Raw genomic sequence first — 284,904 nt, 5'->3', positions numbered from 1 at the left:
TGACAGACCTAAATGGAGGACCTCAACCTCCCTCGCTCTTGGATGAGGAATACTGTAAGACTGTTTTTAAGGTGAGAGTATATTTGCTGGTGGATTCCTCTTTCCTCTGTAGACTTTTTGATTTCCATGGTCCACTGGAGACCTCTCCTTCTCTTTGCTCTTAGGGTGGTGCAGTCGCAGGACAGCTGACCTGTGTGGGGATGCAGCAGATGTTCACCCTGGGCGAACAGCTGAGGAGGAACTACATGGAAGAAGTCCAGTTTCTTTCACCAACATTTAAGCCTGCTGAGGTCTTGTGAGTCTCTCAGTTCCCTCCTGGACCTTCCTTTCTCCCTGCCTCTTAACCAGTAGCCTTGTGATAGGAAAAACTCTGGCTAGCATATCCTTCTTCACCCCATAGCAAACTATCTGGCCCCCCTAGGCCTTCATCTTTGCTCAGCCTGCAGAGCCTGCACTAGAAATCACTCATGATACAAAGCATCCAATTGCCCAGCAGTCCTGAGAGTGATGCCAGGGGCAGATTCATCTCACCTAGGCTGAGCCACTGGCAGTGCTGTTATGCACTTTTGTGGTGAGCGAAGAGAAACAGGCATTTCTGGAGCACTTTAACTCACTGCAAACAGCTGAAGTTCAGTGAGATGAAGCAACCCCTGCTGCTCACATCAGTAATGCTGAGAGCATCTGGCTTAGGATGAGATAAAAAAATCACACCAGAGAAGTGCCAGTTTATCTCCACTATCTCTGACATGCAGTTAAAGGGCGTTCAGATTGTAGGTGAATACCTAAGATATCTACAGTGACAAAAGATGAGTCCTACACAGATTTCCAAAGCCATGGTGGAATCCTCAGTTCCAGCAAGACCTTCCCCAGCTGCAGCCATGTTAACATGAAGGAGAAAGTGCTGCCTCACAAACTGCTTTCTCTCTTTCAGCATCCGTTCCACTAATATTTTCCGGAATCTGGAGTCCACACGCTGTGTGCTTGCTGGGCTGTACCAACAGCAGAATGAAGGTTGGGGAGACTTCTGAATAGTGCCTTTCCTTGCTTAGTCTTCCCTAGATGCTCACACCTTCTGTATCCTAACTCTCTCTGGCTCCTACTTGTTACTTCTTCCTCGGTTCTTTGCTCTTAGCTCCCTTCCTCAGTTCTCCTGGTCCTGTAGATTCTTTACCAGCTTGTCACTTGTTCCCTCTCTTTGCATATCTTTCTGCTGCTCTTTCAGACCTGCTGAGGAGGTTAGTGTTAACCCTCTTCAAAATCAAGAAGGCAAAAAGTTCACACATCAGAAAAAGGTTTCTCAGGGAAACCCAAGTGTCTTGGATACAAGTTCAGTATCTGGAGTAACTTTCACCTGTATCCTACAGTTGGTAACTACTTGTTCTAAAAATACGCTCTGCATTTTAAAGATCTCACATCTGCTCCTTCCACATTCAGTTCCACTAACAAGTAGAAGTGACTTGCCAGAGCTCCTTACACTTCATGACACAGAGAGTAATTTTTGGCACTGAGAAAAATGAACACACAACTGGGAAGCTTTACAAGGTGCACAGCAGGCATCCCTGTGGAAATAAATGCACAGAAACAAGTACAGTGGCTTGTGTTGCAGGTGATAGCTCGGGGGAAATTGCTAGTTGATAACACTGGACTTGAGCACAAAGACTGTGGGAGTGATTATAAAGCAGTCTAAAGAAACACAGATGCACTACTGATCACAGAAACTTCCTTCTTGTTCCACAGGACCTGTTGTCATTGTCACTGATGAAGCATGCTCTGAAATGCTCTACCCCAATTACCAGAACTGCCCGCGCCTGAAAGACTTGACCAGGTAATTGCCAGCAATATCTCCCTGTATGATTTCACTGCTGTTTTGTTTCAGCAGTAGTCATTTACAACAGCACATTTTCTTCCCATTTTCCAATTTCTTTCCCTACCACTTACTGTTCTTTGGGAATGGTTAGCTAGTTGTATAAAATACTTGGTAAGCGGAATTATACACCAGGCAGTGGCAGCAGAAGAAAATAAAATAGAGACTTTTCCTTGAAAGACCAGTTTAATTTAGTCTGTGTCTAGCAAACATTCATTACTAGCTAATGTACAGCTAGTCTGTAGCATTGCTGCAGGGCAGAATTAATGTCATCTACATCTCTTAACAAGCCTTTCAAGTGTGAACATATTGGGCCTCCTTTTTATATTCAGCTTCTGGTCTGGGGGTTATTTCAGCACTCCCGTCACATTCATACCTTGAAGAAACTGAAACATACTCAGCCTTGACACATTTAATGAAGGCTAATGAAGTGAAATAAGGAAGATCCTACATAGAACACTCATGTTTGTGGAGTCAAGTTCTCTGAAATGCCTGTGCCAGGTTTGGGCACAGGGCAGAAAATGAAAAAGAGAGGCAGATACATTACACTTTGGCTGGGTTGTACATTAGCATATTTTTGCCCAAAATTCAAGAGCTTTCAGAATTCACTTGCAAGAGCTCACTGTGCAGTGCTTAACTCTGCAGGCAAAGGATTGATCTAGACAGTGGTGAGGTGACAGTCCCTAAAAGCTGCATATTCAGCCTCCTTGACTAACGTCACCTGTCCAAAAAAGGAGTAAACTGCAGGGTCTGCTGCTCCCTGCCCCCCTCTGCCCACCAACTGCACCTTTTGTGACCATATCAAGGTAGATGTTTTGAGCTGCACTAAGCACTGCCTCAGCTTGCAGACTATCTAGGGAGTACAATGGCCAGCACGGATATTCTCAGCTAAATTCTTTAAAATAAAATTTAAAGCAGCATAAAGATGCAAATGGGTTCTAACAAAGCAAAAGTTGGATTTAAGCTACAAGCGAGTATCTAGGTGTTTCCCATTTCCCACGCTATACAGCAGACAGTTTAAAGCTGCTTCTTTCATGAGGCAGTTAAAGGCTACTCCCTGAAGACACAGACCTGTGCTGTTCCAGTATGACCAGATCTGTTAGCTGATACACAGTCCTTGCTTATGGGAGGCACTTCTGGGGTGTTCACATCTCATCTTAATTTTTCCTCCTGCCTTTGGGAGAGCAGAGAGCCAGCTCTGATCCTTGAAATCTGGATACAGCCTCTGTCCTTTCTGCAGCTCAGAATCCCAACATCAGGAATGCCTCAGTATACTGCAGTGCTTCTCTTCTGCCCCTTACTGATGTGGGAGAACTCCACTGGGCTGGGTGATGAGAAAAACAAAAGATAGAAAGCCTGCTGTGTGAAAAATTTTTGGTTTTCTTAATTCCTTTACAGGGATAGGTCAGAGAAAGCTATGCACCAGCCAGGTGTCTGTGATGACTTGGAAAAAATTAAGAAGAGTATGTGCATTAATGATGATGAGTCTGTGGATTTTTTTGTCCTCCTTGATAACATTTCTGCTGAGCAGGTGAGCCGAGCCTTTCTGCATCCCCTTACCATGTACATGGAGGAAATCACAGTGCCAGCACCCACAGATACTAATGTGCACTCCAGTAGCTTTCTATGCAACCCAGAATGCTTATAGAAATAGCATGGCCTTTTGAAAAAAAGCAGGCTGTGGGGTCAGCCTTGCTGTGGGATGGATGAAGACTTGTCTCCAGTACCTTGAAATCCAGGGACAGCAAGCCTCCAAACCTCTTCCCTGCACTCCTCTAAGTATTTCTTTCAAGTGTAATGTAGAGCTAATAGAGACATTGGGGCTTGCTTCCCCATTATAAAGTGCTTTCCCTTTTTTGGCACTCAGCACTTAACAGTCATCTTAATCCCAGTTCCAGCACACTACCTGTGAGCCAGACTGCTTCTGCTACTGGAAGGAAGTTGGGCACATTTCTACTCCTCCTTAGTGCCTCTTTTTTGCTGGAGCTAATGATAACTGGTCTGCCAGCTGAATGGCTCAATGTGTTACACTCTCCATGGAACTGGATCCTTAAGAACAAACATCCATCCTTTTGGTACACAGAGCAAGTCTGTATGTTTAAAACCATCCCAAAAATCCTCACATGAGGATCACAGTACAATACTGTAGTACAAATGGTGTGACACGAGCAGCTGTTTTCTGTGGGCAGCCATCCATGTGTCTTCAGGCTGGGTTCAGAAAGAGTCAAACCCTACCACTCTGCTGTATTCCTCCTTCCAGGCACACAATTTGCCAAGCTCCCCTGTGCTGAAGAGCTTCCAGCAGACAGTGGAGCGCCGATGTGTTGACTCCATGCTTTTCCTTCTGGGAGACAGTTGTTCCAGGTGATTGCCTGTGTCCATGCCTCTGGCCTTAGTGGCTGTCTTACCTAGGGTGGATGTGCTAAACCAGCTTACTTCAGCAGACAGAAATGCTTTCCCATCTGCTGCATTCCCTCACCAGAGCCCACTCATGAGTTTTGTGCCTCACCCATCTCAATGTAAAGTTCAGCACCCTGAGCCCTAGGAAAAAGGAGTGCACACTGAGGAGTGTGAGGAGACCAGGATGCCACTGAGGTCGGCAGTGAAGGCCTCAGTTGCCACAGAGGTTTAAGTGAACCAGTGGCAAAAGCAAAAGCAAAGAGGAGATGCTTCCAGCCCATGCCCTGAGGCTGCCCTTGAAGTTGCACAAGTACAGTCCAAATTCCAGCCTGGGAAGCTTATCCTAGGGATGGCACCTGCACAGCTCGACTGAGAAGCGCTGGCGCTAGCGGAAAAAGTGATGCCAGGCCCTGCACACATGTAACTACTTGCAGAGAGAATCTGCTGCTACGTGCAGCTAATTACCTCCTCCACAGTTGTTTGTAAAAGCTGGCTGAGTTGCTAGCCTAGCAGTCATTATCCTTTCAGATTCATTTGCAGCTGCCACATTCACCAGCTCTTCTCAGGTGGTAGTATAGGACTGTCTTTACCATGTATTAGAGATCTCAGGTAATGAAAGACTGATTGATCCCATTCCCACAACACCCAGGAGAGTTAGTCACACACATCTTCCATTTCCACTGATGTATTCATTAGGTAGAGGGAGTTTCTTCCCACCAGATATTGTATAAAGATCATCTCTTTCTTTAATCTACTTTTTAAATACAACAACCACTTTCTTGAATCCTGCCTCTCCTCACCAAAGACCCCAACCACTTCAGCTGCTGTTTTGCAGCAGTTATCTTCCCTAGCTGAAACCCATGCACTCAAAAAACCATACCAGGGAAACAAAACAGTCTAGAGAACAATCCAAGAGTTTCTAGATTGTCATTTACATGGCCACACCTCATGAGACTGCTTGTTAACACCTCTCTTCTCCCATTCTGCAGTCACAGTAGAGTGGTGACTGTACAACAGGTGAACTAAAAATTGGCCATATTAATTGCATTTAATAGTTCTTAGCTACACTCAGTGCAGGTGATCAAATCATAAGAGAAAAGCAGGTTCTCAAGTTTTCATGTATAACCGTGTGAAAGTTTTAAAACTAGTAAATTTATTTCTGCTTCTTTTCTAGAGAAATGCTTCAGATGAGTATTGGCCTCCTGTTCAATACCTTAGAGAAGAACATTAAAGCAGCAATAAATCCCTCAAATCCAGCTGAAAAGGCCAGGTACAGCACAGAACTCCTCCTCTAATCGTTATAAATTCTAACTTGATGGCACTGTGAAAAACTGGTCCAGAAAGACATTGAATGTGGGGGATTAAAAGGAGTGCTCACCTGCTAAAAAAAGCATGAGTGCTACTGCCTATCCATGGAGGAACACAGCTGACATTCCAGGTCTGTCTTTTCCTTTCTATTTCTCTTCCAGAAAGCTCTTCCTTTATGCTTCTCATGACTCCACTCTTATTCCTCTCCTGCTGGCACTGGGCACCTTTGATAACAAGTGGCCACCTTATGCTGCTGATGTGACCCTGGAACTGTACCAGCACCGGTGCTCCAAGGAGTGGTTTGTGCGCGTGACCTACCAGGGAGAGGTGAGATCCTGTGGCAAGTCCCTCCTACAAATCTTGGGCTTGTGGTTCCACCATGCAGCAAAAAAGAGCTTTGGCAGTGCACAATATCTGTGATTCTGTCTCTTTGCCTTGCAGGAGCAAGTGGTGAAAGGCTGTAAAACAGGTCTCTGCTCACTCGAAGAATTTCTGGAAGTTCTTTCACGGTACTCGCTCACTCCAGAGAAGCACAGCAGCCTGTGCTGCAAAGTGGACAGGAGTTGGGAAACTAACTCATAATTAGTTATAAATTAAAGTTAGTTTATTGTCACAATCTTCGACTATTTTTCTTTATGTCCTTGCTAGCCTTCTCTATTCCAAATGTATTTTAGATGAGGGGACATTTTCCTACCAGACACAGGGTGGCACAGTGTCACTTTACACTGTTAGCAGCAGGCTGAAAGAAGCCACGTGACAGAATGGCTCAAGTTTACTTCTGAGGTGACCACACAAAAGCAGGGAGAGGCTGAAAACAGCAAGGGCGAGAACAGACCATTTAAAATTGCCCATCTGTATCAGGAATACCTCTTCCTCATATGCTGGGACTGTGGGATGAAGCCCAGCTTGCTCTGTGCGACCAGACTTGAAAGCTTTGACATAACATTGATCGTATGTTTGGTAAACTGCAGAAGCTATTGTGCCTTTCCCATTCTTTAGGCATGTTGGAGGGTTGCTCTCTGCAGACAGATGAGCCTCCCTAATTGCACAGCATTTAGCTACCCCATCTTCTTGAGGGCATTTTCGTGCACAGGAAACATCTCCAAAGGGACAGCAAGCCTCCAAACCTCTTCCCTGCACTCCTCTAATTATGGAAATTCTGCCATGAACATGCAGAACAACCACAGTGGGCCAAGTACAAGAACACACAATCTTGGTGAACTCTGCTTAATGTGCTTTAAACAAGGAAGTCTGGGGAGCTGCTATCAACTTCGGCAGCAGTGATCTATTTTGCCCTTGCTGAAAGAGGAATACAGCACTACTTCTGGCTGAGATGACAGCTTTGCCTTTGAGACAGTACTGGGAATCACAATGTTGCCAAAGTGATAGAATCAGAATGGTTGGAAGGGACCTTAAAGGTCATATACCATTCCAACCCCCTGCCATGGGCAGGGATGCCATCCACTTGAGCAGCTCAAAGCTCCATCCTACCTGGTCTTAAACACTTTCAGGGATGGGGCATCCACAGCTTCTCTGAGCAATCTGTGCCAGTGGCTCACCTCTCTCAAAATAAAGAATTCAACCTAAATCTCTCCTCTTTAGTCTAAAACTGTTCTCCCTTGTCCTATCACTGTCTGTCCATATAAAGAGTCACTCTCTCTCTTTCTTATAAGCCCCCCATTAGGCACTGCAAGGCTGCTTTAAAGTCCTTCTGGAGCCTTCTCTTTTCCTGGCTTAGCAGCCTCAACTCTCTCAGCCTGTTTTCACAACAGAAGTTTTCCAATCCTCTGATAATCTTTGTGGCCTCCTCTGAACTGATCTGTACAGGTCCACATCTTTCTTGTGCTGGGTGCCCCAGAGCTGGATGCAGCACTGCAATGGGGTCTCACCAGAGCAGAGCAGAGGGGCAGAATCCCCTCCTTGACCTGCTGCCCACAGGGCTTTGGATGCAGCCCAGAAGATGGTTGGCTTTTTGGGCTGTGAGCACACAGTGCTGGCTCATGTCCAGCTTTTCATCCACAATTCCCAAGTGCTTCTCCACAGGGCTGCTCTCAATGACTTCTTCTCCTAGGCTGGTCTCATGTCTGGGATTGCCCTGACCCAGGTGCAGCACCATCTACTGAGACTTGTTGAACCTCACTAGGTTCTCACAGTCTCACTTCTCAAGTTTGTCCAGGTCCTTCTCTTGTGTCAATGGCACCACTTGACTTCATGTCCTCTGCAAACTTGCTGAGGGTGCACTTGATCTCACTGAATATTTAACTGAAAAAGATCTCCACTTTTCAATAAGTAAATAAAACGTAGTCCCTACTTCCTTTGGGATAGGCAGGTTAAAACAGGGGGGACCATTTATTAAAATGGACCTGGAATTTAGGTTCTGTGTTACCTCTTCTCGCTTAGAGAAAAAAAATCACTTAATGTAAGCCATTGACAGATATGTGATGGAAGCACTACAGCACCTTTTCCCTAAGAAGAATGGGCTGGATTTACCCCTACCCTTTCATTAGCCTGCCCCCACCACAATTGCATGTTGACACATGCAACAGTGAAAAGAATAATTTGAATGCTAAATACAATGCTGGAAGTCTCATTAAACTGCTATTAGAAGCTGTCAAGAAAAGCAAACAAATCATTGTTATTTTCCATCAAGTTTTTGTACAGCCTGAAACCATAATGCCACTACATAAAAATCAGTGCCTACCCCTCCTTAAGAACAGTGTGTTCTGCTCTAATCAAGATCCCTCTTATACACAGTTTCAAGTATTTGGGGAACAGTGATGAAATTTTAGGTCTACGATTACAAGTTATTTGTGAGGCATGAACTGCTTGGAAAAAGGCATCAGGAACTTTGATCATACAAAAGGGGAATTCACATACCTATTCTTAAATAATAACTAGGAGCATCCCCAACAAAACTGACGAGCAGCCAGGTAAAAAATTGCAACACAGCCACAAGCCAGAGCACTCAGAAGCACAAGTTGCTCAAGAGGGCACGGCTTTTACACAATTAAGATCCTCCTATCACTCTAGGCAGGGTAACACTAATTTCAGTAATAGCAGAAGACCTCAGAAAAGCAAGCCAGCTTCTTGGCAGTGGCTTGGAGGAAGGCACCACTGGAAACAGGTCTTTACTGTCTCTTGCAGGGTTTCTGCAGTGCCCCCTCTGCCCTGTTCTAGCCTTATCTTTCCCCTCAGTGTCAAAGTGGTTGGGCCATGCAATGGTCCATCCCACTGAGCACTTCCATGGCAGTTGTGGCCCACAGGATGAAGGAGAAGTTACTTCCGACCACAACTAGTGTAAATGATCATTTCAGAAGAGGATTGGTTGGACAGTGGAAGAGTTTCAATACCAAAAGACACAGGTAAGTGGGAGCTACTGTATTGCAAACACAGCATGGAAGAGCTGAGGCATTCCTGAGAATGTGGAATAAAAAGTCTCAGAAATCAACAATTTCCCAGTATCCCAAACAAAACAGCATCACTTTTTTTTCATGTATCATTAACTATTTTAGGTTAAGAATTACTACCAACTGGCAAAGAGAAGTACATTTTAGTAAATACAGGCCTATATCAAACATGGATCATTTTTCCTCGAGAAGTGTCACATTAGGGAACAGGTTTCAGCCAGCAGCCAGTGAGGCTGCACAAGGAAAGCATTCACCATCATGAGTGCAGAAGGACACCACTGTCACAGACATATTTTCTGAAAAATCCTTTCACTAGGATCTTTTCTCCTGAGAATCTGGGAAGCTTCAGCTTCTCCATGTTTTGCTCCTTTGGAATGTGATTTGGAGAACTGTTTACCCAGCATGTGAAATTGTTTTTACTTGATGACCAATGACAGCCACCTGTGTCGAGGCTGTGAGCAGTCACAAGATTTTATTATTCTTTTTCCTTTCCTTGCTAGCTTTCTGAAGAAATCCTTTCTTCTATTCTTTTAGTATCATTTTAATATATAATTTTCTTTTAATATAATATATATAATAAAATAATAAATCAGCCTTCTGAAACATGGAGTCAAGATTCTCATCTCTTCCCTCGTCCTGGGACCCCTGTGAACACCACCACACACCACCAATAAAATGTAGCCTGTCCTGCCACCTGAGTGAAAACCAGCACAGCAGGGAGCACACAAAGCACCTCAAAATTAAGCCCTGCATATACCCTATTTGATATAGTCCCAACATTTTGGGGCAACAAAAACTGGGGCATTTCAACTTACCCTCAGAAAGATTTGGGCACCCACATCTATCTGATCCAGGACACATGTATTGTACCAGAAGCACTACCAGCATTCAAATCCCAACCAAGACTGATGCAGACCAGATCTCCACACACTGGTCTGTCTTCTGAAATGCGATCCATTAGACTCCCAAGGATGTCAGGACTGAACTCCTAAGGCTGGCTCCTTGCTGTCATCTTCTTTGGCAGATTAGCTATAGCCCATGATACAGGTACAAATCTCAAGTTTATTTGGAGGTGCTTAAAACTGCCAGTGTACTTCACAGATGACCTGAGTGCAAGTCTACTAATTTAAAACAAACAGATTTCAAATATTTTAAACTTTTGATTTAGCAGGCACATTACTTCGCGTTTCAGAAGTTCACCATCTGCTGGGTTTACCTTTTAAGTCTCTCCACACTCCGGCTGCGCAGCCATCTGGGATGAGATAATTTGAACAGCAGACTGTTTCCTCCCATGTTACTAGAGAGGAAGAGCAGCCAAGCATGTATGAATAAAGTCTATTTCATTCTTTCAAACAAAGGTGGAGGAGGATGATTTGAAAGCTTAAAAAAAAAGGGGGGGATGGGGAAAGAAAACTAAAAATGGCAACCCACTTTCCATCTTCAACTGTACCATGACTACCAAAGCTGAGTCACAGTTTCTATTGATAAGCAGGAGGGAACAGAGCCTGACTTACAGATCCTCAGGTGAATCCACAAGGCTGACAGCTAGAAAGCTTTTCCATTTGCAAAGCAAAAAGGGAAGAAGAAGAATCAGAGCAAAACAAAGACGTTCATCAACGCACATCTACACAGTCATTTTCACAACTGGAGCCAGCTAAGACCTTAGCAACTCTTGCTCATCTGCTGGTGCAAACACTGAGGTTGAGTGCACCTATGTGGACTCAGGAGAATGCACATCTTCTGCACGTTCTGTAGGAAAAATCTCATTAAGATACTAAATGCCAGCATCATAAGTTAGACAGAAACAGAAGGAACTTTAATTACACAGAATGTTTAAAATGTATCCTCTCACTGTTCAGTGGCTTTGAAACAGTGAATTTCCTGTGCTAATTTTCCTAGAATAAGTCACAGCCACCTCAAATCCTTTGCTATGCAAAATCTTAACAGGCATAGGAGGCCCTACGACAGTTTAAAAAAATCCCAAAACCTTCTGCTCATTTCCATGTCGATCAAGAACTTTGCTTTGTTCAACATGGTAAAAACAGCCAGGAGTGACGGCAGAAGTGGCAACACTTAAAAAGGTTGCATTGTAACAATTCCCATGCAAGGTCCTCAAAAGGGAGCTGTGCAACCACTTAAAGAAGAGGTAATTCCGCTCTACAGAAATAACACTTACTGTGTCATTGTCATCTCTTTCCAAAATCTTGACAAGCCTGTGCTTCACGCTGCCTGTCTTGTCAGAGGGAAGCACCACAACAGACATCCTACACTTTGTCAAAAGAGTAATTCTCACCCAAAATCATCGTAAATTTGCATGACAGCACAAAGGTGAATTTGGAAGCAGACAACAGAAGGCTCTGAGGCTTGCGTGCCTCCAACAGTGCATGGCTTCACTCATTTTATAACACCTGCAACAAAAGTTTAGTAAATCAGCCACCAAGAGGAATTCTTTTTCCACCTGGTAAGGATCAGTTAACTAAAAATTCTAACACACAAGTATGTTAAAAATACTCATTCTCCACATGAATTTTCACACTAATGGCCAGCCCTCTGAAGAAACTACTCATTGAAATAGTTTTAAGTAGCAATAAGTGGAAGGAAGAACAGATTACCCACGCCATAGACAGTGCTGGGGGACCAGAGAACAGCCAGCCACAGAGCCCACAGTCTGGCCTACAGATCCATATCTGGCTCATGCTGGTATTCTCCAGGAGCAGGGCTCAACTCCCAATCCATGTTTTGTCATCCATCCTTTCACTCCTCATGGGCAGGACCATAAAACCTCCTTGCTGAAATCCTCTCAAAAGGCAAGTTTGAAAAGACAGGGGATTAGGAAGCAATCAATGAGAGCTGTGGCAAAGCAACAATTTACTCAGCAGGGCTGTCTTCATAAAAATCTGCTCACTGACAATTTCTCTCTCACCTTTGTTATTAAAGTTCATCCTTCCCCACCATCTCAGGCTCTCAGTGCTGGCAGTCAGAGACCTGACCAATCCAGAGTCCCCAGAGAGGGACACAATCCCAGCGCCTTGGCAGACTGACACTGCTGCTCAGGGGGAGCTCAAACCCGTGTACCTTGCAGTGCTGCAAACACTCTCCAGGAGGAAGTGACGGAGACAAGTTTCATCTGTTCCTTGACCCTCGACAAATTGAGGAAGTCTGTAAGTATAGTTCCTGGGGTGTTCTGAAATATGACCTCACTCCAAGGGAAAACAAGCTCAGAATTGCCTCAAAAGGAGCACACACAGCTGCCTATTGACCAGACTTTTAGGAGCTGTCAAAGTTTAGCCCACCTGGCCTCTAGGCTGACTGTGATCACAAGGAAGAGGAAACAGTCATCTGGCCAGCTGTTTGATCTACACAGAAACAACTGGACTGGATAAAGGAGACAGTTCATTTTTGTAAGAAACAATATATTTTATTTTTCTGACACCACAGCCCTGGCGAGTGGTTTTGTACCAAATTTAATGGAGGTTACACAGAACGTTTTACGCTGGGGAGGAAAAAAAATAACCACAAAAAAAAATCCTGGATAACTTTTAGTGTCTGTTCCACTCCCACATTAATAAAATCACTTGGGGTTTCTAAGAAAAGGAGAATAGGAAACAGTGAGAGAGACTACTGTAGGATGTAACAGTGTCCAAGTCCAGCCCCTTCCTAAAAGTGGGAAGAGTCCCCACGTGAGGAGAGGCTCTCCTAGATTTACTCCCCAAAATAACACAATGTATTGCAGCTGCCATAGGAGGAGACAGAAGGGGACGGAGAGAGAGAGAAGCCTATTTAATAAAGAGTGGGAGGGAGAGACAGAAGGTGCTGGACAGCACGCCATAATTTGAAAAATATGTCCTTAACTTATTATTTATTTCTTTTAAAAGATTCCCCTCACTGAACTTAAGTTCCTTTTTGTGCTTTTCATTAATACTCTGCTCTGAGGTCGTAGTTTGGTTTTTCTATACATTGGAGTTGAAGGAAAATAGTCCGAAGTTCTGAAGATGGATTCTCCACCTAAAGTAAACAGCCTAGAATCCCATTCTCCTCTCACCCCAAAGACTAAAGTCTCTGCTAAAATCCCTTTTACAATATAGTACAGTACACAAAAAACCCCAAAAATAACCGAAAGTCCTGGGAGAAGCCAGTCCAAAGGACGTAAACATACAGAGAATGGTGCAACTTGTGACAAATGGCAATTCTCAAAATACAGCTACAGATTCTCAAAGCAGGTGCCGTCACGGGATACCCAAGTCCACAAAAATAATTTTTAAAAAATAAATCTTAAAAAAAAAACAACCTGTTAAAATGAATTTTTTTTTTTTCAGGTAATTCCATACATTCGAGATTTCCCAAAGCATCCTCTGGTCTCTTTTCACCTATTGCATGGCCAAACTGTACTCCTGAAGCTCCCAAAAAAGCCCTCAGGACTTGGAATCTCATCTTGACAAGGATCAGAACATCCAGTCTTATGGTAGCAGCTTAAAACATCATGTTCCCTGGGTTTCCAGGGCCTTGGCTAAATCCTCCCATGCCAACATCAGCAGCCATACCTCGGGGCCTCATCTGGGGGGGAATCATGATGTTTTGTTGGGGTCCCATCATGCCCTGCATTGACATCATCATGCCAGGTGACCCCACGGGGCCCGGGTGGCTGTAGAGCCCGGCGGGGGCTCGGTCCTTGCCCGGGATCATGCCCACGGCGGCCACGGGGTTGCTCATGAGCGCGGGCTGGCCGGGCATGGCGGGCTGTGCTGGTGACATCATGCGGTGGTGCGGCCCCATCATGCCCTGCTGCAGGAAGGCCGGCGGCCTCATCGGGTTGTGACCGGGCATGGACGGAGCCGTGCCCAGAGGGATATCCGGAGTTCCCACCGGCCCGGGGCCCCCCATGCCGGGCAATGTTAGTCCCATCCTCGGGGTCTGCTCTCCTATCATCCCCTGCATGTGGGAGAAGCCAGGCCCGGGACCCTGCGGCTGCTTGCGGCCCGGCACCTCCCCACGAGGGAAATACTGTAGTGTCTGGCTGGGCTTCTCCGACGGGATAATCCTGGACAGGTCAAACTCGGGTATTCCCGTGGCTCCGGGACGGATCACCTCCTGCAGCTCTGGATCAGTGAAAACCGAAGGCATGTTGTTTCCAAGAACAGTGAAGGAGTCTGGACCGCCAGGGCCTCCAGTCTTGCAAAGTGCTGGATCTGTCGAACTTTGGGGCAGGTTGGTAGGACGCCCCAGAGGTCCTTCTCCGTGGAAGCCCATTCCCGCAGGAAAGTTGCCTTGTCCACCGCTGGGCCCGTTGTGTGGAAATGGCACCTGCTGTGGAGGGGACTGTACGGGAGGGAACCCCTGCGGGAAGCCCAGGCGTCCTTGAGGTACCATTGGAGACTCCTGGGAACCATGCCCCATCATTGGGTTGTGTGACATCAGGCCGGGTCCCACGGGGACCCCGTGAGGAGGTATATTGGGTCCCATAGCATTTGGAGAGGGCATCTGGTTGTTATGGGAAAGAGGCTGGGTCATTCCCATTGGGCTAAGGGTTGGCATTGGACCCACTGGGTTTGGACCTGAAATTCGAGGATTCTGAGAATTAATGCCCATTCCTAGGGAAGAAACAAGGAATCACATTTAGACAACAACCAGTAATAATCAATAAAGCCATCAGAGAGCTTTCTGCAAGGTTACCAAGTCTGCACACACACACAAAAACAGTGCTAGTAAAAAAACCATCAGCAGTGGCTTTGAAAAGTGCTATTTTAACCAGAAATTTTTTGCCACTTGAACAGCCATCTCCCTAAACTTGTCACTGCCCTATCAGTGACAAAAGCCTGCTCCATAAATAGGATTTCAATCCAAACCATACTTTTACTACCTCCCTGGCAGTCTGGATGACACAGGCAGTAGCAAACATGTCTGTGACAGATTATCAGCATATGGACACTTGTCCACTGGGAAGTGACCAGAACTCCTTTCAAAACTCAGCAGTGATAAATCAGGTAACCTTCATAAGACTAAGAGGCACTGATCAATGAGGTTAATGAGTTACCATCATGAACTTATTCAATTAGCCAGCTTTCCCCAGATATATTCAACCATTACTGTGTGAAACACACTGCAAAGCTACAGGTAAACTCATCAATAATTCATCACCAATTGCCACTCTCTTGAAACATCCACTCATCAGCTTTTTCAACTACTAATTCAATAAGGTGGAGGTGCTACAGTCTAGTTTTATGTTTTTGATGATTCAGTGTCCAAACAAACCCCCCAAAAACAGTGAAGCTTCTATGGCACTGCCTTAGGACAGGAGAGGTAAAGTTTCCTCTGGACAACACATTGTAGGTCCGACCCTTAATCCCATGAGCAGCCTTCATTCACACAAACAATTCCAGTCTGCCTGAGAGAGAATCTCTCCCATACATAAGTGCTTTCCAACATTAGACACCTTCTGAAGAATGCACACTTTCTGAACAGAAAAAAACTGTTGCAAGGAGAATTTCCATCTCAGAGAATTGCAAATGTTTCCTCAAAAACAACCCATGGCTAAATATTCCTCAAGTTTTTTCCCATCTCACTGTCTTCATTTGATGAAGTTTCCATGAAATCACCCTGATGCCTTGTACTTATGTCCCTTTGATTTTCTTACCTGGTACGCTGTTCATAGGTGGCAAGTTTGGGGAGCGTGCTGGAGGGGAGTCGTCGTCCGAGCTGGCCACAGTTTTGATGGCATCATGATAGAGCGGTGTAGAGCTGGGCATGGCAAATTTGGACATCCTGGACATCATAATGGAGAGGGGATTCTGGGACAGGGTTGGCTCTGGAGGCATTGTGTAAGGACTGCTAGAGGGAAGATTTCCAGGGAGAGTCGCAGGAGCAGACTGGCTGACTGTGGAAGGAGGTGGACCACCTTAGGAAAAAAAAAGAAAAGAAAAAGAGCATGAATTTAATTTTTTCTCCTTCTTACTGTTTTCCTTAAATCAAACTCTTTTCCCCTAGAAATCTCAAAAACTAGAAATCTTTCCTATTGCAAGACTTTACATGACTAATGCAGTCAATGATTATGAAAGGTAACCAAAAAACAAACCTATTGGTCAAGTTGATTAATATGTTATCCTACTGCATAACACTTCTAACTAGAACTATCTTGAGCCTCCACAAATCCACATGAAGAATTACCAATTTAGTCCGAAAATTCTACTATTCAATTTCCATACACTGAAGACAGACTTAGATACCAGAGCTAGCCATAAAAATCAAAATCTAAAATCAAAAAAGACATAGGCAGCACAAGGCAAGCTGTAGCAGATATTATGCTGAGACATGCAAGCACATTTCTGACAAGCTGCATCAGGAGCTACAAGTAAAACCCCCTGTTTACGTTGCATTTATTGTTTCATATAGAGATATTAGCTGCTTATTCCAGTGAAAGAAGCATTCTCTACACCTATTAGCTTAATGTCATCCCTTCCTCTCACAAAACTAGAAGTAACTAAACTGCACTTCCAATCTCCTTTGTTCTTCAGTGATGAATTTTATGCCACCCAGACCAATGTGCAGATGCTAAACTGAAGCTGTACTCTCACTGAAAATTCACTGCACATTCCTCAGCCCCTCCCAATCAAAAGAGGAAATGAGAATAGAGAATACAAAAAAACTGCAATGCCAAAAGATCCATGGTTTGGAAGAGCTGCATGTCAAAGCATTCATTAAGCATTAAGCAAGGCACAGACTGAAGCACTTGGGTGCCCTCCCGAGCCGCCCACCCCACTGGCACATCCCGGCCCCGGTCCCCGCTGTTACCCGCGGCAGCACTAGAGGGCAACGTGGGCAAAGGGCTCCACTTTTCCAGCCAGGAGAATTTCTCGGGCGGGGAGGCTGCCCAGAGCTGAGGAAGCCTGGACTGAAGGGCGGGTGAGCTTTGAAAAGGTGGGAGCAGAAGTGTGCCAGCAGCGGGACCCCAAGGTCCCAGGCACAGCACGGCTCAGCATGCAACCAAAATATTATGTACAGTGGTGCTTAAATGGCTCCAAAATGCTTGAAGTCTGAACAACTGAATCACAACTTCCTGTCTGCAATGTAAACCTAGAAAGGACCAACCACTCCTGACCTGTGTCTAGATACACAGCTGGTTAACTGCTCAGCATGTCTTTGTAGGAACCTCTTATACCAAAGTGCTTTAATAATATCAATGGGATCTTCTCTGTTGAGCTACAGTGACTATGAGCTATGGAAGAACAGCACAAGACCCTTCCAAGGAGAGATTTCTCCCATCAATTCTCCACATCTTTTCACACCTTTTAACCCCATCCTTTTGCTTTTACATCCTCAGAGTGATCAGCCCTGAGCTCAACACATGGGAGGCAGGGTGCAAACCCACAAATACAACAGGAGGAGAAGCCCTCACCCTCCGCTTGCATGGCCACCCACCAAACCCTCAGCCCCCCTCAAATAGGGAAAGGGCCATCCAGCTCTTATCCTGCTGCAGGAGCCCTCCTCCCTCCCTTCGCTGCACATCTTGGATGACCCAACATGAACCAAAGCACCAAATCTGGCTAGCAGAGGCAGCACTCACCCGACTCCACGTTCCCCAGCATGGCTGGAGAAGACATGGTTAGAGACGCCTTGTGGTTCGGGGGAATCCCAGGGCTCTGCAAAGGAGGCTTTGGAGATGAAGTCCATCCAGGAGAAGGTGCGGGGAGAGACGGAGACTTGAGGTGGACAGGAGAAGCAGCAGCAGACCCCAAGACAGGGGGGGATTTAATGGAGGCAGCAGCAGCTGCGGCAGTGGGGCCCGCGAGCATTCCTGCCAGCTGGGAGGGTGTCTGAGGGGACTTAAGGTTCCCCGAGGGAGACCCCATCATGGGAGACTGGACCTGGCGCATGGTGGGGGACTTCAGGGGGTTGATTCCTGGCGAATGCACCTGGCCAGCCGCAGAGATATCCAAGGGCTTGCGGCCGAGGCTGCGCTGTGCAGGGGGAGCAGTGTTGAGGCTATTCGGGTTACTGGTGGGATTGAGAGGTAGTGGCGGCATGTGGCTGAGCCGGTTGTTAGTCCTTTGGTCAGGCCCCATCTGTTCTCTGAGATTCCGCAGACCGACTCCTGGGCCCTGAGACATGGGAAGGAAAGGCCTGGGACCCATGCCATACTCCTGCTGCGGGTGCTCCCCAAACGGCAGCGGCACCATTTTCTGCTGAGAGGAGAGCATCTCTGACACGCCGGGGCGCAGCTTCATCATCTCTTCCGGCCCGACTCCTGCCTCCCTCAGCTTCTGAGGGACCAGGGGTGGGTTGGAGCCCATGCTGACATTCATGCCCATGTCCCCCTTCATGCTGCCAGGGCCCATCCCAAACTCCAGCTCCCTGCTAGAAGCCATTTGTGGGGGTATTCCTTTTGGGAAGTCCCCCCTAGATGGGCTCATCGGTCCTTCTACCGGCATGCGAGGGAAGATGGGGTTGTTCCCAGGCTCCATGTGTCTCTGGGAGGGCATCATTCTGTTGATCTCCATGCCGGGCCTGATGCCTTCCATGTTCAGACCAGGAGGGAGGCCCATCTGTTTCTCAGCCAGCTGCTGCTGATAGAGCTCTTCAGGCAGGCCCTGCGGATTGGGGAACCGCTCCCCTCGGCCAGGGCCACTGAAGACACCCTGACCAGGAGGGAAGTTTCGCCCATCTGGGATTTTTGGCACATCATCTGGCCAACTAACTCCTGAAAGCCCAGGCCGTGAGGCGGGATTCGGGACATTGGGGCCTTCCATGTCAGGGTTCATCATTCCTGCAAAACCAGGCAGGCGCATCTGGCTCCCGGGCACGTTGGGATGAGGGGCCATGCCCCTGGGGGGCAGAGAGTGGGACATGTTCATGCCTTCAGGGAAGGGCTCCGGACCGCCAGGTCCCCAGCCCTCACCAGGGGTCATCTGGTAGGGAGGGGGAGGACCTCGGACCACCCCACGAGGCCCATGCTGGTGGACCATCATGTCCTGCAGGGAACACTGCTGCACAACCACCTGCTCTTGCTTCCTTCTCTTCTCCTCGTAAAACTCCTGCTGCAGCTTGAGCCAGGCCACCTGCTCAGGAGTCATGTGGTCCAGGTGGTCCGGGCCTATGGCTCCTGACTGGGAGTTCATTGGTGGTGGCCCCATTTCATCTGGGGAAAAAGGCATATCCCTGTGTCCTTGAGGGCCAAACGGAGCCCCTCCATCTGTCCGAGACCCCGACCCTTTGCCTAAACTTTGGGATTGAGCCATCATAGCCTGTATCGGCCCTTCGGGTTTCTTTTGGGGACCATCCAGCACCCCAGCATTCGGGGGTGGCCCCCCACTTTGCCCTCCCGCAAACTCCTTCTCATCAGGGAAGAGCATGCGCTGGATGTCTCTCAGGGTCTGCAATGAGCGCTCTCGGTGCTCCAGCTGCTCCTGTGACAGTCCATCAGGGTTCTCACCCAAACTGGATGGGTCCCCACCAGACCCCTGCTGGGGAGGGCCTTTGGGGTCTGCAGCAGAGCTATTGCTACCTTGGGAAACTGGGCTAACCGCTCGATTATTGGGGGTTGAACTCTGCCCAAATCCTTCTGTCTGCAACGGGGTAGAGTTGGCAGGGCTGCCCACAGACATCACTTTGCTTTCCACACTGGGACTGTCCTGATCTATGGGACATGGGGGGCCAGTGGGTTTGGATACTGGCGCTGACACGGGCGGAGTCGGCTGCATTTTGGCGTTCTGGGGAGGGTTCTGGTCCTGGGCAGCGGGGGGCTGGGGCTGTGGCAGGGGCTTGGGTTCAGTCCGAAGTGCAGTGATCTGAGGATTCTGCAAGAGAAAGCCACACTCAGTCACTTGCTCTTCTTACAGCCATGTCACATAAGCAGCAGTGCAAACAAAACACCCAATCTCAATCCCACCAGCCCAAAATTTGCTTTCATGCAGCAATTACACAGCAGCCTTTTGGCAATGCAGAAACCTACTTTGCTCAAGGCATTACTGCAGGGACCCCTTTTGTCTGTGCTAGCTCTACATGACCTACAGGTTGGAAATACACTACCCAAATATTGCAAGACTCTAACTCTTCTTTGGATGACCCAAGACATTTATTTGCAGACAGTCTGAATGACAACTGTCTGTCTTCCTAAAACGTATTTCAGAGTGTAAATAATCATCCATCTCTCTGAACCAGACACAGGCACATTTACAATTTCCCCTTCTCACCCCCATGCAGGTATTCCCTACCAAGGGTACAGTGTTTCGTTCCGCCTTGCTGTTTGAGATGTTCTGGATATGAAAGGACACGATGGTTTCCACCTGTCCCTTCAGCACAGCTTCTGCAGCCCTGCAAAGACAGACAGGCAGATGCAGATATCCAGCTGAAACCAAGAATCAACTTTTCTTAACTGGCCTCCTTTCTATCTTTCAGCTGGCAAAAGGCAGAAAGATTTAGCCACACATATTTCACTCTAGATGAGTAGCAAAAGAAAAATGCTTACGTCTACAAACTCATCAGCATTCAGGGTTCATGTCTCAGTTTAAGCCATCCTGGCTTCTATTCATTGCATGGATTGCAAAACAATATCCACCAGTATTTGCCAAAAAAAATTATATACCCATACCTCAGAGAATGAAACAATTACTTCTCAGAGCAAAGAAGGCAGGGATATGGTCCACTCCAACCTCTTCAGCATCCCCAAAACAAGTAATGACTTTTTGCTACTTGATGCAGAAAATGCCCTTGATAATCTCTTAAAAGATGAGCACAAATGTAATGCCTGCTCCCAGAAGACATTCAAGCAGCTACCTACTTACTTGTTGGCCATCTCAGTAGAAAAGACGTAAACCACTTTGGATGGAGTCTTCTGCCCACTTGCTGGCTCCAAAGTGGCAGTCAGACCATGGGAAGGTGTGGAAGACCTTGGGGCTGAAGCATTTGAAGGAGTCATGGAGTGTGGTGTGTGCTGAGACTCCTGGGACTTCACATGATCAGCAGAATTGCAGTCTGGAAAGGGACAAAGGGGAAAAGAAGGGAATTACTATCATGGGATCTCTTTGCAAGTCAATTCTGGAAACTGATCAGAGCTTTTTCTCCTCTGAAATTTTCTGCTTCTTCCACAAGCACCACTAGAGGCAATTCTTCTATTACACTACATATCTTTCCTCTAAAGCCTTGGGGTCCTTCAAGCAACACTGGGAGAAAGCTCCTCTTGTGTCCCTTTCCAAAGAAAGTAGCAGTTCCCACAACTGATCCTTTGAATTATCCAATGACCACATAAAGCAGGAAAACTATACTTTTATGTAGAAACAAAGATAAATATGTCTGCCTCACGAAAACACTCTTGCAAAACTTTACTTTTTCTTTTGCTCAGCCACCTTAGCTAGGTGACCTAGCAAATGGACAACAAAGATGGACAACTGAACATATGGTCTGGTTTTGCACTGCCTCACAGAGGCAATGTTGGAGCCAGGAACAGAAATCCCAGCTCTCTGGCTTGTGTTACCAGTCAGGGTGCTACGGGTTATGTATCTATGTTGACAAAACAGACCTGCATATTGTTAAAACCCCAGTTACAACAGAACAGTTCCTGAAAGGCCAAAGGCCAGAAGGAGACCAACAGGTTGCATTTGTACTTTTAAATCCTCTGGGGGAGTTTAAGAGTTACAAAGGAACTTTCCCACCAGAGTCAGGTCTGGGCTCTAACCGAGCGTGAACAAGACATTTACCAATGCCAGCTAGGACAACCTCTCCTCTTTGCCTGCTTTCAAGACCTTTAGACTTCATTGGCTGGAACTTTGAGAAGCTCAGACAAACAAAATGTCTCACTAATACTTGCAGAGCAATTCTCCATCTCACAGAAGATTCAGACTAATTGTCTGCACTTGCACATGAACCCTAGCAAACGTACCTTTGATTTCTGGGTCATCATTAGGAGTCCCAGCTTCCCTCTGTTCAAAGGAGTCTGCTGAAATGCTCCTCTCTCTCTTCCCCTTCCCCTTGGCACCATTTCCAGCCCCATTCTTCAGCCCCATACTCCCACCCGGGCCCGGGAGCACTTTGGGGGTGTGACCTCCACTTTTGGGGTCACAGGGAGAGGGCTGGGATTGGCTGGTGGAGCCCCCTTGTTTGCCTTGGTTGGAAAATTTGGAATCCAGCTGAGGGTTGCCAGACGGGGACATCACTGTAGGGGGACGGACCATCACCTCCTGCTTTGATTTGGGGCTGCTGGGGAGAGAGGAAAAAAAAAGAAAGAAAAGGAAAAAGTGACAAATCACACCATTGATTCATTCAGCCCTGTAGGAACAGATTAGAGTGAAGCAGAAACAACCACTGTCACCTTTACAAGCTAAGACAATTGCTGACAAATAAAAAATGCCTGCAAGCTTAGAGTCATGCAGGTGCTTTTTTGAACATGCCCTGAAAGGGTTATTATCCAAGATGAAATCTCATTGCTCAAGAAGGCACCAGGGCAAACCACAGACCTGCCAGATCCCAGAAACTGCTGTCACAAGAGGACCCACCTCTGGCACTTCTGTCAATAAAGACAACGGTTTCTATGTGCACAGAGAAGCACCTCACACCAAGACCAGCTCAGAGTAAACAAACAAGGCACTATAAAGTTCCCCTCACCATTCTCCTGGACCCCAACTACACTGCAGCTCTGATCAGCAGACCCCCCCAACCCCTCCCTTGCACCTCCCTATCCAGTTCTACAGGGAGCACAAGGAAAACCCAGCATTACTGCAGCATTCGTCATCCACCGGGGCGAGCTGCCAGAGAAACACAAACCTCTGACCGTGAAAACAATTAAACCAGCTACAACCTGCCCCTGAATAAGGAAAGAGAAGGATACCATCTCCAAGCAGACTCCTGCAAAATGGGGCAGATGAATTCTCCTCAGTTTGCTAAAGGAGACTCAGTCTTTCATTCCTCTTCCATTGAGCAAATTGCATCCCAAAAATATTTTGCTCCTCTGGGTTCTACAGGTGTTAGGCACCCCTTCCCTCCTCACCCTCCACTTACTCCATTGCTATTGGATCTTCTGCATTGTGTTTTAGCATCACCACTATCACTTCCAACAGGCAGTACTTCCTAGCATCCTCACTGTGGGACTCACACAAGATGTCCTTCCTTTGGACAGACATCTGACTCAAAAGCATTCCCTCTGAAATACTGCTAAGCTCCAGATGACCTCTAGGAGTAAATACTCAAACTCAAGAATGCTGTCAATCAGAACCATCCTAAGTCCCTGGACACTGCTTTGCTTTCATATTTTTCCCTTTCCAAATTAGTGGAGAATAAATGCTGACCTGCTGCACTGGCAAGTGACTGACGCAGAGGATCTCAGTGCTCAGCTGATCAGTTCTCCAGGCTGCTCAAGCCAATAATATGGAGAAAGCATTTTGTGTGAAAGTACAGACAGGGAGACCTTCTGATGCCCAACTATCTCTCAGGAAATAGATAATTAGAAGAGGAGAAAAGGAAAAAAAAAACCACGATAGAAACAGCAGGATAACTCTCCTACAGCCTATCCAGGCACCTGGTGAAAGGGAGAAGAGCACAAGGAATGGAGAATCCATGCCCCATGGGTTTACAGCTTTCAGCTCATCCTAAGCCTTGCAAGCATGGAGACCACCAGCACTGTGCACCCACTGCTCAGATACTCAGCAGGCTGATGGCAGCACAGAGGGAGCAGGAAGCCACATTGCTACAGTCCTTGGGCTAATCCAGCAGCAGAGCAGGGATGGCAATGTGCACCAACCCACAGCAGCTGACTGCAGCCTCTTCTCCTTACCTCTGTGTGTTGCCTGACGGGGAGTTCCTCACTTTGGGGTTACTGGAATGCATTGACAGAAATCCTGAGCTCACAGTCTCACACACACGCAGATGGGCTCTCGTCAAGTTCCTCTGGGGAGCGTGCCGCCAGAGGCAGCGTCGAAGCGCTTCCTGCCACCCGCTTCTCTCAGTGCTGGCTGCCTGCTTGCCTTTTTTCTCTTTGCTCCTCGCTGCTTTTGCACTGGGCACTTCCCTCCTGCAGCTCCAGCATTCTCTAGATGCGTGCCTCCTGCTGCCCAGGGGAAGTCTCGCATCTCCAGGGCACACTGCAAACCACCCCACAAGGAGAGAACAGAAAACCAATGAGGAACTTCCCAAGCAGATGTGTCTGCTGTGAAGAAATGCATGGCAATTCTTCCCCCATTCCCAAGAAGAGAGAGAAGAAGAGCTTTCAGACAGATGTGTATTTCAGACCAGAGGCAGCCCTGGCTGGCCATTCAGTTTACAGGCAGTGAGGCCATCTTCCCTTTGTCCAAAGCAAATCATTCTGGAGTCAACAAAACAGGGAAGCACCTTGTATCTGAACACTTACATTCTGCATCTGTGCTCAACTTAAAGACATTTCAAAAGTCAGTAGGAAGCCAAAAGTACAAATCCCCAACATGACTTAGCTATCCAAAATTCCCCTGTGAATGGCTGTAATCTGAAATTTCTTAAGAACATAAACTCTGCTTAAATCTTTTGTCTCTTTGGTCCAATATACCCAGACACATGTTCAATGATGTGTGCTAAGAGTTACACAAAGGGAGAAAAATAAAATAAAATGCTTTCCTGACCACCTGTAAGTTACTGCTCTGTGTGATTACTCTGAAAGCATGAGAGGTTAGTCACTCATCATATCTATTAGAAAGGTGAAAAAAGCACTGGAGTAGTACCCAGCTAAATTTGCTCAGCAACACACCACACATTATTGAGGCTTTAAAAAAAAAGGCACAAAAAAAGCAGCAGCTTTTTCAGCTTCTTTCTAAGAAACAATATGCATGACGCAGGCAGTAAGGCACATAAAGCTGCTTCTGGAGGTGGAAACTATTGAACATTACTGTTTATGTGCTCTGGGCTAAATTATTTTGGAACAAATTTCTGTCTTGTTTATGTTTCAACAAAATCTCTCCTGTTCATCTCACCTACTCAGATGCAAATCCACTTAATTTAGAATCTAACCAAGATTTATTGTTAATGTATTAAGCATTGCTAGTTAAATATTATTCAAATGTAAATATTCCCGATATTCCTTCTCAGCACCAAAGAAGTAGTTTCTTCCCATATATACCAAATGAAACAAAATAAATCTTATTAGGATGGGAGTGTCTTGAATTTTATGAAGAAACTACTGTTCAAACTGCATTTCAAAACAAAAAATTGGCTTATGTGCTGATGACACCAGAGGATTAAAAGACATGGGCACTCTATGATCACCTCTGGCCAAGCAGTTACCAGCAACTTGTAGTATTAAGCACCACAGTTTTTCAGTTCCCCAAATCTGTACAGTTGTGAGGTTGTGCTGTTACACATCTTAGTGACTTTGTGCTGCTCTACTTTAATATGATCCACACTGCACTAGTTGTGTGAAGTTCTGCATCACCTACAAAAATTCTCCTCTCTACCCCACATCTCCTTAATGAGTCAGAGAAGTCATCCTACTGCCTATTCTCACCTCCACGGTGCTGCATGAACCTATTAAAATGTGGGGAATGTTTCTGCAGCAAATGTCTCATTTTAAAGTCCTCTTATCAGGCATAATCAGATGAACTCCAGTCTGAGCCACACACTCCAGAGGACCCACATGCCTCTCTGGGGCTTTAGCTGGTTATCCCACTGATTTTGGGAACAATGTTGGAGTTGCCCTATCCCTATTGTTCCTACTATCATGTTGCAATTACAGCTGGTTCTATACAGATACATTAAAGAGGAGACAAAATCTCTTCACACATATCTAAATTGTATCATCTTTGCATGCAAATTTGGCTCCCATGTCTGTTTTGTTAAATAAAACTGTAACATTATCAACAGCACCCAACTCTGCCTTCCAAGAGATTGACAGATCTGTAAAGGCCAGTGGAACTCTGTGAAACTTCTGCACCCTCACTAAAGGTAAAGGTGTGACTGAAAATACAGTGAATTCCAGGTTAAAAAAAAATGAGAACAGGAGTAGCAGCATAACAGTGAGCAGAGCTTGATGTTTACAGCAGGATGTAATGCTTGCATGATGAACTTAAGTATTCTGGTTGCTTAATCCCCAGCTTTTCCATTTGGATATTTATACATTATTTTACCTTTTATTACAAGATGAGAATTGTCTCAAGGGTCCCAGTCTTGCACAGTGCAATGGGAAAACATGAAGATAAGAATCACAATCACATTGGCTACGTGGTATTCCTGACATCAGCAAACTTTCAAGTACTTCACCCAGGGGTGGGAGGAGAACCCTCCAATTTGTTAACTTTACATTTTTATTATTCTATATACACATCTTCCATATATTAGAAGTGATGTGCTGTGCAAGGGAACTGTGTTTTCCAATCTCAGTTAAATTTATTCTTACCAGAAAGAGCTATAAAGGATACATCAATATATTCATTGGAGGAACAACAGCAACTCAACTTCCTCAGCTTCTTATTTCTGCATACAGGGAATGTACCATCTTTTATAATGTGAAATGGAATGTCTCATGATTTTTCTCAATGCACTTCTAACACATATATGCCTGGGAATCTAGGGTTCAATAATGGAAAAGCTCTAGAGAAATGTATTTTTGCAGTTGGAGTCTGCCTACCATAGCAAAGCCTGTATCATTGCTTTAAAATTAGAGGTAGGGTCAGTGACAGTGAATGGTCAAACCCCTTTCAAGACATTTTGGAAATCTACATCCAAGGCTGTATTTTCAGGATGGCTTTAAGGTATGGCAGGCAAAGGTTACAGAGAAATGGGATGGTTCAGCTGGCTACTCATTCTCACCACATCAGGGAAAGATCTGAATAGGAACTAACCCAATGAGAACAACAAAAATTTCTATTCAGCTGGATTTTCCCCCTGACCTGGTTGATATCATGTAACCGCATCACTATCATTACAAGCTCAGAAGAGGAGGTGAGAACAGGTGAAAATGTAGCCCCACCCCATTTGCTTGCAGCCTACAATTTGGATGGCTTTAAATTAATTCAAACTTTAACTGCATAGACAAAAGAGATGGATCTGCATTCATGGAAATAGATTGTAGATCCTTGTTTTTCCAACAAGTAGCTTACCAAGACCCCTGGTGTCACGACACTGCAGTACTCATCGTGGAGGCCATGAGTTGCAAACCACTTGTCTCACAAAAAAAAGTCACCTGGAAAAAGGAGAGAAAAGGTTTCACCAACAAGAACTCACAGCTAAGCTGTACACCCCTTCCATGCATTCAACCACAGAAGCAGAGAAATCAAAAGCTGCTCTGAACTACCAAGGGGAAGCCTCTGCTCAGCCTGGAAAGATTTTTCAGCACCCAAGAAGCCACCATCAGACTGATGACTCTGAAGACCCACGCTGCCCATGGAGGGGAGATAGGGCAGACCTCCTTGAGCACTCCCAGGTTTAGCCAGCCAGATTCCCATGAGCTCATCTGTGCTTAGAGAAGCTGGCACAAAACTTGGGCATGTCATCTTCCCTTCTCTGCACCCACCTCTCTTCAAAGGCTCACCTTCCCCTCACAATGTGCCCAGCAACTCTTGCCAAACCCTTGTGCTTCATAGATGCAACCTCCTCCACAGCCAGACAATGTATAAACAGAAACATCAAATATCAGGTAAAGCCAGGCAATCACATCTAGGGGAAAACCAGGCAGGTTTTAGAAGGAGGAAGCACTATCTACTGCTCTGGCAGCTCCTACTTCACATCATTGCATACCCTACAGGAGGAAGGGAATCCAAAGCAAGTATAAATGCCTGAAAGTTCAGCAATACAAGGAAACACATGCTCTGAAGAGCAGCTTACTGCTGAATTTGAGGTTAGCAAAAAAACCAGCAGTGACCTGCCAGCTTCTCCCTCACCCGCTGTGAAAACTGTAGAGGCTGCAAGACAGTATGAATCCAAACAACACTCACACTGTCAGGGCCAGTGTGGTATCTCAGAGCACTCTCAGCTATTTACACAGCATGGACAGCCTCGCAGTTAAAGTACAACTGCAAACTGAAATCACTACCAAAATTTTTCTGGGTAATCCCAACACATTCTGCTGACCAGGTCTCCCGACAGAAACACAGGAGCTGGAGGCTCAACTAGTTATGCATTGTGAAAGCCTGTGCATATTCTCTTCCCTCCAACGTTCTCCAACTATTATCTACTGCAGCTTCACCTTAATAACGTAGCAACGTGCTGCCATGTAATCCACTTCACAAAACCAAACTACAAAGCTAGTCCCAAACAATGCAGCTACATTCTCCACCCAGACCAGCCAAATCAAACAATGAAATCATCAACGTGATAGACCATCCTTATCTAGCCAAGTCACACCTGCAGACAGAAGCTGAAACAAACACCTATCGCAACAAGCTGCTTCATCCAGTAAAACTCACCACAGCAGCACAACCATCCCTGAATCCAATTACCCAGTTATATCTCCTCTCCCCTTTCCCCCACCCCACCCAACGAAACAATACAGGCTAAGCCATGCCAGTGCCAATACTGACACACCTCTACCAGAGCAGGGACAGGAATCACCTTTTCCCTTGAAGCGGAAAGCGTGTGAACACCAGCACACATCAGGATGGAGAGAATCTATCACCGACATTGCTCAGAGCTCTATTCCTTGAAACATTCAATCGCAGCCTTGCAGACCATCGCTCAGGACGGCAAGAGGGGCATCATCCATCTTTTAGGCTACCCAGTTACTGCACTGCAATTCCATTCCCTAGTGTCCCATCTCTACTGCTCACCTGCACAGTCTTAGCCCTGTCAGCACAAGGCAGTTTGCTTCACAGTGAATTTAAGGGCAAAAGGCTGACAGCATGCACACAATGCAGCTACCACAGAGTAATTAATAAGATGCAAATGCACATCTCAGTTTACCTTTCAGTTAAATATTTTGACCACCCCTGTACTTCCATGAACCAGCCACCATATTACTGCACTGCAAATAGAAGGTTTTAAAAAAAATCAAACTAGCTAATTCCTATTTTATGGCCCTAAGCTGGAGAAGCTTGATAGTGACAAGTGGTCAAGTACTTGGAGGTGTATTTCATTATGGCTATTCCAGCAGGAACAGCTGCAGTTATCACTGATTCACTTCAGTCTTTTCTCCCTCTTTGAGGAGGAGAATGTGGAGAGATGAAATAAAAGCATACCAAGTAGATAAAAGTATCAGACTTGTGGCCTGACTGTGACATGAAGCATTAAAGGCAAGAAACCTTTCTCTGCATACAAGAAAGAGCACACTGCTATTTTCCACATGGCCTTTCTGAGACTGTCAGTCTGTGCTGGACTGAGGGTGGTGAGAGCTCAAAATCAGCATGGAAAAAGAAAAAAGGCTGGAGACCTGCTGCTGCAGAAAACAAATGATAACTTTGAATGCAAGCTGAGCCTGCACCCTGAATTGTATCTCTGACAGTGGAATGGGTAAGGAAGGAGAGAGAGTGGGATAAGAGATTGCTCAGGGAAGCACAGAAGCTTTAGAAGGAACCCAGAATAGCAGCAGCAGGAGGTATTTGAGCAACCACTGATCCTGACAGCCACCAGGAAGCAAACTTCTGCAAGTGCATCCACCAGTGGATTCCCTGTGTGACCTGAGAGGTGGGGCAAGGCAATGAATCAGCCAACGCGCTCCTTCAGCACATTTTTACTGGGAAGGGCACCTCCAATTTCTCCGACCCTCATTCAACCACATGAGAGGGAGAATAGCTGCCCTGGCAAAAGGTGACTCCACTACACCCAAGAGCTACCACTGGTTTTCATCACGTGCTGCACTTAGCAGATTTGTTGAGCATTTGCTTATTTTACACACTTGCAGCTGAGCTGCACATTACTTTTTAATAAGCTGCTGTTTAATAAAGTGCTTGATTACACACCTCATTGATAAGGAGAGCGCCTGGCAAACAAGGAGGACACAGGAAGTGTTATTCAAAGCTTTTATTGAGCTGTCCGACTTCCTTAAGATCATGTAAAAGCAAATAGATAAAATGACATGAATATTCTACACCCCATACATCTCCCTATGACACCTGAGGATAGAGGGACACAAGATACTTCAATCCCTTGAAGCAGTCCAAATTTTTAGACAGGGCTCCCTACCAAGGGCTATTAAATACACCTTTAAATCTGTCTCTGCCTCCTAGCAAAAGCTGTCCTCCTCATCCTTTCTCAGGAATGGATAAAGCCTGTCATACTACTAGGATTGAACCCATCATCATTCAAATAGGTCTGTCAAAAACGCAACCTTACCTTCTGCACACCAGCTCTGTACTGGACCCAGGAAAGCAACTTCAACCAGTGTAAACCAATCCAACTCTATCCCATCCAGCACTTGTGAAGATATAAATAATATTCAGGAGACAACTTTCCTGTTTCATCCCACAAGGTGTCCATGTGCTCACTGGCACAAAGGAGGCAGTGCTGACTAATGGCAAAGGCATGGATAAACTTATGCTTATTGAAATACATTTGTGCCCATCTTCTGCCAGGTCCCTCTGCCCTTTTTTCATTAACAAGGGCAGAAAATACCTCAGGTACCTTCAGATCGGTAACTTGGATGCTCCAGGGTAGGTAGAGGTAAGTTGTTCATGTAAGGTGATTAGATAGCAACTCACAGCCAGTTATCAGTTTCTAGATGGTCCTAACTTACCCTGAAACAGTATGGACTTTCCTATGTTCGTGTCATAACAATAAAAAATGATGCACAAAGTTCTCACAATCTCCCAGAGAATTCCATCTTACCACATCAGAGAAATCACTGCTATTCCAAAGTCTGCACAGCATTATCTCTATGTTCACAGTTTTATACCAGAAATTACTCCTTGCAACCTCCACAGGGAAAATACCTTCTCCTGCACGTCAGGTGTAAGCATCCCTGTTGAACTCTAAATGAGTAGGTTATTGCCTACAACTAGATCCAGCCCTGAAGCACAGAGAAAGGGGCTGAGCAAAGACAGATTCACCTAAAATTAGCACCTTGAAGACCAACAGACACAGACAGGAAAAGGGCATGCAAGATTCTATGCCATTACATGGAGAGAAGTTCCCTTGTGTTGTTTCTTTTAATCTAAGAATTTAGGACCGGAGGATAAGCCTCCCAGAAACTGTAAGAATATTTAATCGGGCCCATGCAAATGCAGTGTGGTCACACAATGCAGCTCCTCTCAAATAAGACAGTACAGACACCCTTCCTCCCAGCCCCTATCACCACAGATGGGGACCTTTCCCAAAGAACAAATCTCTCCTGAAGTCCATTCAAAACAACAAAGGCCACAGAAAATCCAATCTTTTGCTCTACATCCTTAAAATGTGCAGTGAAGACAATCACTGACAAAGCACAATACAAACTCAAAGGCTCAGAGAATTAAGTGTTGTATGAGTTTCTCATGCCACTATCCCCTTTTCTGAGAAAATGGTATCTCTAGCAACTATTCTCTTCCTTCTGACAAGTGCATGGATAACCAACAGTAGCCATGATATAAAGGCTGTGTAAGTAATCATTCTTTTTAGGTACTTTAAAAAATCATTCTAAAACAGTCTTTTGCAACAGACATGTTGCCCGCTACTCTCACAAGTGTAACTTTCAAGAGTTGTGAATAACACTAACACTTCTCGTCAAACAGACAACTGTATGTCCATTAAACTTTATTTTTAATGTATTTAACAACATTTCAGTGCATTATTAATCCAGTAGGGATGCATGGCTGTCCTAGACAGCTTCTGACTCTGTACAACTCCTTCTCCAAAGCAGTGGAGGAGACAGACACTTATGGACGCTGGTGATTAAATTCAAGGTGTACACAGACAAACACTGAGAGCTTTTCAATTTCCCATCTGCTATTATGTAAAAAACACTTGATCTACTTGGTTCACTTGGGACTGGAACAAGCTCTTGGCAGATTCTGACACAGTTCCAGAAATCAGCCTGGGGAAAAAGCCAAGAGAAAAATTCTTTTAAAAACCCCTCAAAGCCTAAGCTACAACTATCTGCTTCTGCACAGGAACATTATGAACACTTCCCCTCAGCGTTCCTGCCATTTCAGCTGCAGCAGCAGCAGTGGCACTGGCAGGTGCGGGTCGGCCGGGGCGTCGGGGCCGCCGTCGCGCTCCCTGTCACGACATGGTCGCGCTCCCTGTCACGACATCACGCTGACCTCAGCTCAGCCTGGCGCAGCTGCCAGCATCACTTCAGCTCCACCTCTGCTAGCAGGGCTGGGAGCAGCCTATGTACTTTACAAGTGCAGTTTGGAGCTCCTTGTGTGGAGCGTCGCTCACCTGAGCAGCAGCCGGGCTGCCATGGAGTGCCCAGCTATTGTAAACATCGATAAAGATCAAAAGCTCGAGCAATAAGGGATTTTTCAAGAAACATTTTAACAGTATTTCCCTAATGTATGACAGGCTTCTGCAGCTTTCCATGTCATGTTAGCAGTTAATAGCCTTAGCATCAGTCAGCATTGCATGCAGGAGTCCAGGGGGTAATGAGAGTTTTCTATGCCCTGCTTTCATAGCTTTGGCTTCTGTCAAAACTTCATTTACTTTTCAGGAGTTAGGAGAAGCCACGGGCAATCTCCTTCCTCTAACTTCTCTGGGTTTATTTTTTGAAAAATTTAAATAAGGACATCAGCATGAACAACCACAGGTGAAAGACACCTGTGTCAAACTTGACAGCAGTCCATTCTCTAGAAACTTATCTGTTGAAAGGGGCTGGGGGAAAATATGCTGAAATACTGGATAGGGAGACAGGACAAAGGAGACAGCAGTTTGCTCTTCTACAAGTATTAACACCACACTGCTTAAACAAAAGGCTTGGGAGAAACAAGTCCCTAATCAGTTCAGCACAGAAAAAACCCAAGTGCTTTTTCCTTCCCTTTCGGCATCCCTTCAACAGGCTTCCAGAATGAAAGATAAGAAGCAATCCTCAGGCGTAACTCCTTGGGCTGCAATCTTGTCAGTTTTCATAAGCTAAGTGGGGCTGGGATGGGTCAGTACAGGACAGAGCTCCTCTGAGAAAAACCCAGTGCTACAGCAAGCAGTAATTCCGCACTCTGCTGCAAGGGGACACGACACACGACACCAGCCGGAATTGCTGGGGGCGAGCCGTACACCTTCCTTCATGCCAACCTTCACCTTTACAGCTCTCCGCTCTCTCTCCTCCCAAATGAGCACTTTTCCAAGGCCCCCCTGAGCATCACTACCTTCGAGCACTGCCTGCCAGACCAGTTTTCGCTCAGGACTGTCACCACCAGCCATCCCTCTGCTCTGCTCCTCTGCACGAGCCCTCCTGCTGTTCTCAGGCACCTGGGGAGCTCAACACCACAAACCCAGCATTCCCATGGGAGCAGAGCTGAAGAGCTACTACATCCCTGCAGCTTACTGCTGGGTAAAATGTGTGCCAGGGTGTGCTTGTCCCTGGTGCACTGAACCTCTCATTCCCTTGCTTTTAGACCCACATCAGGCATGTGAGAGGCAGCACGACCCTCAGTGACACAGTGCAGTGATTTCACACTGGCTTCCCAGCTATTAAATGCAGGATCCTCCGCACAGCAATGACTCTTCTAAGGAGTAAGGCACTTCAAAGAACTCCAGCAAGCAAAAACTGCATGTACACAGTACTCCACGATGCTACATGATTATATCAAAGCTGCTGGGATGAAAAACTGACATTTGATAAATAACATGAGGTCACCTCTAAGATCTCAGAACACTGCATGTAAAAATGTTATTTTGACAAGAAATTAAGCAATTGTATAATCAGGTCTATTATCAAATCTACTGCTTTGACACGATCTTATAAAAGTACGAGGAGCATGCAATTCCAATTGCTGCAGGATCCTCCCTCACTCAACACAAGATGTAGGCATTTAATATTCCTCTAGTTAGCCACGCATGTACAGCACAGCCTAACGCACTTCAAAGTATTTACTGTGCTGTATAAACACAGCGCTATTTTCAAAGCCTCATAACTGTCAAATCAAAGCTGCCTTTCACTAAAGCATTCAGAAGCATTTCTGCTGGATGGTGGCTATTTGCCTGACAGTTTCAACCTTCTATGCCCCAACCACAAGAAGGTTAATTTTTTTTTTTTAATATATGCATATATATATATATAAAATTATTATTTTCAAGAGGCAGAAAAAAGTGTTTTCTTGCTAACGAGCTGTCAAATCATTTTGACCTGAAGTTTTTTTAGTTTTTTTCTAATACATACATATAAAATGTGGTGGAAAACTTCCATTCCACCATCAGAAGTTCTGAAAAGAGTTTCTCCATACACAGGATTGCCTCAACTGTCCATTGTACCAGCTGTCTCTGTTGAGGCAGGCTGTGGCTGCTCACCTCAACTTGGTTTTATATTACACTGCAAATACATTTCTAATCAATCCACAAACAAATCCAGATTGGTACACAGATAGAACATTGCCATTTCACAGGCAGTGGAACAGTGATATCAAGACACCTGAAGAAGTCAGTTTAGTAAAATGCAGAAAGCAGAGCTCTGAGCAACCTGAAGAATGGTCTGCACTGCTTGATCTTACCCAGTGTTTTTATCAGTGAACCACTAAACCAGAGTTTTTGTGCAGGTCTTCACAACTCTGTGCACACTGCAAAGGTGGCAAGGATAGCTTGACACAACATACACAGGCAGACTCACAGACTTAAAGCAACTTGTAGAGCATAAGTAACATGGTCGAGTAGATAAATCACAGGCACGTTCAGAGCCAAGCTCTGTTCCCAAGTTTGCCACCAAATCCAAGCAACCCTGGCTTTACAGGAGCCCATGGGCCCCAGCCACCCCGCTGATAAGGTAGAACAGATATCTGCACCCTTTGTTCAGAAAGCACAGAGGACAACCACAGGCACACGGAGACCATCAGTGACAAGGTGGGTCAGTGATTTAAAGCTCTCTTGCTCTGCTACTCTGCAGACAGAGCCTCACCAGAGGAGGAAAAACACAGCAGCACTGCTTTCTTTAGAGGCCAAACAGCCATGAAAACAAGACACCCAGCTCAGAGTAATTGCCAGTGCTAGGAGCTGAACAGGCAGCTGTGTGGCTATCTGTGCCTGAACAACAACTGCTCTGAACTCAATACAGAAAACAGCAAGCTCTCCCTCGATTCCATATGCAGCTAAATTATTGTGTATATCATCCACTCTTTATGCCACCAACTGTACCACTAAGGAGCACGTAAAACCAGCATTGCTTTCGAGACTACAGCACCCAATTTTCAGTGAAATCTCAGAGGACATTGCTCCATCTCTCTTTGTTGAAAGAAATCATGTCAGTGGTAAAAGGCACTTCCTCCTTCCTTCGAAAGGATTTCATTGATTCTGCCTAGGTTTTAAAAAACAAATAGGCCAACCACCTTATAGCTCCCTTGTTCATCTCCCTTCCCTATTCCACAAGCATCTTCTTGGAGGCCAAACAAGGAAAATCCCACTTCTGCTTTTAAGTCTGTCTGAAAAAAAGGGATCTCTCTAAAGAGATAACATTCATTCTTCAGATATAGTTAACTGCAATTTCATAACAGTATTTAAAATAAATTCAATTAGTGTTGTTAAAGTAGATCAAAACCAGAGTGCTCAGATTCAACTCTGCAAAAGAATATGGAAGAACAACTCACAGAAGTAGGAATAAAGAAAATCTAAAAAGTTGTGAGGCAGCAGTTCACTTCACAATAGCCACATTTACCAGATTTCAGGATGGTTCACCGAGATCCAACCAGAAGTCTATGGCACATCTCATATGCTGGTTCTCAATCAAGTTCCCAGAGAGGAGTGTGAGAACCCTGCAGCAAAACCAGGCACCACAGGCTATTCCATCCCTCCCTTTCCCAATATAGAAGCACAACTGCTAGAGCAGAATAAAAAAGAAGGCTTAGACCACAGGCTTAATACCTCTTCCAAAATTTCTACTGCCACTGATTATGATAATTGAATATTCTTCATATTCTTAAAGACATCTGATGCTTTTTAACTCTTGTTGAATTCTTGCTCCTCAGCAAGATTCTCACAGCATGAGTTTCACTGCTTAATTGCAACCATACTAAATAGTCTATCGTCAATTTACAGTACATGTTCTGTATCAACAGAAAGTCTTGAGGCAGCAGAAACTCTTCCCTAGCAAAGCCCCAACACTCTGCTGTTGGCCCTGCTTAAAGCTTCTTCAAGAGGGCTTCTCTTTTGATACCTTGCATATACGTTCAGAGATGATTTTTGGCAAAAAGAACAAGGTCAGCTGGAGGAACTGTTCTCAGGCAAGGGAAGCTGTAACAAACAGGTGTAAAAAACATTTAGCAAGTTTAGCAGACTCTTAGCAATGTAGTTAGATGAGCATTCCTTTTGGCAGCACTGCCAGCTTAGAGAACTGCTGGTACCAATATTTACTCCCACCCCTGCACCACACTGTCTGATGTGCCCGTGGCCAAACAGCAAACCAGTCTGGCAAACTGATGCAGGCTAAGTATCATCATTTCTCTGCCAGGCTACTTCTAATCCAGATCAGCTCCCTGAACCGTTCCAGCATCCAGCTGCTCCAAAACAGCAGCACCAGCACACACAGCAGGATGGTGCAGAGTCAAAACAGATGAGCACCAAGGACTCCTCAAAACCCAGCTCTAGCACTGAAGGAAGAGCTCAAAGGAATAAAAACAGAGGGCAGCTCCGCCAACAGGTAAGGGTGCACTCTCAAAGCACACCCCTGCTTCTTCAAAAATATAAATCAAAAGTGAACACTGGAACAGTTCACTTGGATTCAGCACATTAAATGTCACCTGTTGTTGCTAACCAGTGTTTATAAGCCTGCATGTTCTTAAAGGCAACCCTTCAGAAATTTCCCAACAGATAGATTTTTTTTGTTCAAGTTCTTCAAGATTATCTGGACTTCCTAATTATGAATAAAGTTCCTGTTCTTCTGGACTTGTGTAGTCCCTACTACAAAGGAGGTCAAGCTCCAAAACAATTAAACTTTTAAAGCAGTAAAAAAAACCCGAAAACCTAACAGACAAGTAAGGGTACATAGGGGAAAGCTCTTTTAAATTCAATAGGCAGAGCCCTGCTTGAACAAAAATTCGGCAATGAAATCTCTTTCCATTCACAAATTGCTCTGAAAAACTGAGTTAACACCTTTATTTTGCCAGCAGGAAGACTAGAGGGACTCCAGCAGAGCTTGTAAGCAGGAAATCCAAGCCCACAGCAAAACTTGCTGGGTTAAAGGACTTCATATCTGTGTAAACAGACCACAGACCTTAGGGAGGCTCAGAGATTTCTGTGAAGTCCAAGGCCACACAAACGAGTTAGAAGGATTTTATGAAGGCTGCCTGCATTGCTATGAAGAAATTCTGACAAACTTCTACAAAGCAGAACAGAAAAAGCCCTGCAAGGTAGCACAGCTCACATTTAAGATAAAATTAGTTTGAATACTCACTGGAATGTAATTGCTTCACAGGATAAAGTTGTTGTTGCTGTTTGGAGTTGGGGTTTTTTTCCTATTGAATTTATAAAAGACCAGCAAAATTCCTAAGCCATAGGCACAGTTTGTGAGGCAAGAGAATTGACACAGCATGTCAAGAATTCAGAGGAAAAAACAACATCTAGGAAGAAACATGTAGAAATAGGTGTGGGAAGTCAATGTGCTGCAGAGTAGCAAGCCTTTGAATAGCTGGGAAATATGGATCAAAGGTACTCCATTCTTATCCACATCAAACATATAAACTGCTCAGAAAAGCTGTAGTATATGAATATTTTAGCCTTGTGGCTTACAATCGCCTCAGTTTCTATATTTGGATATTTGGTGACAAATGCAGTTTGGCTGTGGACTAACCCTAACTAAAAACAATCCAAGCACATGAACTGTAAAGATGAAATGTAAGATGGGGGGGGAAGGAGGGGGAAAGCACAGGGAAGAAAGAGTCCACACCCTTTGTATCCATAATATCCAAAAGAGATCTACAAAGTTTCTGGTTGTATGACCAGAAACCTATTTCTTTTCTTTCACATTAAAATGCGGGTCCTGCCTAGCTTAGAAGATTGTGTTGACCAATAAACAAATTAACTCATCACAAGAGAGAAAAGCAAAATAACTCCCCAAAACAAACAAGGGAAAAAAAAAAAAAAACAACAAAAAAAAAAAAACCCAAAAAACTAGTGTACAAAAAGATGGTCACAACACTGCTATCATAGTCCAGCTACTCCCCCACACCAGAGCAAATCACAATTTTTCCCAGGACCTCTTTAGACATCTAGGAGCTAAATAATCTGTATTGGGAAAACTACACTGGGAAGTCATAAACAGAACTTTTACTAAACACTGCAAAAATCAAGTGCACGGGCAAAATACATTCCCAAAAGAATTTATCACGTTAACCTGACCAAAGATGAGCAGCTGAATGGGAGGGGGACTTACACAAAAACTTGTTTAGGGTGGGGGGTTTTTTTGCTTGGTTTTGTTCACACTTATTTAACGTCAATGATTGATTAACATTTTGGATAAAGGAGGTCTTTGTTAGTGATTCAGCATCTCCACCCCTTCAATTAAGGTGTTAAGAGTTCACACAAGTGCAGTGAGACCCAAGATCCCCAGACCCCTCTCCACAATAAAATCCCGACCCAAAAAAAACAGATAAAAAAACAAAACAAAACAAAAACGCACTTGCCCCACTGAGAAAATTCCAAAATCCCAAAACTAACATCGTTGCTAACTCCAAGTCAAAAAAAGAAAGATGCCTTTCTTTTGTTGTTTGAGGAGAGGCCAGCAAGGGAGACAGGGAAAGAATATGAGCCCTTGAGCCATTTTTATGCACTGAGTAAGAAAAAAAGGACACATTCATTAAAAATAATCTCTTTGGAGATCACTGTTAAAAGAAAAAAAATCCACACCGCGTAACAGAGCCATCATGCCAACTTGTCCAAAATGGCTATAAAACCTCGGGAAAACAACGCCTGTAGTTCAGGCAGGAAAGCAGATCCCTGTGCCATGGGATGCAGGCGTGTGCACTCCTGCAAGCACAGCTCCTCTGCCGCAGAATGGACACAAAACGACTCCGTGTGTGTGCCCCCATCAGCTGCCCAGTTCCACACCTGCAACACCCCGCTTCAGCCGGACTGGCCGTGACACAGCTCAGAGAAAGCAGGACACAGGCAAACCAAAAGAAGTGGGGATAAAGCTGTTAAAGTATGTTAATTCTTTCATTGGATTTCATATAATGCCTTGCCTAGCTTCCCAACGGTTGTTATTGTAATATCTCGAGCAATCGCTGATCAAATAATTCAACAAAACAGAAAAAAAAATCTGCATCACTTTTTTTCCTCATGCTTTTAAAGATTTGATACATTTAAGGATCCTTCAGAGCATCCAATGTCTGTGTGGGCTTTTCACAGAGAAACCAAGGACAAAATACTTTCAAGGAAAATAAAAATGTTACTGGAACCCCTAAAAACAGAGAGAGCTATCTCCCCCGCTTCCTCCAACTGTGTTTTGACAGAAAATCATCCAGTCACCAACAAGGAGGCTTAAGGAGACAAACTTGACTTGGCACAGCCCTTTCTTCTCTGCCCAGACCAAGGAGAAGGTGTTACTTTACCAGGTAGAGGCTACCAGACTTGATGTTTCTCTCCCAAAAGTGAGGTTCGTGGTTATTTCCAGACCAGCTTCAGAGTCCATGTTAGGTCTGGCATCTGAAGAATTAAAGCATCTTTCCTTTCACCTTGGTGGGCTTTGAATCACTCCACAACCAGCTCCCATCTGACACTTATTTCAGTCTTTCTTTGCTGCATGACAATTTTTTGATTTCTCATGTAGTTTACTATTAAAGCACTAATCATGTAATCATCCCACCTTAATATTTTACACCCAAATAGCAACCCACCAATGACTGTCACATCAGATTCCTCCCATCTGTCTCCTCATGCTTTGTCTACCCTCCCTGAGTAAAATCCACCTTCCATATCCCAAACAATCCATCTTCAGAGGCCTTTTTAGACCCATCAGCTTCACATAGAACTTGGGGACAGGGAGCTGGACAACACAGAAATACAGGCTTCTCTCTCATCCTAGAAGTGGAGCCTTGCTGCCTTGCATGCATCCACCTGTCCCACCATTTCCCTAAGCATTTAAGGTCTCTACTGTTCATTTTTTTTTCTTCATCATCTAACCCTTAACCTCATGAAACTTCAGATTTAGCCTCTCTTCCTCCTTTGCAGCCAGCCAGAGCACAGATTCCCTCTCATGCATACACAGACAGAGCTTCTCCTCTACCTAGTAGGAATCCTTCCAAATAAACACATTTCCCCTGCCTTGACAGATACTGCTCTTCCCCACAATCCCCATGTACAAGATCCCCTCCCACACTTAGTATCCCACCTACTAGTTCGATACTACAGGCTCAGCTTCCCTGGATTCCTGCTCCCCTGGTCTATCTACACTGCCTCCCAGCTCTGGAGCCCCACAATTTCCCTCATGACCCATGTGCACCACCTCCCTCCTGCTGAAAGCACTTCCTACCTCATATTCTGGCTCCCAGTGCTACCCCAATCCCACTCCCATTTCTCTTTCTTACAACGACTCAAGTCCCAACTCCTCACATGCTTCCCTTCATGTACCACTCTCCCCAGCCAACCTCATACTCATTTCTTCACCCAGCTCTCCACATCTTTTCCTGTTCAGTACTTCTGCACCACATCCCTTCCTCAGGCATGTCCCAGGAGATCTAATGTCCCACACATCATCTCCCACCCTCTCACTGTGTGTTTCACCTTGTATCCCTCTCCCTACACCCCTGTGCCCCAGCCCCTCACTTCAGCTCAACCACAGAGTTCACACACACAGCTCCCGCCCCACTTTTACACCACCTTCTTTCTCCTAGGACAATCTTCACTCCCAATCCAACAGCCCCTCCCATCCGATGTGCCAGCCCCTCACTGAGATTGGAATCTCACAACCACCTCTCTAGTCCACCCAAAACGGCCCGAAGGCACTTCCACACACCTCAGGGCAGCACAGATCACCCCAATGCTGCACCCACAGCCCCACAGAGCACAGCCCCAGTGCCCCACACACCTCAGGGCAGCACCCACCGCCCCACAGAGCACAGCCCCAGTGCCCCACACACCTCAGGGCAGCACCCACCGCTCCACAGAGCACAGCCCCAGTGCCCCACACACCTCAGGGCAGCACCCACCGCTCCACAGAGCACAGCCCCAGTGCCCCACACCTCAGGGCAGCACCCACAGCCCCACAGAGCACAGCCCCAGTGCCCCACACACCTCAGGGCAGCACCCACAGCCCCACAGAGCACAGCCCCAGTGCCCCACACACCTCAGGGCAGCACCCACAGCCCCACAGAGCACAGCCCCAGTGCCCCACACACCTCTCCACACAGCAGAGAGCCCCAGCGCATCCCCCGCACCACCGAGCATCCCACACATCCCTCCACCAGGCGCAGCTCTTGGAGCATCCCATGCACCACACCGCGACCCAGGACAGCCCACACATGCCTCCTCCCAGCACATGCCCTGTGGCATCCCATACATTCCTCCATATATCACAGCCCCCGGGGCATCCCCTGCACCACGACGCCGGGCACAGCATTCCATGTGCCGCTCCACACAGCACAACCTCCAGGGCTCCCAGCGCACCCCAAAGCACCCCACACATCCCAAGCAGCCCTATACCCCCCCACGCCTCCTTCCATGGAGCACAGCTCCTGGAGCATCCCCTGCTCCCAACACGTCCCTCCATGGAGCACATCCTCCAGGCATCCCCTGCTCCCCACGGAGCACAGCTTCCAGAATATCAACCATGCCCCACACACCCCTCCATGGAGCACAGCTCCCGCAACATCCCATGCTCCCCACACATCTCTCCATGGAGCACGGCTCCCGGAACATCCTCTGCTCCCCACACATCCCTCCATGGAGCACATCCCCCAGGTATCCCCTGCTCCCCACACATTCCATGGAGCACAGCTCCCGGAGCATCCTCTGCTCCCCACACATCCCTCCACGGAGCACATCCCCTGCTCCCCACACATGCCTCCATGGATCACAGCCCCCCAGGCACCCCATGCAACCCCTGGGCTCCCCTCGCCGCCTCCTTTGGGGCACCCCCGGGGACCCCCCCAACTCCCGAACTTGGTGCGGGTGCCGGTGCCCGGTGCCCGCCCCGCACTCACCGCGCTCAGCCCGTGGCCGGCGGGGGCGGCGCGGCGGCTCCGTCCCCCTCCCGCACACACACACAGGCTCCATTGTCCGCCGGCGCCTCCCCCCCCCGCTCCCCGCGCACATGGTACCGCCCAGCGCAGCCCCTCGCGCCCGCTCCCCCCCGCCCGCTCCCCCCCCCCCCGCTTCTCCCCACACTGGTTCCAATCCCCCCCCCCCCCGCGCCCCCCTCCCGCCGCGTCCCGCAACCCGCGGAGAGAGGAATGGTACCGCCCGTCGCGCGCGCCCCGCCCCGGCAATGGTACCGTCCGCTACTCACTCGGCCGGCGGCGGGACCGCCTCTCGCTCCCCGCGCCGCGCAGTGGTCTCGCCCGGCCCCCCCGCCCCGCCTCTCCCCGGCCAGAGGGCGGGGACTGCGGCCCTTCCCCCTTCTCCGCGCGGTGGTACCAGCCGGGCTCTTAAAGAGACAGGCTCCCCTCGGCCTCGCGGCCCCGCCCCTTCATTAACATAGCCCGGCCCCCGCCCCGCGGCGGCCACGCCCCCTCCTCCCATTTTAAAGAGACCGCGCGCCCGGGGCTCTTCTTAAAGGGGCCGCCTCCCCCGCCACCCCCCCGCTTCCCTCCACCCCAAACTCCCCTCCGCCGAGTCGGGCGCCGAGAATGGCCGTCAGCGCCCCGGTTCTCCGGGTGGCTGGAAGGGCGCTCCCCGCGCTGCCGGTGCCCGCCAGGTACCGCAGGGGAGGCGCCCCCGGTGGGGCCGGGGAGGGGCCCTGGCGCTCCCCCTGAGGCGGCGCGCGCGGGGGGCCCGCCCCCACCCTGCCCCCCCGACCCCAGCGGCGGCACCCCCTTAACGGAAACGGCGCGCGGGGCCCCTGAGGGGATGCGGGATACGGGATGCGGGATAGGGGATGCGGGATAGGGCATGGCGCCGCCCGGCCCCAAGCTGGTGCCCTGCCCGCCCTGCTCGGCACCGGCCCGCCAGGCCCACGCCGCTGCCGGTGCCGTGGTACCCCCGCCTCTGCCTCGCTGTCCCCTCCCCCGCCCCGCGAGGGGGATTCCACGCGCCCTGGAGAGCCGAGGTGGCCACCGGGAATCGCCGCCAGCCCAATGGTGGCACGGCCCGGGGGAGCCGCTGGACCGTCGTGTAGCGGCGCGGGCCGCTGGCACATGTCCCTGCCTTCCGCACGTTTCTGAGGAACGCGGGATGAGAGCGGGAGGGGGGGATTAGTGGAGGAGAAGCGCGTCCCTCCTCTCAGGGGGCTGAGCACCCCGACTGCCCACCCGCCGAGAGACCCGAGGGCTTTCTTCTGAGGAGAGAAAAAGCCAGGATAAGCAGCAGCTTGGAACTGAACAGGGAGGGACCAGGCAGTAATGGCAAACAGACACAACCTATCAACTCCTAAAAATGCTCAAGGGCCCCATCCTGGACAAATGCTCCGTGTTTGGGGGATTAGACATCAATGTAGTTTGGTTTCAAACTGGCAGTGAAGAGTTTTGAAGATTTGTAGCAATCCCCCGCCCTTTTCAGTCTGAGACTTACTCTGTGAAAAGACGGCTTTCAACATCCACTAATCCTTCTCCTTCACCTCCACAAAATGTTCTTAAAATGGGCGCTCTCGTGGCTGTAAGGAAGAGGTTTCCAAGCCACCGGTGGCACACCGATGCAGCCGAACAGAGAAAGTCAGCGGATCAGTTTTGCTTATCCGCGCTGCCTGAATAACCTGTTTAGCCAATACAACATCAGTGAACAGAAATGCAGTGTCCTCCCTCCCCCTTTATCCTCAAACGACCCATTCTTTGTCCAACTCCCACTTTTAAGTAACTCAAGTCTTTGGAAGAAGACCCTTTTAGCGCAACATTCACGCTGGGCGTTGCTCTTGGCAGATAAAACCACCTCCTCTCTTTGCTCAGCCCTCAATCCCTTTTTCTCTTTTTGTCCCTCTCTTCTCCTCCCCTTGTCCTTGCTCACTTGCAAACACTGTTAAAGAACTCCTTACAGCTTCCTGAACACTGCAACAGTTGCTAATTATCACCTCTTACCCCAGATAGATACTCTTCCTTCAGGGACACACTTCTTAACAGCGGGGTTTCAGTCCCTTCTGGTTGGCAGACCAGAGACCCGAAGCATTTCCCGCTGGACAGACTTCCAGCCCACTGACACCTTTTCTAGACAAGTCCCTGGGGCTACAAGTTCCCAGGATCCACGACCCGAAGGTGGAAATCTTTGGTCTCTGACAAGTCTTTCCACCCACTGACGCCAGCCCCACCTGCATCTTTCCAGCGATCGCGACCAGCACCTTCCACAGCTGAAGTGTCGGTGAAACTGGAACCACCACCTTTGCTGCCATCGGTTCCACACTCTCCTCTACATGATGTTTAAACTTTTCCCATTTTTACATTGATACGGTTCTCTCTTAATGCAACACCTGCAATTCCTCCTGTCCTTCACGCATCCCACCATGCTGGCCAGCATGGTGCAAGGAAGAGAATGTACCTCACAGTGCTTCCCACAGAAGATCCAGTCCCACTCGCACCGACACCAAGAACCCATCGTGGTTCGCTTAAAAGGAAGTTGCTTGCCCTGGGCAGTAGAGGCTGGGATTTTTCTAAGGAGCCTAAGGAAGCCAGGCACCCGACTTCCATTTTCCAAAGGTACCTTTGAAAATCCTACTCTGTGCCTCAATCCCGACACATGGAACAGCAGTGATAAAATACAAGGAGTTAGCGAACTGACTTTTTTGTTCTCCTCCCTCCTCCGACCCAGTACTTCGCTGCCTGGTTCCTTTAGGAGTTAGACCGGGGAAAACGAGCACAAAATGCTACTAGTTTGCAGATGCTGTGGTTCCTCCGACTCCCCTCCCATCCCCCCGACCCCATCCCCCCACATTTCAAACAGTTATAAATGACTGTGCAACTCTGCAGGCAGCGGTCTCAAATAACCACACCAAGCCTCTCCCCTCCAACGGCTTTAAGTCTCTTCCTTCCTCTCTTTGGGGCTCCGGAGAGCAGCGATCAAGGTGCTCTGCTTCACTCTCAAGAGTTAAGTTGCTGCTTCACCCACCACCTTTGGGAATCCACCACAGCAGTGAATTCCCAAGGCTGTCCTTGAAGGGTTTTACCATGGGAACTGACAACAACAGGCTCCAAAACGATCCTAACTGGTTGTAAGTCGAGATTTCAGGTAGCAGAGCCCCAGATGTTGGGACTGTCCCCACCAGCCTCGAGAGCAGCCCCCTGTATTGGGGCCTTGCCCTCCCTTGGCCAAGCTCATAAAAGCTGCCCCAGAGAAAGCAGCTGTCCCGACTCTTTACAGCACTCCGGCAAATCCAAGAACATCTTGGAAGCATTACAGCTCTCACCACACTGTGTATGCTCTCCTCACAACTCCCCGTCTGCAGCGAGGGCAGGAGATCAGCCTGTCTATTCAAAAGCACGGCCCTCTTCCATTAGAGCAACCCAAGCCTAAGGAAAGTTGCCACAGGAGCTCTGGTTCTTCGGAGCAGACAGATCAGACGAGATAGCCCAGCCAGCAAAATACATTTGCATGACACTTTCTGTACATGGTTCAGAGCATGGCACACCCCGATCGCAGCTTTTATTCTCTTCAAGGGCCTGGCCCTGCAAACATTTAATTTTACATGTGTAAGTAGAGTCCCACTGAAGCACAATGGAGCTACTCATGCAAATAACATTGAGAGTGTGTAGGGCTGTGGCTCTGTTTCACTGTTCCACCTGCAGCAGACCCAGTTTTAGAGGATCCTGCCATGCTCTCTCAGTTATTGCCGCTCACTTGTGCCAGTTAAACTATTTATGTAGCTACATGCATAGGTGAGCGGCTTAAACGATCCAACTTTTTTTTAAAAGCCCGGCTAACAAGAACAAAACCTTAACACCAGACCAGCCCTGATGTAGATTTCATCTCCACAAGCAGCTGAACTGGCACAACTGGAGGAGGTGGAAACATCTGAGAAACAGGAACTTTTGAAGATGGAGTCGACTGAGGGAAGGTGAAATGGAGACATGGATCCTCAGCGTGTGAAGGCTGGAGACATTACCCTTTTCTGAAGTCACACCCTGCTCCTGACCATCGACTGTTTGAAGTGAAGCCTTCTCCAATCAACTCATTCCACGTGAAACACTTCCACCTCAAATACAACAGTAGATTGGGCCTTTTCAATCAATAATTTAAAAAAAAACCTTGCCTCAAGGAAAGCTGTCAGCAGTAAGAGTCTGCCTACAATCCCTATACCCAGGATCATGGACAGGCGCTTCTCCTTGCAGGTAAAGGATGTCAACACCATGCACCATGTAGCCAGTACATTGCTGCTTCTGCAGTCACGGGATCCCTTGCTATTAGCTTCGACATGGCACATTTGGGCCATGCAAAGTGTTCTCTCCAATTTATTTTTTTTTTAGTTTATGGGCTATTCTATCTCTAGCAACTCTGTGCTGAAATTGCATCACATATTTCCTGTCTGCCGAGGCAAGATTTCCCTCTTTCAGTGCGATTATAACCTTCCAGCAGGGAAGCTCCACTAACTCCTTAAGAGCTTTGCTCTCTACACTGCTTCCCGACCCGCATTCGTGCAGACCTGCACAAAGTAGGTGTAAAACACCATCACTGCTGGAAATTAAGAGCACACACCATTAGGAGGATGTTTTGCTTTGTTTGTTTGCTTTAGGTTTGGCGGTTTTTTGCCCTCTTTTGTGCTCCCGTGTAAATGATCAGAGGAGCTGTGGGACAAGAGAGATCAGTCTCTATGAAACCATTTTCTTACAAGCTTTCAGGTTTACCCTGCTGCATGCTCTAATGAGCCTTCTCGAAAGGAAACAACCCATTTCTGTAAGGAATCCAGGTGATTATGGTTTGCATACCGCCGTGATCTCTCTGCATGGGCACAGGGGAGTTGCCTTCATGAATCTTGCTGCAGGATGAAGTCTAAAGCTGGACAGTGTGAAAGAGAAATGGGAAAGGACCACAGGGAGGGGTACTTTAACATCTATTGTTAACTTGGAAAAAAACCTTCTTTCAGAAAATCTTTTATTTATTGTAAATCATTCCTAAAAGATTAGGAAATCAGGCCTGGGGGAGGGGGAGAGATTGTTGTGGCTTTCTTTCTTGTTCAGTTTCTTTTAGTATTAGACATTAACCCGAGTCTCCTCAGTTTTGCTGAGCTTCTATCCTGCAAACCACCAGAGAATATTTTTAACATACTTTGTGTGAACAGTCCCTCTGCATCCCATCGTGGGTGGGACTTCACAGCCTCCCAGAGGAGGGAAATGCCTCTCTACTCACACCAATGTCAATTTTCACATACAGTCACACACATCCCCCCCAAAACACACACACATGCAAACCCCACTTGTGTCTCCACTGCTGGTGAAAAAACTCCTGTAAGTCACCTACAGCAATGACTACTCTCCAGCTGGCTGCACAGGGCATGGAGCTGTGCTGAGACTGGCTGATGGATCTGACCAGCACTGGCTGCACATCACCCCAAGGCAACAGTGTGCAGATGATGGCAAATTCACCTGGGCAAGAAAGGCCCTACTCTCGCTTTCCTGTCTGCACTGAAAAGAGAGAAACAGTTGATGTCGTGTTTTCCTGTTCACAAGAGCACCCAAACAATCTAAGCCTTAATCAGGTTTGGGCAGGAACATGGGACTGTGCCTGTGGTTATAATATTCGTCTGGACATCTACAGAGACTTATAGTTGATCTGCCCACTTGAAGACATTATCTCCCATCAAAAACTCTGATGTGATGAACAAATCCCGTGCATTAAAAGATTCCAGTTGCAGGATGCTCTTGCCCTATTTAGAGAGTCTTTTCTCAAGTCAATAAGCAGGTATGAGGCAAGTATCATGCAGCCATAGAGATAAATGCTCAGCTCTATCTCCTATGATTTAAAAAAAAACATGGAGAAGAAAAAGAGGGAAAGAACAGATACTGATTCAGAAGGGAAATCAGGTAAACAGAATCTGGGGAAGCATATGCTCATGCAACACATGAAAAATATGAATTCATACCAAACAAAGGTGGGAAATTTTGGCACAGAGAAGACTTCAGAACCAATGATTGCACAGGAATACTGCTTCCACCACACAGTCCTCACTTACAGGGAGCTGCTAACACACACTGAGTGCTGTGGTCCTGCCAGGAGAATTTGTCTTTGGAATTGCCTGACCCTTGAGCCTTTCAAGATTCTCAGCCATGTCTTCACACTCCCTTTGAATGTGTATGGCCATCTTTGACATCAATGAGAACAGACATGGGAGCAGCTCACAAAATTGCCAAACTCACCTCCTGCTTCCTTTCAGCCACCTGCTGAGCCTGGTACAAGCCACCAAGCCCCCTTACACAGCCACACAGCCACGTTCTCTGTGCTGCCTGCCCACAGCTCCAGGGCACACATGTGCACCTCCACGGTGTAAAACCGAGCAAACAAAATTTCATTCCCAAAGCAACATTTCTGAGAAAGCCACGACCAGATGAAGAAAGCACCTCTCATTAGAAGCATCCTTCTCACAGGATAAATAGGAGGCTAAGTCTGCCCTCAGACAGACAGAAGAAGTCATCTGTCGCCAACACATACAACAGCTCTCCTGACATAAGGGGCTTTTTGTGCCTTCCAGCACTGCTCCTCCAGCATCCAGCTGCTCAGGGTACCCGCCTGCTGCACAACAGGCCAGCAACACGGACAGATTCCACTCATGCTACCCTTACAGGCACCTCGGAGTTGTTTGAGGGAAAAATTTTGCTCATGTCTCTCCTTCAAGGCTACGAAAAAATAAAAACAACTTCAGCATGAATTCCCCTCTAGACTGTGCACAAAGAAACCAAGCCCCCACCGTACCGCAGACTGGCCCATTAAAGCGAATGGTTAAATTCTTGCTATGAAAAAGTAGGCGTTGTTGTCTGTTTTGCGAGGCAGAAATCAATATTCCCGCCTCCTCTCCTTCTGCTATTTCACCTTGAGATACTCATGCTCAGTTAGATGAGATCTGAGTCTTACTCACTGTTACTGCAACTTTTCTCTTTCCAGCATTTCACAGGGTCACGGGTGTTCTTAGAGTCCTAACCTGCCTGTAATTTACCACTCAGCTCCCTAAACTGATCACCACTGGTGACTGAAGTAGTGACTGATTTTCCTTCCAAATCACACCACTGCAGCCATTTCTAACTATTTATCTACACCTTCTATCTCCATCATTTTCCTCCCTGTGTCCTCCAATAACAACCCTCTTTCTGCCACAGCCTCTCTCTTCTCCAGACCCGTATAATTCACTCCCTGGTGCTAGCCTCTCCCATACTGTGGCCATCTTGTAGAAATTATGTTTTATTGTGAAATGCCCCTTCTGCTCCCACTCTCCCTCTAATCTAACTCTGGGGGGTAGTTTGGTTTAGTCTATAAATTTGGGGAGTGGGGGGCTGGGCAAGGGGGGAAGGACCTGTGTGGCTGATGCTCAGCCCAGGCAAGCCTGCAGCAATGTTGGCTGGGCAGAGACAGGCAGGGAAAGATAAGCCAGTACCGTACCTCAACAGCTGCTCCTTCAGCCAGGTTTCCCTGCGGCAGTTCAGATCCAGGGCCTGGACCGATTCCCACAGATCAGGTAGCAATAATGCCAGGCTGACTGGGCTGTTCTGATGAGCCCTCTTGGATGCAGCTCTGCCTACAATCATGCCTGCCTCTGTCACCTAAGGATTAGACAACTGCAATATGGTCTGTTTGGCACCATGCTTTAAATCCATTCATAAACTGAAGGCAGTGCAGAATTCAGCGCTCAGTTAGATAAGCCATGTCTCTCACCCACGATCATTCTCACATTTGTGCTCCATTTTAATGCCATCTGACCGCTGGCTCCCAGACAGATTTTAACATGTTCCTCTTGACCTCTAATGCCTCACAATGCAGAACTCTCCTCAGCAGACATATCACCTCTTATATTTCCTAGAAGCTGAAAAGACACCAGATACTCTAGCACAGGTACCTAGGAGAGTAGAGTTGAGGGTTGTTCAGTCTTTAGTTTGCCATTGTTTGCTGGTGACAGTCTGATGAAATTGCTTGAGTTATAATGAAGACAGTTTTCATTATCTGTCATTTAAAAATGTCAAGGGAGCTTAGACTGAATGGATAGGTGCAACCTGTTGTTTGAAACAGCTTTTGATGAAAGAAATACATTTCAAAAGTACCAGCCACTGATTTTCAGGTGTTGTACCAAAATTACATAAAACAGAGAGATGCCTCCAAAGAAAACACACAGATTTCCCCCCTTGCTCTTTAGATTAGACATTGGCTTATCATCAGTATGGTGCTGACTTTGTCCTGCAGTAATCACCAGCTTTCAGATCTGCAAGATCTTAGATGACAGAGGACAACACCAACAAACCCAGTACTCTTCATTATTAGAGGGCACTTGAGAGTTTTGGCTTAGCTATATAAATGCCTCGCTCTTGTTCTTTTCCATTTTTACTTATGCACTTTTATGGTGCAAACTGTGGACCACTTCAGCAACAGATGTCATGACTGGACATACTTCTGCCCAAACATTTTGCTAGTCCCTCTCTGTTAGTGGTGCTGGCCTCTCACAGCTGAACTGCAATAACAGACTGCATGAATGTTCCCAGTCCATCTGAGCACAAAATCTGCCAGCTTATTTTAAATCATACCGGGCTATTCCCCAGCAGGAATACATCTGCTGACAATACCTGCCTTGCAGGTCCTCAGAGACACCTAGGACAGCATGCTTCTTTCCATCTATACCCTTTTATTTCAGAGCATCCATTTAACAAGTGAGCTGGTGCCGCACAAGGGACCAGCCTTGATAATGGAACTCTGATGGGACACTCCCTGTGCCTTGACTTGCCTACAACATGGGCTGTTCCTACACACAACCTGCATCTTTTGCCTGCCCTCTCTGTCAAACCAAGTTAAAATTAATGCCAGCAGTCCATCCAGCATGCAAGAAATGCAGGTAATACTGTGTGCACTGTCCTTAGAAATCACTTGTATTTTTGGGAATTGCTTTTATTTGAGCATCCAGCATCAAAGAGTGTAGCAAGAATCTCCTGTAAAAATGTAAATGCTAAAGCACAGATACCTTCCACTTTAGAATCCAATAACAGATTGCTGCTGCTCTGTCCAGTGACACAACTTCGCCCTGCCTGGATCCCATGCAAGTCAGCTGGCTTCCTCTTCCAAGTCCTTATTTCCCCCATGTGCAGAGACTGAGTCTCCCCTGGGTGCTCCTGCTCTTGGTGGTGTATATGATGTTCAAAACTAGGATGATAATGAGGAAGGAGAGAAGAGCTGAGCCTTAGGATGGTGACTTCTGAAAGTCACAGATGTGAGGAAGAAATAAGAGCTGTTCTGAGACCTGATCACTGCAATGTCTTGTTTCCATTAGGACAATGTTTCCCAGGCATTTACTTGAGTCATCCTTACAAAGCATCTCCCAAAGAAAAGGGTTTATGTTCCTGGCAACATGTTCCAAAAAACCACGTCCCCAGCTCCCTGCTGCCATAAGCAAGCACAACTCCAATGATTTCAATAAAGCTGCACTTTCTGTGGCCCTAAGGCTATAACACTACAGTAAACAAAGCCAAATTCCATAAGCCAGATGCTTTAAGGCCTGAATCCAAGTCTTCAACATCTTACAGATACGATCCACCAAAAGATGGCTGAACCCACACCATCAGCTGGCTCTCACTGAGATGTTTCAGTCACCAGCAGAAGATAGACCCCAGGGCCTCATCCTGGGGCAGAGAAATGGCTGGTGGACACCAGCACACTCCTTGAAAGGGCAGTGGTACCTCACTCTTCTAGGATCTGTGCTGGGCCAGCATTCTCAGCCTTCCTGCTGAGTCCTCTGCCCTCCCCAAAAAAGAAATCCCTGTTCCCCACTCTAGTGGCCACAAGGATGAGTTTGAGAAATGAAATGCTGACACCAAAAACAAACGACCTTACAATATCAGCTACTTATCACTCCAGTCTCTTCATCTCCCCGTTGTACAGCTTGTTTTCCCTTTACATCTAAAACATCCCAACAAACATCCCTCAGTCCAAGGAAGGGCCAGCTCAAGGCTCTTGCCAGATTAGTGTGGGATCCACTGGCACAAGGTGAAAGCAGACCCATGGCTCAGTTAGATGACAATGCACATCCTGGAGTAATAAGGATGTGATGCAGGATAGTTGTGCAGGACTGAGTGAACACAGCAAATGAATGGTCTTTCCAGCTTCAGAAGTGGTCCCTGAAGAGCAGCAGTAAGGGACTCTGGCTTGATAGTACAGTCTGGGGAATGTACTGCACACAGCTCCAGTGAGTAATGCTGAAAATCCATAGGCAAAGGAAACGTTTTAAAACAGAGGAGGAAAATCTACTTGAAATCAATACTGTGAAGGTCTCTAAAAGGAAACACTCTGCAAAAAAGGACACATTTGCCACATATAAATCTTTAATGATATCTTGTAGTTTTAACAAAGCATTAAAAACCCAAACAAACAAAAAAAAAGAAACCCCAGTTGCTGAATACACCTGAGAGAACAAACATCCTCACATGGCAAAATATGATTTTCACACCTGGTAAATGAAATAACTCTGCTGCATCCCAAGGCCAGGGTTAGGGTCTAAGGTGAGCTGTTAATGGAAGGTTAAGAGACCACAAAACGGCCCTTCAGGGAGCACCTTTCAGATGCTCTTTTCATGTTCAGCAGTGCACAGTAATCAGAAGGCAGTGGCACCACATACTGAAGTCACTGCCACTGACAGTGGCTCTAACTGTGCAGTCACCAGTTCATAGCTGGGATTAAGATAGCTGGCTCACGTGCCCATGCTCCTCTGACTCAGGAGAAGGCTCATGCTCTTGTAAGAGCAATCCTGGATTCTTTCATCTCCCTCCTGGCATGCCTTCTGCAGCACACCAGGGTTAACCACTCACCCTCTTCTCTCAGATGAAGAGTGAAGCTGCAGAGCTGAGACAACAAACTTTGCAACCACATACAGCTAAAGCCTCTGCACTGTTAAAAGAAAAGCAAGCACAGAAAATCAAGGAAAATCCTGATCACAGGCCATGCTGGTAGGAACCCAATGACATTCAGAATCTGTCCTGTATCAGCATGCTAGACAGCTGGATCCAGGCACGATGGAGACACAATTTGCCAATCATTCAGGGACATGAGAGAAGTGAGGCCCGTGGGGAGCCAACAAGCCCCAGAGGTACATACAGATATTTACAACAGAAAATCCAAGTGGAATCAGCAAGAGGAGGAAACACAGAGAAAAACACTACATGAACTAGCACCAACCAAGACACATGGCCTAACAAGAGGCTTTAGAGTATCTGGCTCCATAAATTAGACTGTGATTCCCAGATCTTTAGCTCCCAGCTCCTGCTGATTTCTGAGTATAAAGGGGATGTTTGTCACTCCCAAGATCAGACGCCAGCTCGAATGCCTTTCAAGAAGTACACAGATGAGCATGTTCCTAGGGAAGAACGAGCTACAGCTAAGCCTTCAAACGAGCACAAGGAGAACCTCCTGCCCACAGACAGGAAAGTGGTAACCTCCTTCACTTCCTTTGTGGCTTTAACCTAAACCACAACTCCTCCCTTTGGGTTAGAAGTCTCTTCCACTCATTCAGATGTTTGTCAGCTTGTCTCTCTAATACCCAGCATTCGTCACTGCCACATAGGGAAAAAAACCCCAGCTCTCTTCTTTTTTTCTCTCTCCCACACCCCTTTTACAGTTTCTTCCCTAAACAAGAACGGCTTCAATGCATGGGAAAGCAAGTCTAAACTACAGCTCTTCAGGCACAGGCACAGAAATTAGCAATTGCAACATGAGGGGGCAGGGAGAAAGGAGACGTTGGCATACAGGCTACACCAACATTTGGGAATGCTGGCAGTGAGGAAACATTGCTGCCAGCAGGAAGAGTGATGCCAAAATAACTCACAGGGCTTTTCCATGAGTGCAAGCACTCTTTCCCAGCCCAGGGTGCAACATCCCTCCTGCTACCCAGGAGAGCTTCAGAGCATAGATGAGGTGCTGGAAGCAAGGGCACAGAGGGATGAGCACAGGGGAGAGCTGTGGTGCCACTCGGGAGGCCCTCTCTTTGTCCATGCATAGGGAGGTGAGAAGAAGAGGCCCCAGGATCCCCAGTGTGGGGCAGGGAGAGGAGGCAGCTCCCCCTCGGAGATCCCATCATCTGCTGAATCCAGGTTTAACGATGTGACAAACAGTGGCTCCCACCCAAAACACTCCCGGTCCAGAGGCTTAACCTTATGATATCCAGGTGATGCTGCGTTTTTTAGAGACAGCTGAGCTTTGTGAAAGATTTGAGCAGTTTTTGGAGCAGGCATTTTTTGCTACGTGCCTTTACCAGGTAGTTAGAGAGGTATTCAGTGGGAAACCTCTCCCACAGCTCCCATTGCAACACACAACCGGGCAGGCACACACGGTGCTGGGTGATGCAGTCACTCCCTTGCCACCTGCCACTCCCAGGACAGTTCAGGACTATACGGTGAGAAAGAACAAGCTTTTTATTCCTTCCAGATTTTCAGAAATTTCAAATAACTGTTCTACATCTGATCAGGTTAAAAAAAAAAAAAAAAAGAAACGAAAAAGTAGTTTTCAAAATTTCTACCTAGAAACCGACTAAATGAATTAAATGCAAGGTTTCATTTTACCTTCTTGAAATGTTTCATTTTGACAGCTTTAAAATTTTTCTCCTTTTTTTTTTTCCAAGATGAAACACAAAACTGGAGTCAACTTTTCCTGAAAATAGCAACAATTCTGGCAAATCAGCAATTTTCTAAGAAAAATTATCTCTGGAGAAAAATCCCAGCAAAACCTAGTTCTGTTATTTCCTCCCAACACCACACAAGAATATGCCTCCATGGTGTAATTCTCCCTTAAGTTTCATAGCAACTCTGATTCAGACATATTGCACACACAGATATTAGAATATGCCTTTGACATCACCAGCACAATGCAAAACAGTGTATATACAATATGGCCAAGCAATGCTGCTATGGAAACCCTTGCTTTGAATTCCCGTGCATGGGGTGTTTAAATTCTTATCCCTAATATTGCTTTAACAGAATTCTGTGCACTTTATTTGCTCAAGTCATCTCCTTCCTTCTGGGAGGACTCTCCCTCCTGGAAAAGAAAGATGTTTTTGTAGGTGAAGCAGAAGGTGATGAGACCTGCACTGCATTCCTGGTGCTGCCACATCCACCAGCTCCATGAGCTGCAGCAAGAGAAGTAACTGATCTGTGCCTCAGTTTCTGCAGCTGTAGAATGGAAATAAGATGACGTGTTACTTCGGATGTGACTCGAATGTGCTTAGAAATCCTTTGTGACAGCCAGAGGATACATGCATTCCTATTTGTTACTTTCTGTAGGCGAGGAGTTACTGTCCTCTACAGACCTATGCTGATGATCTCTCTGTGTTGGAGAACCAAATCAGGAAGTACAGTCGCCCACTCATGTAGCGAACAGATAAGTAATAAAGCAGCACACTTGCCAACTCCTAAGGAGGTGGTTTCTTAAAAAGACATAGGAAGCTTTCGTGTTTTGATGCTGACTAATTTCAGAAAGTTCCCATTATCACTCTCTTCATTTTAAACTTCTTCAAAAAACATGTTTACCTGATATTCTGAAGGGTCCTCTGCTGGGAAAGATCAGATCAGCCAGACTGAAGGTAGCACTGCTGGAAGAGGACTCTTGGTCTGTCCATCTCCTCCAGTTGCCAGATACTCCTGGTGGCCCTAGCAGTACCTTCCAGGTCCCACCTCGCCAAGGAGAGGACATTGCAGCCAGCAGCGGCCATCTGAAACTGTGCCAGCTGCATCCTGGGACACACAGCACCACGTCCCACAAAATCTGAGCAGAATGTGCAACCTAATAACCATCACCCAGCAGCCGAACTCACCCCTGCAATCCAGTGATCGCAAATGCAGATTAACTCACTTGCATTTGTCTGATGGTGTAATTGCCAGACTGCACATTCAAATGAGTATTTGTTTAACTGTGTGATACACAGATAGAGCTGATACACTTGAGGCCAAATTTACCCCTGTTGTAATTTCCCTAACTCCAGTAGCAATTACTCAAAGGACTAATTTGGCCCACAGTGTTTCCTAGTACATGTGATTCATCATTTCTTTCCTATAACAAAGAATAATACACTGTTTCAATCAGTGGTGGTGTCCTGGCCTCCTTGAGGCTGCCGGACTCCCTGCTTAATCAGACATAAAACAAATCACTTGCAGAGGCAGAGGCGTACAAGCATGCTTTAATTACAATATTGTAACACCAATTAGAGATCTATCTAATCGAGGACTCAGTACTTCCTACTCGAGTATTACTCCCATGTTGGGATAATTACTGCTAATTAAGCTTGGAACTAATTAGGCCAAATGATCTCATTTATACCAACATAGATGACTTCTAGGAGTTCACACACGCACAAAAAAAGTCCAAGGGTGATTTTATCATTCCTGGACCCATCAGCACTTCACTTTCAAAATGGACTGTCCTTTCCCAATGGATAATCCCTGCTAGAACTTAAGTCCCAGATCTCAGATGATCACACACTCTCCCAAGGTGGAGAAACACTCTGAAGGCCTTTCAGCTGTTTGTCCCAAGTCACCTTCTATTCTAAACGACACAGTGGATTAACAGAATCATGTCCCATCATGGCCTGGTTAATTCCAAACCTCCAGGCCACTCTCACAGAGTTATTGTTACAGTCCTCAGTGCACTTAGCACTACCCCCACCCCCAGGATAGCTGCACACAACAACAAGGAGGTTTGCTGTAGGGTGTAGTGCAGTGTTAAGACAATAACTGAAAAATAAAAACCCAAAACAACTCTTAAACACACCAACAATCACAGGTACTTGTTGAATGATTTGCATCAATCCTAGTTAAAAATAAATAAAATACACTCAGTAATGGTAGCTCAGCTGTGCTGTACTTGATGGCTGAGGGCAGGGGCTGACTCTGGCTAATGGAGTTTGTGCTACAGGACTTCCCATGTTCACAGCGTGACTGTATCCAACAAAGTAGGCTTCATACTGCAGTCAGAAAAATAAAGGACAGCCCATGAAGCTGTTTATTTTGCAGTTTCTCCTCCTCCCCTCCAGCCCCAAAATTCTGCACCAGCTCAGCACCAAGATTCTCAGGTTGAAGTGTCACCAAGGCAACTTCCATTTAGACCTGCTCCTGGCTCATGGAAACAAGTCACAAGCAGTAAGGAGGGTGTTCCCCGCCCAATGGTTGAACGTGGTGGGGTAAAACAAACCTTAAAAATAAAACCTCTACATTTTTTCTGGGTATTTTGGTGACTATGAGTTAGCTTCTCACCCAAAGACAGTTTGCACCAATGGCATGATTTCCTCCTCCAGTATTGGCTGATTTCAGATTCATGGCTGGGTGAAAGAAGAATGCCACCTACCAGAACAGCAGTCCCACCTCTCTAAGTGACCAGACATCTTGCAAATGAAAGGAAGGACCAGTATCCAAGGTCTGGCTGGGGGCACCCATCTGTCTGCACTATGATCTTCACAAACCTATCTAGTCTCCTGTCCCTGGGTACCTCAACACCTCTGCTTTGCCTGTTGCATCTGCAGAGGCTGCAAACCAGCAGGTCTGTGTTCACAGACACTACAGGTAACTCAGGAAGGGTTCTGTTACAGTCACTGCACATCCATTCTTCCAACTCCTGCCTCAAAATCAAGCCTTAAAGGACCCACTTCAAGGTGCAGCATTGCTTGCTCCTCACTTCTGGCTTTCTCTCACCAGCTGCCTTTATTACTCCTAAAGCTTCCTCCTAAACACATCATTTTCTCGCGCTTTCTTGTACCTCAGGCTGGAATCCTGAAGCTGCTGAACCCAGGAATTCACCATTGTCTCCAGGTCTTCTTCCAGCCTGCCCCTTTATCCTCACAGCAATCATTGTTCCCTGGTGAGTCACAGACATCCCCCCCCCTTCTCGCCTCCAAATGCCTCCTGAACAATCTTCTCTTTTCCAAAGCCTGTCAAAACTGAGCCCAGCAGGATTCCCTACACCAACCTGACCTGGTTACAATACCTCCTGGAACTGATCCTCCAGCTGTCTGTGAAATTTCTGTAGAAGTGCCACTTCTTTATGCAGTACCATTAGCAGAAGTCTAATAAATAATGCACAGGAATAACACAATCCCCAATAAACAATGTACTGCTTCTTCTCCTATTTTCTTAAGTGAGCAACATGGATCCTAAATCTGATCTCCCCCTCCAGTTGTTACCCAATCCTCATCTCAGCTACCAAACTCTCTCCTCCCTCCCCTAGCAAGCCTGTCATTCCTTTCTTCCCAGCTGCCAGAGGCTTCTCTGCTGCCTCCTCCAGCCCAAATACACTGGCAGACATGAATGCAAGCGTCCACACAACACAATTGCAAACATCCAGTCTCAGGTTGCATGCTGAAAATGCACGTTTCCATACACTGCATGAGCTGAATATCATATTTATTTGGGTATCTGCTGGAAACCCTGAAGGAAGAGGTGAGTTGGAGGAGATCTTCCAATGAAAACAAAATCACTGAACCTGAAGTCTGGGCAAGACAGTGGTAGATATATGATCAGGGCAGTCTTCAGCAGAAGCACACATTGGGCCCAGGGGGCCTCTGAATGGCTTCTTTAGCGTTAAAAGGGAGGAATTCAGGAGCTTTAGATCAGAAGTACATCCCAGACGGGCATTAGACTCTAATAAATAAGGTGCTTTACACTGACTGAGTGCTAGAAACCTCCCAGCATCCTCCCCACGGTCTGCATACAGTCATCTCTACAGTCACTGGTGGTTTGGATGGCAGAAACCAAGCAAACAATCACCCCATGTCACAGAGGAGGGAAGGGAAGCAACATGCAGCTGAAGCAACATCAAGCCACAGCCACGACAGAAAGCACCATGAATTTGGTGCTTGGCATCTGTTGTAGGCACAAAAAGCCTGTTTTCCAGCTTTAATTTGGGATTGCAGTAAATCCTTCAGGACAGGCACTGTCTCTTTCCAGGGTCTGGACAGCACACTGCACAATGGGACTCCAGCCCCATATCAGCACTTAAGCATGCAGTGTACAAATATTTACTGTCATCAGCAGCCTGCAGAGAGAGACTGTCTCAGATGGACCTCCCCAGGGGCATCTGCAGAGATGATGGAAGTCTGAGTCAGTGACCTAAGACCCAGACCTGGGGAGCTCACTGCAAGTAACAGTTCAGCATGTCCTCCTTATAGACAGATTCCTTTTTTTTTTTTCAAACACTCACTGATTTGGGGGTCTTAGCATTTTTTTTTCTGAGCAAATCCCATCATCTTATCCAGGGTCTGCATACATGCAGAGTTGGTAGCCAGCCTGGCATGGCCCTAAATGGTCAACCCCATATTTGAAAATAAGAGGCAAAAAGCACAAAGAAACACACACAGGCAAGAAATAAAAAAAATTCTCATTCTCCCAGCACACCAGCCATGGGAAAACATGCAGGGTCCCAGCAGCAAGATGGCAGGAGTGTGGGGATGTTGGCCCTGTCCCTCACATCCTGAATATCTGGACTGGTTCCAGCTCCTTTTACAAAAGGAAAAGCAAAGGGGCTGCTGCTTACTGCAGGCAGCTACCAGGTTCATAACCTCAGCCCTCCCAGGAGCTCAGGCTCTCGTTGAGTAAGGCAGGGACACATACCTAAGTCTGAGGTTTAGAAACAAGATGTATTTATTTGTTATTATTTTCAGTTATCTGAGTGCGGTAAAGGTCAGAACACTTATCTTCTGGGGTTGGTTCCTGCTCCCACTCATGTGGTTCAGAACCAATTGAATGATTTTCTGCATACTTCTCAAGCAGAAAAAAAAATCCAGGGGGAATGAAACCTGATACAGGGCATTTTCTAAAGAGGATCTGTGGGAAACAAGGATCCACCGCAATGGGAGGAAGGGCTTGTGGGCATTCCTGGGTACCTCCTCCCCAGTCTCTGTTACACACAATGAAACATGAATAAAGATGACTGAGGAGGCCACAGTTTTTACCTACATTTTAGCCTCAGCTGATATCAAGGACTGGAGTGCACAGTATCACCTATGTGATACTCCCAGAGCTGCATTTTGGGTGACAAGATTCAAGGACATAGCTGCCTATCCTGTGCCCTGTGCACTGGCTGCTCCATAATCTCCAAGATTAATTTATGCAAAACATGGGAAGATGTGCTTTTTCCTTTTGCAATGAATGACTTCATTAACCTTTCAGGAGCTTGCCAATAGTGAAGTAGAAGCAATGGGAAAATCACACTTCTGGGAAAAGGGGACTTCTGCCGTGTAGCTAAGAGCACATACCTGGGAGAGGCCAGGGACCAGCAAATGATGGAGCCTGGTTTAGGAATCTGCCTTCCTGCCCTGCTCTCTCTCACACCCTCCAGTCTGTGCCCTGCTCTTGCAATGGTCCTCCTCCCCTGACTTCTGACAGCTGAGGGCATGACCACGGAGACAAGGAAGCCAGATGGGAAGGCAAATGAGGCAGAGGGTTTTAGACAGAGTCTGGAAAGAGACCTAGCCCAGAGGCAGAGCAGGAGGGAAAAAGCAGGTAAAACAGGTGAAGCAGGTATGGAGAGGGAGAAAAACTGCTGTGGGAAAAATGGGAAAAGGTGCACAGCACCTCACATGAAGCACGAGGGAGATCATCCAGCATACTAAGGAAGGGTTGAGTGTTGCAGACAGAAGGGAGAAATCAGGAACTGTCTGGTCAGGGGAACTGAGGCTCATGACTTTAATGAGTCTGGGACTGAGTGACACCTGGCAGGGGGAAATGTGCTACCCAGGAGTAGAGCTAAACTCCACTGGGGGCCAAAAAGTCACCATGCCCTGTTTTGCAGGACACTGGATGAAGTTCAGCACGTGGCCATCTCCTTGACCTCTTGGTGCCTTGCTGTCAGGAACACCTCATGAGCCCTGATTTGGCTGTCTCTCCCATCAGCCCAGATGCAGCCACCTCTCCTTGCCTTGAAAAGGGGACTTCTCCATGCCATTTGTCCCCTATGTGTGAAGAAAACGGAGTCCATGAGGGGATATAAAGAACTCAACATTTTTTAATTGGTGCTACTGGGCTTGATCCTTGCAGCCAAAATCCTGTCCCTGAAGAAAGGTGATTAAATACACCTCAACCACCCTGGCTGACTTGGAGGAAACTCTATCCCACATCAGATAGTGGGATAGCCTCCTCCTGGGATCGGGTGGCTCTCTCAGGCAGATGGGAGAGGGGTTCTCCCTAAGGCAGTGACCCTGTTGTTCCTGTCCTGTCACAACAGCAGGACACTAAGCACAGGTCTCCCAGGAACACAGCACAGTTGTCTTGACCTGCTGGGCACTGGCTTGTGGGCTAAATGCAACTCTCCATCAGGATGTACAGGGCTTCCCAGACCTCTGGTGCTCAGCCTCTCCCTCCTCCATCATGGCTTCCCCTGGCACAGCATAGTGCGCTGAACTCAGCTGGAAGTGACACATGGGACAGTCATCCTCTCAACAACCAGACATGTCAACAGGCAGCCAGGCACAACACAACCCCTGTTTTCAGAACAGAGTGTCTAGAGCCAGGGGGAAGTCAGGGGAATGGCAATAGGACAATGGGACCAGAGAAAGTCACAAGGTCATGTCCAAGGAGGTAAGGTGACGTCAGGAGACAACATTTGAGACTACAGACTTCATCAAGCTTCCAGGCAGAAACAAAGTGCTCAAACATTAAAGTGACAACCATGCTGCAGCTCAGAACGGGACTCGAGGCAGCTCCATCCAGAGCCAGCAGCACACACATGGAGGGAGCCTCACCTTGCTCCCTCAGAGGGCAACCCCCACCCTGCAGGGGCTGTCCAGCTGATCCCACACCCTGTCCTTCTCCCTCAGGCCTGGCAGCAGCTCCCAGGGACACGCAGCCAGCAGCAACAAAAAGGGGTCCGTGGTGGAGACACACATAAGGGAGGAAATTGGAGGATAAACCAGAGGGAAGCGATAGGAGTGCGCGGCGCATGAATAGTGGGGGAGGGTAGGAGATACAGGGTGAGAGAAGAAAATGACATGAACAGAAGGAAGAGAGCTGCAAATAGAAGGGGATATGGAAACAGCAGAGAGAGACAGATTGCAAGAGCGGTGGAAGTAGAGGAGACCTAAAGGGACAGAATATAATAATAACAACTCTTAAAATGAGAGGAAAAGGGGAGAGAGGAGAAGAGAAAGGAAAAAAAGGTAGAGAGGAGAAGGGAGAGGGGTGAGGGGAGAGGGGAGGGATTTATGATTTCCTGGAGAAGGAAGACAAATGCCCTGCATGTTTTTCTCCTTAGTTTTCAAAGGTTTTGTGGAAGCAGAGTGAAGACTTGTCATCCCCATTTAAGAAGGGAGGAACTACGGCACAGAGACAGAGAGGCAGTGAATGAGTGAGGTGGTAGAAAGAAGCTTGGCTCCCTACTTCGAGTCTTCCATCAAAGACACAGGTGAAGAACAGTCTAGACTTTCTTCTCCTGAGCACACCACAGAGAATCCACCACTCAAAGATGGCAGGAAGAGAGCCTGCTAGAAAAGTAAGAGATAACCCAAAGTAATGAGAGAAAAAGAGGGTTACCTGCTTTTTTTTTTTTTTTTTTTTTGCCAGCACCACCAAGGTCTCTGAAGACCTCTCTGTGTTTAGATGTATTCAGGGTAAATTAACCTAGAACACACCAAAATGAGCACTGTCTGAGTGCTTATGTGGGGAGCTGCTCATAGGGAGATGTTGCAGCATGGGTTCAGGTGCTTGCCAACCCTCCCAGCCCACAGCCAGCTGCGAGGAAAATGGAAGGTGGGTGCATGGGAGGCTGCATGACAAGGGCTGTGCTCCTCCAATGCTGACTGATGTCTTTTGTTTGCAGCTTTTTTTTTTCAGGTGTCTAAAATTTATCCAGTTTAATTTGTACCACCTTTGTGTTTCAGCTGCCACTATGGAAAACAGGCTTTTTTTGCCTACAAACAGACACCAAGCCCCCAAGCACACGTACACCCGAGCCAAACATAGTTTGCAAGAGCCTTGAATAAACCAAATACCTGGTGCCTGCTTGAACTCCCACATGCACTTGGGCAAACAGAGCTTCCCAGTTACTCCCAGCACACAGGAACCCAAAGGATCCAGCATTTTCCTAATCTCAGACAACACTACTTTATGGCTTGCTAGCAGAAGAATTGTCTAGGATTCCCTCATCAATGACTGAAGAAGGTCTCTCTGCTATAAATTGATGTTAATGGCAGGTTGTGTACCTTGTTTGTTTATTGCCAAGGAGGAATGTTTGCCGTGGCTGTCAAGTTTATAAAAATATTTCCATGGCTTCAGACAGCTTGGCATTTTTACATGCAGCTGAGAGAGTGGGTGAATGTACAGATGAAAAATTGAAGAAACATTATTGAGGTTGGAAAAATAATATCTCCTAGCACCACCAAGGTGGCTTAGAAAGGCCAGGGAGGTCAGCGATATTTCTGAATAAAATGCATTTTTTCCCCACCAGGGGTTTCTGAAGAGCTGGCAATAATTAAGCATTACAACACCTTTCTGAAGTAGATAACCCAGTGGAGGCCATCTGAGGTTAAAGGACTTGCCCGTGATCACACAAAGCAAATCAGCGGCAGAGAAGAGAATTAAACCCAACAGGCTTAGCTTCCATGACCCAAGTCCCACACACCTGGCTGAAGTCCAGATGGAAGGACAGGAGCTGTACCAGCTGTGGAGCTGACTGTCAAGCACAGGTCTTCCCAGGCAGTCTAGCAATTGGGCAAAGAGCTGAGTGACAGGCACCCACCCCAACTTCAGACAGTAATTGTGAAAACAAGTGACAGAAGGCTGGGAAGCAGTGCCTAGTTACCAACCACGGTGCCAAGTGGATTAAATATACATCGATAGATTCAATTACAAAGAGCAGCGTGCAAAATGGAAGTGATTGCAGTCAAGGACCCAGGATGGCAGGAAATAACCTCAAAATAAAATCACGGGTTTCAGTAAGGAGAAATCCATGCCTCCAGAACTCCTGGAGAAAGTTCAGCTGTCAGTCCCCAGGGGTACTGTCCCAGGCCACCCCAGGCTGGGAGGGTACAGTGACACCCAAGCCCTGAGGGCTAGTGAGAAGCCTGCAGGACTCAAGTTTAGTGGGCTGAGAGAGATCCATATCACCTAATGCTGAGCAGCCCTTTGTTATCACTGTCACCAGAGAAGCTGGAGAGTGAAGTGCAGAGAAAGTGAGCTGTTCTCCTGTGTCCTCCCCCCCAGCTGCCTCCATCTCCCTGGGGCAGGGCTGAGGCACATCACTGAGTGAGGAGGAGGAGATCTGCTTCACACTTTGGGAGTCCTGGGCTGGAATACCCAAGGACATCCTTCCCAGCATGGATATTTAGCCTTGCATCCATCTGTGCCCTACTGCACATTCTGTTTTGGGGGGCCCTGAAAGTACTGGATTTGGCAGAAGGTAAGGTCAGATCCTGACAGCATTGACAAACACAGCAGTTCAGTGCTCCTCATCTGTAGGGGGAACAGGAGCTCACTCTGCTCTCCTTCACCCATTTCCCCAGGATTTCAAAGCGTTATGGAATTTTCATTGCAACCCCCCAGCCACCTCCATCCTGGACTTATCACAACACGTGCACTGCCATGATCACTAGTAAAAGATTTAATTTCCTTCTTCTTGGAGCAAAAATAGAAAGGATAATCATTCAGCACTCCATACACACAGCTGTCACCTGAAAAATGCAGGTGAACACAGTTAAATGCAAAGGCAAGTACAATCTCAGACCATTTTTTGGTACCTGGAGAACTAGACCAGAAGTGTTTTGCATGCAAGATTACAGGTCTGTGTGTAGTTGCATTTTCACATTCCATTACTGCAATTGCACACAGCCAGTTACGTGCCCTAGCAGCAGCTTACAAAAGCAATTGCTGCTAAACATACAAAAATCCAGCCCCCAGATGCACGCGCGCAGGACTAAAAAACTGGTCCTTATTTTTCTGCCACAGAAAAGATGTGTGTTTGCTGGCTGTGCCTGCTCCCTGTGCAAACAGCACACCAGCATATTTCCTTGCATTTGTATGTGGAGCCACATATTCATTCAAGCTTTGCAATAACCTAAAATGCATACAGCATTTTGCAATTAGAAGCATCCCAAAAATGCAAAAAAGGCCCCAGTTTTTGCATAAAAAATTCTTCTCCCAGCAAGCAACTGTAACCACCTCTCCAGCCAGAATGTACTGTCTGTTTAAGGCTCCAGAGAACACAGTGCTTACCCTTTAAGACAGTAAGAGATGAATACTTTTTTTCATTTAAACTATAGGGAGTTTTACCTAGATAGACTGCAATTTCCTGAGCTCGAATCTGGCAAAGTGCCCAGGGCTAAGACCACTCCCCCTTCTTCTTTTGGCAAAAATTACCATGGCGTCTTTAATAGTCAGAAGTAGTTTTTAGGGTTTTGTTTTCACAAAAAGATGCTGAGAAAAACCCAATTGCAAGCAAGCAAGCAAGCCTGGGTGCTGCAGAACTTCTAAGAACTAGACTGATGTTCAACATCTGAAGAGTACTATCCCCAAATACTCTACCAAGGGATGGTTCAGTTCTGAGTCACTGGGAAGTGGACTGAATCACAAATAGCCATTCCTGCTAACTGCTCCCACCCCCTCCCACCCAGCCCAAGTTTACAATCCAAGCAGTGACCAGGTTGAGGTTAGCTTGGGAAAGCTGATGAGATCACAGTCTGGGGAGATACAGCCTCAGACAGCCTCAAGATTCTGTTAACCGGCTCCTTGTTTCGCGTGGAGACACGGACAGCAGTTGTTCCACCAGGTTTACCATATGTTTATAATATTGTTGTTATGGGAATACATGTCCAGTCCATGTCACTGGCAAGTTGTGCTGCTTTCTGCTGGAAGGACAAAGCAGAATTCACTGTCCAACAGCGCGCATACCTCGAGCAGAAGTTGCTGTCGCGTGAGTCACGCTCGGTGCAAAACCACACGCTTTGTCCATGGGCTGGTGTGTGTCTGCACACACACACACAGCCCTTTGGGGTGCTGGGCAAGCATCACCCCATCACACAGACTGCAGCAGGAAGTTCCATGCCAGCTTTAAGGCAATTTGCTTAAGGCGTCCCATCAGATCAGTGCCAGGACGTCAAGTTTCTGTGAGACCTCCACGTCCAATGGCCATTTCTCACACGGGACAAGTGAAGGATAAAGCAGGACCTCAGTTAGGGTCACAACTCTGCATCACACAGAAAAAATATTTGCTTCCCCACGTGTCCCAAGATGGTGTTTAGGGCAGTGAGTTGGCTTATGGGACACAGGAGTTACATGTTTGTGTGTGAGAGACTGTTTGACTGTCGTCAAAACTACGGTGCCTGGGCTGCCTGCACCCTTAAAGCATAGGGCAGGGAGCACCAGTGGTGCTCCTATCTCCAGTGGCTCAAGTGGCTCTGCCACGCAGAAGCAGCACTGAATAACTAACTGCTGAGGAGAAATCTCTCGTCTGACAGCCCCCAACAAAATTCAGGCTGGAGGAGTGAAATGCATTTTGTTTACTGCCAGCCCCACCAACTCCTGAGCTGCCACTGAAGACCTCTGAAGCGAGAGCAGCTGACTGGAACAGCACACCACCGGTTCAAAGGAAAACCAATTTACCCATTTAGTCTCCTTCCAGACATCAGCAAACAGCATAAGAAATGGCCAACTCCCCTCCCCGCCTCCACCCCCCCCAGCCCTGACACGTTGCCATTTTCTGTCCCCGTCTCCATGCAGCTCGTCACATCCCATGCCGCAGTTGAGGAACGCCGTGCAGGGTTTAATTGTGCGCACGTTCTCCAGGGAAGGGCGGCATGGGATGTCCACAAAGGAGCGGAGGCAGGAGGCCAAGGCTGGTTATTGGCCTCGAGTCATACTTGCTGATTGGCGCGTCAAGGATTTTAAAGTGCATAGCTGATCAGATCAGCAGCTTGTCCTAGAAGGAGAAAAGTGACATAAAATATGCACAAGCCTTCCTTCTGTCCTGACAGCAGGTTGAGTTTTCAGATGATGTGGAAACAGCAGCCTGCTCTCCTCCCCCCAACATGGTCTCCTTTCCTGCCTTTGCTGCAGCGCTGCCGTCTTGTTCCCGACTCCAGAGCCTCTGCTCCCTCCCCAGCCTTCGTGCCGAGGCTCAGACTCTGGCCAAGGGGCTCCATGCCACTGTTTTTATGCCCACTCAGCCCTCGGCCTTTCTTCTCAGCATGCCAAGCAGGGGCTCATTAGTGTTCCCTGTTGTTAAGCTTTTGTGGCTCAAGCCCATCCAGCGCCAAGCTGGAACAGAAAGGCCATCAAATCCCCATCCAGGAGGGTGCAAAACATCCCTGTGCTGCCAGCCCAGCTGGAATTCAAACAGGTGATCCTGGAGAGGAAAGGTGGAGCGTGCACGCGTGCGATCTGCATGTGTGGGAGCAGCGTGTGAGCTCTGCCTGCAACAAGCTGGTGCTGCTTCAGCTTTCTCTCAAAGAGAGTGACTTGGGGTACATTTGACCTGAGATCTGTCCTCTGCATGTGTGTAACATTTTATTTGTGCATGCCAGACACCTGTGGTATGTCCCTGCCCCATCATGGGAATGCTGCCACGAATGGAAAAGCTAGAACACGTCACATACTGGTTTTAAGTCTCAGCCACCTCAGTGCAGTTGGTGCTATCGCAAAGTTGGCTGCCATATACTACTGCTACCAGGCTGAGGGAACAAGCTATCCTGTAAACTGAGGAAAACACGAGAGCTGGGCCATGTCCACGCAGGAGCCACGCTCACAACACGTGCACATTGCCCCTCAAGAGGAAGGATGTGCGACTCAAGCAGGTGTGTTTGCACAAACTTGCTGTTTCCATGTGTGTGGAGGTGCTGGGTGCGTGGAAACATCAATAAAGTAATAAAGGTCTATTTCATCCCCGCGCTTCACAAGGGACAGGTGACTTTCTCCTTGCTACTGTCAGATTCCAGCAAAATAAACAGAAATTTACAAGGATATTTTAACAGAAGGCCCCTCTACCAGAGGGGCCACCTATGGAAAAGGCAAGCCACATGCTCTCTCCTCATTCTCCCAAATACAATACTTGCCCAAGTCACAATCACTCCAGCTACAAAATCTGTTCCCCTCACCAAATGCCCCAAACTCTGCCAAGTTAGAAAACTCAACCTCTGTGATCTTTCATACTGGAAAGTCCTGCTACATCACACTTAGCTTAGCTGTGCTTTAGCCTTGCCCATGCCCTGATTCAGTTCAAAATTTCCCCTCTTTTAAAGTCCTCCAAGGAGACTGTCCAAGGTCTTCCTTAGACATCCTTCCTCCCCACTCCCCCGTCTGTCTACATCCCCTCTTGACGGGTTTTCCACCCAGCTTCAGAACCATAGGTGCTGGAGCCACCTCCTTCTTCTCCCCAGGTCCAGCTGCCTTGCCTACAACAGGCATTTTTCCTCCCTACCTCATTGCCTGACAAGTCTCCTTTCAAACATGATCTGATACTTCTCCCCCTCCTGTGACGATAAGCCTCAGAGTCTCTCTCCCTGCTTCTCACATACCTCCATCACTGGACTGACTGTAAGGCATGTGGGATAAAGGTATCATGGAAAACGTTACAGCAAATCACAGGGTTTTGCTTTGATTCTTTTCCTGCTTATTTATTTATTTTTTGAAGGGAGGTAACAAGTCAGAGAGAAGCTGGCTGAGATTTCTGCCGTACATTTTTTTTGCAGCAGCAAGATCCTCCATCTTCCTTGCTGGATTGAATAGGGTCTCAGGACAATTTAGACTCCCTCCCCCATCTCCCATTCCTGCTCATATTCTTCAATACATGATGCTCTCCTCCCAGCATTGACTGGGAAAGCACATATCCTCACTCTCTCCCCCTCTTCCAGCTCCTGCCTCGCATAGGTTGTGCCAGGACATTAGGATGACGAACATTTGTGCAGCTCAGAATCTTGTAGGTTATTTTTTAACAAAACAACTAGAATCAATGAAACCTGAACGACGGCACACGACAAACTTAAAAGACCTCGTGAGGATGCACCTAGCATTTCAGGAGGCTTTCTGTGTCTCATGCCACAAGGAAAAAAATATCCCTCCAAATTTAACCAAAGCCAGTACCGATACCGTGATAATCCCGGGTGTGAGGAGCAGGAATTCTCTCCCCTTTGCTGTTTTTTTGGTTTGGTTTTTTTTTTTTTTTTGGCTCTTGCACATTATCACCTCACCAACAGTAGGAAAACAGCCACAAAACCTCCGGCAAGAGAGCGAGCAAGCAGGCTTCACGTTGCTGCTCTCACGCCGAGCTCGATATTTACTTGCTGATAAACGGCAACTGTAAATACATCTCATCTAATCTCCCGACATCCAGGAGGGGGAAAACCATCTCCCATCCCCGCGGCGCTCTGCCTGGCTCCGGAGGCAGCGGGATGGAGGGCTGACAAAAGACCCCGGCTTTCCACCCTCCCCCGCGGGGCTTCTCCCCGCCGCGGGGCAGCGGGGCCGGCGCCCGCCCCGGGCTCTCCCCCCGGCCCTTCCTCGCCTCGAAAGCTGCCGGGACGGAAGCCAACAGGTGGAAGGCGCTTTTTGTCCCTCCCGCGCCCGCTCCCGGGATCCCCCCGGCCGGCGCGGTGCCTCCCCGGAGGGGGAAACTGAGGCACGGCGCCGCGGCCGCCGCAAAACTTTCCTGGGCCGAGCCGGGGCCGCCGGGAGCAGCCCGGGGCTGACTGCGGCACACGCGGCTCGGCCGGGGGAGCGGCGGCGGCGGGCGGGGAGCGGCCCCGGGGGCGGCGGCGCCGGCTCGGAACCCCCGCCCGCCCTCCCGCCCGCCCGCCCGCGGCCGGCGCTTACCTGTCTCAGGCGGCCAGGGCGCGGGGCGGCATGGCGGGGACGGCGGGGAGCGGGGCCGGGCGGGCACTACGGCAGCACCGGGGCAACTCACGGGGAAGCCGTGCCGGGCCTTTTGTCTGCGCGGGGCGGCGGGGCGGCGGGGCCGCCTCCCCCCGCGGGCGCCGCGGCGCTTGGTACGGCCCAGGCATTCATGCCAAGCGGCTTTCACACATGGAGGCTTGTCTCCAGCGGCTGCTGACAAGCCACAAACAAGGCGGCCCCCTCCCTCCTCCTCCTCCTCCCGCCTCCCGCCTCCCGCCTCCCTCCTCCTCCTCCTCCTCCTCCTCCTCCGCCGGCCTCCTCCATGCGAACTCCAACTCCGGTGACAGGCGCGGGGCAGGGAGAAGGGCGCCCGCCGCCTCCCCGCGAACATGGCAGGAGCTTTTCCCCCTGGCCCTGAGGGATCGGGGCATTCCCGGCTCCCTCCGGCACCAAAGCCGCCGAGTAAAGAGCCCGGGTCGGCCGCGTCCCGCCCTCGGCAGCGCCGCCACGAACCATGGCTCCAGCGCTCCGGCTCCTCGAGGATCGGCCCAGGAGCCGGCCAGGAATTCGCCCCGCTTCCCCCTTCCCAAGGTCGTGCAAATAACCGGGCACGGAGACACACACGGAGACGAGGGCCTCGGGGTCAGTTTCATCCCGCAGCAGCGCGGTGTGCGAGGCAAAGGGAAAAGAAGGGGGAGAAATCACAAAAAGCCAAGCCCTCGTGGACTCTCAAAAATTTTTACAGCCGACCATTACTGTAAACAGAGAGAAAGCCTAGTTGTCCAGGGAGAAAGTCTGGGTGTCACAAGGCACAGCCAGCTCTTAGAACCCAATACACCCAAAATAGGCCTGGCCCAACAGCGAGGCCACATTGAGTCCAGGCTTGCAGAGATTTGAGCTGAGTTTTTTCAGCCACTTCAACCGAGAGGGTTCCCTGGCCATGCAGGTTTGCACGGCCTCCATCCAGCAGAAGCCAACCCAAAACATAGCCCCTGTGAATCATTAAACTCTGCTGCCTTGCGTATGGGTTCAGCAGGGTTCAGTCGGCCCAGAAAGCAAACCACATGACCGACTGTCATAAGTTTCGTAACAAAACCACAAAACTCAATCTCAAAAAACACATCCCTGTCCAGGGATAACAAAAGATTTTTTTTTTTCTCCGAGTCTCACCAGTAAAGGTCTGGTGGAGCCCAGAAGAGTGTTGCACAAGAATCAGCTGGTTTCATTTAATAAAAGTAATTATAATAATCATAATAATCACCAGTTGGATAGCTTTTGTTGTCCAATGATCTCAAAGACATTTTACTAACCCAGACAAGTATTTTTATCTAAATTTAACAAGTGGTAAAACATTTGGGCAGATGAAGTGACCTACTCAAGGTCATCTCAGCTGTAACAGAAGGGAAAATGCACATTTTTGAACTCAAATGCTCAACAGAAAAGCCACTTCCCAAAAACAGTGCTCCTACAATTCCCCAAAAACTCAGAAGGGAAAATGCACATTTTTGAACTCAAATGCTCAACAGAAAAGCCACTTCCCAAAAACAGAGCTCCTACAATTCCCCAAAAACTCAGAAAAGTTTTGTTCAAGTTGCAGTTTTGCTGAAAGAAATTTTAACCAGGTCTAATTTGTAGCTTGGATAGGGCAGATGTTGTAGCTAGGGCAGATGCAGATGAGGTTCTTCCCAGGAAGGAGAAATAGAGAATCAAATGGTGAAGGAAGACTACAACCAAGGTTGATTGAGGAGAAAGGAGAAAGGGAAGAGCAGAGCCAGGAGAGAAGGCTGGAAAATCAGAGACACACCTACAAATTTCCCAGCTGGAAGAGCAGGATAGCTCCAAGAGATTTGGGTGAAAGGTTCAAAGGGAAGAGTGTAAAAAGGTGGAAGAACGCAGAGTCTGGAATTTGACCTGCAGGAAAACCAAATAAACCACTTGCAGTTGGGCACTTGAGAGTTGGTAGGGTGCACTCACACCAAAGCCTTGGCCAAGGTGTCAGCCCCAAACTGGCTGCTCAAGCACCCTGGCCTTGGCAGGCGCTGGGAGCTGGTCCTCCAGAGAGGATCACTGCCACTCTCAGCCTGGTGGAAGCAAAGCCAGAGCATGGACAGAGTAGTCATCGTGTCCAGCTTCACCTCCCAGTCTCCACAGCAGGACACAGGGCAGCAGCTGTGCTGTTCTGCAGAGCCTGACATTCATCTCCAGGTTTTGGAGTCCTTAAAGGGAAAAAAGACTCCCTGTATTGTCACAGGTTGAAGCCTGATGGTTTCAAGTGTCCACATGCTGCTAATGGGGTGAAACAAGCTAAGTTTACCTTCTCTGGGAATGTTTTCACCCAGTGGATAGCCTTTCTCCACTGCTCCAAATCTCACTCTTTAGAGTCACTTTTCAACCTTGATGAACATGACTTGGTCTTCCTTTCCAGTCCCTGGACTTCCTAATGCCTAATCAGCTCTGGATGAGGCCACATCTTCTAGTAACTGCTGAGAGCTGCTGCTCTTGGCAGGATGGATTTTCCCTCTTCCTTCATTTCCATAACGTTTCCCTTGTGTTTACTTTCCCACTGCTCCCCTCATGGCCGCAGTTCAGGACAGCATGTAAGCACATGTTTAATCTCATTGATCTCGTGGCACTCAAAGGAAAACGTGGGTCCCTTTGCCCAGCTCCTACCTGTGAATTTTTTGTTAAAGAGATACAAGGTAGAAAGTCAGAAGTGGTGGACTGGAGCATGGGGTTCCCCTTCCTCTCTGCCAAAAGCTCGAACAGCCAGGCTGCTGATTCCTGTGGGTGCTTCCTCTCCCAGGTGTGTATGTGTGCCACAGTGCTTTTAGGAAAATCATAATGCCTGTGGCAGAAGAGGCGAGCATGCCCTCTCCAGAACAGCCAGCACCTTGGGAGCTGGAGCACATCCATGGGACATGCAGACAGGAAAGCCCTGCAGGAGAGAAGGAAGCATGGGCTGGGCCTTCCATATATCCTCCGTGGGGGCTTCAACCCCTTTGGACACTGTACCTTAAAAAGAAGGGTCAGCCTCTCTGGGGACTCACAGAGAGCTCATCCTGGACTTGTGGTCCCCTAGGCAAGGAGGAATTTCATGTCTGGCCTTTTCCTACTGCTGCTGTTGTGCTTAGCCTTGTCAGGTGGGAGCCCTTCCCAGGGAGGTGCAGAGCAGAGCCATGGGGCCTTATGGTCAGATCTGGTGGGTGTGAGGGGTCTGGGCATCCCCAGCACATGGCATGAGCTAAACAAGGATTTTCAGGATCACATTTTGCAGTGAGCTGTCTAAACTCCACCTGGGTCCTGCTTTAGGAGAATAGGAGCTTCCCTTTATTTGGCTCATCTCTCAAGTAAGAATTGTGATGTCCCTTTCTTGCACATCTATAGGTTTAGATCACGGTGGAAGATTTGGGGGGCAGCAGGAAAAAATAACCCCATTTCACTATGTGCATGTGCAATGTCTTAAATAACAGGACCCCAGCCCCAGTTCTGTGGAGGTGACTGCTGTAAAACAAGCAGCATGGCATAGGAGAGTCTGACCCCCATAGACAGAGAATATATCTAAGTTTCCTTGCCTGCTGCACTGAAGCTGTTCCCCCCTCTACAAATACATCAAGGATGTGTAAAAACCCCTCTGTTTGTCCTGTTTTCCAAGCAGGAATACATACACCTGCACCATATAGATGTTCTGTGAGTACAGGGTAGAGCAGACACCTTCAGAGCTTGCTGGGCAAACTGTACATATGCAGATCATCTGCACAGCAGGTCTGACAATTTTTGGATTCATTAGACATAGTGTGTGAATGCTATACAGTTCACCTCTCCAGTGTGCAGTCAACCTATCCTGAATTTCTGGATGTTCAGCAGTCCAACTGTCTGAAAGGCCTGATGGGCATGTGGAAATTCTGGATGAGCATATGCAGTATTGAGATTTCATCCCAAGCAAATTCCCAGGTGGAGAAAGACGAGATGTCCAAGGAAATAGGCACATGGAAGCTCACAGTGCTGAAAAAGAAGGGCTGGTTCACCTGTACCTGTGCAGCAGCCATCCATATCTCTTCTGATCTATGCTGCTCTGCCTTGCCCAGCACTTTTCTTCTCATTGAGCTCCCAAAAGCTGCAGTTTTGGGTCTGCTCTGCTGCCCTGAACTTGCACAGCTTTCTGTGGATGCCTGTGCACACACATCCTGTCTCATAATGTGTGGACTGCTCGTATTTGCTGCCTGTTCCTCTGTCCCTTGGAGCAAATGTCCTGAAGTGACATTTTGCAGCGTTCCAGAGAGTCTTTTGCTCAACCCCATCAGTATTTCCCCTTGTCAATACAGACCATCTAATATCACTGCTAGAGATGCTTCATTCCTGCTTGCACCTCAGACAAAATATCCTCAAGAAGATCTCAGGAATCCCATTATTGCCAATTTTCAAGCCATCTGTTACTTTTCTTGAAGTCCCTGGTCTTCAATTCATGAACTTATGCAAGATCAGCTTCACTAAAAAAAAAGGAAAAGTAACTTTTGTAGCTCGTGAAAGGCTCTGACACTGGAATGGCAGAAAAGGACCCTGAAGTGATGGCATGTGTGTGATTTCTGAGATTTCTCAGATTTCTGAGCCGATGCCCTGAATTTCAGGTCCTGGCTCTCAGCGTTGCTCTCTGGGGGTGACACTGCGGGCTGGGCCGGGTTTCGCCCGCTCCGCTGGAGGCAGAGGATGCTCCGAGGAGGAGAGGGCGGCTGCCCCAGAGGGATCCCGAGGCATCCCGGGCCGGAGGGGGCCGTTCCCTGGCCGTGCATTGTTTCCCGGTGCTGTCATGCCGTGAGCTGGTGCCGGCTGTGGTTGTAACCAGCAGGCGGAGCTGGGCTGGATAAACAAGCCAGAGCTATTCATAGCCATGAGGAGGGCAGAGCGCTCCTCTCCTAGCAACACAGCCAGGAGAAGAGCAGGAGAGCTCTGCCCAGCTGGTGGAGAAATGTGTGTGCGAAATGTTGGTGTTCTTCCCTTCCTTCCATCGCTGTGCGGGGCCCGGAGCCCTCTCACCTGCTGCTCTCCCTCGCTCCAAAACCTCGGTTTGGTCTCATGGAAGTGGTGGCCAGCTCTGTTCCCTGGGCTTCCATCAGTGAAAATGTCCTTGCCTGGTTTAAAACGAGCAGGAGATGAGGGTGGAAAGGTGGGGGGCAAACCCGAGAGCTCCTGGGAAGGGCTTGAGCAGGGACACCTCTGCCCTGCTGCCTGTCCCAGGGTGGGTGCTGGACCTTCCTTGACCCATAAATACCCACAAGCAGCTGGAGGGCTACTGCACTGTGCCATTCCACTGTTCACTTCTTACATCAAAACCTGCAGGTAGGCTCTGATTTATTTCCTTGGACGTGTGAAGTGAGGATGGTGCGGCACTGAAACAAATTGTCCAGAGCAGCTGTGGATATCTCATCCCTGGAAGTGTTCAAGGCCAGGTTGGATGGGGCTTTGAGCAATCTGGTCTCGTGGAAAGGAGGGTTTGGAACCATGGCAGGAGAGTTTGGAAATAGATGATCTTTAAGTTCTCTTCCAACCCAAACCATTCTGTGAAATCTTATGGCATGGCTCTGTAAGCTTTGGGAGCAGGGATGTGATAAAGCCATGGGCATAGCTCTGTAAGCTTTGGGTGCAGGGATGGGATAAAGCCATGGCAGGGCAATTGGACCAGGTAAGTGTGCAGAGACAGCTTGCAGAGGAAGCTAGCACACCCAGCCGTTTGAAAAATTAGGCATGTAGTAGCAAGGTACTGACAAGTGTTCCACACACCTGTAACACTGCCAGTAAATCAAGCAAAGGCATTTGTCAGCTTGTCATTAGGAGAGTAATGAGGTAAGTACAACAGAATTTAGGGCAAGCAATGAGGCCAGCATCCCTCTGCAGTAGATTTGGCCAGAGACAAAGAAGAGTCAAATTTTAAAAGCAAACAAGACTCCAAGCAGAGGGAGCTCAGTCCTTAATGAAGAGCCTCCCTTGTTCTGACCTCTGCATGGTGCAGGCTGAATTGGATTTTTGGGAAGGACCAAGGCTGCCTTCATCCTGCTCCTGCCAGGAGAGGCAGACACCTCAGGACCCCACACTTCTGATTTCACCAGTCCAGGCTCATAGCAAATGCCCTGAAATCAGCATACAGGTATTTTGATCTCTGGCAGACCACGATGAGCAGATTGCTGACGTGCACAATAGTTTTCCAGCAAGGCTGCAATGTGTGAATTTAATAAATTGTAGGGAAAACATCAGAAGCTCAATTTCAATGTCTATCTGAAAGCTGCATACTAGGCCTCCAGATCTCTCACAAAACATGCCACCACTTGAACTCCAGGAGTAATTAAATTTTATGGAGTTTGGCGAGAAGAGAGGGCCTCAACTCATAGTTTACCATTTAGTTAGAAACTGCTTGCTAAATAGCAGGAGAATGATCAAATCCAGGAATACTGGGTTCTGCTCCTTGCTGTAGGAGCTAGAGGTTAAAACAGTAAAGGGGCCAATCCAGTCATGTAATTTGGCCCATCCGGATGAAAGGCAGAGTAGCTGAAGGAGTAAGAGAAATGTATTCTGGTCTCAATTGTTGCCACATTGTGCAGCTTTTTTTCTTAATTTTTGCATTGCAGGATGGTTAGGGCTTGCAAGGGGTCACAAAATGAAGCCTTGGCCAGCAAGTAAAGTTAGGAAGTGCCCTGTAATGTGGGTGAAATAGCAGTAGGGGAAAGCCAGGGATGTAAGGTGTGCTTCCTCCCTGAGTCTGCAGGGAATTCAGCCCGGGACTCTCACTTAATGATCTCACTGATTCAGCTGAAAAAGCAAAAGCCCAGTACAGCTAAGAGTACGTGATAGAAACAATGATAAGGCAAGAGAGAGGGAAGAAAAAAGAACAATTGATTTAATGCCTTCTTCATTTGTATTTAAATAAATAAAGATGCCAATAGAAGGCTCTAGGCACCTTACCACACAATTAACACAACCAAAGAGAAACCAGACTATGCACCACTCCCAAGCAGCATGAAATGATTATCCAGAATGTGCTCTGCCACCTCCCAGAGGAAAAAAAGGACTCGCCCCAGCCCTCAGAGCCTCCCTCTCCAAAGGGTGACATTTGCAATGTGCTTGCCTTGCAGGCATCTGCTGGGGAAGGGGGACAGCACAGCCCTGGGAGCCGCTGGTGCCCTGCCAGGGGCACCCCTGCACCTCTGCCTGCCCGTGGCCTGAGGAGACACAAAGCGCTCCTAGCGAGGAGCACGCTGGAAAGGGATGCAACGTTCTGCTCCTCTTCCTTAGCAGAAAAATGTTGGCTCACCCGAGCCCCTGTTGACACTGAAGAATATTGCTGGCCCTGGTATAACAAGCTGGAAAACTTCTGTGTCCTAATGAAAAAAAGGGAAGGAAAAAAACTCGTGATTTCACCGGCAGTTGTTTGACTAGCAGGACTGTTACAAGCTCCGAGCCATAATGCTGTTAGTGTTTCTCCCACCACCAGGCAGCTCGAATTGTTTCTGTTTCCCATTAGCATCTCTTGCCCAATGCTGCAGCTGCACACACACACACACACACACACACACACACACACACACACACACACACTCTCCTCTCGCTGCCGGTGGAGCTGGGGCTGGAGCTGACCCTGCTCCCAGCCCTCATCTCCAGGGACACAGCCTTTTCCTTGGGTTCACGTGGATGAACCTCGACTACACCTTGTGTGCAGAGACTGCTTTTGCAGCAGTCACACTCAAATGCTAAGCCAGTTGTCAGAACCCAGGACATCTCTCTGGCTGCCCTGGATAGCTCCAGCCCCTGCCAGGGGGGCTCAAAGACCTTGGCACAGAGCCCAAGACCCCTGTGCCTTTGCTTTTGACCCATGGAAAAAATTACCAACCTTATATGAGGATTTACAAGCCATGAAAGTTTAAGTAGAATGATAGTTAGTTTGTCACAGGGTGAAAAGTAGAATTTTGGGGTTTTTAGAATGGGGGCTCGGGGTCCCAAGATGGAGGGATTTGGGTGTGCCTTGTCCTTCTTTCTACTTCTTCTTTCTAGCCTCCATCTTCTGGGTGATGGTGGCACTTTTGGATTGGTTTAGGGCATGAACACTGTCTAACATGGGTGATAGGTATTGGAAAATTATTGTAAATAATGTACACATAGTTTTTAGTATAAAAAGACAACACCACCCTGAAGGTGGTCAGTCTGCCATGGACTGACCTGCTGAACAGACCTCAGCAGGTCAGGAAAAGAATGTTATAGGTACCAGCAAATAAACAACCTTAAAAACCAGAACAGAAGAATCCTGACTCCTTCTTTGGTTGTTGGGCTGGGAAAAGAGACTCTCTAACACATTCTGGGGTCATCCTGACCACAGAGACCCCTGAGAGCCAGTCACTCTCAGACTGGGGCAGAGTGCCCCAAAGTCCCCTGTGGGTCAATGCTTTGTGCTGCAGGAGGCTCCCTCGTGTCCTCTCCCAGCCCCACATCTCACAGAGAAGCCCCCAAGAAGCTCCAGTGCTGCAGAGCAGGCTCAAGGGCACAAATGAAGCCAGCAGGACAGATCAGGGACTGGGATCAGGCAGGGGAATGGGGTGTACCTGGGTGTGTTGGTCCAAGGAAACCTAGCAAAGATGGGGCATTCAGATAGAACCCAGAGTCAGAGGGCACAGAGGCTCTGGGTGCCCTGAGTGGGGACAGTGTGGGAATCAAGACTTCATTGGATCATAGAATCAAAGTATCTTAGGAAACGCTGGGTTGGAAGGGACCAATCAGGGTCATCAAATCCAACTCCTGGCCCTAGGCAGGACAGCCCAGGAGTCACACCACATGCCTGAGAGCAGTGTCCAAACACTTGACCTCTGTCAGGCCTGGTGCTGTGACCACTGCCCTGGGGAGCCTGTTCAGTGCCCAACCACCCTCTGGGTGAAAAACATTTTCCTGATATCCTACCTAAACCTCCCCTGACTCATCTTCCTGCCATTCCCATGGGTCCTGTCAGAGTGAAGAGAGCGGTGCCTGCCCCTCTGCTTCCCCTCCTGAGGGTGTTGAAGACCACAATGAGGTCTCCCCTCAGTCTCCTCCAGGCTGAACAGGCCAGTGACCTCAGCCATTTGTCAGAAGGCTTCCCCTCCAGTCCCTTCACCATCCTCGTGGCCTCCTTTGGACACTCTCCAGTGCTTCGTGTCTTTTTTATATTGTGGCACCCAAAACTCCCCCAGGGCTGGAGGTGAGGCTGCCCCAGCCCAGAGCAGGACAATCCCCTCCCTTGCCCAGCTGGTGATGCTGGGCCTGGTGCCCCCAGGACAGGGATGTCCCTCTGGGCTGCCAGGGCACTGCTGACTCAGATTTAGCATCAACCAGGGCCCCCAGGGCCCTTTCCATGGCACTGCTCTCCAGCCCCTCATTCCCCAGGCTATACACACAACGAGGGTTATCCTGTCCCAGGTGCACAGTCTGGCACTTGCCCTTGTAAATCTTCATACAGCTGGTGATCACTCATCTCTTAATTTCTCAAGGTCTCTCTGCAGGTCCTGCATACACTTGAGGGAGTCAACAGCTCCTCCCAATTAAGTCTTGTCAGTGAATTTACTCAGTATTCCTGCCAGTCCTATGTCCAAGTTGTTAATGACAATACTGAAGATCACTGGTCCCAGGGTGGAACCAGCCTGGTGTCCCCCCATTCACTGTGACTTGTGCCTGACCTGTGAGCCAGTTGCTCACCCACCGTGTAACACAGTTATCCATCTGTGTGCCAGACACTTTGTCCAGAAGGAGACTGTGAGAAGCACTATCAAAAGCTATGCTGAAGTCCAAAGAGGTTATATCTATGGTTTTCCTGCTAATTGATGTTTGATTGTTGACTTTTTCCTGCCCAAGTATCAGGCAAACTGCAGTTGCTGGAAAAAAAACCTCTGCTGCAGTAAAGGCTCTGTGCTGTTGTGCTCTGAGCTCCCTGCTCCAGACTGAGCAGGAGCTCTATCCAGACCATCTGGGTGACTGCTCAGGTGCTGTGGGGCAAGCTCAGACTGGCACAATGCACAGTTCTGAGCACTGGACAAAAGAAGGAGCTTGCCTGAGTGGGCATGGGCAGGAGCAGAGCGTGGGCATGGCAGGAGCAGAGCGTGGCTGGCTCTCCAGAGCTCTGGCAGATCTGGTGTGCAGAGCAGAGCAGCCTCCAGGTCACGAGCCAGCCACGTACAGAGACAGACATCACCTCCAGCCTTGGTAGCCTGGTAGGACTTGAAAGCACAAGTCTTGAACCACAGATAGAGGTTTTGCCAGGTTAATCCTCACATCTTCTCATCTCTGGCTCTGCCCTCACAGTTGACATCTGACCATCTGTTCTGACAGAACCCTAAATTTTTGCAGGATGAAGTTACAAAGAAGAGACTTTCAACACTCCAGTAACTTTCATTTGTCTTTGGGTTCTCTACAGGTTCACAGTCACCAACTACAGCAATAACCAGAGTGATCCTTATGAAGCAAGGCAGGGTTGCCAAAAGCAGGGGCAGATCTGAAGGTCCTTGGGAATCACAGTTGGATACACCTCTGCAGTGATGGGGATGACTCCTGGCAACAAGGCTGCCCTTATGGAACACCTCATGATCTGGCAGGTCAGCCACTGCCCTGCAGAGCCAGTCTGCATGGTCCCACAGTGTTTGGCACCTTGGTGACCCTGACACCTATGCACTGCAGAGCACAGGGTTCTGCTGCTGCTAAATCTGTGCCAGAGCATGCAGGCATAGCAGAGCTCATGGGACAGGAGCTGGCCTGAGTCCAGTCCTATCCTGCTTCCTTGGTTCAGCAGTGTGCCTTCTGCAGCAAGCCTTGCCCTTATTGCTTTGTGAGTGGCTCCAAAAAGGTGCCATGACTTCATGGGATCAAGGCCAGAGCTTTGAAGTCTGCAGGGGCACAGTGACTTGGGTTTCACTGGCAGGACATCCTTGCACCACCTTTCACTGTGTGAAGATGTTTGCAGTATCCAGGGGGGGCAAAAGGAGGAATGAGTGACATCAGGAGTTCTGCCTCTGGCTGGGGAATCCAGAGAGGTCATCCCAAGGTGCCCTCAGGTGTGCTTTGTCACCTGCCCCAGTGCCAGGTGTGCCTCAGCACACGCACCCCCATAACCCCAGCCCAGCAGCCATCATCACCCTCCTCTCAGTGGGCACTGCCTGGCTCGGAGCCTTCTCCTCGAGTTTCCATCAAGTGCCAGAAAAGCTCCCTCTCTCCTGTCCCTGGTGGCCAGAGCTCACATTTGGCAAGCAGAGCCCAGCAATCCTGTGGAAAGGCATGCTCAAATAGAGGAGCTGAATATATCTCCTTCCTCATCCAGCAATTATTCTGCTTGCTTTCCCCATTCTGGGTGCCCAGCCTGAGTGCCTCTGCCTCGGCGCACGCTGGATGCGCTCCCAGCCGTGCTCAGCCCTGAGTGTCAGCTGGGAGCACACGCAGCCACAACATCAGGCATGATCCCTGATCCCAAACAGCACCAGCTGTCACCACCTCAGCCCTCTGGGACTCAGCAGAATGGGGTTTTTCTAGTGTGCACATTCTTGGGGCCAGCCCCAAGCCTCAGAAACCCACCCGAGCTGTGCATTCCTCAGCAAGCCCCAGTGCAAACCACCGTCCCAACAAGGAGAAGCCGTGGTCACTGTGCTGCCTGCTCGGGGACAGGCTGCTGGCAGAGGGAGGGCTGACACTCCTGAGGCTCAGGGAAGCTCCTGGCAGTCTCTCAGCAGGCCCCTGGGCAGGGAACTCATCCCATCCTCGGGTGCAGAGATGGCCAGCAGAGCTCCCCAGGGAGCTCCAGTGACATCCATGGAGGCAGGAGTGAGCCAGGGCAGGCAGTGTGGACTCTGTGGGATGATGCATAGAGGGAAACCTCTCCTATCAAACATTTAGCCTTGGAATAGTCTGAGTGACCTCATCTGGCTCCCAGTGTACTCCAAGCATGAAGGTTGATGTCAAAACTATGCAGCTTAGGGTGGGAAAACCTTCCAGTGTGTTTCTGCTAGGAATATTGCCACTGGCTCCAGGTGGGAGTGGGTTTGGGGCTGAGGGAAGGAGAAGAGACAGAGGAGGAATCAACCTGCACTTCTCAAAGCTGTGCAGCTTTGAGATGGAGGCAGGGGTAGCAAAGGGAGCACATCCAGACAGGAACAAACTGACATCTGGAGCTATCTGCCTCCATAACTCTCTGTCTCTCCAGTACTTTTTGTTTCTACCACAGGAGTGATTAGTGCCCCCACCAAGGTCAGGGCCTCGGAGAGGCGCAATGAGGAACAGCTCCTGCCCCAATCAGCTGAGCTGCAGCAGAGATCAAGGGCACAGGAAAGGGGGGCAGAGGTGGGAAATGATTTCCCAACATGGCACGGGCTGGGAGAACAGCTGGGATCACAGCCATGGGTCTCTCCAGCTCCCTGCTGCCCCTCTCCCCCAGCCCAGTGCCCTCGGCACAGAAACCACAGACGCTCCTCCCCAGCTCCACGGCTGCAGAGTTAATGAGTCAGGTCTGTGAATTAGTTAATTTCCAGGAGGGTTCTTTCATGACAAACACCACACAGCAGGCATATTACATCTACAGCTACAGGAGCAGCCTCTAAGCCCACAACTCTTTGTCAAGAGTAAAAATAGAAAACAGTCACAGTAGATGGGAAGAGACAGGAATAAGGCAAGGGCAGGGAAAGATGGAAGCACTACAAGTTCTGCAGAAGAACGGAGGTTTCAAAAATGTCCAATTATCTCCAGAATCTGCCTGAAGCACACTTGTTTCAGCAAGATGGTAAAGAGGGTGGCTCAGGGCTACGCAAAGCCATCTCTAACTGGGATTCAAACACCTTAGACTCATTACTCAATAATTAGGGAGCCCATCCTAGCCCAGAAGTCACATCTTGCCACATTGGCTGAAGCTGAACAAGGCCCTTGCATTTCCATCCCACTGGGATCAGGGGGCCCAGCAGTGGGGTGGCCTTAGCAGTGCTCAGGGCGCCAGAGGTGAGGAGCAGACAAGGCAGAGGGAGAGCTTCGAGCAGGGGCAACAACTGCAGCCCCCAGAGCCCCTGTGGAGGAGCAATGAGGAACACTGGGGCAAACATATCCGTGGGGAAGGATTCCTTTCAGAGAAAGAGGGGTGCAGGAGGGGCACCCAGGAAAGAGCAGCTCCACCCATAAGCACAGCTGTGCTGGGCCAGCTCAGAGCTCTGGGCAGCCCTCTAACCTGTCTCCAAGTGCCACGAGAGGAGATGATGCTGGGGGACAAGAGCAGCCTTCCCAGGGACAATCCTCCTCTCCTGAGCTGAGCTTGCCAGCACAGGGGTAGCAGTGGGTCCACAGAGAGCACCAAGTGGGCACAAGCAGGGCTGTGGAAGGCAGAGCTGCTGCACAGTTGTGGTGTACAACAGGCACAGGGGAACTGTGCTTTTGGTGAGCAGTGTTTCCAGGGCGGGGAACTGGGGAGGGGTGGCGAAGGCACAGGTGAGTGGAAAAGAGGGGGACAAAGGAGATACTTTAGAAAATAATGGAGGGGATTGGTGAGGAATGGAGCAAAAGGGGATGGTTAGGTCTCTAGAAGATAACACAGTAGGGAAGGAAGAGGCTTTGGTGACAGGTGGTGGTGGAAGAACAAAGCAGAATAAAAGAGAGGCGGTGTAAGGAAGAGAGCGTGAACACAGTCAGGCTGAAATGAGAGACTGAAATAATGGTGGGGAGAGCACCCCTCAGACATCCTTCAGAAAGGGAGTGACAAAGTGAAAAAGGAAAAACAAAACCCATAAAATGCAAAGGGAAGAAGTGGGTATTTTATCACTGAGCGTGAGGTGATGCTGGTGTGCAGGAACCCAGTGATTGAAAAGCACAGGCAGGATGGTGAATTCCTCTACTTGGGCTTGCACACCACAGGCACAAATAACCTGGGGATGCAAGGACTGCCTGTTAAATTGGGGTGACACCCAGAAGAATGGCCCACCACCTTTCCTACTGTGTTTCTGGGCTGGGCCTGGAGCTCAGGCACCAATCCACCCAAGGCAAGAAATCCTGTGTCAGTGCCCCCCTGCTTCCACAGCCTGCTGGGGAGGACCCTACTGATCTGTGTCTGGGGATGCCAGCCTTGGAAGCACAGGAATCCTGCCTGCAGGGAGCCAGGGTGCTGAAAACATCAGGCTGCTTGGAACAATAAGGAGGTTCATTTCCTAACCTTGGGGGCTCTGCCTTTGGCCTGCACTGAGGGTTTAAAATAGGCACAGGGAGAGAATGCCAGCACTCTGGGCTCCCCAGGATAAACGTGAGGCTGCTCTCAGCACACAGAGAGGAATCCAAACACCACATCTGTGGTCGTGGTGCCTGCTTCAGTGCTCTTACAAGGAGCATTTTATGTATTAAAATAAGATTTTCCCTGTAGCTTCCCTTTTAACACTGCTGGCTGTTCATCCTGGAAAACATGACTCAGGAAGAGTCTGTGGACATCTCCCTGAACATGAGGGGAGAGCAGGGAACATCAGAGAGCAGAAATCACATCCCTTGTCATACAGACACCACCCAGGAAGGCCAGGCTGCTGCTGCTCTGGAGGAGGGCTCGGGCAGAGCAGGGTTTGTGTGCTCTGCCACATGAAGCCCTTCCCTGCCTTGAGAGGATCAAAAGCATCGTTTACAGCTGAGATTATCAAAGCCAATCTTTTGGTCTCATTGGTCAAACTGGGGAAATCTCCCAAGTGCTTGTACTGCTAAAATAAGATCTTGTTCAGTGGAGATTATGCAGAACCATCTCTTTCCAGGCACATTTTGTTAGCAAGGGATTAACTAGGAATGTTGACATTTAAGTTGTTGTCACTGCATATTTGAGGCTGAGTGTACATTAATTACAGGGCAGCACAGCTCCCAGCCTCAAAGCTCCTTTTTTAACAGAAGAAGGAACCAAAGCTGAGCTTCCCAGTGTGTGAGAGGGGTCAGAACTCCAGGAAAGATTTCAAGGGGGAAGATCAGGGCACAAAGGGAGACAGGCTGGTGCTGCAGAGGCAGCCTCAGCCAACACCATATTCAGGTAAATGGGGCAGTGTGCACTGATGGCAGAGACTGTCATTTCATGCATCATTTTTTCATATTTAAGGAACTGGGCAATTACTAGAGGTTCTTTGATAAATATGGCAGAACCATATTTATCTCCAAAAGGGAAAGGGAAAAAAAAAAAGAAAGAGAAAGGATAATGTCATTTCTGCAACTTGGTTTGTCCTCTTGGTGCTTGGATGGCAGGTAACCTCCAGGGCCATGCTCCCCTTTATCCTGGGCATCTCGGATGACTCTGAACTAAACCGGCTCAAAATATCAGTACAGCCATCCATCACATCTCATTCACGCTGGATTTCAAATCTCATTAGGATCCAAGAAGGCGCAGACAGAAATTCACAATTTTGTTATTGTCCTAAGTATTTCCAGCACGAGTGCATCCGAAATACCACAAGAGCAATGGTGCCTCGGCACACGGACATACGGCAGGAGCAGAAAAAGCTGCTCCGGTGCAATTGTTCAGCTCCATTTCATGGAGAGAGCTGCACAGGGGGAGGGCTGAGTGCCGGGGAGAGGAACAGAGAAACACGCCAGGCTACACAGAGCTGACAGAGGGAGAGCAGGACGGCAGGGAGAGCCGGGCAGCGAGAGACGCGTGCGGCTCCAGGGGAGAGACAGCAACAGCGGCACGCACCCCCGAAGGAAAGGAAGGGAAAAAAGGCGGGGAGGGGGAGCTGGGGTGTGTAAGTGGAATGAAAATAAAGGGGAAAAGGCGGAAAAAGGTAGGAGCAGGGAGGGAGGGAGGGAAGGGAAGGGAAGGGATGGGAGGGAAGGCGAGGGATGCGCGCTCGGGCGCCGCGGGAGCCCCGACCCTCCAGCGCCCCCTGCGGGCCGGGCGCGGAACTGCGGGAGGCGCTCCCCCTGCAGGGCGGCACCGCCGGGCGCCCCAACCCGGGGGTCCCTCCGAACCCCCCTAACCCGGGGGTCCCTCCGAACCCCCCCGAACCCGGGGGTGCCTCCGAACCCCCCCAACCCGGGGGTGCCTCCGAGCCCTCCGTCATCCCGGGGGTCCCTCCGAGCCCTCCCTCATCCTGGGGGTTCCTCCGAGCTCTCCCCCATGCCGGGGGTCCTTCCAAGCTCTCCCTCATCCCGGGGATCCCTCCGAGCCCTCCCCCATTCCGGGGGTCCCTCCGAGCCCTCCCCCATGCCGGGGGTCTCTCCGAGCTCTCCCCCATGCCGGGGGTCTCTCCGAGCGCCCCGCCCTGCCGGGGACCCCTGCTCAGTGCTTTCTCTGAGTCTGGCGGCCCCGCTCCTGCAGCCCTCCCTCCCTCCCTCCCTGCCGCCCGCCCTTGTCAGAACGCTGTAGCTGCTGGCCGCTGCCCCAGTCTGAGAGGGAGCCCTGCCTCCTCCTTAAGAGGAGCTTTCTGGATAGATGGGACCCTCCTCAAGTGGCAGTGAGATGGAGAGACTCGGAGAAAGCGGCTATGTCCCCTCACCACCGCCGGGCAGCGAGGAAGATGCTGCCGGAGGAAGACGGGCACAAGCTTGCAGCCCACAGTAGTGGCAGCCCTCAGCCTGCCCCGTACCTTTGCTCTTAGCACATGAAATCCAAGGACAACCCTTGGGATCGTCCCTCCCGTGGGATAAGGGTCACAAAACCCTGGCAAAGGGACTGGGGTGACAGGGGACATCTCATCGCTGTGCTGAGAAAGGCCACCAGAACCTGAACAGCTCCTACTCCTACCGCAGTGTGGAGGGATATCCTCACTTCTGAGCACAACACGGGGTGGCCATGGAGGTGTCTCGGATCTTTCACCAAGTAGCACAAGCTTTGGGCGTTCTTTCCTTCCCTCCGCGTGTGTGTGACCGCCACATTCCTCCTCGGCCGGGCGCTGGGAGCCCTTGGCCGAGCGCCGGGCCCAGCAGCAGCAGCAGCAGCAGCAGCAGCAGCAGCGGGGAGTGTTTAAGCGCCCCCCGGGGCCCTCCCGGCTGGGCGCAAAGTGCAGAAGCAGCTGCCTGTTTACAGTGGGAGGGTGCAAATTGGCCTTCGGGGAGAGCAGCACCGCATCTCCCTGCAGCTCGGCTGAGAGGGAGCGGGGGGGAGACCTCCAGCTGAGGAAAACAACCAGGAAGGCGAGTATCTGCCATTTCCTAGGGGGAAAGGATTCAGAGGAGAGCTGTCTGAGTCTATTAACTGATGCTGGTTCCTGTGGAGAGATGGTGGCACACCGGTTTGCTTCAAATAGTCTGTTTCCATCTCTAATACCACCTTCAAGCATTCAGACCCAGACACACAGAACTCCCTTCCTGCTACCTTCTACGGCGTGTCTCTCACGGAGGATTTTATTTTCCTAACGGGAGACACGAAGCAGGGTTTGCAGTAAATGAAAAGAACCGTGTCCATTTGCATGGTTGCATAATCACGTTATACAGGGATCTTTCAGACTCTGGAGAGCAGAGAGAGAGAGAGAGAGAGAGAAAAGTGGGACGTCATGAGCGGGAGCTAAAAGCCAGATCTCTCGATGAGATCAAGGAATAGATGTGAAGTCAGTCAGATGGAGAAATGTCTGGGTAGCTCTTCCAAACAGCGAGAGTCGCAGGCTTAGCTCTGAACATAAACAAAGCGAGATGTTTCTGGGGGCTGGGCTAGGTTTTGTATAAACTCAGTTTCCTCTTCCATCATTGAAACCGGATGAGAAGAGCAGCCTGTAGCCAGGATCCTTCGCCTCTCTGCTGAGGGCTTGCACAGGGCTCAATTCCCAGGGTGCTCAGGCCAGGACCTTTCACCAGCATCATATTCACTGCAGAGTGAAAGAAAAATCACTCACTTCATGCTGCTGAATGAAGAGCTCTATTTCCAGAATACACATTTGCCTCTTAGTAAATGGTAATTTACCAGCACTGGCAATATTCCCTTTTGGATCCCCCGGTGATCTTTGATTAGTCCAAGCCTTAGCCCAGGGTCACCCAAACCTCAGTCCTCTAAGAGAGAAAGCTTCACTTGAAATATAAACGCTATTAAATCAAAAGGGCAGACTTTCACAGAAAATCTCTGAAACAAGGGAAACAAAAACTGGACAAGTGTAGCTTGTCCTCCATAAGGATAAGAAATTATTTTGAAACCCAGCATCACTCATTTACTACCCTGTTACCCTAAAATTCCCACCTCCTGTTCCTTACTCCATTATTTGTTCTGATGTCAGTAGTGGGAGGGTAAGAACATCTCCATAAACATTTCATGGCCCACTTTGTACCTCAAGTACTTCTGTGAAATTTTAAAAATCTAGGACATTTAGCCATCGAAACCATTTGAAATGTTTAACCATCGGAAGGATTTCTCAGCTGCTCCCTGGAGTGTGAAGTCAAACATCGCCTATCCTGTGGAAAAGGGAGAGTGGGAGGACATGTTTTTTACATGTTGTACCTCTTCACCTCCTTTGCACAGTCTGATTGCTTGTTCACGGGGTAGTTAGTGGATACAGAATTTAAAGGAGATGTATCCTCAGCCAGACAGGACGGGGAAGCAACAGGTGCCCAATCTAAATTAACTGTCTCACCCTCAGGAGCAAAGCTGTCATCACCAGTCCCGAACTTGTTACGAGGAATAAAAGGCTAACCTGAGAGGCACCAGAGAGCCTTCCCTCCCCGAGCAGCATATGGCAGCAGGAGCCTGCAGGATTTCCAGTGCCACGGAGCAGGACTGCCAGGGGCTGCCTTCCCTCTGATGCCTGGACCTTTCTGCATCGTTTGGGAAGTGTGAGGAGGCAATGGGTGACATGCAAACCTAGCCCACTCTGCTCACATTAAATTTCTCAACATGTGGTGCTTCGTGTGAGTGGGATAACTGTCAGACATTGCCTCTAGAGGACACCTTCCTCAGTGGGCTTGGACTGCTCAGAAAATCCTGGATTCCTCCCCCAAGGCAGGCAGCTCCTGGTTCCCTGTCTCTGCACTGCTGTGCCATGTTCTGCCTGCTGCAACTGTACCATGAAAATTGGGGCATTTATCTGCACCTCCATGCTCCACATAGACAGTTTAGCTAAGGACATCTCCTTTCACATCCTTGCTGCAACTGTGAGCTCCCAAGAGAAGCACCTAAACCTCCCATGAACCATGAACAGTCCCAAGAGTGGGACTGGAAAGTAAGCTGAGAGAATTACAGTGCCACAGAAGGGATACCTGAGATACCTGCAAATGAGCTTGTGGAGGCTTTGGAAGAAGACCAGGAGCTCTGGGAGCTGACTAAAATGTACATGCAGCTGCCAGTTGCATCTGCAAACTGCTTGACATAAACCACTAGACACTGGCAGTAGAAAGTATGGGTCTTACAGATTTTGCAGAAAATAATATATTGCAGACTTGTTCTTTGAGATGTGAGGTGCCAAGTTATCTGCAGCATAAAATATGAACAGGACCTTTGCATCAAATGTCCTGCTAGTTTTCTGTCTGGAATGTCAAGAGGAGGGATGACACAGTATGTTTTAATTACAAGAATGTTAATTTTTGACCTGGGCTGTGCCACATACACCTTACATGCTGGAACAAGGATCAGGTAGTAAGTAGAGGAAAGCTTCAAGCAGGACCCTGTAAGACAGGCAAGGGGTTAGCCTGAAGTTGGGAAGGGGCAGAACTGGGGAGAGAAGGTGATTTACTTTGTCTCTGCTTGCTCAGAGGCTTCTGCTTCCTTTGTGGCTGGGCATGTCTTCTGGATGGCACTCATGAAACAGGGACAGAAGGGCAACCAGGAACAGGCTTACTCCAGCTAAAGCAGGATCCATGTGGAGAAAAGCTGTCTGAGCAGGAGAGCTCCAGCAGCAGTGGCAGAAGTGTGGAGCTGCCAGGAATGGCTAAGCCTGGCATTGGAGAGCATGTACCAGGGAGCTCACCAAGCCACAAGGCCAGACAAATCCTTCCCTGTTGGGAAGGATGAAAGTTTGACAAGAAAGTCTCACAGATATGTATGCTTAGCAGAAAGATTTTTAAATGTAGAGTCTGATGAAGGAACAGAGATGGAAGCAAGTTTTGATATAGAAGAAAAGAATTGTTGAGCTAGTCTTACTCGATAACTAAGAAGGCAAAAGGTATGTTAGTTAAAAGGGGTTTTTATGACTTAGCACTGCAAACTCACTGTGCTGTTCAAGATGTGCAAGTGGTGTAAACACCAGCAGACAGCTACCCAACCATCACAGGGCATGAGAGCCAGCAGGACCACTCTGTGCCAGGGTGAGTCCCAGTGAATCAGAGCTCTGTGATGCCAGTGCAGGGAATGGTTCCTGTGTTTTGAAAACCTTCACAGGTGCAGCTGGAACAGAGGGAGGCAAGCAGCAAATGCCCATGGAACAAAGTGCCAAAGCAATAACACTTGGGTACACTGGGGCAGCTCTGAAACTGAGTATTTCCCTCATCAGTGTCACTGCAAAGATGCCCAAAACTGCCAGGAAGAGTAACACCCAAAGGGAGACGTGGTATGGAAACACTCAGAAAATGAATATCATTGTCAAGCTTTGATTTCCCATTCATGCAAAGATTTTTTTTTTCATCTACTGGCAAAAAATAATCACAGTGGAGACAGTGGGAGTACCCTGTGGGGGGAAAAAAACCAACAAAAAACAAACAAAAAAAAAAACCTTTTCTAAAGAAGTTTACAAATAATGGTTCAGATCTCCTTCAAATTGACATTGAATCAGAAGAAATAAATGGAGCTACTCGGATTTGGTAAGGAAGTGATCCTATTGTTTTAATGTGATTTTGTTTTAATGATGTTGGATGATGATGACAAATTGGCTCCCTCTGGTTTGGATTTTTCCAGACTGGCACAGGACAGATGCAACAAATGAAGAAGGCCAGTAGGACTATAAATGGAATAGAACTGTAGTTCCTACACTCAGCTATGCCTGTATCTCACATACCAGAACAAAAAAAAAAAAAATGAAAGGGAAAAAAAAAAAGGGAGGGAGCTATGCTGACATGGAGTTAGGGCTTGTGAAAGTAAATTTAGGGTAAGATACATCTCAGAGCACTGCAAACCCTCAGGGCTTAGCATTAACTTGAAAAAAATTACCATATCTCTGGAAATGCAGTGCTAAAGGCACCCAAAAGAAAGTGATTTTTGTCATGCAGTGCCACTGCTGACCAAGAGCATGATTATAGTTCAGTCATTTTGACATTGGAAACCAAGGACACTGCCCTGTCCTGCCAGCCACCATGGTAATTCCCAGTGGCAGTGGGAATCCATCTCTGCATTTTCAGATATCTGCATCTTTGGTTTAACCTTGAGCCTGACTTGCAAAATTTCTATTCACAGCACATCAAACAGTTACTTCCATCCATCCACAACAGTTTTCTATGAAGTTTACATTTCCATCTTCATCAACACATTTTCCAAGGATGTGCATTTCATACAAGGTGAATTCTGCCTTGTCAAAGATCTCATGCTCACTGATTCCAGCCTGTCTCAGTATATACTCACATGTGTATTTATTTTACTTAACCTTAAAGCAAAGCAACTCAGCTTTGTTGTGTAGACGATCCTTATATTTTCTTGGTTTTGAGAATTTGTATACAGATAAACAACATTCAGGATCTGACATTTCACTTTGATTGCAAGTTGCTGTAATTAAGAACCAAAGCTTTATGAATTTTAATCATCAGCTGTAAGTGGTACATTATCTCTAGTTCACAATGAAAGCAATCAAGTGGACAAGATATTTTTAGAGACATTACTGTGGTAATATTACATTAAGTAGTGGTTAGTACACTATTTTCACACCCAGTGATTTCACACATTAATGCGGCTATAGATCAGCGTTAATGACAAGAGAAAGTTATTTTTCAAGTAGCATGAGAAGGGTGGTTAAAAGAGCTGCTGGGGATTTACACTCCAGCAGCAGGAGGGGCACCTCAGCAGGGCTGCAGCTGAAGATGCTCCAGCAGCAGGGGCTGCTTCCACTTCTGCTGGAGACCGAGGCAGGACTCCTGGATGGATCCAGGTTAATGACAGGGGCAGCATTTCCTCCCTGCTCCCTGGGAGGGAGGAGAGGACAGGAGGGGACAGCAAGGTAAAGTACACTGGTGCTGGCACTGAGCCTCGGGGCTGGTGAGAGGAATGACACACCACCTCTTGCACAAGGCTGCAAGACAACATTCACCCCTCTCCCCACACTTCCCAAATGATGCAGGAAGAGGGCACCGTAAAGAACAAATCAGAAACACCCTACGGCTGAAAGGTAAAATAAAAAAAAATTTAAAAAAAAAAACAGGGAGTCTGGCACATTTTAAAGTTTCACTGTATGCTACTCCACGTGGATACAATGTTGTCCAGATAAACCTGTAAATACAGACATCTCTTCTTTCAAGGCAGGAGAGACTAATGCACAACTCACAGGGCCCCAAAAGGAGCACATTTAAGTATTATCATCCTGCTGAAGGATGCCAGTTCATCCAAAAATTATTTGCCTGAAACTAAAACTAATTAGAAACACTGTTCTGGGAAGGAGAAATTCTTCCTTCTTCCTGGAGTCTCAGATCTGGGATAATAGAAGCTCCAGCAGCCTCACCCCAGACCTGCAGGCCATTTTATTTTACTGCAGAGGTCCTGTGGGGATGGCAGGGCTGGGATTTGGAGAGCTCAGCAGCCAGCTGTGCCAGGGAGAGAGAACACAACAGAGAGCTGGCTGTGTGTCACAGTGGCAGACAGCTGTTGTTCAGTGCATCTTGGATCCTGTTGGAAAGGCCCTCAGAGGAAGCCAGGTCTGCTCCACAGAAGGTGGCACTGAGGGGCTGATGCCTCTGCAGCCAGAACATGCTGATACCAACACCATTTGTAGCTCCAGTCCAAACCACCTGGTTACAGAGGCAGCTGTTGACAGCAGGAGCTTTCTGTGGCATCCAGATGCAGTGATGCAATGGCCTCTTCTGCTGCTCTCCCTCACACAGCACCAGTTACATTCCAATATCAGGCCAGCCCTCAAATCCAGTCCAGAATTTTTGTGTCAGTGTAGAAAGGTTGGACCACTGCTCTGGGATATAGAGAAGTGGTATGGAAATACCAATCAGACTTTAGGTGCCATTAAAATGGCTCTTTCACAGTGTTTGCCTTCTTTTGTTACAGGGTAACCCAAGGAGCTCTGTCACAAAAACAACCTGAAGTAGCAACAGTGGGTTCTGCAGCCCACAGTAGGAGAGAAATCTCATATTTGAGCAATAGATGATGCCCTCTGACCTACTTGTGCACTGAAGAGTTATTTCTTTCTCAGGATGCTATAGATGCCTTCAGAAAGTAGCATTAGCTGCAAATCAGGCCCTATTGGACAGAATATCCACAGGATATCCTATATCCACAGAAGTGTCACTGCAGTGCACACCAAGACTGTACAACTCAGGGAAAAAGCATTTTGAAATAAGCTACAAGAGAGAACAGGAAATATTCTACCTGAGAAGCTGAGAAAAATACACAGTGTTAATGCACCTTACATAAAATCCTTTATGCTGTTTGTTCACTGCCCAGCTTTCCAGGCTGGGTTGTTTCTATGTGCAGAAGACATCAGTTGCAGCAGCAAAGCTTTTCTTGATACACAGCCTCTGTCTTCTGTTCCAGTCCCATTTCCCTACACCCTGTAGAAATGCACAAAGAATGTGGTTTCCCTGTACAGAAATTGGAGTCTGCCTCTGGAACAACCTCTTTTTCCTCTCTAGGCAATGCTCCCAGGTCTTCCCATGGACTTTCCAGGTGGCTGCTCCACAGCTCCCTGTCACATATTTTTCAAACAGGCAATTTGAACCAATGGTACCTTGTGTCAGGGCTGTGCCTTCGTCAGTGTCCTCTCCCACTATGGGAAAGAAAATGAAATTGCTTCTTCATTAGTTCATATGGGGGATGATTTACATATCCATCTATGCCTGTAATTAAAAACATAATGATAATAAAACACTAACTATGATAATAGAGGATGAAGTGTCTAATGGAGTGAGAGGGTTCTTGATCATGGATCCAGACCTGTACACATGGAAAGGTGTGCACTGACATCACACAGGGCTTGCTTCACTGCCTCCTTTTGCCTTTCCAGACTCGGTTATGTGTAAAATGCAAATTTGGCACCAGCTGGCACACACAGAGGTGTCTCTGCTAAGTGTGAGAGACACAAAGAACAGACACCTTTCTCTCATTCCCTTACATCAAAATGTGAATTCCCTTCTTTGGACGTCTGTGCAAACTGGGGTTCTAGTCAGTGCCCTGATGATGCCACACATGAATGCTCAAGAGGAATATGTAAAAGTGTCTCCAAGACACACCAAATCATTGGGATGAGAAGGGACCTCTGAAAATTGACTTGTTCAACCCTGATCAAAGATGTTTCAATTAGGACAGCTTGCTTAGGCCTGCATCCAGTCAGATCTTTAATATTTTCATGTGCAGAGACTTCGTAACCTCCCTGGACAACCTGTTCCAGTATTCAACCCATCATCACAGTTAAAAAAAAAAAAAAAAAAGGTGTTTTTCAGATAAAACTTCTTGTGTTTCACCTTGTGCCTGTTGGCTGTTGTCCTTTCACTACATACCATGGGACAGAGTCTGTCTCTGTCTTCTTTCCATCAGGCATTTATGCGCCCGGGTAGGATCAGACCCATCTCCAGTTTAGACAGTCCCAGCCCTCAGAAAGTGGAACTAAGTGTAACTCCAAGCCTGTAACTATTTTCCTGGTCCTCTGCTGGAACAGTTCCAATTCCAGCAGCATTGGCATTTCACTTTGTAGAACTTGATGAGACTGGCCCATTTCTCTGAGCTGTTTAGGTCCCTTTGAACTGCAGCAGAACCATTTGGGATAAAGTGCCTTCTACAGAGTGTCTCCCTGGTATCAAACAGTTGAAGGTTGGCTTAAATCTGGAAGGTACAAGGCATCACCGTCTTGAAAAATTCAAGCCTTCCTGTTGGCCATTTAAATGTCTAAGCACCCTTAGAGGTTGTCTGAGAAGGACTTAGCTACGTGCAGATCACTGTGCCACCAGTACGAGATCACCGTGCAACCCAAAAGTCAAAAGCACCAAACCATGAGAGCTTTTAGCAAAGTAATAAAACCTTAAAGGGATTTCCAAGCATTCTACAGAGGTCATGCCCATTCCAAAAGGCTTGAATCCACAGTTTTGTGGGTTGTTGGTTTTTTTTTTTTCCCTTCTCCTCAACAGTCTGCTGAGACTCTTTCTGTAACATTCCAGCTGTAAGGCCAGGAGGTGCCTTGTCCTGCTAGGTGTCTAGCAGGGTACCATAAATACTTAAAGAATTTCCTTGAGCAGATCATCTCCCTTTAAATGTTTATGGACTTTGTGACTAGAGCACAGATTCTCCACAGTCCTTGAATAAATTCTGCTATTAGGCATTCTGTGCTTGCCCAGCCTTTGGAGACTCTTCTTAGTAAAAGATTTGAAACCTGGAATGTTTCACAATATGCAAAAATTATTGTTTTTCACTGTCAGTTGGAGGAGAGGGAAATTTCATATCCAGAGAAGTTACTGCTCCTTCTCCATCAAACAGGAGACATGCATCAAGCAAGAGTTTTGTAGAGAACTCTCCCAGAACTTGTATTATTCAATATTTTCATTAATGACAAGAATGAAGAAACAGAGGCTGAGCTTATTAAACTTTTAGATGACACCTTGTTGGGAGAGGCTGCAAATATGCTGGAAAACAGATTTAGTATTCAAAACATCTTTGATTATTTGAGAAAGTCTGGGAAGAAAAAAAGGATGGAATTCAAAAAAGGCATGTAAAATTCTACAGTTTCTTAGGAAAAATCAGCTATTCAAATGTAGTAGACAGGGGCAGGACTGGCTACATGGGAGTTATGGTGTCAGTATTGGAAGGCAGGACTTGAACCACAAGGAAAGCAAGCCTAAAATGAGCCCAAAACTGCTACAAGTCTGAGCAGGCTCCATCACTGCAGGTCTTTAGGAGAAGGGCAAATGTTGGTCAAGAATGACAGAGAGAGGCGTCCGTGCTGTTGGATAGAGGAATGGGCTAGAAGACATCCCAATGCACCCTTCAGTCCTGTTTTATGACTTTTCAGTGATATTATATTTGATAAGAAGAAGAGTTTCACGGCTTGTTTCAGACTGGTGGGTCTCTGGACCTGTACCCCTTTAAAACAGACCTAGTTCTCTGATGATGGGAGGTGACAAGAAAACCAACTTCTGCTCTTGGAAGTCTCTTCCAGAAGCTCTGCTCTCTGATCAGCAAAAGCCTTTCTCCAATTTCCTACCTCAAGGGATTCAGAAGCAGCTTTTCTCTTGACCTGACAGCCAAGTGTGGGGGAATGCTGAGTGCAGTGGAAGACTAAGACTAATAAAAGAAAGTTCAGCTCTGCTAACTGTTCAAGACATAGAGATTAAGTTGGCCTACACACTTTCTTCATGGCAAATTGTTCTCAGAAACCAGGTTGGTCTCTTTCCTGAACTTATATAGACATGAGTGCTGAAGAATCCAACATGTTTATAGACCAAAAACTGTGCCAGACCTGAAAGAAACCTACTATAAGCAGGAATGTTGTGATTTTTTTAAACCACTTTTTTTTAAATCCCAAAGTTGTGGTTTGAATTTGCTTCTCCCTGATTTAAATACAAGCTTTAGCTGAACCAGATAGAACATTCAAAATGTCCAGCTAAGAGGGCTATCACTGTGAGGGTAAAGCCTAATTCTGGGAAGACATGATCTAGTAATGCTTTGGAGACCCTCTATCCCATTAAATATGGACTAAGAAATTGTCCATATTACTGCCACTTGAGACCCAGCTTTTATAAAGTTTGAAGAAACTAAACTAATCACCATTAGAAAACAAGGGTCAGTAAGTGATAATTAAGTAGCTTGGGGATCTATTAAAAAACTTTAGAAATCAATGTTTACACTGTGTAGTTACAAATTAGCTGCAATGGGCATTGTTAAGGAACCATTTTTATACAACAAACACTGAATGTGTGCACATTAGAAGAGTTCTCCCATGATTAGAAATCACAGCACAACTCATTTTATCCCATCCCTAAATTAGAAACTTAATGCCTCAGTTTATTAGCAGAAGGAAATTCTATTACATTCAACCAATGCTAGGACAGAGAAAAGCACAAAATTTTGTGCAGCTCTGCAAAAAAAAGTTGTAACAAAGATGCTCACAATTACAGTTCCGTGCTTCAATGATTTAACAACTTCAGTGACTTTATGTCTGTGGAGTCACAAACATCTAGGAATTCTCCAGCGATGATGGCTTTCAGGAAGCAAAGCAGCTGCAGCAAGGACAGTGGCAGTGACAAGCACTGGGACTTTAGGAGGAAACCAGGCCCTCTCAGTGCTCAGCACGTTGTACCTGAACACAAAATAGCACGGGAGAACTCCCATGTTCCATGTTGTCCAGGAATGCCTCCTAAGCAGGAACCCCAAGGAGCTCTGCATGGATCATTGTTGGAGCTCTGATCAGTGCTGTTCACACAAGCCTCTGCACAATGGCACCTCCTCCAAGAGCTTCTGAAAGGCACAGATCCCCAAAGCTTCCCCAGGGACACAGTTCAACTACACCACAAGGTGTCTGTTCACCTAAGAAATGTCCTGTTGCCACAGATGTCCCATGTTCTAACCCAGGTCCTCTGGAGAACCCATCCCATGGTTAGCAAAAAGCCCACTAAAAGCTGCTTACTTTTCTAGACTACAGCCACTCTAAGCCAATACCACCAGCGTGGAAAGCAGCAATTTACACTCTCCCACTGGCCTGTGGAATTTGGGAAATGTGAATCTATTCCTCCATAGCATGCACTGCCTACAACAAACCCTTCAGGTGATGATGAGGTCTCCACAGAGCAATCTTCAGTTGTTGAGTCTCTCTGTTACTGAGCATCACTTGTGAAACACTGCCAATCCCAGGCTGCAAAATCACACCACGTTTTTGTTCCACTTTTCCCGTTTGCTTATCTCAACAAACCCACCCTCACTGCGATATCAGTTTCTGCTAGCACAGATGTGCCAATCCACTGCAACTGAGTAGTGCCAGCAGTGCAGCAGATTGACACTGCCCCCATCCTGGCAGAGTTTCGGCATTGCTTTCCACTGCTGCGGTAAGTTTAGGCACCAGGGATTAGCTGGGATACAATAAGGCTGCACTGACCTGCAGTCCATTGGCAGACAGGTTATTATGAATATGAAATCCACTAATAAGAAATACCAGCGACCTGCTCCCTTACAAGGCTGCAGTGTCTTCCCTCAGAGACTGCCCTGCAATATGAAAATGGCTGCTCAGGATTCCCACATCAAGCTGATGCCAGCCTGCTTCCCTAAGTTCCTTCCAGAGGGTGAGTGTTTGAGTGTTTTCCACCAGCATGCACTACTCCTCCATTTCACATTGCTTGTGTTTCTGACTATTGAGGGAGGCAGAGATGTCTCACGCTGCCTTCAGGCTCTAAATGGCTTTCTGTGTCTTTATTTTCCTGCAACACTTCAAGGATCAGTTTTCTTCATGCCTCAGAGAAGTGGTATCTAAATCGTTTTAAACTGAAACAGGGACAGAATAAGCTGTGCAAATCATTTTCTAGTAGAACCTTAATTACATCCTGCAGTGTCTCGTCCTCAGCAAACCACCAGCAATAAAATTCTGCATTTCATTTGAAAACTGACAAGGCTGGGTTTTTCTATTTTGTTTTCCCCAATTGACATATCCATAATCTAGCCTGGGACTTTGTTCCACAGAATTTTTGTCAAAGGCTCTAGAGAGTGTGCCTGCAACTACTAAATCTTTCTCAGGTTCGCATTCAATTTGCAAGTTATACAACTGTAGCTAAAGAAAGAGACGTTCTGTTTGCAGGAAGGTGTTTGCCAGATCCCCAATGGCAATGGCAAAAAGTGATTTATGATCAGTTTTAGTTAACATGGCCTCTCAAACAGATTTTTAAAAGTCTTTACAGCCATGGCCTAATGCCAATGCTTTTTCTATAGGAATGTGCTCAATTTCAGCTTTGGTGATGTCCTGTGATTCAAAAGCAAAATGCAAATGGGTACAATTATTGAATGCATCCTCTTGATGAGACAAAGGGCTTTTTACTTTCCAAACATCCCCCCCATGCTCCACCACCACAAATTTGTCTTTTCCAGTTTTTGGTTTGTGCGGGGGTGCTGGTGACTTCAGTCCCTCAGTTCACAAGATGCTCACAATTACAGTTCTATGCTTCGATAATTTAACAACTCCCATGAATTAATGTCTATGGAGTCACAGACATCTAGGAATTCTCCAGTGATGGTGGCCTGCAGGAAAAATAGTAGCTGCAGCAATGACACTGGTAGTGACAAGTGCTGTGTCTTTAGGAGGAACTAGAACTCAGTTTATCCTTCTGTGCAGGAGTCCTAGGTTTTCTTAACTCCAAGAAAGATGGATTTATCTGTACTATTTTTAAGGGGTACAAATAAAAGGCCTTAGATATATTCCTGGCCCAATATTTAAAAGTGTGTTTACGTACTCAATTCACACTAAATAGGTGTCCTTCTTCCTCTTTGGGGCTGCCTATATGAAAAAAAAAGTAATTTATGACACTGTCATCACTGTCATGAGCATAGGAATCCTCTGACACATACAAATCCCTCAAGGGGTGAACCCAGTGCAGTTCTTGCATCTTCTCCCAAGCACCAGATGTAGTTGGTTTGTGTTGCTCACACAGCATGCACAACTACTTAAACTTTGACCTTGGGCTTGAGCTACAGATGCCTTTCCCACTGTTTCTTGGTAGCTCTATTGTTTCCTTTGCTTTGACAAATCCTCAGGCTGGGTTGAGGGCTGGGTTACTGACTTGCTTCACTGGCACCCTCTGATGGGATTTCATCAAAACCCAACTCTGGGCTCTCCAGCATTGTTTTGCCCAGTCCAAACCCGAGGTTCTGCAGAGCCTGTAGAGTCTTAGTCTGAGCCTTCATTCATGAGCCCAACCCTTACTGGGTGTCCTGTTCTGGCACTACACTTCCCTGCAGTGCTCCAGTTGCTGTAACGCTTTTATAATTCCCTTCCTTTGCATAAAATAATTGAATATTCAATACCAAACATCCCCAAGCCATGTACTGCAGCTGTGGCCAGCCCTGAATCCTGACAGCCACAGTCCAACACCTCCACAGGGCTGCATGTTATGAGACACAGCTCAGAGCCGTGGGGAAAAGAAGCTCCACGAGGAGCTCACCAACAGGAAACAATCTTGACTCTCCAGAAGCTGTGTGGCTTCTTATGAGAAAGACTGGACCCATCCCCAGAAGCCTTGGTAATGTCAGTCACAGGTTTTGGAGCTCAGCAGCCTGTACATTTTCCTTCTTCCCTCTGCTGAGATGGCCATTCTCCACAGGAAATATTCCCCATTATTAGAGGAATTCAGGAAGCCTAGGACTTCCATTTGGCACAAAAGGATGAATTAAAGGAGAACAGCCCTCACTGCCACCCCTGCTCAAGCAGATATCAGCAAAGAAAAGCCAGACCACAGCTCTGAGAGAAACTCAACATGTAGGAAGCATGTTTTCTTCAAGTCAATCTCAAAAGCAGCTTGGAGCACCCTTTTCTAACCTATGTTGAATATGTAAAGCAAGGACACCAGATTTACAGCCAAGAGATTTTCCATTCGGGGCACATGGAACAGGATGAAAGTAAATTTGTGGGTGTTTATGCTTGATTTGGCAGAGAAAAAAAATGAGGGAGGGGCTGTGTTTGAGGGAGGGTATCAAAGATCAGAGCCAGATGCTCCTGCACGGAGCTCTGGATTTACAGGAAATTAAGAAGGTAGAGAAGGTGAGGCAAAGGCTGTGTTTGAAGTGAGAGTCAAGGGGTTCTGAGGCTTACAACCATCCAAGGTGCTTGGGGGGAACTACAGCACATGCCAAAACCACACCACAGTGGCCTGGGGTGCTTTCATTATACAAAGCCTGGGAGAGCAGAGGCTGTAAATGTAGCTTCAAAAGAAGCTTCATCTTAAAGTCTAAGCTCTCAGGGCCTATTAAACATTTATGCTGACTACCACTCCTACTATTTGCTTCAGAGAAAGTACCCGAAATAACCTTTGCTACAGAGTGAACTACTACAGCTCTACTGGCTGAGTAGGAGACTAGCAGAGAGCTGTGAGAAACAAACAGAAATGGTGTTGGAAGAGTGTGCTGATGTCTCTATTCAGTCAGCCAGGAAAGAAGCAGGAAAATCTGGTCTGGAACCTGAGAGGGAAGACAGAAAACTTTGCTATTACTAATGGATGGAGTAGTGATGTAGAGATGGCTAAGACTGAGTGAGGCCAGTGGAGGCAAGTATAGATATTTAAAAGTATTGACAATTTTTTGTTTTTACCTTACTAAGGTTCACACTTTTGGGGGAGTCTTCAGACCAGCCTCTAGTTGAACCTGTGGCTACTGCAGTTCTAAGGATTGTAGAGGAAAAGAAAGAAAGCAGACCCCTATGCAGAAATCAAAAGGAAGACAGAGGATCTCAAGGAGAAGATGGAAAGAAGGGATTAATTTTCCTGATTTGCTTAAAAAAATGTTTGGCCGTGCAACAAGGGTATAGGATGAGACAGCCAGAACTACTCAAGGCTTTCACTCTAGGAAGCTGTTACTATTAATAGCAGAAAATACACAAAGATTCCCTTATTCCCTCACAGGGACAACCCTGGTAGAGAGGGCTGTGCTGGCACTAGCACCTTCCAAGCAAGTGTTCGGAAAGTCCCTCAAAGTGACTTACTTCAATGGGTGCACACAGGATCCCGCAGACTCTGCCTGTAGGAGCTGCTGCCCTCCGGTCACACAGCCAGGGGTTGATCCCACTATTCACTTGGAGCCTTGCACAGAGCGAGCAGACTCGGTGCCTGGATTTTATCAGCTCTTGCAAATTCAGTAGAACTACTGGTCTCTGGAATTTAGCAGTCCTTGGGAAACCTTCACGCTCCTTGTCAGCACATGCTTTTCCTCTTTGGTCTGTTTTCTGGTAATCGTTTCTCCACCCAAACCTACAAATACCTACAGGACCAATTCAGTTTCACACAAAAGAGGCCTTTATGACTAGTGGAGTTGGAGGCTGTTGTGGCTAATCAATTCACCCTATAGAACTTTGTGTAAACTTCCTATTAATGAGCAACCACAGCTCCTCTTCCTGAAATCTAAAGCCACCAAGCTAAGAAAAATGAATGTTTAGTGTTCATATTTAAATATACAGACCCCATGAAGATGGAACAGACCTTCCCACATTCAGCCGTGGGAAGAAACATTGATTGACTGGTCTGGATTCATGTTTGGATGGTACCTGCTTATCCCCAGCCCCTCTGACCTACGTTCATTTGGGTGCTTATCAGCATCATCAACATCTAGCACCCAGCTGATAAGCCTGTCTCTTGAAGGATGGCTGAATGTGACCGAGCTGACCCAAACTCAACTACCAAACACTAAGTGGAGGGTAGCTTTGAATACTGCATTCTTACAAACCATTTTGCAAAGTGCAAGTCCAACACATTATGTTGATGGTGCTCAACCACTGATTCTCAGTTCTCTTCTTTCATGGAGCCATGGAATAGCTTGAGTTGGAAGGGATCTTTAGAGATCATCTAATCCTTGAAGGACATCAACCTGAATGAGTCCAAAGGAGGGCCACCAAGATGACTATGGGGATGAAGGAGCTCTCCTACAAGGAAAGGCTGAGAGAATTGAGTTTGTCCAGCCTGGAAGAAAGACAGCTTAGGGATGATCTAACTGCAGCCTTCCAGCACCTGAAGATGGAGACGGACTTTTCACAAGAGCATACAGTGACAGGACGAGGAGGAATGGATTAAAACCAAAAGAGCATGGCTTCGGATTAGATATTAGGTAAAAAATTCTTTACTGTGAGGATGGTGAGGCACTGGAACAGGCTGCCTACAGCTGTTGATGCCCCATCCCTGGAAGTGTTAAAGGCCAGGCTGGATGGAAATCTGAGCAACCTGATCTAGTGAAAAACATCCCTGCCCATGGCAGGAACTAAATAATGCCTTAAGTCCCTTTCAGCCCAAACAATTTGATGATTCCATGACTCCTTGCATTCCACAGCCCTGAAGTTGCGAAGAAATTGGCACAAATCAGTCTGAACCTTTATATAGTAACAATCAGATTTGTGACTTTAGATGCTCAAATTGAAGCAGGCCTTGGCAACAGCGAGTGGTCGGGCCAGGAGAAAGAGCCTCTTACAGGCTGGACCAAGTGCTTGATGAATCCAGGCGTTCTGGGGGAAGTTCTCCCCAAAATTGTCCGGAGGGAGCGAGGGCCAGCCGGGGAGGGAGTGAGGGCACCCGGAGCTGTGCGGGGCTGGCGACTTCTGAGGGCGGACCTAGGAGGATACCTGGGGGCTATCCCAGCTCAGAGCCTGTCTGGACAGCGGCCGCTTGTGCAGCAGGCCCCATCTATCGCGACAGGCAGTGCCCCACAGGCCACTCTGTCGCGACACGGCAATGTCCCAGTGCCCGCCCGCCCCCTCAGCGCTGGGGCGGGAACTACAGCTCCCATGGCCGCGCGGGGCGGGCGCCGCCGCCATCTTGGGCCGTGCGGCGGAGCGGCCATGGCCGCGGGGCGGGCGGCGCTGGCGCTGTGGGCCGTGGCGGCCGTGGCGGCCGCGCTGTGCCGCCTGCAGCCCGCCCTGGCGGCAGGTGAGCGGCGGCACGGCGGGACGGGACTGCGGGACGGGGCCAGGGGCCGGGGGCCGGGCGGGCGGCTTCCCCAGCGCCGCACCCCGCGGCGGGCGGAACGCGGGCTGGAAGGGGCGCCCGAGCCGCTGCCCGTTCCCCGCCTCCCCAGCCCGCCGCTCGTTCTGCTGGCGGGCGGATCGAACCCTTTGGCTTTTCCTTCCTGTGTGTTTTAGATGCCAAGTGGAAAGCGATAGCTGGGCAAATTAAGAAAGCTGTGGAAACCTATGAGCCGTGTGTAAAGGAAAATTGCAGCTGCCACCAAAGGTGAGACTGGTTTCCTTTCGACTGTGCAGGTCTCCGGACATGAGGAAATACTCACTGACTGCAGGTCTCAGGAGGGAATACTTTCGGCAGCACTGGTGGATTTGGATAAACCAGGGAATATTTTGGCCCAAAAGTGTCACATCTGCAGCTATGGGTCCCACACCTTGTTACCCTCTGCAGCTGAACATACAGTGTGTTGGCATTTCATATAGACCACACAATAAACCATACACATAGCTGGTGACATTTCTCTTAACAGCCCACCTCTGCCTTCTCACTCAGTGGGACTAGGGGGTTTGATACCTTTAATCACCATTTTTATTTAAAGGAAGGAAAGGAATTTAGGAGTTACCACATCCTTCTGCCTTTAGGATTAGGATTTCACATGCAAAAACACAGATGCCCAACTTCAAGCCTCCTATTTAAAAGTATCAGATGTGCTCACTCATTTTGGGGTTTGAGTACTATACTGGCTTTTAAAATCAGATGAGTCATGTTGAGCTACTGTTTGTACTCTCTGTTTGGAATTTTTGATATTCATTGCTCTTGAAATATTGATGAAGTCTTTTTTAGCTGAGCTTTCCAGTCTTGCCTAAGTTCCAATCCAGATACAGCCTAAAGACATATCCTAATCTTTAAACATACACCCCACCAGCTCCTGCCCACCTTTGGGCCAAACACCTTCCCAAGTGGTTACAACCTCCAAAAATCTGCTGCAGAACATGACAGGCAATAGTAACATGAGGTGAGGATGGCTGTGAATGTGCCATGGCACTGCAACTCTCTTCCTGTTCTCAAGCTCATCCCGTTTGCATGCCTACCTGACTGCTCATGCTGTTGTGGCCAGACTATCTGCACAGTGGCAATTCCTGACACAGTTTTACTGCTCTCTACCCGATTAGGAAATAGCAGAATTCTGGAGGTTGGAGGGGACCTCTTGAGGTCATCAAGTCCAGCCTCTTGAGATCGTCAGTCCAACCCCTCTGCTCAAGTAGGGTTGCCAGGACTGTGACCAGTCAGGTTTTGAATATCTCAACGTTAATATGCCAAAGAAACTTCACATTCTCTCTCTGCAACCCGTACCAGTGTTTGACCACTCGCACAGTGGGATCACCCTGACAGTGTTTTCTTAAACTGAAACATTGATGCAATGTCTACCTAAAAGCAAAGAATGTTTCCTTGGCTGTTACAATCTGACACTGTCTATTACATGCTCCAAACAGTTAGATCACAGGACTTTTAGAGTAATTTTATGTAAGTTGCATCCTTCTTCTGTGTTTTCTTATATTCATTATGTTTGTGCTTCCATACTGTGTTCCTGGAGCTCGCTGGTGGTGTGCAGAAGTCACAGGACATGTGCTGCATAGGCCTGTCCTCCCGGGCCAGCTTTCACTCCCCCAGGGTTCCTGGGTGATGGTATTTCATGCAACTAGACTGTTACCTACATTTTTAATGTTTACACAGCATGACATTCTGTGAGGAATTTGGTCTTGGTGTGCCCCATCATTTATGGAGAGCCAGAGCACAAGGGTGAAGTGAGCTGGAGGATTTTACCCAAAACCTGCCTGGGTATGTCGGGTACTTCTGTGAGAGAGTAACTAGAGCTGGGCTTTGTGTTCAGGCAAACAGCACATAGGTAAAAGTGTGAAACTTGAACCTATGAACCTCTGAGGAACTTCCAAGACTTAACTTCTCACACCAGAGCTCCTAGAAGCTGCATGGAGCTTCTTTTAGCTAGAAGCCTGTTCTGCACACTGCGGTATTTAATGCACAGTATCCTCCCTGTGGTAGATAATAGTGGCTGATGGTTTTGTTTCAGTGTCTGGAAGCAGGACCTGGCTCCTTTTCGAGGTGGCATTTCCAAGGAGACGATGGCAGACGTGGTGAGCCGGAAGCTCGGGACCCACTACCAAATAATTAAAAACAGACTGTATCGTGAGCAGGACTGCATGTTCCCTGCAAGGTAAGAGCTGTGCGGAGGATCTGCTCTCCCTAGCTGGGACAGTGACAGAAGAATACTTCCAACACTGCCAAGCTGGCAGCTATTGGGTACAATGATATTTCAGAGGTCTGAATTCCTCATCAGAGGAGAAGCCCAGAAGATAAACTGTTAGGCTTATATGCATCGATAGGAAAGTGTCACTGTTTCATTTCAGTGTACAAAGGGTTGGTTGGTTGTGGAATCCCATAGAAATTCAGGTCAGGCCAGATTTTATAGGATGTGTTGCCCCATTGGTGTCCATACTGCAGTGGGACTTGGAGGTTGCTGTAGGCAGTTCCCAGTTTGCATCATGGTATGGCTTAGGCTCACCATCTCTTCTGCCTCTGTGCAGAGGAAGGCCTGCAAGAGACTGCAGGAGCCTGCCTCCTTATAGCTGTTTTGCCATGTGTCATTTCTCCACAGATGCAGCGGAGTTGAGCACTTCATTCTGGGGATCATCCAGCGCCTCCCTGACATGGAAATGGTGATCAATGTGCGAGACTACCCCCAGGTTCCCAAGTGGATGAAACCCATTATCCCAGTCTTCTCCTTCAGCAAGGTACACACACCTTCAAAAGCTGAGCATTTCCAAGATGTGCATGTTCTTCTTTCTCTTGGGAACATATTTTTGAGGATGGTTCTCTGCAGATTTTCTGTGCATTGAAATTGCTTGCTCCTTCTTGCCCTGTGTTTCCTTTTGCTTCCAGTTTTCTGACAGACAGACTTGCAGATCAATTTGATAGATCAGCTTTTCCCCTCATTAGCTCCTCTTCCAGGTCAAAAAGTTTACCTCTGTTGCAGTGGAATGATACACACCTGGGTGGGATATGTGCCAGTATGCCTCCCATTTGCTACAATACCTCTGTTAAAATTGTAGCCATAGTTTACCAGCTATATTAAGGATTTTTGATCATGTCAGTGGTCATACAGTAATCTCATTCAATGTGAATATTTTAGTCCTTTTCTGTGGTGCCACAGATGGGTTTTTCTATAATTTTGTCACCTTCTCTGAACCCTTTTCTCTTGGATTCCCTTTTCCACCTGCAAATGTGCACGCATATGCAGACATGCACACATGCATGGAGGCAATTGCTCTTTGCTTCACTGTTCCCAGACTCAAGAGTCCTCCTGCATCTTCTCCTACCTCTCTCACTATTAGACCTGACTGTAGCATAGTGTCTCATCCTTTTCAGCAAAACGCTCTTACACCTCAAGCTTTGGCTAATCTTGCTTTGCCTTGGTGTACGCCCTGTATGCCCAAATCCTGCACTTTCATGACAAATCCTGTTCTTGGCTGAGCTCCAGCAGACAGTAAGATACAAGGAGAAGCAATGAACTATTTGGTCTTGCTAGTTCAAACCCAACTCTGTTTCTGCTAACTTGCAGCATCTTACTCTGAACCTAAGTCTTCAGCTCATGCAATCTGAACCATAATATGATCCCTAACTATTGCCTACTCCATGGCAGTCCTAAAACTGTCTCTAAATTTTCAGTACAGGCAATAACCATGTTTGCTGCTGGATGCAGCAGTAAAACCAAGCTGTCTTGCCCCTTGACCATTGAACAACCTTAACTTTAGCCAGCAGAACCCAAGTTTTTGCAAAGCAGGTTGCAGGAGTTTAATCTTTGCAGCCATGTTCATCATTCTGCCCCTGAGTGCCCTGCAAGAAACTGAGCTCTGCACTCACTGTTGTCCAGTATTTGAACTGTTACCTCAACCCTATCTTAACTGAAACCCAGTGACCCAGGCACAGCTCACATTTCAGCAGCCAGTGTTGGGAAGACTTCAGGGTGCTGGTCCCATTGCTTTCTAAAGCTGAAAGTATAAAAGATTGAAATATTGTCCTGTTCTGCATCTCAGAAAGTTGATCATGGAGCTGTCATGCTCTGTTATCAGTGCCTGGTTGTAGCAGGACTGAGTAGACGGAGAAGTACACAATCATTCAAGTTGGAAGGGACCTCAGAAGGTCACCCAGTCCACCACCACACCTCAGAGTAGGACCAGCTCTGGGCTGCATCCTGCTCAGATCTGAGCATCCCTGGGGACAGGGCATCCACAGACAGAGTTGATGAATGAAAACACATTTCCCGCTATCTAACTGGAATTCTTCCTCTTGTAATCAAAGCCTGCTGCCACTTATTCTGGCCCTGCACTACAGAAAACAGTGTGCCTCCTCCTGAACTCTCCCATTAGGCAGTAGGAGATTTACATTCTCCCAAGCCTCTTCTTCCTGTGCACTGACAAACCCATTCCTCAGCCCTGTTCATAAGTCATGTGCACTAAGCTCCTAACTGCCTCAGTGGGCTTGGACTCTCCAGTATCTCCAGGTTACAGACAGATGGATAATGGTGTAGGAAGTTTACTGCTAGTGCAAGGAAGTTGCCCATAGTCTGGTTTCATGGAAGGGTTTAGTCTCAAGTGCTGGTCTTCCCTCTGATAATATATGGGGACTTGAGCAACCAAACAGGAGTGAGGAACTGGAATTCTTACATGACCTGGATATTTGTTACAGTGAATTGTTAAGTGATCTCTAGGAAGTCTGAAATGAACTGAAGTGTTAGAAACCTTAACCACAAAGTGTCTCTAAGTGCCTCTATCTCTGAGGAGGTAATAATGCCTCTTGACTTGTCATCAGAAGAAAACATTTGTTGCTACACATAGGCACAAGTCTTTAGAAAGGTGAGTTGAACTCAGGTCTTTTGCTATTTACTAATCAGCTGCATCATGGATCTCTTTTGCTATTTTCTACATGAAAGTTCTGTGTCATCACACTGCAAGACAAAGCCTTTTAAAAATCATTGAAGCATTTCAGTATTGAGCTGTCTTCATATGAACCCTGCCCAGGGAGGAGTGGAGTCTCCCTCTGGAGAGGATTCCAAACCCACCTGGATGTGTTTCTGTGTAACCTGCTCTAAGTGATCCTGCTATGGCAGGGGGGTTGGACTGGATGATCTCCAGATGTCCCTTCCAACCCTGATAATTCTGTGATTCTGTAAGCCCAGCAAATTTCTTTGCAAAGCTCTTTTGGCCTCTTTTGGACACATAATGGAGAAAGCAAACAGAACTCCCAGAAGGAACATTTGTTACTGGTGGGCTCAGTCAGTAGACCAAAGCAGATGTTACTCTCATTCTTGCTTTACTCTCCTTTTTCTCAAGACATCTGAATACAATGACATCATGTATCCTGCCTGGACATTTTGGGAAGGAGGACCAGCTGTTTGGCCAATTTACCCAACAGGTTTAGGGCGCTGGGACCTCATGAGAGAGGACCTCAGAAGGTAGGTTTTGGAAATGGTTATGTGTGGGGGGAGGTTTCATGGAAGATAAAAATCCATCTTGCACGGGGCTAGTGTTGATGTCCAAGACCATAAGTCTGTTGGCCTGTGATCTGTCCTGCTGCCTCACATGAACTACCTACAGCCTAACTGCTGTATGGGAATTCTCCATGGAAACCTTGGATGATGTCACTGGAAGTTATAATTAGCTCCTCTGTTTGCAACCCTTTAGTAAGGAATGCAGAGGACAAACTATGCACATCCTTCATGCTGTCAGGGCCAGATTGCTATCGGGTGTGGGGAGAGCAGGTTTGTCAATAAAGTAACAGTTATCTTTTGCCTGCAGAAATCTCCCCTGACATACAGAAATATTCTGCTTTCTTTTCAACTACTTCTCTAGGAGCTGTGTTTTTTTCACTGCAGGAATGATCCAGGATGTTTGTATAAGCTACTGGGAGGCTAAAGGAAAGCCTTCTTTAGATCTGCTTTTACTTGAGCGTCATTGTGCAATAGAAAAACCTGGAACCATTCCTAGGAATCAAGAGTCATTACTGGGCTAAACAGAAGACATTTCTGGCTGGGAGTCTTCCTTTTGGCAGGATCTTTTGACTTGATAGCAGAGTAAGGGGCTGCTTCCCATGGAGAGTGACAAACCAAGTGTGCAACAATGAGTGAACACAGAAACAAAACAGCAAAAACCACCTCTGTGTAATTGACATCTGAATGCAAAGTTGAATCTTTTGCTCTTCAAAATCTGAAGATCCACATGATTATTCATAGCTAAAGCTTGATGTGTTGTAGTGTAATGGAGGTGCAAAGCATTTACTCATCCTTGTGTTTTCACTATAAGGAGTTGCAAAGCTTGACATGCACAGGTAGATCAGCTTGGGGGTCAGGACCTGCACGTTCCACCAGGTGCAGCAGAAAAGTATGGCAGAGTTCCTGAGAAGTGGTGAGGCAGGTGACTGCACTGGCAGAAAAAAACCCCAGGTGAACAGCTATTTTGAAGGACTTGATTAGGTTTAAAATGAAAGTGATTAGTAAAAACAATGAACTCTTGTGTTTTAAGTGCAAAACACTAGGTGGGTTTTTTGTTTCTTGATTGGTAGTTTTGTTTTGTAGTGGGAAATGACTGATTAGAAATTCTCTAGTCGTTTTTCATTATCCATATTCACTACAGCAAAATAAAGCCACTGCACAAAAAGTGGATTCAAAGCTTAGGTAAACTTTTAATACCCTTCAAGGTTTGGTGGGGAGCTGTGTCTAATACATTGTTTTGCCTGAAAGGTGTTCTGGAAAGTAACCTATATTATGTTGCCTTAAACACAATATTTACAGGAAAACCTGTTTCATTGGAGCTGGCTGAGGGTTTTTTTTATGCTATAATGAAGAAAGTGATTTCCATCAAAAATGAAGAACAGAAAAAGACACCATGCTGTGAAATCTGATGAGAGTGTTGTTTCATGGTTATATTAAATCATTTATTGCCATGTGTAAAAAATATTTTCAGATCTGCAGAAAAATGGCCATGGAAGAAAAAAATCTCTAAGGGATATTTCCGAGGATCCAGGTGAGTATTTTTTCCTGCAACAGAAGATTCTACCAACAGGGGCTGTGACAGCTCTCTGTATATAGAAATTTCCATGCCTGCTAGGCCTAAACCCTAATTAAGAGTGTATTTTCCAAAAGTAAGGAAAGTGAGACCTGTTGTACAGCATTGCACTATTAGTTATTCTCCACAAGAACTGCCATTTGCAACTAGTTTATTATAATCACCTAATATTGGAAGCAGAAGTTATGATGGATTTGCCACATTATTTCTTAATGACTAAAACTGTCACCTCAGGAGCCCGCTTGTTTTGTTCTGTGAAGGGAACTGCAGGTGCTTGATATAAATTTAAAGATTTAATATTGCTGTTCATGCTTCCTGCCAATGTGAATGCTTTATTTGCTGTGCAAGTGATCCACACTGAATGAAAAGTATTCTGGCCTTAAGTTACCTGAGTGGTGGGGGATAAGAGAAGATTTTTTTTTGGCCTCTCTCCAGTGACAGTTTGAGACAAAGTTAAACCCTATACTTTGTTATACAATGTTAAACCCTATACTGTCCCTCGATAGGGAAGGGTTTCATGGCTTTCCAGGTAGGCTCATCAGCTGATGAGGAATGTGTCTCAGGGATGTCATAACCTTGTTTATCAGCAGTGTTTTAAAGCCCTGTCAGAGGGATCGCTGCTGAAGATGCTGAGCATCTTTTAACTTTCTCTAAGGTGGGAGTTAAAGCATTTGGCACTCATCAGGATAAAGGAAGCAGGATTTGTCCTGGAAATTGTTTAAATAATACTGTTAAATATATAGTCAGTCAAATTATTTTGGTACCCATAACTCATTCTCTTCTGTTAATATACCCTTGGCCAGAAATACACTGTGGTACACACTTCACAGTGTTTTGGGGGCACACAGGGAGGTCAGCCTCAGAAAGAAGCAGTGCCTCCAGTCCTGTAGTCTGTTAGCTGTGTTGAGTCATGGGGATTGGCAATTAGTGACAGCATTTCTTTTTCAGAACAAGCCCTGAGAGAGATCCCCTCATCCTGCTGTCCCGAGAAAACCCAGAACTTGTTGATGCTGAGTACACTAAAAACCAGGCTTGGAAATCTGAAAAGGTGTGTGGGTGTTTGTCTGTCTTCTGAGTGTGAAGGCCAGAAAGGGTGGCACTGCAAGATGGCTTTGATGGGAGAGAAACATCTTGTTGGAGAGTTGTGGGTGATCCTTAGAGTGGGGGAGGTTTGTAGTTCCCTTGATGGCTGCACCTCTCTGACAGATGAAAGGAAGGAGTCTCTAGAGCCTGGCAGGCCAAACACTTTTCTTCCTTCCACGCTTGTTGTTCAAGGAAAGGAGAACACAGAAAAAAATGAATCTCTGCCAATCTCCTCCTCTCCCACAACAACAAAATTGGCCAGCCCTTCCCCTTCTTGTCTCTGAGCTGCCTCTCTGGTGTTGTCAGTCTTCAAACCTTTTTCTGTTTGCTCCATTTCTTGATCCTATTGTGGATAACTTTCTGATAACTGTTGCTGATAACTTTTTAGTTTCTTACTTAGTCTACAGTCCAGCTCTCTCCAGACAGTCTTGGCTAATCCAGTTACACTTGGCTTCACACAGTCCATTGTCCCAAGCTGTTTTCTACTCTGTAGCTGCCAACAAAACATTATCATTTAATGTGTTTGTGCTGGCATTCACTTACAGGCAGTGTGTAATTTACTGAGCTTTTTTTCATGTTTGAAGGGCTGGGAATTCTTTATAATCCTTCTAACAGCCCACCAGAGAAGGTTTTCTCAGAAGTGGGAATGGAAGCTTTTAACACCTTACCTTTGTTTCTAAGTGAGAAGGAAAACAAGTTAAATCACCATTTGAAGCTTACTGTTTTGTTTTGTTTTGCTTTGCTTTTAAATTCTCTTTATTTTAAGGACACCTTAGGAAAGCCTCCTGCAAAGGAAATTCCACTGGTTGATCACTGCAAATACAAGTAAGAGTTTTGATTAGTATAGCTGTTCAAGGGCTGTGGGTTAGTCTTTCCTGGCATGATGTAGGGTCTCATTTTATTTTAAGGTCTAATTCAACAACCAGCTTCTTGTAGATATGAAAGCTTGTGAGCAGATATAAGACAGTTGAAAATTTAGGAGCTTAGCCTGACAAGTGCTGCCACTGGGTGTATGTAGTAAAAGTGAGAACCTGGAATTTGACTGAGCAGACCCAGTATTAATTCATACTTTTTATGTTGTTTAGGAGAATGTGGTTTTGATTTACAAGGGTTTTTATTCTTTAACTACTTAATGAGGGTTTTTTGGTGTAACACTCTCACAGGTTTCTATGTGCAATATAAACTCTTAGTGTGTATGCACTTGTGTGTCAGATGTTTTGCTTTTTCTTCTGCTAGTTGTGATTCTGCCAGCCAGAATCTGCTGATATAAGAGCTCAGTCATTTGGCTGAATCTGTGTTTTTGTGCAAATGTGATTGACTTGTCTCATTTTGTATTTCACTAGACTGAAGCACAGATTTCTCCCTTCTGTTACACATACACTGCCCAACTCTGGTGCTCCCCAGCCCATCATATGGTGTAGGCTGAGACCTTCTCACACACTTTTGCTGTAGCCCAGGGTGGTAGGGTCAACATGAACTTTGTCTGCTCTTTCAGTGTAGGTGTTACAGCAGGCTGGGGTCATGGATGCTGGGAGCTGTGTCTGGAATTGGACAGAGGCATTTCCTTGCTTCCAGACCATCATTCTTGTTACATCTCATCATTCTTGTTACATCTCTACATGCGTTTGCTGAGTTCCTTATATAGTGAGCTGCTCGTCCCTGCCTTGAGATCCTAGGTAGTACAAAGGATGCAAAGTGATTTCAGATTTACTCCCTGTTATTTGCTGCTGAACTAAGTTTAGCTGTAATTCCCATCTTGCCCAAAATATATATAATATTTAAGCTCCATCTCACCCAAAATAGCTTCATTAAAGGAAGAACTCTCTTCCCCCAGCCCAAAATAATTGACTTCAAAGATCAGTTATGTTCTGGGGAGGTTTACCCGTAGGAAAAACAGCTTTCTATATAATAGGAGAAATGTGGGTTTGATAAAGAAAACAAGTAAGCAAACAAACATCCCTATGAGATACAGTTTGCTAAGAGAAATATCCCCTTGCCACAGTCAAGCCCACTTTACTGACTTGGCAGAAAATACTGAAAACAAAATTGTGGATTCTTTGTTATCTGCGAAGTCCATCTGTTGTATGCTGTCCCATTTAACCTCTTGGGGTTGCATTCCCAAGTTAATATCAAACAATTACATTCAGATTAAAGCAGAATCCTAGAGGAAAAAATAACCTGAGATTGATGTGGCAAAGCACAACAGTGAACAGAAAAGCTTCACTGCAAGGCAAGAGAGAATTGGGAAAAATTTCCTTGTGGTTGACAAAGCCTCTGGGTGACCCCATAGGGTCACAGAATCCGTGCTATGACCTTCCATGCCTTGCTGGCAGTTGTCCACCAGGCTCCTTGGTTTGTCACGGGAAGGTGCCTTTATCAGAGGTAAAGCCTTACACCTTGAATTTCTCACTGAGTTTTGACAGACAGCAGAAACTCACCTTAACTTCAGCTCACCTTTCCTGTGAGCAGCTTCAGATAAATACCTTTCCTCTGCTTTAGTGACCGGTGTGCTGCTCAGCTGCTGCCTGCCAGGGAAGGTTCACTGCTGCTTGGAGACCAGCACACCTTCGTGCATTTCCTGACACAAGATGTGTAATCAGGTGCCTCTCTTTGCTCCTCCTGTTAAAGGTACCTGTTTAATTTCCGGGGAGTGGCGGCCAGTTTCCGCCTGAAGCACCTTTTCCTGTGTGGCTCGCTCGTCTTCCACGTCGGAGAGGAGTGGTTGGAGTTCTTCTACCCCCAGCTGAAGCCTTGGGTCCACTACATTCCCGTGCGGTCAGACCTCTCTGATGCCAGGTGTGGGGCCTGAGGCACTCCATGGGGCATTCCATACCACGGGGAAGCCTTTGGGAAGGGAGGATGGTTTGTGTTAGGCCATGAAGTGCCTCCACTCCAAGGCACCAGCCAAGGACTCTTGGAGCTCATGGCCTTTTGATCACTGCCCCCAGAGAATCCTTTGCTGATATTACTTGGGGAGTGCAGTTTCACTGGAGTAAGTCTTTCACTCTCACTGAAATCAGCAGGCACTAGACACTTAAATTTGCAAGTGGGCAGCAGAGATAAGGGGGAAGAAGAACTTATCAGTGGGCCAAAAATGTGTTAGCTCCCAGATTTCAGGATGTTGTCCAGAACTGATGTGAAACAATCAAGAAGAGAAGTTTCTTCTGTGCTCTGAGGTGAGCAGCACCTTCACTCACTTGTAGACTTAACCTTACCCTCCCCAACAATTTAGCCAAGGGGTGATGTTCTCCACTAAGCCAGTTGTTTCAGAAATTTTTTTGTGTGTGTCTTCATTTTAGGGAGCTCTTGCAGTTTGTAAAGGAAAATGATGCCATAGCACAAGAAATTTCAGAGAGGTAAGCAGTATGTCCTTCCTGGCTATTAGGCAGTCTTCTTCCAAAACATTTTCTTACACTGCTTTTGAAGGGGTTGCCCATCAAAGACAAGCCAGTATTAGTAGGGTGCAGTATAACTGATCTTCTGCAGAAACAGCAGGAGGGCTGGAGCATGATAGCAAGCAGAGAGAAGCAGAGGGCAGGATGCTGTGCTTAGCTCTTTGGCTCACATGTGACCCATGTCAGGAACCCCATGGAAAGCTGGCAGAGGTTGGGAGCTTTTGTCTCAGTATGAGACAAGCTGGCTCCTGGGAGCTGTGTCTGCACTGTAACCATTATCTATCCAGGCTGGTCTGAAGCAGCATGCATCAGTGCTGCTCTAGCTGCATGTGATAAGTGAAATCTGATATTTATTATCCCAGATAGCAAATACCATCCTGAGGATAGCAAAAGCACTACAGCGTCAGAGCTGTGAGCATGAATGAAAACTGTAAAATTAAAACAGACAGTACAGAGCACTGCATGTTTCTCATTTGAAACAAGTGTGAAAGTTGATATACATCCAAACCAAAACTAATGACTCTTGTAGGAACTGGAAAACAGGCCTGACTGTGCCTTGTGTGTCTCTAGGGGACGTCAGTTCATCACTGAGCACTTGGACATGGAGGACATCTCTTGCTACTGGGAGCATCTGCTGTCTGAATATTCCCAAATCTTGACTTACAAAGTGAAAAGGAAGAAGAGCTACAGCGAGATCACTTCTGGACAGCTGAAAACAGAACTGTAGAGACTTGTCTGTTGTTCTCTTTGGCTCACTGTGGAAATCTGAAGATCAGTATTAACTTATTTCTTGCTCTCTCATACTTACCTTTCACAGCAGAACTACAGAGAAGTCAGCAGTAGGCTGACTTGGACATTGCTTCCAGGCACTGGGACCTGGTTATATTGTCACCACAAGAACGTTAAGCAGCATATTGGATTAAGGTTATTCAATGGAGTGGTCAGTCATGCATAGAGGAGGGATGTTAGCATTTAGGACTTAGTTACTACCTGTCTCAAAATGATCCTAAATCTCATTCAGTCAATGAGAGGCCTTACTGGACTTTTTACCAAAGGTCATGGCAAAGGACACAGACTGTGAGCTGCACTCAGCTAGTAAATACTTGCCCCTTTGGCAAATGTTTTCTCAGCTGGGTGATAGCACTTGGGGTATTAGGTGTTCTCTGACAGAAGCAGGTACTGGGATTTGGGGGTTACATTTCTGGATAGCTTAGAGTTTATCTTTATTGGGGTTGGGTTTTACAGGTTGATGGCAAGGTTTTGACATGCCCTTGAAAGGATAACTGATCCTTGCAGAGTTACCCTACCTACCTCACAGAGATCAGCATGTGCTGGTGATGGGGCCATCATCAGTGATGTGCTTGGCAACTGGGACAGGGATGGTTCATCCTCCAGCAGATGAGCTGGGTGCCTGCACAGCCCTGCACAACTGAGCCCCTGTTAATTATCTCTCACCAGCTGCCTGGCCAGACATCCTGGGATGTCATCCTTAGGAACCCACAGAAAGTATTCACAGAGGTAGATTCAGCACTTCCTTGTTCCAAAAGTGCTGAGTCTGCTTTGATCCCCTTCTGTAATCCTTCCAGGATTATTTTGGGTTTTTTTGGTTTGGGGTTTTTTTAGGGTTTGTTTTTTTCTGAGACTGATAATACATCTGCTCACTTCAGTACTTGCTTTTCTTCCCCACAGCTGTGCCACTTCTTTTTTAATCTCCTTCAGCCTGGTTGAGGGAATGTCTTCAGTCACACAGTAGCAGCTACTGCTCACATTACCCATTTTGGGTTGGTCACAGGCTGCTTGTGCTCGCTGTGTTTATGCCCACCACAGCCTCTCAGCTAAGAAGAACTGCAATTCCTGAAATGCTCTGTGCCCCCTAAGAGGAGAGGCTGGGAGGCAGCAGCATCTTCTCTGGCACCCAAATAGGAAGAGTGTGGGGTGGCAGGAGGGACACAGGAGCCTCCCAGGGGAGCACTCCTGTCGGTAAAGCAGCCTAAAGGCTGAGAAAGCAGCACATTATAATGGAATAGGATGATAGCAACAGCTCTCAGGCCCCTCTGCAGTCAGTGTGGATCAGGGAAGAAGGAAATTGCATGGAACAATAATATTTAAGTGCATGTGTGCCCTCACAGAGGCCTTGCAGCCCTGCTACAGGGACACAGCAGCTGGCCCTATTGATCAAGTGCTGGTTGCTGGGGCAGCATGTTGGTTTTGGGACCAGTGCTGGGGTTATTCCATCCAGCAAACAGAATGGGGCATTAAAAGAACGTGATTTCCCAGGAAAACTGTGCCAGAGTGGAAAGGGTTTTCTCGTTTTCTATTTTTAGCCAGTGGAGAGACAGCACTCCAAGAAACTGAACAGCTCTGTATGATATTTTAAAACCATTTGTAACAAAGTGTTTTTTAGAATAAAACAAACAAAAATGAAGTTTTGCTGACTGCATATTGCTCCATCAGAAGATTAATAAGAGATCTGTGAAGTCCCAGCTTTTACACCCGTGGATCTTGCAATGAGAAGTGATTGTTCCAGCTTAGGTGGCCCTTGGCCAAAGTGATGGTTCGGCAGGAGTGGGGGAAGAATCCCGGGAATTCCAGTCCCATGGGTTAAAATATGCACAGGCTGGGTGGGAAGGCCCGGGCACCTCCCCTGGTGGGGAGCTTTCGCTGCTTTGGGAAAGGAGGAATTCACAGCAGAGGGAGGGAGTTGAGTTGTCTTAGGGAAGGCAATGAGAGGCACCATCTCGCCGCGCAGGATTTGCGTCTTCCAAGCCTGGGGTCTGCACCCCCTCTGTCCTATGCAAGCCGGGCATCACAGCCCCCAAAACTCAGCTCCTCTCTGGCGGGGGGACAAACCTGGCCCTGTACAGACGGGCAATTATTTGGAGTAATTAATCAGTAATTAACGCGGAGCCGAGCGGTTCGGAGCCGCTCCGTTCGGGGCCGTGCCCCGCCGGGCCGCAGGGGGCGCTGTCGGTGCCGCCGCCGCTGCCGCCGGCCCGGCCATGGCGGAGCTCCCCGGGGCTCAGGCGGGCTTCGGGCGCCCCGCGCCGCTGCCGCAGACGGGCTGGGAGCGGCTCAGCGAGCTCTGGCGGCGAGAGTGAGCTCCGGGCCGGGCTCGGGTGGGACGGGCGGGGCTGGGCGCTGGCGGTCCCGTCGTGCCTCCCCCGGCCGACCCTTTGCCCATGGCTGGCCTTGCCTTGCAGCGAGCAGCAGCAGTTCCCGGAGGAGACGGTGAACATCGCCAAGTCGGCCTTCACGGCGGGCGTGGTGGGCTGGCTCTACGGGGGGCTGCCCGCCTTCGTCAGCGCCCGCAAGGCCTTCATCGAGAGCAGCCACGGCGAGATCTTCCAGAACCGCGCCGATGCCGTGGTACGGGCCCGGGGCTGCGGGGGGGAGCGCTGGGCACCGGGGCACCGGGGGAGGCCTCGGCCTCGGGAAGGCGCCGGGGGCGGAAGGTGCCCTTGGAGGCGCGGCTTGGGGTGACAGCGGGGCCCGCAGGAGGCTCGGCGGCCTCGCGTGTGTGGGACTCGTGTGTTTGCCCGGTTCTGGGACTAAGAGTTTGCTGGGAGCGTGTAAGTGCGTGCAGGTCAGCTGTGCGGGGATTAGCGGGGCCCCGTCACCCAAACTGCACGCGGTTAGCTTCAAAAAAATGTCCTTCGTTACAGGGAAGGTTGGCAACAAAAACAAAGTTTACCGTTCCGATTAATGTGTCTCGAAAAGGCTTTCTGCTTCTAAGTTTTAGTGTGCTGACAGGAGACTTCGCAGTATCAAACTGGGATTGTGCTCTTATCTTATTAATGTGAGTCGTTTTTAGACCATTTAAAATTCTTTTAGAACAACAGCGCAACAAAGAACGCCTGTGACATCTTATAGATGTATTTGAACTTCTGGGTGTTTGTTAGTCAATTAAAGTGTTGCTTACCTGGATTATGGGGAAGAAGAACCCTTTAAAAATCTGCCTGATGTAAATTTTGTATTACTTACCATTAGATTTGGCCTCTGATGTGGTGACCTGTAAATTACCACTGCCTGGCTTCACTCTGGTGACTGTGGTATGTCTGAACCCAGGCTAAGCACCTACACCGCAAGCACTGGAAGAGAAGATTTATTTACTTTCATGGCATTAACTGCAACATTTTTAATCTTTGTGAAGCTTCTGTTTATCGCTTATTTTAAAAAAACTCTTTGAACTTTTAAGTGCCAGTGTTAAATAGCAGAGCTTGATGGTATGTTAACATTTAATGTAGATGGTTATTATTTACTTGCTATTATTTATTGATGGTTATTATTTATTAATACTTATGAACTCATAATAATGAAGTCGTTTCTGGTTTTCCTCCCTTCTCCTCTGCTGCTTTCCTGTCCTAGAAGAGCCCTCCCACTCCACCCAGGATTAGAAAGACCAGTTGGCATTCCAAACTGGAATCCGTTCTCGGTTTTCCCGTTGGTGGCTGGGAGCAGCTTTTGCTCCGGAGGTGGCTGACTCGATCAGAGCTGGGGTGCCACCAGCCCCCTGCCCTGGCCTGCAGGGTGCTGGCAGGGAGCTGTGAGCTGTGACATGTCCTCTCTGTCCCCTCAGCAATCGGCACACCGCGCTGGTCTCCGCAGCTTCATCCGCTACGGCTGGCGCTGGAGCTGGAGGGTCGCGGCTTTCGCCACCGTCTTCAAGTGAGTGCTCCTGATGGCAGGGGGAGCAGAGCAGGAGGGAGGAAGGGAGGGGAGGGAATGGGTGTACCATGAAAGGAGGCAAACCTTCTTAGCATGGTCACTGTGGTGAAGGAGGAAGTGCAACGTGTAAACCCAACAGGATGCAATGATTAATTGTCCTTAAGCTTTCTGGTGCTGGAGTCACACAGAGCTGGCCAAGCTCTGGCTGAAATAAGTCCAGCAGGGGACCCATCCTGAGATGCTTTGAAGCCCTGCCTCCTCTTCCCCACCACCACGTCTGCTCTTGGGGCATTGCTGTTGGGTTTGACATTGTGCTGGATCATCATAGATGGGCAAAATGCTGAATACACAGAGGCTTGCCTAAATACATGGGACAGCTGACTGTGCAAAATGACTACATGATATGGGAAGAGTGAGGTGAACAGCACACTGGAGCAGCAGACACCTTGGCTTACCTCATCTCCCAGGACTCCTGCAAATCCAGCTGGGGAGAGCTTTGCAGAGACCCTGCAGCACTGCCAACAGGAGGACTTCCTGCCTTGCATACTGGGGGGATCAAAGGTTGTCCCAATGACCCCTTCTTCATTTCCCTACCATTGGGATATGGCAAGGAGGTCTGGAAAGAATAAAACACAGTGCTCAGATCAAGCATCCAACCTCGCCCCCATTTATGCCTCAAGACATTTAGTTATGCCCTCAACTGGGACCTGGCAGGAATAAACAAGTCAAACTAATGGAGCAGATTGGCAAAGGATGGGGAATGGAAAGGGAACTGGTGAGGCAGAGACCATGTCACACATTTGATACCTCTCCCCTCATGCTCACTCCTCTGCAAGTGTGGCTGCATTCCCAGCTGGCATCCACATGTTTGACATCAAGATGTTCTGGGGTGCCACTGCCTCCACTGCCCTTCAGGATGGCATGGCAGTGGGTTGCAGGTTCTTGTCCTTGCCAGCAGTGCCCACAGCTCTGGTGATTGAGGCTCCTGGTGTTGCCTTACCCTGAGTCTGGTTGATCAGGCAGGAGCATGAAGAGGGTTCGACCTTTTAGAATTGCACCAGAATCCTCATCTTCTAATGGATCAACACAAACCCTAAGTGTGGAAAAACCCTGCTTGTACATCTGTTGCTGACTTGAATGCTGTTCTTTCTTGACAGCTGTGGTATTTTCTGAGACCCCTGTCATAGGGAGGGAATGATGAATCTGACTCCATGTTCTTAGAAGGTTAATTTATTATTTTACGATCTATATTATATTAAAGAATACTATACTAAAGAATACTGAAAGGATACAGACAGAAAGGCTAAAAGATATTAATGAAAAACTTGTGACTCTTCCCAGAGCCTCGACACAGTTGGCCTGTAATTGGCCAGTAAGTAAAAACAAATCGCTTGAAACCAATGAAACAACCACCTGTTGGTAAACAATGTCCAAACCACGTTCCAAAGCAGCAAAACACAGGAGAAGCAAATGAGATAATTACTGTTTTCCTTTTTCTCTGAGGCTTCTCAGCTTCCCAGGAGAAGAATTCTGGGCAAGGGGATTTTTCCAGAAAATATGATGATGACAACAGCTGCTTTCTGCTTTACCTTCTTCTCTTTTTGTGCTTTTTCTCTGAGGGAGTGTTAAAGTGTGATGGCAGTTTCTGGAAGTGCTTTCTAACCCACATTGATTTTTGTCCTTTCTGCTATGTCCCATTCCTCCCCGTTTGTATATGCTGGTGGTACTCGCAATTGTCACTACTCCTGCTTTGTGTACACTGGTGTTACAATTCTTTGTTCTTATCCTCAGACACTTGCAGGGGATTGTCTTGTTCTTGAGCAGTTGCTGAATATCGGTCCTACCACTTCTCTGTACCTGTTTAGGCCTTCAGATTTTTCCTGTACACACAAAACCAATGCAGAGAGCGTTCTGCTTCCCTGATTTTCTTCCTTGGGTGCTTCAGTGCATTTCTGACAATAGAAATCAAACTAAGCTTGGTCTTCTGAGCAAAGCCCTTTTAAACTAGAAATATCTCCTTCTCTATTGCTCAAACCAGTAAATTTATAAATTTAAACCTGCACTGACTTTCTCTGCAGCTGTGTTCTGTTTAAGTTTTCCTTCTGCTTTAAGATCCCACTGTATTGACTGGCATTACTTTATATTTCTGTCTCTCTAATATTTTTGTTCCTTTCTAAATTTCTTCCTCGCTGTCTCTTGGTTTCTGTGGCTCTTTTTAGTTTAGTCTCTGTTTTTAGGCTTAGTTAGCGTGCTGTTTGCTTTCTCTCCTGGATCTTTTGATTTCTTTGGGTTTTCTGGATTTCTTTGGATTTGACATGTAACCTCGTTATCTTCCACCAGGTGTCTCCCCTGCCGTCAGATCTGCCCCTTTTTCACCAGCCCTTTGGAAAAGGTTCTGAACGAAGCTGTTTGCTGCTCCACATTGTTTCTGTAAAGCCCAAGTTGAAAATTCCATCCTGCAGTTGTGAAAACCTTAAGTTTCACAATTAAAACCCGAATTGTTTGGGTTTATCTGTGTTGGGAAGGAGAGGAGGATTGCTGCTGGCTTATCGATCAGCAGGAGGCTGGGGAATATGTGGCTGCTGAACTGAGAACAGTGTTTTGAGGCTTAGCTGATGTTTAGGAGGAGTTGGTTAGCCTACCCCAGAGGGAAATCTGATGCCACAAGTGTGGGTGACCCTGCTGGTGTCATGAGTGTGATTTAGGCTGTTGTACTGGGGTCTGTTCACAAGGCAGGATCTTACTGACACATGGATCAGCTTCTGGGGTGAATGGCCTACATCAGGACTGGCTGACTGATAGGGCTTTTTCATTGCTCAAATGATTTTCTCCTTGACTATATTACATGTTCCTGGGCACTAGAACAGGTCATTCAGAGAAGCTGTGGATGCCCCATCCCTGGAGGTGTTCAAGGCCAGGCTGAATGGAGCTCTGAGGAGCCTGGTCCAGTGGAAGGTGCCCCTGCCTGCAGTGAGGGCTTGGAACTGGATCACCTTTAACAGCACTTCCAACCTAAACCATTCTGATTCTATGAATCTATGATAGGAAAGAAAAATCTTTGATTAAAAAAAAGAAGGAATATCTCAGATCCAGTTCAGGAGCTCTGATAGTCCCTGGCCTGTGTCTGTGCAGCTGCCCACAGTAAAGTCACAGAAGTCATGGCTGGCATGTGTGTGCTCTAAACAGATGGGCAGCCAGGCAGTTAGAGGCAACCTGAGGGCTGGCTTAATGAAATCCAGCTTTATTTCAGGCTGTGTTTTGCTACCCCTCTCTTTCCATGTGCTGACTTGTGTGCCTTGCCTTTGCAGCGTGGTGAGCACGGGCCTGTCTGCGTACCGCGATAAAACCACCATCAGTAATTTTGCTGCAGCAGGAGGTAAGAGTGCTGTAACCTTGTGTGCTTCTCTTTGTTAGCAAGGGTTGTAGCAGAAAAGCATAAGCAAGTTTCCACCTCCTTTGGGATTGAGCAGCTTCTGTGCTCTTGGTTTTGTTTCTTGTTCCAGTGAGTTTGCTCCGTTGTTTGCCTGCTGCGTGCCTTTATTTGTAACAGAGATACTGATGCACTGCTGAACCCATTGGGGAGTTTTGTGGTTAATCTTCAAGATACTTGCTGGAGTGTTTTGGGTGAAAAATGCTTCTGTGGGGTAAAGGCAACACTTGGTGGATAACCTGTTCTCATAAGCACCTATTTAACAGAGAAAGCATTTTTTTATTTCTACTCTTGGTAACAATTCAGCACACTGTTTATAGGCTGCCCTTTTCATGCTAAGTTTTGCATGCCCACTTTTGGCAACAGGGCTCTGGGTAAGTGATCTGCTTGATCAGTTTTAGAGGCTTTATTGCCCTTACACTTGTGGATACACTTTTTACTGATCCTTTCTGCCTTACATGGCAGCTACGATTATTAGCTGTTGTTGAACAGAAAAGAGAGTGAGGGAGATCATGCTCCAGCGTAGAGAGAGCTTGGTTTTACTTTCATAGATACCTCTATGATACAGCAAAAACTTTGGCAGTTTTTCTGAAGCAGAAGGAACTTCGTGCAGTGTTTCAGTGCAGAGACCATGGTGACTCTCTGGTGAAGGTGTGTCCCACTGGCCATGGCACTTGGTTTCTGCTCTGTTAAAAGCAGATGTCAGCTCATCTTTCTGGAGAAGAGAAATGCAGCAAAGCAACTCCCTGTGTTGGTGTGAGATGTCTGTGGCGGGGCTGTTTCTAGTTTCAGTGGTTCGTTCTTTTTTTAGCCTTCACAGGAGCCCTGTTCAGAATGCACTTGGGCCTGCAGGGCCTGGCAGGCGGCGTCGTGTTTGGAACAGCGTTTGGGTGAGTTGTGACTGCTGCACACACCAAACCTGGAGTCACAGGTGGGGCTACAGGAGCTTCCCTTCCTCTCTTGCCTTGAGGGATTCTCTGTATCCCTCATGATGATCACTTTTCTCCCACCCTTTAAACTGTTTTTCTTTTCTTCTTTGTTTCTTGTTTTGTGTTTTGCTGTTCTCTCAGTAGTGAGAGCTCAGTGCTCTCAGTAGAGAATCTTATTTGATGCTGTTTGCTTATTAGAGGGAGCAACATAGGCTCCACCAAAGCTAAAATGGGAAGTAGAAGCCATTAGGAAACACTGAGGGAGTAGCTGCATGGCTGGGCTGTAAGGTGACACGTGTCTTTATGTGTGTCTTGCAGTCACGAATCTCCTAAAGTTCCCTGGGGCATGGAGGAACCCATGGTTCTGTCTCAGAGGCTCTGTGCTTCTGGACAATGACTTCTAACTCAGGAGAAATCTGACTTTTCAAGCAGGACTGGGATTTCTTCTCAAAGTGCTGACCTGTAAATATCCTCACAAGTGAATCTGAGGATCCTACCTGAAAAAGAGAACGAGCTTTATTTGTGCTGCTTGGCACCTTCAGGATGGTACCAGCTGTGGGCATTTCTGGAAGCAGCCTAGGGAGCTTTACCAGTGAAAACACAAGTACTTCCAGAGCTGGATGGAAGCTGAGGAGGGGCATCACTGTCTGAAATATAGGTGTTCTATGGGGTCCTTACTGGGCACCATAAATCCTTCCACTCCTCTGTCCTGTGTGTGCCTGTCAATGAGAAAATTCAAAATACATTATCACTGGGGCTCCAGTGAGTCACAGGCTGGTGGGTGACAGTAGAACAGGAGTACCTTAGTCTGTGCTGTGATGTGAGTTTTGGGCCCCTGCATGCTCCTTTTGCTGATGGCAGTAAGTTATTGCTGTTGTGTGTCCCCTGGGTGACTTCTCTGCTTCCTCCCTCAGGGTTCCTGCAGGAGGCCTCCTGATGGCAATGTATGGCTTGGCTGGTGAGACCTTGCAGGAGAAGAGGAGTCGTGAGCGCAGGGAGCTGTACGAACAGAAGCTGGCAGAGTGGTGAGGAGCAGCTCTGTCCCTTCAGTTGTGGGCTAGGAGGGTGTCTGGGCCTGTGGGTTCAAACATTTAGAGAAACCACAACACACTAGGTTTTCTAAACCTCAGTTCTTGTCTTGGTTGTTGGTGTTGTTCACATACCAATCTTAGAAATGCTGATTTAGTCTTCCCAGTCTCTCCTTCATTGCTTCCTTCTTTCCATCCCTATTAAAGAGAGGAAATAAGGAGGATAGCTGGAGGCTTGGGGGAAAAAAAGGCCATTAAACTGGTCATGTGAATTACTGAAACTTACTGACTAGTTCTAGAAGAAATTTTCAAGAGCTTGGATTCTGCAGTCATGTCTCTGTCAGGAGGATACAGGGATAAAATTGCTTTGCACTCTCTCTTCTCTCCTTAGGCAATCCAGACTCAGTATGACTGAAATCTTAGGCCAAACAGAAAGCAATGCCCAGGGAAGACCAGAGATGGAGACAGCAAGAGAACTGAAGAGCTACTGAGCCTTCCCCAGATCTCTGTTGTAAGAAGCTACACAGCATTTTGGTCCTGCTTGATCCTTCAGTCACGGGATCATGGAAGTTGTTTGTGAATGCAATTGTATCCTGTGAAAAGGTGTTTTGCTGAAAACATTGTTCAGGGATGGATATCACTGCACAAAGAGCTTGGAAGGGCCAAACCTGTTCCACCTGAGAAGTGGAAATACAGACTTTACAGACCAGAAAGTGTCATGTAGCTTTGGGAGGAAGTGAGGGTTCCAGAGTCTCATCTAGAACCCATTTCACTGCTGAAAATATCCAAACCACCAGTGATGTAGAAATCCTTGAGGTAAAGGAGCCTGTGAATGGTTTGTGTGCTAAAGGTGCCCTGAATCCAAAAGTTAATTATGCTCTGGTAAAAGCTGCTCTTCAGGCAGTGCCTGAACAACTTGCTGATGGTGGTTTCTTACTTGGACTTGGGATTTTGCAGTCAGTATGGAAGAAGGGTGGAGGAGCTGGGAATTACATGAAAATACCCTGAAAGAGGCATTCTATTTTGGGTTCCTCAATAGAAGCCTGAGGGTGCCACAGAAAACATGACTTATTTCTGGTGGTGACAGTGGAAGCCTTGGCACTGTGAACAGCTTTAACAACAAGAAGGCCTCTAATTTAATTTGCAATTTGGAAATCAGGGGATGACTTTGAGAGAAATGTAGTTCAAGAGATTCAATAAAGCCATCCAGCAGTGGTGACTGTGTCCATAAGCTCTTTATGTCAGTACAGCTGGTACTGTGTTCCAGTACAGTGTTGGTACTAGAGAAGCATCCTTGAGTGATATTCCTTGAGAAGAGCTCAGAGATCCCACCAGACATCCCTGTACCCAGGCAGTAACAAAGGCAAGAGCCACGAGAGAGCCAGCTCTGTTTTTTGTTCCAGAGATGAACTGTTCAGTCAGAGCTGTGACCTGTGGGTGGTGCTGCAGTTACTCTACAGAACATTGTCTCTACTCAGAAGGGTGAGGTGGCCCATCACTGTCCCCCCAAAGCAGGAGGTCAGAATTCCTGTTCCCTTTCTTTGTTCTCCTACTGAAAGGAATTACATCCAGGCAGGATTTTCGGGTGTTCTTCTCATAAGAAAAGAATCTGTTCTGGTTGAATGCTTTTCCAGATAATTAGTGCTGATTGAAATATGAACAGTTGATCCCACAGAGTGTATTCCACCCACCCAAAGCAGATTTTTGGCACAGTTTGCTTTCAAGAAGGTGTTGTGTTTTCTGACTCCTGAAGTGAGCATTTAATTTTTTTAAACACTCCAGTGTAACTCATTTTTCCATTGAAGAAACATGTGTATTTCAGGGTTGTCATCAGCCAGCTCTGATTTTCCTTTTCTATGTGCAGATGAAGGATCTGCAGAGGTATGGATATATCTTTCCTTCTTCCTGTTTTAAGCTGTATGTATTGGTGACAGTAATGGTATTGTCCTTTGCCCCCCCCAAAAAAAGAAAAGAGCCCTTTCTAAGTCACATTTTTACCATTGTGCACACACAGCGATGTCTTATCTTCTTCTTTTTTATCTTCTTTCTTCTTGCTATTACATCCCCACCCAATATCCCACACTCTTATCTGTACAGCAGCTCTGATGACATTTAGCTGTGTCATTGCTCTGTCTCTATTCCTGTTTGGTGGTATTTTATGTGATGCCTAAAGAATACTAATTTTCCTGTGCCTGACCATTGATGCAGGGACGTTCTTCCTTGAGAGGGGAGGCTGAGCAAGGTGTAGCAGTTATGAGGATTTTCTCTCTGTGCAAGGGAGGGCTGCTACATGTTCTTAACGGGAAGCAGAGACTTCCAGCTACACTCAAGATTAGCAGCCATTTGTTTCTCAGTTTCTTGCTGAATTTAGCTCCCTGCACTTCCTTATTTCTATGACTCCTGAACGGGGTGTGAAGAATTGGTTCAGAGTTTGTTTCTTACATACCTGTAAAGGATTCTTCACATCCCCACTCCCTCCACCCCCAGCAAAAGCACAGCACTGAAATTATTGACCCTCCACTTTCAGATTAGGTAACCCAAGGAGCAGAGGTGCAGTGAGAACACCTCGTACTGGCTTTTGCTTTTGCAGGGAGCCTCCTGTTTGGAGGGAGAAGGATGATCTGTGGCTACACTGCTCAGCTAACCCCTGGCAAACAGAGGTGTGAGGGGTGTGGAAGTCACAAGTTGGGTTACCTCAGTGTCATTTTGTCATTGCTGTCAGCACACTGGACAGAGCTGTGGCTTGATGCCAGCTGTACCTGGTACAGCTTTGTCAACACCTGCATCACCTACCTGGATGCTGTGAAATGGTGGCGAACATGAACAACAGAGGTTCTACCCAGTGCACAGACAGACATCTTTTATTACTAAGGAAAGGAAACCGAGTTTACAATTTATTTTTTAATACAATTAAAGGAGGAACCCCAGGAAACCTTATATACAAAACATCCATGGTAAACAGAGCAGCTCACTTGCTACAATGACAGATATGAAGCTGAGAAAGTCTCACAGAAATTACTTGTGTGCAACTCACTGAATACAGCATAAGGCAATAGAAAACATGATCCAGAGCATTAGTGCTTAGTGAAAAATGAACCAAATAACCTGATGCTAGACATATTTATCAGTGAAATTTTTGGATTCCCTTAGAAGGAGTTACTGGAAGTGTTACTGGAGTCTGTGGTGATGTGGAAAGGGTTGGCACAGAGCAAAAGACAAACCCCTCTCCGGGAGGCTGCACAATCACTGGTCAGGAGCAGAAGAGGAGAGCATGGGATAGTGAGAGGGAAAACATGCTGGAACAATTGGCAGAGCTGTGGTGTGACTGGCAAGGTGCAGCTGCAGTGTGGTTATAGGGAAAAACACTGCTGGAAATCAGCAAAGTTGGAACTGCATGCCAAGAGAGGGTGGTCAGCCTGCAAGGAGCTGGTGGTTTGTGCTGGAGCAAGCACAGGCTGAAAAAACAGGAAACCTGCACAGTGTGACACACATCACTCATGCACCAAATACTGCAATAAGGTCAGGCTGCCTTTTGAAAACACCCTGATTTCTGTCACTTGTGTTCTGTTTGCAACCAGAACACACAAGTGCAACTGTTTCCTTAACCCCCAGCTTACCTCCTTTTCTCTGTCTAAAACTCCTGTAAGAATGTTCTGAAGTTCCCATTACACGTGACACAATGGGAAAGCAGTAAAAAGGTGATGGCACAGCGTGACTCTGCAGGAGTAGGAAGGGAGCACTGTCTTATTTTTTACTTAATCTCAGAGCTCAGTATCCTATAAACCATTTTTAATCCTCCTATTTTCTCCAGCAGTTTCTCAATATGTACCAGGTAGAAAAAAAGTGAAATGGATGGACTATGTCTTTGCTGTGTCCTAGGAAGATAAGCAGCTCAAGTAACAACATATCCCACAAAGAGGATGGCACTGTGCTTTCAGACTTTGGTTTGCCCTGATAACGTGGATAGAACAGTGAGGGAATGGGTACAGCTTGCAGAGCAAAAGGGAAAAAAACATTCCAGTCAAACTCAGGGCAGAGTTGCTTGGGAAGCTTATTGGGGGTTGGGGCATTTTCCTCCTTTTCCCTCAAAATGAGAAGCCATTTTTTTCCTACACAGTAGGCAATAATGTCACCTGGATCAGATGAGTCCTGTTCAATGTTAGCATCCTGTAGGGAAATTCCTTCTAGTCCTGGCTGGGTAGAGACAACACTGGCAGAAAGCAGCAATGTTCAGTGCAAAGTAAATCTCCTCACATTGCTGTGAGAAACTCCCAACAATCTGCAGAGCTTTCCCTAACAAGTATCCCGTGGCAGATGTACACACAGAGGCAGACCCGCGTTTATGAAGCAAGGCCAGAGTTACATTTGATGACAGCAGATACACAGGAGATCACCTCTGGCTGTCACACAGGTTCCAGTGGGGCTTTGCAGGTGTGGCTGGGAAGGAAGGAATGAGCGTGGAAGCTTGGCCATGTGTGTGCACAGGTGGTGTGGCTGTACCTTGGTGCTTGGGTTGGCAAGGCTGTCCTTTCAGGAGACAAAGGTTATGAGAACTTGTGCCACTGCAGTGGGTAAGCAATATTCATTAGCTCCTAGGAGTGCTGTCAGTGTGTATCGTTCCCTAAAAGGTTGCTCATAGTGCTGCAAATAAGCATGAGGCACGTAGGCTCACTTCCAAGGTGTCTTTTTTAAATGAAAAACGTGTCCACTATTTCCTCTTTAGAGGAGAAAGGATGTGTATCTGTCATGGTCGAGTCCAAATCCAAAGTTCTCCAGCAGGAAGAACGGATAGATACTTGTGTGAGGCTGAATATAAAAGAAGTTTTGGCTGCTCCCACTTGCAATGTGGAGGCACAAACTGAAGAGACTGCAGGATTTTGGGTGTCCCAAAGGGCAGCTCCGTGTTACTGAAGGGGCAGGTGGGCATGGGCTCCCTGCTAGGGCTCTGCAGGTCCCTGATTGTCACAGAGGGTTGTCACAGGTTGTCACAGAGCAGCCAGAGGTTGCTGAAGTCCTGGTGTGGCACTGGTGACATCCTTCTGCCCGCTGCAGGAACACGGAGGCGCCTCTCAGCTGGAATCCCAGCGACCTCCCTGTAACGAGGCCACCGCAGGGCTTCGGTGGCGTGGGCAGGATTTGCATCGTCCACAGGAGGTCGTGTTCCAGCCGTGGTGAGCAGAGTTCTCCTGCTGCCACCCCCCTGCAGAGAGCCAATGCAGCAAGCAGCGCTGTACAGCCAACAGTGGAGTCTGCCGTGCGGGATGCACAGCGTGAAGAACCTGAGGAATCCGAGGAAAAGATGTCACTGATTTTTTTTGTTTTTCACACCTCAACCCAGTAATGCTGCGGAGCCGACAAACAGGTATCACCTGCCAGAGTCCTCCACAAGAGGGCTCCTGGTCCCTAAACTCGGAGCTGTTCTGGCCCACGTTCCCTGCAAAAACCTTGGGAACAGAGTGAGGATGACTAGTGAACGTGCTTCCCTCTTTAAGCAGCAGCAGGACATCATGGCCCAGTGCATCACGACATGGCAGTCAGCCACCAAGGAAGCACAGCTTCCATCCCAGTCCACAGACAGCTGGAGTTGGGAAGCACCAGCCACCGACAGGAAAATCCTGGCAAAGTTTTATATCAAAAGAGAATGGCTTTATTCTGTAGGTGAACTCCTGCCACTCCCATCACAAAACTCCCCAAAATTCATGCTAACCAAGGCTCTAGTATCTGTTCCAGACAGGGCCTTCCCCAGAGGAAAACATGAGTGGGTGGTCAGGTTTGGAAATGAGACAAGTGGCCTGAATGAGAGTTTCCCCTCCTTTCCATCTCCAAACTATTAAACTTTTACATTCTGCAGTGCACAGTTTGACAAAGTCGTGACTTCCAGGACCCCACAGCTGTTGCTCTAGGGCATTACCCTGGCAATTCTGCAGGCATTACCCTGGCAATTCCGCAGGCATTACCCTGGCAATTCCGCAGCTGTGCTGAAAGCAGGACATGCACTCACCTGGACAATGATGTGAATAAGAACAGTTAGCTGCTAATCTTCACTTAAGTGTCTTTTTGGAGGACACAGCCCTGAAAACTGCTGAGCTCTCAAGCCAAAGCAAATATAATCCTTTGTAATCATAAAACCTTGGCAAGCCAGACTTCCCCAGCCCTTCTTTTGTAACATCCCATTATCAAAAGTAGCTCATTTTAAAATATGAGTGTTTTCTGGGCAAGCTTGAGGGAGGAAACTTTTCCTTCTCTGTTCCTCCAGCTGCTGAAGGGAATGGACACATCTCAGAAGTGGACAGGAGTGTCTGATCATACTGGGAAAGCTGGAGTTGTTCTTTTGTTCCCCCCTCCCTTACCACCATTTGGTCAATGCTCAATTTCTATCATCGGTGATGTTCGCACGTTGAGGCATCAGATCAGGCTCACAGGGAATCAGCCAGAACCTCTGGGGGGTGAAGCCACGTGTGGCACCTGAGGTAGGGATGAGTAACTCACAAATGAGCCCAACGTGAGCCCAACAAGACTGTCCAGTGTTTAGTTGGGAGGTCCATAAAATGAGCACAGGGGCAATGGCAGGGGATGTCACTGCAGATCTGACAGCTGGCTGACCCGTGCTGGTTTGAGCTCACATTGCACAAGCATGTCATGGTATTTGAGAAACTGTTTTGCCAAGAGGAGAGTGAAGAAAACTACCTGCAAATGCTATCTGGTCATACAGATGATGTTTCAGCTGTCACTTTAGAGCTCATGGGTGCCTTTGTGTGTTCTTTCACACCCTCTTCCACCGAATCCTGGTGCTTACAACAGTGAGAACAAACTGAAAAAGAAGATCCCTTGTTAGTATATGAATATGGTCCTGATAGAAAGCTCTGTTACAAATAAATATCTATATACTGTCATAGGGATAAAACTGCTCTCGTTAGCACAGGGCACAAAACCAGGTTGCTACATGCTGAGATAAGGTCAGAAGGGAAATAATGATGGAAGTTACATGTCACTAACTGCAGTTTGCCTTCGATTGAAAGAATGCCTGTGTTAAAACCCTTAAACAAACCCTTTCAGTGCTTTAAGAGGATCTCAGATTAAGCAGATCCCCTTAGTATCTCACTATCTATGACTGAATTTTAGTAGTTCAAGTTGAATCTTGTGCAAATGTGCCAGCACAAATTATGCAATGTGAATCATAAACTATTCTTTCGGTGACCTCTAATCTTGGTTCTTTGTGTTTTCATTTTTAAATTACTGCAAAATAGGCTGTGAGCTCCTCAGAGTAGGAGGTTGTGAACCTCAACAAAGCACCTGATTGTTCTGGCTACCACAACAATCACGTATGTGAGAACTTTTTCGTTTTGTTTTGCTCTGCCTTTCTATTCCTCCCTCCCACACTTCAGCTCTTTGAAGCATGGCTTTTCGAGCTCAGAAACCACTCTTAGCAACTCCTGACTCAGCTTTCCATAGCCCAGAACAACAGAGGTACTCTCAGACCTATTCTGAGCTCCCAGGAGAGCTCTTGAGAGGTGCCCTGCAGCAGCACCCACAGGCAGCATCTTAGGGCAGACACTGCCCTTCCCTGACAGCTGCCCATGCACAGCAGCACTGAAATGGGACAACTACACAAACTGGGAAGCTGGATGGAAGCTCTGGCTGCAGTTTCTTGCACTTCTTACAGTTCCTTTTACAGTTTCTTCCATGCCTGGTCTGGAAATTGGCTGAACCAAATAGCACCACCTGACTCAGCAAATCTACTCCCTGTGCATATTATGGAAGTGGGACTAAAAGGGAAATTCCAGTTAATTTGGCCATGTGCCATGCTGTTTGCAGGTGATTGCATTTTACCACATGGGTATGCTTTTTACATCTGCTTTAAAAGCAACTCAGTTCCTATTTTAAAGGCTATTTCAGTGTGCTCCAGGATCTTGCTAATTTAATGGTAAGGAACCTTTTAATTTCCAGCCTATATTTGTTGAGAGCCAAATCTTCTGATTCCAGTTCATTTTCTCCTATAATTAGAAGTTCATTATACATGCAGCTAACAGCACAGGCTGTGATCAACTGTGATTTTCTTGGTTTCAGCCTGCTTGTTGCTTTCCTGTTGACACAGCCCCAGGGAACAGCAGGGGAGAAGAACTGGCACTGGTGTCATAAGGGCACAGGGGTGGAAAATGAGGAGCTGCACAGGTGTGACCCAGAGTCACAGCCTTCCAGAAACTTCCTTTCTTTGTGATAAAACACTAAAAGGAAATTAGCCCAGCTTGACTCAATGGTCATGTTGGGTTTTGAAAGGGATGTAGTTGATGAGGAAGGGAAAAGAAAAATAGTAATGAGACCTCCACACATGTGCCTTGGGAGAGAATTTGTCTGAAATTGAAATAGAGGTACCAGAAGACACAAGCAGGGCAAACTTAGAGGTGTCTGTGAGTGGGCTGAGCCCTTGCTGCCCAGAAAAGGACCTTTTCCAAGGGGGAATACCATGGCCAGGTGGTGTAAGTGGCCTGAGCACAGAGCCCTCAGTGTGGGATTCTTGTCTCCAGATGTGGCTTCCCCTGTGACCAGAACTCAGCTGGGTGTTATTTATCCTCAAGGCCTGCTGTCATTCTCCAGGGCTGCTCTGCAAAGCTGCTCACAGGGTGTGGGTAAGGCACCTACTGCTGTTGATTTTCAATCCTACCTGCCTTCATAAATCTATTAAATGCTTGCCCACATCTTCAGGAACTTTCTGGCAAGGTCAGCTTAGACATGATTAGGAGCAACAGCTAACAGATAGGATTTTTTCTGAAGATAAAAAAGTAAATTACTCAGCTGTCCACTAACCCTGAGATATTTGAGGTCTGTCCCCTTTGCTATTGAAAACCTCTTGGAGACTTGACTGGAGTTACTGAAGACTTCACAAGATGGGACCAGACACTTTACCTGTGCCAATTTTGGCCATACAAAGCATACAAATATAACTCTCCTGGTTGGTGTTCCCATAAAGGTGGGACATTGCTCTGCTGAAGTCTTTCCTGTGGCCCTAACACTAGGTATTTTTGCTGCTTTGGCTCAGTGACTTTCTGAGGGATGATGTAGGGTGTGGAGAGAGATCCAGTTTTGAAGCTCTCAGTGCTCAGTTGTATCTATCATGATCACCATGATTCTTGGCATCCTAAAGCATCCTAAAGCATCTTAATACATAAAAATGAACCTTTATGAACCTCTTCATTATCCCTGATTTTGAAAATATTTTGATCTGCTGTCAAAACTCCCTGTCACCCCTCCACTCTCAAACCTGAACTCAAGTGTTTCCTGCACACAAAATGTAGGAAAATCATGAGCTAGTCTTAGATTTTGTGACAGTGGATGCTAAAGGGGGGAAAAAAAAGGAAAATGAGAAGAAGGTACAGAAATACCTGGTGTGACAGTAAAGTTTCTATAAATGTGTATCCTACATAGAAACTTCATCAGCACTAAGAGACACCTTCCTGAAAAAGAAGCTGCACTTACCATGCCTTGGGAGGTATCTTGCTGCCAGGGTGATAGCCAGAATGAAGGTGATAACGATGATAATTGAAGCAGTAATGACATTATAAGGTGGAGGCACAGGAGGAACCACGCAGTTGTTTGTTTTTTCTGAGACAGGAGAAATAAAACATAAATAAACGGATATTGGAGTTTTCATGTAAGAGCAGGTATGTGAATTTCAGGGGTTCTGGCCAAATTCTAACTCAGCTATTCAGCCTGAAAATGGATTTACTCAATAAACAAGCAAACAAAGCTGGCACCTAAATTCCTTCCATTCACTCACATTCGCTATGGGCTGAAATTTTTAATACATTTACTGAACATAAGAAGCTGGGTCTTTGTCCAGAATAGGACTGAGACAGGAAATATTTAGACACATGAGCCGTTTCAGGGAAATTAGCTAGGCTTGGTGAAAAAGTCTGAGTTCACAGCTAGAAAATTTCTGCTCTCAAAGGTACTCTGCACTTTTCCTTACTGTTTTCAGCAGATTTATGCCTAAATTTTTTTCCTTTTAGATTCACAGGTGAAGCAGAATGCATTTAACAGTCTAGAATAGACTTTTTTCTGCATGGCAGGAACAGTGTTGTGGCAGAGTTCAGTGTCTGGAGCCTTTGGCTTTTCATCAATGGAGATGGTGGAAAATCCCATTCTACCACTGGATTTTAGAGCAGATACTGGGCCATTCTTGCATAGGACAGGATTTGCTGCCAGTCCATAGGTCTGCAGACCTGTGTGCACAGACCTTCAGTTCTTGCACCATCTGCTCTGGCACAGGTAAGCATCATTCCCCTCCTAAGACATTAATTAGCCTGATCTGCTGTTCAGCCCTCCCCTCAGGAGGGGATGCAAACCTCCAACTCTGCAGGGGTTGCCTTCTACATTTACCAGAGGCTCTGTTCTGTCTGTAACTCAGTGTTCAGGAAAGGTTTGTTTGGAGGACCATTTACACCAAAATAGGAGTGGTTCCACATCCTAAAAGTCAAAAAGTGGGGGGTTTTTGACTGCTGTGGCTGTGTCACTGCACCCTCCTCTGATTACTGCTTTTCTTTTTTGTTGTTGCTCTCTGTTTCTGTGTAGTGAGCTATTCATAACCTTATTCTCCCTTCATTAGGGACATTATGCTCTACATCCAGCAATAGCCAATATTCATAAAGCTTTAGTTCCTGGCATTTGTTCTGAAGCTGAATGGCACCTCTCCCCACAAGCCCCTTTGATTTTAGTACGATAGATGAATAAGCTACCTTGATGAATAAGGTACAATTCCCTAGGAAAAATGCTGCTCCTCTATCTTCCCTTGAAGGTGCCCTTATCTCCACAGTAAAAACATCAGGCCCAGAGATATTTCAGAATACTTTTTTTGGTAGCAACATGAAAAAAAAAATCCTTTTGGTTTTACGAATTTTCTTGCAAATCCCCTTCTACTGCAAAACATCTGGAATGTAGTGTGCTGCCTTCCCTCATGCTGTTTCCACTTGTGCCTCAAGCTTTTCAAAGCACAGCCTTATCTATTATGCCATCACTTCTAAGCCATGCTCAGTGATGGAATTCTTTTCCTATGAGTTAACCCTATGTTACATTTGAAAGCAGAATTTTGTCTAGACCCCAGTCGACAGTTTCTTTCACTGAAGCAGGGACAAACATGCTTGTTAAATGAGGAAATTCTTTTAAAGTGCAGCCTGTGGTTACTAAAGCACACACGTTTCCCTGGTCCCTCTGTTCAAATACCAGGTCTGTGTCACGCAGCTGGCAGCAAGACCATGCTGGTATGGAGGGGCACGGGGTGGTGGCAGCCCCAGAGAGCCACCAAATGTGACATTACCAGGTCACAACAGGATCCAGTTCAGCTCTCAGCCCAGCTGTAGCAGAGCAGCAGGAAGACAGAGCTGCCTCTGCTTGTCAGTCACTGTTGTAACTCTCCCTCCCCACCCCGGCTATCTTCCAGCCTCTAAAATATTTTGGTGTGTAGTTCACTGGTGGGATCATTGGGTGATCCTTGCATGAACACTTGCACAAAATCTACTGCATTTTCAGAGAGGCAACTCAGCAGATTCAACAAAATGCATTTGTTACAAAAACATGAATAAAACATACTCAGAAGCAAACTGGCGGACGTGGCAAAGCCGCTGTATTCAAGAGAGCAAGTGATGTTGACGTCCTTGGTCACGTTGAGCGCCAGTTTTCCAGTGACGTTGTAGGGGCTGAAGCTGGACTCAGACACCCAGCTGGCATTCCACTCCATGGACATGTTGTTGAGGGTTCCAGAGATTCTGGGCTTGGGGAAACCTCCGTGAGAAGAACAGGTTATCACCATCTCAGTCGACTCGCAAGAGTCAGCGGACACTTCTGCCGTAATGTTGGGCTTGCTGAAGTCAGCTGCAGCAAGAGAGCTTTGGTTACCATTCTCTCAGGCCACCACAGTGAGCTCTGCAGCCCCCAAAACCAAATGGTTTGGTTACCATTCTGTCAGGCCACAGAGAGGTTTGCAGCCCCCAAACCCACAGCCAAAGCAAAGACCCCCCCCCACCTGAAGGGTATTCACCATGGGAAGTTTTTCCTGCCTATGGTCTAGGATACCAAGCAATCAGTCACTAGTGAAAGAAAGTTGCCCAACACTGTGTGTGCCCAACACTGAGCAGTGGCAAGCAAGGAGAGACAGTTTTCCTTCCAGGCCCACTGCCATCCAGCCTGGAAAATCCCTTCAGATGTCCCAGCCTGATTCCAGCATTTCCCTCTCCTGATCCCCACGATAACTTGATCCCACTTCACCAAAGGGAGCAGAAGTCTTCCATAATTATTTCAGCTGGCCTGTTAAGACAGCAAGGGGATTTCTGGCCGGAAAGAAACTGGAGTATTTGTGGACGGGAAAAGAGATCCGTAGGTTTATGGGTTTTATGCAGTTAACTCCTCAACCCTCATAGTTAAAAAAGGGCGCTGGCAGTACACTTCTCTTTTTTCATGCCAGTTCCCAGAAAGATAACTAAATTTGTCTCTGTGCACATATGCCCTCAGACCAGCAGGAAATGGCCTGGAACTTGTCTTTTTTTTTGTTACCAAATCTCCTGACTTATCTGGAAGTGTAACTCTCTGCTGTTAAAGGTATTCAAATGCAAGTATATATTTAAATATGTCACAAGTATCTCTGGTTGAGATAAACTGCCACAAAAACGCCGGTGGAAATGGAAAATGTCAGTGGAACTTTTTGTGGGCTACCAATCTAAGAGAAGATTCAGATTCATTTTGAACAAAGGAACTCGGTTTCTTTAATGTAAAAAGCCTCAAAAAGCTCCGTGATTAATTTGGCCTTAGGGTGTGGAGCTGCAGTGCAGCTAGCTCCACAGGGGTCTGGATGCAGGGCTGGGATGCTGCCATGGCCACCCTATTTCTCTTTCAGCTTGGTCTTGCTAAGGGCAAGACTAAGGGCTTGGTTTAGTTTTGACCCAAAGACAGCTGCCTCAGGCACCCATCACCAGTGACACCTGGGGAGGGCCCCAGGAGGGATCCTTTCACAAGAGGAAGACAAGGAGAGGAGGTTGGGTTGCTGGTGGGAATAAAATTTCTGTACCTGGGGTAGCTTTAGAAAGGTAAGAAGGGAGGCTGCTGGAATGGAAGCAGTTAACAAGCTTTCATTACTGTAACTTAACAAGTTAACACTCTTTCAGGCTTCCTGATGAAAGTCTATCTGCTACAGTATGAATAAGCTTGGAAGGGCATCCTTCAGCCCCAGAAGTGCCAGCTGGAGAGCCAGGAGGTGTCAGGTGTCAGGAGGCAATGCACCTACCTGTCACAAAGAGGATGACGGACTCGCTGCAGACCAGCACTGAGTTGCGCTGCACCACGCACTGGTAGGAGCCATTGTCCAGGATCTCCACGGGCGAGATCCACAGCGTGAGGTTCCAGGGGTCCATCTCTGTCCGGTTCTGGTACCGCTCGTGCTGGGAGATGATCTTCCCCTCTGAGTAGGCCAGCACCACGTCTGTGATGTTCTTCTGCCAGTACACCCGGTACTTGTGGAGGCTTTCTGAGCTGGGGATTTCATGGCAACAAGGCAGGCTGACCTTTTCCCCCACTTTGCTTTTGACTACTTTCTTCTCCACTGCTTGGCCTGCTGGGGAGGGGCAAACAAAAGCCAGTGAGTCAGTGAGTGGTGCAGCCTTGTGGCAGGACCTGTTCCCAAAGCTCACCCCTTTTGGCTCTGACTGCTCACATCCCTCATCAATCAGCCACTGAGCTGTTCTACAGCTTCAGCTCTGCACTGAGGGAGCCATCCTTGGGCATTGCCTTGTACATCACACTCCACTCCCACTCAGGATCATGACCCAGCAGGCACACAAGGATTGCTGAAGGCAAAGGCAGGAGAGGTGCTTGCCTGAACACAAATTTTGCTGGCCCCTTTAAAAACAGGGATAGGAACACACATGTACAAACTGCTATCTCCTCTGCTCTCCCTTTTCAGAGCCTGGTGTTTGGAAAATCTGTGTCACTCTCCACTGGGTTCTCTGCATGCCTAACAGGGCCACAGTGGATTTTTTGTTGAGGGGGGCTGGGGGATTTTTGGTAGTTATTTTTTGTAAAAGAAAAAAACCCCAAAACTGTCAAGATCCCAGAAAATAGATTCAACCCAACAATGATACACAAAGGTTGCGGCCACACTATCATCAATCTTCTAGCATTATCAAATGAACAAGTTTGCCTAGTCTAGCTAGAACAAATTTATCTTTGTGAAAGCTCATGGATGACATGGAACCAGCACAGGTGTTCCCCAGCTCCTGGCCAGTGACTGTGCTGGTGCCATACCTGGAGTACAGCCACGTGCTGACAACAATAAGTTGAGACCCTTGCAGGGTGAAATTAGGTACAACTTTGACTATATGAGCAGTAATTCCCCTGCTAAGCACCCCGCTCTCATGATCCGCCTTGCTTTCCCACTCCTTCCTCTTTCCATATCTGAAGGAGCAGCCCAGCAAGGAGTTCCTGCTGCTGCTGGAAGGTGACCCAGCATGGACACACAGCCCTGAGCTGCACCTGAGTTAGTGCAAGCCTGGGGATGATGTGCACCCAGCTTTGTTAGTCCAGAAGATCAGGTTGCTCTCTGTCCTGCTTGCCTAGCACTCATCTCCAGTGGTGCAAGTGGGATATCGATCTGTTACACTCCACTGACTGAGAGCAGAAAAACAAGGAAATAGCTGTCTTCAGGACAGAAAAGATTCAGATTCCCTCTTCTTTCCCTGCAGAACACACCTCAGTAAACACACCTGGGAGAGGAAGCTGGAAAGTCCTGACAGGCTGTGTGTCACTGACGGGGACAGCGCAGCATCACCCATCGGTGTAGGGGACGGCCCACGTGCAAAGCCTGAGTGTGAGCTGAGCAATGCACAAACCTGAGCCTCAGAACTGCAAAATTTGGCTGGTGCTGGCTCACTGTTGATAGTCCCAGCCCGACTGCAGCCCTGCTGTCCAAGGCAGAGTGCGGCACTCAGGCTGGACCAGGATGCTGCCGGGCTCTAGGATAGGCCACCAGCTGCTTGCCTGCCAGGCCTCATTTGCTTAGCAGTGACTCACAGACCCTGGGGTGACTCACGGACCCTGGGGTCACTGTCACAGCACAACCCCTTTGGTGACTTGCTCACAATCCTACAGCTGCCAGTGCTGGAGGGAGACAAGTGGATGCTCAGCCAGTGCCCCAGCATAGCTGGAGTAAAGCCCAGACACAACAGGGACAGAACATTTAACAAATCTGTGGATGTGGCGCTTAGTGACATGGTTTATTGATGGACTTGGCAGGGCTGAGTTAAAGGTTGGGCTCAAAGATCTTAAAGGTCTTTTCCAACCTAAATGATTCTGCGATTCTGTGAAATAAATTTCACTCCTCTCCCCTGCCGCACACCCACCCATGTCCCACTTGCATACTTGACATTAAATCTGTAGGAAACTCACCAAAAATACTGTGGAGATCCTGGCAACACTATGGAGTGTTTTAATATTAGTTAAATAAAATAGAATATATAATTAAATTAGCAACTTCTTGTTTAACTGCTTTCTTTCTATTCAGCCACTCCACTGGTCTTCCAAAGGGAAAGTTTCATTATTTCCCCCCATTTCCTGTACTTCCCCTTCTAATGCATTGCTGATCCTGAGCAACCAAGCTGGGGCAGGCCAGGAGCTGCTCAGCAGACTGACCTCTGTCAGCCATCAACTGGTAACAAAATGAGAAAAAAACTAATTCTTCCACACAGGAGAAAAACTGCCTTGTCTTGCCAACCTTTGCAGCCTGAAATTCAGGATTTCTTGACATCAGCATTTAAATTGCTGCTACTGGACCTACCCTGCAGGAAGAGTTCTTGCCCTTTCAGGAATGCCCTTTCAGCAATGCCCTTTCAGGAATGCACATATATTTTTGGCATTCACAACATCCTCTGGCAATGACCTGTGCAGTTTGATTATATGCTGTGTGAGAAAGAATTTTGTTCTGTTCACCTTAAAAGCAGCCCACCTCAGGCTGTGATTGTTGAAGTTGCTTCTCCTGCACCTCTGTGTGTGTTTGTGTGTACATGTGTTTTTATCTTTGACCACATCTTCACTTATTCTCACAGTGCAACTCTTACTATTATTTGAGAGACTCGAAAGAGCAGTGAGTCAAACTTTGGGACTGATAAGGATCATTTTCGATCATTTTCTATTTCCTTTTGCAGCAATAGGGGAAGAGTAGGTGTACAGTAAATGTCAGGGTGACATCACATCATGAGTTGCATGAGGTTCTCCCTACCTTGCCCCTCAGAGTCTCCTTTGCAACCAAAAGGAGAACAAAAACTTTCTCGGGAGTACATGTGCAGGGGCTGGAAACTCCTGCTGATGTCATGAGTACCCTTAAAAGGCTCTGCACCCTTGAAACTGCAACCTGAGTGCTGCAGGCCTGAAGGAACCAAAGTCCATGAAGAGTCATTCAGCCCTACAAAAGTCCCCTTTCACTTTAGAGGTGAGCTGCAAAGCAAAAATGAAAATCCAGTTTTGTGCCGTTTCTGCGCTGAATGCTCTCTGCAGCCAGGCTGTGGGGAAGGTATTCACCATGGAAATCATTTTTAATGACTTGTCTAGAAAAAGATCCCTCCTCTTCCCACCCCTTGGAGCCCACCCACTCTCTTGCTGTGCACACATATCACTCCATCACTGGAAGCCCGTGGCAATGCTGAACTGATGGAAGGGCTGACTTTCTCTTCCCTGGGCAGAAAAGCTTGCTTCATTCAAACTATGCCTGGGCTGCAGATGCCCCATGCAGCAGGGCTAAGTGGAACAGAAAGGAATATAGAGGAGAATTGTTCCTTCTTGTCTGCTCCAGAGTCAGGAAAGCTGTTGAGATTGTATCCCTATTTCCTGCACTCTTTGCCCAAGCCTTGACTCAGAAATTCCCCAGCCACAGAGAGCTTTGTTATCCTGACCACACATGCAGCCAGACAGCACATGAGAGCAGATTTCCTCTGGCACAGAGATTTGACAGCAAAAGGCAGCTAAAGACCTAGCAATGCCCTGCAGAAGCAGCCTCAAACTGTTGGAAACCTCCAGATAAGTCCTGGTGAACAGAAGCTCCAAAGCCATTCTTTTTTCCCCCGCATTCCTCATTTCTCTGCCCTTCTGAGCCTTGCTTTGCTTTTTTTCCTTCTGGTTCCCTATTTATTTTTGCAACAGCAGCTGGTATCTCTACTCATAAGTTAATGGCATCACTGACTTTGCCCATGACCATGCACCTGAGATTGCCACTCTGCAGGTAATTCTGCAGCCCAGACCCCTTATTTTCTGTGAATAGCACATTCACCCCAAACTTGCATGATTTATCCTTTGAGGGCAATGCAATATTTTACGGGGATTTCTAAGCAAAACAGACAATGAGTCGAAAAATCAAGACATTTTGAAAAGCTGAATCCTTAAAAGACTAGACACTCCCCCTTGATCTTGTCTTTATCCCAGGTGATTTTACCAACGAGGAATGGATCCTGCCCAGGCTTTCCATGGAGCCAAAAGCCAGCAAATGTCCTGTGCTACACGTGAAATGCTTTGTGCTTAAATCAGTGGCTCCTGTGAACACACTGATGACAGCAAGACCCTGCTGGATGCCCAGATAACCTCTGTGTGGAGATACTGGCTCAGTGTCTAGTGCTCATCCTAGTGTATGATGATGGCATGGCAGCTCTGAGGTAGGGAAATGCTCTGAACAGGTTTTTCTAAAAGTTCATCATTGCTTTCTTCTGTGCTGTAACCTTGGGGCACCCCATACATGGTTTTATGCACTTCCCATCTTTATACTCCACATTCCTTCTAAACAAAAGAGTAACCCTGGTTTGCCCAGCTCTGTACTGATGATTTGGCAATTATTATAACACTCCCAGGGTGTTTCAGTGTCCCACTCCATCAGCAGCCTTCATATTATTGTAACACTGTTTTATTTTGTGTGTGTTTGCACATCTTCACCTTTAGAGAAGAAATCCTTGAAGCCATGAAGTGGCTCTGAAAACCAGAGGGTGATCTGCAATTATCATCTGAGAAGACAAGAGGGAATCTGAAATACTTGGGCAGAGGGGCTCCAGCTGACACCTCCTGCTCCAGCTCAGGTTTCAGTACTTTTGCAGATACAAATCTCCTGCTTTCTGAGTCAGCCTGGGACAAGCCCACTGCCCGGGTATGTCCAGTCTGCTGCATTTGTTACATGAGTAAAACCGCAACCCTGCACAAATCACTGGCAATTTCCTCAGCTTGGCACCAGGCAGGAGGTCAGATCCAAGCAAGGAGCTGGATATGGAACCAGAATTACTCAGGGATGGGGACTGGATCATGTCTTAGACCTTTCCCCCTGCTGCAGAGTGGGAAGAGAGGAGGGAGAGCTCTGCAAACCAGCAGGGACACATGGCCGTGGGGACAGAAGGACGTCTTTGACTTGGAGAAACAAGCACTTTCTGAACCTTCTCCCTTTCTCCATTCCCAGCCTGTGTGACCCTGCTAGAACAAAAAAGGGCTGGGAGGGCCTCTAAATCTGGATGTCCTCAGAAAATTTGCATATTTTAGTTCCTTTGGAGATCAAATTCCTACATCTTGCTCAGCACTCTTTTGATTTCCCGGCTTGGGAGCAGAAGCTAGATGTGGCATTTGTGTAAGACGGGCTGGTAGGGGAGATTTGCTACAAAGACAGACAAAAATAAATTTGTTAATTTTTTCCCCTGCAGTCTCTGTCTCTTGCTGACAGGATCACTTTGTACTTCCTCTATATTTATCTCCCAGCTGAAGATGTTCTCAGATAATTTTCCTAATTCCTGCAGTACCACTGCCATGCATGCTACTGTCCTCACAGCAGTTTCTGAAATTGAGGTTCTCCCCAGTGCTTAAGGCTGTAGTTTTCTTCAGTGCTTACTAAATCTCTGTCTCACATGCTCCCCAAGCAGCCAGCCCTCTCTTGAAACTGATAGAAGGTGAAAGTAGCCAGTAACTAGGAAAATCAAGTATGATACCTCTCACATAAGCCCACTTCAAAGTCGAAAAATCACAAATTTTAATATATTTTTTTTTTCCCTGCTGAAGTGCTTGCCCACAGCCATAGCAATACTAACCAGTGCAGCTAACAAAAAACACTGCAGGCCTGCCAGCAGTGTTTTAACTTGTTAGAAAAACTGGTCTGTGCTCAGGCACTGACTCACAGATGCTCTGCAGACAGCCCTGGCAGTCACAGAGATGACACAGCCCTAGGGAAGAGCTCAGCATGGACAGTGGTCATTAACCATTGGGACCCTCAGGAAAGCAGAGCAGAGCAGCCCAGAGGGGTCTGGGAGCTCCAGAAGCTGCAGAGGGAGAGGTAGGAGAGCCTTGGGCAGGTGCTGCTGGAGCACTGAGGGCAGGGCAGGGCAGGGCAGGGCAGGGCAGGGCTCTCTCCTTTTAGGAACCAGTGTCTGACAGCGAGCTCTGCTCTCTCTGGAGCACTTCCCAGGGACCAAATCCCTGTCTGCAGGGCACTCAGAAGGACACCTCCACAGGGACCAAATCCCTGTCTGCAGGGCACTCAGAAGGACACCAGAGGGTGCCTTCTAAGGCAAGAGCAGTAGTGAGCAGAGAGACTTCCTTCAATCGTCTTTTCTAACAACTTTTATGTGATAGATAGGAACTGGGGCTTGCCAAAAGGTGGATGGTCCTTTCAGCTCAGGGTAGGTAGGAATGCCACCATTAGCCATCAGTCAGCACTTTCTTTTCAGTCAGGGAGTCCCCTGGGACCAATGATATTTTAAAAGCATAACAGTGAAAAAGCAGAAGCAAAGCCTGCGGCATTTCCGAGTTGGGAAAGATTTACATATTCTCAAATGAACTCCTGAGACTCCCAATGGTGGTGCCCCTCCAAGGGGGACAGAACAGCTACAATTAAACATAAAGTTAATCTATTTTAAACCAAAACTGACCTCCTTCTGCCAAGTGAACAGACTTCACTGCATCCAGCACACCTGCCTTGCCACCCTATAGAAGATACCACATCCACATGTGCACAGCATTTATACTGGGAAACACATGCTTAAAAGGAAGGAGAAACCTTCAGCCTGGAGAAGAGAAGGTTCCAGGGAGACCTTAGAGCAGCCTTCCAGTGCTTAAAAGGAGCCTTAAAGAAGGCTGGAGAGGGACTTCTCACAAGGGCGTGTAAGCAACAGGACAAGGGAGAATGGCCTCAAGCTGAAGGAGGGAAGGTTTAGATCAGATATTAGGAAGAAATTATTTATTGTGAGGGGGGTGAGGTGCTGGTTCAGGTTGCCCAGGGAAGTTGTGGATGCCCCAGCCCTGAAGGTGTTCAGGGCCACTTTGGGTAGGAATCTGACCTACCTGGTCTAGTGGACATGGCCGTGGCAGGGAGGTTAAAACAAAATAAGCTTTAGGATCCTTTCCAACACAAACTCTATAATTCCACATGAGAATTTCTCTGAATGTGGAAATTCTCCCCCAGCCTGTCATGACCTTGAGATGCAGCCAGACAGCAAACTCATAATGATCTCATGCCTTCCCCATGCAAGCAGAGGGGATCTGGGTCCCCTTTCCCTTCCAATCCCACATGCTCCCTCTTGCAGGGCTCTCCAGAGTCTGGTTCAAAATACCAGTCTAAAAAAAGAGAAAAAAAGGAAACTTTCTGCTAAGCTGGAAGGTGAAGTAGATAATCCAGGGATCAGACATGCGCGAAGAAGAGGAGGATCACAAACCAGAGAGGAGCAGGATTGCATCTCTTGGTGGCAATGACCTGTTTGTACCCCTCAGCTGTGACTCCTGTCTGCAGCCATCCCCCTCCAGGGTGCACAGCATAGGTGTAAAAGCAAACTGGCTCTGAAAAAAGCTAACTCACCACAAGAGAGGCAGAGGGATAGCATCAGTCATTTATATCAGATTAATTACCCTCATTAAACCCCACTTGGAACTCAGAATCAAGGCAATGATGAGCAGGAAAGGTGAGAGGGCATAAGGGTGGCATCTTCTGCTGCTGATCTACCACAATTAACAAAAGTGTCCACTCCAAACTTTGCATGTTTAAATGCAGGAATGTCCAACATGCACACAGCAACAAGGATACAAATGTCTCAGTGATCCAAGAAATGCAAAAAAGCTGCTGCAGTCAGAGCAACACGAGGTCACTGCAGCTATCTGGGTTCATTCCGATCTAACTGGAAAAAGGAAATGATGTGGGTGAAAGGAACATTTGACCCATTGCCTTACAAACTGGGCATTTAGGCTTTTAACTCTATTTTGTGTGTAACAATGTAGCTTGTCTAAGTTGAATTTTCTGTGGTTTTCTTCCTAAGGAATTCTTTCATTTGAGAAGCACTCAACAGAAGAAGTAAAACAGTCTCTATAAGCAAAGAGCAGTAGGCTTTAGCTGGGTTTCTGTTTCTCCAGACAAGCTCTTGCAGCAGGTTTCACTCTGGACAGACTGACAGACAGAAAAAGGAGTTCCTTAGATCCGCTGCCCTGGGTTTCGAAAGACGTTTTTTTCCCACATGTCTGGAACAGGAGACAGAAACTCATCCGAAAAAAGAAATTAAAACAACAGCTGAAGGCATGAAGAGGAATAAGTCAGAAACTCAATTTGCATCCGCTGATCAAGTGGGCAAATCCAGTAGGTAAAGAAAAATTTCTGCCATCTCCACGGTGAAATCTGCCCCAGCACAGCCCATACCAGAGCTGGCACGGAAATCAGACACCAAGCACCTAAAGCTCACTGCTAGACACTTCAGTATTTGGGGGTGGACACAAAACAGGGAATCTTTCTCAGCCCTCACTGTCCCTTTGTGAAACCCAGCTCCACTCCCAGCTCTTTGCTGGGAGTAACACAGGGGAAGGGGATTCCCGGAATGAGTTACTCATGAGCCTCTGCTGGCTGACAGAAGTGGATATTCCCCCTCCCTTCCCAACTCTCCAGTAATTTAGAAAAGCTGTAGGGAATTTTCTTCAAAACTTCTCAAAAAATTTCACCCCTGGGAAGAAACCAAGAGCTAAGTGGTCCCCAGCTGGAAGAAAAGACTCCAGGGAAGTTTAAAAATACTCCATGGACATAAAGCTGGGCTTGCTGGGTCCCTGAAGTCAGTGCCTGTGCTTTGTTTGCACACAGGGCAGGGAAAGGTCATACTGAGGAACTTCAAGATATATTTTTCTAGGATATCAAACTGGGACTGAGAACATCCTACAATTTGTAGGTAGGTGTGAAGGTGCAGTGGCAGGATAAAACCAAGCCCGTGGGGATACCAGCAATGCATTCAGATAATATATAAAAGTGTTTGTGCTGTAACCAAAGCTATTTTGCCATTTTCTGCTGAGACAAGGGGGTGTTGTTCATGGACATCAGTGTCTCCAGCAGCAGATGACATCCCAGAAGCAGCTCTAAATTACACTGGCACCTCAGGTGAATATCAGAGTAGCAAAATTCGATTCAAAGCAAAATAAATGGATCTATGTAGCTTGCACATACACAAAATTCCTATGAATCAACCTTCAACCTTTCCAATAAAAGACAACCTTCAAATCCCTTTTAATTAAGCCCCCCATTGATGCTTTCCACTGCTATGACATGAAAATTCAGCCTGGCATCCTCTCTGTTACTATTTAGCTCACATGGGCTTTACAGAGAGCACCTGTTTCCATCCTAGAACGCTACCTGACCTTTTGCTACATCAGGGAGGTGTGCCAGCATCAGCACACCTGGGCCAAACCAAGGACATGGGCTCTGGGAGCCAGCCCTGACTGCGCCTTGATGTGGTCATGAGCAGTCCCATGTGGGGTCAGTCCTGTAAAATGTGTAATGTCCTCTAAAATGTCCTGTAAATGTGGTGGCTCACTCAGCATTGTGTGGAAAGTCACTGCCAGGCTGATGGCAGACACTCAGGGCTCCACTGTTTTGCCACAACAAGGTCAGAACTTGGTCCTTGTGGTCCCTGTGGGCAGCCTTGAGAAGGCATCACCCATAAGCACCAGTAAAGCTTTTAAAACCCAGTCCTTAGTGGGTACTGCACCATGTATTTTCCAGGAGCTCTGATGCAGGAATGCTGATCTTTGGAGAGAAAGGGTTCAGAGTGTGTGTGAGAGGAAAATAAGTGCATCAGCTGTCCTGCTGTTATCAGTCTGCCAAGCACCTGCTCCTGAGGCACCAGGACTTCCACTGACTCGTTGCTTGAGAAACATCTAAAAACTGTGCCCCAAAAGTAAAACTAGAGGAACAGTTAGTTTTCTTATCAAACTCCTGTTTCTAGTAGTGGATATTAGAAGGCATCAAACTATACATCCAACTATACATTCTTTAGCCAAGGAACCAGAATTTTTTTCAGAAAAATTACATGACTGGCAAATTACCATATTATTGTAATTACATTATTAACATAACACAAGCTCTTAAAAGTACTGTATGAGAAACAGTTCTGCTCATGACAGATTGTCTGCCTGATGCAAATACAAGCAAAATATATTTGTGCTTGACAGATGCTTTGCAAGCACAGAGGTAGGGGAAGGAGTGAGGGGAAGACAGAAGAGCAGAGATCCCAGAGAGACATTTGAGGTCACTGCTTTCTTTACAAGTGAGCTCTGAAATTCACTCCCTGCTAAATTCTACAAGTTTTATCTTAAAATTCTGAGGCTGAAACTCAAAATGAAGCCTGGCATCAAATACCTCCCAGTTTCACAATACGAGCATGAGAAGCTCCTCATTTTGCATCACTTGATTTTTAACGAAAGCCCCAGTTCTGCCCAGGTTTGCTCTGGAGTAGCGAAGAAACACTAAAATGCCAATAAACACAACTTATTTTGCATCCACAACGAACTCCAGCTCAGAAGTGAATTTTGTGTGGTTTCCAGGTTAACATTTCACACATCTGAGAAGACTCATCCGAAGCCTTTTGACGTGAGGAGCGATCTGTGTGAGCTTTATGGCAAGTCCTCAGAAAAGGACAAGGGACAGCCCAGGCAGGGCTTCAGTGGGGATTTGTGCTGTTGGAGAAAGAACTCTGCTCTGTGCTGAGCTGCCCAGGAGGTGCAGAGCACCCCAAGCTGCCACCTTTGCCGATCTTTTCCACCATGCACCCACTTTGAACCCCACAAAAAGCTGCGGAAACCACGCCGCCACTGAAACCGGAGCCCAAGGGCTGTGCCATGTGCTCCCCACAGACATCAGCTGACCAAAAACACCCTCATTTCTCTCACCCTGGCTGGGATGGCAGATCACCATGCCCGTCTGGGAGCCAGCAGCCTGGTGCAAAATGGGCCTGGGAAGCTGAGGGCTCCTCAGTGAAGTGCCAGCTGCCCCAAACCCTGGGCTCAGCCCTGGCAGAAGGCACCAGGAGTGTCCTGAGGGCCACCATCCCCTGTTGACCATCCCATGGGTGCTGCTGCTGGTTCCCAGCCCCTTCCCATGCTCCCATCCTGGCTCCTGCTTACCTATCCCAAGGCAGAGCAGCACGAAGAGCCCGAGCCCCAGGCACGTCTTCAGCGCCGGTGGGGAGGCGGGCAGGCACATCATCTTCCTGTAGCTCCTGGGCTGGGAGGAGAGGGGAATAAGGTTAGGGGAAGGGAGCCTGAGGAGTCACAGCACCCTCCTCTGTGTCCCTCTCCTTCCTGCCTGCCGCCACCGCCAAAAACCCCGAGCACAAGCCCAGCGTTTCCCTCCCCTGGTACCTGGCGTTTCCCTGGTGGAGCAGCACCGAGGCCAGCCCTGAGCAGGGAGGATGCAGGGGGCTCAGTGCCAGGCCATGGGGGCCTGGCTGCTGCCACAGGCTGCTGAAACACTCCCCAGCAGGGTGCAGGGGGAAGCTGTAGTGCTGGGAGGCTGCTCAGCTTCATAAGTCACCTCACACCGCCCACGCTTCCTCACGGGGCGTGCGCCAGGATGCGGCGCCTGCCGCCCTCGTCACTCCCACGGGCACGGGGCTGCTTCATCCCTTGGGATGCTCTGGGTGCTCCTCCAGCCAGGAGGGGTCAGGCAGAAGGACCCTGCCTCTGAATGTAAGTGTCAGGCAGTGCTGGGGGCTTTGGAGGTTAAAATGCAGCTAAGTGAAACCTTGATGGTGCTTTGGGAATAGTTGTATAAAATTACCTTTGAAATTAAACACAGTGCCTGCATCGCCATTTCAGACCCAGCAGGATGTAATCCATCAAGGAACGGATTTTCCCAAGAAAAATTAAGAAGGATTGCTTAGGCTGCATGTGATGGATGTCCTGGCTGAGCACCTGGACAGGGAGTGGGATGTGACAGCAGGGCCAAATGTGGACGGTCGTGGTGTCACCAGAGAGCATCCACCAGCCCTGTGGAAGTGGAGGGAGCACTTGCCTCCCCAGCATTGTGTCCTGCCTTCCTCAGAAGGCACCCACTGCTCTCCCAAGGCCCAAGGGGAGAGGCATGGACAATCCCTGTAGACAATCCCTGCTTTGAAGCCTTGGAAGGGCAGAGCCACCACCAACCCAAGCCAGTCCAGAGCAAATCCTGGGCAGAAAAACAAACCACTTAGTAAATAAGAGCCCGAGGGAGTAAATGCATGCTAAGTGATATAGATTTGTACAGATACTGCACACCCCCCTGCAAAACAAATAAGCCCTGGTATAGTGTAAGCAGTTACAGTGTAAGGGGTTTTATTTAGCTGTAATAATCACAGCAAGAGGGTTGCACACCAATGAAAACAGGGTATTCTTCAAGGAGAAAAAAAAGTGGAAATACAAATCAAGAGTAAAAAAATTTATTTTAACGCAGACTTCTGGTTTGCTGGTTTAAATTATTTTGATTTAAATGAAATGCATCCTTTTTATCAGAAACGATTTGCTGCTACATTGCTTCAGTTTTTCTTCAGTACAGGATCCTTGAATTAGATAGATTAGATGGACTGGGTTGAATTACAAATCAGACATTTATTTTGACATAATTAAAACAATGGTACTCTGTAGAGAAATCAAATACAGGTTATAACATTTATGTAGAGAGAAAATCATTGTACATGAAATGGCTGAGAGGAGTCTGCTATTGAGTCAGACTGGCTCTTTCTCCATGGCAGGGTTTTGAGTGCCTGTTTTGGGCTATGATCTAATTCCTGTACATTTGTACTCCATCCATGCCTTTTCCACCAGCATGGTTTGCAAATGCAGACGACAGCAGCACCATGTGTTTACGTAAAAGTGTTTCCATGGTGCTCAGAGAAGAAGAAAGTATCATTAACAGAGCTTCCCTAAGTCACAGCTCCCAGGCAGGGACTGCCTCTCTGTGAGTCAGATGGAATAAACTTTCTCCTGCTAGTCTAATCAAGAATCTTTAGCATTACAGAGTGACTGGAACCCTGCTACAGCTGTACAGTTCATCACCTCACTTCCATTTTGAATTCAAGCCTTTTTTAAATACAGATTTCTGCCATTAGCATATTGCAACTAGAAGGAAACTCCAGCCTGTAACGTTTGTGTCTGCATTTCTTCCTCAGGACTTAACCCTGCTTTTGGATGGGCAATCCCAGGGAAAGTAACTGAGCTCATCAGCTGCCAGACTGCAGTAAGGAAATACCACAACCCCTTATCACACACAAAAGAGCCTGGACCAGCTAAAGCTGCCTAAATTGTAGATAGACAGCTGAGCTCAAGGGTGTTATTCTCACTCAGGGCTCCTTCTCTTTTCCTAGGTATTACAATTCTTGGTACCTTCTCCTCTGGAGATTTCCCTGATTGCAAAGAGACTGAAGTAACAGAGTGAGAGAGGAGCAGTCAGGTGCTTTGTTCTGCTTTGATCAGAGGCAGAAGTCGTAATTTTTCCATCACTTAAAGCTTCCCTAAGCACATATCATATCCTTGATTCATGAAATCCCTCAGTTCAAGGGAAGAGGTGTAATGCATCTTTAGGATGTTAACAAAGTTGAAGGACTCATACATACTGAAGTCACAGAAGAGAAGACAGTGCTTTTTTGAGCACCACAGAGAAAAATATAAGCCCACCAATTCACAGCAAAATCCCCATAGATATAAGGTTTCTTGTGCACCTGATGAGGCCTTCAGCATTTCACCTCTATGTGCTCCAGAAACAGCTTTAAATAGGTAGAAGTATTGCAGAAGAGAAGCTAAGATTTTATAAGAAAGGATGGCTAAATTCTGCTAAAAACATTTACTGCAGAAAAGAGGAAGATGTGAAAGCATCACACAACTACATTGTTCCATTGCTTTCACAGAAAACCATTAGGGAAAAAGCAGAAAAGACATGTGAAATCTTGCAGCATATGTGCTGTGTAGGGGAAATTAATTTCAGTAATCAGCACTTGTGGTAGAAATCTTTTGCACTCAAAGGGAAGTATTTTCAAATATATTGCTGCTAGTGTTCTCCTGCAGACCCACTGACATCACCAACTTTTTCCACCTTTGCAGAAATGCACTTCCAGTGCAGTTGAACATCACTACTTTGAACATTTCTCGATTGTCAAGAACATACAACTAAACCCCAGCCTCCCTCTCTTTCTCATGTGACATCTCAGAGAACTTTCAGAAAGGTCAGAACTGGGTAAACACTGAACCAAAACACAGCACCTACGCTCCTACTTATGAGGATTCATAACCACATTCCCTCCTACAGGACTGGGGTACCCTTCACTGTTTTTAAGGTGAACAGCCATTCCTATGTTTGTTAATCTGAACTAAAAGCACATCTGCCTGCTTTTAATACCCAGGTTGAATGGGAAGTACCCAAGATATGTTTCCAGATGTACATCATCAAAATGTGGTGTGCAAATGCCCCAAAAAAATCTCTGTCAGATAAATGATCCCATTGCAAAGCAGAATAACATTTTTAGGGATACTTTTTACAAAAAATCATAGAATTAAGTTGGAAAAGACCTTTAAGATCAATTAGTCCAACTGTTAACCCAGCACTGCTTGGTTTAGTCCACCACTAAACCATGTCTACATGTCTTTTAAATACCTCCAGGGATAGAGATTCATACCCTGGCCAGCCTGATCCAGGGCTGGAAAACCCTTTTGGTGAAGAATTTTTTTCTGATATTGAATCTAAACCTCCCTTGGTACCACTTGAGGCCATTTCCTCTTGTCCTGTCAGCATTTGATGGTTCCCATACCAGCACATGGAATACAGGGTATGTAGAGAATGAACTGAACTCAGCTGGTAATACTCATCTGCTTCTCAGTGGAATTATAGGACAACTTTTTTTTTCTTTTCCTGTAAGAGAAGGGCAGAAAGCAGCCTTACCAAAGTGGTCCCAGCATCCTGAGAAGTTAGGCCTTTCACACAAAGATTGATGGTCTCCTATGCAATATCAATTACAAAATAAAATAACTTTGTGAAGTAAGAAGAAAATCCAACGGTTTCAGGGTACAGAAAATCTCTTTTATCTTACAAAGGAAAACAACAATAACAAAATTCCTACAGCTTCAGAGACTTCTTGTTCTTGTTTTTCCCCCTAGCTGTCCCCAACCTTCAGACTCTAAAACTGGCAAGATTTGAAGAAGTAAAGTCTTTGCCTCGGCACAGATTGGAGCGCAAGCATCATCGTGTTTACAGATTAAAAAAAAAAGGAAGGGAGGAGGCTGGGAAAGAAGGAAAGGAGGAAAGGAGGAAAGGAGGAAAGAAGGAAAGAAAAGATAATGTGCTTTAGTGACATGGTACATTTGAAAGCACAGGTAGCATGGCTGGTGTGCCATGGTAAATCAGGAGTGATCGATAAAGCTTAAAAAATCTTCTGAACTCACAGAGAGGGGGAAAATGTAGGAAATCAATCCCAGCAATGCAAATGCAAAATGCACCAACATTGTTTGACAAGTTTAACTCTGATTACACCTGATTACTGTGTGGGTGGATATTTGATTTTTACTGCACAAAGCACCAGGGCTTCTTGATGAAATTCCTTAATAATCTGGGATTACCTTCCTCAATTACCTCACAGCAAAGTACTGTAAGGAACCCAGTGGATTGCTGTTCTTTGCTGCAGTGAGGCACCCCTGCTTGTGCAACCACCATGCTCCCACAGTCCATGCAGGAAGGAGTGACAGGTCTGTGCATGCAGGCTGGCACTCACAGCTGCCCTCATCCACACCCTTCCTCCAGGGCAGCTCCTGTAGCTCTTCCCTTGTAGCAGAGGTGCTCATGAAGGAGGATGCACTCTCCTGTGGTTTCCAGCCCTGTGAGTGATGACAGAGCTGCAAACACACTGGTTTCCCTCACAAAAGCAGGATGGGCTGCCTGCAATGGTTGTGCCAGGGAGTCACAGTCCTTGGCAGCACCAGGCTGGGAAGAAGACACAGGCTGATTTTTATTGGTTTTAATATTCCCACCAACTATTGCAGCACATGGGCAGCTCAAACCTTGTGTCTGGCTGTGCTGTGACTTAAATTATTGTTTGTGCTGGGTGCATTGCAGGCTTTGCTGGCTCATAAGGGGCTGTGAGCCTCCATCCTGTTTTCAGAAGCAGTTTAGGCTGGCTGCTCTGTGGCTGAGATGGCCTTATCCTTGTTAGGAAAATTAATCCACAAACACCAGAGGTTTATGTCCAAAAAGGAGACAGAGGAGTCCTTTCTGGCTTTATTTGAATAAAGGGAGAGGCCATGGGGGCATTCCCCTGGGGTCTCTCAAATTTTTGGAGGATGCAGCCTCCTTTTTATCCCAATTTCCCTGCTGCATTTCCCTTCTCTCTTTCCCCATTGGCTGAGGTACTTGAGAGGTACAGACTTCTCAACAGGCCTGATACCAGAGATTTCCCTCTAATGTACAACCCTCCCTTTTAATCTTTAATTCTTACTGAATTTAGGGTCTTTTCTTCCCCATTGTTTCTTTCATCTTTCAATGTCTAATTTCGTTTATCAGCAAACCTAAAGTTTATTTGTGAAAGCAAATATCTTTCTCCATTTCATCAATCAGTGGAATCCTTCCCATTGTTTCTTTTATCTCCCAGTGCTAGTTTTATCTACCAGCAGAGCCACAGCTTGTTTGTAAAGACAAATCCTCTATTCATCTCATTCTGACTACCATTTTCTTTCTTTTTTTTTGTGCTATTACATGGAAAAATGTGAATGCAACCAGGAGCAAGCGTTTTTCACAGGGTGCACAGAGCACATTCCCTGCCCTGCCTCTCCCTGCAGGCAGGGCACCTGTGCTCCCTGCCCCGGGAGCCAGCAGTGCCAGGGTGCAGCTGAGGACAGGCAGATCCCTGGAAAGCCTGCCTAATCAGGCAGTTTGCTATTTGGCACAAGTGACTGCAGCAAGGGGAAGGTGATTTTGGGGCTGTTTCCTGTCCTGGACTGTATTTCCCTGTGTTATCCTTGCATTCACTGGGGAAAAAAGTGTAAGGTTCCGAGCTGGCTTCAGAGCGTGTCACACAGAGGCAAAATCTGGACCTTGGTCCTGGGGGTTTTGCAGAGATCCATGGAAATTCACACTGTCCTAGTCATGGAACCACGGTGACAATGAGAAACTGGCACAGTGCAAACATGAGCAAGTAAATATTTAAGTCTGTGTGCCAAGATGATGATATGTGGGTATGAAAATGCACCTGCAAAAGGAATGAATCAAGGTGTTGATTCATGTTGATTCAATCCGTGTTGGAGAAGCAGCACTTTGGATCTGCCTTCTCCTACCACTAATAGTAAGAAAATAAAGGTTTGTTTTTTTTTCCTTTTGCTGAGGCTGTGATTGTAATATCCTTATTGGGCTCTGGCTTGTTTCTGTCTTGGAAGAAGAATCCAATGGTCAGAAGAGCATTGTCAGGGCCCCTGCTTTTTCCAGCTATTCTGGTTTTGAAAGGAATGAATCAAGGTGTTGATTCATGTTGATTCAATCCGTCTTGGAGAGGCAGCACTTTGGATCTGCCTTCTCTGTGAGGTCTGCTGGGCATTTGTCCTGCCAGCTTAGGAATCTGTCAATATGATTAAGGACTGACAAACTGTAAGTGTGTTTTGCCCATCAGAAAGTTGTTTTTGATTTTAGTAATCCACAGCTGACTCCCATGATGCTTGGTTTCTAAAATGCAGGCTTACAAAAATCCCAAGAATTACTTCCATACGGTTGATCAGAGGCAGGGACAAATCTCACCCCTGAACATTTATCCCTCAGTGTCTCCTTGGAATTTGGTTCAACATGCTAACCCTGCAAAGAAAAAAAAAATAAACAAACTTGCTTTTCTTGGCCATCTTTGTGAGTTGCATTGATTTACTGGAACCAGCATCAGCAGCAGGATGTGGGGGACTGAGAAAGAGAGAAGGGACTGCTGACAAAAAATGGGCATTAAATCAGCTCCAAATGTTATATATACTTTCACCCAAATCGCTGTGTTCAAACCTCTCCTGCCTTTAAGAGTGAAGCAAAATAAATCACCCCTGGTGCCCACAAGAGCATGTAATCAAGGAATTAATTAGAATCAATGAGCATGCTGCTATCTTGCAGCCCAGCTTCCTACCTGCAATTTGCCCATATGGACAAGCACCATATTTGTAAGTGTGAATGCCATTCTGACACAGATTTATATATAAAAATGCAACATTGTTTTCAGTGGAAATCATGCCCAAAAAAGCAGAATTATATGCTCTGTTACAAGCTGAGCTGAAAGCACTACCTGTAATCAGTGCTGCTAGGCATTGTTGTTGTCTGCTTTGGCTGTGGTTAGGCTTCATTTTAAAAATGTAACCTGCTGGGATGAATTTTTTTTTCTTTTTTTTTTTTTCCATCAGATATGGTTTAGACAGATCTATTAAGAAATCCACCAAAAAAAAGAAGAAAATAAACATGTATTTCAACCACTAATAGTAAGAAAATAAAGGGTTTTTTTCCTTTTGCTGAGCTGTGATTGTTATATCCTTATCGGGCTCTGGCTTGTTGCTGTCTTGGAAGAAGAAATTCAATGGTCAGAAGAGCATTGTCAGGGCCCCTGCTTTTTCCAACTGCTCTGGTTTGAAAGCAAAACCAGTGAGAGACTCCAAGTCAGAAATACAATTTATTAGGAAAAGGATAAAAAAAACCCCGAATACATGCAATAATACAAAAGAAAAACCACTGACAGAGTCAGAATACAACCCAACACCCTGCTAGTTATGGTAGCAGTCCAGATGAAATGGTCTTGTCAAAGTGGTGATCCCATAGGAAAGATCTGGTGGCTCTTGTCCTCTGGAAACCGGTGGGTAAGGGCAGCTTGCCCTTTGAAAAATTATGCCCATATGTGTGTAAGGAAACATTAGCTGGTTTCATTTTGCATGAAATGCAAATCCTGCTCAGGAGAGGGATCAGTATAGAAAACCTCCAAAACCTCCATCTGCAGCAAGGTTGTGCTGGCAACCCACAGACTGGCCAGTTTTCTTGCCAAACACAACATTTCTTGGCAGATTTGCTTTCTTAGAGACAGCTATGTATCAGTCCTTGCTGATGCATCAGTAGACATAGCTCACTGTAGTGTGCACACAGATCAGACAGCAACATGGGAAGTGCAAATTCAGGGCTTTCAGGAAGCAAAGCTCAGAAGGACTCAATTCCAGAAACCTGCCAGCTTGACATTTGGAGGTAGGAGGGGGAGTTCAGGAGAAAACAAACAAAAGCAAAAGCCCCCAAAACCTAAAACAAGAACCAAACATGAAAACATTCAGAACCTCAAACCTAAATGTGATGTCCAGCTTTGGTTTGTTTCTTTTCCATTTGAACATAAAGAGAGTAATTTCTGTAAGTGTGACCTGTGGGATTTCCCCTTTTAAATGGGTATCACAATTTTTTTTGATGGAAATCCTCAGGCTGTTGGGACAGGGGCGTCTTTGACTTGGATCTGCCTTTCTTCAGAGGCCACAGCCACTATCTGTGAGGCTCAGGTGAAGCTGTCTGACACTGCAGCTCCTCCACCAATGTATCTTGTCTTCCACTTAGGGCAACGACTGAGGGGAGGCCTGAGATCTAAACGTGCCCATGAAAATCTGCCAGGAGAGACAAAGCAATGCCATAGAACAGGTGCTGTGTTTGGCTTCTTCAGCAGATGTGCTCACCTTCCTCTTTTTCTTGGCTACACTGGTGAGCCAAGTGTCCTCTTACTCTGTATTTTTCAAATGGCAGAGGACAAGCTGTGAGTAAAACATCTTATAGCTACTGTCTGCATATGAAAGCTTGCACTTTGTGCTGCTGCTTTTTACCCTATTTCCCCTATTCCTGTCCTCGATGCCATCAGTTCTTCTCTTCCTGTAGCCTGAGAAATCTTTGCAGTGACTTAGCCCTTCAAATCTGACCAAATCTGATTACAGCTTGTTTTCCTGCTGGGTAAACAGGACCACCCCTTTGAGGAGCATCATTAATAACCCCTTTCTACCCAGCTCGCTTCCCTTGAGGCACAACCTCCTGACATCCTTTCTTTAGGTAAATCCTTACAATGCTCACATTAATCCCCTGGTTCTCCAGCTTAATGGCTTTGCCTGTAGCACTCTAAGTGCTGCCTTACTGAAGTCCACTGTCTACATAGTCAATTATCTTATCAAAATAAACCTACTAAGATAGCTGGGCCTCAGATAGCCTTGGTAAACTCATTTTGCACTTGATCTCATTTCCCATTTACTGAGGTCAAGCTGGTTGGTTGCTTGGGGATCCCAGCTTATACAGCTCTCCAGCCTTAGTTTCTTAATGGTAGCAATGACCTTTGCTACTGGTAGAAAGTCTCACCACTTGAGTGTGTTTTCACATGCCAGTTCCTGAACGGGGCAATTATGTTGCCCCTCATTTCCCTTTACCACCACCCACACCCTTTTCAGCAAGGAGTGCAAGCAGCTCTTCTGCTTTGCTTCCTCCTGCAGCTCTTCTGGTTTGCCTCCTCCTGGCCACAGCCCAAGGCTCGCAGGGGTTCCTCGTTGCCAGCCTGGTTTATGGCTGGACACAGCAATGTCAGTCCAAGCGTGGCCTCGCAGGTTTCACTATCACAGCCAAAACAGCTCAAGCCACGCGTGAGCAGGTCACATCAAAGCGGCTGGCATGTCAGGGATACTCAGCAGAAGGAAATGAGAAGGCTCTGGGGACTGAGGACAGGATAAGCAACATTTCACTTTCCAAGTGCAGTGCAAGCAGGTGACTGAAGAGCATGAACAGCGTGCACAAAGATCTCACACTCCTCTGCCTCTTGCAGCTCCCCAGCTACTCCAGAGTGGCGGCTGCACTGACAGACTGGAGACCAACACATTTCCCACACCCAGCAAATGCCTGTGCTGACACAAAGCCCGAGCCCTGGGCTCATGCTCTTGTCACATCCATGTCAAACAAGGAGCAGTCCTGTGCTCCTGCTGCTGTGGGGCTGGGGGAGACACAGGGATGGGGTCTTTGATACAGGATGAAAGCACAAGTGTGATTTTCTCTCTGCTCCAAGCAGAAGTGAGTGCTTGGAGGCACTGCAGAGCCACTGTCATTGGAGAGGTACGGATCACGGCAACTCTAAACCTACAAGAAGGGCAGCACCCTTATTCCTGTGCTTCTCTCTGTCTCTTGGAGTTATTTTATTAACTTTCAACAACAGGAGGTCTGACACCACATCAAATATGTTTAGTTTTTCCCCCCAAACCGGATTCTCTTACACCGTCTGCCAGCTTTGTGCAGCCACATACCTGGTAGATCAGTGGCCACGTCCTCCTAGACCTCAAGTGCTGTCTCAGCTTTAAGAGCAAGAGGTTTCACAGTGTCCTGGTTTGAAAAGGAAGTGAGTTTTTTGGGATGCTGTGGTCAAACCAATAGGTGCTCAGATTTGAATATTGGCACCTGGTGTGGCCACTGAGGACATGGATACGCCTCTGAGACACAAGAGGTTTCAACTGTGTTTCCTGGGGAAGCCTATGGTACAACTGAGAATTGATTACCTGAAGGGTGGTGATGGATTGAGAGTTGGTGATCTGAGGGGTGGTAACTGAATTGAGAATCCAAGGTTTTGTCCTACTGTGATGTATTGGAAGTTTGGTGGGGGGGAGGAGGAATGTTTTGGGAAGGTTTTCATTCCGAGTTCTGTGTGTGTTTCTTTTTAAGTATAGTTGTAGTTTAATAAAGTTGGGTTTTTTTGTTTTTTTTTTTTTTTCTTTATTCCTAAGTTGGAGCCTGCTTTGCTCTATTCCTGGTCACATCTCAGAGCAGACACTAGGGAAAATGTATTTTCATGGGGGCACTGGCATTGTGCCAGTATCAAACCATGACACACAGTGAGCAGCTTCCTTTGCCTAGTGATTGCTGTCAGGAGCTTGCCTGCCCTTTCTGCTGGAGCAGGCTCATCCTGGGAACACACCAGGGGACTGACCACAGCACTAGTGTCTTTGGTGACCCCTCTAAAGCCTTCATTGCCCTGCAAGTTTGGGTACGTGCACAGGGCGAGGGTTAAGCTGGAAGAGCAGATGCCACTGCCAATGTGATGCAATCCAGTGGTGACATTGTTTTGATGCATGGAAAAGTCTTCCTGGAAGGAGGAGCAATCCTTACAGGAAGACTTTTCCATGCATCAAAACAATGTCACCACTGAATTGCATCACACAAAGCATGTAAACAGAGAATGGAAACATAGGCAGATATTTTTAAGCCCTGTCAGACCAATGGATGAAACAGAGCATTCAGTGATGTTGCTCACATGTTCCTCTTCCGTCACAAACCAGCACTTCCCAATTCTCTGAAATTCAATTCATGAAGAAACAAATGCAGAAGTAACTTTTCAAATGTTGAGCTTTTTGGTGTTCCTAAGCCCTTTCTCATGAATTCTCATGCCCTTTTGTTCTTCTGGTACATGTTCAAAAGCAGGAGTCATTCCCAAGAATAGCAATATTACAGAGGAAGCTGGTGAAGAAATAGCCACAAGAGAAAGACAAGAAAGAAGGTCCTGGTCACAACCCAGCATCAAAGAAATCCCTGTGGTGGAATATAACCACCCAGTAAAGTAACTCAAAGCCACCACAGGGCTTTTCCTAACCTATCATACCTACAATTTCGCCTACTCTCAGTTTAAGTCATTCAAGCTGAGGAAAGTCATCCTTCAGCCTGCCAGGTCCTGGTACTATAAGCTCTCCCCAATAAGCTAATAGGAATTTCTGAGTATCATTCCCATCCACCTGCTTTCCTAAATTTCAACTACTGCCTCCAACTCTCCCTCCCTCAAGCTTAGCTCTTGTGCCCGTACACAACCCATGATTTCCTCAGACACCTTGCAACACACTTGCAACTTGCTGGCAGAAGAAAGAGAAGCCCTTACTTATCAACCTCGCTCCTTTCTCATCCTTATTTTTACACTACTTCTATCCTTGCAAAACCAGGAGCCTCAGCAGAGCTTTGTCTGGGATTGGGGGGGTTTTCTGTCCCAGAAGACCTGAGCTCCTTCTCCTACAGCTGTTCTTCATTTTCCTCGCACCTGGCACAGCCTTTCTACACTGTGGGCTGCACTCATCATGTTGCCCAGACTGTCTCTTTTCCCACAGAAAGGAGAAACCTGCTCTCAAAGCGGAAAGCACATCTAACACTTCAAACATCACTGCTTGCACAATGCAGGAGGAGCATCACTGTTTCAAAACCCACAGCATGATGAAATCTTCACCCCTCCCATTGCTAAGCACCACATTCCATTAGGATTTATTTTCATTGGCAAGTGCCAAGGATCTCCAAGTTTAGCCTGCTGGTGCTGTAGGGTGAGTTGAGAGTGGTTGAAAGGCAGGATCGATGGGTGCCTCTGCTTGCATGACCCACTTCTGATGGGCTCTCCCTCCACCCTGGTACTCTCTGAAAGGATAGGGACTCAAGGCCAGCAGCTCCTGCAAAGAAAGCACCTGAAGGGACAACAACACCGACCCTCAGACTCTGCCACCATGCAAGTGGGGAACACACAATCCAAAAAGAAAACGTCACTTGATTCACAGCAAGGAGTAACCAGCCTGTCAGCCCTGGAGCTTCAGATCCACCACTGGAACCAGGTATCAGTTCCACAAGAGCTTCACTGATGTTCCCAGGCTCAAAAGCAGGTTTTGGAGTGTACTAGGGAGGTCCCTGCCCACACTCTTCCCTTTACCAACATGTCAGTTATGAACCTGATGAAGGGCAGTAAAGATGAGTTTGCAGTTCCATTTTATAGATGTGGACAAGGGAAAGGTGATCACACTCCAGGAGATGTTCCCTGTGTCCCTGACCTTCCTGGCTGCCCCAAGCTGGCATTGCAGTGCCTCTCTCTGTGGTAAGGAAATTACCCTGCTTATCTTCTGCCCTTCAGAATTATAGTTATTTGAAACAGTCAGACTCTGTTGTATTTTTTACATTTTTGTTTTAAAATCTGTGTTAAAGACAGCTTTTGAAAGAATCACAAGGAGTGCAGTAGGTGCCACAAAGAGGAGAACACACCAATTTTCCACCATTTCCCTTTTTGCCCTGGAGAGTGAGTCGGGCCCACTCTTCACAGTTGGTAGCAGATAAACCTGCAAAGAACAAGGCTGATATTTCTACAGTAACTCTGTTTTCTCAGCAGGAAACCAAAGTCCAGTATTCCCTGTAACCCAGCTGCCCAGAGGCACCTCTGGTCCTGCAAGGGCATCCTGCAAGGGTGAGTGCTTCCCTTGCACAGGCAGGCAGGGAGGGTCAGGCACTGCTGCCCCACCAGGACTCTGCCCAGGCTCACTGCAGAGATCCAGACCTCACGTGGCACTTGCTGCCCCTGCTTGGAATGCCCCTGCTGCAGAGCATTGCTATTTACTGGCCACTGTCAGGGGACTGAGAACTGGGGTAAGCCCAGAAATATTCCCCACTCAAAAACAAAAAGGAAAAAAAAAAAAAAAGGTCTGCTGTTGTTACAGAGAAAAAGGTGCTATTAAAAGAATGAGAGACTGGTAAGAGTTTGGCACCGGTCCAAAATGAACATATTTTTAGGGCCCAAAAAGATTCTGTGGAAAGTCTGGGCAAGCAAAGAGAAGATGAATAGGGGAGGTGAAAAATGCGAATTCCAGATGTGCCTTTGCAGTCCCATTTTGGGGACAGCTGTAGGATCTAGAACAGGAACACTGATGTGTTTAAGTGCACCATGCATTTTTAATGTTCAACTTTTTTCCTAACTCCTGGCCTGAAGGGCTCTTGTAGTTCTGAGGAAATGTCCTACAGGGTCTCAACCAGTTTGTAGCTCCTGTGCTGCAGTGCTACCCTTCACAGCCCCCTCGAACAGGAGCCCTCAACCCTTAGCTCATCTAGAAAGGCACGTTTTTTTAGTCAGAAAGAATTACCCTTTTTTTCCAGATGAATGTGACGGAAAATTCTAAATCTAAATGAGTGCTAACCACAGTGTCCAACACATGGCAGGGGCAGGTCAGCAAGATGCTCCAACATGGTATTTTCCAGAAGGCATATCCTGGCCACTGGTGCACAGAAGCCTAAATTTTCATTAATAAAAGATAAAACAAAGCCCCCAGAATGGTGCAACATGGTGAGTCTAACTCTTTGCAGTGCTCAGCATCAGAAGGCCATCTTTGCAAAGGGGGAGAGTCGTGCCCAGCTCCCCACAGCACAGTCTGATGCTTCCCTGCAACATCTTGGAGATGGAGGTGCTCCCTGATGGAGAATGCTCTCCTCACCGCTTGGGGACATCCCATGGGACTCACACACAGAGATCCCTTTGGGATCAGTGCATCCCTTTGAGCTGAAGACTGCTGCTCTGCCCACGTTAGGTTTGCAGGCTCCTGCTGATGGTTCCTGCTGCTGAATCATTATCCTCCATCTGTCTGTGAGGAGCCCTCAACACTTTCCTCTGACATCTCTTGGATGTCACTTAACTGCACTGCACATCATGTTTTCATTTTTTAGGAAGCTGAGAATTCAGGAAGCTGGAAGCAATTATGAAAACCAAACATCTCAGTGCCGCAGGCAATTTTTTGCCAATGTAGAGATGTTGTCCCATCTTCCTTCTCTGTTTGAGGAGTTCTGTGACCTTCCTCTCCACTCTTCTGTCCTTGAGGCTGGAGCAGAAGCCATTCCTCACTGGCAGCCATTCCACAAGACAAAAACACGAGGGGTTTTCCCTCTCACAGGCCCAAACCTTAGGAGCGAAAAACCCCGCTTTGCTTTTGAGCACTGCACCAACCTGGGTAAATTCAGAGCTGTTCTAGAGAAAACAAAATGAACCAGAGAAACAAAAAAGGTCATCAGGTACTGCTGGCAGTGTTGGAACATTGGCAGCTTTTTTTCCCACTTCCTTTTCTGTTACTATTTCTTCTGCTAGATGCTTCTCAAACTCTGCATTTGCAGCAGGGCACAGAGGAGGAGTAGATGTAGGAATGAACGTGGCATGATGAAGCATTGAGACCACTGGGGCTGATGTTCCCATGCAGACCTGTGCTCCCAGCTACCTGAATTCCCCCAGGGCCCCTCCAAGCCCCCTCCACTCTGACTTGCCCCCAAATTCCCCAGGGACTCTGCTCTGACCCAGCACTACATTTGTGATTGCCCTGAAATCCCCCAGGGCTGCAGCTCAAAAACTACCGCCGTTTTCTCCCATAGGCACCAAGGGGGAAATTTTTGTTTTCCCTCCATGTGAGAGGTGCTGGTACCTTCTGGAGTGAACAAGGAGACCTGGTGTGGAAGGGATTGTCAGCTGGTAAAAAAGTTCAGCTTCTACAAAGTGCAATTCCAGCCATGCTCAGTCCTGTTTCTTGCTCCTGTGTTGAACTCCTATCCTTTCCTCACCCACTGACCAGACTCCTTCAGCTGCCTAACCACTACCAAAAATAAAAACAAAGGATAAAACAAGGCAGTGGGATCACAAGGTGCCTCAGGACACTATTAAAGCAGCACTGCTAGACAAAGATCACCCTGGTTTGGGAGGGGTTGGAGTCACCAGGGAGCCATGCTGGGGTTGTGGGGAGAGCATTGCCCCCAAATACTGAAGGAGGTTGTCTAGAGAAGAAGAGGCTCAGGGCTGACCTCACTGGTCTCTACTACCTCTTCTACAGTCTCTTCCACCATGCCTACAGAAAATGGCCTTAATCTGGGACAAGGGAGATTCAAACTATGTATTATAAAGGGTTTTTCACTGTTAGGATGGTTAGGCAATGGAATAGATTTCTCAGGGTGGTGGTGGAGTCACCATCCCTGGCAATGTTCAAGAGGTGTCTGGATGATGGTTTTGTGCTTAAGGGGTTAAAGTGTTGTGCTGGGTGGATGGCTGGACCTGGTGATCTTGAAGGTCTGACGAGTCTGTTGGACCCTGACGAGTCTGTTGGAAATGATGCAACATAAAAAACTTTTTATGTAACTTTAGGTTTGTTCGCCTCTGCCCAGGGGGAGGGGAATTGAAGTTTCTCTTTAAAAGATTCTGTTCAAAGAGGCTGGGTGAGGTCTGATGAGTTTAATGTCTACAGATTGGGAGTTGCCAGAAAACACACAGGAGGAAAATGAACATTAACAAATATTACACAGGGTGGGGTCAGAAGAGATCGATAAGAGAACCAAAGAATGAGGATTTAACCAGCATCAAAGAGCTCAATAACCAACAGGAGATTGAATACTAAGAACTGTGTAATTTAGTACCAATGAACATGAATGTCTTTGGAGTTATTTTTATGCATACATAGCTGAAAAGTCTAGTAAAGAACCTCGTATGGTGGAATGATTTTCATTGCACAACCCGGACACATGTGGATGATAATTTCTACTGCACATCCTGGCAGAATAAAGTAATGCTGTGATTTTGTAACACTGAAAAGATGTTGTCAGAGAGTTCCTGTTTTCCCCTGCAGTTTCAGCAGCAATTCTGTGGTTCTGTAGGGGTTGGCACAGGGGCAGAGACTCCTGGCAAAGGCTGGAGGCTCTGCTCAGGCTGCAGCAAGGAGGGGAAACACAATCCAAAGGTGGAGAAAGCCCTCCCAAAACCTGTCCCCAGCGCAGATACAGAGGGGGATCTAGCCAGTATCAGGAACGGGCTGCTCAGCCAGGAACGGGGAGTGACTGCTCGTCCACGGGAAATGCTATCTGCGCTTTTTTAAAAAAAGAAACAGTTCATTTCACTGCCCCTGTTTCACTTTCGAGTCCGAGGGCTCAGCCCGGCTCCCCTGAGGGCGGCCCCAAAAATGAAAGCCAGCCAGGCCCTCCGCCTGCGCCGAACCGAGTCCGGGTCCGGCGGGGCTGCCGAGGAGAGCCCGGGGGGCTGCGGCGGAGAGCCCGGCCTGGCTGCCGAGGAGCGTCCTGGGGGCTGGCAGGGAGGGTCCGGCGGGGCTGCCGAGGAGGAGCCGGGCCCGGTGACACTGCCCCGGGAGGCCGCGGAGGGACTGGCCGAGCGGAGCGGCCCGGGCCGCGTTAAACAGGCCGCGCCCAGAGCTGCGGAGTCCGAACCGCGCCCCATGGAGCGGGGCGGGTTGCCGTGGAGTCTGCTGGGAGCGGTGGGCATGCTGGCCGGGCTGGCGGCGATCGGCGCGCTCGCTGTGTGAGTAGCCGCGGGTCGGGAGCGGCCCGGGGCCCGGCTGAGGCGGGGCCGCCGGCTTTCGCCGCTTCTGCTTCTCAGCAGAGAAAAGGAGAAGCGAGGCCTGAGCTGCGGGAGGGTTTCTGGGGGAGGGGGTGGTTGGTATTTCATGGCTGAAGTACCTGCGGGGTGGGGGCGATGCCTGTGCGAGCAGCCGCTGTTGTAGCCTGCCCGAGGAGCAGGGACAGGTGTCACTGCCATGGCCTGGCCCTGCCGAAGCTGAGCGGGTCAGCCAAACCTTACCCCTTAATTTTGTACCCCTGCGGATCAGCCTCGCCTTACCCCAGGGCACAAAAGCTCCTGGAGATGATGTGAGCTTGCTCATGCACTCAGAAAGGTGGAGAACGTGGCTGTCGTCACGTATCCTGCAGTCTTGCCCTTGGTTTTTGGCCTTTGAGCTGGGTAGGGTATGCAGCTTTATCCTGCCAGCATCCCAGCAGGACATCTCCAGGTGCCCCTGGCCCAGGGCTGGGCTGCCCAGGAGCTGCCACACACCCACCCATGGTATGGGTATGCACGGGGTCCATGTGCTGTGAAGAAATACATCCTCTGAGTGAGAGTCGTGTGGCAGGCATGGTATCCAGCCTGCTGGAGCTTAGCAAGACAAGCCCATACTGAACTGGGAAAGATTTAATTCTCATTCTCCTCTTTTTTTCTTTCTCATAGTGTCTTCTACAGTGGAGTAGCTGTGGGACAAAAAATGTGTCCTAAGGGGGTGGAAAACTATGTAGCATCCATGGTGCTGAGTGCAGTTGGTGACACGGTGGCATATTACAACGGGAGATGGGAGTTCCAGAAGAGTGGCCCAGTCATCCACAAGGAGCTGGCAGACATGGGGGGGCTGGCCAACATCAGCCTCCAGGGCTGGATAGTCAGCGATGACACCGTGATGCACTTGGCCACGGCCGAGGCCTTGGTAGCAGCCGGGAAAAACCCAACGTTACCACATCTCTACACTCTGCTTGCAAGGAACTACAAGGAGTGCATGAATGACATGAAGGGCAGAGCTCCAGGTAACCCCTCCATCCTGCTGTCTGGGTAGAGCTCTGCTGTTGCTCCTGTCTCTCCTGCAGCTTGGTGCTGGGGCTGGCCCCGGCTCTGCTTTTGGCTGTTTACTGTATTTCACATAAAGGAAAAGTGTTCCACACTCAGTAGTACCTGTTTCAGGATGAGCTAAAGAGAACAGAATAAGGCAAGCTGAAGTGCTTTGGGCTTCTCTGAACAAGATGAAAAAGATGCTGTTTCGTTCACATTTACAAAACATTCTTATGTTTGAGGCCTAGCCTCAGCTCGGGAAGGGTGATAGCTTTTGAACTTGGGATTCCTACATTCAGTGGCTAAAAAATTCACATTCAGTTACTGTAATGCACAGCCTGAGATGCACCCCACAGAATACAGAACTTCTCATCATAAACACAACAAATTACATATAAAATATATTAAAGGCATAAAGATCATTGCTTGGAATAATTACACTTATTAAACCCAAAGTCTGCTTGGATTACATTTACATTGGAGCTGCTTAGGCTGGGCCTCTAATTTGACCAGCACAGGAGGCATGGAGTATCCAGGAAACACTCAAATTCAGCAGTCCTGTGCAAAGTTTATACATTGAAATAGTATGTATGCTTAGATGTGCTTATTTGGAGTGGCCAGAGTATGTCAAGAGTGTTCTGTCTTGACATTAAACATGGGAAAGGCCAAATCTTGCCACTGAGCATAGTGTATGAGAGCTGTGCATTTCCAAATGCATAAACCAGGTTGGAAACCTGAACAGGAATTTATTCTGCTTACCTTTCCACAGTGGGCTCCTGTCCTTGTGTAAAGAACCAAATTATCAGTCTTCTTTTAACACCCATATTCCCAGTTGTTGAAGTGGCCTAATTAATAAAATATTTAGGAAGGGGTAATGATGCTTGTCAGGACAGCTGAAGGTGGCAGATCAAACTTCCAAGAGATTCATGGCAGTTTTGATGAAGCAGCATAGTTTAGTTCCCCAAGCCAAGATGGACTAACCACAGCTGCCAGTGAGACAGCACCTGGAAGGATTTAAGATGAAAAGGAGAAGAACCTAAAATTTAAATATTAGTAAATAATATCTAAGGATAATAGGACACCTACTGCATTCCTTCTGTGACTGAACTGAGCTGCAATATGCCCAAAAGAAGTTCCTTTTCCTGGAAGTGATAAATTTGAAAGCAAACTTGCTATGGACATTAAGAGGAGTGACAAGGTCAGGTCAGATAATCTAGGTAAAAAAAGAAATACACATTGTTTAGTGGGTCCAAAGACAATTAAAAATTTTGCAATCAGAATTGCTCCTGCTGCAGGTATGAAAGGCATTCAGCTCTTGAGAGTTTAAATCCTGACCCTTAGCAGTTTAATTCCCACCAAAGGGAATACCTATCCATACCCTGAAAAGCTGGCTGGCTTCTCCATGGCATATTGGTAAGTCCTAATGATAAAAGCTGCATGCCAATAACTTCTTTTGGCAGTTCAGAATAAATGGATTTTAACTGAGAACATAAGCCAGGGTGGTGCTCTTCTGGCCTAGTACTGACCAGGGAATTGCAGCCCTGAAGGCTGAGAATGGAAAGTTGCTGTTGGAACTTTTGCCCAACACAGACGAGGTTTCCTTAGAACAGTGGGGGAAAGTCACATTGATGGCTCACATGAGGCAGTCCAGACCTGAAAACCCAAAGCTGCAGTGACAAAGGGATTCCCACAACGTTCTGAGTCACAGGACAGCCACAGCAGGGTCCCTCAGAGACACAGCCCCAGGAGAGAACTCTGGGGGTAGTAATTCAACGACAAGGTAATCCCTACACCCACTATTGCTATTTGTGATGTGCCACAAACTCATTGTTCCTTGCAGATGACAAAGCCAGTGAATTAAGCAACCCAAGCACAGACATACTTCTTTTTTTCATGGTACAACTAAAGCACTTCTTCAGGAAACCTTCTGCTTCAAAATGGGTCTTAGTGCTCTCCCTTTGGAATTATTTACCACTGTGTGGTTTGTTTAACAAACCTTTTTTATGTGTACTGATAAATCCCAAACAACTGTTACCTGAAGAGTCTTGGTCCTATCCCAAAAATTGAGTCTAGCTGTTCTTGAAACTTTTTCAGCTTGCCCTAATTCACATGCCACTTTTTCCTTGTATTTCTTCTTTCTTTAGACTAGTACCGTGCTTAGGTTACTTTTAATTTCCTGTTGTTAGTGCAAAGGATTCCTAACCTGGACGTAAAGGATTTCCAAAACAAATTGCTAATTCAAAAACTCCCTACAGCAGTTTTTTAAAAATCAATTTATAAAAAAAAGACCTAATGTGATTCCATCTTAGTCTTCCTAAATTGGCTTTCCAATGTTTTAATATTTTAACTGTTTAAAAGTGTGAGGGATACTACTTGTAATACTTCCTAAATTGTAAATCATAGCTGTCATACACTGGTTTGGTATACACATTATCATACACTGGTTTACACAATTTTTTCCACTTGCAAGTTATCAGTAGTCATTTCCTAAAATAATATGCACAGGCATAAAGCTGCAAGCAAATTGTATTGCAAAACAACAAGTCTTTCTTTCCATTTAAAGCCTTGTCATCTTCCCTTTTATTTTAGCTACAATTAGTGCAAGAACAATCTCACTTTTTATCAAGGACTGAGGTGTGTGGTCTCAGCCTGCCCAGACAGGTCTTGAAGAAATGATTTTCTCAAAGTTTCAGCAAGAGTAATCTTGGCTTTTGTCATGCAGATTTTGATTTTAAGCTTCCTTAGTCCCTGTGCTCTCTCCCTTCCCCCTTGCTTTCCTGGAAGAAGTTCTCTTTTACCAGAACATACAAACAGAGTAGTTGGAACAGCTTTTTAAAAACGTGGCTTTGTTTGACAGGTTCATTTTAATGTCCTGTTACAGGTCACTGGGTACAATGCTTGGTATGGTGAGATTTTTAGAAAAATGCCTCAATTTTCTGTTAGTCATCATGAAGTTGGAAATTATGCTGCTATCCCTCTTAACAATTTTGATACACACTAGCCAGCACTGAATTAGTAAACTACATGAAATTTAGAGGCCTGGACACGTTCCCACACTGAGACATCCTAAAAGCAAACTCCCAGACACTTCAGCTAGAGGCTGGTTGTGACTGGTTCCAGTATAGCTAAAGATACTTAGCCCAGCATGTGACATTATTCCTGACAGTGGCGAGCTCTTAGTTATTTTTAGCATATGTCCAGAAGGCAGTCTTAAAGCTGTGCATGGATTTGGAGACACTTCAGTTACAAGGGGGCTGTAAATGCAGGTAAAACAGGCTGCCATAAACCAAACCCTACTGCCAAACATGTACATGGAATTGCAGAAGCCAAGAGCCCTGCAGGGGACTCTGCAGTGCCTGGCTGTGATGAGCAAGGTCACAGATCATGGTGACTGAGTTGCACCAAAGTGAGGTGAATTTGCTTGACCAGGCTTCTTCCTTGCTACTCTGTTCTATTTAGTTTGACTTCCAGAGTAACAGAGCACCTGCAAGTTCATCAGCTACCTGTCCCAGTGAGGGAACCAAGTGTAGGAGCAACAGTCTAACTTTGGGGGTGTGGTAACAGCCAGCTGCTGCTGTTACTCTGTGAGTCTGAGAGAGGACTCAGCACACTGGGGGTTAGTCTGCTGAGTCCACCTTTGTCATTGTCCAGCACATTAAAACTGAAATGCAGCTGCTCAAAACCTGCCTCGATTTACCTTCCTGCTGGAAAAGAAGTATTTACAATTGGGCCAGAAGAGAAGACTAGGAGAAAAAAAAAGCAAGGTAGAAGAGAATCAAAGATAATTCAATGTTCCAAACCTGTTTCTTCTTTACACACAAGCATTTGGGCTTAGTTCTCAAAACATTTCACTGTCTTGGCTGGGCTCTGAAATCAGGGTGTGTTTTCTTTGTCCTATGAATGTGTTGGACTAACAAGTGTTAGTCTGAAGCAGCAGCACTGGAAGAAGCAGAGTAATTTCTTTAAAAAGTAAATAAAAATATGAAGGAGATGGAGGTGGGCTTGCCTCATTTCTTATAGTCTTTCTGTAGTTACCCTTTAGTGGCAGTGTTTGGAGATGAACTAGTGAGCTGGACAAAGCTTTGGTCTCACCTAGTACAGCTGCTCCTCAGCTTATGAAAGAGGAGTACAGTAGAGCCAGTCATGCAGACCGTGTTGAGGTGATACAGGTGCTGCACTCAAGGCTTTCTGACGAACCTAAACTGCAGCAAGGGAGAGCTGGAAAACATCTTCTACCAGTACATTTTCTATTAGTGAGGCAAATGAGGAGCTTGTGGGGTCTCTGCCTTTAGCAGTCCTGTGAAAAAGCAGTTACCTAGACTGGCCTTGTGTCACAGATCATACAAACCTTTCTGTTTACAGAGAGAAATATCTAGGTATATGTGTATATATCTATTAGTAGATATGTTTTTTTGGATAACACAAAATGTAAATATAAACCATGTCAGTAAATGAGCAATGAAGTGTTTCCTAACCCCTAGACCTTTTAATTTTCATAAACAAAAATTATCAGGTCTGCTGGGGAGGACGCAGGTTGCTCCAGTAGTTTAAGGCAGGATATGTATGTGAGCAGATGACTTATGGTTTTAAAAGGAAGCTCAAATCCCTTACACACAGCGATTCTTTCTTCCCCACTGCCCTGCCTGTCTTCCTCCTGTTCCCAGGCTACCTCCTGCTGATGTTTCTGTTTCTCCCTTCCCTTGGGCTCTGTGGCTCGGGTCTCCAGGTGCCATGTCTGTGGAAAGCACCATGAAGCTGGCTCCGGGGCGGCCCAACGGCTGGCGGATCCCGTTCAGCCCACGGGCAGGGGGCTGCGGGGCCGCCATGCGCGCCATGTGCATCGGGCTGCGCTTCTACCGGCCCGCCCAGCTGGACACCCTGATCCAAGTCAGCATCGAGAGCGGCCGCATGACCCACCACCACCCCACCGGCTACCTGGGGGCCCTGGCCTCAGCTCTCTTCACAGCTTGTGCGGTGAACAGCGTGCCCCCCGTGGCCTGGGGGAAGAGGCTCATGGAGGTGCTGCCACAGGCAAAAGCCTACGTGCAGGAATCTGGCTTCTATGTGAAGGAGAACATGGAGCAATGGTGAGCTGCATGCCCTGCACTGACATTTCTTAAAGCCCTTGTACCACAGGGTACAAGGCTCTCTGCTCTTACTTAGGTTTCAGTAATCACATTAAGGCAAACTCCTAGGGCAGCACACACCTGCTATAGGATCAAATCAATTCACAGTACCTTCGGGGAAAAAAAAAAGGCAGGTTGTGTTTGGGTCAGGTGCTTGTGACCATTTTTTGGATCCAGTATGAAGTAGGTGAGACTTGTCATCTCATGCAACTGTGATCTTATGAAAGATGGCAAGCAGGGCTGGGGAACAGCATCAAGCTTAGGGCTGAGCTCAGTTTGAAAGTTATAACCAAATCTGCATATTCACTGCACCTCTGTGTGCAGGGGCACACACAGAGGTAGAGCTGCTCTGAATTTGGGAGGATGACTCAGTTCTCACTCTGAGCCTTTGAATCCTGCAGGTGCTGGGCTGCCTTCTCCCGTGTGACTGGAGGGAGGGGAAATCTAACTCACTGAAACTTGTTCTTGTGCCTCTTACCGTAAATCATGCCCCTAGTTTTGACAATCGGGGGCCGCCTGCCATTTTGCTGAGCCCTCACTCCGGGCTCTTGACGTGGCGCGTTTTCCGCTGGCGCCCGCGTGGTGCTCAGCTGCGTGCTGCTGCCCTGGGACAACTTACAGCCGCTCCATCCCATCCTGTTTGGCAGGTATTACTTCGAAGAGAAGTGGAAAAAATACCTGGAGGAGAGAGGCATCTCGGACGGGGTCTCATCGCCCAAATTCCCGGCCAAGTACGGCGTGGAAGAGAGAGACTCGTTCTACACCTCGCTCAGCTACAGCGGCTGGGGGGGCAGCAGCGGGCATGACGCGCCCATGATCGCCTACGACGCCCTGCTGGGCGCGGGGGACTCGTGGACAGAGCTGGCTCACCGCGCCTTCTTCCACGGCGGGGACAGCGACTCCACAGCTGCCATCGCCGCCAGCTGGTGGGGCGTCATCCACGCCTTCAAGGGCGTTCCCCCCAACCTCTACGCCCACCTGGAGTACAAGGACCGCCTGGAGAAGGTGGCCAAGGACTTGTCCAGCATACTCTAGGCAGGAGATGGCAAAGCAACCCACTGGCACACTTACCTGTGCTCTCTCGCTTGGTTTGCAAAGCCGCTGGATTAAATCTTGAGAATGTAAGCCAGAGCCAGGCCTGCCTTTTCTCTGTGTGCTGGCTTCAGTGGGGAGGCCACATCGGTGCCAGTTTGGGGCTGGTGGTTTGATGGGAACACACAGTGGTAACCCAAGACATCCCTCCTGCACTGCAGCTTGGCTGCACATCGTCTGGTCCTCAAGAGGAGCGGGAGCACCCACAGCTGCCCTGCTGGTCCTACTGCAGCAGCAGGACAGGCAGCAAACCCCACTCAAACCCCCCAAACCAGCATCCTCACCCTACAAGGGGAGCAGGGAGCACAAGCAGCCCATTGTGTCTGGGGACAACAGAGCTTTCTTATAAAATTATTTTTGCAGAGGATGTTTTTTGTTTCAAATAAAGTTGGAAAAAAACCCCAAACCCAACCTTAAAGCTGTGTGAGCAGTGCATTTTACCTAATTCTACACCACTCCTGCAATACAGGTAGGATATGAATATGTGAATATGGGAGAATTTAAGACTCCTGACCAAATCCTTACTTAAGGCAAAAGTGGGTAAGGAGAATTAAACAGGTTGCATTGTACATCAGCTTCTGTAGTGAACTATATTCTGCTTTCATCAAGGGTACTAAAAGTAATTTGCTTAACATTTGCTATGAGCAATTCTATTAAAATAAGGTTTTTCTTGAAATCCAGACTATCACACAGCAAAGTACTTTTACTGTTTCCAGAACAATTTCAAAACCAGTGTGTTCAATAAAAAGTCCTGACAGGCCTCTGTTAAATGTCTATTCTATTATGGCATAGGTTGAGGGTTGGATGGGGTATGAAATCAGAGGTGCCTGGTGTCTGCAAGCTCCAGCTGCAAGAGAGAGGGGATGTGCTACCAGTGGTAGGGAGAGAAGTTATTGCATCAAGGAGTAAGGGCAGAGGGAGAGGCTTCCCAGGAGGAGGGCCTCAGCACACCTTTAAGCTGTGAGTGCACATAAAGGCATAATAAAAGCCCAGATCTGACAAAAACCAGCAGCAATAGGATTCACAATTTCAACACAGTTTACTACAGCTCTCGGGTGTGTTGTATAAAACATGTTTTAGTGCAACATAGTACAAAGTTTTTGTTGGGGTTTTTTTTCACTTTTTTCTTTTTTTAAAAATCCCAAACATTTTTCCACATCATGCATGGATAGGGTCTCTTTCTTCTTGTGTTCGTTACAGAAAGTTACTGCAGAGAGAGTGCTTTGAAAAGCTTTGTGTTAAAACATTACAGGAAGAGGCTGCCTTAAAAAAACGGAGAGAAGTTTGAGACTAGGCAACACACTGCCAGAGCAATGGAGAAATGTCACCAGCAAGGTACATTCAGGGACCACTGTGGGAGCCACTTGCCAGGAAAGGCTGGGCTCTGTGGCAGGCCTCCAGGAGAGCCCTGCTCTGGGGCAGACAGGCTGGCGAGGAGGAGCGTGGCTCAGGCGCAGAGCAGAGCTCTCCCAGGGAAGAACGGCTCCCGCCGACTTCATTCTCTCTCCTTCCTTAAAGCTGAAGCGAGTCGTGGTTCCTGCCCGGGAGCAGTACATACAGGAGACAGAACAGTTAGGAAACAATACCCACTGGCTAGCAGCTGCAGCTGTTGGCACCTCAATTCTTCATTTCCATTCACTTCTCCTCCCACTCCTCTCTTTGCAGATGTCTTAGCCAGAAAGGGAAGACAAGTGTGCGGGTGTGCGATACATACAGATATAGGAATGTGATTGTATGCATATGCTGGAGCCAGGAAGCAGTTACTTCTCCAGGAGGCAGACTTCACAGAGGGCGAGTGAAACTGGGGCTTCCCAGCAGAAGAAGAAACCAGTGCTGTTCTGGTGGAGGTGCAGAGGTGGCCAACTTCAAACACCTTAGCACGGGACGATCTGCAGCCACGTGGGTCCTCTCCCAGACAGGAGCGAGGCTTCACGGTGCAGATCTCCTACTTGAAGCTCCACCACCTCTGAAACGTCAAGGCATCAGGGTCTAACTGACTTAGTGCTACAGAGCATCTGCTGAGGTCCCCTCTGCTCCCAAAGAGCAGTCCGACCCTCCGGAGAGGACAACGGCTGTGGGTATGGCACCTCTCACACGTGAGGCAGGGGGGGTCTTGTGGCTGCACACGTCCGCCCCCGCTTGGCTTCAGCCATGCTGCAAAAAAAGAAATGGCCGGATTTGCCAGGAAGACATCAAGGAAGACAACAAAAGGCCATTTTTGGCAAACATTTTCTTCCGCCAGACGGAACGCTTACGGGGGAGGAGGCGGTTCCTCCACAGGACAGGGCAGGGGTTCTTGGCATTAGGGGTGCAGGAGGTCAGGTGCCCCACGTGGCGAGAGCCCCGGTTTGGTTCACAAGAGCCATATCTTTCACAGAAAGAACAGCATTTCCTGCCACGGCGACTCTTACAAGGCAGGTGACGTTGCCAGGAGGGGGAGCTTATAGAGAAATGGATTCTCTTCCTAAAGTCTCAGAAACAAATGGCAGATGGACATACACGCAGGGGGAAGATTTGTCTTGGCCAAGGGGACAGGGAAATCCCCAGGGTGCTGATGGGCTGCAGGCCCCTTGCTTTGTCCAGGCTCACACTGGGGAGCAGTGCAGCCACAGGAACACTCGTGACACATGGTGGTTAACTGCACGTCCCCACTACGTGGCATGTTTGCTACTGGGCTCCTTGGCTGAACCATCCAGGGACTGTGAACCTGACCCGTGGAGCTTCTCCTTTCCTCCTTCCTAGAGTCTTTACTTTGGTCATGTTGAAGCCTTCAGAGACTGGATTAAGCCTCCCATTGCCAAATGACTGGGGCCCAGAGGAGATCTGCCTCATCAGAGATGGCAGCATGGACACCAGGGAGGAGCACGACTCTGGTGAGACCCTACAAGGACCCTCTTTGCTACAACACAGTCAGGGCTTTCAGGTGTCCTTCCTTTCCCCCCTTCAGTTCCGTGAGACAAACTAAACTGCTTTTGTCCTGACCGCAAGCACGCTCAATATTCAGTCTCTCCAAGACCTGGGAACACTCCCAAAAAGTGAATTGCTCCCTCCTGAGAAAACAAGTAAGGTGGAGGCAAGAAGATGCTGAAGCTACAGCCAGTCTTTGAAATGGACCTCTTGACAGACAGCCCAGTTAACCCCTCTGGGGACAGACCTGGCTTTGTCTGTTTTGGAAGAGAGAGGAGCTAGCTCAGTACTCCTTGGGAAAAGATCTTCTTCACTGTGGCACTGAGTCCGAGAAGGAAAAACAGTCTGGTTTGGAAAACATATATGTTTACTTCTGAAGAGATCATCCTAGGACCAAATATCCCCTGGGAACTCCACATTGTGTGGAGGGCAGGGAAAGTCTACAGTTCTTTGAATGACCAAAACATAAATGATAAAAAAGCAACAGCCCAAAAGACAGCAACTGATGTGAGTCAAATTAGTCCAAGAGGAACATCTGCTATGTACAGCAAGTGCCTCTGTCCACTGGGGTGAGGGTTCCCACAGGTGCTGGAGGAAGCCTTGGACCTTCCTGCTCCTGCTGGCTGGGCAGAGCTCAGCCACTGTGTCGGAGCACAGACACTGAAACAAATGAAACAAGAACAACAAACCCCACTGTGCTCCTCAGGGCTCCCGGTGTATCTCAGCTTCTCTCCCTCTGTGCATCCCTACAGGTGTCTCTGCCTCTCTAGTCCATGGTTCCCGGGTGGATGCTGAGGACTGGTGGCTCTAGGCAAGTGGGAGAGTAGTTGAGGTGAGGTTCTTTGATCCACAGCAAGGGAACCCCATTCTTGCCCTCCGAGTTCTTGCTGGAGTTCCGGCTCTTGAACCGCACCAGGAGGATGGTGATGATCAAGATGCCAAAGATGGGGAAGGGGTAGAAGAACACAAAGTAGAAGAGGGCGTCATTGGAGCAGATGACAGACTGCAGCGTGGAGCCTGGAAAGAGACACAGGGTGGTCACATTTCATGGTTTCTCTCTAATCAGAGCATGCAAACTTCCTCAGAAACACAGAAAACCAGATGCTCATTATTCTATGTCAAAGCAGGAGGTGGAGCTCTGGGAACAATAACAGCGTTAGAACAGAAGAAAGTTCTAAAAGGGCATGTTTCAGCTTTATCCCCCTTTAATAAGTGATAGAGTCCTCTGTTATTGTTATATTTTTTGGAATTTTTTTTTTTTAGGATTTTTTTTTGGAAGCTGAGAAGCTTCAGAAAAAAATGAAAATAATAATTATCTAACTATTTCCCCTGTATTTTACCACTTTAAAATGTAGCTAAAAATTGTTTATCCAACAAGCAGTTGTTTAATTAGTTTCATGTAAATTGTTTTAACTTAATGACCAATCACCATCCGACTGTGACAAAACTCTAAAAGCAATCACGAATTTTCAATGCCATTCTTTATAACCTTCTGAAGGTATTCTTTCTCTATTCTTTAATATAAGTTTAGTATAACATTCTTTAATAGAATAGAATAGAATAGAATAGAATAGAATAGAGTAGACTGGAATAATAAATTAACCTTCTAAAAACATAGAGTCAAATTCTCAATCCCTCCTTCGTCCTAAAAACCCCAAAAATACCACAGTCCTCCCTGGTGGAGATTTTATAGTATCTTATAAACCCTTGAGCTGACTGGAGAAGTACCAGCACCACAGACTTGCCCCCGTCCCACTCACTCCCTGGTCTTTTCATCTCGACTGAATGGAAGACGCAGGGGATGCTGGGGCCACGGCCCCAGACAGTCACCACCAGTTCTCACCTGCATCCTGCACGTGCACAGCCACCATCCCTGACTCCTCCTGGGCCAGCCGGTACCAGACGCCGTTGGGATCCGCCAGCCACTCCTCCACTCGGCACGAGTAGTTGCCCGTGTCGGCACTGCCGGCCTGCAGCACCGTCAGCCGGAAAAGCACCGCCGAGAGCCTCTGGAAGCGCAGGCGGCCCTCCCAGCGACCAGCCTCGGGGCTGAAGATGGCATCAGGGCCCACACTCAGCACTGCCTCCCTCTCTTCCTCCTCCTCCTCCTCCTCCCCCTGCTCTGTGTGGTCGCCTGCCTCCTTGGCCCGCAGGCTGTACCACGTCACTGCAAAGTGGGACTCGGGGCTGGAGCGGGACAGGATGCTGCAGTCCAGAGGGAAGGACTCCTTCTCCTGCACGGTGAGGTTGGCCGTGGCTGTGTCCACCTGCAAGGTGGGATCTGAGATGACAAGATGACAAAAATCAAGAGGTGAGTGCTGAGATATCATCAAAACCACCCTATCTCAACACAAGTTGTCATGACTCTGGTGCTGGGAACAATCCAAGCAAAAGCCAAATCCTGATGCAGCCTGCCAAGACCCACAGGGACCTCTGAGGCCAACCCTACAGGCACAGCATCCTCACCTCACCACGCACCATCTGGCACGGGGTCAAACAGGTGCTGGCTGCGAGCACCATCCCACCCCTGCCCACCCTCACCCCAGCTAAGGGAAACAAGGAGAAAGCTGCTGCAGCTCATCCAGACATGCTATGTGTCAGGATACCAAGGTCTGGTGCATGTGCTGAGGAGCCATGTGCTATTCCTCCCCAGCTACTGCTGAACACTGCACTTCCTGCTTTTAATTTCTTTGAGAGTGCTCAAAGGATTTGAAAATCATTATGACAGAAGAGAAGACCTTTTCCAGCAGCTTGGAAAGTCATTTAGCTAAGAGGTTCCTCCACAGATGTGGTCTCAACACTGATGCAGCAAGGATGCTCCAGAAGTATTCCTCATTTTCTTTTCCTCTAGTGCTTGCTGCAAGGCTAAAGAGATGTTTTTACCTAACAGAGACACAGTGGCCAGAACCCATGATGAGTTGATTAAAGGCTGACTTCAAGAGCAATTAACATTTGGTTTAGTCATCTTGCCAGGGAGCACATACTCCAGGGATCACAATCAGTCTGGATCTAAGCTCTCATTTAAAGATTAAAAAGCCCTTTCCAAAGTGGGAGCTGAGCAGGAAGGGCAAGTCGATAGCTCACCAAAGAGAGAGGCACTTTCTTCTCCGGTGAGGAGAGCTGGGCAAGCCCTCCCTTGTGCAGACCCTGGGTGTCTCTCAGGAGGGAGCTGCTGTCCCTCAGCTCTCATCAGCCACAGAGCTGCTGTGCCCAGTGGGCTTCTCATTACAGCACCTACCCAAACCTTTTTAAATGGTCCTGTGAGGAAAACCTCAATTAAGGCCAGAGCTCTTCAGGCCATAAGCAATATGAGTATTTGCAGTTCACACCTTCCCAAAGACTCCTGAGCAGAAACAGAAATGAGTTAAGTCATGAAATTTTGGGGACTATGAAGGTAAAAAGGAGGAAGGGGAAGAAATGGCTTATCAAAACTAACACAAAGCCTCCCTCACCTTTAGGAGTTAAACAGAGAGAGGAGAATTGATGTCTGAAGGTGCTGAGAGGTTTTTCTCCCCCTTGCTGATGATTATAGCCCTGACAGATGAGGCTGGAGATCCTCACTAATGAGACATGAGTCACAAGCACAGTTAGTCATTTTGTTAAGTACTGACTGCTATGAAACAAAACCAAACAACAACAAAGCACTTCTAGAAAAAAAAAATCTTCAATTAGTGAACTCCCAACTCCCTCTCTTCTTCCCACTCCTCATTCTTCTGCAATTCAAGAGGAGCCTCAGAGATTTTTCCTGCTGTTCATTATCCCCTCCATCAGGGCTGGCAATTATCACACTGGATGGAGAGCTGTACTGACAACCCAGCAGGCACAGGGATTGCCTGGGGAGGTCTCTCTGCTCAAGCCACTTTGGCCAGCAAAACTTCCCAAGCAAAGACGTGGCAGATAAGAGCTCTGCTGTCCCCTGCTCCTCCTCCACAGTACAAATCTCTGCCAGGAATGACCACTAAAATCTTTCCAGAACCTCATGCTTTTGCCAGCTCTGCTGCACAGTTACAAGGCTGATCTCTTGCTGGAATGGGCAGCCACGAAGCACTGCAGAACAGGCAGAGTGGTTGCTTTAGAAGCTGGAAAGTACTCAGTGAAGGAGGACTGTACTGTTGTCCTACAGCCTTTAAGAAAGACATTTAACCTTGAGTCATATGCCTCAAAAACTAGAGAATTTGTATTTTCCAAGGTAAAATGCCTTTGCATCTTATCTGTGGTTAAAACAGGCAAAACTTAGCAGAGTACTCTGGGAATCTGCTTTTAAGGGTTCAGGAGTCCATCAGTGGTGGTCAGTTTTAAGAACCACCTTTTGGGAGCACAGGAGCAGACAGCTCCACTGTGTCCTAAGTCAAGCAACGTTGGCTCAACAGCAACTCCATGTGGAGCTCAAGAGGAGAAAGAAATTGAATGATCTCTGGAAATGAGGCTCTGTAGGAAGATTACAGAGCTGTAGTTCACATATGCAGGGAGAGGAGACAAATGTCAAAGCTCAATTAGAGCTGAAATTGGTCAGTGTAGTATCAGCACTTTTTTAAAGCTGTTAATGGCAAGAAGATGTCTGAAGAAAATGTTGAACTGATACGTGATGAAGACAGTTACCTATTTAATAGGGATGAAGAAAAAGCAGAGGCATTCAATGCCTTGTTTTTGCCTTGGTCTTTAATAATACTGAAAGACCTTGGGCTGCCCAGTTCCATGAGTCAGAGGGCCATGAGTGCAGTAACTTTTCCATCCACAGACTCTGAAATTGTGAGGGATCAGCTATGTCAGCCAAGTGTCCACAGGTCCATGGGGCCTGATGGGACTCATCAGGTGTTATGGCAGAACTCCTCCTGAAAATATCCAAGGGCCTTGGGAGTCTGGGGAAGTGCTTTTTGGCTGGAAGCTGGCCAGTATATACTCCAATTTACAAGAAGGACATGAGGGAAGACACAGGCAGCTACAGACGTGTCAGTCTAACCTGAGTTCCTGGAAAAACTATGGAGAATATTCTGGGTACTACTGAAAGGCATTCACAGAACCATGCAGTCATCAGACACAGCCAACATGGCTTCACAGAGGGGAAGTCTGGTTAAATAATTTAATATCCTTGTGTCACCTGCTGTGTCAGTGGATGAAGGGAAGGCAGCGGATGCAGTTTTTCAATTTCAGAAGGCTTTTCATATTGTCCCTCACAGCACCCTTCCAGCTGTGGGATGGGGGGGTTCATGGTGCATTGCCTGAAGAACTGGCTGAAGGGGCAGAGTTCAAAGGGATACAGTGAATGGGGCTACTTCTGGCTTGTAACTGGTCACCAATGGTGTTCCTCAGGGTTCAATTTTAGGGCCAGTGCTGTTCAATATATTTATCAAAGATCTGGATACAGGAGTTGAATGCACCATTAGCAAATTTGTTGACAATACCAAACTGGGAGGTGCTGCTGATTCTCTTGAAGGACAAGAGGCCTTACAAAGTGATCTAGATAGATTGGAGCTCTGGACTTTAATGGAATGGAATTTAACAAGTTGAACTGTCTGGATTTTACACCTAGGTCCAAGTAGCACCATGCACAAGTAGAACTAGGAGAGGAGTTGCTAGAGAGCAGCCCTGCACAAAGGGATCTGGGGTTGCTGGTTGACAGCAAGCTCAGTAAGACTCAGCAGTGTGCCTCCACTGGCTTCTTCTCATGAAAGGACCTTGCCCCTGGGACACACACCTGGCAAGCACAGGTAGCTTCTTCCATCCTATTCTCAATCAAAATGTGAGTAAAATCAGGAGCCTACCCTATTTAATCTGCCAAAAGTGCTGAAGAAAAAAAAAGTAAATGCAGTGACAAAATGCCAAGCCCATCTAGTTGTAGTTGCAGAACTTGCTCTACACCCTTTCGAGAAAAGCAGGAGTGCAATCAAGAAGACATGGAAAAGGGGATCAGCGTGGTCTGTCCCATGGTCCTGCCCTGTGCCTGGACCCAGTGTCACTGACAGACAGACGGCAATTCGTGTGTGCCCCAGAGGACACAAGGCTGCTCAGGGCAGATGGCCCCAATGCCACTGACCTGGCTGCCTGACGGTGAGGGTGCTGAGCCCGGAGAGCTGCTCGGCGCGCTTGTACCAGCGCTCGCTGGGGTCGAGCAGCCACTCCTCCACGCGGCAGCCGTAGGCGCCGCTGTCGCGCACGGTGCAGTTGTGGATGGAGAGCAGGAAGAGGCCGGGGGCCGGGCTCTCCAGGTGCAGCCGGCCCCGCAGGTCGCCCAGCGCCGCCGGCTCCCCGTAGTGCAGCGTGCTCTGCCGGCTCAGCCAGGCCAGCACCTCCCTGTCGGCGCGGCCCGGCCGCCACACGGACCACTCCACCGAGAGCTGGGATGAGGGGCTGCTGCGGTTCTTCACCAGGCACTCCAGGGTCACCCACTCGTTCTCCAGCACCGTCATGTTCTTGTGCGTCTGGCTGACCTGCAGGCGGTTATCTGTGGGAAAAGCCCGTTAGAAATGCAACGTGACCAAGGGCTGCAAGGGCCCTTTGTCACCCCACAAGCCTTTCCTGCATGGCCATGATCCTGGGGTGTGGTGGAAGAAATACGGAAGTAGAGGAAAAAATGACGGAGAAAAGAAAGGACAAAAAAAAAATAGAGGAGGAGAAGAAAATAAGGCTTGTGTTTTTTAGGGTCTTCTGAAAATCTCAGGCTAGTCACCAACAATAACCCATTCAGTGGAGAGAACTGAAAACTCACAATCTCCCACCAGGACCTGGGAGGTCCTAAGTGCACAGAGACCCAATGAAGGGAGATCACACCTCACTCTTTTCTTGTTCTCCTCCGAGGATGAGGCAGTAGCCTCATCACACTCCAACCAGTAAGCCCCCTGTTATGGAAAAAGGAAAAAAACCAGCAAGGTAGAGAACAGACAGCTGATTACAGGGAAGCCCCGCTGCAAAACAAGAAGTGGCATGAGGGCACAGTCACACGCAGTGTTTTGCTGCCTTGGGAATGTCCCTGGTTTGTGCTCCACAACTTCATTGATACACGGGAGGGTGACTGGAATCGCTTTTATGCGAAATGACGTGTCCAACTCTCCCAAATCCCTCACAATTCTTTCCAGGGCCAGCCTGGACTTCCCTGGTACTGCTGCTGCAGCAAGCAAGAAGCACTGTACTTCCCAGAGAGAGCTGGGTGATGCAAATGAGGGGACAGTCACAGCCCCCTGTCCCTGACCACCCCTCAGCCATCTTGGGACTCTGCAGACAGAAATGAGGAGCTGGCACTGGCAGCAAGCCATGCCCTGCTGTGCTTCCAGTGTGTGTGACCAGGCAAAGCTGCACTGGGGCCCATGTCCAACATCCCTCTGGCACCCTTGTCCACAGAGCTTGTGTCTAGCCAGCCAAATCCAGACAGAGAAAATGCACTAAATACCCTACTCCAGCCCTGATACCCATCTGGCCTGAGGGATTTTATCTTCTAGACACAGGCAGCTGGAGCAAGCAAGGACAAGGCAGGCTTCCTCATGAAGTATCAATGCTCTGGACAGTACTTGCCTCTCTGCCTCTCCCCTCTGTCCCAGCTTGTGGGGGCTATATTTAGCTCCTCCACCAGCTCACCTTTATCAGTGTCATCCACTGCTCGGAAACCACCCACAGAGCAGATTTCTCCTTTCCTGGCAGCCAGCTCCCCACCTCATTAAACGTTATTCCCATCTCATGTGCAAAGGGAAAAGACACAAGTCTCCCTGTGCCTGCCAGCACACAGGCACAGAGTAAAATTAAACTGTGTGCAAGACACAAAAATGCTTTCCCAGACAGGCACACACACAGGGGTTCTCTCTCAGTAAGTCACTAGCTGACACTCTTGCTACATGATGCTCTCAAGGATAATGAAACCTGGGCTGGATGCAGTGGCCCTACAGACTGTGGGGGATGGACAACCTTAACATGGGGACAGTGAAAGGCACACAAGCTCAGTCTGGAGGGACAGGAGTCACATTAAAGGAGGGAAACCCTCCTTCCACGCAGGGATGTGCAGACAGGGTGGCAATCTCACGGGCCGTGCCAAGAGGACCCCACCTGGCTGCTTGACGGTGACCTCGGTGCGGCCGGACACCTCCTCTGCCAGCTTGTACCAGGCGTGGTTGGGGCTGAGCAGCCACTCCTCCACGTGGCAGTAGTAGCTGCCGCTGTCGCGCACCTCGGCCCGCTGCACCGTCAGGCTGAAGAGCCCGCCCGAGGCGGAGCGCTCGAACTGCAGCCGGCCCCGCAGCCCCTCCTCCTCCGCGTAGGTGCCGTACTCGAAGGCAGAGCTGTGCGTGGTCTTCAGGATGAGCTTCCCGTCGGCGTCCGAGGGCTTGTGCACGTACCACAGCACGGCGAAGTGGGAGTCGGGGCTGGTCTGGGATTTCACCGAGCAGTTCAGGGGGATGGGCCGATTCTCCACCAGTGTGATGCTGCGCTTCGACTTGCTCACCTGCAGCTTGGTCACTGCGAGGGGAATGGAGAAGGATGGAGAGAGGTGGGTCATTAACACAGAAAAGAAATTCACCAGATCTGGGGTGGACCAGAAAGTGCTCTCTTGCTTGGATCCCACGTACCTTTAAGACATTACTCAAATCTCTTCTTTCAAGCCCTATCCACTCCTGGATCCTCCCACTGTGTCCCTCAGCAAGAGAGGTTGCTTTTTCACAGTCTGACCTTTAAAAGACTCTTTTTAATTCATAGTGGTCTAAGGCACCAGACTTAGTAAGATGACTACACCCAAACTCAGTGGTTTTTCTCATGGTGAAATCATACCACTTTTACCTCAGGGCAATGAGCTGTTGACCAGTTCCAGAGAAAACCACTTCTGAGAAAGCAAATTAAATGAGACCCCACTGCTGTCACATGCCAGCCATCTCAGTGAGATGTATCCCTCAGACATGCAATAGCTAGGGGAGGAAGTGCAGGCACAGCTGGAAAAGGAGAAAGAGCACCAGACTGGAAGGGATCAGCAGGGAGCAAGCTCTGCTCCCACAGCCAGGAGATCTGGCTCCAAGTCCACCACAAACTGCACAGCCTAGGACAAGCCACAGGCCCATCACCTCTCTTGGCTTGCCAAGCACAAGTGCAGTTCCCACGCTGTAGCTAAGCAGTCCCATGGTGTTGAGGATGATACAGCAGAATCATCAGCTCTAGTTCCTGTAAGGAGACACACACAGATTCCCAATTCCTCTCTCCCTGTACAAACACAAGACAGAGCCTCTGTTGCAGTGTGTGCTCACACTGTGCTTGTCACCCCAGCCCTGAGCCAGGGCACTCCTGTTGGCAGGGGAAGACACAAGGCGCCCTCCTGTGACACTTGTGCTCGGTGTGCCCTGGAGCCCCTGCCAGCCACAGATGGGGAGAGGGGCAGCTCCCACCCAGCCAGACACACCCCTGCTCCCAGCAGCTCTGCCACCATGGGCCTCCCCTCCTTCACCTCTCCTCACACCCCTGTTCCCCTCTGAAAGGGGGAATGCTGCCTTGCTGCTGACAAGCTGCAAATCTCTTAAATAAAACTTGAAGGGCGCACGGGTACAAGTGGCACGACGAAAGTGTGGCACCACAGGCACAAACAGCTGAAGGCTGCCAGGGGACCTGTGCCCATCCACACCCTGGAAACACATCCCACGCATCCTGTGTTTGTGAGGAAGCAATGTTGTCTTCTCTCTCTCATCAAGGCACGGGCTCCTTGCTCTGCATCACGCTTTGCTTCCAGCTTCCCTTGGGCACCAGGGCCTCGGATGCCTGTCAGCACAAGTGATGAGTGACAGTGCCCAGGGAGAGGATGGGCACAAACAACTTCAAATGGGAGGAACTCCCACCACAGCAACGCTTTCTGCGCTATCACATCTGAGATAGGCATCCTGGTATCGCATCAGACATTCCCCTGGAGCCTGGATTGCCCGTGGCTTTAATCAGTATGCTAATAAAGACTCCGTGCCTGGTGCCTGTGGTATGGCATTCAGACACTGGAGGAAGGAAAGGAGGGAAACTGTCCTTGTTTTTCCTCCCCAGGGACTTCAACCTAATGGAAAGAGTCAGTGTCACCCTCTTGTATTTCTGCCATACCCCAGACACATTCTTTCCCCTTTGTTTCACTCCAGGACAACAGCCTTAGCCACCACACCCACCCACATCCCACCTTTTTGGCTCACCATTGGTTAAGAACGGTTATTTCGAGCATTAATCAATCTTCCAAGTCCCTAGGAGATGAACCAATAAAGGAGGAGGTGGTTCTCAGCAGTTTCCTTTCTCCCCCAGCCCCCTTTCCAAACAGTTTATTTTTAATTGGTACTGGATTATTTTTTGCAACCGTTACTATGGAAACCTTTGTTACTATAGCAACTGTGTATGTTAAGTCAGTAGCCCTATATCTATTAAAATGCAGTATATACACACACACTGTGTGTGGTGGGTTGCTCAATATCAACACACACACACACACACACACACACACACACACACACACACACACACACACACAAAGCCAGGGTACACACAGACCAGAGCTGCTGAGAGGCAAGCACCCCTCCCTCACAGTGCTCTTCTCACACTGCAGCACCTCCAGGAGATGAAATGAGGATGGCTGACACTGAGTAATTCTAATCTTAGTGTTTGGGGCAACAGACCCACCTTGTACATGACAGATGTATTCCAATGAAGCAGTGAGGGCTTGTTCCCAGACCATAATCACAGTAATTGTCACTGTGTACAAACAGCATGGGCCCCTGAGGTCATCCAGGGACTCTCAGATGGCCCCTCAGCGGCTTTCCCTGCTCCCATGCAACCTTTGGGAAGAAATCTTTTTGAGAGTAATGGGGAAGCAATCTTATTAACTCTGGCAAAAATGAGATCTTGAATTTCACCCCCCCCCCCCATCCTTCCAAGCCATCCCTGGCAGCCACTGCAGCCAGCAGTCAGGAATTTGCCCACATTTGCACTGAGCCCCTAAGATATTGATGAGGTAGTGCTTCTACAGCTGCTCCCAGCTGGAGCAGCAAGCCCTGGCAGGGAATCACAGGTCTTCTCCTTGCCAGACTATACTCTTGCAGAGGTTCATATAACACTGTGCACGAAGTTTCCTCTAGATTAGAGGTATCAGTGATATGTAATGACATCCCTGCAAATGCACTTTTCATCAGACATGAATTATTTTCCTAAGGGAGGCACACCGCAGAAGATGCAAGTGCAGGTTCTGTTTCCCTCCCACAGAATTAGAGAGGACATTCTCAGTCTTTTCCAATTCTGTGAATGCCAAATGCTTCCACATGCTGGGGCTGGTTCCTGCACAGTACACAGGCACCCATCTCTTCTTCATTACCTTTTACAGATCCTACAGTAGCGATTCAAGGCTTTTATGGACCACAGGCTGATAACAGCTAAGCTGGAAATCCTGTGGCACACAGGTTGGGGCAGCCTCACCCTCAGGGGAAAGATCCTGGTTAAGACATGAGAAGCTCTGTGGGGTAACTCACACTTCTGCTCTGCCACGGGGCTTACCATCAGCCACTGTTCAGAGATATACAAACAAATCCACAAAGCTTATTCTGCATTTGGGAAAAATTATTTAAAAAGGAGAAAACAGATAATACTGAAGCTGGTGGTCCAGGGTAATGGGAATGGCACAATTCAATGCCAGGGAGTCCATCCATCTCTTCCCATTCTGGTGGTAAGCCTATTCCAGTGCAAACTGAGTCTCTCCTTGCCACGTGCAGCCTGCTAGGTCACGTTCAGAGATCCTGCCATGACATGGAAATGGTTGTAGCTGCTGGTGCACCAGTGAAGTCTGACACCCCAGGCACCCAGCCAGAGAAACCTCACCCTACTGACAAGGGGGAAACTCCCTTTCCTGGCTTGAGGATTTGCCTAGGCAGAGAGCCAGGAAAGGGCTTTGCCTTCCAATGCTGAGTTGATCTGCTGTGCCCCAGGGGCTGGGGTTTAGGTGAGGCAGGGCTGCTCTAGCCCTATGTCAGGCAGCAGAGGTGGTGGGCCGAGCAGTGTGAACAGACACAGTTACCCAGCATTTTCTGCTGGCTGTCAAGGGGCTGATGTTCTCTTAACAGCCTCCCAAACATCTGCTCTGTGAGAGGAACAGGTGCCTGCGTCTAGGTGAAGTTATCGTGCATATCATCTGCAAACCATAATCCTTGTTGCCACAATGTCTCCTGGCTCCCTGGAGAGTGCCAGTAAAGAGGATATTGTACCTTAATGTACTGTAATTGGCCCTACATATGCTATTAAGGCTTTCAATTTACACTGGCAACAAGTCATGGTTAGAAACCTCTTAGTTTTTTTTATCATTGATTATCTCAAGATGCCTGTGGCAGCTTCTGGTCTTCAGAGCCTGCACCTCTGGCTGGGACCTCAGGTCAGACACACCTTACAACCACAGCAAGCTATGACACAGCCAGATCCTCTACAAGCTGATATGTAGTAGATGTTTTCTCCACACCATGCATTCCTCAAGCTGAGCATGTGGTAAGCACAGTTACACAAATATTTGGGGGAAGGGAGAGCAGTCATCAGAGGAGGAGGACAGAGACAGTGATGTGATTCATGGTTTTTCTGCTGACTTGCTGCCTCTTGGCTCCCTCCCCTCTGTTTCCTAATCATCAAGCTGGGGTTACAACACTTACCTTTAGCAAAGCACTTTGCAACCTGTACCTAAAAATGCTGTAATAAGAAGATGCTCCATCTCAAACACCTTACATCATTATGCCTTGTAGGCAGCAAGAAAACACAACAGCAGTTTACTTCCCACCTGAGAGCCACAATTACCAAGTCCTGGGAATAGCAATGTTTAATTGCAGCTGAAGATACCATTTCCTCAAAACAGCCCCACACAAAACCCCAGAATGTTGCCCCTGCAGCAAAGGAGGAGGGGGCCATCCGCTGGGGAAGGAGCCAGCTCTGCATGAACCAGCAGCTGTGGCACAGAAGGAGGATGGCCAGAAGGAGGGCAGGAGGGTGGCCAACACCATCCCAGAGAGTCCCCAGAAAGTCCTGTCACCACAGCAGGGAGGCAGTGTCCCACTTTGGAGGCTGCTGCTCGCTGGGGAGATCTCCTCCAGAGAACACTTTTGCTTGGAAAGAACTGATGAAATGTTGCAAAAAGTTTTCTGGGGAAATGTCCTAATTTTAAAAGCCTCCACCGAGATTTCACTGTGCTGAGGTGTGTGTGCAGGGGGAGCAGAAATGAGGCCAGTCCAACCTGAGCCCAGCCCTGGTTTAACACCGTACAGTGGGTTTAGGAGGCCAGTCAGGAGAGATTCTTTTCCAGCAGCACAGCCCCACGGTGACTCCTACAAGGAACCCCTCTCTCCCCAGCACACTCAGTGTACAGCCCTGAAGGGCACTGGCCAGGCCTTTGGCACAAACTCAGCCATGCCCTCAGCCTGTGGTCACATCCCAGAGGTGCTTCATCATTTTCCTCACTAGGGCCTGAAAAACACTCAGTGCCTGAATTCCTCCAGGAGGATGTTTGCCTGGGATTTAAGAGACCAGTGTGCAGGTTACTGTCACAGCCTTAGACATGTACTGACATTCAGACCCTTGCCAGCTCTTCTCCCTTCCACAAAGCAGGGCTGAGGAGTCTCCTCCACCTCCCCAGACACTGCAAGGACTCCTGCTTTAATGAGTGAGCAGAGTCAAGCAAGTACACGCCCAGCCTACTGATTCAGCATGCTGAGAGCTGGGTGACTCACGTTCATTAGGTTAGCTGAAACCAAACCAACATTCAAAAGGGAAAGATGTGCAAGTCCTTTTGGAGAGGAGGCATCAGAAGAAAGGCATTTGCAGAAGGGAAGAAAACAAGATGCTCCTAGGAGGACTGTGCTCATTAAGCCTAACCACAGCACAGAAATCACAGCAAAGCAAAGACAAAGGCTTCCAGCACTGGGGCAACCTCCCCAGAGAAGGCAGGAACATGGCAGCACAGCTCCCGACTCTGGCTATTCTCTTTTAACTGAACACAATTCCTCCTGAAACTGGATTAGTGAGGTTGCAAATTGCATTAGCCAACATGGGCGGCTGCTGGTGCAACAGGAGCAGCAGAAAGGGAAATAGCATTAGACTTTGCCTGCCATTATTACTGCCATTATTAACTTGTCACTTTACTGTAGTGTTCCTATAACAATGAATTATTGCCTGCAAACAGGCTGACATGATTGAATTACTGGGAGAGCAGCTCTGTGGGAAGGAAAGACAGCGTTAACCCTTTCCTGAGGAAGGCTCAGCTTCAGCCCCCTCCCATGTGGTCAGACAAAAGAGCTGAGGCTGTGACTCTCACTACCAAGTGACCTGCATTTCAACATGTTCAGCAAGTTGCTGTGAAGTCCACAGCCCAGCAGGCAGCCCAGACACTCCCCAGCCTCACAGCAGCTGCTGCTGCAGCAAGACCAGCTGGGTATTTAAGTAGCTGTGCACGTCCGTGCTGACCATCACCTGTCCAACAGCCCTGCCCAGCACTCAGCCTCCAGCACAGGCACAGGACTGAAGGACACTGTGCTACTGCAGCCTGGGGAATGGAGTTTGATGCTCTCAAAATGGTGCCAGAGGGTGCTGTGGCAAAGCAGAACAGGCACCTCTCCTCAAACCTTAGGGTGGATCCTCTTGCTCATTCACACCCCCACCAGCTCCAGCCCCAAGTCTGATCATCCCAAAGTTCCTACAAGTGGCCCCATGCCCTGCCCCTCCCCAAAAGCAGCACAGTCAGACTGCAGACCCACCAAACACTCTGGGAGCATCTCTGCATGTGAAGACTGCAGGCAGTGACAAGGACGTGCTTGGCCAGGGAGCAGCCTGGCATTACCAGCCGTGCTGGAGCCTGTGGAGCAGCAATCAAACCAGCAGGTAACCAAGTGGGGCCTTGGGGAGGAATCATGTGTGACCCAGAAAGGCTTTTTAAAGCCCAGAAGCCATACATCTGCCAGCACATACAGAAAAGGCAAGGATGGAAAAAGCTGGGGAGCTCACAGCCTCCGAGGTCCAGCCAAGGCTAAGGCAGAGACCACCAGCTGGGATGTACCACTGGCCTGGAAGAAACAAGGCTTTCCCCAAGAAACAGAAACCAAGTCAGTGTAAAGAATAGCAAGAAACAAATGTACCCCAAAGCAAAAGGCCTCATAAACCTAAAATCAGAAACTTTCCTGCAAAAACCTGAAATGCACATAAAAGTTCTGCACGAGAGAGAAGGGGGGAGGGAGGAATAAAAGATTCCCAGCATGAGTTGTGCCTGCTGTCAGAAAACAATATACAGCTCAGTGATCACTTGTAAATTAAAATATGGAGATAGGATCACTGGAAGATAAATTCACTACCAAGCTACACCGAAGATAAAGAAAAAAATAACATGCAAAGATATTTAATCAACTCCTCGTCAGAAAGATTTCAAACAAAGGAGTGCTCTGTCAATTAGGAAAAAAAAGTAATTAAATGCACCCAAAGAGCAAGTTGTAACACACAGCAGCACCACACACCAGCTCCCATGCCATGCTGGAGGCTGGATTTCCTGAGATATTTCTTCCCTCACAAAACAACTTGGCAGTTTTGTGCAGTTGCACGCTCAGAGCACAAGTGCACCCTGTAGTGCAGGGCTGACTTTCACACACGCTGCCTTTGACTTGGCCATTTTCAGCAGCTCCTGCTGAAAATCTGAGTGCTGGGCAGAGAGATGAGCTGCCTAGGGTGGTGTGATATGTCATTTTCTCGCCACCCAGAGAGCAAGCCCTCCAGACAGACCTCAGGCAGGATCAGGAGATCTTTGGGATACTGCCATACTAGCCCCACCAGTGTCAGGTACTGCTCTCCATGCAAAGAGAAGTCCCCTGAGAAGGACCCAGCTGAATTCATCCAAGCATTAGCTCACTCCACTCACCTTTAACTGTTCCCTTCCACTGGGCTAGCTTTCTGCAGGTGTACTAAACTGAACTGTGTGGCACAGCAGGACCTGTGCCAGCACAAGGAATGGGACAGGACCATGCAGCCGGCAGCCCACACTGGGGATGAGGATCACCATGAGGATCAGCTCCTTCTGTGCAGCAAAGTGCCAGGCCAGCTCCACCTGCAGGAGTTTATTTCCTACCTGGGAGCCACTATTACCAAGTCCTGGGAATGGCAACATTTAATTGCAGCTGAAGATACCATTTCCCCAAAACTGAACACTCATGGATGCTGCTGCTTCCACAACTAGTGAGTACAACTACTGCTGGAAGAACAACCAAGTGAAATGAGCCATCTGTCATTTCTGAAGGAATTGTGTTTTTGAACTTCTTAAGGAGTAAGGACATATTTCAGCATAATGGGCTACAGATCCATCATCATCTGAACTCCCTGCTTCTCTGTTAATTGTGACAAGGAAAACTACAGTAATTTTCTTTAGCAGCATCCCAAATGCCTATTTAAGAAAGTAAGATGGCCTTAAGAGAAAACTTTTATGTATACATACATATGTTGAAATAAAAGAACCTGAGCCACAGGTTCAGCATGTTTGCAGCCATTTTGCTGTAAGGAAGCAGATCTCAGGTTCAGTGAACCCAGGAATCAGTCTTTGACCAATGTCAGAACATGCAGCTTCTCATGCCAGGAGCAGCATTCCTCAGGATACAGAACACAAAAAAATGGTGTAGGTGCCATGCACAGGAATGAACTGCCAAAGGTGCTGCTTGGGCATATGAGGAGGGACTCTGCTCTGACTGGAGGGCTGAGAATGCACAAGAGCAACACTGTGCTGCTGCAGCACTGAGCCTGCTGGCCCCAAGGCCACTCATCTCACAGAGAGCTGGGGCTCCATGCAGAGACAGGGACAGGACAAGAGTGGTCAGCACCTGGCTGCAAAGCTGCTCATCACCAGCCTCCCTCTCCCTCAAGGGCTGCCCCTGCTGATTCTGCTTTTGAGATCTTCAAGGGCAGGAGGAGTACAAAGCTTTAGAGCTGGACACCATCTAAGTACTGCTCACAGCAGAGTGTTTTAGTCTAAGGAAAGCAAACAGGGAATCGATGAGAAGCTAAAGGGTGTGGAGAGAGAGAAGCCGATCAAGACAACATCAAAGAAGGTGCATGTGCACAGACTGCAAACAGGCTGACACATGGTTTTGTACATCCACGCTGCAAGCAGGAGTGGAAAACTGCTCAGGAGATATCAAAGAGAGAAAACAGAGAGTACTCTGAAATGGAAGTGAAAAATTTGGATCCAAAAAGTAACCATGGAGAGAGCTAATTTGAAGAGAGCAGCATATCCTGGATATGGCCCAAGTCTCCTGGCACTGTCAGCCTTGTCAGGAGGCTGAAAAGAAAGACTGCCTGCACTAAGATCAGTGGGCACACACAGAGCAGGCTGAGTCAGGTTAAGGTCTCACTAGGTGCAAGGATGCATTCCCACACTCCTCACCCTTGTGTAATGCATCTAAGATGCTTCATCCATTTAAAGTTCAACTTCTCAGGTCATGCTCCTGGGTGCATTTTCCAGGCTGGAGTCCCAAGAGAAACTTTGAACATAACTGGCTGCAATCAGCTCAACACACCTGGCTCTTCCAGAAGGAGGTAAGCAGCAGAGGAGCCAAGCAGCACCACTCCCAGAAGGAAAACAAATGCAGGGAGAGGTGAATCACAGCTCTGACCCCACAAGGCCAGTGTCATCATCCCCAATACAGCACCAGGGACGCAGCAGCACATCCAGCACGAGCTCCCTCCCCTGCTGCTTACACCCAGGAGGACAGGCATGTTTGGAGGAAGGAGTGATGGCTAAATGTAGAGAAAAAGCACCCTGAGGTGCTGGCCCAGGATCTATAACTGTCCCAAGGAAGTGACAGTGGAGAATCTGTCCCAGAGGACCAGGCAAGTGTGGCAACAGAGCTCCTCAAGGCAAATGGGCAGGAGTAGGAGATTACCTGGGGTACAAGGTAGGAGAATTAACCCTAGCTCTGCTATCTGCAGAAGAAAAAGGGCTCCAGGCTGGGTCACTAATGCAGGTCCATGCAAGGGGACAGCTCTGGGTCATGCAACACTGAGTCCCTTCATTTCATGCGTTCAGTGTGCTGGAATGAAGGAGTAGCAGCTCTGAGGAGGAACAGCAGGTCTTACCCCACTGGCAGTGAAGGGAAAGGAGCAAGTCCTGAGCACCCAGGGAAGAGGAGGCTGCTCTGTGCCACAGCCACTGCTGCTGAGGAATGAGCTCCTCTCTTCTGAGCTCTTCCTGAACTCCTTCAGCACTCAAGCAGGAGACCAACCATCTGCCAGATGGAGCAGGCAACTGTAAAGCAGGGAAGCAGTGCTGTTCCACAGAGCAAAACCACTCTGGGATCAAGCAAGCAGCAAACTTCAGTTTCCAGACTTCACTTCTGTAAGGAAGTTTCCAGCTCATTAACTCTGCTTGCTTAACTTTATTGCTGGATGCTGCCAGAAGCAAAAAGTGTCAGGTTAAAGCACAGACTTTGTGGCCTTTGAAAACACTTGTTTGAGCCTCCACTCAAGAGTCTGGTCAGTATTCCATTGGCCACCTGTAGTAAAAAAGGCATCTTTCACATCCATCCCTGAGAGGATTCCTTAAACGCTGAAATTACTAAGAATTACTAAGATGAGATGAAATAAAGGCATTTACAGAAATATGACAGAAATTAACAGAAATTTCCTGAATTAAGGAAAGTTTCTCACTATACTCCACAAATGTCTTGGTAGCTAATTATTTGAAAATCAGTCCTCTTCTCCCAGCATTAAGTATGCTATAAAGCAGCCTCCTTTTCCGGTTCTCTTCATCTTCCCAGCATCCCAAGCCTGCACAGTCACAACCATCCACTGCTTGGCTGCTCACTGAGCCTTCAGAGAGAAGGAGGAGCATGACACTGAATAGTCTCCTTGTGGCTGCCATGGATGGGCTTGGACAAAGAAAAGAAGTAAGAGTCCTTCATTCTCCACTCATTAGGTTTCTCTGGCCATTGCTAGCCCAGCACAGCCACTCTCTGGTTTCCTGTGGAGAGCAGAAAAGTAGCACAGGGCTCTGCACCCACCTGAATGCAGGGCTTCAAGGAGAGCAGAGCTCTGGCTCACCTCACTCCTAAAGGTGAGGTTCAGAAGAAGCCACCTCCAGCTCTTCCAAGGCCAGCCTGACAAGCCTCCACCCCCCACCCCATGATGGTTTCAACTTGACAGCTCCTAATAAACCAAACTTTAAGAAGCAGTCCCTGGAGAGCCTCTGGAAGATAATTAATGCTCTAATGAAGAGCATGACTGCCTTGCTTGCTCGACGGCTCCCAGGTCAATCAATCTGCTGTAGACTGGCTTGCAAAAAAGCAGTGAGGAGCCCAGCACCCCTGGAGTCTGCTCAGTTATCATCCCCTGCCATCCCTCCTCCTATGTTCATTACTGTCAAAATCCCAGCAGCAAGAGCACAGATTTATAGAGGCGATTGCAGCTTCTCCCTCAGCGCCCGATCCAGATTTAGTCACGAAGCAACAGGACAAGGGACAACACAAGGATGGAGGGGTGGGGAGCTGCAAGACTATGAAAGGGGTGAGAAGGTGCTCTCAGGGTGGGGGTGTTGTGTGAAAGCCCTGCTTTCTTATTCTGCTGTTGCCAGACACACTCTCCAGCACTCAGACCCCAGGACTTTGCTGAATCACCCCCTCATTTGTGCTGCAGGGGAATGATAAGTGCAGTAACACACAAAATGACAATGGCAATTTAATACACCAGCACAAATCTGCCCCAAGCCTCCTTGCCAAAAGAGAGAGCACTCTGCAGACACCCAAGCCTGCCCAGATTGCAGCACAGCCCCTGTTGTGCACTGTCTGCTGCCCTTGTCTGAGTCCTGCAGACCACATGGACACACACTGCTCCCAGACAGTGCCTGCTGTCTCATCCCTGGACACCTGGCAGGGGGAAGCAAGATCCAAGGAGGAGACGGGAACAGAGCCTGCCTGACAGCCCTTGGGTCTTCCCCTTGACCTGTCTGAAGCTATCTGCCACCTTCCTCCCTCAGGCAGGACCCAGAGCCCAAGTGCTGTGTCCCCTCTGTGCTGTGCAAGAACAGGGGCAGGGAACAGTGAGGTCAGCTGGCATCTCAGTGAGCACTGAGAGCTCAGCCTGAAATCCAAATGTTTCCAGGGCCACTTGGATTCAACAGGAACCCCCTGCTTCCCCTAAAAGGTACCTCTGTTTCCCCTAAAACCCAAGGAAACTGTAAGTGCCAGGGAGCCACCACACATGTCCTCTCCAAGGACAGGACACAGCTAATCCTGATGGATCTCTCAAATATCAGTACACTGAGCCTTGCATGCTGGATGCTCTTCTCAACCTGGAAAGGGGCAAGGCAAAGGGCAAAGCAATGTCTCTAGATGGGAAAATGGTGGTGAACCCTCAGGGAAAAGGGATGAGGGCCTTGGGGATGACAGACTCAGGTTTTCAGAGGCAGACCAGATACCACAGCAGAAAGGGAGCCCCAAACACAAAAGAAATCTCTACTCCTGCACTCAGGGCTCACTTCTAGTTCACACTGCACTACTGTGCATGGTCTCCTGCCAGCTTTGGTTTCAGGAAAGCAGCTGGTGTGAACTGAGATGTACTTTTATTATTCTTCCCCTTCTGCTGCAAGAAGAGCTCACCAAGAAAGAAACAACAGGCATCTTGAGAGATGGAAGTAAAAAGGAGAGCACTGCATTGTAGGGAAATGAAACAGCCACAGGGTATCTAGCCAGTGTGGTCTCCATGTCTAACAGCCCCCCACACCAGCCTGGAATTCTGCCCCAGCTTACAGAAGTTAAAACTCAGCAGTGGCCCTAAAGCAGTGCAGGTCTCTGTCGCTGTAAAGCACACATGAGCTCTCAACCCAAGGTGTGCAGGCTTGCATGACACTGAGCAGCAGGCCAGGAAAGGGAGCTTTGGATCCCAGGGCTATTGCTGGTCAACTCACATGATAACTAAATTCTCTATAACCTTTCACACACACAGCCAGCACCCTTCATAGGGAATTTCCTCACACTGCCAGTCTTTAGAACAAAAAGATCCCAAGGGATCAGGAACATCACTCTCAAAAGCCAACTCTGGCTCAGATGCCACACAGGAGATTTGTGCAATTGTGCCCACAGACTTTGTACTCAGAGTTGGGTTAATGCTGCCATTGCCTGCCTTCCTTGCTCCCTCCTTCAGCACCTACATGTTTTATCTCTCAAAATACTGCTCATTTCTTCTTGGATTTCACAAAGCAAGAAGGCCACCACTAATTTACCTTTCTCTCCTCAACACACTTCAAAGGCTGATGTATACTGATTTCCATGTCTGCACCTGGAACCTATCAAATAGAAAGGTCACTCAAACAGGGAACAGGGGTTTGAGAGGAACTAGAATCCCCACATTAACTTACAGTCTAGAAACACATGCCGGCTCCATTTGCCAAAAGACCTCCAGACAAGCCTTCCTTATGGTGTCCCTTAGTGGAGATAGGTCACCCCAAGCATATGGGTCAAGGCAGGCAGACATGGCTAATGGCAAAGGAAAGGCTAGGACTGAGACACCAAAGAGCAGCCTGAAGTTATTTCAGATTAAGGTGACTGTAGTGGAACAGAAGTAGACAGCGCTCTCAGCTGTTTAGTAATTCTGGGGTCCTGAATGACCCTTTTTGGAGAAGCCTTGCATATTTATCTAAAAACCAGCACCCACTTCATCAGCACAGGTTTGACTGCGAGGGCTCTAGGACCATTCAGAAGTGTCTGGGGAAGGTGTCTCCCATGTCATCCTGGATCCTCTCTGGAGATCAGCAAGCCAAAGACCCAGGAAAGACACAATACAACCCTCTGCCACCTGCAAAACCAGAGAGAACCAGAGCAGTCCCTGGTCTGACTGCCAACATTTCGTTCATGGAGAACATCAACCACCCGCTCCCAGAGGCTGCCTGGGACACGGTAACAAAACACACAGAGGGTGCAGCCATGGTGCTGGGAGAGCTCTAGAGTCCCTCTTCTCTTCCATCCCCACTTGTGAGCCACAAAGCCTCAAATAGTATGCAAGGCTCACTGAACTGACAGCTAAGATTTATTTTGCAGTCATTTGCTGAGCAGCTGGGAGACAGGGAGAGGTGAAAACCATGGAGACCTGGACAACTTCTTCTGTTAAAACATCACTTGAGTGTTACTGCTCCAGTAAAGAACAACAGGCAGCCAGAGCATGGCTTAACTGAGCTGCCTGCCACCCTGAGCTGTGACACACAGGCTCTTCCTGAAGCTGTTATCAAGGATTTCTCTTTCCCTCTCTGTCTCACACACAGATATGCATGCATGGGGCTGTGAAGAAGCATGTTACTCCAGGGACCACATCCATTCAACAGTGCTTCCTAAGGAAGTAAGCTAAAATGATGAACATCACCAACTCGACCTTGCAAGCAGTAAAACATGTATTACAAGGCAGCATAATCAAGATAAATGGAGAAGATTAACCTGGAGATGAGGGCAAGGGAGAGAGAGGGAAGAAAAATGATGGAGGGCTCATGAGGTGGCTCGAGCTCACAGCATCCCCTGAGTTGTCTAAAGACAGGGTTGGGGAAGGTGGAGGGATTATGAAGAGGGATACTGATGGGAAAAACATAAAGCCCAACCAGCAGAGACCCTAGGAAGGAGTCCTTCTGCACTGGAACACAAAAGGAGAACTCACAGGCAGCAAGGACCTGAGCCAACAGTCTTGAAGGTGTTAAAAGCCTCACTCCAAACACCAGTTCCATCCCTAAGGCCAAGACAGCAATACACCATTCAGCTCAGCAACAACCCACAGCTATCATGGCCACCCACGTATGTTTGCACCTTTCATGCACAATAGGGACACCACCAAAATATCAGTGACAACGCCTACAGAAGGCCCCTCACTCACTCCAGTGGCTGTACAGGGACAGCACCTTGTAGGTTTTCTGACTGCCCCTGCCATGAGTGCCTGTTGCTAATCTGCTGCACACTCTGTGTGGGCACCCATGGCCATGGAGGCTTTCAGCCAAAAGGGATCAGTTTCTGGTGAGGATGAATATTAGGCTCTTTGATCACCATCTGTTTTTGAAGGTGCCTCCAGCAGAATGAGAGATGCACCCAGTTATTAGAGCAGAGCTGCAGCACCCCACCTATGGGAACACATCTCTCTCTTTGATCCTGTTTGCCCCATTCTTCTCTCTTTTCCAAGTCTGCCCTGATAAATGGAGTTGGCAACCTGAAAACCACCTCTGCCTCACAGGAACACTCCAGACTGAGTGTTCCTCACTGGACTGAGCTCAGCCACCTCATTTCCCAGAAGAAAACCCCAGGAACAGCATACAAGAGGCAAAGAGAGGACCCACTTCCCCAGAGATGGATAAAGGAGCTCCAACATAATCACAGCTGAAGAGCTGAGCCAGCTACAAGTGAGAAACATCACTCACTGCCAGAAGAGCAGGTCTAACTCAGGGGAGACTGTGGCAGTCATATTTGCTTTCTGAAAAATCCCTTGGCCCAGGATTTGCTCCTGGGAAGCTGAGAAGCCTCAGAGAAAAAGGAAAACAAATTCTTATCTCATTTGCTTCTCCTGTGTTGTGCTCACATGTGGAATGTGTTTGGAGATTGATTATCAACAGGTGGTTGTTTCATTGGTTTCATGTGAATTGTTTTGACTCAATGGCCAATCAGGGTCAAGCTGTGTCAAGGCTCTGGAAAGAGTCATGAGTTTTTCATTATTATCTTGTTAGCCTTCTGTAAGTATCCTTTCTGTATTCTTTGGTACAGTTTAATATACTATTCTTTAATATAATGAGTATCAAAAAATAATAAATTAGCCTTCTAAGAACATGGAGGCAGATTCATCATTCCTTCCTGCCACAGGGCACCCCACAAATACAACAGGAGATCCCTGCAGCACCAGCACATACCCTGTCAGAACCCAGGAAATTCCTCTGGCTGCCCTGGAGGACTCAAGCCCCTGACAGGGGGCTCAGAGACCTTGGCATGGAGTCAAAACCACCTGTGCCTTTGATTTTAGCCATTGGAGAAAACAATTATGAACCTTATATGAGGATTCACAATCCACGAAAGTTTAAGTAGAATGATAGCTTGTTACAAGATAGAAAAAGTAGAATTTTGAGTTTTTAGAATGGGGGTTCAGAAGCCAAAATGGAGGGATTTGGGCTTGCCTTTCTTGTCTTTCTTCTTCTTAGCCTCCATCTACAGGGTGATGGTGGCACTTTTGGATTGGTTTAGAGTAGAAACACACTGTCTAACATAGGTGATAGGTATTGGGAAGTTATTGTAAATAACGCACACGTAGTTTTTAGTATAAAAAGATAACACCACCTCTGAGAGCGGCCAGTGTGCCTCAACCCAACCTGCCAGACAAACCTTGGTGGGTCGGAGAAAGAATGTTAGAGATAAATAAACAACCTTGAAAATCAGAACAGAAGAATCCTGATTTCTTCGGCTGCTGGGCTGGGAAAAGAGACTCTCTAACACATCTCGGGGTCATCCTGACCACAGAGACTCAGAGAATACCCCATCCCCCCCAGCCCCCTCCACGCCCCCTTGGTGCTCACCTGGCCGCAGGACCCTGATTTCCAGCAGGTTGGAGGTCCTGTCTGCCAGCCTGGTCCAGCTGCTGTTGTAGTTCTTCCTCCAGAGCTCGGCCACGCACTGGTACTTGCCGGCCTCGGTGTCGCTGGCCCTGCTGATGCTCAGGCGCACGTTGTTGCTGGACTCGGCCTTCTCGATGGCGGTGCGCGTGCGGAAGGCCGCAGCCCTGTCGCCCCACTGGACCCCGCCGTCGCGCGTGAAGGTGACCAGGTCGTGGAACTCGGTGCTGCCCGCCGGCTGGAAGCGCCACGTCACCGACACCGGCACCCAGGACGGGTAGTGGGGCTTGATGATGCACTGCAGGTCGAAGGACTCATTGTAGGTCACGCCCGGGGTGCGGGAGATGGCGGTGACGGCAAATCCGGCCTCTGTGGGAAGAGAGGAGAGGGCTTTGAGACACACCTGCCCGAGGGGGCCCTGCTGTCAGCATGCAAAAGCCAGCGTGGTCATCCAGTGGTGTGATCAGCCACTCGAGCTGTGTCAGCTTCTCATTTGCTATGGCCAAGTGAGGTGAAAAGCAGAGGCAAAAACACGTAAGTGGTGATGGCCTGAGCAGCAGTGACGGCCTGAGTGAGCACGGACTGCAGCCACAGCAGGATTGCCCTCGATTTCTGCCCAGAGGAGTGAGCTCCCCTGAGACACAGCCTCTGCAGGCTGCCAAAACCCTGTATGGAAATACAGCAGCACAATGGCAAGGGAGAGCACCTGGCAGAACAGCAACTCAGCAGCAGCCCCCTGTGATTCACATCCACCTCTTGAGCAGGGGGTCCCACCCTGTCCCCCAACCCAGGTCTGCTTCTGGCTGCTGCAGCTGGAGGAAGAATGAGGAAAGCAAGATGTAGCAGCCTTCAAAACATGCATTGTAGAGGTGGCAATGGTTACAAAACTCCAGGATGGAGGCAAACTGAAAGAAAAGCTGGTTGCTCCTGTTCTTCACACAGCACAGCTTTTGCTCTCTTCCAGATCACAACTCCAGGACAGCTTTATGCAGTTATTCTCACGTGTCTGCCACTCTGCAAGCTGGTCAATACACTTTGACTTGTTTACCCCCAGCACTCTGTTTGTTTAGAGGAGTTGAAATTAGCACAGTCTATTAGTAATTAAAAAGTAACATTTTCCAGTTAGCCAGTCAGGCATACATATTCAGGCAGAGTATTTCCACTGCTCATTTGAACCAAGCTGCAGAGAGAAACATTTTCTTCTCTTCCAATCACTTCAGTGTGGCCAGCAGACTCAGCAGGGACTTCGTTTTCTTCTGCCAATGTCCCCAAGAAGCGCTCCCCTCCTCAGAGGCTCCATGGGGCATCCCCGCATGGGCTGACAGTTCCCCCTCTCCCTGCAGTGCTGACCACCCCAGCTCTCAGCAGAGCTGCCACTGCTTGAGGAGACCCCAGACAGTGCACAGTCAAAAAAGGAATATCTTCTGGATCAGCATGGAGCTTCAGCATGCCACTGGCTCGAAAAGATGAGCCAGGAGCTCCCTGCTGCTGCAGGCAGACCAGGCCCAGCATGGAGCCCACCAAATCTGCTCACTTCCAGCAAATGCCTCTGCAACCCCACAGCGTCACTGTGCCAGAGCTCCAGGACGTGTAAATACTGAGAAAACAGGTCAATCTTCGGGATTAAAGCCTCTCACAGCATGTTCAGTGATTACCCAGGAGGGCAGTGTGAGACCCAGGCTGCCTCCCCTGCAGAGCTGTTGCATCTCAGCCCCACACAAGCCCTCACCTTCAGACCCCACAGCAGCCCTCCGGCCCCAGTAAGTGTGTTAGCAGGCCCAGCTCAGAGAAACCCTGAGCCAGAGAAGGCCCTGGAAAGCCAACTTAATTTCACCAACACCAGGTGACTTCATCAAGTTTACTCTCCAGTTGGCCTGGGCAAGGAAGCTTCATGAAGTCATGCAGAAGCCAGGTGTGTTTCTCAGGTCTTCAACTCCATCAACATGGTCATGGTACTTAAATTAACAAACAAAAGCCCTTCTTCTTTTGGGACTTGGTACAAACAGCGTAAAAGTGGATTGATTTTCTGTAAAACCGCCCTACAAAAATACACCACTCCCTCAACCCCTCCTTCTGTGGCCAGACTGGGACTTAAGTCTGTGCCACGCACTCAAGAGCCTCAGAAGTTCAGGAACATCTGGTCTCTTCTGCCAGCACATCTCTCTCTTCTGGCTGCTGCTTCTGAGCCACCCTGTGGTTAGATTTGTGGGCTTGAACATCATCAGTTAAAGAGTTTCCTACCCCAGCAGGCTGGCAAACAATGAGACCTTAACTTGAAATGTGTCACTAAATTTACTGCATTTTTTTTAGAACAGCAGTTTCTGAAGCCATAAACCTCTTTTGCTTTTTTCTTAGTACCCTGAATTTGAGTTTCTCAGGACATTTCAAAAACATGAAGCTGAAGAAAAAAAACAAACCAACCAGATTCAGCAGCAAAACAATACTCAATATACTCAATAGTTTCTCTACTATATTTTTATGAGGTACTTCAGCTTTGCTAGTTAAAGAGACCTAGGAATTTCTTAAGCCTAGGCAGAATATGCTCAACAGCCAGTGACTGAGGAGCAGAGGAGATGAAACAACCTTTCCATCACATCTTCTGGAACTGCTGTGCACTTCTGAGCATCCTTAATTTTAACAAGAGTAGAAGTGACCCATTTTAAAATCTTAGTGCTCAATCTCAAGACTTTTACAAATGCCAGAGTAAAGGGAAGGGCTGACACTTGGGACTTGTAGCAGGACAAATGCTGCTGACCTCATGAGGAAGACACCATTGAAATTAGATGAGAATCTTGCTTTAGTTCTTTTCAAAAGAACATCCCTACCTGCTTTTGGAAGCTATACAGAAAAGATTTCTAACTCCAGACAAAACAGCCTCTGAAAGGAGGTCAAGAGTAAAGGAGAGGAAAGGAGGAAAAAAGCAAGATTTTCATCAGAATACAATATGACTTTGAAGTCTGGTCTCAAACACATCTTGTCAAAGCTTAAGATTAATACTTCAGAGTACCAGTAAGAGCCACACAATCCCCACCCTCCTGCCAAAATTCCCATCTCAACCTTTCAATAGAGCTCCCTGACTGTCCTAGCCTTGGCATTCTGAAAATCAGTGGCCTCAGAGAAGCAGTCATCCCTTCTTCAGCCTTCTGCAGATCCCTTTTGGAACCAGCCCAAGGGGACCAAAGTAACTCACAATCCATGCACGCTGTCAAACTCCCTACCCGCCCTCTCCTAAACTGATGTGGTTTCACTGTGTTGGAACAGAGGAGCCCCTTGGCAGAGCAGAGTACCAGCTGCAGTGATCCCAGGTACTGGTTTACTTTGGTCATGGCAACATGGTGGTTCTGGGCCAGCAGCTCAGTGCCTCCCTGCAGAGACAGCAAGGTCCATTCCTGACTCGCGCTTTCTGCCAAGAGATGCTCATCATTTCTGCTTTTTGGGCCAACAGATGCCCAGCATTCTGCACTCCTGATCTGGTGTGGTAAGTTTTACCCAGGGCAGGCAAGGAGGCTTCAATGTCCATGGGCTGCCATTGGAGCACCACCACTGCACTGACCAAAACTCAGCTCCAGTACTGGCAGGACACATCGTGGCACTGGCAGCCTCTCTCCTCTGAAGGACACTGGAAGCCCTATCCATCTCCTCAGCCATTCCCTGCTCTGCTCCTGCCACAGCCGCCCCTCAGACTTTGCCCCCACACGCAAGGGCACATGCAGGCGTTTTGCACCAACCTACGAGGAGCTGCGGGCAGGCTGCTGGGTGCCTCCATTTTGCTGGCAAGCACAGGCAGGAGCGCTGAGAACGCTCAGTGATCTGCAGGTGACCTCCTGGGGGACGGCCAGGCGCATGGGGGACCGTGGCCCCAGGGCCCCCCACGCCTCAAGTACTCACCCAGAGCAGTGATGGACACCGGGGTGCTCGTGTGCCGCTCCCCAACCATCTGCCACTCCCCATCCAGCGTCCGCGTCCACTCGGCCACCCGGCACTCATAGTGGCCCTCGTCCGCCTTGACGCTGTTGAAGATCTCCAGGGTGAAGGAGCCGGGCCGCACCTGCTCCACCTGGATGCCCCCGTAGCTGCTGCGCTCCGCGTAGGCGGGGCCGGGGTGCAGGGTGCCCTCCCGGTCCAGACGCACGATTTCGCTGCGCCGGTTCAGCTTGTCCACCAGCTGCCAGGCGACCGACAGGTGGCTCTGGGGCCCCAAGCCCGAGCGCACGTTGCAGCCAAAGCGCAGGCTCTCTCCCTCCAAGACATTGGTGGCGTTGTTGATTATCTCCAAGGAGATGCTGGTCTCTAAGGAGAGAAACGCACACACACAGGGGAGATGATACACACTCGCCACTGCTCGGGCTGCAAGAAGGACGCTGCTGGCCAGAGACGCTTTCCACCAGGTGCAGGAGACTGCCCACGCGTTTGGGTCCAGGCATGTCTTAACCTCACGCGTGACCACATCCAAAAACAGCTGGTGGGCAGCGAGCTGCTCCTGGTGACTTGCACACTCAAGGCAGGTGTAGGCCAAAGCTGGGAGAAATCTCTGCCTAGGGCTCAGGAGACATTGCTGTGTCTTCTGGTCACAGGTCCAGGATGGGATCTCGGCAAAACTTGAGGGAATTTCTGTTGCTACAATATGCACTGCGTGCCAACTGGCTCTGCCAAAAAAAAAAAGCTTCCAGTGCCCTGTGGCTTTTTCAATTCACGTCATCCTGACCACCATCTTGCCACATCCATTCCTACCAACAACTTTTGGGAGAAGCTCTCCCAAAACTCCCACTTATAGGTAGCTATCACTGTTTGGTAATGTTCAACAAAAAATCTGGTATCTTGAGCTTCCCAGAGGTGTAAGGCTTTGTGGCTGGGTTTTTCAGAGATACTGAGTGCTGGTTACTCCTGCTGCCTTCCATCACAGTTATGGACACTTAGCACCCTTAAAAAAATCATCACGTTTGTTCCTACAGCTGGTGATTTATCAAAGGCAAGAATCAAATCTGTCTGAAAGGTGGCTGGGTCTAGAAACAATACATTTTGGAAATTTGTCCAGTGTAAGATTTCTAGCTAGACTGATTTTAAAAGCCAAACAAATGAGACCAAATATTGGTAGGACAGAAAAGAAATAGAATTTTTTGGAGAAATGAGGAGGGGAAAAAAAAAGCTAGAGGAAAGGGCTGCATTTCCCTACAAATCTCAGAGATAGGAGGCCAGTAAAGCACAAAATCCTCTTGCAGCTACCCTCTGCTTGTTCCAAGCCCACTGCCACTTCACTGGTAGCCTGGGAAACCCATGCAAGGTTCACCATGCCATGGCCACCAGAGTTTCAGAGAGCAAAACAAGGAATGAGTCAGTGGAATCTCTCCTCTCAACCTGTTATTTCTGTATTCACCATGTTTATCTCACACATATAAAAGACATTCAAGGCAAGCCTCCAGTTGTTTTCACCAGAGCTGGCTGACACACAGTGACCAGGATGGAGCTCCATGCTGAAGAGCACTGCGGCTCAAGGAGCACACCTGGTTTCTTCCAGTACAGCTGTCTTGCAAGACAGCTGAATCACCATCACATAACAGCCTGCAGGAACCTGGCGGCTCCTAGGATAAAGCAAGGCCAAGCTGGTCTCCCCACTATGCCTGCTGAGTACTTTACAGAGCACCCAGCTCCCTGCAGAGCAAGGCCAGGAGCAGATGTGAGGAGCAAGTCAGAGGCTGTCACGTGTACCTTCAGCTCAAGAACGGAACTGCCAGTTTGGTGTCATTACAAGGTGGGAGCATGCCTCCCCACCTATGAACCTGACACACACCCCTCCTTTTCATCCCCTTCCCAACAACAGAAATACATCTTGCCAGTAGGGATTCCAAGCCCGAACAGCATGTGAACTCTCATCCTCCCTCTCCTGTACTGCTGTGGTCTGGGCACATCACATCTTTCCCAGCTACCTGCCCAGTACAGCAATGCCCTCAGGAGGGGATGGGCACGCCCCTACTTACTGAGTGGCATGACAGTGATGGGGATGTTCTTTGGCCTCTTGCTCTCCTTGTCGATGAAGTCTCCCGTCACGGTCTTCTCCCGCTCGGTCACGCGGCAGTTGTACTTGCCGCTGTCCTCCAGGCGCAGCCGGTAGATCTTCAGCACGAAAACATTGTCACTTTCTTTGGCCACCTTGAGCTGGCCCAGGGCCTCGCGCTGAGCAAACTCGTTGTTGAGCACCGGCACGGCGTTGGGCCCCAGGCTGGCGATGAGGGAGCTGTTGAAGGCCCAGGAGATGGAGAAGTAGCGGTCGGGGATGTTCTGCGCCTCCAGGATGCAGCGGAACTCCACCGGCTCGCCCACGATGTACATCCGCTTCTCCGTCTCCAGCCGCACGCTGAACTCCTTGTCTGGGGAGAGAGTCGTGTCAGGATGGCAAAGCCCACCAGGACAGCCAGCACACCTCATGTCAGGTGTTCACAACTTGCTACTCCCTGCATAGCCAATAACCCTCAGACAAGCACATTCAGAGGTAAAAAGGTTAAGGACTTGTTTTTCCTGTGGGAGACCAGATGGGCTGTGCTGCCAGAGAGGCATCTTCTTGCCCATCAAGCAAAGAGCAAGCAAAGGCTTCCTCAGTCACATCCCTGTCCTCCAGGTAGCAGCTCTGGAGCACGCAGTACCACTGTGGAATATGACCTGGAGTCATACTCCCATCCTGCTCAGCCAGAGTCAAAAGGCAGAACTTTTGGGGATATCCCAGAGGAACAAAGAGCTCAGCCAGGGTCTTTAGATCCTTAGCAGGAACCTGTGCTGGGGGCTAGGAGAAGAATTTTGACTTGTAAATGGACCTTGTGAGATACAAAAGCACTTGCTGAAATTTTTAGTTTTATTCCCTGCTGTATCACTCTTACCTCCTAACTTACCAAAATCCTCACTGTCTGTGCTAGCAGCAAGTGCTTAAGAAGTATGTTTTAGCTTCTGTGCCAGCCCCAGATCCTTGACCACATCAGGAGACAGGTGTCACCCAAGCTCCCTTGCTGCCCTTTGCTGGCACTTCCCTTGGCTGCAGGCAGTGCCTGGGCCCTCCTTTGCCCTGTTTCACCCTGCCAGCAGCCCCCCATGTGGGGCACATGGCAAAGCAGGGAGCCAAACCCCAGCCCCATTTTCCATCTCCTCCCACTGCCCAGCCCAGGGAGAAGAGGCAGAGGAGACACTGACCGGTGGCTTGCACGTTGACGATGGCGCCCTGGGAGCGCTTGCGGGTCATGGCGTACCAAGAATCGTCCGGGTCTTGGATCCACTCCGCTGCCTCGCAGTAAAACTCGCCCTGGTCTGAGGGGTGCAGGTTGTAGATGGTGAGCTTGGAGGTGGTCTCCCCAACTTTGTCCAAGCGCACGTCCCCTGTGGCCTGTCGCTGGGCGTAGGCGCTGCCGGCCCGCAGCACGAAGTCGCGGCTGAGGGAGATGATCTCCACGGGCGCCTCGCTGCCGCGCTGCCGGTACCACGCGATGGAGACGTGGCTGTGCTGGGCTGTGCTCTTGGACACCTCGCACTTCAGCTCCAGGGAGTCGTGCTCCACTTTGTTCAGCGTCTGCGGGATCGCTGTCACCCGCAGCGAGTCCGGGATCACTGCAGCAGAGCAGGACACAAACAGCCCAGAGTTAGCAACACCAAAATGCTCAGGGCAAAGGCCAAACACCTTGAGAGAGCTGGGGGAGAAGTTTCTTTTCACAGTTGCAATTAAACACTAAGTATTAGCAAGGCTGTGTTAACTCATGTTTCGCTCCTAAGAAGAAGAAAACTGTCCCCAAAGTCCTTGGCTGGGAAAGACCATGATCTGAAGCACAAACTCCAAGTGTGATGCTTAAATTCCTGCTCAGTGGGCCCCAGCAACTGAACAAGGTTTTCCACCAGGCTGCAGAGCAGCACAGTTTATTGCATCCATTTCCCATCAAGGCATTTTGTCACAAGGAGCCTCTCCTCCATCATGTGCCCCCCCAGCACGTTCTGTGACCCCCCTCTTGCCCACATCCTTCAGCCACTCCTCAGCCCTGGCATGGTCTTCACCCCTCCTCAGTCACTGGTGGGACCAAGCCAAACATACTCAGTTCCTTTAATCTTCCCTTATAAAAAAGTCAGGAGATCCAATTTCCTTCTCCATAGTTTATATTGTTTCCTCTTTTAATGACCCCCTCAGGCCAAAGAAAGTGGCTTCTGCATTCAGAGGAAACTGGCTCCTGTAAGGGCAGCAATACAATTGCATCCTGACCAGAGCTCACTCCCAGGACACAGCCACCTCAAGGCACTTGGTAGTAAAATTGCTGGCTACTTTTCCACTTGATTAACTAGAGGAAAGGAAGTATAGCTGCTAAAATCAGGATGAAAACCAAAAACTGCAGCCCTCCGACCTTGCTTAGATTTAGAGAGAGGCTTTAACACCAGAAGATGAGACTTTTTAATAAAGAAGCCTTTCTAGACTTTGCTGTCTCAAGGAACATCATGTGGAAAGAAGAATGTAAACCTTCTCCCCAGCTCTGCAGGCAAGGCAGTGTTAGTGAGCCTGCTAATGCCCACGGTTTTGCCACATACCAGTGGAATATAATTAACATATCTCAGTTTGGTTTCATTGACAGCTCTGGATGGTTTGACAAAATTAGCTGAGCTGCCAGAAGCTGCATCTGTTTCATTCAGGCACTGTTACAGAGAGCAATGAGCTGCAGTGAAGACAACCACTGGGATTATTTATGGCAGAAAAGTCAAAATCAGAAAAGGGCAAAGAAAAAAAGGAACAAGCTGAGAGTAAATGAGAGGGAAATCTTCCCACATCCAGTCCTGATGGGAACATTTCCTTTTACTACCCGTTTACCACCCAAGTCACTGCCTGCCATGAAAAGTACCTTGTAAGGCTGCTCACATGGCAGGTCATTGTCTCTGTCCCTGTCACCACCATGTCTTCTACTCCCTCCCTTCCCCTCATCTCTCTCACTGGAACCCCCATCCCCTGCTCACTGGCAATACTTTCTGGCCAGGATCCTTCTTCCTTCACCTTTCCCCTTATCCCTGCCTCCCAAACAGTGGTGACAGCAACAACTAACCTTGCCAGTTCACTGCACAAGCTTTAAACTTCTCATTTCAAACCATACTGAGCAATTTTCACACATGCACAGCTCCTTTCTCTTTGCCCTCCAGCCATGGGCTCGTACAACTTCTCCTATGTTATTTAAATAAATTAAGCCTCATCATCATCTTGCTGGAGTGACTTTCCTGAGGAGATGCTTTGAATTCAGAGCCTCCGTGCAACAGCTCAAGGGGTGAAAGCAGGTACTTGTGAAGGAAATGTGCCTGTCCTCTCTCCTCTGGTCTGAGAGCCCTGCGTACCCCACCAGTTCCCTGTGTGCCCCCCAGCCCTGCTCAGCAGCACAGCTGCTCTCTGGGTAAGCACAGGGAGCTGCTGACCCCAGGAGCCTGTCTGGCTTTGCAGGACAAGCCAGGTCATGCTCCAAGAGGGGACAGGCACTTGGCCTGCCAGACGTGGAGCTGCCTACTTCCCAGGAGTAATACAATGGGAAGCCTGTCTGAAGGCTGGGTGTCAGGTAAGCACTTGCCACACCATTCCCTGAGCAGCTTGGAGGCTAGCACAGACATCATTTTTCCAGCTGGAACCATGACTTCAGATTTCCAGGTCATAACCCAGCTGGAGGGTTAGCATCCTTTATCCCACATAGGCAAGTTTTTGCGAAGTGCACTCCTGGAGAAAAGTCAGGAGGTGTCAGCGTGTGGTTAACGCTGTAATTTAACACCTGACACCTGTAACACCTGACACACTATGCTGCACTCCTCCTGCTACTTTACTTAAAAAAGCCAACCAGGATCCTCCTGGTTAGAGGAACTGGTAAGACCTTTTGGGTCACACACAGCCTTCAGGCTGTTGTCTTACTTCAGCATGGCAGGGACAGATATTCAGTCACTGCCACATTTCTAACCAGGAGGACTTGACACTTGTTTGATAAATGAAAGCCCAGTTTTCCAAGGATCAGATGATCAGGGAGGAACAAGGCAGAGCCCTGAGGTGGCTGGGACAGGGGAGAGGCTCTGTGCTTCACACCATCACTCTCATTCTTGGCCAGTGATGCACAAACAGCTGTTTTATTTACACTGTAAGATGTGCCTCGGTGCTGCATTCAGTGAGGGGGGAAGTTGGCAGGAGAAGAGAAAATGCAATTCCCAAGGGACAGACCCCACTGGCCTGCACCAACAAGGGGTAACTGAGAGGGGACCTCATCAATGTATGCAAGTGTCTGAAGGGCAGGGGTCAAGGTGGTGCTGAGCAGTAGGAGGAGAGAAACATGAGGAAACACTTCATTTCTGTGAGGATGACAAGAGCACTGAAACAGGCTGCCCAGAGAGGCTGTGCAGGCTCCTTCTCTGAAGATACTCAAAAGCCTCTGAACACAATCCTGAGTAATGTGCTTTGGGGCACGATGCTCAGGCAGGGAGATTGCACTAGGTAACCTTCAGTGGTCCCTACCAATCTCACCCATTCTGTGCCTCCATGTGACTAGAGAGCTACAGGCATGGCTTAGCCCATCAGGCTGGAGCAGACTAGGGCAGCAAGTCACAGAGAAAAAAGGGAACACCAGGAAGGTGCTCACCAGGGCAGGACAGAGCATGCAGGATGTGCATTCTTGGAAGAGAAGCTACTCCCAAGCCAGTCACCCTGCTCAGGTGGCACAGACATCATTTTGCAAATCAGGACACGAGTGAGTCTCAGCACAGAGCTCACCTGGGAGCCGCCAGCCACCCACACTCATCCTGCAGCCACCTGCCACAGGAAGCACCAGGGCTTCTGGGGACACTCTGCAAGCTGAGCTCCACTAGAAAGCAAGGACAAGCTTAGATGAGAGTCACCTCCTGTATCAAAGGGAGCAGAGCCACACCTGAATCAGAGCCAAGTGGGATGCTGCAGGACACATCCTTTTGCTCCTTCTTTCTTTCTCACCCAGCTCCTGCCTGTTTCTCCTCTCTTCTCCTCTCAATGTGCCATCCAGGCAGCCTTCTCTGCACTTCCCCCAGCATCCAGCCTTGCTTCCTCCTTGTTCCCAAACACAAGTCCATCCCTGCAGCTGTCATGACTCTCTGCAAGTGTCAGTAGAACTCCCTTCTCTCCAGCATCAGGGTTAGGTTTGGCAGCAAGCAGCTGGACAAGGAGAGGAGTGACTGAAAAGCAATTCCTGGCAGCAAATCCACTGTGCTGTCATCCCTCACCAAGTCACAGCTGACAGCTTTGAGCTTGTACTTACAACACTTAAGAGCAGGGAATACAGCATTTCCTATGAGTCCCCAGGCCACAGGTCACTGCAGTGGGTGCTGGATGGGCTGCTGAGCACAGGGTGCTCACAACCACCACCACCTTTTGAAAGCTCCTGAAATACTAAATATAAATATTTCCACTAGAGGGTGTCAGGGACTCAGGCAGGGAGAGTCCCAGGAGGAGGAGCTCAGAACTGCTCCCCACTGGCCAGGGCAGCCCTCCTCAGGCAGCCTGCACACCCAGCTCCAGGCAAACCCACCTCAAATGCACACACCTCAGTAACACACCATCAACGAGAACTCAGTCAGCTAATTATGGCTAATTTCAGGACAAGGAGCTGGCTTACAATCTCCCAGAAAACAGGAAGGGAGCAGAGACTGGAGTTCCCAGGTGTGCACACCTCAACACACTTTTCTCCAAGCCCCAGGACAGGCTCCAGGCTTCCAGCAGCTCCCAGTGCCATGCTGAACTCTGCCCACACACACAAGGATGATCCAGGTGTCTCAATTTTCCCCAGGCTGGCTCTGGTTCATCCTTGGGTCTCCAAAACCCCAAACATCTCCAAAGGATAGGTTGTGAAAGCTTTTATGAGCCAACACAAAGCAGAGATCTACCAGTGTTTTCTCTACTCCCAGGCAAGGCAGCAAACCTGGCTGAGACTCCTTTTCCTTGCTAAGAGATGCAGGAGGAGCATCAGGCTGGGAGCCAGAGGCTGGGGAAACAATGCTGTGAAAATCACTTAGCACCACAGCACCCTTACACTTCAGGGGTAAAACAACTTAGATAGGCTACCCAGTACAGCTGGACCATCTCAGGGCCACTGCAGAACAAGCAAAACCCAGAAAGCTCTTCTTCCCTTGGATTCCCTTATAGTTTTTACCCACTGATAAACTTTAGAGACACTCTATGGTGCCACCCTGTGCCCCCAGCTGCCTGCTTCATGCCACCTGGACAGAGCTAAGCTTACCAAGTATCAGGTGTGAGCTATTTAGGAAGAACAAATACATGTATTCCCCACCCCTAAGAAGCTGTTTCTGGCAAAGAAATACACCCTGGATTTTGCAGGGAATTAGTGCAAAAGATGTTTCCATCTGCCCCACAACATCTTGTGCCCCATAGGGATCACAGCTCAGCACCAACAAACCTTCCACAGCCCTCCAGCTGTGCGTGCAAGACAGAAACAAGATGCTCAAGCAATCCAGAGCTACCCTGGTGAAGCCAGAGGTGAGCACTGGGAGGCACCTGAATGGCAATGAGGGTGAGAATATGAGGAACAGGAACACAGCACTTTGTTATTAGACTCTGCAAAATCTGCTAACCCTTCTGTGACCACCCATGCCACCCCAGGGAAGGAGGGAGGGTCTGCCACCACAGACACAGGAGCAGCTGAAGGGCCCTGTTTTCTCCCTGGCAGCTCTCAGGGATCCACATTCCTCACATCCCTCCCCCACAGCCCTATTGATTCCTATTCCATCCAGGATCCAGGTACGTGTGCAGGCGTGCAGTGGGAGGGAGGGGGTGCTGCTAAGGCAGGAGCAGTGTCTAGATTAGCAGTGTGATCCTCTGGAGCCCTCCTGCCTGGCAATTAGCTGTACATGCTGATCCATACCTGCTGCTGCAGCAGGCACTCCTCTCTGTCAGTCAGGGGCACGTGCAGTGCCTTCAGCAGGGAGCAAACACACACCCTGGCACGCTGCAGAACTGATGAAGACCCTCAATGTCACCTTTGCAAGGGGGAAAAAAAAATCTGAGCTGATCATGCCACTGGTAGCATCTCTTCAGCTTGTTTTATTTTTAAGTGCCAGCTAGAAACTCTCAGGTGGCTGCAGGCAGAGGAAAGCTGCGTTTCTGTTGTTGCTGCTTCTAAGTTCCCTCCACTGCCCAAGGTCCTACCTGAGGATCAGAATTTGAGAAGTAAAACCTACCACCCCAAGAGGTATTTTCACTGTGACTGAGGGTGCAGGGTCTCTGTGCAGAACCTTCACTCTTCTCTTCCTTGCCTACCAACATATAGCCACAGGCTCTGGCTACCACAGGGAAAAATAAGTATTAATAGTCTGGTTGGTTGGGGATTACTTTCCTTCAGCAAAGCCCCTTCTGCACTGAAGAATAAGGACAGTTAAAGGTAGATAAAATACTGGCAATTGTTTAACTAAACTAAAAAAGAAGTCATATACTTCTCTAAAATTCCTTTCAAGGTCCTGCAAGATTCTTTAGGCTGCACGACTGCTGTGGCCTAAAGAAAAGCAGTCAAAATATACTTTTCATCTTTATGGAAATATTTAGACCTTATTTTAAATGAGAAGTTTAACAAAGTCACTTTCAGTTGCAACTCAATCCAGAAATGGATAGTGAAGCACTGAACTCGCTCTCACTCATATCACTGCAGCCTCATATGGTAAGAGCAGGAAAAAACAGAATAAAATAACCCATCCCCAGGTTGCATGCCTGCACCTCTTTTAAAAGGGCACTTTGCTACTGATTGAGCTGCTGGCAGAAGACAGGAGGGGAGCTGAAGAGTTAAGTGAGACAGCATGGCAGTTGTTTCACAGCAGCAGTAATAAATCCTCCGATTACAATGGTATCCTTGTTGGTACATTAACGACTGCCTGGAATGATTGTGCCAATAGAAAATGCATCTCCCAATGCAACTGGGTGAGTTCAAGCAGCAAGTGAGAAAGGGCAGAGTGAAAAAAACCAAACAGAGGTAACTAATGTAGGAGAAAGGGGAGAAGAGAATCCGACAGAAGATGCAAAAAGTGGAAATTAGGTCAGCTTTCCGACTCGGGGCCTGAACTTCTCCGTGCCTGTCGAGGGCTCCGCTTGTCACATGTCCAGCATACCCATCTGAGGCTGTGCTCCCTCCCAGGCAGTGGCAGAGGGTCCCACTGCCCAACCTGCTCCATCTCTCCACAATGCCCCTTGCAAGAGGTGCTTCCTGCACATCTGAGCTCTGTGAGACCCCTCAGACGTCATGGACAGAAGCATCACACCCACCGCAGGCACATGGGACAGCAGTGCTCTCCTGCAGCTTCCCCAGCCCCACACAAACCCACAGGGGCTGGCAGCAGGTACTCCAGGACCCCCTCAGAAACCCCCTCCCTGTGCACCCAGGGCACACATGCAAGGGGAGCAGACGTGCTCAGCTCCAGTTCTGGCTTGTCCTTGATGGACCTGGGAGAGTTGAAGCTTTCTGAACTTCCCACAAGTGCTTCAGCTGCAGGAAAAAGGACACCTGCCCACCCCTTTTCCCTTGGGCTTTACTCTGGGGCTCCAGCTCCACCAGCACAGCACTGTTCAGATCATTTCTTTGAGTGGAATGTTGTTTCCTCCTTTGGAGGAATGATGTTCCTCCAAAAATGCTAGCCCCCTTCCCCTGACTGCTTTGGGTGCAGTGTGGCAGGTGCTGGGAGCACACTCACAGCCCCTGCCCTCAGCCAAAGCTGCTCTTGGGAACAGCAGAAGCCAGGCTCCTGCTAACAAGCTCCTTCTCCTCTATCCACCCCTGTCCCAAGGAGCATCTGGTTATTAGGACAGCTAATTTAGGTGGAAAAGTTCAAGCAACCTCATTAAAATTAAAAAAAAGAAGAAAAGAAAAGAAAAGAAAAGAAAAGAAAAGAAAAGAAAAGAAAAGAAAAGAAAAGAAAAGAAAAGAAAAGAAAAGAAAAGAAAAGAAAAGAAAAGAAAAGAAAAGAAAAGAAAAGAAAAAAAGAAAAGAAAAGAAAAGAAAAGAAAAGAAAAGAAAAGAAAAGAAAAGAGGAGAAACCAGAAAGGGGTGGTAAAAGGACAAGACGGCACCCAGCAGTGAGAGTCATCATTTGTTCATTAAGCAAAAATTATCTGGAGCATCAGTGGAATGAACCCTGATGACAGCAGCCCAAAGGGCAAAGACATTGAGGACAGAGAGGCAGCCAAGGAGTGCCATGAGCTGGGTGTGGGCACAGAACACAGGATTCATCCCTGCTGTCATCTCCCAGCCAAAACTGCAGAAGCTCAGCCAGCTCAGGGAGGAAAACCTATATAAACCTTTATTCCCTTACACATGCAGGCTTTTTTTCTTGCAATCCTGCTCTGAGAGGTAGATGTGCTCTGCAGGGACTGTGCAAATCAGTCTGCAAGTAAAAAATAGCCTTGAGGAGGTGGCAGAGATGACACCCAAAATGACATGGATGTTTGCTTCTCTGCAACAAGGGAACTTGTACTCAGTAAAAGGCTGGGTGTCCCTTCTTGATTACCCAGCACTTGGCAGGAGGTGGTTCCTGGCTGGGCTCTGTGGTCACAGAACCCCCAGACATGATCCAAGCACACTACAGCTCTCCCAAAGGTAACACTCACACCCTGGCTCTGCTCTGGGTGACACTGGCCCTGGGACTTGTCCCTGCCCCAGCTGCTGTGCTCAGTGACACCTGGCCAGCCTGCCAGCCCAGCCCAGCCCCACCAAGCACCTCACAGACCCCTCCAAAACAGAGCCAGGGAGGGCAGCAGTGGGGGCTGCAGACCACCATGTGCCACACCAACCTCTCACCTGTGGAGGCAACAACCTCCAGCAGCAAGCCAAGGTGAGACAGACCACAAATCCCTCCTCTGCCTCCCTCCCTGCTCCACAATGCCACCTCAGTGAGGGTTTAGCTCTCCCACTGATCCTGAGCACCAGCAGCTACTGCAGCTTAAGGCAAGCCTAAGCCACTGCGAACACGAGAGCAGAGCGCATCAGCACGCAACTCTTCCACCCAGGGTTAAGCTGATGTGTTTTACTTAACAGCACTTGTGAGCTAAGAGCAGGGATGTGGGAATTTGCTGTGGCTTAAACCAGCACAGGGCAACCTGCTAAGCCACAGCCTCCTGGAGCCTGCAGGACAGGCAGGGAAAGCAGAAAAGGAGCAAACACGGAGCTGATGCAGCCCGGGCTCCTCTGAAGCTATGCAGGCAACACTGTCTTAATGTTTTACACCTCTGAAGCTGAAGTTAAGAAATGACAGAAATAGGAAGCTTAGAAAATCCTCTTTTCTCCAATTTTTTGAGAAGCCTGCTTTCATTCCACCTAGTGCACTCAGGCAGGCAATAGGACCAGCTGAACAAGGAGAGTCGTGTACTATCATTTCAAAACACATCCCAGGCCACATTCCCCCCGGACTATAATGATGTTTGTGGTGCTTTATAGTCAGGTAAGTCACCCTTCTCAAAAATCAATTTTCAAGGAGGATTCATTCTCCTCTACCTCGGCTATACAAGCAACACCAGGAGATAAGAGTGCAAGAGCTGCTTTCAGAGATTAGTGCCCGCGCTTCAAGAGCTCGGCAGAGATCACACAGGAGGTCAAGGTGTGCACGTGAGAGCTGGTTTTCCTTCACTTATTCAATAATGAAGGTTTTGAGACCAGCAAGCACCTTTCTCCCATCTGCCTTTGGGCACCTAACCTGTCCCTAGAGGTGCAAAGCCCACTATCACAACTTCCAGTATCCCCTTCTGTCCTACTCCTTAGGCTCAGCAGTGCTTTATTTTTGCCTCCAGGACAAGACAACACAGACCAAGGCACACCCAGGAGATGGTTTTTGCAAGCAGAATCCGAGTCCATTCCCTCCAAAACCTACTCTTCTGCTGAACACACAAGAATGGAGCATTTCAACCCCCACAAGCAGCAAAGAAAGCACAGAATTAGGTTTTACTCTCTTTTATTACAGCTAAAATTCCTGTTCAGCCCAGGTCTGGGTCTCAAGTTCCCATGGAAAGACAAGGAGAGAACACTGGCATCCTGATGCACAGACAGGGAAGGACAGAATCACAATCCTTCACATGCAGATTACTGAGAAACATAGGATAGTTAATAGGTAGATGAGAAGAAGTTTTGAAACCTAAGGCAAAAACCAAACCCATACAAACTAAGACAGTGGAAATCCTTTCCTCATCTATCAGTCCTGTTTAAAGCATGGAAATTATTTGTGACATATTATACAAACATACACCTTCACCAGACAATAACCATCTAGGAGCCACAAAGTCAGCATGAGCTGGAAGGATTTCTGGAAGTTGGAAGGAAGGGTGGTGGCTCTTTTGCATATTTCCAAGCTACTTTCTTCCAACAAGGTTTTGGCAGGTCAGAACTGTTACTCTGAAGCTGGCACCCTCATAATGAATGAAAGGCACAGTCTGGCTCTTGCAGGATGGAGTCCAAGTTCCCCAGCCACAAAGAAAGACCACCTGCTCTTCTCCTTTACTAGAAACTGAGGAAAGCAGAATTAAGATGAATAAAGCTAATTCAGCCAAACAGTTGACAGCCTTCTGCCATCTGGTCAAGGTAGCAGAGATAAAACAAGGCAATATCCACTTCTGCAAATCTGCTTCCTTGAGGAGTTTATTTTCCACTGTACTTCTGCAGTTTGGCCTCTTACTCACATGGCTATGGTCATCTCTCCTCTCCAAGCTTTGCCTAGTTCAGGTGGTGGTGATTTGAGGGACAGAGGACAAGTAAAAGGGAGGTGAAATGTCTCTGCTTGAAATCTTTGGGCTTTCCAGACTGCAAAAAAATGTAATTGTGTAGCAATGAGCTAGTCTGGAAAAGCTAATGTGGCATGTACAATCAGCTGACTTCCTGTGTGAGAGTGTCTGGCATCTCTGTATTAGTACCTTTTAATAAATGAGTTTATTTTTATATGCATTGATCTCAGCAGCACAGACAGGCCAGGGATGGTTACAGCCAGAAGGGAAAGCTCAGTCTTTCAAAATACAGGCAGGTCTCCTACAGCACAGTGCTCCAAGTTTTCCAGGACACCCCAAATCCTTTGCAGGAGACTGTGGGCATTTAAAAATAACTCTTCAGGAAATAAATCTCTCATTAAAATAAGGAGAAGATGCTTTTGGCACACCTACCATTAACCCAAAGGCACACAGTGCATCAAAGCCATGCATTAAGAAACCCACTCAAAACAGTAAAGAAAGTAAGTCACAAAATAAACTAGTAAATAGGAAGTTTCCATGATGTCTACAGGGCAGGATCAATAGCACCGACTCCAGCAGAATTCAGCATTTTATTTATAGGGCCTCCAGCCCTTCTACTGGTAAAGCCTCTGAATGAGAGCCAAGCACAGTTGACACACTCCTGTCCTCAGATCCACAGACAGCTCCCACAGTTTTCCCACTCTGTGCTTGTCTCACCATTGCACCCGAGTGCAAAAGGCTCTGCAAGCTGCCAGCTTCCCAGCTGCTGCTCCCCAGCCTGCAGGTAAATGGCAAAATGGCCAGCATGAAGCATTTCACTCAGGCTGCTCCCCAGGAATGCCCTGGGCAGAGGCAGGCTCTGGAGTTTAACTGGCTGAGACACCCAGGGAGAAAAGCCTGGGAGCAGCAGCAGGCACTCTGCTGGTGGCTGTCAGCTCAGCAGATGGAGGAAAGCACAGCATAATGGAAACACCACCAACTCACATCAGCCTGAAATGACTCTGGAGCAGAAGGAGGGTGAGGGAAGCTCTGAGCAGTTACAGAAAGAGGGATCTCTAAATGTGCTGGGCTGCTATGAAAGAAAATTGAGGGAGCAATCCTAAGGTAATCCTTTTGATAAGAATCTTCAGGAGGGGCTTCTCAGCACTGCAAGACTCTTGGACAGTATCTTTTTCCATCTTCACCTTTTTGTACCAGCCTCTGGCTGGTAAATGTTCTCAAACTGACCTCTTCCTACAGATATTTAGGCTTCCAGAGGAGACAGCACCCACCTGGCAGTGCAGTGTTTGCACCTGTCTCCCACCTAACTTCAGCAAGTGGCTACTGCTTTGAGAATGGCTGAAGTTCTCAAAATGAGAGGGAAGACAGCAGTTCAAGAATAAGTTTTTCAGATCTCATTAAATAGCTGGAGAAGTAGAAGAGATACCCACCACATACTAATATTTCTCTGTGGAAAACAATGAAATGTTTGGTCAACCTTTAGACACCAAAGAAGTCACCTGGAAAATAACCATGCCAATATGGCAATCAGGGAAAAGCAGTGATTGCACTTTTTTAGATACTGAGCAATTCAACCAGGAAGCAAAACCCACAGGAAACCAAACTTCAGTAGTTCTTCTGCCCACATTTATTCTTCTTTCTTTTATAAAAATCTCCAAAGTTAGCACTGGTATCAGCATTCTATCCTGTCTAAAACAAGGGACCTACTCAAACAAAAAAACCCACTGAAGGTAGACTCAAGAGCCTTGTTTTGTGGCATAGCTAGGACACATCCTCCCTTCTTGCTCATCACTGTTTTGTTCCCTGTAACAAAGCAGGAGAATTTTAAAGGCCATCATATTTCAGATCACAGCTAAATTCCTATAAACACAGCCTTCAAAAAGGAAGGGAAGAGCTTTAGACTGTTCCTTTTCTTCTGTTACATTAAAATGGTATGAAGGGTTTTTTTTTTTTCTTTTTCCAAATAATTATTCTGGTGGGGGTTTTTTTTGTATTGTAAAACCTTTGCTTGAGCACATTAGGTATTCAAGTCTCCTGTGCCCTGGCAATCTCAAGGGTGACTGAAGAACTAGTGGAACCATGACAGCACAGATGGGAGAGTGGGGAAATCAATGCATAGGGGAAGGGAGCTCCAGTTGGACTCTTACAGCTCCCATTAACAGGCACACTTGGGAAAGAAATTCCTTGGGAAACACTCTCTTACCTGTGGCCTGTTAGCAGAGATGGCCACACCTGAGACTCCAAACAGCTCCTTTAGCCTGGCTCTTTGAAATGCCACCTCTCCACAGCAAAACAAACTATATAGCAACATTGTACACTGCTGCTCCAAAATAAGCAGGGAAGGGATTTTAAAAAAAACAAACCATGTTTAAGAAAAATGTTCATTATTCTAGCCATCACTGAAAAAAAACTCAAACAAAAACCACAACATAAAAGAGAGAGAAAGCTATTTTCCCATAAAATTCATTGCAAGTTTGAGTACTCGATCATCCTCAAACATTCTGGATCTATTAAGGTCTGGTTTATGCCAGAGAATTCCACACAAAGTGATTTCAGTTAAACTAATGCAGCCTCTTATGCTTGCTGTTAAAACAGATATTTGTAGCAGACTTTAATCCATGCAGTTCACCTTGATAATTTCATGAATTCAAGGGTATCCACAAAGAGGTCGGGGTAATAAGACTGTGGAAAAGATACCCAGGCAAAGTGCAAAACTCACTACACCTCACACATTGCAAGTGAAAAGCCAATTCCTATCATGCCATCAATGCAAATTCAGCCCCCCAAGAGTACCCAGAAACAATATGAGAAAAATGTGAAGATTAAATTCCTAGGAGGCTGGCAAATAAAGCTCCTCCTTTATCCCCAGAGCTGCTGAGGTGCACACCACCACACTGAGAACACTGAGAGCACAGCCTTCCACTGGCTTTGGATAAGCCTGGCTTGGGAACTCTCTCCTATGGCCCATGAGATCTTTACCTGTGGAAACACAGGCTGAGAGTGGGTAAGAGGCAGCCACATCCCTGAGAAATGTGTCATGTTCACCCTGAACACGGCAGCAGAGACAGGGTGGGTGGATGTGCAGCCTAACAGGGGCTACCAGCACTGGCTTGCTGAGTTTCACCTCCACCAGTCTCCTCCTACCTTTTTTTCTCTTGCATTTATTTTAAGCAATTAGGTCCCTGTGATTCAACATTTTTCCTTTAAGGAAAAGAGTCATGTATCTGTTTTCCACCTCTACAGTTTGTGGTGACTGCTGTGGTTTTGCCCTAGGTGCAGACCAATACACTGCTCAGAGAGATTTTGAGACAGGGCTTTCCATTGAACTATGAACTGGCTCCCTCCTGGAAATGTTATTTCCTCAGAAGGACTGATGCATGCATGGCTGGTGGATGGCAGCAGGACTGTCCCTGCCGGGAGTTAGGCACAGCTTCAAAAATTGCTCCACTGGGAAAGGAGGAAAAGCAAGGTCAACGAACTCAGTCCTTCCCCATTTTGCAGTGCACAGCTACTCATGGAGATGGGCAGCACTGGAAATCCCAGGATGGTTTGGAGCACCACATTCCTGCACCTGCCTGTCCATGAGTCAGACCTGACCTCCCAGAAATGCAAACAACATCACACCTCCCCAGAGCAGAGTCTGACATCTTCATCCATCAGAGCCATGTCCTACCAAGCCAAGAAACCTCCCACAGGGCCAAGGCCCTACACAAAACCGGGTGACCACCTTACAAATCCTCTCAGTAGCCCAACAGGAGGTTGGCTCCTCCTTAGCAAGTGGAGGAGCACCCATCAGGGTCCTGCACTGCTATTGAATGAAGCCTTGCTATCCTTTTAGACACTACACAACCCTTCTTTCCTTCTTTCCCAAAATCACCAACCATTTCCACTGACACAGCAAAACAGACCAAAACAGGGCAGACAGCCCCCTGCAGCACAACACTTCTGGGTGGAAAATGGCAGGATTTTCCCAAGGTGTGATCAAATGGCTGTGCAACCCCAGGCAAGCATTGAATCACTGCCTCTTCAGCCAGCAGTGCCCTAGGAGAGGCTTTGCTTACTGCCCGTGCAGCAGCTTCTGACACATCCCAGAAAGGAAAGGCTGGACTGTAACCTGCAGCCCAGAGATACACAAAAGGAGGACACCATCAGCTTTACATACCTTAGGAAACTTCACCTCACTGGGAAAATAATTGCAAGGTTTGGGCTGTGTTTGTTTTTCCAAAGCTCCCAGTGGCTGTCACATTATCAGAGCAGATTACAGAGCATCTCTGCTGACATGCTCAATCGCACGCACCTGTGAAAACCTCTCATTTTCCTTTTAAATATTTCCCTCCTTCCTGTCTTCCACTTTTTATTATTTCCATTGTTTCTCCACAACCTCATTTATCTTCAGAGTCAGCCATTTAGATTTTAATAAAAGGCTTCACTGTCTATCCCCTTTTTTCTTCAAAGGCCCCGATTTATTTTGCTGCCTCTTCTTGGTTTCCCCCCAGCCTAATTGTTATTATTTTTAACCTTCAGTAGTTTCCTTTGCTTTCTTCTCCATTCTAATCACTCCCTGCTCCTGTTTTCCCCTCTCTGTACTAAGTCCCTTTCATCCCTCACCTCCCTCTCCGCCCCTGGCCAAGCATCCAAATACACGCGGAGCAAGCGTAACCAAACATAAATATGAAAGGGATCATCCAATTCCAGCAAAATGCTTGCCCCTACCTATTCAAATATTTAACTTGCAATGACTAAGCCCAAGAAGATCATAAATTTTTTTTACAGACCTCTGCAGGTCTTTAATAAACCTCAGCCTGCACCTCGATGACAGCCGGAGCTGCAGTTGCTGAGCTGTTTCCTATGCATTAGAGCAGATTTGCTCCAAGGTAAGCAAGAGGGACGCCTGGGCTCGAATTAGAAGCAAGGAGATTTCATTCCCCAGTTGCTGGTTTATTGAAATTCAATGCCTCCCTCTCACCTGACGCTTTGTTATGCTAACCCCTACCAGCCAGCAAAGATTTCCAGTCCATGGGGAAGGCAAGCAGCCACACTCCCAAGAAACCCAGGGAATTGTGTCCTGCAGGTGACACTCCCATCAAACCTGGGAGTTGGTGCATCCTGCAGCGAGACCTGTGGCATTGACAGGGACTCCTGTAGGGTCCCACTGCCCAACAGAGGGGCCACTCCTCCTAAAGGAAGGTAGACATGGGGGTGTCACTGAAGGCACTCCATGCCAGGGGGCACGAGGTGACGGCCACATCTTGCACCAGATCATGGCAAGGGCTCTGGGGGGCTCCTCTTGCCCTAGAGGGGCAGGACCTCGTGGGGTTCTGAACCCCCTGCACAGAGCACCCATCGGGGTTCTGCACTGCTACTGCACGAAACCTTGCTATCCTTTAGACACTACACAACCATTTCATCCAAGCCATCTCCTGCTGGGAACATACAGCTCCCACTGCATTTCCACCTTCTACAAGTGCATGGGCTTGCAGACCTGACAGAGCAGCTGAGCGGGTGAAGTTCAGAGCTGAGCAGCCAGCTGGGACACCAGCTATCCCAGCCCATCTCCCCAGAGCCCTGTGCTGCACAGTGGTGTCTGAGAAGAAAAGATTAAACCTCCAGGCAGCTCACAATGCCCTGGGGTAAGCATACTTGGGAGCTGCGGCCCCTTTCGCTCACTGCTCTGCCTGGGGAAAAATGCAGAGGGCACAACAAAGATACAGACAAGGAAACCACTCCTGGAGTGTAAAAGAGCCCTCACAGGAGTCATACTGCACTTTGCAACATTTCATTAAAAGTAAACCCTCCTGAAGGGAAGAAAATAGCATCTTTCTTTTCCACAATGGGAGGAAACACACAAAAGCTGAACCACACATGCCCCTGGGTGAGGCAGTAAAACAGCCTATACTATTAATGCCCACCAAGGAGTTTTGACACAGCACTGCCACAGCACTGGCAAAAATACTGCATTTACAGAGTGGAACAGGGCTGCAGAACAAAGTCATCAAACTCTTCATGCCTTCTGCCCGTTCCTAGAGGAGACAGAGAGCTGTTTCAAGTGGTAACATAGACTTTACTTGTGGCCAATCTGGGTGCACAAACCTGGCTAAAGAGAATGCATCTATTTTTGTTTTACCTATACTGTGAGTTAATCCCTGTGTTTTACAGTGGCTCTTTACACCCACCCTCAGCCATGGAGATGCCCTCAGTAATGTGGCAAGCCTTGGGTGAAGTTTGGCTGGAGCAATCCTACTGCACCCTTCCAGCAGTGCTGGAAGGGGCTCCTGCCTGCCCAGCACACACCCAGGCACTACCAGCAAGGACCTCAGGCTCTGCTGGGAAGAAGGTGCTTGAGTTTAGCATCCCACAGGAAAAGCAGGTCTCACCAGTACAACCAGCCCCACAGCAGCCAGCTGTGAGCTCCGCAGAGGGAAAGTTTTTTTAAACCACCCTGAATTCCCCAGCATCCCTCTGGCTGCTTTCCCACAAAGCAGACCTCAAACCAGTCCCTCACTAGGAGGAGATAAATAAATAAAATAAAACACACCCGTGTGTGGGCTCATGCAATTTTAATCAAACTAATGTCTGCAGAAAGGGGGGCAGAGGGGCGGGGGCAGGGAGGGATTACGGCGCCACTTGTTCCAAGCGCTCCCGCTCATTCCCCATCTGCGATCCCTTCACAGGAGCACGGGAGGCACAAAGCGAGCACGGGGCTGGCTCTGCTTTAGTCACCGTCTGCTGCTCATGGTGTCAGCCAGAGAGCACCCCGGGGAGCCACTCCTGTGTGCTGTGCCAGCTCATTACACGCCTGCAGGGGGGAAAGCCAACGCGAGAGGAAACCCAGCATCCTAAAAAATCACCGCTACCTCACGGCAGGAGTTAGGGAGACCAGAGCTGCTTTCCCATGGGAGGGCACATGGGCTGGGAGAGAGAGCACCCTGAGCTCCACTGGGAATGGTCTCAGCCAAAGGAGCAAGGACACTGGAAGAGGGGAAGGTGGCAGGGTGACAGCCTGGAGCAAGCATCAAGGCAAGTGGGTGGCAGAGGAACACTGGACAGGTAATTGTGGGCATCTCTGGGGTGCAAGGAGAAGGCAGCAAGATGGAGCAATGGCTTGAAAAGTACTGGGTGCCACTACCTTCAGAAATAGCAGGCAAAAAGCTGGAGCTGCACAAGGGTAAGAGAAGTTAGTGGCTTGTGGGGATATAGTGATTTTTGCCAGTTGTGTCAATGCCTGATGTGCTTCAGAGGTGAAGGAGAGGAGCTCATGGCAAGAGCAGAAGGGGAGCTCCATCTCTCACCTGACCATGCAGCCCTGCAAGCCCCCATCCCCGCCTCTCAGCAGGCCTGCTGCTAAGCCAGCAACACCAATGCTCACCAGGCTCACAGAGGAACACAAAACGCTTGGTAACCATTTGGGAAGTGATCCATTCACCTCAACACCTCTCTTGGGGATACCCGAGAGCCACCAGCTGCGGGGAGAGGCAGAGGCGACTGAGCTGCTCAGGGGGGGCTCAGGTATTAACCCACCCCCAGCCCCTGGGACCTGGACACGGCTCCCAGATGGGGATTAAAGCCAGCTAAATGAGAATTTCAAACACACACCCTGCAGCAGCAAATAATCAGGTGCCAAGAAGGAGATTAACCCTGTGGGGCTGAAGGAAACAAAGGCGTAAGAGCCGGTCTGTTTAAGAAGCTGCTGCTGCTGCTTCTCCCAGACGAGCACAAATCCGACCAGGAGGAATCCGAGGGCAGTGCCTGCGTGAGAAATACTGATTGCTAGGAAATAGAAGCCTCTGATTTCATGCAGATCCACAACAAGTGGCACGAAGATCCCTGCAATAGCTGTTAGGCAGAGGCAGTGAGTCAGGTAGTCTCCCACCCAGGTTGTACCACAGGATGCATGGCGCTTCAGAGCTTATTTTAGCTGATGGCAAGCAGAGCACAGAGCTCCTGCAGCAGTCCCTGCTCTGCCAGCTCCCAGACCTACAGCACGCAGCACTCTTGGGCACTGACTGCCATGCCCTGACAGGTGGGCAACAGCTCCTCATCTGGGGTCAGTGTGACACACAGGCCATTGATGGAGCAGTGGGGCTATGGGGATGTCCTTTACAGGTCACAAAGCCACTACTTTGGGGACACACACACACAACAGCCAAGCTGGAGTGGTTGCTGTACCTGCAGAGCCAAAAGACCAGTGCCCTGGTCAGCATTTACTTGTTCAGGGGACCATCCATTCCAAGCCAAGATGGCAGAGAAGGAGGAACTGCTCCTCATTTGCAAGCAGATGCAGCCAGTGCTCCTTTTGGGAGCAGGCTCTTCCTGCACTCTGGTGGCAGGATAACAGCTGTGAGAGACGTGCTCCTTACTCAGGGGCTAGCTGTGTGTCATGACAGGCTTCCAGTGACATATCCCTAATGCTCATGCCGCTGCAACAGGAACATGGTTCCCAGTCAAGCAGCCTCCAGCAATACCACCTTGGGCTGTGATCTTGTCAGGTTTCATAAGCCTAATCAGGCTCTGCTCTGCTGGCGTACAGGGGTTTCACAGACAGGCTGGCTGGCTGTCCTGCTGCTCCACACAGCATCCCTGAACGCTCAACAGCAGTGCTAAGTCCTGGCAGTCAACGAGAGGACTCACATTTCAGTCTTGTCAACTTCAACCAGAAGATAGTAAGGGACAGGAGGGGTGGCCCTGTGGGCATCAGCTCAGTGGACCAGTAATAGGGCTGGGACTGTGGTGCCTGGCTCCAACTCATGACACTTCAGCAGTGATGGAAAGCACCTTCTAGCCTTTCAGTGAGAGATTTGAGGAGGGGAAGGTTCTACAGTGGCTCCTGGGGGCACCTCTGTCATATAAAACATCTCATTAGTGCAAACTGCCCACAGTTATCCGGGTGAACTTAGTCCTACCAGAGCATCCTGTGGCCACAGGAGAGAGCAAGTCCATCTTGCTGCTCTGATGGTCTGTGACAGGGCTGCCTGCAGAAACTCATCCCAATTCTGCCAGGGGCAGCTCAGCACCCGTGCAGCACCCTGAGCCAGCGCTGCGCTGTTCACAGCAACAGGCTCCGGCTCAGCCCGGCCCCACGGGCACACCCCAAAACCACAGCACTGCTGCCCAACCCAGCACACCTCTGGGGTCCTGCTCCTTCTCTGCCCTTCCCTCCATCCACATCAAAGCCTCACCAAGGGGCTCTCTAAGCAGATGAGATCTGAGGAGCCCAGTGTCTCGGAGGGTGGGCACGCAGGACACGCCGCTCTGGCCACAGACACGAGGGAGCTGAGAGGATCTGAGAGTGCCGGGCACCAGCGCCTCACTCCCCACTGCTCACCAGTCCTGTGACTCACAAAGTCACTTCAAAAGCAGCTCCTCAAAGCACCATCACTGCCTCTGACATCCCAGTCACAAAGGGACAGGAATAAAGGGTAGGAGGCAGCAGTGCAAAGGTAATTACTGCATCCTGACAGCCCTGATGGAAGACAGCACTGAAACCCCCATTGTCTGCTCCAAAGTCAAAAGCCTGAAACAGCACCTAGGGCACTCGAAGGACACATGGAAAGGGTAGGGGAAGAGCCCCCACAAAGCCCTGCAGAAGGAGGCCAGATGGAGAGGGACCCATGTCTCTGGCAGTTCAGGGGCCTCCTCCCATTGCAGGAGGGAGCAGGGACACTCCTTTCACCCCAACCACAGCCCCTCTCTGGTCATCCCCATTTCAGCTCTCCCTGCTTCAGTACCTCCAAGATGCCAAACTACACACCCCACTGCTCTTAACAGCACAAAAACTCCCATCCAAGGTCTTCCACCTGCCACTTCTACACTCCCTCTCCCTCTTGCTTTCCCAGGGCTGCTGTTCCTGCTTTTCTTCCTGATCCCTTTCTTCCCTCCTCTCACCTTCTGTTTGGTTTTTAACCCCTCCATCTCCCTCAGCCCACTCACTCTCTGCCTTGCATGCCTTCATTTGCTCTCCTTCACACTGCCCAGCACTGGGATGACCACAACCTTCCCCTTCCTCAGTAAGGGCAGGGGTGCCATAATCTCCTATCCCACAAAGGACTCTATCTTTGGCTCAGCTTACCCTGCATCCCAGGACTCTGCCTGGAGGCAGGAACCTCTCATGCAAAGGGATGCTTTTCCCTGCAGCACTCCTCTGGATATGGTTATACACTCGGGGGCTGTTTGGATGATAGGCAGTGTTCCTAAGATCTGCAGAATGGAAGACTCTGGAAGCACCCCTGTGACCACAGCACACCTTTCACTCTGTCCCAGAGCACCTGCCCCTCGCAGGGCAGCCCTTCTGGCCTGCACCCACAACAAAGGAGCTCCTTCAAAGCACAGAATCTCTCCAAAATATGGACTCATGCCCCTGCTAACACCCCCTCTCCAGCCACTTTCCCTTCCCCACAGGTAAACACTGCTGTGCCAGTGCTCCCCCTTCCAGCCCCAGTGCCAGGTGGGCCACCCATCTGGCACAACCATCACCTGCAGCTCTGCAAGGACTCCTGTCTGTGGACAGGTGGCATCAGTACACCTGAGAGAGCTCAAAAGGTGACAACAGACTGCCAGAGCACCTGTGGTCATCTGTGGCACGCTGATACAATTTTTTTGCAATTTTTTCAGTGGACACAGAGCCCAACATTAACCCTCTGATAAGCAACCTGCTGCTTTTGAGTCTCTTCACTTCCATGCAGCAGCACAATGCCATAAAGAAAACTGATCTCTCTAAACCTTCTCACCCCTCAGTACGTTTGGCATTACAAGTTACAATCAGGAAACGCTTTTGGTAAGAAATGGCTTCATAAAAATCTTGCTCTCTTGAATAGGCAGCTAAAAATGAAGGATGACAGGGTCTGGGAAAGTTAAGTGCTCAGAGCACATTGTGCCTAGCACAGAGGCATTCCTGTCCAGAAAACCCTGCCTGCCATGACACACTTCCCCAGGGCAGGCATCCCTAGCTCTACATTTCTTTGGAGAGCCCTAAGTTATCATTTTAACTCTCAAGCAGCAAGGAATAAAGCCCTGAAGGGTGCAATATGTTGAACCACAATGTCAAGGAACCGGAGCAGGGCAGAGCCAGACACTGAAGGGCATCCAGCCCATTAGCACCAACTCATCATCCACGATCCCTTAAGGCAGAGGCTCATTCAGACTTCAAATGGGGAGCAGAGCAGCCCCACCTCTTGCCTCCTCAGGGTAAAAATCACGCTTCTCTCTGCATTCTAAAGCGCCTTTGTTCGGGTTTGCCCTGTTAGCTCCGGCTTTTCTTTGTAGGCTCTCCAGAAGCATCTCTTGTCGATGGCAAGGGCAAGTGGGGCGGCTAATCCCATTCCATTAGCATCCTCTGAAATGCTCCAAGGACTGGGATGCTGCCTGGGTGCAGGTGGCCAGAAGGCGGCTCTCGGTAAGACAGCACTGACTTCTGGATGCGTGCACACACATCCAGCCCCAGAGCCGTCTGCCATCAATAAAGCCTGCCAGAGGGGGGAAGAGGATAAAGAAACAGCCCACATGTGGCTCGAAAGGAGATTTTTCTCCTACAGGCACAGCTTTCCCAAAGCCAAAGGTCGCCGGTGCTCCTCCTTTCTGAAGGTGACACAAAACTCCTAAATCGGGGGGAGCATGTTATGTACAAAAACAACTGAGCACCCTCCCACAAGGGCCAGGGAGGGTGAAGGGGACATCCCCAGCCCCCCATGCTCCTGGGGGCTGCACAGCACAGCCCCTGATACCCCAGGGGGCAGATAAAAGGCTGACAGAAGCCATCCCCTCCTCATATGATGACCCAGCAGTGCCTGCAGCCCTCTCATGTTCCTTGCAGTCCCCCTTCCCATTACATTTCCCATTTATAAACAGCTGTTTGGCAGTATTACTAATCAGTGCTGCATGGAATAATGTTACTTTTCCCACCACATTACTATTTTATCTTCTATCCTCCCCACCTCCAGCTGCTGCTTTCCTTCCACCACCCTCAGCCTGGAAAGCAATAATACATTTCTTCATTTTAGTCAGGCTCTACTTTTCTGATAGCACAAACAATTTACTTGCAACCCATTAAAAAAAAAAAACAACCCAGAAAGTTTTGGGTTTTTTAAAATTAAATACTGTTAAACCCACTTAAAATAAATACTTGCTGAAGGAATATCAGCTGGAGACTGCTCTCTGACTTATAATAATCCCACTGCGCCCAGGGAAATCCTCTTAAACCTGTATCAGATAAAGATTGTAAAACTGTTAGGGGGCTAAACTGACAGGGCAGACACAGAATCAAGATGGAAAATTTCTCTCCCCAACTCCTCCTTACCAAGGGGCAGCTCTGTCCCAGTGCAGGTCAGGTTTCCTTCTCAGCACATAAAGCAAAGCCCTGCACCACCTGGAGCTGAAGGGAGAGGGGAGAAAGGCCAGTCCTGCCAGGGCTTTGGGCTGAAGGAGGAGGAGGAATGGGCTGCTGTGGGACTCTAAAGCACCAAAGAACTGCCTTCCCTTTCCCACCTCTCCTGTGGGTAGCAAAAGCAGGGCAGAAACCCTCTGGAGCTTTAAACCTAAAGGATTCTCCCCATCTCCCCCTTCCCCCAACCCTTCTCCCCCTGATTCTCAATAGCAACATCTCTAATTAGAGATAAGGATTCCGAATCATCAGAGCTAGGGGTGGGACAGAAGCAGCAGGATTTCAAGTTTAGTGCTATCTTATCTGAGATGACAGAAAAGATCTGATGTAGATTGGTAATGCTCCTAGGAGAAACTTGTGCTGCTCTGCAGTTTGCTTGAGCACCAGCCACCAGTTTGACTTTGTTGGTTTTGCAATTTTTCAACAAGATCCACACCACAGGGAGCATTTTGTGGCACAGAGCTGAGCAATGGGCACTGCACTCATCCTCTGCTACGTGGGGACTCCACTGTTCATCACCAGACCTATTTGTTCAAGAGAACTCAAGGAAAGCATCACATCAACAGCAGAGACAGGGCAGCAGACCCACAGAAGTGCACAGCAACCAAGTCTGAGGGGCTGGAATTAAAGAACAAATAAAACAATCCTCCAGGGAAAACAAATTAAGGAAAAAAAAAAAAAGAAAGAAGAGTGGGAGGAAGAGTAAACACAGCAAAAACCTCCCCAGGGAAGCACAGCAGGCAAAATAGGCAACGTGGAAGGCGAAGTTTTAGCTGGTAATGGAATAAGGGGCCGCTCCATTGCAGGATTTCTCAGTGCTGCAGCTAGCTGGAGCCACGGGGGCCGTATTCCCTGTCAGAGTTCAGTGAGCAATTGCTAAGGCAGGGGACGGGTGCCATATGTTACCAGCTGCGCTCGCAGCCGCAGCTCTCCCCGCTTAACGCCGAGAGACGCTTGGGAGGCACGTGAGCATAGAACCCTGCACACTGTGAGCCTCTCCAAAAAGGCTGCCAGGAATGCCAACAGGCTCTGCCAGTGCCACTGGGCGATGGTCCCCGTGCCAGGGAGCCACCAGGCCGTGCTGGCTGCTCAGTACCCAGCACTGGTGGGGAGGTGCAGGTGGAAGAAGAGATGGGTGTCCCTGAGCTCCCCTCCAGCCCCTGGAAAGCTGCCGAGCGCACAGGAGGTAGGAGGCAGGTACCAGGCTCTGTCCATCCCACTTTGCAGCCTGCTGGCTCCACCACCTGCTCATGAAACCCAGCCCAGCTCCTTCTGGCTCTCCTTTTGTGTGCAGTAATTTTTTTTCTTATATTTCAGAGCTTCTCTTAGTTTTGCATGTAGTGAAAAAAGTAGTAATTTGTGGGGGGAGAAAAAAGGGTTTGGGACTGCCTAGACAACATCAGGAGGAAATGTTGAATTCAGGATGGGAGATAGCACTAAACTGTTTCCAACATTAGACAACCTTTTACCCCAGGCTTGAACCCAAGATGCTGAGTAACCCACTTGTGGTAGAGCTGGTCTTCAAATGCACCAAGTTCTCTGATTGATTCTTTTTTCCTACTTAAAAACCTTTGCATCCTTTACCTCTCTCAGCACATTATGCCAATACACACAACTTATGTCACCAATCCCTCTACTCTGGGGGACGTACTGAAAGGCATCCTATAAAACACAACAATTATGATTACCAAATACCTCATTTTACCAGGAACTGGGCAAAGCACATGGGAAGAGTCAGCAGGAGAAGCAAAAAGAAGACATAGCCTGAGCAGGGTTGTGTTTTCAGCAATTCCTTTCAGGGCAGCAGAGGACCCCAAGCCCTGCAGCCTCACTGACACTGAGGAGGCACAGGGCTCAGCAAAAAGCAAGTGGCACATTTCCATCACCCTGAGGGATGCCTGAGAGGAGCCAGACACGGCTCGAGAGCAGACTGGAGGGCACGACTCAGAGCCCTCAGAAAAGAGGCTTTTTCAGGAAAGGCTGCTTAGTTTTCAAAGATCATTTTAGCTGACTGTCCTGATGTTACAATTCAGGCTCAGCGCTGCACAGAAAGCCACCCAAGCAAAACACTGCAGCTCTTTACAGTCTGAAGGCAAGTCAGCATTCAGGGTTCCACACCTGCCTTCCTGACAAGGAAGGGATGTAGAAAGTCTGGAAACAAGAGGGCTCATTTTAGAGACAAGCCTAGATCTGTGAGCAGAGGGCCGTGCAATTGCCTGAGGCTGAATTAATTTACATTTTTAGAAATGGCTTTTAAGAATACATTTTTTTCTTACAATGAATGCATCGGCACAAGCGTACAGGTATGTCCAAAAAAGGACACATATTCTCATTGTAATTGTTCTCCACATGCTCGCTAAATTTAAAAAAAGTACCTCTGCCTCAAAGGGGACAATATAGGAAAAACATATGGAATACAGTGATGTGTTCCAAATGCGTCTAATGCCAGGTTTTTGAGAAATGGGTAGGTGGATGGCATAAAAATAAGAGAGTATCAGATCCCCAACTGAGAGCCCTTCCCACAAAGCATGTCATGCCACCAAGCTGCTTGAGGTTTTGAGGGACAGGGCAGAGAGGCGAGGGAGGGGAAGAATAAACTGAAGAAAGAAACCAAGGAGTGGATACAATGGATTGCCCATTTTTTAGGCATAGACTGCCCACCATTTGTTCCATTCCTCCTGCACATTCAGAGGTACAGAAGTAATGCAATGTAATACAACAATAAGAAAGAAAAGACCAGGCAAGCAATTTCAACAGGAAAGAATAGGAGATGGCATACTGCAACGAAACAGGAATAACTGGAAGTGTTTAGCAGGGAAACACAGTAACATGGGATGAGATAAAGACACACAAAAGGAGTGAGCCCTGTCCCCCTATGCGAGGGCACACACAGAGATTTCTGTCATAAGCCATCAGCTCTAACCTGACTGCTGTCTACAAAAGAGTGGTTTAGGAAGCACTAGGAATAACCAGCCCATGGAATTCACTGCCAGATTGTAGATGACTAGAGCACAGGGTTGCCTGTGCCGGGCTCCCACGTACCTGCCCACGGCGCTGCGGATCAGCGGCCCCCCAGTCTGGCAGTGCCTATCAGCCTCACAGCTTCTGCCAGGGGAAAACTGGGTGAGCTCAGGCAGCTACACTTCCAAGATAGCAGAAATGACTAAGCAGGACAGGAGATGAATCCTATTCAGCATTATTACCAGGCAGAGCTGAAATATAAGCCTTTGTTTTTAACTCCCGCTATCTGAGGAGCTCAAAGCCCATCACAATTATTTAGCATAGACTTTGTGAAAGGCTTGTGTGCTATTATCCCTAATTTTACCAGCTGGAAAATGGGGAGGGAGATGGATTGTGCCATATCCAGGGACATGCAGCAAGTTGGCAGCATCACAGGGCTGAATGCCTGTAGCATCTCAAACCAGGTGCAATTCCCCAGGCCCTGGCCACAGGAACTGGCAGAGGTAAATATGTTTACCCCTCCCCACTCCTTCCCCATTAACAGACAAATATTTCTTTTCCATCCATAGCAGGAACAGAAAGAAAAAGCAGAGGAGCATAGGTCAATTATTTTGTGAAGGTTACTACAGAGAGAATTAGGCATATAAAGGAGGACAGTAAGAACAAAATACCCTGTGTCTAGATGCAAAGGGCCACTATAAGAAGGCATTTGATTTTTTTTTTAAATCCCTTTTTAATGCCAGCTAAAGGGTAATTTGAAAGTGAAGGACATTTTGCTCCTCTGGGGAGCTAATTACTGCAACAAGCACAGCCCAAACAGGCGAAGATGAATGCAATTCACACACACAACACCAATCCTGCAGCTCACTTTGGTTAACTCACACAGCTTAGCCAGATAAGGCACACACATGTGTTATGGAGGTAGCCAAGCTGCCGAGACAGACTAAGGGAGATTAGGACATCTGTGCTTAGGATTTCCAAGTTCCACCTTCAAACACCAGAGCAGAGCAATGGAGATGAACTCCTGCAACCTCACGAGAGAAATAAGAACAATATGAAATATAAAAAATATGCCAGAAAAAAAAATGGAATCTGGGGATCAGTAAAATCAGTCCTTGGCGTTCTCACCTGGTTGAGATTATCAATGTTATGGCATTATTTAGCTCTGACCCTCCAAACTACTTTATTTAGCACCAACCCTCCAAAATGCTGCCTAACAGTGGTTCCTTCCTGCAGTGCAGCCAAGTACCTCATCACAGGACAATTCAGGATGGAAAGGACCTTGGGGGTCTGTAGTGCAGCTACAGGGTCAAGCAGGGTCAGCTGTAAGGTCAGACAAGGCCACTCAGAGCTTGATCCTGTCAGGTCCTGAAAGCCTCCGGAGATGAAGCCTTTGCAACCTTCCAGGACAGGCTGAACTGCTTATTTCGATTTTTGCCCTGCTGTTGCTCATCTGCAAAAAGCCTGGTCTCCCCAGGACACAAGCTGCTCACTCAAGTACAGTGACAAACACTTTTCCCTGTCTCTCAGGTGAAGAGAAAGAAGAAAAATGCAGCACAGAAAGAAGAGCCCCCAAAGACTTCTATCAAAACTGGTAGGTCCTTGTCTCTGAGACTGCCATCTCTCTCCTCGACACCTGCCTCAAGCAAAGCCACCTTCAGCCCTGCTGACAGCAGGAATAAACCAGCAGCCACCCCGGACCATGTGCCCCACAGGGAGAGAAGTGCCTGCTCTCATCCAGGCTGCCAGGAGCAGACTGTGCTCTCCCAAATCCAAACTGTGACGTGACTTTCTCCCTCTGCTCTGTGTTGAGACACATCACGTATGGCAGCACTTGACGAAGAAGAAGGGAAGCTGCTGGCAACAAGCAGCAGCAGCTGGTATGGGATAATAAAAGTTCTTTTTTTTTTTTTTTTTTTCTTGCCTGCTACACACTCTTTCGCTCTCAGCAGAGAGATTCTGGAGGTTTTTTGGTGGCAAGTTCAACAAAAGAGACCTGCTTTCTTCTCTTGAAGGCTTGTCTGAGACACACACAGCTCCCTTCTTTCCAGTGCTAGGTTTATGCAGGCCAGACGCTTTTCTTCCACCTCCCATGCCACCAAAGCCTCTCAGACACACCCTACGTGTGTCCTCCCTGTCCCAGCCACAGGCTTGCAAGCGGCCACACAGTTACATGCCACAGCTGCAGGGCACAGAGCATCCTAAAGATAAACTCCTAAAGGCATGGTCTGAGTGCCCACAGACTGAGTCCTGCTCTGCAGAGAGCTGCAAGTGCCCTGGGCAGCTCAGCATTAGGAGACAAGACCCCACCACACAGAGCCACAGCCAGCCCTGACCTCAGGCAGAGATGCAGATGGCTCTTCACCCATCAATGCCCTTGCCCTCCACCACTCCCAAGCTTGGCACGGTGTAGAAACTCCACCACAATGGGGCTACCAGCCAAAACACCACAACAGAGCCCCAGGGAGCCATCACAGGTAATGCAGGATGCAGGAGAACAGGGCAGAGGCCAAGGCAACAACCCAGCCAGGCAGGAAGAGACCAGTGAGAAACAGCAGAGAGCAAAAGAGTGACCAGGCTGACAGGGCAGCCACTGAATAGCACCTAACCAGCATGAAACCTCTCTGCCCTCTGTGACCTAAGCCTGGCTGGAAGAAGGTCCTGGTCACCATCCCTGTAGGCACTACCACCAGCTCCACAGCAGCCCCTGCCCACTGCAAAGGCAGCTGTGTTTGAGCGCTCCTTGTTTCTCAAGTCTGCACTGACATTGCTTCTTCCCAGTCTGTGGTACCATGGGGACTGTGGTCTCCTCCCATCCAATCCCCTTTCATTTTTTTGCTTTAACTTGTTTAGGATTGATGCTGTACAGCTGCTTCCCCCAAAATAAAGACTAAAAGACCTGCCACCTCCTCAAGTGCTTTGAAACCTTTCCTCCCGCTCTATCGCTACCTGTTTAAGAAAAACCTCAAAGCTTGATTTCTTCCCTCAAATCACTTACTCTGAAAAAGATCTCAACATTTTTGGGAGCACAGATGAAAAAACACTGAGATAAAAGTCTGAAACTTCTGAAGAGGTTAGACCTGGGCCTCTTCACTGTTATCTAAGTGAGGGTACAGGCACACAAACAATTCATCGCAGAGATACAGTGGAGTACAAATTTGCAGTGACTCACGCTCTTTGAAGGAACTGCCATGTGCTCAATTCTACCCTGCAGCAAAACACAAGTTTACCCATCAACAGGAGAAGCACAAACCACCACCTCAATTTGCACAGCACTCCTGCAGCTTCACCAGCTAAATTACTGCACAGAAACCTCCTCTTCTGCCCATATTTCAAGAGTTAAGAAAAGGGATAATTCCAATGGCAACTTGGAAAATACTGCTGTCTTGTCAGTGGTGATGCTGTGCTCCTGAGATGCTGCTTTCCTTCACCTGCAAATTCTTTGCTGTCTCTTAACTTCTTAAAAAAGTACATACAGCCAGCAACAAGCAGGACCGCAACACAACTGTGTGCATTGTCCCCAGATCCACGATTTAATCATCCTAATTTAAATTTTGTACAGCACACTCTGCTGCACGCTCAAGTGTCTTCCCAATTCAACCACAAAGTCAAAAGTCCCACCAGTTGCTCAGAAGTCTGATAGGGCAAGAGTCCAAAAGCAGCCAAGTTTACAGCCACTAGTGCCTAGCTTGAGTCTAACATGTAGGATCTCTCTCTAATCAACACAGAGAACTATGCACTTAATTTCAACAAAGATGGACCGCTTTCTAGATTTCTATTTTTCTGTCTTCTGATGGCAGATATTACCTGGATATCTACCTTAGGCAGTGAGTCTGGTGTTAAATGGGTGGCAGACAACTCATGAGATCTTTCAAAATATTTTCCCGCCACCCTGAGTAAAGGAGCATGAACTAACTAGCCTCAGCAATTTTGTGTCAGTCTCAGGGAACTAAAATCTGAAGGTAAACAACAGAGTTGTGGACTTTGTACATGGGCTAATCCTTTCTCATAAATCAGTCACAAGGCCATGGCTCCACAACATCCTGAAGAGCTGCACCCCTTCTTTTTTTTTTTACCCCACCTCCTCAAGCACCTGAGATGTCCTAAATTCTTCTCCTAACACATCTCACAGCCCAGGCATAACTCCATCATCCCAAAGATGCAGCTCAGAGGGGGATGAGAAGAGGAGCAGTAGGATACAGAAAAGCTTGTTTTTGAAGCAATTGAAGACTGGTTGAAGAAGATTAAGCCTCGATACACATGCTGCATGGCAGAAGGCCTTTGAACCACATGACTGGCCTCATTCCTAGCTTCAGTGAGATTAGCACTTGTGTTGCATGCCTAAAATTCAGATAAGAGTCCCACAGAGTGCCTGGGGAGCACTTCTTACTCCAGGCCATCACAGACATCAGGTCCTCAAAGCAGTACTAGACTGTGGCCAAAGTCTCAGTGAGGGAAAAGAAATCTGGAGCAGTGACATTAATAATGGCAGAGGGACAACTAACCATGCTTGCTGTTCATGAGGTGGAGAGAAGTGTACTTTCAAGCCAAACTGGCATGTCTCTGAAGCTGACAAGATTATTTTTTAGCAGGCTCAGAGCCCTGGAGACACAGCCTTCAACAATGCTCAGATGGCAGGAGCAGAACACATCCCAGCTGCTCTGCTGCAAGCTGAAATGCCCCAGTGCAGACAGCAGCCCCATGTCCTGCTGCACCAGTGTCCCATGCAGCTCCCCTGCACAGGGCTGTATCATGAAGGTGGAAAAGAGGAGAAACTCGTCCTTCAGCTCTTTCCTCAAACCATGGGACACAACAATTCCAAGGTCCCAGCGCAGCAAGCCTAAAATCAACACTGCTTCAAAGCCATCCACTTCACACATAAGTGGAGAGAATAGAGATGCTAACAAACCTGTCTCCCTTCAGGCTTTGCTGCTGCCAGAAAAGAGCCACTCAATCTAATGAGTCAATTAAAAATTCATAACTGGATGAACGAAAAAGTTTGGTTCTTTTTCTGAGAAAATGAGAACAGTAACTCTCTTCTGCACCTCTTCTTGCATACTGTCTGCAGAAACAAAACCAGCCTGAAACCCCCCAACCTAGAGTTGAGACAGGAAAACAGATCTGTGATCTGCCCAGGTCTGCAGAGAGGAGCTCATTTCCCCAAAAGGATTTCAGGGTCCTTCAAAGTTGAAGTCAGCACCACTTCCCATGAATGAGAGGCAGAAGGAAGGCTCTCTGTAAGGGCATTCTGTCTACAGGTCATTGCTGGGAGCACTCTGAAAAATGCAGTTTCTGTCAAGAGTTTGGCTAGCCCACAGAAGGGAATGTACACAGATGCTCATGTTCAAAATGCAAGTGACCCTAAGCCATTTCCAAAGTGAATTTTCAGAAATGAATTAAGCTAAACCAAATTAGGGCCCAAAATCCTGACCGCAAGCATCCACGAAGGGGCATAATGTGATTTAACAAATCCACTAGAAGTTACTCTAGATCAATTTTCTTGAGTATCTCTGACACATGTAAGCCCCAAAGCCAATGTCCTCCAAGCACTGTTCATGGGTGTCTACAGACTCCCAGATCTTACTGGTTTGTAGCTGTGGAAAGGGAAGGACAGAGTAAAAACAGATCAACCCAGCTTTGGCTCCCCAGACTCTTGGGAGAGCTTCCCACTGCCCAGCCACTGGATATGCTGACTGTGCTCAGCTCCAGCTCTTTGGCAGAGCCACCAGAATCCATCCATCCCCACCCTGCCCCCAGGCACGTTTTTTCAGTGGGTGTTGGTTTCAATGGGTTTCACTCCCCAAGGTGACTTAACAAAAGCAGTGCTGACTCAGCCTTGTTTGAACTGCAGTGGGAACTGCAAATCTGGAGACCTAAAGCAAATTACAGACCTACAGATGAAAAATAGAATACTCAGGCATCTACCCCCAACCACTCATGGACATCAGATGGCAAAAAAGGCACCTAAATAAGCACTTACACCCATGCTGTGGAGCTTCACCTGGGACAGTGGCTGGGCTTGCACCTCTGAAGGAAAAAAGCCAAGGCCATGAAAGCTGGAGGCAAGAAGCTCAACCTGAAGGAAGGCTATTGTGATTGAAATCATATCCTGGCTCCTTTCACCCTGGATTTCTTGTGTCAACACAGCCTGAACTAGCAACACCACCACGGGCTGGATAATGTCAAAGTGGTTTCCAAGCTGCAGCCTCACAGACACCTCCTAAGCAAAGCAAGCCTGCTTGCTGTCTGTGGGCTTGAATTTGCTAGAGGGGTTTTGTGTTGTATAGGAGCTCTTTTAGAGGTCTTTCAGCCAAAGAGTTGGATGGAAGCTAAATATGACGGCTGTTAGCTGAGTTAGACACTTCAAATACTGCTTTGAGCTTTGAGATACAGAAAGCAAGCTGAAGCTTGAAAAGGTCAAATCTTCTAGTCAAAGAGGTGCCATGGAAATACTCCAGATTTTAAAAGTACCTGTTTTCGATTTTTCTAACGCAAACCAAAAAAAAAAAATCCCAAACCAGCTTCTCCACACTCATCTATAGACAGCTCAATCTGCTCAGTGTTTTCAGGATGTACTCAGCACCGCTGGAAGAGCCTGAAGATGACCATCTCTCCTGTTCCCTTTTATGTGCTGCTCATTACTACTCCTCTCTTCCCTGCTCAGTTATTTCACCACCTTTGGCAGGCAGCTCTCTGGTCTGTGACTTGTGCCATCTACACAGACTCCCTGGCCCCTTCCCTCTCTGTAAATCAGTCTCAGTTCTGCTTTCAGCCATGGCTTCAAACGTTCCTCTGCCCAGCCGTGCTGCCTGGAGTCTCATTTTCATAAAGGCCTTATTACTGAAGAAAGCTCACTATTTCCTGTGTCTCTATACCGTGATCTTCTGCAATTCCCACCACTGTGTCACCTGCTCTCCCTGCTCCAGTTCTCCCTCACAGGATTTTTATCTGACAGCCTAAGCAGACCACACTGCACATACTGGGTGGAAGGGTCTCACGCCCCATTGTAGAGTTACATTTTAGTTAAATGGCATGCTCTGTCTCACCCCTCCAAAATGTAGGGTTTATTCCAAGCCTGTGATCCTCCCCTGAAGTATCACGGATCTGTAATCCCAATGGGCCAAGTCTTACTCTGTGCCCACTTTGAATCTCCCTGTTAGGCTGTGTGAGGGAGACCAGCTTGGCCCTTTTCTCCCTAGGCTCTCTCTCTCCCCCCCTCCCTCCTTCTCCCTCAGAAACCATGCTGCTCCCGGGGGTGGGACCCCCAAAAAATCCTCATCCCATTAGCACCCTCTGAAGCCGTGTGGAGTCTCCTTGCCTGCCTGCTGCTACCAGCGAGCATACAGCTTAGGGGGGCCCCCCGGGGACCCCTAAAACGAACTGCAGCACCCCAGGGGCCCAGCCGCGCCGCGAGCAGCACAGCTTACCCACGAGGTTCATCTTGGCGCTGTAGCTGCCGAAGTACCTCTCGTCGGTGTTGGGCGTGTGGCACTCGTACTGGCCGGCGTCGCGCTCCTGCAGCTCGGTGATGTGCAGCAGCACGGCGTCCCCCTGCAGCCGCTCCACGAAGATGCCGCGGCCGCGCACGCGCTGCGTGTAGATGGCGTAGGGGAACGAGGGGTCCACGGTGCTGACGATCTGCACCTCCCGCTCGGGGGCCGAGGGCAGGTAGATGGACCACTGGAAGTTCTGCTCCGCCGGGCCCTGGTAGCCGCTCACCTTGCACCACAGGGTGACGTGGGAGCCCTCCGTGCGGTACAGGGGGCCCTCCTGCACTGTCACTTGCCGCTGGGCCAGTGCCATGCCTGTGGGAGGAGAGGAGCTCAGCGTTACTGACCAGCAGGCAATCCCCACACCTGCACCCAGATATGTCCCTGCCCTTCCATGCTGGACAAAGCAAGCCCTCACACCCTGTTTTACATCCGGCACATCAGGCTCTGGCACAGCACTGCCCGAGTCACACTGCAGAATTCTCGCTGACTCAATGAAGTGTTTTAAAAAGCACCCCACGAAAGAAGCAGCTCTGAGGTAACATGAACCCCTTGTTTGGAAGCGGTAAGAAGCCAGGCGTGAAAGGGCAATGCACCACGCAGTAACAAATCAGCAACTCAAGGTGACAGGCCTTTGTTTTCAGTACTTTTACTTTCCAACTCTCATCACCCCATGGAGAGAAGCCAGGGGGCTACACTCCCTCTCCTTTGGCACCTGGGCCACCCAACTCCAATGCCCCAGGCACTCATCCTCCATCAGCAAACCAGCCAGAGGCTTCAGCTAGTACAAAACCCCCTTCTTTTTCCCCAAACCCAGCACACCTTCTCCATTCTCTCTTACACTTGTAAAGGCCCACAGAGAAATATCAGATTTCCAGCACTGCCTTCCCAAGCCAATTTGAAAGGTGTGCATTTAGCACATAACAAACCCAATTAAAGTTAATGGAAGGGAGTGGGCACTTTCCAGTAAGGCTCAGTGCCCCTGGCTCTGGAGTCAGGGCCCAGTGCCCTGCGCTGTACACGCGCAAAGGCACCAAACAAAGCCAGCCCCGCAGCACGGCGACTGCGATCCGCCGGATTTTTACACAGATTATGGATGGCTGGCCCTTGGGCTCATGGCACATTACCAGCACAGCCCTCCAGGGGCCAGATAAATTACAGCAATCTATCTTGTTTGTTGCTACATCAAAGGCTCGAGGTCTGGAGACCACGGTGGGTGTTCATCGGTTATTGAGTTACCAGCAGCATGCACACATGGCAAGGCCAATCACCCTGGCTTCTGTGACTGCTTGCTTGCCATCATAAAACAGCAATAAGCCGATTTAAAGCAGGTCCTGCATAATCACGTTTGCAAATTTCATCCTCTCTGTGCGTCTGTATGTTGGGGGTTCCCCCCCGCTCACTAATTTTCAATAACAATGCTCAAGTCCAGAGAAGAATTTAAGCTTTCAAAAAGTGGCATCCTGCAGGTGAAGAGGTAGCCTTGAATGTGGGGTTTATTGATTCAATCCCGCCCTCTGAACATCGATGTCCAGAAACGAAGTTTTTCACCACAGCCAGCCTGGACTGGAGCCAGGAGAGATGGTTCTTAGCAGCTTAAAACAAATTGTGAAAAATGGGTTCAGCACATCCATCAGGGCATGCAGCTGAACAGATGGAGTGCAATTCAAACTATTAACTTGGGCTCAGCTTGCTGCTGCTCCAAATTATGTTTCTTTTTACTCTTTATGAAATAATGTGATTTAAGGGGAGGACGGGGAAAGCTAGCACATTTGAAACAAACAGGGAGAGGAACAACAGAGGCAAGCGCTCCCCCACTGTTTGCTGTACCAACCTCTTCATCCTGGGGAAAGATACTGCTAGAGACAACTAACACATCTACGGTGCAGGCAGCCTCTTCTCTCACCCCACAAAGGCCAAAGGACAAAGCAAATATTACAGCCTTTGAAGTGAACTGTTTTCAAAGCAGCAGGAAGGACAAGATCTTTATTACACACCTAAAGACAGCTCATAATCCAATTTCTGTATGCACATTTAGCCTTGCTACAGCACACACATATCCCACCTGCAATGACAATTAAAATTGCACCACAAGGCAAATATGCAGTGGTAGGAATTAAAAGCTCCACACACAACACTCCATCAGTTATTTCTCAGCTAAGTGCACCACTTTGTTTATCAGTCTTTTAACACGGTGCTGGATTTTTTTACATAAGAGTTTTCCAGCTATCTAGTTAAAAAATAGTATTTTATCAGAGATAGGTATCTGACTTTCCAAAGCTCACTGGAAGACCACAACCCTGGGGACCCACAGCACAAATTTTTGGTAGATGTCAAATCTCACCATCCTCACAGCCAGCACTGACATGGGCTTCCTTCTTCCCTTCCCAGTGGCTTTTAGGACCTTCACTGTAACTCTAACCTGGAGTCCTCCTTCAGGTTCTGAAGAGACTCACTTTCTACATTCCTCCTCTTCTATCTTCCCTTGCACTGGGTTGCTGCACCTTCCTAAAGCAGCCAAAAGTGAGAGAGTTGAGAGCCAAAGAGCTCCTTGCTTCCCATTCTGGCTCCAGAAGCTGAGGGACAGAAGAAAACAGTGCAGAAAAAGTCCTGCCCAGCTCCAGTATGGATAGAAGACAGAACAGTCAGGCTTCTGCTACAACTTGCACCAGGTTGCTGTCCCAGAGGTGAGACACGAAGGCTCAGAAGTTGGATGAACGATGAACAGGTTGCATCTCCAGAGGAGCAAGGAGCAGCACATCCTCAGTGCTGTTCCCTGTGCCTGGCTGCAAATTCCTGCTCCAACACGGGTGGGCACAAATGCTTTTCAACACTTCAAAAAAATCCCAAACAGCAGAAGTACTTCTCTAAAACTATTTTAATCAAGAAAGGAAAGAAGAAAAACAATCAGCCTGAGGCAGACATCCAGCAGTACATGTTGTGCTCAAACCTTTTGCATGATGTTTGGCATTTTGCAAGCTCTGGGAATTGCTATATCCATGATACACAGTATTAAGAAGAGAACTTCATTTCTTAGGGAGCAAGTGCTCTGATTAACAAAAATAACGTGTCTGAGATCCCATTTAAACTCTTATCATGCCCTCTTGAAGTGAGAGAAGAGCTCACTACAGGAGGAGCTGTGTGCTCCACACCTTCCCTAGGACACCCAGGAGACAGTGATGGTGGCATTTGGCTGGTACTGCACTGGCACAGCTGGCTTTTAATTGCAAATCCAATATAATTTACTGACAGCACAAGGGCTGATAGGGAGGAGGTAGTGAGCCAAGTGCTACTTAAAAATTAATAACAAATTGCAGGTTTGTGCATCTGTTTTTTTTCCAAAAGACAGCAAATCCCATGTGATAAGGAGGAAGCCATCCCCTGACCCTTATCCCCTTTGGCTCAGGGCTATTGTTGCCAGCCTTCTGAGCCAGGGGCAAGCCAAACAACAGCCAGGCAGCTCTCAGCTAACCCACCTCCCAAGCCCTGGAGGTGCACAGGGGACAAGAGCAGTGGCAAGAGGGGGCAGTGCAGCCAGGTGATGAGACTGAAGCAGCAAGGGACAGCGCAAGACCCAGGAACCTCAGATGCCCAGTCCCTGCACTTGCCCTACGCCAGCTCTCCCAGCAGGGCCACTGCAAATGTCACGGGAAACAGCTCTGAAAAGCACAGGAAAGGCAAGAGAAAAGTGCAATGTCAGAGTCACACAGTCATTCAAGTCTCCCTTGTCACATCACAGCCAGGATTTCAATGCCTCTCCAAGAAAGAAAGGAGCAAAAAAAGGAGCATCAAGCATCCCTGCCAGCCAGGCATCTCCCCCAGCAGTGCTGCAGCTCAGCTTCTGAGTACATGGTGTCTTTGCAAAATCTGTACCCTCAGAGCAATCTCATGATTTTGGCAAGATCTGACCTTTCCACAGAGACACATGCAGAGCTCAGGCTTTCCACACACAACTGGTCATTTCAGGTGCCTGATTTGAAGTACTTTGAAGAGGCCCCATTTCAGAAAGTGCCAAACATTTACCTTCTGGGAAAGAGGTGGACCTACAGGTCCCTTTCACAAGAACATGTGTGCAAAATTTTAGCTGAGAACATTGACTCAAGGCGTATTGCAAGGGACAGGTGGGTGTAATAAAAGGATGCCTGAGCACACAAAAACTCTGCCACAGCACTGACAGCTCAAAAGAACAAATAAAAACTCATGACAGAATGATGAAGAGCCTCTTGCACAAATATTCTCTCCATCTCAGACCATATGTCTGTACCACATCCAAAAGCACTGCAGCAGTTGCACCAAGTTATCTTCGATATCAATAATCACTGCCAGTAGTCATTTAATGTGAAGGAGAAACTTGAGCTCTTTTGAGTATTATCCTGGGTCTTTAATCACTAGGCAGCAACTAAAAAAGTCATGATATACATATCTTTTTGGTATAGGTATCTTCTATAAGCACCAGGGCTAACACTGATGAACACCAAAAGGATTACATGGTTTGAGGGGATATTTCTACCCCTGCAGCTTTACAGAAGTTTTCCTTCACTGAGAATCTCTAAAGTACTATTTGTCAATAACTGACAATATTAATCCTAAATTTCCTTTAAAAATTACTTTGTGGCTTTGACTACAGTTATTAGGCAAAGAACATTTCCAAGGAGATCCCTTTCGCTTTCACAAATACGCAGCACACATCTGGGCTTTGTTGCTGCTGCTATTGTTTGTTCAACTTACAGGCACTCCTGAAAAAGTGTCAAGAGAGGAACAACAATGATGATAAACACTAGGGAATGGCCTCTCTGTCAGAAATAATGGAGTCTGGAGGGAAACAAAGGTGACTTGAAGGGGATCTGGTAAAGGTTTTTTCACAAATATATATGCCATGGCAAAGATGGTCAAGAATTTGACCCTTGACCATCTCTTCTAGTTTAAATACCAAGGGCCATCAACTGAGACTGGTCAGATCCAGATTTATAACAAGGGAGGCAGTTTATGCAGCTGAACACAGCAGACCTGTGGATGCCCTTGCCAAAGGATACTGTGGGTATGGAAAAATTTACATGGGTCAAACTATGAGTGGGACAAGCCCATGGAAGAGGGCTACTAAACAGGTAAATCACATCATGTTCCTAAGGCTCCCAAAACAAGCTACAATTGCACAGCTACCTGCCTACAGCTTTTTGAGGCACGATGCTGAGCAAGGTGCAGGATTTGCTCTGAACTGGTACAGCTGTCCTCATGCCCCTTCACAATCCATGCCATTGCAGACTGTACTCTTCAACAACGTGGGTCTGCAGACTCTGCCTTGGTTATACTACAACAGAAGCTAAAAAAGGGACCATTTCAGCTTCTTCTCTAAGAGCATGACTATTTCTGCTCTGAACATCTGAACTGGTTCCCTCAAAACATCCTCAGAACTGCCGTGGGAGCTTGTGCCCCTATTCAGGGAAGGAGAGCGTGCATAAATCCTACTTGGCTATGACAAATCAGCATCTGCAGCAGACCACAGGACCTGGCAGAAAGTCCCCAGTAATGAAGGCAATTCAGACATAAGTGCTAAAGGGCAGTTATGCTAAAGAGTCTAATTCTGAGCTGCAGAGATGCTCTGGGCAAGCTCAACCCAAGAGCAGGTGCAAGTGCACCACAGGCTGTGGCCACTGCTGCCCTCCTGCAGGTCTGAGGGGACCTGCAGGAGCTCAGGCTGACCACCCACCAGCTGGCCACTGCACTCCAGTGCATGGCATGGTGTCATCTAAGGTGAGGCAGGTGCCAGCAGACTTCCTCCTGCTGCTCCCCGTGTCCTGCAGGCTGTGGCGTCACCTCTTCTCAGTGCTCAGACTCCCCTGCCCCAAAGCAGCAGCTCTGAGCCCTGCACAGGCCTCTGCTGCCAGTGAATTACTCAGGGACAGTTAGCATCCTCCAAGCTCATATTCCCTCTTAAATCAGATTAATTTTTCAGTCTCACTTATGCACAAGGCTTCCCAGGGGATGGCCCTTCCTCTCTCCCTTCTGTCACCCACAGAGCTTGTAGACACCTCTTGCCAAACCCAGCCCATCACTTAGTCCCTGCTTTTCCTCTGGACTCCACAGCAGGGCTGACACCCACAAAACACTAATTCAGGAAGGCTCTTCCAAGCTCACCATTGTCCAGCCACTTCCCAAGCAGCCATCATTTTTTTTTGCCATGGGCTGAAGACTAATAAAATCTCTGAGGGAGACACTCTGCCCCACCAGGCAACACCAAAGCAGAGAAAACCTTTTAGCAACACACACCTGCTATTCTGTGAAGTCTCCTGTTAAGGTACACAACCAAAAATTAGGTTTGAGCTTAATTTTTGCATAAATGAGTCACAGCAGGAACAATCTCCATACACTGCAACCTGCTGCCAGATGGATAAAAACAATGCTATCAGAAGAAAACATGTGGTAAGCCCCCACCATTCCCCCAATACAGTAAAGCCTCATTCTGAGAAAATCCAGTGTTTTCTTGGGGTGTTTTTTCTCATGCCAAGAGAGCTCAGTGTACTGAAAGGCTGGCTGGAGCCACCTGCAGAACAACTCTGTCCCCATCCTCCACCCTTTTGCTTTAATGTTTAAATGGTGCAAGCAAAAGGACGCCTGATCCCCTATCCTCCCCTTCCTCCACTCCTGCCACCATCCCACCACTCTCAGCACATGGACCATCTTTCCTAAACCAACTCATATTCACTCCTCATTTGAATTCTTCCCACTACTGAGCCAACTAAGGATGGCTAAGTGGCGAGGTCAGCCAGGAGCAATTTATACAATAATTGGTATGGAAATATCAGAATCAGTGGGGAAATATCAAAGCATGGGCAAAGTAGACAGGAGCTGCCAGTGAAGCTCTTTGTTCTTCCAACACCACTGCCTTCCCCCGTCTCTGCTCGCCGCTCCGTCTCACAGCCGCTCACTTCCACAGCAGATGTTTACTGTCTTTTAAGGAAAATGTTTTCAATAAATATGAAAGAGATGGCATTTCTTTTAATCACCATAGATTGCTGTGGCCTGTGACTAGCTTCCAAAGTTCTGACTGTAAAAGAGGTCTTGTACCTCTGCTATAAATATGCATCCAGTCAGACATCCGACCCCCTCGCCAAGATCAGAGCCATTTTACATCCTTTGGTTCTTCTCAGATCTGGCCCTTATATTGACAGAAGACTTCCTTATTTCCCCCAGTGTGGCATTGGTATTCTGCAGATGCACAGTGTGCAATGTGATCTGCCCTTGTGATTTCTTCCCCCCCTGTTTTTTAAGCAAACTACATCCTATATGGATGTCACATTCCTCTAACTGCTCCTTCCCTGTTCTACAATTAGGCATATTAAAATATGCTAGTTTAAACACCACCTTAGAACAGCATATTTCTTGAGCCACAGATCAAGGTTGCTGTATTACTACAACCTTTAAACTTCTAAAAATGCTGAAAGGATGAAGTAATAATTCATTATCTACACTGGACACTGTGAAGACAAGAAACAATAGGCTTGGACTTCAGACCGGTCATGGGAGCTAGCTAAATGCTCCATTTCCCAGAAGCTAGGAAAGTGAGGCACCACAGAGACTGCTCTGTGAGAGACTGAGGCATCTTACACTACAGCTTCCTCTAATAGACACTTACTTTCTTCAAGGATACCATAAGGCAGAGATGAACCTGCCCCAGGGGATGCATGACACAAGATCTCCCTGCTCTTACAGTTCTATCATTCTCAATCATCCCACCAGAAAGTATATTTAAAGTTACTTTGCTGCACAGAAGCCTGAAACTACTCTTTCATCTAGTACAGCTTTACTTTGAGAAGTCGAAGTACTCAGCATCCAGAAGCCAGCCAGACACGCCTGTGGCCAGAAAAAAAAGCAATACCCATAATAACCAAAGGCAGGGGAATGGCTGGGCAGTCCTTCTGCACACACACCCCTGAGCTCTGGAGCTCGTGGTGCTCAGCCTCCTTACTTCACAAGGGCTTTGAAGCACTTGGTGGCACAGGATGTACCTGGATGTAAAAGGTAACAACACATGCTGGTGCACGAGGGACAGACTGAGCTGCTGCCCTGCTGCTTCAGAGGCATAAGGTTGGGGACTCAAATATCTTTGTGCAACACACCTACTGCTTACTGCAGTTGTATTACCATCCTGCCAAGATGATGAGAAAAAAGAATCCCTTATAACCCGCAATCCCTGTATTCACCAAAGTTTTGACCAACCCCACAGAATGCTGGCTCTTTTCTGTACCTAAGGTAGAGTTTGTCCTGTGAAACATCTAATCAACTGTTTCTCTTCCTCCAAGGTCAGCACACGACCTTTGCAGCCCTTTCCCATCTCCCAGATCAGCATGTTCTTCCCATCCAGTACCACTGCTACTCTTATCACTAAGGGAAGAACAGAGCAGAAGCTCCCTGGCAGATTATGCTTATATTGGGAGCATGCAGGCAGGAAGTGTTGGATTGCCCACGCAGTACTTCTGACTTGCACCGCTCCTCGTGCCTTATCCTTAGGAGTTTCTCCTTCCTCACAGCCCACTGAATCCGTGCCCTAGTGACTTGTATCACTGCTGCTGGTTCCAGGTCTGGTTAAGCAGTACAATACAAAGCAGCATTTACAGCAGCCTGCTGGAATGCCCAAGGCAATGCCTACTTTTATATTTTCCAATGAAAAGCAGTGATGGCTTCATTAGGGCAACCCCAGCCTGAGTACTGAAGCTGTCACCACATGTACTCCCTGTAAGTTATAGTGCAGACCTGTACAAAAATTGAAGTCTCCGAAGATTCCTATGTGTGCTTTTCCTTCTGTTCTCGTAGCTAGCTCTTAAAATACATGTAAGGACACACCATTTACCCTGGTGTCTCTAGTACTGCTCCCAAACCTCTAAAAGACTCAGCACTGCCATTTTAGTACCAAAGCTATGAGCACCAACACTATGAAGCATTTTAGACTGCTGAATCCTTGGCTGGTATGTGCTCCCAGCCTATCAAGAGGAGGGGGTGAAATGAAATTGTCTTGAGCATCAAAGCTAGGCAGGAAATTTCTGGCATAGTTCATTATGCCCTCCAGCCCCTGTATTTCTTTTTATTATCCTTCTTTAGTCTTCAAGTCCTACATGTTCAACGTCTAGGGTCACTCGAAGAATTGTCAAACATTATTCCCTGTGCTATCACTCACTCTCAGACAATAAGAAACTTCATTTTGTTTCACAGTCAATAACGTTTTAATGTCACTTCTTTTTTCGTTTTCCTGTGTGCTCTGCGATCCCTTCCAATATCAAAAAACAGAACGTCCCTATTATTGCTGTAATTCACCTCATAACATCCCAGATGCTTAAATACTCTCCCAGGAGAAAAGAGTGTGGAGTCCCAAATCTCACCTTCACATTATCCTTGCCAAAAGGAAACAGCATTTATTACCCATGCTTTCATTAAAGGAATTCCCTCTCTTAAAATAGATCTGATGCATGGAGAGCCTGCTTTCTTACCTTCCCTCAAATTTATTTTTCCTAAAGAAAAACAAAGCTTCTCGTTCTCTTTCATTAAAACACAGGGAGGAAGGACAGACATGCAAGTGCCTCCCTCCATCTCCAAAGAGAAACACCAGTGTTTTGGCCCATCTTTCCATACTCCTTGAAGTTGCTTATTTGGTTTCCTGCCCTTCCCCTTTCTCCAAGTGACTCCAGATTTTCCCTTGCATTGGTAAGGGTGACACTTAGGAGTTCAGCACCCTTATTTTTCTCTACAACCTTTACTTGCATCTTTGTCCTTCTGGGCAGGGCTGGAGCATCTCCTTTCCAACCTCTAAACTGGAAACCTCGGGCAGCCATTTATTAATTGCTTAACCCTGAATTGATTACCTTCTAGAGAGAGAAACTGAACAGCAATCTGTTAAATATTGACAGGCTGGAAGAGCTGATGACAAAGTGCCCTGCTGCACATTCCTTCCTACCTCCCAGGGCACACCATTCCTCCAGCACTCCTGCTGCATCCCTAGGCATGGGTCTGCACCTGCTCCCCACCTCCTTGGTGGGGAGCTCTGCAGAAATAACACAAAAAAAATATCTAAAATGTAATATCTAGAAAAGAATGCAGCCAAGGCAATCTCTCCCTCTTCCTTCCACCATGCTGAAGAAACATTTGTGCCCCTCAGCCACGACCATTAGCAGGAGAGAACATTCAATTTGCAAGGCAAAGCTGCCATCTTGTACTCCTTCAGCACGAAGAGTTTTCAGGTAAACAGCAAACTGACTTATCCCCAAAGTCAGTGTACTGGCTAAAATCAGGCATTTCTCCAAGATAGTTTTCCCACCCCACCATAAAGGATCACAGGAATATGAAGTACAGCCATACAGTTTCCATTTTCTCCCCACAAATTCATCTGGATTCTTCCCTGTTCACTAAGCAGCAGCAAGATGCTGCCTCTCAAAACTTCTGTGCTTCAGTCAGACAGCATCCCTGAAAGACAGACAAAGATCCAGGGAGATTCTTCAGCTACCTGCTCCCTTTTATTGCTAATTAAGATGTTAGAACTCCTTGTCTGCATACACTATAATTTATTAGTTTGACATGCTACACAGACTATCAGCAGTTGTCACCAAACTACCAAGGCTCTCATTTCAAATGGGAGGACGGGAGCTTTCTGGCATTTGGAAAGGAAAACAGAACAAAACAAAACAAAACAAAGGGATGCAGAAGCATTTATGTTACTATTTCTTGCAGGGAGAAAGGTACAGTCATTCCTTTTAGGCACAGTACTACTATCAGTGAGTAAGAAGGACGATCATGCAATTCTCCTCCCTGAGGAGGAACAAGCCCATGCACCAGGGGAAACTGGGGAAACTGACCAGCTGGAAAGCACAGGAAAACACTTTTTATATCAAACAAACAAACAAAACCAACACACAACAGTGAGGGGTAACTGCACACTGGCACAGGCTGCTCCAAGAGTTTGTGGAGTCTCTGCCCTGGAGATATTCAAAGTTATCTGGACATGATCCTAAGCAACCTGCAAGGGGCTCGGACCAGATGATCTCCAAAGGTTCCTTCCAACCTCAACTTTTCTGTGAAAGACTCTCCAAAACTGCATTTTCACCACTGCTGTAGACTCAGTTACCTTAGCTCAGCACCAAGCACCTACGCAAAACAACCTCACTGCACCAGCTACAGAGAAAAGGTGGTAAAAACACCCTCATCCCAGGAGATTCAGTTTAAAAATGTGGTTTCACAATGCAGTTAAGCTGATCTAGGTAGCAGCTGTCACAGCAAAAAAGCAGTCTTGCCTTCCCACTCATTTTATTCCTAGCAAAATACACACACTCCTCTCCCCATGCTTGACCTCTACATGAGCTGAAAAAAGAATGACCCAAGGAAAAGAGTTTTCACCAAGAGAGCAGGAACATCTTTTTCTTTGGGGGACAGGGGCAAACAACCCTTTAAATGGGTGGGGATATTGCACCAGCTCAGGCACCTTCAGCCAGCCAGCAGATGGGTCAAGAGAAGGCAGGGAAGGAGAGCAGAGTGGGAGCAAGTGCCAAGGTCTCTGTCTGCTGGGAGACCCTGATGGCAGCTCTCTAGCAGGCCTTAAGCAAAGACAGCAAGTGAAGAAATGCTCACTGCAGGTCACTCCTTATCACACAGAGTAAAATAAAAGGGCTCCAAGCCACCACTTTCAGCAAGCAACCCTAAGAGCAGCAGACTTAATGAAGCCTAGCTTCCCGTGCCTTTAGGAGGGAGGCTGTCTCTGAGACTAATGACTTGACTGCAAGCTCCAGCTGGAGCTTCTCCTACAGCTGGCACAGTCATTTGGAGGCACTGCTGAGGCCCTTGAAGAAAAGGGTCTCCTTCAGTGCCCTGCCACTGCCCTGACTCAGCCACCTACTCTTCACAAGGCTTGCAGGAACTTGTTTACAACCGAGCTCTCTGCTCCTGTCAAATTTGCGTAAAATTGGCCAAAGGGCTTCCAGGTTATCTGGAAAGGGGTGGCAGAGGCAGCATGATCAGATAAGGCCTCTTTCTCTGAGAACCCAGCCTGAGGAAACACAATGAGAGGCAGAGGCTGGGAATCAAAAAACCACAGAGGGAAGGAGCACTAGAAAGAAAAGGTAGAAGGGCTTTAAAAGAGAAGACACGCATCTTGCATTTGGCACAGCAGAGGAGGAGGAGGAACTAATTTGAGAGTTCAGGGGAACCAGCAGACAAAAAAAAAAAAAAAACAAACCTCAACGAATTTCAGAGGCAGAGATAGCTAGGTAATGCTGCAGCTTACATTCCTTAAGCAGAAAGAGCCAGGTGCGTGCACATGCATGTAAGTAAGCACCAGAGACAGAGGTTAGAATTTTGAATTGAACAGAAATAGGAGCCTGTAACACCAGCAGAGAGAGGCCACTCCACGTTTTAGGAGTGGACAAAATTACAAAGCAGCAGGGGCTCTGAGGTCATAGAATAGACCCCTTGTAGCCACACAAAAACAAACCCTGAAGCTGGTATACAGGGTAAATTCATGAGGTCCTAAGAAAAGCTCTGTCAGAGGCAGGAAAAGACAAAGACAACAGAACTTAGAGGAAATCACTCAAGGAAGAGACCAAAACTAGTCAGTGCAAGGTCAATTACAATGTCAAGAAAGGTAGCATTTGATCACAACCAAGATGGAGAGCAGTGGGGGCTATTAAGAAAGCCCTTGTGAAGTAAATCACAGAGACAGACTAAACTGGCAGAGAGCTGGGAGGCAAAAGCTCCAGACAGAGCATCCCATGGGGCTTGCAGAGGACACACCAGCTGCTGGAGGAGGAGGGGATAAAGCAGCTTTGCATTGAAGGAGAGAGGCTCTGAGCAGGAAAAATATTACAGAGACAAGGGAAAATTAGTTGGGACCCTTAAGAAAAGCAGAAAGGTTAGAAACTCTACCTTTGTGAAAAGCATGGAGAAGGAAAGCAGGATAGAGAAAACCAACAGGTGAAGACAGACCAACATTTGGATGCCAGCTCTCTTCATAAAGTTGCTACAGTTCAAAAAGCAAATCTGAAGATGAAGAAGGGCCTATCCAAGCTTGGGGGTCAATACCACTATCAGCATTCAGTAAAGCAAAAATTAAGAGCTGACAAGAGACAAGGCAGAGAGGGGAGAGGCCAAGCTCTGAGACAGGGAGGTCAGCATGGTCAGAGGACTCATGCCAGCCTCACACCACTGCATGACAGCAGGAGCAGAAGCAGCAAATGGTGGGGCTGGAGATGGGAGAGAGGGCAGAAAAAGTACACTGGGGATGAGGGGAGATGCCACTGCATTGGTGGTGTAAACAGCTATGGGGCAGAAATACTGATAAAAAGAGAACGGGGGAAATCCAAATCCAGGGTGCACAAAAAAAGCAGCAGCAGGAGTGGCAGAGGAGGAGAAAAACAGAAAGACCATGAAGGGGAGGAGCAGTGCTGACTGAAAATCCAATGCAACATGCTGGCTGGCAAGGCAGGTACCTCCCTATGGCATGGGTGACCCAGGCACAGGGAGGAATGACGAATGACTCTGGACTAACCAACAGCATCTGCTGAACAAGAGGGGCCCCAGCCTTCAGCACCAGGACAAGAACTACACACGAGAGATGCAACACAGAAAGGGACACGACCTTAACTTAATGCAAGTCTCATTTGATGTATGGAGTCTGGGAAAAGCTGCAAGTTGGATTTTTTCAGGATTACAGAATCAGCTCAGCCACACCACACCTCGGGCACCGGTCCAAACGCCCTTCTGCCTCCCAGAGCAACCCATCTGAGCATCCACAAGATGGATGGGGCAGCACAGCCCCAGAGATGCTCCAAAGGCCATACACCCTGACTTCAGAAAGAGCAGACTTGCCTCTTCGTAGGGCTGCAGGTGTATCTGAAGGTCTGAAAGAAAGCAGAATCCCAGTTTCTAGACACAGATGATGTGTTTGAGGGTGACTAACTAAACAGCATTTGTCACTAAACAAAATTACCTTTCCCAATGAACTGAGAAAAGGAAGAGTGGGGGATGAGGTAGACCTTTCCTAAATACACCACTCTGAGCATCCTCCTGCCTACACTCCCCAATGAGCAGACGTATGCAGAAGTTTTCATCTTCAGCTACTTACTTAGCAAAGCCTAGTCCCCTCTGATCAGGGAGTTAAGGAAAGGCTTACACAGCTACCAGGGAGGGAGGGTTTTATTTATCTGATTTCAACATGCCTAAGTTATCAGACTCTAGAGGAATTCAATTAATGAGAATAATACTCTTGTTTGATGCAAGTCTGGAAGGGTGCAGTGGGTTGTTTTTTTCCTGCAAATAGCTGCACCCCAGAGATTTTTACACTGATTATAAGCCTTAACAGCGACCGATTGATGCAAGCTGAACAGATCCAGCAGCTGCACCAAAACACCACACACGCTCCAGATCTGCCGGGGACTGACACAGCTGGAGGAGACCACAAAAAGACAGGGAGAAGGGAGGGCTGCAGGGCCAGGAAGCTGGGACTGCAACGCCAAAGGAGCTGCTGAGGCCATCCCCCTCCTCACTTCACAGCAGCAGCAGACTGGTGCTTGGCATGGGTTGCACCCATTAGCACAGCTGTGAAATGTCACCTCCTGAGCTGCAGGCAAAATTAAATGTCCTGCACAAGCTCCTGAGGCAAGGCTTGGGCACCAAGCTTCACCACCTGGGACAGAGCTCCCACCCATCCTGGCAGTGTCCATGCCCCCTGGCTCTGCCTGGGCCATGCCCTCACACCCACAGCCACCCAGTGATGGGGCACAGCCTGTCTCCCAAGGGGCTCCAGCAATCCCAGGGGTTGGCCCCAAGGTTTTAAATGTGGCAGTGGTCACACCTGGGCTGGGGTTGGCCTCTGGCACTGTGAAAGAGGGGGAAAGAAAGGATTCTGACAGCAATATAGGCTTTGGAGAATTTTACTCAGCTAATCCTCTCCTAAGGTTGGCCAGCTGGCCTTAAAGGGAACAGACGGAGCAACATCACAAATCACTGAACCGATGGGAACCAAACACAGGGTGCAAAACCCTTCTCATACAAACGTTTCTTTTTAAATCCTGCCATGAAGATAAGCACAGCTCCCAACACCACTCCCAGGCTGTGCTAGTCCTAGGAGATTTATCCAATGTTTATTCAATGCACATTTCTCCAAAACCCACATGGTACATCCAGCCAGGAAACCGAACAAACATCCATAATTTCCTTTGACACCTCCTAGCTACACTGCTCTGACAAAAGCAACCAGAGCCATCCAGTACCACTGCATGCCAAAAAAAAAGAAAAAAAAAAAGAAAAAAACCCCAAAGAATCCTTGTTATCCCCGTTTCCTTACTAAACCCCTTCAACACAGCGAGCCAGCAAGAGGGAGGAATCACAGGCCGAAGCAGCCAGATTCCATCACCTGGTTAGGACAGTACCAATAATACCTCCTGGCTGTATATTTGGGAAAGACATGTAGGTGTTTCTATAGTCTGCTTACACAGAAACCTCAGGAACTCTCCCCTCTCTTCCCTAAGGGAGATTCAAGACATTTGAGGTTTAACAGCTGCAACAAACAGCATCCTCTTACTAGAGAAAATATTCAGGAACAAGATAACAAGAGACACGGTTACTGAAACAGGATGAAAACATGGAAAAAGCCTCTGGGGTCTAAGTGCTGCCCTAATGACTGCAGACTGCTACTCAAAAAAATCTGAATTCAAGTACACAGCTCTCATCACCACTTGCAGATCAAATAGGAATGGCAAGATGCAAATCCTGCTGCCTGCAGAAGAGGTAATCTAAGACACCATTTGTGAGCAACCCACTAGCAGTGCCACAGCCCCTGCAAACACAAAGAAATAAAAACCTGCAAATGCCCTTGATCTTGCATTCATTCCCCAGTAGATTACTGTGCTGAACCCAAACATCATCACTTTAATGTCTGGAGCAGTTCAGGGCACAGTTATTATTACACATGAAATAACAAGGGTATATATTCTCTATTCAAATTCGATTGCAGACATGGCAGATGAGTTAAAAAGATGAGTTAGAAGGAAAATAATGCCAACTATTCTCTTTAAAATAGCTTTAGGACCAGTATCTTATTTATTTCACAGCCAAGAGGTAAAGCAATTCTACAGAGCCAACTCAAAATTAGCAGATATATTTTCCCTTTACACTAGAAAAGAATGCAGATGCTAAACCTATTATATAGACAGTGAAGTGTCATCAGAGCAAAGAAGGCAAAAATAGCTAAGTTATCTGTAAGATGACTAAGCAAATGGATTTTCAAAAATATGCTTTCAAATATGACACCCTTTTCTTAGAGCTGCATACATCCGTTTAGCTTTGTTAATTTCTCAATTCTTTCTTTTGATAATTTATTTTTAGCCTCCCACTAGCACACTTCCCCAGAAGCCTCACTTCACCCTACCCACACTCAAGATTCGCATCCACATACGGAGGATGATTTAGAAAATGATGCTGATCACCCCAGTAACTATGGAGAATCTCTACTGCAGCACTTTTAAGATCACGTACATGCATTTCTTTTACATCTGTCCATCCACTGGAAAATTCTACTCCTGCTGTCTCCCACCCTCATTTCTACCCCTTCTTCATCATCCCCAACTATATTGCAGGGGGTCTTCGTGGCTCCACTGGTACATTCCAGGACTGGAACCTTCCTTTCTCAAGTGACCCTTGATCCTGTAATTTTTGCAGGTAAGAAACAGCCCCCTCTTTCCCAGGCCACCACCAGGAGGAGAAGGCTGCTTGATGCCACCTCAGGACCAGCAGTGGTTGGAGGAATGGGGGCAGCAGAAGCGGGCGCTGCTCCTGCAGCTGGGGTGGGAGCCACATTCCCCCAGCACATCTCTCCAAAATGTGCCATCAGCAGCCAGGTTTAGAGGCTGCTGGTATCAGTTATGGTCATGCTCCTCTGCACATCTCCCTCTTCCACCATCACCCAGATATCTCTGTAAGGAAAATTACCCTTTCCTCAAAATACATCTCTTCAGGGACTTAGTTGGCACCCACACAACTGCAGCCACTGGTAATCTACATTTCTGAGGTAACAGCAGGAGTTGGTGCTTGGCCAAGCCTCCCACTGAGTCATTTCTGTGCCACACCAAAGCCCTGCATACGGCTCCTCTCTGACGCTTCCTCACAGAGGGATGGGTACCCTGAAGAGGGTGATGAAACATTGGAATGGGCTGCCCAGGGAGCTGATGGAGTCACCACCCCTGAAGGTGTCTGAGTGCCACTGGACACAGCACTCAGTGCCATGGTCTGGTTGACATGGTGGTGTTCAGTCACAGGCTGGGCTCCAGGACCTCAGAGGGCTTTTCCAGCCTAATTGATTCTGTGATTCTGAGGCAGCTCCTGCTGCCTGCCCTGTCTGCTGCCAGGAGCCCAGCCCTCAACCTCCAGGAGCCAAGCACAAAGCTCTGAGATCCCCTTCCCAGCAAGCGGCCTTCCAAGGCTCAAATCCATTACACTGAGATCATTAGGATGCTTTCAGCAATGTATCCCAGTGGATCTGCTAGAGCAGCTATTAGGCATTTGACACACAGCAAAATCCTTCCTCACATTCACCTCCCTCCTCCCTACACCCTCCCCCAAAAACAAGCCAGCCTAAAAAAACAAGGGGATGCAGATGAGAAGGGTGACAATAGCTTAACAGGGGCAGGCTGGTGAGAAGAGGTGACAAACCTCTTGGAGATCAGCCCTTTGCCTCCCCTAAACTACCCCATGCTGCTCAGGGTAGTCTCAGATAGCTTTCCCCACTGCTTCAGGAGGAAACAAACCTCCTTCCCATCACATATTTGCAGCCACATTCTTCCCTGCAAATACTGAAAGACAAAAAATTATCCCAAACACCAGAGCCAGGCACAAATCAGAATAACCACTGAGTAAAAGCTGCTCTTCCTTCATTTGGCAGCCACAGGGTAGCATCTGCAGAGGGTTGCTGCAGGCACACTGGACAATTCTAGAGGAGTGGATGAGGTGTAAAAGCAGCAGAAAATAGAAAATAAAAACAAAAACTAGACTTCTCAGGCAAAACTTAGAACAAAGATGAGGTCCCTCTATGCTCTAATAATGATAGTAGTGTCTGAAAGATCACATCTCTCCTCACATGCAAGCAAGAGAAAGAGGTGGGATAAAAAACAACATGAGATGAGAAAAGCTTGTTTTGATACGAAAACATGAAGATGAGCAGGTAGATTTACATGCTCCTTGTAGCCCTTTGGACTCTGCACAACTTTTGCCCCTCTGCAGCACAGGTACCTGAGGCTGGACTCTGAGTCCTAGTCACACGAAAGCCACCTGAAGCTGATCCTGCTCAAGTCCAACTCATTCACAGCAGACAGGAGTAAGTGCTTGGCAAACTTCAAGCATTTGGCAGCTCCATACTCTAGATTAGATTTAACTGCCAGCCAGCTCATGGCATGGGACTGATTAGATGTAAGAGCTCCTGAGGTGCCAGTGACCCCTAGATTAACTGTGCTGCTGTAACACTGATGGCTGGGATGAATCACAGCACAGTCACATGGGCTGTGCCCCACCAGCCTAATGGGGCTGCAAGGAGAGCTCTCCTTCTCCTAGGATAAGCAAGAGAGCTTGGGCAGGTAAGTAACACCAAAGAGCTCAAAGTAAAAATCAATTTTCTTCTTTTTCCAACACCAGGAGTGAAATCAATCAGGCTGTAACAATCTCTTCCACGCCACGTTTTCTTCCGTGCATAAGAAAACAAGCAGCAAACAAGACTTCAGCCCTCACGCTGCATATCTCCTCCCCAAAAAAATCCCATGACACCTTTTAAGCCATTCTCTCTACTTCAAGCAGCCAAGAACAGAGACAGAATGACTTTCCTACCATTATATCACAAGTCAGAAGAAAGCACTGGAATTTGCACGCCGTGACTCCTGCTGTAGGCGCTGGGTAACGCTGCAGGCATAAAGGTCAAACCCTTCATCAGGAGCTCTCAAGATATTGTCTGCAGGCCACAAGCAGCCAGCAGAAAGCTGGGAGGTGGCACAATGCCAGCCCAGCTTCCCCTGGTATCCATGTCCTTCCTTGGAAAGCGCCTTAGCACCTGGCAGGGTGCTTAAGGACTCATCCCCCACAACACCGAGCAAACATCCCTCCTCCGTCATGGGATTAGACAGCGGAGCAGGAAAACAGGATCCAGGAACCTCCAGGAGGGGAAAGCCAAGCTTGACAGCACATTCAGGAGGGTGGAAGAAGCTGAGGGGCCAGGAGTGTATGAGAGGGGAAGGAGCAGAAAGCACTGAGTCAGGAGATGAGGTGATATGGTGAGAGGGGCAGAGCACTTTGGAAGCACACCGGAGATAAACGCATTCAGGTAATTGCTCAGAATGGAATAAATATTAGTAAGTACTATAATTACCTCGAACACTTTACAAAGCTGTAAGAAGAAATATGACTAGAAGAGAGGCTGGCACACAAATGCTGGTTGGGAAGCTCTTATTTCAAGCTATCAAGAAGGAACCAACAAGGCCTGACACCCAGGTTGGTAATTTCAGCTTGGCAGCCAGCCAGAGGCCTTTGGCTGGATCCTAGGTACTGGGTAACTTGAGTTAATAAGTGCCAGATTCCAGCAGTATGATTTTCCAGAGTATTGAGCTTCTGGATGACTTCTGGCAACAAACAACTGCCTTCTCATACTCATTCTCAAGATCCAGCTTCCCTTTCAGAGACTTGAAGGAACCTGGGCAGATTCCTATGTTCATGGTGCTGATGCTGAATGGAGACAAAATGATTAATCCAAGATGAAAAAAGCCCAATTTATCTAGCAGCCAAATCTTAATAACCTTGCTGTCATGAGAGATCAGAGCCCTTCCTTCCCAGAGAAACAAACAAAAGTTCTATTTTGGGGCTCAGTATCTCATCTTCAAGCCTCCATTTCTCTAAAAGCTTCAGAAACCACCCATTTCACAGCAGCCTGGGTCAGTGCTGAGCTACTCTCAAAGCACTACAGAGTCTGCTGAAAAATAGATCTACCTCACCCCCTGCTCCCTCTCCCTTTGACAAGCTTATCAACTTCCACACAAAGCCCAAAAGCCATAAAAGTGACAGCAGGCCTCAGGCAGACACATCAGGAATGAGATGTGGGAGGAACAACTAAAAAAAAAAACACCCCAAAAATCCCCCAGATCCACCATCATTCCCTGTTATTCCCCCTGTAATCACAATGACTCTAAAAGGGAACATATTTGCTGGGAATCAAAATTACCAGCTTCTGTGAGCAGAGTAGGGAAAAGCAGGCAAATTACAGGAATTCCAGACTCATGCCACTAGTTAAAAACCACCCAAAACTTAGCAGTGCCACAACAGCTATCAAAAACCACCTCCAAACACATCAGAGCCTGATGAGCTGTTTTGCAAGGGGCAGAAAAACAACATCGAGAACAGCAGAGCAAACAACTGGCATTAGTGAAATGCCTGACAGTGCTAATGGCTGTGCAGCTGCCCCAGATGCTGCTCTGGATCCCAACTGGGACAACTTTGTCACCAGAAACTGCACTGGAAGCTCCTTATTCCTGCACTTCAGCAGCAACCTCATCCCCTCCTGACCGGCAAAGCCTCAAGTCTGCCAAAATCAGAAGAGACAGGAGAAGTGCTAGATGATTTTCCAAGTCCCAGATGGAATCAATATCTTGTTTGGAAAGAAGTCAGCTAAGAGGAGTGGTAAGCACACTGCTCAGGAACAGGACAAATACAGACAGATCCTCACTACCTGAGCTTCTTTTGTACTCAGGAGTCTTTGACACTTGAAATGCTATGGGCATGCTGTAAGGCCTGGCGTTTGGTAAAATCAATCCTTCAGAGCCTGCTCTCCTTTATCTTTCTTATCAGCTGGGTTCTTCACCTTCCTTCTCCCCCTAATGCTTTCCCTTGGCTCATCTTTTGGGTTTTTTTACAGCCTGGAGAAGAGAAGGCTCCAGGGAAACATCACTGCAGCCCTTCAGTACTCAAAGGGGGCATATAAAAAAGATGGAGAACAACTTTATAGACGGCCAGACAGCGATAGGACAAGGGGGAACAGTTTTAAATGAAAAAAGGGGACGTTTAGATTAGATGTTAGGAGGAAACTCTTAACTCAGAGGGTGCTGAGGCACTGGAACAGGCTGCCTAGAGAAGCTGTGGATGCCCCATCCCTGGAAGTGCTCAAGACCAGGTTGGATGGGCCCTGAGCAACCTGGTGTAGTGGGTGGCATCCCCACCTCTGGAAGGGGGTGGGTGTGGAACTTTAAGGTCCACGATGATCTTTAAGATCCCTTCCAACCCAAATCATTCCATCAGTCTGTGATCCTTTTCCCACTCCTCCACTTTGCAGGGCACCTCCTTTTCCCTCCCTGTGGATCATTGCCCAGTAAGAGTTGGAAACAGACCTATAAACACCAAGGAACTACCAGCACAGGAGTAAAATCAGGAAAGAGGAGCCATAGGAGGGTTCAGGCAGCTGTTTCAGCCAGAAACTACAGACTAAATGCTAAGCAGGACAGAGCAGGCAGCCTCTGTCAGGGGATGGTAACATTTAAGAGAGTGGCTGGATCAAACACTGGGTGACTGGAGGGCTGAGTAACTGGTCACACATCCTTGGACCCACAGTAATGAAGCCCTGGGACATGGAGAATGCCCACCCCAGCAAACTGGGAAACCCAGCCAGCCAAACCTGCCATGCCCTGCAGCCACCTGCCTCCACAGCACCCCCCTTCCCTTGGGATCCCACAGGCATCTGCAGGACCATGTGAAAAACAGATTTACTTTCACAGCAGACACACACACACACAGAGGCCCTCTGTGTATTTACTGCATTTGCCAAGTTACCTTTGAGATCAATCACATCCCTCCAACTGGTCCTCAGGTCAGCATCCTGACCTGCTCCCTTTCCCTCCCCTGCCTGCCACACTGGGCAGAACCAGGCTGGAACATCTCCTTTCAGGAGCATCCCTGTTTTTTGGCATTTGTTTAAGCACTGTGCAGCAATGGTATGTATGAGTCCTGAGTGTCAAAGCCTTTCCCTTTCCCATCACTTAGCTGAGATGGTCTGGTTTTGTGCTTGTGTCCAATTACTTACTGAAATGTGACTTTAGCAACAGTCAGAAAGGCAAGATTTCATCTTGTCTCACTGCCACTTGCTAATTAAACCTAACAAGAAAAAGCTTACTGACTTACATCATCTGAAACATGTTCCTCCTGATGGAGACAGGGTGAGCAACAGGTTAGAGCTGGACATGCCATAGATGCACAGAGACACCCCAGACCAACCAAAGGCAGCTGCAGACTCCATTTCTTTGCCTTGCAACGTGATCAAACCCAGCTTTGTCAGGAAAGGCTCCATTTTAGCCTCTCCATGGCTGATAAGAAACAGATGCTAAACGTCTCCTAATATTCTAACACAGAGAACTATTCCTTAAGAAGATTTTATATGACTAGGAAAGAAATACCAATATGAAAATGGAGTCAAAACCCATTTAGCAGGTTACCATTAAGAAGTATTTAGGAACTTCAAAGCCAGAGGCAAATCACAATACAGCAGTTTTCCAGACACTGGCTGGAGGGCCTAAACGCCCTTGATACCAATAACAAGTCAAATCATGAGCTGAGGAACCCTAGCAACAATAAGAAAACCCTATTGTGCTAGAAAATCTTCCCCTGCCTTTCAGGTGATTTTCCTGGTGCTTTAAGTTCCTGGGCAGGAAGAATCCTGCAGATTGCTAACTATCAGACAGCAAAAGAGCACTCTTTCAGGTTACAGCACTCTGATTCACCCAAGGTGAACCAATGAAAACACCTCTGGCTTCAAACTAGACTGTATAACCTTTAAATCAATGACAGAATGCATGACCAGTTTTGTATGGTTAAGAAAGAAAACAAGAAAGACTAAAAGAAAAAACTTTAAAAGATTTTTTTTTCAAAAAAGGCAATTTCCCGGTTAGAAAAAATAACTCAACAAGCCTCCCAACACTGAAGTGATGCTCTCCCTATGACCCTCTCTCTCCCAACCCCTTCCCTGTGGTCTGCAGCACTGTTTATTTTCCCTTTCACTTTATATAATGGGTCTGGTAGAAGTGTTCCAAGTACACATTCGATTTGCAATAAAAACTGCTTTAATAAAGACATCTAACTTGACGGAAGGTCAACTAGAAGACAACAATTCGCATAAACCAAAACCTCCTGTGTAAATAAACAGGATCTGCTGGAGCCTCAGGATGTCAGACAGTCTGGCCAAGACTGCAGGGAGGGAGTCTGCCCATGAAGAATTGCACTTGGGGACGGGCAGGAGCGGAGCCCCGATGGCTGCAGCAGTCTCCCACCTTAGGAGAGCCAACTCATGAACGAGGCAATGGCCAGAGCCATCTGCAGAGCGTGTTCCCCAGAAGAAGCAGAGTCACAGCCCACCCCAGCACGCTCCGGATCAGTGCAGCTCCAGCACTGCACAGCACAGTGATGCCCAGGCAGCAGGCACAGGCACGAGGGCAGTGGAATTGGCTCAGGACTCGGGGCAGACGCAGATGGAGGAAGCACAATCTTGGCCACTGCCGCTGACAATGCACCGAGCAGCAGATGAGGCGCCAGCAGCGCTCCTGGGCCGCCAGCTGTGGTAAACAAAAACACCCCCAAAGCCCCTGTGTGCAAACACCCACTACACTGTTTTCTCCATATGCTCCCCTCCAGCCCATCAGTGCCCAGGTTGATCACACCTAGACCTGTGTGCCGGGGCAGGAGCAGAAGAGCAGGAAGGTGCAGGAGCAGAACTCTTGAGAAGGCAGAAGTGAGCCCTTGAGCAGCAGCCAAGTGCACGCTGCTGCTTCCCAGCCAGCAGCCCTTCCCCTCTGGAGACAGGCCTGGAAGATCATCCCTCCATTCTCCAAGAGTCACCCCTTGGTGTTGGCATGGGTATTTCACTCCAACATGCCATTTCCACGCGAGCTGCAGTTTCAGGACCTTACGCATGCTCTGCTCCCCTCTAGGAATCGCAAATAAATCACCAATTACTATGCATGAATAGAGAGAGGAAGAGGGTAATGAGTCTATGTACATATATACATATGCAATGTTTGAACACAAAGAGCCGTAAATTGCATTCACAGGTGGTATTCTGGAGACTGCAAGAGACTCAGAAGCAGAACTATTCATAAACCAGTCACTGACATGAATGAGTTCAGCGTTCCCCAGAAGCCTATTGTGTTTCCTATATATTACACTATAAATATGAGGAGTACCAGACTTTGCATCCCTCCCTGCAAAAAAAAAAAGGAGGTAAATCTTGCAAATACACATAGGATTAGCACTGGCTGGCACAAGTATTAATGGTCTCATTGCTGCATGAGGATTATTTACAGCACTTGCTCTATTTTCCCATTTTGTACTTGTTGTGATGAAGTGCCACTTGTTTAAAGAATCCTGTAACAAACACTGCAGCAAGAAGGGGGAAAAAACAGCAGAGATCTACAAATGTTACACCCACATGCCAGATGTGGGTTTTCAGACCCTGGTTTCACAGTTACTTGGATTTTGGTACGTAGTTAATGCTTGATATATTATATTAAATCACCCACCATCTCTTTCCAGAACCACAATTCCTCCTTCAGTGATTTTAATGAGTTTGCAGAAAGGGAAGGAAAGAATGAGCTGCATTTCTTTTTCTGCATATTTGACCCATAGTATCTTATCCCCATATTCTAGCATTAACATCACTTGTTTGGAAAGCAACAGTCCTTTCCTAGTCAGTTACATTTACGTTACAAAATGTGCATTTTTACTCAACTAAATCAAACGATGTCTCACTTTTACAAGGGGCAACCTAAAGCACTTCTGTGTGACTTGTGGCTTTGAGGCACTGTCACACATCCCCAGCTTTATTAAAACGGGCAGCTGGGCAAAAGGGGAGCAACCAGCTGAAGAAGTCCAGGTGAAAAGAACGAAAAGAAACTCCAGGCACACACGTGGTACACATCCTATCCTTAAAAAACAGCCTCACATTCAGCACAGGGAGGCCAGCAGGATGTTTTTACGAACTACATACGTCCGTGGGATTTGGGGACCACTGAAAAGCAACCTATCCTCCAAAGCGACAGATGACACGGCGCAGCTCGTCCCACGGGGAGGACCAAGGCAGGTTGGGGCCGCTTTTAGGTCAAACGCAGAAAGGTAATTCCTGCAAGCAGGGGGTCGGGGCGGCCTCGGCAGCGGGCTGGGCTCCGCGGGAGCAGCAGCACGGGGTGCGGAGTGCAGGGCTGGCGGGTCCCAGCGGCTGGGAGCCCTGGGCAGGAGGAGAGGGATGCCCTGGGCAGGAGGAGAGGGATGCCCTCTGCTGCTCCTCCGCCGCAGCAGCTGGGCGTGCTCCGGAGGAGCGCGCAGCGACCCACGGACCCGAGCGCTCCATATTAGGAATCCCTAATCCAGAATGGAGCTATTGTTCTTCCACCAGCAGAGACGGAGCGTGCGAAGAGCCAAGGCAGCAAGCGCTGTGCCCTTCGCCTACACCCGTCTTGCGGGCTACGACAGCCTCGCTGCACTCACGGAGCAAAGGCAGCCTGCATAAACTTAGCTCGGAGATGGATTTTTTTGCAGGGAACCCATGGAAGCAAGCTGGTGGTTAGGGGAAGTTTGAACCGTCTCCAAAACCATTTCAAAGAGTTCGCTCTCTCTCTCTCTTTGCAGAGCACACCAAACCCCCCCTCCGCCCCAAATTACAGACACGAAGCATGACTGCAATTCTAGTAGAGATCGTGTTTCCAAATTGGCAGAGCAGGTATGTATGTGACAATTCTCAAGACAGTAAAATTGCCAGCCCCGCCGCTTCTTCCCTCAATTGTGTTAATGCCAGCAGAAAATCATACCCGTGAAAAGGCAAATCAAAACAGCTCCGAGGTTGCTCTGCACATACACAGGCAGAACGCAGCGTGCGGGTGCCGTGCTGTATTTTCCACAAACGTTCCTATCAACTCATCAGTACTTAAGCCTCGCACATCGGTCTGCAGCAAAAAGCGTAGAGGCGTTTTAACTGCCTTGTATTCTGCTTTTGCCGAATTTGGAGGAAGGAATCTCGCGTTCCCACAGCATCTCTCAGCCAGCGCTGGTATCCCTAGGGACTTTGGAGAACTGCACACAGTCATCCCTGGGGCAGGCACTTGTGGGACGGGACAAACCACACGTTTAACGGTTCACAAAACGCCGGCCGAGAGAAGGCACTACGGGAGGACTTTGAGAGGCAGCACAAAGCAATCAAATTGCATTTCACGGCAGCAGCAGGGACTGCCTTCCCTCTACATTTCAACGCGCTCTTCCAGAGCCAAGCAGAGCACTTTGTTTCTGCAGCCTACCTTACCCCAGGCATTTTCTCCGCTTTCATTGTGCAAGCTCAGCACAGACCCGCGTAAGTCCCTACCCTTACGGTTCCCCTCCGAGACAGCCCCGACCCCAGCAGCAGCCCCTGGACGGCCGCTCCCCTTCCCAAGTTGCAGCCGGAGCCGCCGGTCCCCTCTGCTCCCACCGCTCCCACGCCCCGGCCGGACCCCGGGGCACGGCGAGGAGCGGTCACCGGGGTACTGCGGCTGGACATGAAACCCTCATTTATTTAACACACACGTATATACATATACACATATTTACAGGGCTGTTCATTTTTTTCAGCCACTCCTCCCTCCGACCACAGGAGCAGCGCGGACAGTGACAACTCCTGGGGACGGGCGCTTGGCACTGACAAGGGGCGATCCTCCCGCACGCCCAGCGAGGGACTGCGCCCACCGGGGGTCCCGTCCCGTCCCGCCCCACCGGGGCAGCCCCGCGCTGTCCCGTCCCGCCCCTCCCCGCCAGGGGCACCGGCACTTACCGAGGAGCAGCAGGGAGGCGAGCTGCGGCCGCAGGGTCCGCATGGCTGCCGGGGCGCGGGGCGGCGGCCGCCCTTACCTCCCGCCGCGGGGCGCCGCGGGGCCCCGGCTCCCGGGGCAGGCGTCGCGCCGGGCCCGGCGGCACAAAGGGAAGGCGGCGGGGCCGGCACGGGGAGGCGCCAAGGCAGGCGGGGGCATCGCCCCCGCAGCGGGGCGGCCGCCGCGCCTCCCCTCCGCGCCGACGGCTCCCGCGGGAGAGAGAGGCAGGAGGAGAGCGAGAAGAAAACCTCTCCTCCAAGGGGCGGAAAAAAAAAAAAAAAAAAAAAAAAAAAGAGCACGGGGAAGGTGCGGGGGAGAGGAGGCGGGGGGAGGCACGAGCGACAACAAAAAGACCCCACCCCGGAAAGTTACAAAAATAAGCGGGGCGCCGCGGCCGCCAGCTCGCCTCGGCCCGCCGCCCTCACCTGCCCGCCCACCCGCCCGTTCAGCGCTGCCGCCGCCGGGTGCCCGGCGCTTCCTCCGCCGGCAGAGCCCGCCCCCGGCCCGCCCCGGCCCGCCCGCCCGCTGCCCCGGCCCGCCCGCCCGCCCGCCGCCCCGGAGAGCGGCGCTGCTGGGACGGCGCTGCCGAGCCGAGTGCCTTCGGGGAGCCTGTGGAGTGGGGTAGGGGTGGTGGAGGAGTGCAGGGATAAACCGGGTTCCTTTGTTGTAAAGGGAAAAAAAAAACCAGAAAGTCCTCGGGCGCTCCTCGGAAAGCCGGCGTCTTGGGGCATGGTATAAATGCGCCCCTTTGTTTCCATGCAAACAAGAAATAACAGCCGGGCTTTGCAAGTTTCCATCAAGTGGTGACCGTCCCGCTGCGATGCGCTGTTGCCGAGCCCCGAAATCAGGGCTGGCGTTAATGCCAGGTTGCCAGATGTGAGCCCTCCCCATGTGCGGGCACTGCTGCACTTGGGATGCTGCCCAGTCAATCAACACCACAGTGTGTCAATGGCAGAAGCGCTTTGAAAGTAAACACTGAAATGCATAAATATGGCAACACTAGGCGCTGGGGCTGAGGTTGTTTGTAAATAAACCGAGAATGAGAAAGCCTTTCTCAAGGGTGCAGACATTCAAATTTCCTTCCAAATGAAACTCCTAGCTGCTTGTTTGCTTACAGAAATAAGAAAGAGGCCAGAAATGACAGCAATAGCAGAATGAGGTACCCTCCCAGTGCTTCCATCCTGCAAGGATCCTCTACAGGAGACCCTTCTGCCTACGTTTGGAGTGTCCCCAGTGAAGTGTTGGTGATGCAAATGTAGGAACCCAACCCTTTTATGCCACAGAAAGGCAGAAAGCAGCACAAACCCAAACTGTCTAATAAAAGATGCCAAGTCCTCAGAGGCTGTACCCAGCAGAAGTCAGAAGCTGTCTGGATTACCATATGGACTTGCTTCCCGACGTGGCTGTCGTGGCAGATGCGTTGGTAGCCAGCTCCTAGTGACCCAGCAAATTCTGTTTCTGCAGGCTAATAATGTTAAGCGTGCCGTTTTCAGAGTGGGAGGTTTAATTTGAAGCTTTGCCACGCTCTCTGAGCCGAGGAACCAAAGAACAGAATAACCAGAGATCTGGGAGAGAAGGGGTTAGTGCTGTACTTGCACTGAAAACGAAGCTCACGCTTTGGCCCTTAAGCTTTAATTGCATCGAGACTGCCTTCAAGTGAGACTTGGAAAAGGAACAGAGGTGTTGATAAGAGTTCATAGAAAATACCAGTCTATTTGGCTTTTCTCTTAGGTGATTTGAGGACTGAAGTGTCATCCAGTGTAATATTGCTCAGCTTACCCAATATTTGTCACATTTGTCCTATTGTATGTCCTCATGGACAAGTCTGTGAGTATTGGGAGCAAGAACCATGGAGCTACTTTGAAGTAAATGTCCAACATCTTTAAATTGGTGCAGGAGAAAGATCATTTACTCATGCAGGATAAAGATCATTTACTATTTTGTTTCAAAAGATATGCAACTAGAGAAATAAATAATAGCAAAAAAAAAAGGCAAATTAAGAAATACAGGGCATGGTCAGGATAAACTCAATAAAAAAGGAGGTCTTAAAGGTTCATGATACACAAGATAGTTTTTCTATATGGCAAAGGATATAGACCTCAGATTCATGACATCCCTATGTGGACACATTATTTCCATCTTCAGATGAAGAGACAGAGACGAAAACACCGACATGATTCAGGTGATTTCCAGGGACAGGACAGGGACAAGCCTGGTGTCTTGGCTCTGAATACATTGCTTTTGCCAGTGGAGCCTGTTGGAAGATAATTCAAGATGATTTTATGTGAATTCTTGTTATTTCCCAGGCACTATGTGACTTTATAGAATACAAGTCTAACAGGAGCATAAAAATGCCCTGCAAAAATGTTATCAGAGATTCACTAAACTCACATCCTCTTTTCAGAGCTCTCACAGAGTATTGCATTAATGCATAGTAACAATAAAAATATAAAAAGACCATGGAAATGACATTATAGCATTATAAGATTAATCCAATTCCAGTCAAATTAGATTATAATAAGAACTGTGTGTGCTGAAGACTATTAATGGGAACCTGTGTTTCAAGAGCTTCATCACCTTTGCGCGTGCTCTCCTCCCTGACCCCAATAATAAAAATAGCTTGGTGTTCACGAGAGAGCCCCTCTGCAGAGGACTTCACAAACACCTTCTGGTCTTTTGGGGAAAACATTGGCCTCACTTCTGCATCAGTGGAGAAACTGAGGCTCGGGCAGCACAGCTTTCTCTAGCCCAGGGAGGCAGGCAGGCGTTTCAGGCTCACGTGGTGGGGCTCTGGCTCCCCGTGGACGTCTGTCCGTCCGTGTGGTTTACTCAGGCGGCCGAATGGAAATGAGCAGCACAGTCACCTCAAAGACAAAACCCTTTCAAGCACAAGGGTACCGTGAAGCAGCTTTCCAGGAAGACAGATCTGGGCTGCCTTGTTCTCCCAGCACAAGTGAGTCATTCAGGAGCGCCGTCCTCAGCAGCAGCCGGATCATTTTGGTCAGGCCACGCGGTTGCTCTTTGGCAGCGGGGCAGCTGTGAGAGCTGGAGGCAGACAGGCGTGACTCAAGCCTTGCTGATGATACACTCATTAGGTCACAACCCACTCCAGCTTCTTTCTCAGTGCTCCATCACTGCCAGCAGTGTGCTGGGACTTGCTTCCCCATGGCTTGGCTTGCCTTGGCAGGCAGGGCTTGAGACTGGGCAGCGGGGAAAATGGGGAAATGATCCCGTGTGGTGCCATTTGCTGGGCTGCTCAGTGCTCATACCAAGTCACAGACACTTCCCATGTGTGAGAAATGGATTTGGAAAGGATTCTCAAAACCTGACTGAAAGCTCACACAGTCTTGTATATTTGTATGCAAACACTGAGATAAGTTGTGCTGACTTGGGAAGGCCATGGAATAGAGATGACATTGTTGAGAGAGAGATTGAACTAGAAACAAGTTACAAACTATGGCCTTGCAAAAAGACCAGATATTTTAGAGAATTAGAACTGTGAAAGATGCATTGTAGCAAGACCACATGGGCGAAAAATATAGGTGATTGGTGTTAGAAGTATTAGCAGCATTGTGTGGCAAAAGCTAATAGGCTGAAAAACATTCATAAGGTATTGTAACCAGGAAATAGGTTGGCTTCTGATAGAATGGTGTTGAGTTTTACACCTCTTATGTCTCACCCTTCAACGAGACTGATAATGGAATAAAATCTTTTAAAACGCCTCTCAGTTGCCCCATCTCTGTTAAGCTGGGATTTTCCAGCACCCATGCTCCTGCCTTCTCTAGCAGAAGCACAACCAAGGGGCTCCTGAGTGGGAGGCGAGGCTGGGCGGCTGCTGTGTGGCCGAGGGCCATCAGGGTAGATGCATCCCAAACTCTGGATTGCCAGAGGCTGCTGTAGTACAACAGCTGTGACAGGAGCTGCGTCCTTCGCCCGAGGGAAGCACAGTGACATCAACATCCAGACTCTGAACATGCTGCTTGCCCGATGAGCACAGCCTGCCCGTGGCCCACAGATGAGCAGGGAAGTTAAACTCTTGTCTGGCCCTCAGAGAAAAGAGGTTTGTTTGGCAGAAATGCAACTTATGTACGTTATGAAATAGGAATACTGGTCCCTTTTTCAGGACAAAACACTACACACCCTCAAGTTTGGACCCAGTGAGGATTTACCTTACTCCTGATTAGCAGGTGGGAGAGGGAACAAGGCACAGAGCAGATTTGCAGTCCTTAGATTTTACAGCAGGCAGTAACCTGGGTGCTAATGGTAACAAACTATAGCAAAAAGAGGGACTGGACTCAACAGAGCAAGGCAGGAGACTCCTGACTCTTCTGTAAATCAGGAGAAATTATTTCCTTCCTGTAGGGGAGGGAAAGAGATCGTGGGGGGAGAAGAGGAGGGGGAGATTTAACCAGAGTTCCAGGAGTGACTCTCTCCCTGAGGGCAGTGACTTGGGCCAGAGCTGGAGAGCAGAAAAGACTGTGTGGCTCAAAGACAGGGGGCTGTATCCACATCCCCTTCCTCTCAGAGGCTACCTGAGCATTTCAGATTGAGCACTCAGAGTCAAACCATCCAGAAACAGAAAGCACTTAAAAAAATCATCCTATGTGATTTGCCCAAGATCACACAACACAATCCACAGAACTCAGGGTCTTAAGTCTGGAGATGTGCTTGGGGGAGCATCACAACCAGGTCAAAGCTCCTCTGCCACATGAGACACATTGTGAAAGGGAGAGGAGACACACCTAAACCTCTGGTTTGAAGTGGGGAGGAACGGCCAGAGCCATTAATTTTGACAGAATCATTGCCTAAAACATTTTCTCCAGACCTTATTTACACTGTGAAGTTTTGAACATCAGTTTCACCCAGAGGAAAAAGAAGATATTTATATTTAATGGGCATCATTTAAGCTCCTTTAAAATGAGCTGAGAGGTTGCAGTTGGAACAGAAAGAAAACCCTAACTGCCCTGGCACAAAACAGCACTGCTGCCATTGCAGGGAAGCTGCCATCTAACAAGACTGAGGTTTTGGGTTTAACTCAGCCCAGATTGCACCCTAGGACCCATATGCCAATCCTTTGATGGCATCAAGGCAGTTCCCAGGAAGCCCCATGGATTTGAAGGAATTCCCATTTGTGTGCCCTGGTTAGATGGATGAGGAGAGGGAGAAGGAGATAGAATGAGAAAAAAAACCCAAAAACCCTGTGTAAAGATAGATCGACACATTTCCAGATTTTCAGGACATCTGTCAGCAAGCCCCAGAGTGTATGGCAGCTAATCCCTTTGCAGATTTTCTTTTAACTGTTGCTTGACAGAAGAGTATGCCAATTTTTTTCATAAATGTACCCACGTCTGATGTTGCGCTCAGCCTGAGGTTATGATCTATCTGCAAGGAAAAACATTATACTACCACCTTGGGAAATAACATTAGGGAAACATCTCTCCCACAAACACACAGCAGCTTCAAGCTTTGGAGTGTGTGCAGAGTGAAAGATGTTTCCTGAAGCTGAAGAAGGCCAGAGGTGAGGTGGCTACCTGGCACATACCTGCAGTTCTCCAACACCCCTGCTGGCTGCTGCCTCCCTCCCAGGCCGAGCCAAGGCAGCGCAGGGCAGAGGGCTGGTGCTGCCCAGCTGGGCTGATGGTCAGCTCTGGTTTCCAGCCCCTGCTGGACAGCTGCAGGAGTCCTCCCACACGTCCCCTCCAGACACAGCTGGAGTGCTGGAATTCAGGACATCCCTCTGGCTGTCCTGGATTGCCAGGACCCCTGCCAGGGGGCTCAGAGACCCTGGCACAGATCCCAAAACACCTGTAACTTTGATTATGACTCATGGAGCAAATTGCCAACCTTATATGAGGATCTGCAAGCCACGAAAGTATAAGTAGAATAATAATTAGTCATGGGGTGAAAAAATAGATATTTTTGGGTTTTTAGAATGGGGGTTCAGGGGGCAAGATAGAGGAATCTGGGCGTGTCCACCCTTCCTTCTTCTTCTTCTTGGCCTCCATGTTCTGCTGTGATGTTGGCACTTTCAGATTGGTTTATAGTAGAAGCTCACTGTCTGACATAGGGGATAGGTATTGGAAAGTAATTGTAAATATTGCACACGTAGTTTTTAGTATAAAAAGATAACACCGCCCCGGGGGCAGGCAGAGTGCCTCAGTGTCCTGCTGAGAGGATCTTGGCAGGCCAGAGAAAGAATTTTATAGATAAGAAACAATAAACAACCTTGAGACCGAGAACTGAAGAGTTCTGACTCCTTCAACCGCTGGGCTGGAAAAAGAGACTTTCTAATGCATCTCAGGGTCACTCTGACCAGCTAAAGCCCCGAGACTGGAGCATCAGTGCAGCTTGGCGAGCACTCTGCAAGAGCAAAAAGCTACAATAAGGCAAAGCTTTGCTTGTTCCTGATTTAACTCTCAGATGCTGTGCTCTGCAGCGTTCAGCTGTTGCATCCTTCATCTCTGAGGACAGGCAGAAAGCAGCCCATAAGGCTGTTCCTCTGTGCTGCAGTGCTGAAATGTCTTGGTCCTGACGTGGAGCATGCACAAATTACAGGGGCAGAGCCCTTCAGGGCCAAGAGGACTGGGCTCATTAGGCAGAGATGACAGAGGCAAGGCCCCAGGTACTCCTTGGCAAGCTGCTGTGAGCTCTGCTCCATGGCCAGCCAGACCTGCAGCTGCTGCTGGGACCTTCCAAAGGCTCTGCCTGGAGTACACGCAGGAATGAACACACGGCTTTGCTGCTTTCTAATCCTACCTACCGAAATCAAGGCCAGGTCCCAGTTTTGTGCTGTTTTGCCAGTTAATTCAGACCTTCCCATGCTTAGAGTGAGTGCCAGAATAAGGTGTGTGAGTAAAAGGTTGACTCCAAACCTCATGGTCACTGACGGAACAGGGATTTATCTTTGTCTTCTATCCATCCAGAAAAGTGACATAGAAAAAGGGGCAAATGGACATTTCCATTGTCAATTTCTTCATTGGCAACCAGCAAAAAAAAAAAAAAAAAGGGCATTTCAGCAGTAAAAATTGAAAAAAGCAATCACCTTTGCCAAGTACGCTTTCAGCCTCTCATCTCACAAGACTTTCAGCTCCTGGTTGCACTTCCCATTTTTCCATAGAATCATTTTTAGGAAAAGAAAATCTAAATTTCTTGGCCCAACCTAACAATGTGAGATTCTTTGGGTGTGTCTGAATTATTTCTAAACAGTTCTGGGCAACTGTACAATAAAAAAAAAAGGAGAAAAAAAAAAGCAGTCTCTCAGCTGCTGTCATTTATCTTAAAACATTTCTTTCATCCAGTTAGCTATGATAAGCACTTTCATTGTTACTCTGGAAGAAATATGTTATCATTAGGTTTCAGACTCCACACCTTCATTTCTGTGACTACAGCCAATTCATACCTCTCTCAATATTGGCCTGACAGCAAGGTAGCAGCTGATAGTGGAAGATAGCTGCAATTCTGCTCGCATTTTGCTGTGGGTGTTGGTCACCTTTATGTAATAAAGAAATGGTCTGGGGATTCATCTAAGAAGGAGAAGTCCAGGACACCATGCCCTTACTCCCACGACTGTTTTGCATTTTACATTCAAGAATCATTATAGAAACCTTGAAATATTCATGACAGCAGGAATGAAAGCCCAGGAGTCTCACTTTCTACTGAGGCTTCTGAATGTTACATTACGAGACTTGGTCCCCTGTTTATCCCTCCACCACCTTCTTCTTTTCCTCCCTTAGCATTTCATCTCCCACTCCAAGAGGTTGCCATCCCCAAACACAGCAGGCTTTGCTGTTTCCCTTCCAACCTGAACTGAAAGCACACAGCACAGGCAGCCAGATATCTGGCAATGCAGGCCGGCAATGAATGGCTTCTCTACTACACTGCAAATGACTCATCACCTCCAACTTCTGAGCTCCCAGAGTCTCCCAAAGAGGGCAACAGGTTTTGTGCATTAGTGCTGCAGCCAGGTAATTTAAATTAGTGCACTGGCAGGGTAAGCATTGCCCCTTCTTGTAGTGAGCTATGGTAGGGGCTTGTCCAGGCATCCCTGTGTCACCCTTACAAAGTTAGAGTAGGGCAGGCTGTGGATAGAAAAGCCCAATTACACCTCCATGACAAAAACCTTCTCCAGAGGACCAGGAATACCTTTTACCCCCTACCTTAAGTGTCACCTCCTTAAATTCTGTACAAACAGAAACCATGTTGGGGACAAGGCACCAGTTTCAGTGTGGAGCAGGGGTGACCTTGGTTCACAGCTTTGTGTCTTGCCCACATGATAAAATCTTGCACCCCCAGAGGCACCAGGCTGGGGGAGGCACAGGGGCCACCCTGCTCCAGGGTTTCCTCAGCTCTCTCAGCTGAGCTGATGGCAACATGCCCACAAAATGTCAGCTGCCAACACGGTTTTGTGCCAACTCTTCATTTCTCAGTGCTGTTCCACGCGTGCTGAGAGGAGCTCTTCCATCACACAGGTCATGTGATATTTGCTTCTCAAGAATGAGGAAAAAATAACTTCCTGAGTCTGGAAGCTTCTCTGGTGTGATCCCCCTCTCTGCACCCTGTCACTCCTCCACGGAGGAGGGAGTCCAGGGAAGCCCTCTGCTGCTGCCCTCTCTGCATCAGCTGCATAGATGGAGATGGTACAGGCACAGGGCAAAGCTGGGGAAGAGGCAACAGGTTTGCAGGATGGTTATTGTCAGGATGATTTGCTGTCCTCAGCAATTTCCTGCCTGAAAGCAACTGCTGTGACTAAAGCTGGCCCTGACACAGATGGTTACCAAATCCTAGGGATATTATCTTCCTCCCTCTTTACCTTGATGGAAAAGACAGATCAGGGGACACAGCAGGAGAGAACTGAGGCCATGGGTTCCCCTGAGGCAGTACCCAGTCACGGCCCCCTCACAAACACCCAAGGGATGCTGACTTTGACTTGCTATGGGCCAAATTGCCCTGGCCAGCCAGCATGGACAGGTTTTCTGCAGTGCTGGGGCTGCCCTGATCATCCCACCCACATGGAAATGTGATTTACAGCAGGGCTGCTGTAAACTGAAAATCTGAATCGTTACTCCGGTTAAACGTTCGCCAGATTCCTCTGCTACCCTCCCATTACAGAGCAGCCTCTGTTGTGGCAGATCCTCCTTCCCTGGGGGAGAAGGGAGACCAGCACTTGCCCTAAAAGGGCTTCTGGCTCCAGCCAGTGCAGCTCACCGGCTGCTTTTCCAGAAGAGCCATTTGCTCTGCCTTGTTTTCTTTCAAGTACTGTTTGAATTCCTCTGCAGACACACTCACCAGGCAGAGCTAATGCCACAATGGAGCTGAGGAAAGAGGGTCCAGCCCCCATCCCAAGGGCATGGCACAAGTGGCAGCAGTCAGCCCAAGCCCTGTACTCTAACCTTACCTTTTCTCCTGGCTTGCTTTAGGATAATCAGCTGGATACTGCACCCCTCTCTGCCTTGGTTTCCACCCCAGTAGGAAAAAGTAATGCTCTCTGCAGTGTCTCATGAATTTTCTGGCAAGCACCCCAGCCAGAAGGGGCAGAGCTGCCAGCACCTGTACTAGCACTTGATCTGGGATGCGTGGATGCAGAGACAGGACTCACCTCAGAGGTCTGGACAAAGCCATGAAAGACCAGATTTCATATCTTCATATTCCCAAGACAAAAAACCCCCAAAAAACTGCAACACAATAAACCACACACAAAAAAACCCCAACCCCCCAAAGAACTAACCAGAAAAAAATATCCGAAGCACTCTACCAGAAATGGGATTTTTGGAAGTGTGTCACAGTGCCTGAGAAGGAGCAAGGCAAGAGTTTTGCAACCAGGTTATAAGCTAGTTCCACTTTCACCTCAGCCAACATAATGCCAAATACAATGGCATTATAATGCAATCATGGTGTCATCTTGTTGTTTCACAACCCACATGGAGGGATGGTCCTTAACATTCATAAAAGGAAGCTTCCTTGTACCAACAGGACCTGAGCTGCCCTGCCTGTGGTGATGGGGTGATTTTGGAAGCTGTCATAGCCCCTAGGAGAAAGAGGCAGATTGGGGTGGGGTTGAAAAGGGAAGAGGAAATGCCCTGATTCAGAGTTATGGATTGGTAAGCAAAGCAACAGCAGATGGTTGTGCATAGAAGAGCATGAAGGAGCCATAAGGCAATGTTAGTCATCGTGATTAAGCCCCAAGAGTGTCTACACTGGCAGTTATTTAGTTTACTTGTTTGTAGACACACATTTCAGGAGCTTAGAGGAGATGTGAAAAGGGGTGACAGCAGATGAGTGTGGATGTCCTCAGAAGGCTCCTCCCTGGCAAGAGCGGTCGTGCAGGTACAGCCCAACAATGCTTGTGTGGGCAGCTGCCAAGGGAAGGCTGGCACGGGCCTCCATGCCTCCCAGGCCACTTGGAGCAGGGAAATCCAGAACAGCTGAGGAGCTGGGAAGTCAAGGTAAGTGAGAGGAAGCCAAAAAATCAAGCACGAGGAGGATGACCCAGTCCAGCATCATTTTGAGGGGTTTCTTCAGAACTCCCCTATGAAGGACAGAGGAAAGGGCATGGGCCATTGTGAGATGTCAGGTGTCTGGATGAGACAAGACTGCACATCAGCAGGACAGGACAAGGTTGTAGGGATGGGGATGTAGGATGGGGTTGTAGGATGGCTTGCAAGGCAGCCAGGGTGGAAGGACCAGTTGCCTGGTAGCCCAGAGTGCAGGCCACGTGGGGAGACCACAATCCCCCACAAGCAGTGGGGATTGTGGACACGAACAATAGCATTGCTGAGCTTGAGCTTTTGGGAGCCCTCCATAAAGACACAACACAGAAACAGAATTAAATTGTGATTTGGACTAGAGAACATGGATTTAAAGGTGAGACACAGGTTGATTTGTGTTCAGCATAAAGATAGTGGTTGGACTTTTGTTGGTAGATGAGGTTGGGCACCTCAGAGAGGTCCTGTTTCCTCTCAAGAGGAAAGAGAACTGTTGAGGAAGGAAGTGGCAACCTGGAGAACAGCAGGTTTACTTCATCTTCACAACAGTACTTCTACCTGATGAAGGGCCTATGCTGAGAGAGAGAAGGAAAGACTAAGAGTGGGATCTGTGGCTTCATATTTTATGGATCTTTCCCTCTCTTTCAGGGGAGTCAGGAGCAGCCCTGCAGCAGATACATCCTGAAAAGAACAGCAGCTATCTGTCACCCTCAGCACACAGCAATCCTACATCTGGTTGGTGAAACTACCAGCCCTCCTGCAGGGCAGCACATGCATACAGCTCTGTAGGATGGGGCTGGAATGGGATGCAGTGGGATACATGTTAGGAGGAGCTCACCACACTGAGCTCTCCCATTTGCATGGACCTTACAGTCCTGCCAGACAGAAAGCAGCATAACTAGGTAGAGCTTCCCAGAAGGGAAATTACAGCCCAAATATGTTTTCTGTATAGGAAATCCAAAAGAAGAAGAAGAAGGGGAAAAAAAAGAAGCCCTTATCTATATTTATAAGATGAAGCTTTTCCTACACGAATAAACCTCTTAACACATTTTTCTGGGCGCTGAGGTTATATATTTAATAGGTTTTTCTGGTATCACTTAAAAGTAGATCACCACCATGCAATGACGCCTGCTGCACTCTTTTTCTGGCATCCTCACTAGCTCCCTTCACCCGTGCCCCCAGTAAGTAGAGCACCGTGTGTTATTCTCACCAGACTCAGAGAGAGGATTTTTTCCTTTACTTAGGAACTTCTCCTACAGAGCTGCTTGGTCAACTCCCTTTTTTGGCCCTCCATGCTTTCTTCTCTCCAACTCAACCAAGAGCAGAGGAGGCACTCTCCAGAAGAGGCAGGAAAGCACATACCCAACTGAAATCCTGCTCCTAGCTCTTGCTTAGCATCCTGGGGGTGCAGATCAGCTATTCTGCCCTGGAGTGCAGACTGTGGATAGCAGAAACACGCACAGGCCTCCAGTGAAATGACACCATGGCCTCTCATGCCGTGGGCAGTGTAGGCTAATGCCTATTTTGCACCCTTACAGACGTTTATAGAGCAATGAGAAAAGAAGAAGCTGCCTTACAGCATTCCCAGGTGTCTCTGGCTACCTCCTTATCCAGAGAGCAGCTCTCAATGCCTGCCTGAGGAGCCTCTCCTGCCTGAGGAGCCTCTCCTGTGCATTGCTTTGGTGCCCTGGTGAGTGCTGCAGCACAAGCATCCTTTCCAGCAAGGCGCTACAAATTAGCGATGGACACATTAAAGCACACAAACCAGTCCTTAAGAACTAAGCCCTGCAGGGCTGTCTCACCCCCCAGCCAAGACTGCTTTGGTTTCCTTCTTCCTAGTGCCTGCAGTTCTGCATTGCAATGCAAAGGGCACGGATCTTCTGGCATGGCAGAAAATGTTGACAGGAGTGATGTTAGCTGTAGGGAACCAAAAAGAGACTGCATCCATCGTGTTCAGGGCCAGCTCTGTGGAGTAAGTGATTTGTAACCAGTACATCCCTGCTTTCCACTTTTCAGATTTGGCATTTGGACTTTTGTCTAACCTCTTTCCCCTTCTCGCTACATGGCGGGCAGAAGTTTCATTTTGTTGCTTTATTGTCTCTCAGCTCCTTATTAAATACAATAAGTTAAAACCACTGCCTTTACAGCCATCCCTCAAGAGGGAAGAAGTGAGTTACTGTGGTGTCACTCCTGTGTTCCTGACCTAGGAGAGGAAAAATTGTGGGACTGCTCTCCTTTGCCTCTGCAAGGAATAAATATGTTGAACTGATTCTTGAGCTGTAGCGTGCTGTAGTCTTCTCACTGTTTCCTCCATTCACTTCCCACTCTTTGAGACAAAATAACTGCCTCTTCATCTAAAGAGATTTATCTATTCACTTTCCTGTGAATAGATGGACAGAAAAAAACCCATTTCTTCCCCCGCAACAATGCAGCTAACTCTGGGGTAGAGCTTGACAGCTATTTCACAGCACAGAAGGAGTGGCAGGGAAAATGCAGTTGTTTTTGCCTGCAGAGATGGAACAGCGGATTGGAATGGCAAAAACTGCAATTTAACTGGAACCTTGAGAAATCCTTCACGGTTTTCATAACTTAGCCCAAAGAAAAAAAAAAAAGGGAGCTGCCTGTAAAGGCTGAATCGCCAAAGCAGAGACTGATTCAAAGGGAAGGGCTCTGTTCAGTGAAGTGCAACACTACCTGCAGGAGCACCCACATGTTCCTTAGAAGCCCTTTCATCCACCTAGTGAGTAAGCCCATTTCTGCTTACCTGTGGAAAGGGGCAGTGTCAGAGGCAGGAGCAGCAGGTGCAGCAGGAAAGGTGTGGGTCCCTGCTCCCTCTCAGGGCCCAGATGCAGCTCCCACAGCAGCCATCTCGCCTGACCTGATCAGAGGGTGTGACACCCCTGATGTGAGAACTGATCACAAGAGCTCTTTCCCCTGGTATCACATCTAACATATGCATCAACCAACATTTCCCCTTCCCACCTCCCACCGTTTCCCTGCCCAAACCTGCTCCAAAAAATGAAAGGTTCAGCAGAACTGGATCTCCACCAGAGCTGGTTCAGGGACAGTGCCTCTCTGAGGGCACAGTAAGGTGAAAGTGCCGAGGAATCTCAGAGATAAGCTCAATATAATTATGTGCTCAAGACATTACAGATAATTCGGGGTTTCTGAGCTTTTGACTATACAAAAGCAAATTATCTCTACACTGCTAAGAGTGGAAGGTCAGAACACAGGAGAGGTAGGCGAGTGAAGCAAAAATCAGCCTTCAGTGGGACCTCATATATCAACGCCATTCACATATAAAGTAGTAAACAGAGTAGATGTTCTATGCATATCCTCAAGGAGAAATCCAGCTGACAGCCCTGTGTCATTCCTGTCTGCCAGCCTCCTTCTTTGCTCCCTCAGTGGGAGGCACACCAGGAATTACACACACAAACATCCCTGTGTGACACTGTGAGTCAGAAGGGGGGATACGCTCCTCAGTTTCTCAAAACACCAGGAATCCCAGCTCCTCTGAGTTCTGGGTGTCCTTGCTCTCACTGATAACATCTCTGTGGTCCCAGCCTCCTCCAGAGGCCCCTGGGAGCAGGGTTTGACTGGAAGTATTTGGCAGAAGAGGTCTCTGAGCAAAAGAGGGTGGATCAGAAGGTGAAAGAATGACTGATGCATTATGCAGCATCCACTCCCAACAAGGGAGTTAGATTTTGATCTGCTTGCTGAAGTTTGCTATTTCTACTCTGGTACCTGGAGGTCAGCTTGGTGCCAACATCTGTATAACATCAAACATTTGCACCCATATGGAGAATGTATAATTAAAGCTTTCTGCAGACAACTGTGAAAACTTTCTCATATTCTCCCTAAATTGCATTGCAACCCCCAGATGAGGGCTGGGAGCCAAAATGTAAAAAGTCTGGCATAAATATTTAAATAACTTACGTATTCTTCAACTATTAGCTAATTATTCTGTGCCAGCCATAAATGGCATCTGGTTCCTCAGCACAGGACACACAAGGATGCTCCAGGTTGGGCACATAAGTGGGAAATGAAACGTGACTTCATGCTAATTAATATTAATGAATGGATGGAGAACCAGCATCTCTTTGAAAATATGAACTCAACAGGAGCCCAAGTGTGATTCATTATGATTATTGCTGGGGTGACAGCCACTACCAATCTCAGAAAACCTCTGTTTCATGTAGCATCTCTTCGGGAAGGGCTTAATTGGCTTCCACAAGAAGTGAGGGTGAGCAGGGGAGGTGGTTTCAGACCAACCTGCAGGTATGTGCTTTATTATCACCCTGCAATAGGAGTAATAGTAACAATTCCTTTAGCGTGTGCTTGCTGTGGTTACCTTTCTTTGCTTGGTTTGCTGAGGCAAGAGCCAAAGCCTGCTGTCAAAATCCTGCCATGTTTACTCCCATCCCTAAAAATTAAGTCCTTTCCTTTATCCCTCAGTCCCTCTCCCACCAAACTCAGTCCTTTACTCCCTAGACACCGCCCACTTTCTCCAGACTGCCTTGGCAACCAGCTAGCTCAGCTCTGAAGCCTTGTACCTGAAGTGAGAGTGTTTTGCCTGAGAAGGGGAAAGTTTGTTCTCTTATCTCACACACCACCATCTCTGGGATGTGCTCACCACGATGCCAGGGGAAAGTCTGGATGGGTACCTGGGCACTGTTCTTCCTTAGCTAACACACAGCCACGTGATGGGAATTGCCAGACTTTTCTGGTCTCTTCTTTCAAGCCTGGGTGGGTTGCTCTCCATTCCTGAAGCCCACTCAGTCCTTACCTGGGAATGTTTGCCCTCCTATGGAGATCTTGGACCATTAGCAGTTGGTAGCCTGTAGCTTTGCTTAGCTGTCATATTTGTACACCACACTGAGAGATCTGCAGCTTTAAGTAGGGCTCAAATGGAAATGCTGGACTCTCTCTTTGTTTAAGCCTGTTAAGTCAAGGAAAAGGTCTCCAAGTTGGTTTCTGCCCTTGAAGCAGCTCTTAAACTTCTATTATTATATACATTTGGGAAGTATGTTGGGCTTTTGGATTGCACCAATCTTTTTGCTACCTAGGAATTACCACTCATCCCATCATTTGCCAACTATTTCTCTGCTGTGTTCTCTATTTCACAGTCAATTTTCTACTAACAGCTGACTAGTCCACCAGCTAATTTCTCTCTGGTCTTGAACAAATATCAGCAAAACTCAGCTGAAGCTGCAAGCCTGGTGCAGCTTTACACTATAATTGTCCTGAATCAGGCAAGTACAAAGACTCAGTAGGACCAATCACAGATCTCCAGAAAGGGTAGGAGACCACCATGTCTGAATCATCACTGCATTCCCCACTAGTACAGCTTTAACACTGCCACTCCTGCATTATCTTGACCACTCCCTTAAGTCTTTGTAAAATCAGTCATGTCACTGTGATGACTAACAGAAAAAGAGAGAGGGCAGTTGGTCTGCAACTTGTGCTGGGGGCTTAGGATAGGAATGGGAGGCTGGATCTAGGAATCCTTCCCCGAGGTAGTTCATCATGTCTTGTGATTTCATGCAAAACCCTTATATTTCCTCCCATCTTGCTTAAGACTGGATG

At 48.0% G+C, this 284,904-nt stretch overlaps 7 protein-coding genes across 13 annotated transcripts in view; 4 read left to right on the top strand and 3 right to left on the bottom strand.

The window, feature by feature from the left end:
* Positions 1-6,188, top strand: part of ACP6 (acid phosphatase 6, lysophosphatidic) — a 7,839-nt gene extending 1,651 nt beyond the window's left edge. Inside the window, exons 2-10 of one of the 2 annotated variants that reach the window (XM_066568297.1) lie at positions 1-71; positions 165-295; positions 932-1,011; positions 1,738-1,825; positions 3,263-3,395; positions 4,125-4,228; positions 5,439-5,534; positions 5,734-5,899; positions 6,014-6,188. The exon at positions 1-71 is cut by the window's left edge and continues 61 nt beyond it. In XM_066568297.1, coding sequence (XP_066424394.1) covers positions 1-71; positions 165-295; positions 932-1,011; positions 1,738-1,825; positions 3,263-3,395; positions 4,125-4,228; positions 5,439-5,534; positions 5,734-5,899; positions 6,014-6,154 — 1,010 coding nt within the window. In that variant the 3' untranslated portion in view covers positions 6,155-6,188. Of the gene's footprint in view, positions 72-164; positions 296-931; positions 1,012-1,737; positions 1,826-3,262; positions 3,396-4,124; positions 4,229-5,438; positions 5,535-5,733; positions 5,900-6,013 lie in introns of those variants that run through there. The other variant, XM_066568305.1, reaches the window with a different exon arrangement.
* Positions 6,189-12,744: 6,556 nt separating this feature from the next.
* BCL9 (BCL9 transcription coactivator) lies at positions 12,745-70,062 on the bottom strand. Of its 4 annotated transcripts, none has more exons than XM_066571913.1 (9): positions 69,987-70,062; positions 27,021-27,103; positions 23,735-24,041; positions 21,848-22,164; positions 20,754-20,943; positions 20,184-20,283; positions 17,537-19,766; positions 15,611-15,871; positions 12,745-14,531 (listed from the first exon to the last, which is right to left on the bottom strand). In XM_066571913.1, exons 3-9 carry the CDS (start codon positions 23,785-23,787, stop codon positions 13,450-13,452), a joined length of 4,233 nt encoding a protein of 1,410 aa, XP_066428010.1. In that variant the 5' UTR covers positions 23,788-24,041; positions 27,021-27,103; positions 69,987-70,062; the 3' UTR covers positions 12,745-13,449. The 4 variants fall into 4 exon arrangements, with proteins under 4 accessions (XP_066428010.1, XP_066428007.1, XP_066428009.1 ...); XM_066571910.1 differs by having other exon boundaries at positions 12,745-14,567; positions 69,987-70,058; XM_066571912.1 differs by having other exon boundaries at positions 12,745-14,567; positions 21,848-22,161; positions 69,987-70,058.
* A 32,588-nt stretch (positions 70,063-102,650) lies between these two features.
* POGLUT1 (protein O-glucosyltransferase 1) lies at positions 102,651-117,712 on the top strand. Of its 2 annotated transcripts, none has more exons than XM_066568286.1 (11): positions 102,651-102,825; positions 103,850-103,940; positions 105,760-105,903; positions 106,345-106,480; positions 109,079-109,200; positions 110,708-110,767; positions 111,758-111,857; positions 112,659-112,717; positions 114,521-114,688; positions 115,192-115,248; positions 115,858-117,712. In XM_066568286.1, exons 3-11 carry the CDS (start codon positions 105,812-105,814, stop codon positions 116,012-116,014), a joined length of 951 nt encoding a protein of 316 aa, XP_066424383.1. In that variant the 5' UTR covers positions 102,651-102,825; positions 103,850-103,940; positions 105,760-105,811; the 3' UTR covers positions 116,015-117,712. The 2 variants fall into 2 exon arrangements, with proteins under 2 accessions (XP_066424383.1, XP_066424374.1); XM_066568277.1 differs by lacking the exon at positions 102,651-102,825 and adding an exon at positions 103,542-103,637.
* A 557-nt stretch (positions 117,713-118,269) lies between these two features.
* On the top strand, positions 118,270-126,555 carry TIMMDC1 (translocase of inner mitochondrial membrane domain containing 1). The gene is made up of 7 exons (XM_066571908.1): positions 118,270-118,381; positions 118,488-118,653; positions 119,864-119,952; positions 123,261-123,328; positions 124,194-124,272; positions 125,226-125,336; positions 125,731-126,555. Exons 1-7 carry the CDS (start codon positions 118,287-118,289, stop codon positions 125,828-125,830), a joined length of 708 nt encoding a protein of 235 aa, XP_066428005.1. The 5' UTR covers positions 118,270-118,286; the 3' UTR covers positions 125,831-126,555.
* A 1,627-nt stretch (positions 126,556-128,182) lies between these two features.
* LOC136568316 (T-lymphocyte activation antigen CD80-like) lies at positions 128,183-150,093 on the bottom strand. The gene is made up of 7 exons (XM_066568264.1): positions 149,991-150,093; positions 149,754-149,853; positions 138,610-138,936; positions 136,923-137,204; positions 134,814-134,939; positions 132,027-132,150; positions 128,183-130,618 (listed from the first exon to the last, which is right to left on the bottom strand). Exons 2-6 carry the CDS (start codon positions 149,833-149,835, stop codon positions 132,044-132,046), a joined length of 924 nt encoding a protein of 307 aa, XP_066424361.1. The 5' UTR covers positions 149,836-149,853; positions 149,991-150,093; the 3' UTR covers positions 128,183-130,618; positions 132,027-132,043.
* A 16,053-nt stretch (positions 150,094-166,146) lies between these two features.
* ADPRH (ADP-ribosylarginine hydrolase) lies at positions 166,147-174,413 on the top strand. Its single transcript, XM_066571907.1, has 4 exons — positions 166,147-166,702; positions 167,405-167,751; positions 172,500-172,860; positions 173,547-174,413. The coding sequence occupies exons 1-4, from the start codon at positions 166,350-166,352 to the stop codon at positions 173,932-173,934; spliced, it is 1,449 nt and encodes a 482-aa protein (XP_066428004.1). The 5' UTR covers positions 166,147-166,349; the 3' UTR covers positions 173,935-174,413.
* A 598-nt stretch (positions 174,414-175,011) lies between these two features.
* Positions 175,012-268,926, bottom strand: IGSF3 (immunoglobulin superfamily member 3). 2 transcript variants are annotated; one of them, XM_066571904.1, is made up of 10 exons: positions 268,801-268,926; positions 241,902-242,279; positions 208,613-209,023; positions 207,412-207,801; positions 205,325-205,726; positions 201,401-201,805; positions 184,930-185,340; positions 182,933-183,340; positions 178,742-179,179; positions 175,012-177,915 (listed from the first exon to the last, which is right to left on the bottom strand). In XM_066571904.1, exons 1-10 carry the CDS (start codon positions 268,841-268,843, stop codon positions 177,665-177,667), a joined length of 3,537 nt encoding a protein of 1,178 aa, XP_066428001.1. In that variant the 5' UTR covers positions 268,844-268,926; the 3' UTR covers positions 175,012-177,664. The 2 variants fall into 2 exon arrangements, with proteins under 2 accessions (XP_066428001.1, XP_066428002.1); XM_066571905.1 differs by lacking the exon at positions 205,325-205,726.
* Between the last annotated feature and the right edge of the window lie 15,978 nt (positions 268,927-284,904).

Source organism: Molothrus aeneus, chromosome 2 (genome assembly GCF_037042795.1).
Source record: "Molothrus aeneus isolate 106 chromosome 2, BPBGC_Maene_1.0, whole genome shotgun sequence".
Classification (NCBI taxonomy): domain Eukaryota; kingdom Metazoa; phylum Chordata; class Aves; order Passeriformes; family Icteridae; genus Molothrus; species Molothrus aeneus.
This window is presented reverse-complemented; position numbering and strand designations above follow the sequence as displayed.

Bases quoted from the DNA above. Each gene is read 5' to 3' on its own strand.
- BCL9 (XM_066571910.1), bottom strand. From the start codon at position 23,787: ATGCATTCCAGTAACCCCAAAGTGAGGAACTCCCCGTCAGGCAACACA. The intron at 20,284-20,753 runs GTAAGTAGGTAG...CTGTCTTTGCAG, and splicing joins TCTACTGAGATGGCCAACAA to GGCTGCAGAAGCTGTGCTGA. The intron at 19,767-20,183 runs GTAGGGAATACC...TTTCTCTTGCAG, and splicing joins AACGAAACACTGTACCCTTG to AATCCTCAGATCACTGCACT.
- POGLUT1 (XM_066568277.1), top strand. From the start codon at position 103,550: ATGGCCGCGGGGCGGGCGGCGCTGGCGCTGTGGGCCGTGGCGGCCGTG. The intron at 109,201-110,707 runs GTAGGTTTTGGA...AAATATTTTCAG, and splicing joins ATGAGAGAGGACCTCAGAAG to ATCTGCAGAAAAATGGCCAT. The intron at 114,689-115,191 runs GTGTGGGGCCTG...TCTTCATTTTAG, and splicing joins TCAGACCTCTCTGATGCCAG to GGAGCTCTTGCAGTTTGTAA.
- TIMMDC1 (XM_066571908.1), top strand. From the start codon at position 118,287: ATGGCGGAGCTCCCCGGGGCTCAGGCGGGCTTCGGGCGCCCCGCGCCG. The intron at 123,329-124,193 runs GTAAGAGTGCTG...TTCTTTTTTTAG, and splicing joins TAATTTTGCTGCAGCAGGAG to CCTTCACAGGAGCCCTGTTC. The intron at 125,337-125,730 runs GTGAGGAGCAGC...TTCTCTCCTTAG, and splicing joins GAACAGAAGCTGGCAGAGTG to GCAATCCAGACTCAGTATGA.
- LOC136568316 (XM_066568264.1), bottom strand. From the start codon at position 149,835: ATGATGTGCCTGCCCGCCTCCCCACCGGCGCTGAAGACGTGCCTGGGG. The intron at 138,937-149,753 runs GTAAGCAGGAGC...GCCCCTCCCCAG, and splicing joins GCTGCTCTGCCTTGGGATAG to CAGGCCAAGCAGTGGAGAAG. The intron at 137,205-138,609 runs GTAGGTGCATTG...CTCTTGCTGCAG, and splicing joins CGTCATCCTCTTTGTGACAG to CTGACTTCAGCAAGCCCAAC.
- ADPRH (XM_066571907.1), top strand. From the start codon at position 166,350: ATGAAAGCCAGCCAGGCCCTCCGCCTGCGCCGAACCGAGTCCGGGTCC. The intron at 166,703-167,404 runs GTGAGTAGCCGC...TCTTTCTCATAG, and splicing joins GCGATCGGCGCGCTCGCTGT to TGTCTTCTACAGTGGAGTAG. The intron at 172,861-173,546 runs GTGAGCTGCATG...CCTGTTTGGCAG, and splicing joins AAGGAGAACATGGAGCAATG to GTATTACTTCGAAGAGAAGT.
- IGSF3 (XM_066571904.1), bottom strand. From the start codon at position 268,843: ATGCGGACCCTGCGGCCGCAGCTCGCCTCCCTGCTGCTCCTCG. The intron at 242,280-268,800 runs GTAAGTGCCGGT...CTCCTCCCACAG, and splicing joins CGCCTCCCTGCTGCTCCTCG to GCATGGCACTGGCCCAGCGG. The intron at 183,341-184,929 runs GTGGGGTCCTCT...CTTTTCCCACAG, and splicing joins GGTCACCGTCAAGCAGCCAG to ATAACCGCCTGCAGGTCAGC.